The sequence below is a fragment of the Lissotriton vulgaris genome, chromosome 6, assembly GCF_964263255.1.
Source record: "Lissotriton vulgaris chromosome 6, aLisVul1.2, whole genome shotgun sequence".
NCBI classification, from domain to species: domain Eukaryota; kingdom Metazoa; phylum Chordata; class Amphibia; order Caudata; family Salamandridae; genus Lissotriton; species Lissotriton vulgaris.
Window position 1 is genome coordinate 1,362,757,547 of NC_141694.1, and position 288,358 is coordinate 1,363,045,904.

At 42.8% G+C, this 288,358-nt stretch overlaps 1 protein-coding gene across 3 annotated transcripts; it reads left to right on the plus strand.

Annotated features, from left to right (window-relative positions):
• Positions 1 to 98,289: 98,289 nt before the first annotated feature.
• BCL11A (BCL11 transcription factor A) lies at positions 98,290 to 231,980 on the plus strand. 3 transcript variants are annotated; one of them, XM_086927490.1, is made up of 4 exons: positions 98,290 to 99,215; positions 105,987 to 106,316; positions 218,808 to 220,550; positions 229,882 to 231,980. In XM_086927490.1, the coding sequence occupies exons 1-4, from the start codon at positions 99,161 to 99,163 to the stop codon at positions 229,944 to 229,946; spliced, it is 2,193 nt and encodes a 730-aa protein (XP_086783616.1). In that variant the 5' UTR covers positions 98,290 to 99,160; the 3' UTR covers positions 229,947 to 231,980. The 3 variants fall into 3 exon arrangements, with proteins under 3 accessions (XP_086783616.1, XP_086783615.1, XP_086783614.1); XM_086927489.1 differs by having other exon boundaries at positions 98,642 to 99,215; positions 218,808 to 220,702; XM_086927488.1 differs by having other exon boundaries at positions 98,758 to 99,215; positions 218,808 to 220,830.
• The last annotated feature ends 56,378 nt before the right edge of the window (positions 231,981 to 288,358 follow it).

The following is a 288,358-nucleotide window of genomic DNA, read 5'->3' on the forward strand; positions in this document are numbered from 1 at the left end:
TGCCAGTTGGCAGGCGAGGGAGGCTGGCTCCACACTTTTTTCAACTGCTCAAAGCTAGGACAATCTTGGGAAAGGATCTTTTCTGCTCTAACTTATGGATTACAGAAACGACTGGATCCTAAGTCAGCTATAGCACTTTTTGGTATCGCCAGCCTGAGACAAAACCTAGCAACGCCAAGAGGGGAGGAGTTGTGTATAGCAATTGCTTCCCTTGTTGCACGTTCGCTGATACTTCAGAAGTGGCGGTCCCAAAAAGTACCTACTTATCAGGAATGGTTGAATAAAATGATACGTACTAGGACATTTGAGGAAGCATATGCTAAGAGAGTAGGTGCCATTAAAAGATTTACTACTGTATGGAAATATATGGAGAGGTTGGAGATCATTCCGGAAAACTAGGGCTGTAATGTAATACAAAGTTTCTACCAGAGCAAAAAAGGAAAAAAGGAAAAAGAGGAAAAAAAATAAAAATAAAATAAAGAGGAAAAAGAAAGAAAATGCACTTTAGCAACGCACTTTAGTATTAACTGGGTTGAAAAGCACTGCACTTTATTAAATTGTAACTGCTTGCACTTTAGTAGTCTGTTTTGAGGATAATTCTCTCGTACCATATTCAAATGGTAAATAAGAACGTTTCACGTTATGGAAAGATCCATCATAGAAGCTTACGGTAATTTGGTATAGTAGTATTTAATTGCAAAAGTCGTATTGTTTCACTTTATATACACCAGTTGTGTCTTATTTAATATGTATACAACAATGTACCAAAAACCAAAGGGCAAACAGGAGGCGCAGTGAAAGGCGCAAATGCAGCGCCTGGAAAAACAAACAACGAGAACAAACAGCAACAACAACAAAAAATAGGGCGTTGGAACAAACAAACTGCGGACACAGACGCCAGCCCCTGCTCAGTAATAAACCTCACACAATTAGAACTTTCAGACAACGACAACAAGATTCTCAGCCTCGGACTATCATACTGTCCTCCATGTAATTTTAATTATGCAGATGTGCGGATGGACGCTTTCAGATTTATCAGGAAGCTCAAACTGAAACAGCATTTCAAGTTGCAGCCTGCAAAAAAGAAAAACGCGGGGGACACCAATAGTCCAAATCTTCTAGATGCCAATGATCGCACAGGATTTGACGAAATTTGGGCTCTACAGGAGGAGATATGCCCATCTACGTCGATTCCATTAGTAATATCTAGAATTGACCAAGCAACTTGCAATACTCCTTTCAAACCTAAGTCAGTCTTTTTGCCTACTATGACACATGATAACATTGATGTGTATCAGGATCTCATTACCAAAGATCTAAAAAAACTGTACATGATCACAAATAAAAGACATCAAGCGGTTAACAAAATGAATCAAAGCTACAACAATTTGGTCAAAAAACTGGAATCAAATAAAAATATTGTTGTCCGCCAGGCCGACAAAGGCGGGAACGGGGTGTTGTGGTCCCGTGAAATGTAAATAAATGAGGCTGAAGGACAGTTAAAAGATCAATCCTGTTATAAAAGGAGTAATCTGGGGGCAATTAAACTGGCTTGGCAAGATCAAAATTCCAAATTGGTGGCGTGGAAAAGCTGCAACTTGATCTCTAAAGAGGAATATGGGTTTTTAAAGAAGGATTTTCCAGTTATACCTTCATTTTATTTGCTCCCTAAAATCCACAAATGTTTGGACAATCCGCCAGGGCGTCCCATAATTTCCGCCATTAATAGTTCAACAGAGAACATTTCCACCTACATTGATTATTTTTTGCAGGACTATGTCAAGGGCTTAAGGTCCTATGTACAGGACTCATCAGACTTTGTACGCAAATTGAGTAATACATCATGGAATTCAAATTGTATACTGATTACGTTAGATGTGACCTCATTGTATACGTCGATACGGCACAATGATGGTATCAGAGCAGTAAGCCACTATTTAAATCAACGTGCAATCAATTTTTCGGCCCATAACACCATGCTAATCTCTATGATTAAGATCTGTCTGGAACAGAATTATTTTCTGTTCAACAATCAAGTGTACCAGCAGATAAGAGGGGTGGCCATGGGGGCCTGTTTTTCACCCAGCCTAGCGTGCTTGCACATGGGCTGGTGGGAGGAACAGGTCCTCATGGGGCAACATCTAGCTACCATGCAAAACCATGTCCCACTTTATTTGAGGTACATTGATGACCTATTTTTGATTTGGCAGGGCACTTTCCAAGAAGCACGTACTTTTGTGGAACAACTTAACATCAATGACTTGAATCTTCAATTTACATCTACAATCAGTACTTTATCCATATGCTTTCTAGATATAGAAGTATATGTGGAATCAGGGGGATTAGCGACAAGATTACATCGAAAGGCAACAGCGGACAACACCGTCCTGCATGCGGCCAGTCAGCACCCCCATCATTTGATACGCAGTATCCCCTTCGGGGAGATGCTGCATATTAAAAGAATTTGCAGTACAGAGACAGAATGTGTTAAGGCCCAGGAAGCGAGCAAAAAACGTTTTCTTGCTAGGGGTTATTCGGAGGCAGTTGTTCAAAAAGCGATTATTCGCTCTAACACCATATCCAGAATACAGGCTCTTACACTTAAAACAGCACTTAGGGCCATATGTATGAACACATTTTCCCATTGACACAAAATGGGTGAAACCCTTTGATGCATCTGGCCCTTGGTGAGATAAATGTTGTGCCTGCACTGGATTCCTCACGAATAATTGTCACCTACAATCGAAAAGAGATTTGGAAAATCTATTCCTGCAACTGGAACCTGGTGACAGGGGATCCTGTCATCGGTGATCTAGTGGGTAGGAAACCTGAATTCTAATTCAAAAAATCCACTTCTATGGAGGATAGATTGGTCAAAAATCATTTGGAGCAACCAATCTCAGAGACCTTCATGGCCCTGAGAAAAGGATTCAAGAAATGCTCTAGCTGCAAAGCTTGTAAATATGGCTGCAGCAAGACCTAATATCTCACACCATTCAGAGAAGTGCCTGTACAGATAACCAAACAGCTTACCTGCAAGACTGAATTTGCAGTCTATGTGCTGCAGTGTCCTTGTGAGCTCCGGTATGTAGGGAGTACCCGGCTTCCGGCTCACAAGCGGATACTGCAGCACATAAGGGCAATCAGTACCAAAGATCAATCCTACCCAGTGGCATGCCATTTTGAGAGCACCCATGACAGTGACCCGAAACATCTATTATACTATGTCATAGACTGTGTTATGCCCCTTAAAAGAGGTGGTAACAGAGATGCTCTCTTGAGGGTCCTAGAAACTAGATATATCTTAGAATTAGATAGTCGAATCCCTGGGGGTCTCAACGCCAGCGAGGACCTTTACTTGCCTGTGAATCTATAAACACTAATAAAATTCACTATATCATAGGGCATTTTAAAATTAATCCCGTGGCTGTTGAGATCTATAACCTAGTAGGATTCCATCGAGCGCACACAATTTTTTGGTTTTAGCTGAATCAAGAACTATCATTATGGAACCAAACACACAAAGGAGGGGCTCCTCTCTTTCATACCTTGTTAATATGTATTGTTGAATTTTTAATTAGTTTAATTTTAGCACTTTGCACTTTCTATATAATTTGCACTATACAGCAACAACTGCTCTTTGTCACTTTGAGTGATGTATATTGAAATTAAGTTTACATGTGAATATGAAATCTTTGCATAAACACTTTATTTAGATCCCCACTTGGGATTTATGAACTACATGGGTTTTTTTTATACAAGGAAATATATGATCTTTTATGTGAATTTATCTATGTATGGTTTTATGATGTTACATATTTATATTTATGTATATGTATTTACACATGACCATTGCGATTTATTGCACATATTTATTACATCATCATTGAGAATTATATATGGTCTTTACTCACCACAAGTTTTATCATTCAGACTGAGGGAAATTATGTTATCTTTAGTCTTTTCTTTGTTTCCTTGTAAATAACCCATGACATGTGGAGGGCGGGAATCAATGGTTTACCCTCTGTGTTTACTATTTATACCTCATCCGTGACATAGCAATCACATCATGTGATCAAGACTGTGGAGACAGTCGAAACGCGTCATGGCGGCATGCTGAGCAGAATTATGCACAAATAAAGCACCTTTGTTCTGGCACCAATTTGGGTTCGACTCATCGTCATCTTTCTGGTTGTAATGAGAACTGGAGGCGCTGCTAGCGTCTGGCGAGGCTTTGTTCATATATATATATATATATATATACATATATATATATATATATATATATATATATATATATACACATTTTTTCAAATTTATTGCAATAATTCCCTGCTGTATCGATGTTTCGGCTCGAAAAAAAAATATTTAAAAAACCTAGACCTATTGGTTTTTTCAATGCTAGTTTCATCTATCTTTGAGCCATAGTGTGTGAAATCTTGCTCACCAAAACATAGATATGCCTCTTCATGCATCAACTAGATGGGAATACATACTGATACTTTTTGTATATGTAAGGCTGTTACATAGTTTTAGTAAAAGGACTTGATTTAGTGCCTGATTACGATGACGGCGGGAAGTGTCTCACTGTCGTGTTTTCGGAGGTCCTTCCGCCCACTATCCTGCCGGTCTGACCGCCCGATCATGAAGTGTGTGGGAACACCGCCTCAGGACTGCCCTTTCCACTGACATTTCTGCTCCTGTGGCAGTGGCAGCCCATGGAGGGGGTCCTGTGCAGCTCACCGCCAGCCCAATCAGGACCTGCATTTTTGATGACCTGTACCTGGTGAGGACATCACCATCCGAGAGTTGGCGGAAAGGCAGGTAATGAGCTGAATTAATGGCTGGAGGGCGAATGTGCACATGTGTAATGTAAGGTGCTTATGTAGTGCTTTCCAATGCCTTCAGGTCGGGTGCGCGCAATGTTTCACTTGCACAACAGAATGGAAGGAAACTGCTTCCGACTGGCTGAAGGCACTGTAGTATGCCTGGCACTGGCTTCCGGCTCATTTCCAGAGCCAAAGCGCTCTGCCGCCATGACTCTGTCACCCACACACAGCCAGTCTTGTCGGACACTCATAATAGGGGAGGGATGCTGCCGGCTTGGCAGCTTTTTCTGGACCACCGCTGCGGCAGGCTGGCGGTAAGACCACCTAAATTGAAATCAGGATCTTAGATATGGGTTTTAATGGAAAATCCACAGATTTTGGGAGTGAGTGCTAAATCTGGAGTAAAATCCAACATAAACATTTCCTCCACCAATGGGAAAGTATGTTGGAAAAATGTCCCTTGCTGATTCTCCCCTGCATTACTTGTTTCCCAAGAAATCAGAGGATTTGCCAATATCCCCAAGTCCCCATTGAGGCCCTTCTTCTTCACGTATTTCACCTCCTGACAATAGCATCTCAAATTAAATCAAAACATAGATCAAAACTCAAGGAGGTGTCTAATTCACTGATCAGGCACGTGTTTGTGTATATCTGGCTGTGAGTGACTAGCTTTGAACATGATACTGTGCCTTAAAGTGCTAATTCTGCAAAGTGCATGTTGCTGGGTTGCCTTTGGCAGGGGATCAGGCGAGACTACAGACACCTCCTTGCCAGAAGTAAATTAAGACAATGGGGTTCCACTGGGAGACAAATCTTAGTCACGCTGCTCCCCATTTTTGGAGTTTAGTTCCATAGGTCTCAAGTCTCCACTTCTGTAGAACCAACAGGAACATACACACACGAGCACCCCATCTGAGAGACACTCAACGCGTACAAGCACGAAGAATGACCAAAGGCTGCATTAAATGTGTATTTACTATTCTAACTCCACATGCACCCTGATATTGAGGTACATCATAGAGAGGACAAAGTAAATGTATCTACATGTTTACTTTTTTAATACACTCATTCTATGATATGTAAATATACTATAGAAACACCCACACTCTCACAAATATACATTCACACACACACACACACACACACACACACACAAACACACAGTCTCTCTCGCACAAACACACGCTGTCTCTCACACACACTTCCTCTCTCACACACATTCGCATACACACACACACTCTTCCAAGCACACATGCTCTCAAACACAGACACATAGTCTCTCTCTCGCACACAAATACATACACACACAATCCCTCTCTCTCTTACACACGCACACATGCACACACACACACACACACACTGTATTTTTTTTCTCTCTCTCTCTCACACACACACTCCCTCTATGTTTTTCTCTCGCTCTTTCTCTCTTACACACACTGATTCACACGCACACACAGATTCACACAGTCTCTCTCTCTCCCTCTCTCACACACACATACACACACACACTCTCTGTTTCTCTCTGTTTCTCTCACACGCTTTTTCACACACACATTCGCACACACTCTCTCGCTCGCCCTCTGGAGACTCTGGAGAGATTTAAGGTGGCTCCTTTATGTACTGCAGATGTTTTCTGTATGTGCGTGCTCATTGAAGCACATGGTGCCGCTGTGCGTCCTTTTCTTGGCATTTGCATAAGTAAATAAATGTATTAATGGTTGCTTAATATACATCACTGCCGCTTCTTGGAACGGAATTAGGTCTTGTTAAACCAACGCTGGCCACACTAGATTAAACACGATGACTGCACTCCAAGGGTTAATAAATGTAGAGTGAACAGATCAGCGCGGCTCGATCGAGCTCCTGCAGATGATTTAATATGCAGCAGAAACGAGCTGGCCGTCGGCTCACGGACGCAGATACGATCGGACGACCTCTCGACTCACTGGAGGCGGCGACCAGGGCGAGAGTGTGGGAGGTGAGGCTAGTGAGCAAGGAGCGGGGGCTCATTGGCACACAGAAGCACCTCCCCACCTCAAATGGAGTGCAGGGCCTGGCACGGGGAGGCTAATAATGGACACAGGATACCCCAATGCCAATGCAGGGCCTGGCACGTGGAGGCTAATACTGGAAAGAGTACACAGAGCCTGGCACAGAGGTTCCCAATCAGGGCCTTGACACAGGGTACCGCAAAACCAGAGAGGTGCAGGGCCTGGCACGGGTAGGCTAATACTGGATAGAGTACGCAGAGCCTGGCACAGAGCCTCCCACTCAGGGCCTTGACACAGGGTACCGCAAAGCCATAGAGGTGCAGGGCCTGGCACGGGTAGGCTAATACTGGATAGAGTATGCAGAGCCTGGCACAGAGCCTCCCACTCAGGGCCTTGACACAGGGTACCCCAATGCCAATGCAGGGCCTGGCACAGAGGCTCCCACTCAGGGCTTTGACACAGGATACCCCAATGCCAGAGGAGTGCTGGGCCTGGCACGGGTAGGCTAATACTAGAAGGAGTACGCAGAGCCTGGCACAGAGCCTCCCACTCAGGGCCTTGACACAGGGTACCCCAATGCCAATGCAAGGCCTGGCACAGAGGCTCCCACTCGGGGCCTTGACACAGGGTACCACAATGCCAGAGAGGTGCAGGGCCTGGCACGGGTAGGCTAATACTGGAAAGAGTACACTGAGCCTGGCACGGATGCTCCCACTCTGGGGCTTTACACAGGGTACTCCAATACCAGAGTGGTGCTGGGCCTGGCACGGGTAGTCTAATACTGGAAGGAGTACGCAGAGCCTGGCACAGAGGCTCCCACTCAGGACCTTCACACCGGGTACCCCAATGCCAATGCAAGGCCTGGCACAGAGGCTCCCACTCGGGGCCTTGACACAGGGTACTCCAATACCAGAGTGGTGCTGGGCCTGGCACGGGTAGTCTAATACTGGAAGGAGTACGCAGAGCCTGGCACAGAGGCTCCCACTCAGGACCTTCACACCGGGTAACCCAATGCCAGAGGAGTGCAGGGCCTTGCACAGATAGGCTAATACTAGAAGGAGTCGGCAGAGCCTGGCACAGAGGCTCCCACTCAGGGCTTTAATACAGGGTACCCCAATGCCGCAGGAGCGCAGGGCCTGGCACACATAGCTACCTATTCCAAGAGATTTGTAGAGAGTGTCACAGAGAGGTACCCCTACGAAAGGGTGTGCTGGGGGTGGCATACATGGACTGCCACTCTAATGAGCGTGCGTGGCACAGAGCAAAGGGAAACTGCGTTTACAACGCTGCCATTACATCATGCTACTATTACAACGTGGTTGTTACAACGACCGCGTTGTTAGTATGCAATGCATTTACATCGCAAGTCATTACAACGACTTGCACTAGGGGGCGCTGAGGTATTGGAAATTAATTCCAACACCCTACTGGTGCGCACTCTGCAGTAGGAATAGTAATTAATACTATTCCTAAGTCCAGCGCGCCCCCTAGTGCAAGTCGCTGTAATGACTTGCGATGCAAATGCATCGCGTACTAACAAACGGGGTTGTAACGACTGGGCTGTAAAAGCACGGGTTGTAATGCATCGCAATGTAATGAGACATATTCCAGAACAAAGGGTGTCCCACTGCAAGGGAGGTGCAGGGCCTGGCACACAGGCATACCAGTCAGGGAAGTGTGCCTGAACTGGCACACAAAGGTGCCCACTCATAAGGGGGGGCAGAGCCTTGCATCTCGGGGTGCACCACTCCAAGGGATGTGCCGAGCCTTACACATAGAGGTAGGCACTAAAGATGTCCAGGGCATGACACACATGGATTCTCACTTCAGTCTATATTCTGGGCCAGGCGCATCTTCATTAACTATGCAGTGCTGCGCACAGGAGGGGGCACAAGATCTGGCAAAAAGTCGCTCCCGGGAAATGATGTTCAGTGACTGGCACATAGAAGCTCTCACTCAAAAGGACTGTCTCACAGGAGCTCTCACTATAAGGCCTGTGTGCAGCTCTGGCACACAGGGGCTCCCAGTTCTAGACATGTGGACTCTCTGCCACACAGAGGCGTGTGCTTGGCCAGACACTCAGAGGCTCCCACTCCAATGGATCTGCAGGGCATGGTACACAAGGGTTCCCGCTTCAAGAAATGCAAAGGGTGTATGCATTGGCTGTCACACAGATGCTCCTACTTCCAGGGTATGCTTTCACTGGCACACCAAAGGTCCCATTTCAAGGGCAAGGGTTGTCCTTGGGCTGCCTGGTGCACAGTGACTCCCGCTCCAAGCTGGCACATAGAGGGTCACACTCTAAGGGCTGTAAAGGGACTGGCACATAGAAGCTCCCAATTCATAGAGTGCACAAGGCAAGGGACACAGGGGCACCCGATGTCAGGGATGTGCAGGGCGTGGCACAAAGAGGCTCTCACTCCAAGGACTGCTCAGGGCTTGACACACAGAGGCCATCACTTGAAGAGCCATTGTTGCATCTTTGCCAGAAACACACTTTTTGTTGACAAAAAACAGAAGTTTATGAATGCAGGTTTGGATAGCACTAAATAGGAATGCTTTCAGCTATTATAAATAATATATCGCAGTCACCTGACTTTAGGCCATGAATTTATACAAAACAATGCCAATATCACCAATCAATTCATGTACCACTAAATTTACTCAGTCCCAACAGATCGGTTAATGTACCATAATATCTATGGGACTGTCTCCCAGCTGTGAGTACATGTGTGTGTGTGTTCATATATGTGTCTACATGAAGGTATGTGTGTATATATATATATATATATATATATATATATATATATATATATATATATATATATATATCATCACACGATTCCAGCGATAGTTACCAGAAAAAACGGCCAGCACACAGGTGATGTGATCTGCTTTCTTTATTTCGTTTCCGAACCCCCCACACCCCCGACAGACGCGTTTCGCTCAAGGCTTCGTCAGTGCCGTTTTTTCTGGTAACTATCGCTGGAATCGTGTGATGATGTCTTAAGCGCCTCACCAGCGCTGGCTGCAAGCACCCGGGACTCAGTGGAGCGGCGGCGGTGTTGGAGCGGTGAAGTAAAAAAAAAAAAAAAAAAAAAATATATATATATATATATATATATATATATTCACTGAAAAAAACATAGGTTATAGACCATATATAGTTAGGAATTAGCATTTACAAAACCTTGAAAATTCACTGAAAAAACCATAGGTTATAGAACATATATAGTTAGGAATTAGCATTCACAAAACCTTATTTTACTCACACAAAACCATTGAAATTCGCATATATAGTTAGTTGCACTAACTATATATCGCGCACCCACAATCCACTGCTGATCATGTCACATATTACATCATTCATGACATGGTCAGTGACATCACTGATGACATCACTGATGACATCTCAAATGACATCACTGATGACATCACTGATGACATCTCAAATGACATCACTGATGACATCACTGATGACATCTCATTTGACATTACTGATCACATCACTGATGACATCATTCATGTGATAATACGATGAACCTCTTCAGACTCTAATATAAGCTTAGATACACTCAGTGTAAACAGACACTCACAGACTGTCACTCATCCATGGAGTTACTCACACACCTAGTCAGTCATGCAAAGAATCAATCACACCTCCATTTCCTCAACTATACAGTTATACACACCTTACTTATTCAAACATATACTAACACATATTTACTCTCTTATACAATCCCTGATACAAGTTCACAATGATCCATACAGCCACTCACACATTCACTGGCTCTTATGCACAGTTATTTATATATGTCAACTCTCACATGTACTGTGTTTTACATATGTACTTACTTTGACATGTAGCACTGAGATATCCATTCACTCACCAATACACTCATGCACACAGTCAACTGCCCATACAGCTGTTTCCACATGCACTTTTGAACCCATACATCTAGTGAATCAACTGCTCACACATCTATGCACAGAGTCATACACCTCCTAGCCACCCACACACACACTCAGCCTCCCATACAAATACTTGGGCAACCAATCAATAACCCATATAGTTACTCATATAGCTACTGATCAACACACGCAGCAGTTTACAGAACAACAGACATAATCCTTCATCCAGACACTTATACATCCAGCTCATTCTTCAATATGTAAGACATATTTTAACTTTACAGAAACATACAGTCACTGGATGTTGTCATCAGTGATGTCATTTGAGATGTCATCAGTGATGTCATCAGTGATGTCACTGACCATGTCATGAATGATGTAATATGTGACATGATCAGCAGTGGATTGCGGGTGCGTGATATATAGTTAGTGCAACTAACTATATATGCGAATTTCAATGGTTTTGTGTGAGTAAAATAAGGTTTTGTAAATGCTAATTCCTAACTATATATGGTCTATAACCTATGGTTTTTTCAGTGAATTTTCAAGGTTTTGTAAATGCTAATTCCTAACTATATATGGTCTATAACCTATGGTTTTTCAGTGAATTTCAATGGTTTTTTAATAGCAAATATCAAAAGCTGTAAAATGTATTCTTTTAAAGGAAAAATATATTTTATATGTATTTAATATAATTTTTTTATGTATATATATTTTTTGAGGGAACGAATTTATCAACTATCATGCTGAAGAAGAGTGTGGGGAAAAAAAAACAAAGAGGAGGACTAAGAGGAAAGAACAATCAGTTCAAAAATACAATTGCTTTAAAGCATGAAGTGCTTTTCCACACATTTACATTTAAATAACCCATATTAGAACATGCAAAATATCTACAGAGGAGACGGTGTACATTGAATTTTAGACTCTTCATTGGTACCTACATGTTGGTACTTACATCACCTACACAACACAACAGCTCTATTCAGAGCTACCCTACCTCAAAGCACTCTAAAATATTATTTTACTATTTCCCTTGGTTTTCCCCTTGTTACGCTTTATGGAACGCTACCCGGTGCGTGGACAGGGCGCTAACCGTGCGAAAATTACATATATGGGCCTCCTCGGCCACCCTCAGAAAACCTAGGGGGTCAGGATATGTCTCCCGTGCCCCCTTATACCCATTCCCAACATTGTTTATCCTCCATCTTGTGACTAAATTCGTCCGAAACACAAGATGGCGGACTCCTGTTACGCTACCGGTGAGCTACCCGGTTGGCGTACCGGGTAGCGCTTCCACCGCGAAAAATCGAAAAAAAAATTATTTTATTTTTTTGCTCCGCGGGGCCCTTTAATAGCCCCCACATCAATCCTAGGGGGACAGGAGGGGGTCTACCTTGCCCCTTTCATTCATTTCCCCCTTCGTTTATTTCCACCTCTTGTCTCTCGATCCTACCGAGAGACAAGATGGCGGCCGCTCCGGACTGTTTAGAATGTTGAGAGTCACCGGAGAGCCAATCCGCTTCTCCTCGCGAAGTTCCGTTACGCGTCTGGTACGCGAACCGGGGCGCTAACCGGGACGCTGTCACAGATATATATTTTTTTTTTAAAGTTAATTTCTCAAAATCCACTGGAGCACATATCTTGAGACCTAGCAAAGGCACATCGGGCAAACAGTCTCTACAATTTTGCCAAGTTTCATAGAAATCCATTCAGCCGTTCGAGCTAAAAGTGAGTCCAACCGCCCTATCGAAAACTCAATGTTAAAAACACGTTTTGGGACCCCCCTTTTTTCTCGGCCCCCGCTTGACGAAACCCCCCCCCAAACTTTCAGGGGACGCTCAGAAACAAAATGTGCCATTTTCCTGAAAATTTCAGCCAATTCCGTCCATCAACGCCAAAGTTATTCAACATAGAATCAGATCAAGAAAGCAACAGCTCCATGGTCTTAACAGGCCAAATTCCGAATCCAGCCCAAGAATTGGCTTATTTTCGGTTACAGCGCTTCAAATCCTTAAGGCCTCGGATAAACTCACGACCAGACTGGAACAAAGGCAAATCAAACCAAGACAAAAAACAAAAAGCAGAAGAAGAAAGGACAGACGCTGGGGGTGGCGGCGCCACAAAACAAACCAAGCCAAAATACAGAAAGAACAAGAAACGATAATGGATGACGAATTAAAGAATAATCTGGACAATACGGTTATCAATTTAACCAATCTTGAACTGACACCAAGTGAAACTAAAATACTTTCATTGGGATTAACGTATTGCACACCCACAAATTTTGATTATACTCAGACCCGAATAGATTTGTTCCAATTCACACGAAAACTTAAGTTGCAAAAATACTTTATAAATTGTACAAACAAAAGAACGAACTTGGTAGAATCTGGCCAAGAAATCGATAATATTCTCAGTATTGCGGACATGGCAACCTTCGGAGATCTCAATGCCCTGGAATATGAGGAATCATTAAGCCAACTGACACCTGGTGAAATAGCCAATCTAGCCAATTTGAATGCATATCAAACTACTGAAACACAGTTTAAACCAAAATCTGTGTTTATGCCAGTTTTACTAAAGGATGGGCTAGCCCTTTTTTTCTGAAAATGTGATAAAAGATTTAAAAGAACTGTCACTTTTGAGCACAAGACAATTTTGCACTAAAGACCATAACCGGAGAGTAGAATATGGTGCTTTAATTGCAAAAATACAAACCAGGTCTGATATCGTAGTACGTTGGTCAGATAAGGGTGGTAATATAGTGTTGTGGCCACTTAAAATGTACAATGAGGAAGCTATGACTCAGTTACAGGATCAAGAATGCTATTGTAGAGTGAGCCCCAACCTAATAGTTGGAATACAAGAAAGGTATCACAGTGAACTATATAAATGGAGGAATATGGGCCTAATTAGCAAAGCAGAATTTAATTTTTTGAAAAACGATTACCCTACTACACCGCAACTATACCTGATACCCAAAATTCATAAAAATCCAACGCGACCACCTGGAAGACCAATTATATCCGCTATTGGCGGTCTGTTCGAGAATACCAGCACCTATGTTGACCACTTCCTACAACCGTTTGTAAAAGAGCTACCCGCCTACATACAGAACAGTGGGTATTTCCTTAAACAATTGTATGACTTTTATTGGGATGATGAGTATGTGTTCGTGACGTTAGATGTTCAAGCATTATATACGAGCATCCATCATATAGATGGTTTGAAAGCTTTAGAACACTACTTAAACAAGAGACCCATAGCATTATACCAACACTCCTTAATGATATTGCAGATGGTGGAATGGTGTCTGAACAACAACACATTTTTGTTTGACAAACTACACTATAAACAACTGCAGGGTTCGGCCATGGGTACTTGCTTCTCCCCCAGCTATGCGAATCTGCATATGCGCTGGTGGGAGGAGCAGGTATTAGCCACCAAATATGCTCAAATCTTGTCTGAAAATGTAGTGTTATATAAACGCTACATAGATGACATCTTTATTCTATGGAGAGGGACGACCGAGAGTGCAGAGTCTTTTGCAAAAAATCTCAATGAAAATAGCCTAAACCTAAAATTTACATGCTCTACTAGCAAAGAAATGCTTCAATTTCTAGACATAGAACTCTATGTAGAGCACAATAAGATACAGACAAGGACATACTGGAAGGAAACGGCAGGTAATGCAGTGCTTCATGCACTTAGCTTTCATCCTACAAAACTTAAAGAGTCTATCCCCTATGCCGAATGCCTGCGCATGACACGCAATTGTAGCACGGAAGCAGGCGTAGAGAAGGCTAAAAATGACCTGTTTGAGAGACTGAGCAAAAGGGGTTACAAACCACAAACACTAACTAAAGCTGAACAAAAATGCAAAACTAAAAATAGGAAGGATCTGTTCTTTTCCAAGGATTTGGAGAATAAAGATAAACAAACAAAGGCCACATTGAACATCCCTAGGATGATAACTGGATTTAACATGTACCACAACCAAGTAAGGAGAATTTTACAAAAGCACTGGCCACTGATAAAAAATGACCCAGTGATAGGACATCTGAATGGCAACAGACCTTCTATAACATTCAGGAAGGCAAAATCAATGCGTAGCCAATTAGTTTGTAATTCACCAACACTGGTAAAACCCGCCACTTGGCCGCCACCTCAGAAAGGGTTCAGAAAATGCACTAAGTGCAAAGCCTGTAAACAAGGTATAAATACGAAAGAGGTTATCGTGCCATTCAGGAAAAAACCCTATATCATCAGGGGCGGATACTCATGTAAGACCGAGTATGCCGTATATGTTCTGGTTTGCAGTTGTGGTAAACGCTATGTTGGGAGCACAATCCATCAAGCCCATGTCAGAATTCTCAACATCTGCGTGCGATCACTAATAATGACCCAACCTATCCAGTGGCCAGACATATAAAAACACAACATGATGGGAATATTAAGCATATCTCCTAATATGTTATAGACAGTGTCCCTAAAAATCCAAGGGGAGGGAATCGCAGACTAGCCCTAAGACGTCTAGAATCAAGATATATTATCTTGTTAAACTCTAAAATTTCCAATGGACTGAACTCGGACGAGGCCTTAACTGTACATTTATAACCCAGTGAAAAGCGTCTCCCGCTTTTAAACCCATTCCATGAACAACTCTGCACACAAAAAATCGTTTGTGAAACTTTATTGTTTAGTTTAAAATTTATGATTTATATTGTATATGACACATAATCATCAACAGTATGCCATGTATATATGTAAAAATGGTTAACAATTTTGCCATGCCTATGGTCATAGAAGTACATGAAAATTACCTAAGCAGCGTTTAATATGTGCGTATGAGCTATCTACTCCACTTGGAGACGATGTGTAGTGAAAATTACCGAAGCAGCGTTTAACATGTGCGTGTGAGTTATCTACTCCACTTGGAGACGATGTGTAGTGAAACAGAATTGCTAACAATAGGCAATTTACTCTTAGCACTTTAAATATATATATATTCTGTGCGCTACGTTGTAACTGTGCTCTCGGAGTTTCAACACGACACTATTATCTTTGGTGAAAGCTCTGACCCATTTTGATACAAAGGCATGAAAAAGCACTAATCGTGTCAGGGCTGAGAATGTTACCAACTATACAATGACAATAATTGTATAGTAAAGTTGCAAAGAACTGTGATGTGCGTATATATTTACAATATATTTAATTATTTTGAGATTTCTTTTCGCAACTGTTATGGAAAACGTAGTAACACTATCATGGCTTCACGGTCGCTGGTCTTTCTCAGGCGATTGAAATGTTATATCTATTGCAATGTTTACTTTATGGTTAAAAACGGTAAATTGAGCATGTCACAGAAACTACCAAATCTTCTATGTCTATGTCTATATGTGCTTGAACCATGACTCATGGTAACTATGGAAATGGATAGCCAATCATGACAGAGGGTCTGTTTTGATGTGTCATCATGTCAAGTGTTATATATACTGATGTCATTCACAGCAGAGTAAGTGAGCAAGGCGGAGGCTTCCGCCGAAACGCGTCTTTGCAGCATGTCGGATTAAATACTTTTCCTTGAGTCAAATTCATGGAGTCAGTGCCTTCCTTTTATTGTATGGGAATCGGATTGGTAAACAATATATATATATATATATATATATATATATATATATATATATATATATATATATTACCTACTGGCGGTCGCCAGTAGGTATATATAGTTAGGATTAATTCCCTATGGGATTTCTGAAAATTCTATGTCTAATAACTTTGGCGTTTGTGGACGGAATCGGCTGAAATTTTCCGGAAAATGGCACATTTTGTTTCTGAGCAGCCCTTGAAAATTTGGGGGGGTTTTGTCAAGGGGGGGCCGAGAAAAAAGGGGGGTCCCAAAACGCGTTTTTCCCATGTTAATTTCCATAGGGCGGTTGGACTCACTTTTAGCTCGAACGACTGAATGGATTTCCACGAAACTTGGCAAAATTGTAGGGACTGTTAGCCCGATGTGCCTTTGCTAGGTCTCAATATATGTGCTTCAGTAGTTTTTGAGAAATTAACGTTCAAAACAAGATATATATCTGTAACAGCGCTCCGGGCTGCGCTCCGGTCCGCTTACTTTTCGCGAAACGGAACTTTGCGCGCAGAAAGCTGATTGGCTCTCCGGTGTCTGTCAACATTCTAAACAGTCCGGAGCGGCCGCCATCTTATCTCTCGGTAGGATCGAGAGAGAAGAAGAGGTGAAAAACGAAGGGGGAATTTAATGAAAGGGGGCAAGGTATACCCCCTTGACCCCCTAGGAATGATGTTGGGGTTATTAAAGGGTCTCGTGGGGAAAATAAAAAAATATATATTTTTCACGGTAGAAGCGCTTCCCGAGCCGCGAACTGGGCCGCAAACTGGTAGCGAAACGGGAATTCGCCATTTTGTGTTTCGTTTTAATTAAATTACTAGGTATAAGGGGGTGCGGGAGACGTATCCTGACCCCTTATGTTTTCTGAGGGTGGCTGAGGAGGCTCATATATGTTGATACATGTCTTCCAGCGGCTGTGCGTGAGCTTTTTTTTTTTTTTTGCTGCGTGACGTCTGTTAACGTTCGATTCGATGGAAATCAGGAAGTGTTGACCACCATTTTGTCACTGCGAGTAAATATTTTGTTATAAATGAATCCTTATTGATAAACATTGTCTGCGCCATCTTGCCTTTTTGTCCAATGCCACAATTTTGTCGTGCACGGCAGCCATTTTAGATGCCTTGACCAGACCCACTCTCTGCACGCCGTCGATTCTCAGCACGGCTCCCCACCCTCGCAAGCATCTCCCCCACGCACTGGTCACCCCCGCTCTCTCTCTCATGCATCGGCCATATACTTCCCCCCATCTGCGCTGCTCTTCCCTGAGAATCACACTCTGTGCTCGCCCGACACCTCCCTTTCACCCTATTCACTACCGCACCCTCCGACACTCCTCTTCCTCTGTGTCCGATTGTCCAGGCCGGACCCAGGCTATCACCTAGCCCTGCGGATGTAGTTTATGGCCCCAGCTGTAGAGAATCCAGACATGCCAACCCTCCCGATTGAGGCGTGAGACTACTGATTTCAGTGCTAGTCTTCCGCCTCCCGATTCCTGCAAGGAAAAATCCGGGGGCATATTACCAACAACTAGCGATAATTTTTGTCTCTAACTTGTTTAGAGACAAAAATTATCGCCGCACATCGGCGAATTTTATCGCAGATAAACCTTGCTATTAGCAAGGTTTATCGCAAATGTGATAAAAAACGGCCGCAATGCATGAATATTGCTGAAAAGTCAGCGATATTCATGCATTATCCAGCAAATGCTCTTAGCCATGTTATCCACCTTCCATTGGATAACATGGCTAAAAACTGCTCAGGGCAGGTGTTAGCGATAATTTTTGTCTCTAACTTGTTTAGAGACAAAAATTATCGCCGCACATCGGCGAATTTTATCGCAGATAAACCTTGCTATTAGCAAGGTTTATCGCAAATGCGATAAAAAACGGCCGCAATGCATGAATATCGCTGAAAAGTCAGCGATATTCATGCATTATCCAGCAAATGCTCTTAGCCATGTTATCCACCTTCCATTGGATAACATGGCTAAAAACTGCTCAGGGCAGGTGTTAGCTTTTGGAGATATTCGCGCTTAGCGCGAATATCTCCAAAAGTTGGTAATAGGAGATAGCGATGGTTAGGGACTGTTTCCAGTCGCTAACATCTTGGCACGCCCACTTTGCATGTCATTAGTGATAAATATCACTGACATGCAAAGCGGGGCCCAAGATGGTCGCTATCTCCTTTTAGCTGTCACTAACTGGTGTTAGCGACAGCTTGGTAATAGGGAGATAATTTTATCTCCTTTTTTTTGGCTTTTAAAGCCAAAAAAGCGGAAATAAACCCCCTTGATAATATGCCCCACGATTCCTCGGGGGTTTCAGCTGACAGGGCTTGGTATTGTGTTACGTGCTAATTCTTCCAGGAAACGTCAGAGGGTCGATGCAGGGGTTCTAGAAGGGGTGATAAACCATTTAAGCCTCATGAACAAGCGCATGGTCTTTTAAAGATTTGTGAAGTACTCGGGGCGGCGGTGTGTGTGTGCCCTCTTTCAGGAGCGGGCGGGGGGGCACTGCCAACAACTTGCCAGGCCAGGTAGTGTTCAACACGTGCATCACCCTTTCTCTGCCTGCTATTGCGGTCCATGCTTCGGAAAGGTAAGAAAAAGAACGTGCATTTGAGTTTGAAATGTCCGATCATGTAGCAGTACACTTGCAAAGCCCACACATGACAATAACCCGATTCAAGGCCCCATTCACCCGATTTTTTTAAAATATATAGCACTCCAACAAAGTAGGATTATAAAACTTTATTAACTTTTAAATATAACGAACGCAACAAAAACTGTAAATATATTTAAACATTTTTTGAAATTAACCAGAACTATAACGATAACAACAACAACAACAATAATATAACTTTTATGCCTAAATTACGCAAACATTTAGTTAATCTGCTAAAGGGGGGAGTCGCCATTTCTTTACAATAATCAATAATGAAAAATCAACATCAATAGGGTTGTCCGTATTCCCGATGCAGCACTATAGTGCAACATACACAGCACCTGGGGTGTCAAGAGTGAACAGGTCCTAGCTGCTTAACCAATGACTGACAAATGCGTTAGGGATTTCCTTGTGTTTCTTAATAGCATTGGTGTCTGCACACTTCTTTGTCAATTCTGTGAACATGATAACTGCTTCATAGACAGACGATATCTTTGTTAAGTCATTAGTGTTAAGTGTGTCTGAAACTACCGTGCCCTTCTGTTTTTCTTTCTTCAGGCTCTACAGAGTTTTGTGTGTTGTTCTTTTGAGCGACAATTATTCCAGAGGTTTCAGGTTCACTTGTTTTGTCTTGCGGTGAGTTAACAGCTTTAGAGACTTCATGTTTATTTGCTATGTCCTGCTGTTCGTCAACTGCTTCAGAGACGTCAGCCTCATTTGTTATGTTTGACTAGATCCTGGACCTGCCCGGCCGCGCCCAAAATGGCGCCGGTGTAAATGGGACTCGTAACTGCTTGTTGTGTACTGGTTGCCCAACCTTGATATCACGAGATACGTATGCAGTTTTGAAGCACATGGCGGAGGCTCGTCTGCTGTAGTGGGGCGCCCCTTATCGTTTCAGTCGCCATTCCGTCCGCTTTTGCTACACTGTGCCTTTTCCGCCATTCAGCTGTTTACCGCCCGCTCTTACGGCTACAGCGTCTCGCTCACCATGTAGTTGAGTTGCTCCCACTCTTGCGGTGCAGCGATAGGCGGCTGCCACAGGACTCTTAAAATGGCGGCCGGCTCTTCGGATTTGGGCCTGGTCCAGTAAAATGGCCCTGGGACACCTTGGAACTCGGACGCTTGTCTGCCAGGGCTTGGGTTCCATTCTCGAAAGCGTCCCCTCAGCCTTGAAGATTGTACAAAAGTCTTGGGGGCCCTCGACTCCCGCAGGCTTCCGGTGGGGAGCGGCTGCCATGATTGCTTGCGGAATGGCCACGACGGAGCTACGAGATGGTGGTGCTCTCATGGTGACACCAGCTTCAGTCTGAAACATCCAGAAACAAGGTGGGGCTTTCATCGTTTGGGAAAAAAAATGTTTTAATCCAATGAAAAGTGTTATTTTTAGGTCACATGACCTAGTCTTACATCATTAGGAAAACAAAAGTAAAATGAACCAATGAAAAGTTTTATTAACAAGTCACATGACCTGTTATGCTTACGTTACGCGCTGCGCGGCGCGCTCTGGATCGTTTCCGGGAAGCTGCGCCTTGCGCACCGGAGCACTTCCGGGTGCGCTAACGCGGCGCATCATATGACGCATTACGCGACAACGCAGGTCCAGAATATAGTCAAAATGTCTCCACCAACCACCGGTCGGAATACAACCGCTTTCAGCAGTCCAAAAAGTTCGGTTAAATCTTAAGAGCGGGAGCAACTCAACTACATGGTGAGCGAGACGCTGTAGTCGCAAGAGCGGGCGGTAAACAGCTGAATGGCGGAAGAGGCACAGAGTACCAAAAGCGGGCGGAATGGCAACTAAAACGGTAAAGGGGCGCCCCACTACAGCGTGTCTTCAGGTCAAACGGATTGTGGGACAAGGTCCAGAATGAAAGAGTCATCAAAAGGGAAAAAATTCCGCCGGACCCCGGGAGCCGGCCGCCTATGTCGGGGGCGATCTCAGGCCACATCAGGGCAACACGACTTGGGGAGGGGGCAGGAGCCAAGCGCCCCCTCTCAGTCCGCGCCATCTCACCGCCCCTCGGGGGCCTCCGTCAAGCGGTTTAGGGAGGCACCGTATCACATTGTTTTCCAATGCAGTCAGGTCCACAAACGGACCCTACTTACTTTGAATAGTGAAGCTGCAGCAGGTGCAAATAAGGTTTAAACAGTGTTACAAGCGCTGCTTAGAACTCTGAAGTTTGGCACTCAACATCCAGGACTTATGCCATTTGTGTAAGGCAGTGACATCGAAGCAACTCAGGGACAAAAAGCATGAACGAACATTCACGTATGAAAATCTTATTTGGGGAAGGGGCAGGATCCAAACGCCCCCTCCCAGTTCGCGCCACTACACCGTATGTGGAAAATCTGAAGCCATCGTTCTACAAACTCTCAACGCTTGCTATCAGTGCATGAGTTTCATGCTCGATCGATTGAGCTAGCCGGATCGGGCAATAAAAAGTATAAAATAGTTATGTAAATAGTTATTTAATAAAATGTTTTACCCTGTTTCTTTGCTGGTGTGTTGTCTATATTTATAATATTTGCATAGGGTTTGTCGTTATTTTGGGCGGGGTGGGTGGCGGAGTCGAGCTGTCTTGCAGCCCTCATGGTGTGGAGCTCAGTTCATTTCACTATTTTCGTATTTCTCATGAAGGGTTGTTCCTAATGTTTGTATTTTACCGAGGTCAAAAAGAGATCGAATTAGTGGTCTACTGATTTTGCTCGATTACTTTTATTTTTTTACACGATTTTTCACTATCTGCAAAGACTAAACAGAGTATTGCGACTTTGTGCTTGTTTGTAAATAGAGAATGATCCAAAGAGAACCAATTCTAAAACAGTAAATGCTTGGATAACAATCAATCAAATGGAGAGACAAGCAGGTACGACGGATTACAACGGGGGTAAAGGTCTGCGTTAACTACCGTTCACTATCTGCAAAGAGAGAGTACTACTAAGAGAAAAGAGGGGAGGGGGGGGGCAGCGTTCAAAGCACATCAGCGTGCATAAACACGAAAACGTTTTTACCTATCACGTACTTGACATTTGACAGCTTTTGATATTTGCTATTAAAAAACCATTGAAATTCACAGAAAAAAACCATAGGTTATAGTCCATATATAGTTAGGAATTTGCATTTACAAAACCTTGAAAATTCAATGAAAAAACCATTGGTTATAGAACATATATAGTTAGGAATTTGCATTTACAAAACCTTATTTTACTCGCATAAAACCATTGAAATTCCATATATAGTTAGATGCGCTAACTATATATCGCGCACCCGCAATCCACTGCTGATGATGTCACATATTACATCATTCATGACATGGTCAGTGACATCACTGATGACATCACTGATGACAACTCAAATGACATCACTGACAACATCACAGATGACATCATTCATGTGTTAATACGATGAACCTCTACAGACTCTGATATAACCTTAGATACACTCAGTGAAAACAGACACTCACAGATTGTCACTCATCCATGGAGTTACTCATACACCTAGACAGTCATGCAAAGAATCAATCACACCTCCAATTCCTCAACTATACAGTTATACACACCTTACTTATTGAAACATATTCTAACACATATTTACTCTCTTATACAATCACTGATACAAGTTTTCAATGATCCATGCAGCCACTCACACATTCACTGGCTCTTAAACACAGTAATTTATATATGTCAACTCTCGCATGTACTGTGTTTTACATATGTACTTACTTTGACATGTAGCATTGAGATATCCAATCACTCACCAATACACTCATGCACACAGTCAACCACCCATACAGCTGTTTCCACATGCAGTTTTGAACCCATACATCTAGTGAATCAGCTGTTCACACATCTATGCACAGAGTCACACACCTCCCAGCCACTCACACACATACTCAGTCTCCCATACAAATACTTGGGCAACCAATCAATAATCCATATAGTTACTCATATAGTTACTGATCAACACATGCAGCAGTTTACAGAACAACAGATATAATGATGCACAAATTAATACAGTTTAATCACTAACCCATGCACTCAGTGAGACACATTTAATCACTCCCTCATACAATCAGTCATGCACCTACTAAATCCTTCATCCAGACACTTATACATCCACTCATTCTTCAATATGTAAGACATATTTTAACTTTACAGAAACATACAGTCACTGGATGTTGTCATCAGTGATGTCATTTGAGTTGTCATCAGTGATGTCATCAGTGATGTCACTGACCATGTCATGAATGATGTAATATGTGACATCATCAGCAGTGGATTGCGGGTGCGCGATATATAGTTAGCGCATCTAACTATATATGGAATTTCAATGGTTTTATGCGAGTAAAATAAGGTTTTGTAAATGCAAATTCCTAACTATATATGTTCTATAACCAATGGTTTTTTCATTGAATTTTCAAGGTTTTGTAAATGCAAATTCCTAACTATATATGGACTATAACCTATGTTTTTTTCTGTGAATATATATATATATCTATATATATATATATATATATCTATATATATATAATGCTTCAGATTAATTACAGGATTCACTAGACAACACCAGCAAATAAAGAGAATAGTGAATAAACACTGGCCCATTGTGCTGAGGGATAGTGTTATAGGCAAGAGTTTACCTAAGTCTATTTCTTTGACCTATAGCAAAGCCCCCTCCCTAAGGGACCATATAGTCAAAACCAACCCGGACCCCTTTACTAGAACAGAGTGGTGGCAAAGAAATAAGGGGTTCTATAACTGTAAAATCTGTAAAGCGTGTACCCATGGTGAAAACACCAAAACCTATAGGGATGGGTTCACAGGTAAGGAACATCCTATAACCCAAGTACTCACATGCAAGACAGAATACGCCATATATGTTTTGCGTTGTCCCTGTGGCCTACAGTATGTGGGCAGCACCAGGAATGCTGTCCATAAGCGCATTTTGCAACATCTGCGAGCAATTACAAACATGGACAGCACATATCCTGTTGCACGCCATTTCAAGGACCACCACCAAAGCAACAACAGTGGTCTTAAGTACTGGGTTATTGATTCTGTCATCAACACCAAAAGAGGCGGGGATAGGGAGACCAAGCTTAGAAAGCTGGAGACAAAATACATCCTCCTGCTCAATACTAAGGTGCCCCATGGGTTGAATGTGACTGAGGATCTCCACACTTGCCTGCTCTGAAAGACTTTAAGTATTAGGAATGTGTACTCTCCCCCACGTGGGTAATGTCCATGGTAGTCACCCGGCTGGGAGAGTGCTGGGACAGATCCCGTGGGGGCTGCGAGCAAACACAATCCACAAGTACCATCACTGCAAATTATAATGCTGCTATAAGAAAACTATGTATGTTTAGTTATTATTGTTTTTCACTGTGCACGTTTTTTCAAACCAGGTTAATAACCATTGATATATGATGAACTGTATAGGTTTTTTAACATTTGGTTATTCGTTTATTTATACTTTTTGGATTAGTTTGGTGTTGGGTTACAGGCCCCTTGTGGACCTGGTGTATTTGTCTTAACTCGTTCTAGCACATATACATTTATTAACATGGAGATCTTGGCACTCTCACAGTGATTTTCAACATGAACTTGTATGACTAATGTATGACTATTATAAAGTAAGACGTACCCGTTTAGGATTGGAAGCCTTAATATAACACGCTGTATAGAGCCCTGTACGAGTAGAGATATAATAACTTATCTCCTCATCGACAATCGATATATTTGCAAACGCTCACTGTATTTGAGTGAAATGGATCAGGACCCGGATATATTGCATTATAAGTATTTGCACTTTGCCAATTTTGCACATATTGACGCACTTTTTTAAGCACTATATGCACTTTAAAAAGTCAGCACGTAGCACTTTATACGTATTTCATATCGGGATTCCTGAATTAGAAAACAGAATTTTAAATTTTGTTTGCCAGTATGTAAATATAATGATTAGGGGTCTTATAATTCTATGTGTTTTAACCATGGTTTTAAAACGGGTCAGTGTAATAGATTTGTGTATTTTACCATAATACTTTCTCAGTCACTTTTGTTATTTAATCTGTTGAATATCATTCTTATGAGATTTGAATCTAACTGTATTTTACATGTATTAAGAAATTCTAAAGAAATATAACTGTATTTTACATTTATTAAGAAACCCTTAAGACAACATGTTGCCGAGTATACTACAAAGTATGTTTTCCATGTTTATTAGCAAGTTTGCACAGGTGTTTTAAGCTAATCACTCGCTTTCACTTTAAAAGGTGTACCCAGTCAAATGAGCGCTGTCATGTGATCAAGGCTCCGTTAGAGCCGAAACGTTGGTGACTCTTTCTGCGTGAATAAATTTTTACACACCTCGAGGTCCGTGTCCGGAGTCTGCTTGCTGTGTTGCGCGAGCGTGCGAGCTAGGAGACAGACGGTGCACAGGATATATATATATATATATATATATATATATATATATACTGAAAAAACCATAGGTTTCACACCAGTTATAGTTAGGAATTAGCATTTAAAAAACCTATTAAATTCACTGAAAAAACCATAGGTTTCACGCCAGTAATAGTTAGGTGGAAATTTTACTCGCATAAAACCATTGAAATTCCCACGTTATAGTTAGTTGGACTCACTATAACTTGCGCGTGCAATGCACTGCTGATGACGTCACATATTACATCACTCATGACATGGTCAGTGACATCACTCATGACATCACTGATGACATCTCAAATTACATCACTGATGACATCATCCAGTGAATGTGTATCTTTCTGAAAAATAAATATTTTTTATATATGTATATCTAAAAGTTGATGGAAGAATAAATGGGTAAATACATGTCTAAATGGATGTTTTTTTGTGTAAAATTGATTGGTTAACTGATTTATTAAATGTATCTTAGTGAATACATATATTAGCGAGTAATGTTTAAATATTTAAATATCTGTATCTGTGTCTCACTTTGTGTATAAGTGGCTGCATGGGTTGGTGAGTAGCTAGCTGTATGGTTCGGTGGGGGATATTACTTAGAGCACAGATGCATGAATGAGTGACTCACTATTTGTATGTATTTTGAAGACAGCATGTGCGCAAGACTGTATGGGTGGATGATTGTGTGTATGGGTGAGTTAGTGAGTATGTGTTTTTATAATTGATTGTTTAAGAGAGTAAATATGTTTCCGTTTCTGTAGAAGTATGTGTAGTGGTGTGTATACAGCAGTATAATCAAGTAAATGGTTTTTTGATAGTTTATTTGCATGTGTGAATTTGTGTGTGAGTAACTATATGGATGAGTATTAATGTGTAACAGGATGTATAGGTGTATGAGTACATATGATGAGTAATTACATGCATGAGGGACTATATAGAACTGTTGGTGAATGAGTGGATGTGTATGTAGATGTTGGAATTACCTAATAAGTTGTTGTAATTGGTATTGGTTTCTCCTTTTTTAAGAAAATGTTAGTTTCTATTTTTGAATGTGTGTGTCAAACGTTATTTTATGCTGATAGGAGGTCTGCCACTTTGTCACAAGGATGTTGTCATCAGTGATGTCATTTGAGATGTCATCAGTGATGTCATGAGTGATATCACTGACCATGTCATGAGTGATGTAATATGTGACATCATCAGCAGAGCATTGCACGCGCAAGTTATAGTGAGTCCAACTAACTATAACGTGGGAATTTCAATGGTTTTATGCAAGTAAAATTTCCACCCAACTATAACTGGTGTGAAACCTATGGTTTTTTCAGTGAATATATATATATATATATATATATATATATATATATATATATATATATATATATATATATATATATATATATATATATGTGTGTATATACATATATATATATATATATATATATATGTATATATATATATATATATATATATATGCGACACACTCATGAGGGCTGCTCTGCTACACTACCTGCATAGTTGAAAGCCATAATTTCAGCGAGGCTCTATTTTTCTTTTGTTTAACTGCATCAGTGGGGATAATCTAGTATCTACTTTACATGCCATTGATTTGGTCATATTTTATGTCCTGGTCATGTATTCTTGGAAGAGTAGCCTGAAAGGCATGACCCAACACTGCTATAAATGTCATCCATTTGGTGACTCAAAGGGATATGTCTACAAACCTGCTTAGCAAGCATCCATTCATCCATCCATCCATTCATCCATCCATCCATCCATCCACCCGCCCGCTCTCCCGTTCCTCTGTCTGTCTGTCTATCTACTGCCTATCTGCCTGACTCGATCTGCCAGTCGGCCTACGTTCTTTTATCATTGTGTTAGCCTAGGTCAGGACATAACAGTAAGAAAGGTGTTCCCTCAATGGCCACAGTTTTTCAATATAGGAATGCATCCCATTCTTAGTATGACATAGGTGACAGATTCACAACAGACTTTTTTTATTTTCTTCAAAAAATATATGAAGCTTTTTATTTTCTATTAAGCATTGCTTTCAAGTTTTTATATTTTTTCATAATATTTCAATTCATAGGAGACATGTTATCACATAAATTACATTTCATGAATAACTTCATGGTTCATACAATAGGAAGAATATATTATGACAATAACTATATACACAGAGAAAACAATTTATACAATTACATATGCCCCTGATATCACACAATCAATCACAACATGCTACCACATTCATACTCTCACTACATTCAAACCCTCAGCATCTGAAAAGGGGAACTGAGTCTTAGTAGGCAGGGAACCCCCCGCCAACTAGTAGGTCTCAAAGCTCAGTCTGAGACCCCGCACTTGGTCGACGCGCGTTTCGGCGGCACAAGGCCACCTTCCTCAGGACCTCTTCCAGGCAGTCAAGCCCACATGCACAGGGGACGATTAAAAACCATTTATTCCTCTTGGTTCAGAGAGGACGGTATCACAGGCATGAACCATGTGTGAAAGTAAATCAATGGAGTTTACATTGCAGTACCACAGTTCAAATGAGATGAGAAATTCATAAACATCCAGTTATGTCATAAAAGAAGGTAACGCGGATCCAATGATGCAGAGCGTGATATGGTATACAACTTTTGATCAAGTCTGTGGGTCCTGCTGTCCCAATCGAGATATCTTACTCTTGTTTTCTTCCATGTAAAATTGGGGCTAAAATAAATCACTTCCCATATCCACGAATGACTGCAATGTTGCACAAGATGTAGGCGATCACGATCTACAGCTGGGTGGTGTAATTGCTGTTAGCCTAGGTCAGTCCATCTTTCTTTCTCTCTGGCTGTCTAACCAAGCCCCACGCAATTCATATTGTTGAAGGTTACGTGCTACAGAAAATGACAAATTTGTAGGTCGTGGCCAGGCATCTTGGAGCCATTTACATATTTATAGAGCCCTTACAGTGAGCAAATGTAACAGAAAGTCATGGATGCTCCTTTCAAAGGGTATACTGGCTGTACCATTAAAGTATTGTGTCCATTAAGGGGGTTGTTCTGTCCACTAATCGAACCAGGAACCCATGCTCTCGGCCACAACAATAAAACAACATATTTCCAAAAACCAACAATAACCAGTGACCACTGGGTTAACCATTGACCTTGGATTCCGGAGTAGCGTTCTGCTTTGGGCATAGCACAACGCCTCATCAGGGAAATAAAGAACCTCTCTTGTATCGTCTCTTTCACCCCTCTCTTTTTGCTTCTTTCTTTCTATCATCCTTTGCCTAATTTTGCTGCTAGTCAAGTCAGAAGGGTCTAGCTAAACATATATCTCAAAGCACCTGTAAACACTGCTCTACAAACTACTTTTGGCTAACCTTATAACAGAAATGCTAATGTATCTGCTTATAAAAAAATGTATAAAATACTTTGAAATTCAATCAATTTCAAAGCTTTATTCGACAGCATGTCATAAAAGCAATTATTCATCCTGAGACTACACTATAAATACTACAAAGTTAAATTCATCATTTTTAAAAACTCATTAAACCATGGTGCTGTCGCTTACAAGGATTAAGAACAATTTATACAAAATGAGTTAAAACAATTCAATTAAACATTGGTTAAAATATTGATTGTACATTACTCGATGTGATAAAATTCATTGGCTAGCCTCTAGCGACTGCAAGGAGCGGGTGCGTATTGTCCAGGCCCACCCTAGGAATTTTGCAACGGCTATCGCCATGGAGGGTGTGCAATCTGATGCGAGTATTCTTAAAGCCTCTACAAAACTGCGTGTCCCCAGGTTTGTACACACAGGTTTTATCCACTTACGACGGGGGCTTATATAAAGGGGACATACAAACAGCAGATGGGGTACATTCTCAATCATATGTTTACAATAATGACATTTGTCATTCTGGTTTACCGACCATTTATAAGTAAAAGCTTTTACTGGAAGGGTCCCAATTCTGAATTGAAAATACAATTTTCTTTCATAGGACCTTTCTATAATGTCCCAGTAAGACTCACACAATGGTAGGGATTTAATATCAAGAAAACGACCAGTTAACTCTGTGTTGGATCCAGTACTAAGGGCAGACAACCAAACCATGTTCCAGTACATTTTTTTCAGGGTTATCTTTGACGGGAAACTTGAGGCCTTTGGGTCGTCCCATAGGTGATCTAGTTCCAACTTTGCTAATAAGCCCCTTATTTCTTTGAGCCACGGGATAGAATGAAATCGATATGCCCTAGTAATGTCCTTCAGGGCAGTGGCATAGTGAACTAGTTCAGGAGTTGTCATGATCCGTCTCCAATATAAAAAGGGACGTAACCGCGCCAAATCCTCTATTTTTTTCCTGCCAAGATCATATACAAGCGGTACAGTGGGGGTACTTTGGGGGACCCCAACTAGACGACGTAGAAACCTATTCTCCTCTAATTTTAATTGATTCAAATTGGAAAATCCCCACAGTTCCGAACCGTACAAAGAGGCACTTATCACCTTCATGTTATATATTTCTAGGGCCGGGGTCATTGGCTTGGTCAGAGAAGCTTTATGTTTAAGGGCTATTACACACGCAAGCTGCTGAAATTTTAAAACGGCCATATCAATGTGGTTTTTCCAGCTCATGTTACTCTGAAGGGATATTCCTAAATACGTAAAAGCCTCAACCTGTTCCAGTGGAATACCATTAAAATTAATTATGCCTTTGAATGTTTTCGGCTGATTCAGGGACATGAACTTGGTTTTGAAGGTGTTTATCTCAAGTCCACGCATCTGGCAGAACTCTCCAAACGCATTTACTGCCTTCTGGAGCCCACTCGGTGTCCGAGAAACTATCAGCGTGTCGTCCGCAAACATGAGAACTGGCACGCGTGCCCCGGCCAATACAGGAGCATCGGTGGGGGAGCGACTTAGATGGTCTACTATGCCGTTGATGTATAGGGAAAACAGTGTGGGCGCCAGGACACATCCCTGCCGAACACCACGTTCAACAGGGAATGAGTCGGTCACCTCACCCTGTGCCCCCCATCTAATTCTTGCATAGTTGTTCTCATGCAAGCGGACAAGTAACACTAACAGTTCCGGGGCCATCCCTGCTTCAGCTAGAACACTCCAAAGTTTGGGACGGGGAACTAAATCAAAAGCTGATTTCTGGTCTACGAACACCGCATAGAGTGTCCCGTTGGTTAAGGTCACATTCCTCCAATAGAGAGCTATGAAAAAAAAGACCTGGTCAACTGAACTAGTACAGGGTCCAAACCCAGCTTGGTAAGGGGACAAAATATCTTTTTCTTCTATCCAAGATTGCAATTTGTTTTGCACTAAACGACCTATTATTTTTTGGGCCGAGTCAATAAGACTGATAGGTCTATAATTACTAGGTAGTGATTTGTCACCCTTTTTAAAAACCGGAATTATTTCCGCTCCTTTCCATGAATTGGGGATTGGCGCACCCCTAGCCACAGAATTGGCTAACCACTCAAAATACTGATACCAAGATGAACGATCACTTAAAAACACATCGGCAGGAATGCCATCCATTCCAGGGGCTCTGCCCGCTGACACACAGTCTAGCGCTAAACTGACATCTTTAATTGTGAATAGCTGACACTGATAAAAGACTGTAGGGGGTAGTGAGCACTCTCCTTCGGCAAGTTTACAGGTGTATTGCGGTCTGAAGAATTCTACCCATTGGTGTTTGGCAACATTATTTTGCGGGGTTTGAGACGTCCCTCCTCTATCCCACTTAACTGTGGTCCAGAATTGCTTTTGATCCTTTGCTGTACAAGCAGTTTTCAGATCACGCCACTGATCCTCATCCCACTGTTTTTTGGCTGCTTTCTGGGCTTTCCTATATATCTCCCTAGCCTTTCTCATGCCTAGGATATTCCTGGATCTGAGTTCAACACTTAGGTTCTGGCGGGCTAATTTACAAGATTGGTTGTACCACCCCACCTCAGGTAGATTTTTACTGACCTTATCTGATTTTGTGGTCTTCCTAAAGAACCCCTGGAGCTTAGTAAAGAAATGGGTATGAGCCTCTAGCATAATTTGGGGAAAATTTTGCTTGCTACTGTGGGTATTTATGTTTCCCACTTCTTCGATCACCACTTTTTTAAGGTCCTCCAGCTTCTCTGGACTCTCAATTAATCTGCCCCATTTAATATGGCGCAGGTTATTCGAGGCAACAATATCTAGGGTGACTTTGCCGCCCCCCATTGTGGGTTCTCTAGACCCCTTTTGTGCTTGGAATTCCATACAGAGTGGGTTGTGGTCGCTTTCCAACCTGTTTTTTACTGTCATATCGATCAATCGATCCCATCCTCTGATGTCCACCAGGAAGTAATCTATTCGACTGGAAGACCTGCCGTTGTCAAATGTTTTTTACCCCTGGCGATCTGACTGGGTACGCCCATTGGCTGCTCTGAGTCCTCTCGCTAGACATAAAGCCTTAAGTTGGATAGCTACAGCTGTCCACCTTCTAATTACAGGTAGATCAAGCTGAGGGACACCCCATTTACTGTCCTCCTCAGCAGCAAGAATTTGATCCTCCTGTCCAAGTGGTTCAAAGGTTGTGTTGACATCACCTCCCACAATAATGGACAGCTGGGTTGGAAGCGCCTCAAGTTGGAGGTCAAGAGCAGAGATTACTTCTGATGTTTGATGCATAGCAATTCAAAGCCTCATCAGGGAAATAAAGAACCTCTCTTGTATCCTCTCTTTCACCCCTTTCTTTCTGCTTCTTTCTTTCTATCATCCTTTGCCTAATTTTGCTGCTAGTCAAATCAGAAGGATCTAGCTAAACATATATCTCAAAGCACCTGTAAACACTGCTCTACAAACTACGTTTGGCTAACCTTATAACAGAAATGCTAATGTATCTGCTTATAAAAAAATTAATAAAATACTTTGAAATTAAAAACAAATGCTATTACAATTAAATAAAACGTGGCTGCTCTTGTGACATGATCAGCATGTGGAAAGACATTTTTTGTGGTCAAAGACCAACGGTCCTGAGAAACTACAGACAAACCGGCTGTGGTGGGCTAGTATCGGGGAAAAGAGTGAAAATTACAGATCTTTCTTCTTCTTCCTTCTCGACCCCCAAGACCAAGAGTAACATAATGTAAAGCGCTCTGATATCCTTCGGGATCAAGATTGTGCTATATAAAACTTTATAAATAAATAAATAAATAACCAATGGTACGGTTACCAAAGTGTAAACTAGCGGTAACAGCCCTTATTCTAGCTATCCCTATGTGAGTCTGCGCTTGGTTTGCTTCACCCCACAGGATGCTCTCCAAGGCCCCCACTACCACGCCCAGTCTCTAGGAGGGCTTTTTTTGTGTTTGTTATTAATAGAGAAATACTTCAGTGGCTACATAATATACATATAAACTGAAGAGTGCATAGTTAGGAGAAAAAAAACTCTGTGTCTTGAGCGTCAATGGCGGTTTAGGCTACTTGAAGCAGGTTCAAATCCAGCCCTTTGGTTTTGCTGAAGTGGATGAAAAAAGTACCTGATTTTCATTCTTGGCACCCGTGCTAGTGAAAACTTGTACCAACATTTGGACCAACCAGTGGTGCAATACATGGGTTTGCACTGGTCGGTCTGAAAATTAATTTTTGCATTTGTGAGGCGAAAAAGTAGAAGTAGAAATGAAATCACAACACGGTATTCTCTGGATTCTGAAATGAAATTGCAGTGATACAGGTAAAATGTGTGTCCCATTTGGCCGTAATTTGGCAATCTATACCATCCAGGGCCAGATTACATAAACTGGCAGAGTGGTGTTAATTTGCTTGGACATGCAATTTAGCACCATATTACACATTACTAAAGTGTTTTATTTGCTTTATTTCGTTTTGAAGTAAGTTAACCCACTTTTACTTCCTGAAATTTTGAGGCAAAATAGCATCTTAATGCAAAGCCGCACCACCCATGCATGTCATTGAATTGGCATCCTTACATGTAATTGAACTGTTCATATTTTATGTCCTGATCATGTATTCTTGGAAGAGTAGCATGACCTAATACTGCTATGAATCTCATCCAGTTTTGTGACTCAAAGGGAGCTGTCTACAAGCTTCCACTCCATAAGTGGTAATGGGCAACATCCCTTACCAACAAGTTAAGCAGAATGAGCGCACAGGTGGTAGCATAACACGTTTTTTTGTAATAACAATCAGTAGATATCTTCAGCGTAGGCTTGTATTTTACCGCCCGGCCCGATCTATGCGATCTGAATCTTTGTTTCTTGCGGCGGTTCCCCGAGTAAAGAGGGCCCGTATTGGGGGGCGTTCCTTTAGACTGAGGGCACCACAGCTCTGGAACACTCTGCCATTGGCCTTACGCGGTACATCTAATCTGCTGTCTTTCAGGAAGGGCCTTAAAACCTGGCTTTTTACCCTTTAGTATGTTTCCTTCGCTGTTAATGAATGTTTTTATCTGTGTTATGTTTTTCTTCTCATGAGCTGCCAATATAAAGCGCCGGGACACTCCAATGGAGTAGCCGTGCGCTATAGAAATTAAATTTAACATAACATAACATAACATCGAACACATAGGCCTTTTTACTTGTGTCATTGCAGTGATGCCTTCCGGCCCACTCAGGAAACATCCGAATGCTCACCCTTGGTCTACATGGTGTTAGCATGTAGAGCCGTGCAGTGCACATGTGTGCGTGTGTGCTGTGATGTAATTGTGCCTGTGAGTAGTACAACACATGGAGGCCTGTGGTTTCCATATTGGAAGCGAGGGTCTTGAGGAAGACGTGTGGAGTTGTAGGAACCATCCTAGGCAGATTTGTGGATTGCCTCCATTAAAGAGAGCTGGGTCGGACAAACAGACATTGGAGGAATGGAGAGACAGTGCTCTTTGATTCTGAAAAGGTCACTGGTCTGTGAGGCCTGAACACATCTCAGGAAGGAGATGGGGCTGATAAGGGAATAAAAAAAGAATAGGTCTAAGAACCATTGTGACCTTTTGATCGGCATGTATCAGTGAGGCTGATTCCAGGAGTGATCGTCTAGTCACTCCTGTGACCTGTGTTGTGAGGCTATCAAGAGTGGAATCGCTCCTGCTGTGATAGACTTCTTCCAGGGCAAAAGACAGGACAGAAGAGTGAGCTGTTCAAAGTGGGCAACCCCCACATCACAAAGTACAAAGATAAAAACACTAAATCGTATCTATGTCTGGAAATGGATTATAGAAAGGGGAGCTTGAGCCTCCCAAATGTGTCAAATAGGAGCTGTACATCAGCATGGATAAGGTCACCATGGCTTCTACCTGTTGTGACTAGGACTGGAGACTAAGGTCTGCTAATCTCCCTGCGTGATGACAGGATATCACCCAGGAGAATCAAGAACATTCACCCTGGAACCTGAAACATCAGCATCTGCCTGCCTGTAGAGACCAGAGGACCCTGTGAGGAGGAGGAGAGTGCCTTGAGAGAGTCTGGTCCCATGAGGACCCTGTGGAGTGGATCCCTGGGGCAGATTGTGAAATTTTGGTCCACTTTGAGGACCGTTGGACGGATCGGGCCACCTGCCTGACTGCTCACGTTTGCGACCCCTATAAACAAGATGGGGGTCACAGTAAAGATAAAGACTATCGTCCTGGTGCAGTGTTGTGACAAGAGGAGAGCCGTCACCAGCATGCAGTGACCCGAAGTGGCTGTTACATTTTGTGTGCTGTTCACGGCCCCTGTATGCCAGGTGGGGGCTGCAGTGAAGATAAGGGCTGTTGCCTAGGTGCAATGCTGTGACAAGAAGAGGGCCATCGCCTCATAGTGGTTTGTGCCCTAAAAAGTTTGTTGCCTTATATGTGGTGTTCATGACCCCCTAATGTTGGAGGACCGAAGGGAAGATTAGGACCACCCTGATGCTTTGCTGTGACAAGAAGTGGTTTGTCGCCCTGTGCAGGGTCGTGACCTGGAGGTCCGCCACCTAGACAGTGCTATTTACAACCCCCATATGCCAGGTGGGAGAGCTGTGATGACGAAAGAGGTCCATCTCCCTGTAGCAGCGTGTGATTGTGAAGCACAGCATGTTGCAATCCACAGAAATAGAACATCGATTCAATCACCCAAAACCAAAAGCCCCTTGGACCAGCCACCATCCTCTGTTTCCAGCCATATATGATGCTGTAGCCTGTTTTTGATCAGATCCGTCTCCCACACTGTTAAACCGTTGCTGTATGTCCATATTGCTGTCCTTATTTGGTATTACTACAGCTGTGTCTTAGGGCCTTCCTCACGGAGTCTTCCCTGTTTATGCATATGTGGCTTATGAATCTTTTTAGGTCTGGTGTTAGCCAAGCCCTGTTTAGTTTTAATAAAAACATATTTGTTATAAATACTTAAAGGGGCTTCCCGTCAGCAGTCTTCATCCATTGGTCTTTTGTAGTGTCATTCACATGTTGCTTCCATCCGCACAGCATACAGCAAGGGACACAGGGTCAGACCACTTTAGAGATTGGCTGACCTTACTGTTGAGGAATAGCTTTCTACTCTTGCACAATGTGCAAATACACCCAATAAGTAGTCCACTTCAGTGGCATCTCCTTCAACAGTCAAATCTCGCTTTGCAGGAAATCTTAACCAGCTGGCAATCCTGGCCCCCCTCCTAGTTCGACCTGGGTCCTGCAATTCTTCTTCCTAGCACCTTCTTATTGGCTTTATTTCCTTCTTTATTTAGTCGTACAGATGTATATAGGTAAGTCTCTCCCATCGCAAAAGAGAGCCGAGTCATCATGGTCTCCAATTTCTTCAGTGCTTCATGGACACCTGTGCATATTTTTCTAGCTGCTTGGGCCAATAGGGCACACGGCAGGAAATGGCTGTGTTCTGCCAAAAGCTGCTTGGGATTCCTAGAGCTTTATGAAGTGTTGTCGAGGTAGAGATCTCTGGCCATTTCACATCCTACTTATTTCTATATTGTCTTTGCAATATCCTCTTTGATTTTTTGAAAAGGCTTGAAGCCCGCATTTGCATGTTGTATGCGCTGCTTATGTTCTTTTCTACTATATTCTCGCATGTTTTTGCAACTTTTCATATGGCATATGGATAGTGCCTGGGAACATGAGTGCTCATCTTTGATAGTTAACCCAATTATTTAAGGTTCTTTTCCCAGTGAGAGCCTTCACTTACCTACCAAGGCACATGCTATCATTGGACAGCCACATATAGTATAATTTGAGGTCTTGTAGTCGTATTCCATCCCACTACAACAGTTTTTTAATGTCTCTAATTTAAGTCTTATGCGGTTTCCCACCCAGCTAATAATCTTAATAATTTATTTAAAATTTTTAAATGTCTGTCTTGGATGGGGGTCAGAGGGTGCAATTGTCAACTGCAGGGTGTGAAAACGTATCAATAAGAGGGATGTTTTAGACAGTGCCACTTGGCCCATCAGGAATTATAGCAGAGTTTTCCAGAACACTATTTATTTTCCAGATTTTTCTGAATTCTGCCCATGTTATGATTATGTCTTTCTCCATCATGTAGAACACCTGCAGTTCCAAGTAGCAAACACTATTTATTTCCCACTGCATGCATAGATTCCCTATGTCACCCATCTTTCCTGGCTAGTCTTCTCAATGGAACTGTCACATGGCTGGTTTATGTCCTGGGAGAAACACTGCCATTTTACATGCACACGTTTCTTGAGTTGCCTTCTTTTCTTCATGTTGACTTTTGACACACATATGCTTGCATGACTGAGCAGGATATGGTTCTTATAAACTGTAATAAAAAAGAGAGTGACCCTTGCAACCCGGAAGGAAACTGGGTAAATTAACAGTTAAATAAAGGAGTGTTCCCCCGGTGTAATCCTTTTGATGCTCAAAGTGTCTAAAGAGCTACCCGCCTCTCATTCCCAATCAATCAGCATCCTTATGATGCTCAAACTGTCTTCAGAGCTATCAACCTCTTATTCTCTATCATTCAACCAGCATTAGGCAACACATTCACACCCAGAGGACCCAGTATTAGCTCCCCGCTTAATAAGGTAGAGCCACAAAAGAGGTGTAGTATGCACAAAATTTACAAAATTTAACCTGACAATGTATATTGCGTTTACAATCTTATTTATTAAAAACTGATATTTAGTTTCAGGAAAACAGTCAATGTGGACTCTATTTGTTTTGCATCTTCCAACACTGATGTATCATAATCACAACACAATTTATGAAATGCAATTAAAAACACAGTTGTATATATGTGTTCAGGCTCGAAAACCCGGAAAAGGATTTTCCATGTGTCAACAATCAAAACATAATTTTATGAAATACAATTAAAAACACAGTTTTATATATGTGTCCAAGCTAAAACCCCAAAAAAGGGATTTTTTGTGTGTTGACGCGTTTCGGTGGTTTCTGCCTCTTATGCTCCACCTTCATCAGGACAATTGATTAAAAACACAGTGTGTTCTTAAAACAAAGAGTATATCATCCCTGCATGAAGTCTTGGGAATCCGTGAACTGCTAGATAATCTTTTTCCTGCTCTACTGATGCTCAAAGTTTTTGGGCACTTCCGAGATGCATATCTGGCATAGTTCCTTTTATCCTAAATTTGGATTATTTACCTTTCGCTCTGTGCTCTCCTGTTCATGACACCAGATATTTTATTTACTGGTGACTTTTGGTTTTTACTGTAATTGTTTGTTGTATGATTATGTAATATTGATACCATGTATTGTAAAGAAAAATTCTTTTAAATAAACTACTGTTTTTATCACTTACGTATATAAGTTTGTTTTGGAATGCTGCAGGACTTTATGCAATACCGAGTACACAATGAAACTGACGCTCAGCCTATGTCGTGCTGAGTTTTATTGTTGTAATTTTGTCTATAAGGCTGTTCTTTAAGTCAGGTGGTGTCTTACCATATTAGTTGAGGTCAGGGATACCACGACATAAGGGATATCCTCAAGCTTAGGGACTGTTTTTCTTTTTAAGATTTGTTCACCCTGTCCCATATCGGTTCATAGGGTACCTCCCTTGTTTGTTCTTTGAAATTTGTCATCACCCTCCTTCCTCTTGTAGGATTATTCAATTATTCCGGGGTGTGGCTCTTTTGAATATATATTTCTTGTTGCCTCAACGTGTTGGAAGATGCAAAACAAATAGAGTCCACAATGACTGTTTTCCTGAAACTAAATATCAGTTTTTAATAAATAAGACCAGATACTGCTCCAATGCTCTCCAGTTCTTCTAGAATTGCTGGTGCTTACCTCTCTGGGCCTTTCAAGTATGTTGTGTTCTTTGTGTGCAATTAAATAACATGAGTGTTGCCTATTTGTATGGCCCAATTTTCAAGCCTATTTCACAGCTTGATCCCCAGCAGTTTTACGGTCAGTGCAAATGGTGGCGGGGACAGTGGACATCCCTATTGGGTTGCCTTTTGCACCCGCTATTCTCCAGATATTACTTGTATTACTTGTCTTGTGCAGACCCTAGTGCTGAGATCCATATATTGCACTCATTTTAAATACCCAGGCCACAGCTCATGCACTTCACAACCTGGCCATATATGTCTATCCAATGGCAACAAAAGCATTTTCAGTGTCTAAATCTGCTCACGTATAATGCTCCACTGCAATGTCCATGCTGTGCTGTAACATTGTAGGTTTATTAGTGTATTTCTGTGCAGAATAACATTGCATTGATCAGGGTGAGCTAATTAGCTCCATTGTTCTGAGCAGTTTGATTGCCAGCGTCTTGCTCAGTACCTTGGCACCTGTATGAGCTGTATTCATGTGGGTCTTGGTCTGGCCCAGGGGTCAAAACTATGATCACCTTTCATTGTTGGCAGTAAGTGCCTGACATTGTGTACAAACAGTGGCTGGCCATTTGCCCAGGGAACTCATGAAAAAAGTCAGTAGGAAAGGTGTCGCCACCCAGGTCCTGCGTTTTTAGGTCTGATATAAGTACTTTTTATACAGGGGTTTCTAGAATCTCTTTTTAATCCTCTCTCAGTCTCCTTATCCTACTGCCATTGAGCATGGCCATGATATCTCCCTCACACACACACTGTGGAAGGTTAACCAGAGTTTTACATACATCTGCAAGGATGTTTTTACTTCCAGTTGAATGTATACTATTTCACTGTTCCTTCCTGGGAGTGGGTGTGTGTGCTGTCCCTCTTCTGTAACCACACGATTAGTCTCCTCATTTTGTCTCCCTCCCAATGTAGCCTTTTTAAATCTTGACAAATCTATACAATGCCTCCCAAATCACTACAAGCATTCTCATAGTTTATAATATTGTTCTTTGACCATCCGGGTTTATGAGTGCTCCCTACTTTTGTGTTTTGAGTTTATCTCTAGGGTGGTGAGATCTTGTTGGAGGTATAATTTAGTCTCTGTGTTCTTGTAATGCAGTCTCTTCATAGCACCTCTTTGAATGCTTTCCATTCCATGACTCAGCTTAATGCAATGGTCCAATAGTCTCAAAGTATTGTTCTATGACTTCTTTCACCTGCCCCTTAAATGCCTTGTTTCGCAATGCCTCTGGTCACAAAGGCGCCCATGAGCTTGTTCTTTGCTTCGCTAGAGTGGTGAGCAGTGGGGAGTAGTCTGAGAACTGCTAGCTGCTATATGTTGTGTTTACATAATTATGTAGCACTTACCAGGGTGTTTGACCAAAATATCGGATAAAATATATTGTGATACAAAAATATAATGTCAAGGATACCGGTATGTCAAAAATATTGTGCACAGGAATATCGTAGTATCAACAAAATATCGTTTTAAGTGTTGTTTTTCATTTCTTTGTAAAGAATATTGATTTAGAAAATGTATGTAATATAGTTTGTGTTCTTTTTTTATATATTTTATTGTAGTGAGTTTGATAATATATGTTTAATTATTTTTTATTTGTTTTTAGAAAGATAATTTAGTAATTATAACGTTGTTTAACATTGTATTTTTAGCTGTTTTTATGTCTAAAAATATGGATTTCTATTTTTTTAGCAGTGGTATATTGAGTTTTAGGGGATGAGATTAGAGACATTAGTAAAAAGTGAATTGCTTAATTTAAATGTAATATTAATTATCTTAATGATATGCAAATAAGAATAGTAAAAGTTTTAAATTTATTTTTCCACATTAATAATTTTAATAAATAATAATCTATAATAATGTTCAAAATACATTAATTATATTAAAGTAAAAATGAACATTTAATTGACCAATGTAAAATAATTAAAATGATAACACATTTATAAAAAATCGAATTTATTAATGTGAAATAAATTAGATTTTTAAAAATGTTTTTAATTTAACTTAAAAAAATACAAAATGTTATCAAAATTAAAAAAATTTTTATAGACATTAGAATGAAAATGTAAAAACTTTTTCACAAATTTTATTTTTATATTTACATTTGAAACATTTTCGAACGTTGTTTAGTAATAACATGAAAAATATATAAATATGAATTAAATATGGTGTATACATTTATATTTTGTTGGATATTTATATGTTATATAAGGGAGTGCAGAAATACATCACGGACACCACAAAATCAAGTTCTGTCTCATCAGGATGGGAAACTTTTCTTCACTAAATCTGTTCACTTTGGCCGATTCGCCCTCCCACCAGTAAGTGTCACCTTTGCAGCCAGCCCCAGGAGTCTTTACCTTATTTTCTCTGCATTCACCAACTCATGATCACAGAAAACTCCTTTGTCACTTATTGATCAAACATGGGACTCGGACAATACAGGCAGCTTTTGATTTCCTTTTGAATGCCTCCCATCCCCAAGCAATCACTGAGTTGGTTAAATTCCTGACCAAAATGGATAAAATGTTAAGAGGCGGAATCTTACCTCTAACCTCTGTCAGGTCGTAAGACGTTATGCATGATATTTGTTTTAATATGATCTCTGTTTTAGGGGCTGAAATGATGTTGGTTGGAAAGGCTCAGACCGACAGTCGGATTCGCCTACACCGTGTCGGATCCCTTCCAAAGGACTCGGTTGGTTTACAATCCGACCAACTGATTAAGATGCTCTTGGTTGGAAGGCAAACCTCTCATTCATTCCGAATCGGTTCTCACCAGCTCTTGAAGTATCCGTGTCGGTCGGACAGATCCACACCGTACAGCCCTATTGACAGTCGGCCTGTCCGACACGATAAGGCTGTCAGAATGTGACTTTTTGGGGCCGTAGCAGGGCACCCTGCATCCTGAGGCCTCCGGGTGGGGGCTGAGGAGGTACCTAAGTATGACAAGCACCCTGGGGTGCCTGCGACGCAATACAGGGATTTTTGCATACACCCCATTTCCCCATAGGAGCCTGTGTTACGGCCGGTTGTCGGGCGGAACACGGGCTCCCATTGGAAAAAATGGGAATCTGGAGAGCAGTGTTCAGTCGCATCGCAATCAGTCAGGAGGAACCGCAGACCGCGAGTCAGTCGGTCCCGATTCCGAGATGGTGTCGGACGGAAAATTTCTGCCCGACATCGTAATGAGCACCTTAGTGTGTAACACATTAGTTTAATTTAGATTGTAGTCACTGCTTTAGTGCCCAACACCTTCTCCAAATTGGTAAAGACTGGAGTAGGTGTAGTAAATGTTACCCCTTTAGTGTCCAACGCCTTCTCCAAATTGGTGTACATTGGAGCTAGAATAGTAAATGTCAGCCCTGTAGTATCCAACACCTTCCTCAAATTGGATTACATTGGAGTGGGAATATTAAACTTCACCCCTTTAATGTACAACACTTTCTCAAAAATAATTTACATTGCAGTATGATTTTTTTATTTAGTAATTTTAGAGTGAAATCCTGTTTTTATTTGTATTTAATTGTAGTAGAAAAAATGTATTTTATTTCATTAGTATTGTTGGTGTTTAGAAATATATTTAAAGAAATAGGTAGTTGTACATTTGTAATTTATAAAATTGTTAATTCCATATTTTATAGCATAAAGATATGTAACACATTTACCTTATTTAATTTATGTTTTTGAAAGTTTATTTATTGCATATTTTTACATTTTTAAAGATATGTTTCAACTTGAAAATACACTTTTATACATAGACAAATAAAACATTTTTAATAAATGTTTACTATTATATAAACATTGAAATCAAATTTAAAAAGTATTGTATGTTGCACATTTTTCACTTTTTTTCATTGTCTAACATTTTTTAAACATTTTTCAAATAGTTTTATATACAGATTCTAAACATCATTTTATGATACATTTTTTCAGTATGTATTAAATAATTGTATATATTTTATCATATTATTTTATTTATACTGTACAACTGTTTAACATGTTTACAACCTTTATGACATGTTTTACAGGTTTAATAATTTTGTATATTTTAATACATTTATTCAGCATTTTAAAATTATTTCCCATTCATTTCTTGTTTTAGTTTCATTTAGTGGCCATTTTTTATTACCTGTGCCTTTTTTTGTCTGTTTGTATAGTTTTTAGTCTGTTTTCTGGGATCCAGGTTGTATTAAGGAGCTACTGCTTGTCAGAACAGGTAAATACTTCCTCAAGGTTTTGCTAAAGGTTTTAGGGTACAGAGGATATGTGGGTGGTCTGGATGTTAGTGTAGTTTGGGGGTTTTTGTACATTAATTTGGGGATCATTACAATGTCGGGCAGAAACTTTCTGACCAACACCGGCTTGGAAATGGGACCGGACGACTTGCGGTCAGCGGTTTGACCTGATGGATTACGATGTGACGAACTCTGTTCAGTCAGAGTCCTCTTGTTCCCCATGGGAGCCCGTGTTCCACCCAACAACCGGCCATATCACAGGCTCCTATAGGGAAATGGGGTGTGCGCGGAAAACCCTGCATCCTGTCGCGGGCACCCCATGGTGCCTACCACACAGTGCATGGTTTTACAGGGGGGGGGCCCTTAGTTATCACCTCGGCCTCCAACCGGAGGCCGCAGGATGAAGCGGCCCAGCCGGGGTTCCGAAAGTCACTTTCCGAAAGCCTTTTTGGGTCGGACAGGCCGACTCGGAGAGGCCGTTGGAAATAGACATTGTAATTGCGAGGTCGGAAGCACTGTCCAGAAGGCTGTATGATGCGGTTCCGACCAACACGGATTCTCCGAGAGCCAGTAGCAACCGATTCAGAATGACCGCATGGTATACCTTCCGACCGCGAACATCATAATTGGTCGGTCAGATTGTAAACCAACCGAGTTGGTCAGAAGGGTTCCAACACGGTCTAGGAGAATCCGACTGTCGGTCGAAGATTTCCGACCCACATCGTAATCGGCCCCTTAGCTGTATTAATAGTAGTGTTTTTCATTAGTTTGTAGTTTTGGGTTTTCCTACACTGCTTTAGTAATGTATCATTATGTTATATTGTGTAATGCTACTCTTTTTGGTGATTAAGTATAATGTATATGTAGTTTTGGGAAAGTAATGTGTTTTGCAGGTGGATTTTCTTGTTTACTTTGCAGGTTTTTGTCCACTAATATGTCCTATGTGCATTGGTAGTGAGGTTTTATTTCGTTTCCTTTGTGCATTGGGAGTGAGGTCTTTTTTTTTTTTTAAGGAAATCACTTTTGGCTTAAAATAAACCAATATTTTAAATGCTGAATTCTTTATGGGGGATTTCCAGGAGTGTTTCTATTTTCAAACCATTTATCAGGTTTTTTATGGTTCCTAGATACTTTGGCTTGCTTTGAGGGATCTCTACTGGATTTGTTTTATTTTTGCCTTTTTGGGAGGGCTTTTTGGAAAATCTTTTACCTGTTTTTGTGAATTTTTACTTTTTTACTATGTGGATACAGAGGAAGATCTGCAGCTGCAGATTAGTAAGTCATGTTTATTTGATTTTATTTTGGTGTGAAATATTTTATTGTTTTTATAAATATTATGTGATTGTTATTTGGAAATATGTGGTTTATGTGTTGCATTTATTTTACATCATGGATTAAGATTATTCTTTAAGATTTTTGGGTGTTGGGGTTTAGATTTTCCGGTAAATAATTGATATATTTCGGTACCCCTATCAAATAAAAAAAATGACTGACCTCTAGCACTAAACAAAATTCAGTGGATGCAAATTGGCAAGCCCTAGTTGAGGCATCCAGTAAAAATGATTTGCAGAACTTCCGGCATATATTTTCTCATCGATGGCTGCCCACTTTCTGTTAGCCCATTAGAATTATCAATACAACCCAAACAATGGGTTGCTCACTTTTCAAACATTTATGCTCTTCCAATCACAGGCTTGGACACCTCTGAACACCGACCCTGGGAACAGGAAACTGTATATGAGACAGGTAGACAGGTTCCAGAATCCTAGAAAAATGATGAGATCATTCCAATTTTTAAAAAGAGAGCTAGGGGTTCCCCAAACAACTACTGACCCACAAGTCTTTTAAATAATTTGTAGAAGATCTTTTGCAGTCAGATCCCGACTAGAATACAGGTCTGGATGGATGAGGTAGACATCTTTACACCTTTCCAGGATGGTTTCCGAAGTAGGGTCTCTACAGTTGAGCAACTCTTTCTGTTCAACCTCATAACATCCAAGTACCCCAGGCTCACTAGGGACCATCTCTATTTGGCCATTTGTGGACCTCAGGGCAGCCTTTGACTTGGTTCCAAGGCAGCACCTTTGGTCCACCATGGCCGCCATGGGTATTGATCCATCTGTGCTGGACATCCTCATAAGGCTCTCTAGCAATACTACAGCACGGGTTAGATAGGGTCCGGTGGTGGTTTGAATGATTTAACCCAAGTGCAGCGTGTAGTAAGGCAGAGTTGTGTACTCCAGACCACCCTTTTTCACTTCATATAAATGGTGTGGTTTCCTTTTTAGGCGAGTGCATAAACGACTCCCCCAAACTAGCTGGTTGCTCCACACCAGGGCTCCTATTTGCAGACAACACACTTCTGCTTTCTCAGACTCCACTTGGGCTCCAAAATCTTCTGAATTAATTTCAGGAGTTTTGTTTCATCCGTGGACTGGGGGTGAACACCTCTAAAACCAATATCATGGTGTTTAAAGTGCACAAATCTTAAAGAGCGAACTTTCAGTTCAATGGGGAATCCCCCCAGGTAGTAGGTAAATTTGACTATCTGGGGTTCGATATTTATAAGAACAGGTCATAGAAAGGTCAATATTTGTGGTTTTATTAGCTGCGTATAGGAAGTCGACATGTTTGTTAAAGATACTTAATTTCTGATATTTTTGAGTTTCGATATTGTATGCATTGATTTGATGTCAGTGATCCCCTTCCAGGTAACTAATGCATATTCTAGCTAGCTCTGTGTTCTATGAGTGGCCGATTCTCCATTAGATGATCAGTGTCTTTGTCAAGTTGAGTTTAACCCCGTCTTCGGTGGGGTATCCATCTAATTGACCATTTATCATGCAATTCATATCCCCCACTCTTACCATAGGAACATCTATTTAGGGTTTCACCTCTTTGAGGATCTATCAAAGAAATCTTTAGGGTATAAATGTTTGCCCTGTGTAGCTTATTTTTCAATAGTTGACTTTAATATATATTAGAGTTTTACTACAGTATTGGTGAATATTCTTTGCTTTCAATGAATAACATTATTAAAACCAATTTATAGTTTCACATGGAATATTTACTATGGTCGGTCCCATTTCAAAGTTATGGATGCATGCAAATGTAACTTACATGTGTAAATGTATGACTTATGGGTGCTAAATACTCACAAAAGGTGAACTTGCACACATAAAATCCAGTTACTCACAGGCAATCGTATTCCAAGTTGCTAGTGCATGGAGAAGTCCTTCTCAAGGCAATAGGATTGGACACTCAGGGCGGAAAAGTTCTGTAAAGTTTGGAAAAAGCCACAAACTCAAGACTTTGTAGGTATTCACAAACATTTTCTGACTCATTTCCATCCTGGAAATGGTTGGAGATATACATATGTCAAGGGCAAGTGTAAATTCTTATGTACATTAAGAATGTAAAGGGAACACTCATATGGATGTTGTGAATGGAAGGGAAGAGGTGTCTCTTCAGGGAAATATTTATCCCCTCGAGGAAACAAAACAAATAAAATGGATAATGCATTGCCACTTGGGAAGGCATTACCCAATGCCTATCTGTACAAGAAGTACAATTATACATGAATAAATGGCTGCACGTGACCATATTTCAAATTTCAGAAACGATTTACAGGTGTGTGCTTGGAATCCAGTAACTTGCAGGTTTCCAATTTCAGAAGTTTCCTGGGCACACAGCTGAAACCAGTCGCTGCAGTTATGAGCGGTGGGGGCCGGCTGGGGGGTGGATTTTGAGAGATGACCACGAGGGAAAATTAATTATTTATTTAATTTTCCCTTGTGGTCGTCTCTCGAAATGCCCGCCCCAGCCAGCCCCACCGCTCTTACCTGCATCAGCCGCGGCTACCTGGAACCAGCGACAGTTGTAGTTACCATGACGTTCTATTGTAAACATCTGTGAAATCCAGCATTTTAGAAATCTGCATTCGCTTGAATCTGTAAATCGGGGGGTGCATATTGCCGGATAGTGTTATGAATCGGATTGCATGTATGTCCTCTAATGGTAATAGGACAATTTTTATTATAAAATGTAATGGCATTCTTCAGGTTTTTTGGCAAACTGAATACATACTTGTATTGATAATAAATAACGAAATCTAAGTTGCCTTTTCTGTTCTTTACTATTCACAGGAACAGAACAGTAAATATTACTTCAGTTTGTGTGAGCGCACTGGGCTGTAGTATTCGGCAGCAGAGTTAGAACTAACTTCTAAGTTAACTTGTTCTTGTAAATGTTGTATATGCATGTTGTATTTGGTACTGGTAGTATAATAAACTCAGAAAATGTAATCCCACTCTTAGAATGTACCCTCTTTCCAAGTGTAGATCTCACATCAGAAATAATAATGTGTTTTGATGCTAGAACTTTATGTGTTCTTTATTTGACAGCACAATTTCAATTAAATATGTTTCTGCACTAATGGGTAATTTGGCAAGCAGTCAGTTGCTACACGCTGTTGAAATTGTCAATGAGCATTCAGAAGTGGGTGGACATTTAATTTCGTACGAGAAAAAATTCTTGCCAAGAAAGTCCTATTTTGTAGTACAATCTAGTCTGCTCAGATATTCCCCAAACCTAAATGTGCATGTTTTCTTGGACTATTTTTCATCAAATTTATTAAGCAAGGAAAAGCCTAAACAAAGAAGTGGCTATACTTAGGAGGGACTATAACATATTTTTAAAATAATTGCACTGGTGCATCTGCTTTTAGGACTCTACCTATATTAACATGTATTTTTTTCAAATGTACTGGCAGCATTTACTATTCTACTCCTTGTTGTATGGTCCCAAACATATTTTTTTTGTAGCCACATTAGTGCTTGTGTTTTTATGCAAGTAACATTATTTCCAGTTCTCCAGTCATCACTATGAACCTATAAATTGGAGATGTTATTTGTTGAATCTGACTTTATACTCAACTTATAGATGTGCTCTTTTTTTCCTATTTTTCAATGCTTTTCTTAAGGTGAGTGAAACTGCAGAGACCTATTGCTCATAACTTGGCAAATGTGTGTTTAAAACTATGCATCATTTGCAAAATAAATGGTTGCTTTAACAGCTTTATGTGGCAGCTGGAAAGTGTTCCGCGCCTGAATGGATCTGTGGGTTGATCTGTACCACCAGGAAACTGTCCATCACTCAAACCCCACCCCACAGAAATCCAGGCAAATGCTTAAGCTCCATTGGCCGGCCCTTCGATACACCACAGAGCCTCCATTGCCCTACCACATCCCCAAACTGCAGCTCATCTCCACCTGCACCATACTCCACCCTGCCACATCACCCTGTTAGACCTGTCAGTCTTAGGTTGCTCCCCAAACCTATTGCCTCTCCTCTTCCATTTTGCAAAAAAAAAATTGTTGGTCTTAGGACTTATTTTCCCACTGCTAAAGTGCTTGTGCTGTCTCGTTAAAACATGTTAGATTGGCTTATACTCAATTGACATATTTAATGTACTTAAAGGTCCCAAGTAAAGTGGTACTACATGTACCCAGGGTCTAAATGCTACATCACTGATTGTGCAACCCCCTTTAAACATGTCTCAGGCCTGCCATTGCAGCCTGTTTGGGTGCAGTTTTGAACTGCCATGTCGACCTGGCAAAGTAAACCTCTTAGCGTGGGGGGGGGAAGGAAGAGACAGAGGCTAGGTTGGTCAACACCCTCACTCAGTAAAGGAGTGTGGGTGTCTCCCAATTTGGGAAGTTGGGCCCTCACACACCCATCTGGATGTCATGCTTCATCATAGGGCCTACTCTTCGTCAGGCTGGCGCTGCAATGCCCGACAGGCACCCTATGAGGGGCTCTTTGTCGGAAATCTTTTTCCCAAGCCATATAGGTGAGGTGCGTGTGAGGGGCCTAGTGGTGTAGATGTGAGGTGATGTGAGGAGAAATAAAATGAGGCGGGGTGGTGCTCCAAAATGAATTTTAATCTGCGAGCCGACTCGTCTCAAGTAAAACCAGAAAAGGGATGCTGCCGATTATAATGGTCGGAGGTGTCTATATGTGTGTAGTCAAGGCCAACATGTTTCTTGTCCTGTGTGTGTAAATCACTCGGCAATTCTTCAGGACCTTTCACTCTGATGACCTTTCAATGAGGTACCTTAATAATACAAATCATGGGACCAACCTAATGAGATTCAAAACAGAGATAGAAAAACAACAGTACATGAAAAAGGTCTGCACATACAGTAATAATGCCTCCGGAATTAAATTAAAAACATTCCACAAACACCTGCACAAATGGTTAGTGCAACTCAAGAGGTGCATGGCCAGACAAACATAATAAGCAGACTTGTGGCACACGTGACATATACAAAACATACTGGTGTTATTGGTGGTAACCAACCACCGTAGGAAACGGCGCAATGGAACTCAACCAATTCGGGTTCAAGTCACGCCTCATCAATAGTCAGGCAGAGCAACAATTGTTACAAAGGTTAAAGTCAAGCTGGTTTTGAGGCGAGATACCCCCATTTGGCACCAGAGACCGATGACACTTTGACAGGATGCCCATCCTTGGGAAGCCTCCCATCTTTGCTTATACCTATCATGTTTTTACCTTCCCCCTTTCTCTCCTCAAAACCAGCATGACGTTAACTTTTGTAACAATTGTTGCTCGGAATAACTATTGATGGAGGGTCAGGGCTGAGCACAGCCCCACTTAAACCTGAAAAGCCCATGCTCTGCTTTCACACAAAAGGCTAAATGACCCTGCATTGTCCCTTCAGCCAGCTTTGAAACAGGGCAGGAGAGGCAGGATATTCGATTCACTTCAAAGCCACTGTCGATAAGCTTCTCCCATTTTCCAATACCAGGGACCCAGGGCATAAAAGAAGGACTTCAGACACAAACTCTTCAGTACTATTCTGGACCTGTAGACTCTCTGCCAGGAAGAAGGGCTGCTGTGATGCTACAAGGACCACCACTCTGCTGGGCTGCTGCTCTAGAGGACCTGCTGCTGTGCTGTGTTGACCTGCTGACTACTGCCTGCTTACCTTGAGAAGAAGGATTGGACCTGCAAACCCAGGACCCCAGAGTAAGTCAAAGGGCTAGCCTGCTGGCTTCCTGATCTGAGCCTCAGGGACATACAAGGCTCCCCAACAAGCTCCGGGACCCAGCTGCAGTGAGTTACTGACCGTCAAGTAGTGCTTCTCAGGTCCTGGAACCTTGGTGTGGCTTTCAGGCTCTTGAAATCAAGCTTTTGAGCTCTTTGAGACCGCAAATGGGCCGGTTGCACTGGAACCACTCTGCCCGCACCAAAATTCAGCTTCAGACGTTCCCAGCCTGCCTCTTCACAGATCAAGCATTGATCGTCCGCAGAGGACCGCCAATGTGAAGAACTAGCCGGCCCATTTACAATGCCCGGCCTGCTTTTCGTGCCATGCTGACCACCGCCTGCGATGTCATCATTGGTCCTCGCGAACCTCTCCAATGCGAACGAGTGTCTTGGCACAAAACTTGAGAAAGTAAAACGCAGTTGGACTAAACTGGGACTGTAGCTGATCCAAGCTCCATCGTGGACGATCTGAACTTTTGACTTTGATCCAGTTCAGCATTACCAGATAGCCGCAGGTGGCACTTTGTACTCCTAGGTGTTAATTTAGTTTATTCTTTAAAAATTCATAATTTCGGTTCTACTGATTGGATTCTTGTCATTTTTGTCTTGTTTTATTTATTAAATTCGGATCTATTTTTCTAACCTTGTGTGAGATCTTTTTGTGTGGTGTTTTCACAGTTTACTGTTTGAGGTACTGCACAGATACTTTACACATTGCCTCTAAGTTAATCTTGACTGCTCTGTGCCAAGGTACCATGAGGTAAAGTACAGGTTAATTTGGGTTTGCTTGTGCCTTACCCTGACTAGGGTTGTAGTTGCTGCTTGACCATAGGGTCAACACTCCAGTAAACCAGTAATCCAATTTCTAGCATTCCCTAATCCTACTTCCTGGCACTTCAAACCTGCCACGCACCATTAGAAGGGGGTAGGCTCACACACAATGCAATTCCCTGATGCAGGACATCCTTCCCTCAGGACATTTTACGGTTAGAAATCACCACTCGAGCCAAATTAGGGATGGAGAACTTTGCATTTTGCAGATTTAAGAAGTCTGAAAACTTTTCCCAACTTTGACAGAAAAAAAACATGCAGCTTCTTAATTCTCCAACAAAGTACTTTGGATGCCAATAATTGATATCGTACAATCTTTACGCAGCACAGTGACATAGTGTTGGATTTTCAGATTGTCTTAATCTGAAACAATTACAATAGCATTCCCTATGCGTGCAAGAGTTGAATAATAATTTTGGTTTCAACAGACTAGTATTAGAAAGGTAAAGAATAAAATGTATGCCTATTTCTTCATTGAAAATCCTTACACGTTGCACTTTTTTCTTGTCCATGTTTCCTGTTTTGTTTATGTTGCATGCTGTACCATGCATTCACAATAATTGTGCGTTGGGCTTTTTCGATATTATGTGTTATAACAAGTACCCACATTTGAAAATGAAACTTGTGTGCAGTAGCCACATTCATGAGAGCTCTTGGCAAGAACAAAAGTCGCTTATCTTAGCATGACTTTTGATGGAGCTTTAGTGAGGTTCCTTACTGATCACATTTTGAACCACCATGTCTCTTCAGCAACTTTCATTTTTTCTGAGTCGTTTTTCTATAGTTTCAAGGCATTTTATGTTCATATGATTTGCAATTAAAATAACACCCAAGCAATATTTGAAGGCATCCATAACGACATTAATTGGACACGTCTTTCTTTTTACTTCATCTTCTGTTTTAGAGTCTCCTTAAACAGGTCAGTAACACTTCCCTCCATCAATAGGCTGGTGTTTGTCATTTAAATCGGTATTTGTTGTTCTTGTTACGTTTTGCCTGAGACAGAGCATGTACTGTCAGGAAAATCTTTTGTGTACAAAAAAGAAGCTTAAAAAAGGCTTAGAGTCTGATCATTAATTATCATTACTTACCATTGGTTGGCTTCAACGTCACTCTTGTTTCTTTTCTTCTTATTGGTCAGCACCTCCTGCTTGCCTCCTGCTTCCTCCTGGGGCTTTGAGTGCTGTTCCCTGCCATGGAGGATGGACCAAGTACAGCTTCCTGCTCTCAGCAAATGTCCTTCGAATTTCATAGCACGCCCTACATCGCAAAATGCGATGCAGCGCGCGCTACGAAATTTGTTTTATGAATTCAATTGTTTACTTATCTCCATTATCCATATTCTGGTTTTTAGCACCCCCCACCCTGCCCCGCCCCGCCTTTCTGCCCCACCGGTACTCCCTCCACGGGCCGCGGTTGTTGTTGTCCCCCGCCACCTTCCTTCCGCTGTCCATTATGCTGCAGCCCCCCACACCATGGTTCCCCCTGGCCCCTCTAACCACCCCATCCACCACAAAACAAAAACATTAACTGAAGCCAAATAGCACTCACTAACGTGAGAGATGTTTGGCTTTGTCAATGTGTTTTTTAGACATATTGCACAGCAGTGGAGGCTGCTGTGCAACATGTCTTAAAGAAAAAAAAGGCACTTTAACACAGTAAATGTTGGCCACAAAATATAGCTCGTTTTTTCTTTATTTTAAACTATTTGCTCCGCCGCCCACGCTGCAGCGCAAGATGTCTAAAAAAACATTGAAGAAACAAATAGATCTCGCATAGGTGAGTTCTATTAGCCCTGCTTGTTTTTTCATTTCTTAGGGTTTCTTTTCAATTTGGTACCATGTTTTTAATGGTATTTCATTGTATTTCTGGTAAAGGGTTATCCTATTTCTGCATTGGTTATAACATTGACAGGATCTCTTAGCTTGTATCTTGTAGCATCGATGTTTTTATCTATGTTTTGTGCAACTTTGTACTGTTTTCCAGGGCTGTGGTATTCTCGTAATTCTCTTAGTGTGTGAGTTTGGGTTGCTTTCTGTGATCGATTTAGTTTTTGGGGGATATGCTTACCAGATTGATTCTGTCCTGTTGGGTCAAGTTATTGCCTCAGTAATGCAAGACTTACTTCATCTAGCCACTGACTAGTAAAGTCTAGTCCGGTTTTCTGAATAATGAAAATGAATGAGTCAAATGTAAATATCATGAATTCATGAATTTCAATGGAGATAATGTACATATTTTTCTTATACTTTTTACGTTTGTTATTTCTCACATTTCCTTTTGTTGGTGCGTTGTAGAGCTTTTTATCTTGGTCACCCATGAATTTGGAATGTACAGGATTAGCCTTTTTATATCAATATGTGCGATGACATTTTGAATATTTTTTCTAATCACATTTAACAGATTGGGGTAGAGTGGTTTGTCTTTTGTATGGTCTTTTCGATGTCCATATGAGTAACAGGCTCCTATTCTAGTTCTAATCTGGAGAATTTCGAATTTTCTGTCGATTTACAAACATTCATAGACACTTTACAGGTAAATCTGAAAAAATCATAGATTTACATGGCAACACTCACACCTAACCTAGCACATTTTTAACTTTTGAAAAGCATTGGGTAGGTTTAGAGTTATGGCTACAATACATCAAAAATTTATTTTCATATTTTCTCCACCAAAATGTTGTTCTTCTGACCAATAAATCCATTCTACACCCTAGAAGAAATATGGGGGGTATATGAATGTTATTCACATGCAATGCACATACGTGCAAAATTCTTTTTATGACACTAATTGCCTGACTTATAGTTCAGTGACAGCAGAAATTCCATCATTTCTGGAGGCAATGCCACACCTACTGATGAATCCCCTTGGAAACTGTCCACCACTAGGTGAATAGTAATGTGTGTATAATTGTGTCTGTGGAGTGGTCTTCACATTTCGCTAGAAACTAGTGAATTTTCTGGTCCCACCCACTTGTCATTCAGGTCCTACTAGTAGGTATGCAAATAGACTGTGATAAAACATTTGGTAGTTGTGAACATTCACAGTTATGAACTTCTGGGTGTTTGATACTGTACAAACTACGTTTGGCTAACCTTGTAACAGAACTGCTAATGGATCTGCTTATAAAAAATTAATAAAATACCTTGAAATCAAAAAAAGAAAACCTCCCCCGCTGGTAGATTAAAATCCATTTGTGTACAGCCATTCGTGATCTAGAAATAATGGCTGTACACCCTATTTTTTCCACGTTGAATGTAGGTATAAAAGTGTGAGTCGATCCCCATGGGTTTCATATTTTTTTGCAGTTCGCCGGTAGATTTGAAAAGTTGAGATGCAGGTTATCACCATGTTTCACCTGCATAGTAATAATATTAATAGTTTGATGTTTTCGAATTTAGTTTTTCGATGCACTGTTTTCTTAGCTGCTAGTCCGTGGCTGCATCACAGTTTCTTGTATGCATGTAATTTATACTGTATGTATGTAATCAAACAGGCTTTCCTTCAAATCGGAAGAGTAGCTATCTTCATTGATAACGTTTAATATACTTTGGAGGTTAATTGAAGTTGTGTTGCTTTATTTAGTCCTTACAATTATGTATAAAGTGTAAGAAGAATAAGAAATAGTTAGAATGGATACTGTGATAAAGAATGGTGACTGGTGGATGTATTGTAAAACAAAATCGGATCTGTTGGGTAGGAGTATTGCTAAGTGTTCAACGATTGCAAACTATATTTTGCCCATAAAATGTGCTAGCTGTGCACTTTATAGTGTCACACTCTATATTTATGCCTCTCATATATTTCATGGTCTGTGTCATTTTCTTTCTTTACACAAGGGGCACGGATTGATTAGGAAGGGGGCATTATTGGGCGAAACTGTGTCTTATTTGACCACACTGCTAACAAAAGTTTGCTTTAATTTTAACTTCTGATAATGTTTATGTGGAGTCTTTGAAATAATTTTGGGCATATTTAAAAAATCGAGTGCACATGCAGCAGTATGTTTGAGTAGATGTGTGAATATGTGGCTCTGATTTAGCAAAGGGGCACATTTTGTATGGTCCCATTTTGTCAAAGGGTGGACCTGGAGTCGTATTTTCCTGGTTCAAGACAAAAAAGTTGAAAGCTTTTTTTAGCATTTGTTTTTTATTCGTTTTTGAGTAAAGAAGAGCCAAGTACAGCAAGTCAAATAAGACCCCACATGTCAGGTTGCCACAAGAGCATCCTTCTCATTATCAGTCCACATAGCATTGCATAAATTATAACTGTTTAACTTGAACATTTCGCGGGGTGTGTTCCTATTGGGTGCTGTATACACGTCGCAACCATGTGGGATCCTTTCGGGAAGGGGCGGGACCTATCAAAAGATTGTCAGAGGAGAATTAGTGCATTTCTTTTTCAATGTGCGCCCGCGTGGTCGCCAAACTCCAATTGAGCTCTCCTCATATCTTACCAAGCAGTCCCCATAAAGTTGAAAGTATTATTAGAGTAGGCCATGTCTTGTTAGGATGTTTCTCCACACATCGCTATCCTCCACAAAGATGCATCAGAGCGCCATATCGCTGTATATTCAATCATCATAAGTTATTCGGAAGTGGTATCTATTCATGTCCATGTTGGTGCTATTGAATACTATATGGAGGTGTCAGGTCACACGTTGGTGGGCTAGATGCATATATGTACACCCCTAATATTTTGTGTTCGTGAATGTATACATATGAGCCAGAACCCTCAAGCTGTGCAGAGGTGTATTATGATAGTGCAAGTCAGTGACAATGGCGGCTCCTCCGCTAAGTCAGAGGAGCATAGTCTCACTGTTTTTCATCAATGCAAAAAAGGAAAAATAAAATTATCATAACACGGTTATTATCATTTTATTTTTTCCTGCTGAAGCAGTTTTGTAAGGCGGGGCTGGGCTGCCCTGCTCACAGAGCAGGGGGCGGAGTGGTGAGTGCTGTCAGTGTGCATGACGGTTTATCCGGCTGTCTTGGGCTGGCCAAACAGTCATGCGCACTTTGCATGTTCTCCATCAGCTGTAATGCTCAGCCTGGGTGGAGAACATGCACAGGCTCCGACTGCGTGGCTGAGTGCCGAACCATGGTCCTCAGACCAATCATGATGCTCATGGCAGCAGCCTTGTGATTGACTTAGGGGAGCCTGTGTGCTTCCGGCTTCCGTTCCAGACGGAAGAGACACAAAGAGACGACAGAGGAGGGATGCAGTGAAAATGTAAGTGTATTATTTTTTCTTTCTTCCCCCGCCCTGCCCCTCCCTATCCATGCCAGCCACCACTGAGTGGGGCTTGGTGGATGTGAATCCGGTTAGCATTTATGAGTATGAGTATGGTGTGTAGTTGATTAGACGAGTGATACATGTGGACTAGTATTTGGGTGGTGAATAGATCTATACGGAGACAGTGGGCAAGTGGTCCAAGATGCTGCCAAGCAACATACCCTGTATTTCCCTTTATGTGGCCGCAGGCATTAGAGCAACATTCTGTGCTTCCAACATATAGAGCTTGGTGACAGACAATTGCTTAATGACATGCACGTGGCATGACGGAAGGCCATGTCATGTGAGTACCTCATACATAGGATGGCAGAGGCCAAAGACAATCTTTGTGCTTGTTAGGGGTATAGTGTACTGTAGAAAGGGTGTGTCCGAAGGCTCTGTGCAAAGTATCTAGAGAGCCGAGTTCAAGGTCATGCTGTGGAGACAGTATGCCCAGAAGTGGGTCCCAGGCTCACTGTAAATGTAAACAAAGATTCCAATTAAATAAAACTATTTAGATTTGTTCTGCATTGTGTGTCTTTTGCTTTTTTGCATTAAGTGCGCCGGGTATACCCAGACGTGGGTCCCGGGCCCACTGTGCCACTGGATTCAAGCTCGCCTAGCTGATGAGAGGTGAAACCCTGAAACCTGTCCTAGGATGCTTGTTTTTGGTCCAGGGAGGACCTAGCTTGGCAGTTCGGTCTGGACTGTTCCCATGAGGCACAGGGTCAAGACTGATTTGCGTATGGCTGGGTCTAAACTGAAGTGGCATGGTGAGCAAAAGAACAATGACTAAAACCCAGATCTATTGACGGGGGGGAAAGTTTGATTTGCTCTGCATTCCGTCCATCATCTGTGGTTTTGTGGAGACAGTATGGTCATGGGTACTGGGTATACCCGCTGGCCTCGCCTTTTGGATGCTGTTGCACGGGCACCAGGCTGAAAGCATGGATCTCGTCATGACCTCTGAGTACTTTAAGTGGTGAGCAAAGTGTATCATTTCGAAACCCAAGGAATTTACTGTAAAATCTTTGTTAAGGGGATGTTGTGGTTCTCCAGTACGATCATATGTTAACCCCTTCCGTGCGCAGGGAATTTCCGCGCTGTGCGGGCGTTTCCATTAGTGGGCGGGGATCGGACGGCCCCCGTCCTGCACACACACACACACACCGTTACACGTCACGTCTCCTGGCCATCACAAGCATGAAAGAGGTTAACATATCTTATGAAAAAAAGGCTATTAATTCCCTGAAAGAATTCACTCGAAGAAATATTAGTGTTATTATCCAAACATAATAAACCTGCAAAGGTCTAGTAAGAGATAATTCTTCAAACGTGCTGCTCATGACATCCGACATGACGTCACTAAACATATTTGATGTTTTCACACATAATATCACCAATAACACCATCACTGACAACGGGCATGGTGGGTATGCCTAATAAGGCTAGACCCGAACCTAGATGTTGACGAACTCACCTCCCAATACCTCACAGTCCTTGCAGTCAAAATCAACAACGTTGCTCCTCTCCAAAGCAAAAAGATAAGGCCCACTCCCTCAGCACCGTGCCTCTATGAAGAAAGGAAGCAGCTAAGATTCCTGGAGAAACAATGGAGGCAATCGCCCTCCACCAATATTTTGGCCACGGTTCGTTCAGCAAGATCCAAGTACCACCAGCACATCTTCCTTGGGAATGCGTCACACTTCAGACCCTCCTTGACTCAGCCAAAAATAGACCCAAAAAATTATTCGATCTCATCAAGATTCCTAACTGCTCTCCCCCAACCTCCAAGTTGGAGGATTCTACAAAGAAAGTAGCGGATTTCGCTATATTCTTTGACGAAAAAGTGAAATCCCTTGTGGATCAGGAGTGCAAATCCTTAGCCATTTGGCTGAACTTTGACCCGATCTCTGAAGATGCCCTTCTCAATTGCATCCTCAAAACAAAGCCCTCCAGCCATTCTCTGGACCCCATCCCCAGTGCCATTGCCATTGACTTCTATACCCATTCTCTTTCCTATTGGATCACTCTGGTCAACCTCTCCCTCTGTCAAGGCTCCCTTCCTGTCTCCTTCAAAACTGGGCAAGTCACCCCTCTGCTTCTTGTGGTTGGAGTGTTTGCCATTTATTGCAGTATTATCCTTTTACCTGTGTTTGGTACTTTGCTTTAGATACTTGCACAAGTGCCACCATTGTCTATGTAACGTTTGTTCTTGTGCTTGAGTGTCTGCCATTTATTGCAGTATTATACCTCTAATTGTACTTTATTTTGTCTTGTAACCTGTACACATGTCACTTTTCCCTCCTGTATTGCACCTTTTGCTACCTCATGTATTTTGTTTGCTCACAATTGTCACTTTTGCCTCATGTAACTTAACGTTTGCTTTTGTAATTTGCTCACTTCTCATTTTCTCCTCATGTATCATTACTGTTCCTATTGTAAAGCGCTCTGACGCCTTCGGGTAAAGTCCGCACTATATAAAAACGCATAAATAAATAAATAAAACCCATAGCACTTGTAGATCTGACCTCTTTTGGCGTGTTTTCCCATGCTGTCTTTAGCTTCTGGCCTCCTGTTTTTGATTCTGTGCTGGACTTTGTTTTTGCTGGTGTTGGACTCTGGGCACTTTATCACTGCTGACCAGTGCTAAAGTGCCTGTGCTATGTGTCTAAAATGTAATGAAATTTGGTATCTCCATGATTGACATATCTGATTTACTAATAAGTCCCTAGTACAGTGCACCAGGTGTGCCCAGAGCCTATAAATCAAATAGTACTAGTGGGCCTGCAGCACTGATTGTGCCACCCACCTGAGGTCACTGCAGTGTCTGTGTGCAGTATTAAACTGCCATTTCGATTTGGACCCTTGGAGGGGATTCTGGTTACAAGGCAAACCCTGACGGTGCTGCTGCGAGGTTCTGCAAGGTGCGATGTTCATGACGCATCACTTCGACCCTGACACAGAACCCAAGGCCTGGTGGTTCGACTTTCACACCATGGAATCGAAACACTGAGCTGTGACATGGACGTATCATCAACACTGCATTGCCCTCAGGACCCGAGGTCTCGCACCTGCAACAGACACACCCCCACATCGTCCCCAGGTGTTTGCGGCTAAACGACCCTGCACCGCCTCCAGGAACCGGCGCATCATTTTGCTACTGTGACACCTCGCCTCCTTAGTGCAATGCATCATACCCAAGCGCCAATGTGACAATTACCTGTATAACAGTTAGGAACTAATGCATCACCTGCCTTCGCGACGCCTCACCTCCTTCTGCACTTCAAACTGTCTTTGAATTTGTCGCGCATCCATGGTACTGTACTGGGGTCCACGCAACTACTGTAGCCCGCCTGAGATCCATTGCGGTCCAACTGAACTTGTGGATTTGTCTAGGTCAATCACGACCAAAGAGACCCAGTTGGAGCTATTGTTTTCTAAACACTATAATTGCATTTTATATTGACAGATTCATATCTTGACTTGTGTATGCTTGCCTTTTATCGTTCTGGTCTCGTTTTACTCAGATAAATATTGTCTATTTTTTCAAAACTGGTGTGGAGTACTTTTGTGGTGTTTTCACTGTGTTATTTTGTGTGAGTGCACAAATACTTTACACATTGCCTCTTTTAGTTTAGACTGACTGCTCTGTGCCAACCTACACGAGGGTGAGCACAGGTAAGTGTACTATATTTACCCTGATTAGAGTATGGGTCCCTAATTGGACAGGGTGCAAATCACTGGCAACTAGAGACCCTATTTCTAACAGAACTCCTCAAGCAGGTGTGCGCTATGCTACTGCAAACGTTGTATATAGGTCAGGGTTGTGATCATCCTCTGAAATAGTAACAGGAGTTGCCTGGACATAGGCAATGCTCCATATTACCGTATTTGGCATGAATGCCTGGCACAATGGAGGCCAGAAGGCCAGTTCTGAGGATCATACCCTGAGCATCCCAAATATATTTGTGCCCAAAGACCATGTAAGTAGTTCATGTTTGATTGTGCCCTGTAGATGCAACGTACAGGCATGGTTCCTTGTACGATGTCCCTGTATGTGGCTGACACAGAGCAAAAACAGAAGCCATGTTATGTGTAAAATTCATGAGGTGTGGCCCTTGCCACAATACTCACTTAGGTCATTTCCTTCTGCCATGTCCTGTATGCTGTATTGCTCTGTGTCATTGTAATAATGTAATAGTTGGGTCCACTTTACATCATCCACAAACAGGGAAATTGGTTACACTCTTTCACGACACAGATTTCAATTCAAGCGTCCTGATTTACTACATTAAGTGCCCATGTGGGAAACTTTATGTAGGGAAAACAGAACGAAAATTAAAAATAAGAATTTCGGAACATAAAAGCATTATAAGGAATAAAAACATTAAGAGTACCTTAGCTGTATATTGGATGGAGGCTAAACACTGCATAGCCCAACTGCAGTTTTCAGTTCTAGAAAAAATTAAACAACACAAAGGAATGGATCTCACCAGATCCCTCCTCCAGAGAGAAACTTACTGGATAAAGAGGCTAGAATCCCAGGAACCAAAGGGTTTAAATGAGAAAATAGATTTTTCATGTTTTCTATAAAGGTTCTTGATAATGTGATCCTTTGCACCAGCTAAAATGTGTGTGGTACTGGTTATTATGAATAAACATGTTTCTGGTCACAAATGAAGAACACACTAAACTTCATGCACCATTTTTAACAATGTTTTTAATAACTTTATTCTTTTTGAGCCCCTTTCACAACGTTATATTCAGTACAATCACTTAATCTGAGAGGCTCGCTGATCTGTTTTCCATGTCTATGGCTGATTATAGTGAAGAGAAACGCGGGTTCGCGCTTTAACCAATGTCACGCGGCAGACAGCGGAAGTCAATGGACAAGTTTCCTGTAGTTCAGAACGGAAGTGTAGGCAGTAAGCTGAGAGACGCGAGTTGACGCTCCAGCTTCAGAGAAGGCTTAGTTGAGGTTAGAGGTGATTGGCCGTGGACGAACGTAGTTCACGTTAAGATGTTGGAACCCGTTTGGATGAACTTGAACGATTGAGAAGCAGGTTGTTTGGAGTTTACGGGAGGAGAAACAGAGGTGTCGCGGTAGACAGCGAGGTGAGAATTGTAAGGTACGATTTATGTTGGAGAGCATTTTGTAGGTCAAGCGTTCAAATTAATTTTAGAACATAGCATTGAGCGAACCTTGTTGTTTTGTGTTTAACAGAAAGGCGAGCAACGATTGTTGAGAATTTCTTCAAGATTGAAGTTTTGTTTTGGAGGTGAGTCTGTGGAAAAAGGTAGGGCTAGGACCTTTCTCAAGATTTGCCCGGCGCTAACCGCCCTTGTACCATTCAAATTACCAAGCAATGAGGCAGGCGCCGGAGACCAGAAGGCAGGAAACAGAAGTTTATTCCGACGGAGCAGAACACATCAGATCAGACAACAAGGTATCGTCTCGAGGTGCTCTAACAAGTGAGCTGAGACTCAGCCTTTTATACCTTACAAAACACTTGGCATTACAGTCACAGCATTGTGAAACAAAGAAAAGATAACCCCATAATCCTCGTGTCAATCCTATCCCACATGTGTTCACAATAGGGACCCTTGACCTGCTGATAAGAGAGGGGGCAATGACGCAGCTGAATGTTCCGCTGATTATTAGGATGTGTGCGCCTGATCGTAGCCCAGGGGGTGGGGAGACCAGGATCAATAGTGGGTCCTTTGAAGAGGAGTGACTTCATACAATAAAGTGCAGTAAATGGTATCCTCTGGCTTAGGCGATGGCCTCGGACATGTGTGGTCAGTCGGACTCGGGGGAAGGGGTCATCAAAGGAGTGGTATTCATGCCGCGTGGACAATCGAGCGTGGAGGGAAGGCTTGCCAACAGAGGGGCATTCATGGAAGGAAAGGAGGTGTTGGTCAGGCGCGGCCGTGACTCCCAAGGACAGGGTCTTGCAGAAGGAGAAGGTTTATGACTTGTCCATGTGAGGGAGAAGGAGGGGGTCAGGGTGCGCGCAGGGTCAGAGTCGCACAGAGAGAGAGAGAGGTCTTATGACCCGTACATGAGAGAACAGGGGCAGTCAGATACAGCTGGGGGGCTATGTCAGCTGAGGCGAAGGATGCCTCTTCAAGAGGGAAATGGGGGGGGGTGCCTGGGTCAAGCAGGAGGGTTGCCTTTCATAGCAGGGTCGCGCAGAGTGCTGGGTTTCATGGTCTATGCATGTGAGAGTGGGAGGGGGGTGCTCAAATGCGCGCAGGAGGGAAGCCAGTGATTCTAATGAGTGGGCAAGAGGCCAAGGTGCCTAAAATGGCTGTCATGTACATATGGGCACGGGCTTTTACTGGCGGAGTGATACGGTCAATATTTTATGGTATTCATGGTGCATACAGGGAGAGGAGTGGGAAAAAAAAGGGAAATGAACGCTGCTTATGTACATCAATTTTTCTATTTTCCACAGTCGCCCCTTTTTACATAACAGAGTTCATTTTTGTAGTTGATGGGGGTACATATAAACAATGAAGTTCATTTTCCTATCCTTCCTAGTTAAGGGGCGTACATATAAACATGTGGTTGATGAAATAGCATTTGTCAATACTAACATATTGCATAAAAATCATGAACAGTTGGTGCGATTGGCAAAATGCAGTACATAGGAAATTGCATTTGTCGAGTTCCTATCATTTCAAATGCACTACATAGCATAAATTTTTCTGACTTAAAAATGTGACCAATGAACATTTTGACCAAGCAGTTGAGGGCGGAATCAGTTCAATAAGATCTCTTCGTCACAGTGTCTTTTTAGTAGTGAGCCATCACTGGTAGGCTCTAGTCCGTGTCCTTTCGTTGGCGCTGTTGAGCACCGGCGGTGGAGCTATAGGTCCAGCTCGGTTCTATCCTTACGCGTTGCAGGGTGCGGTCAGTCCTCTGCTGTTAGACCACAGTCCTGTTCCCTAACCAATCCTTTTAGTGGCGCCTTAAGTTTGGCACCTATATTTCCGTGGCGTAACCCCATTTCCATCTAGATGCTGTTCTTCCTTTCAGCAGAGAGTCGCATGGAAAAGAGGGTGTGTTGTTTCGATAGTCGATGGGAGTGAGAGGGCGGAGTGGGGGCAGATTTCCTGGGACACACCAAAGGGACCAAGGGAGCAATGGATAACAAGCAAGCGGGCCCATCAATCGGGCTTGAAAAGAGGGACGGAGGCTCCAGGCACACGTGGGTTGGCGGACAGAGAGCTTCAGGACAGCCCTTCATCCTTTCTTTTACCGCCTCTGAGGGTGCTGCCTCGTCCCGTTTCTTGTTGTGCTGCGGCTCCACCTTTGGTCGAGGTCGCATGTGTCTCATGATCTGCAGCCACGCTGTGCGTCACGTCCGGCCCTTCTCCTCCGATGATTGAGTATCTTTAAATGGGTAAGAACAAGTTTTAGAGACCTGGCAGGAGAAGAGATTTTTACATTTGAATTCCACTCGCAATCCTAGCACCTGGCGTTATGCTCATTGGTCATAGTCAGAAGTCTATTAGCATGAAGTAAGTAGGTGGGTATTTCTACTGCGTTCGCACCAAGTCTAATCGGCGTTCGTTCATGACATATATGGACAGAGGTCAGACTCCTGTCACTTGCGTATTTCATCAAAAACCCCAAGATTGACAACATTCAGGGGAGACTCGTCCTTCTAACCCGAGCCTTAACAGTCTTACATTTCCCTTTAGAGCTTGCTAACTCTTTCAAACAGAGCGGGGTGTGCAATCATTGAAAGACACGGTCAAACAGGTGTTTCTCGATGGGCTGCAGTTACTCATGGTCATCATATATATATATCGGGGACAGTAGCTGGGGTCAATCAAGTGGGGCGGGGACGCTTCGGGCATTCGTGCTTGGGTGCAAAGGGGTGGGGCAATCTGGGCATTGGGGGTCAATCTGGACCTCAGCGCTTGTCTCTAATGAAGAAAAAAAAAAAATAAGGTGCCATTGACATACAGTTCCCCTATAAAAGGCCAAATTGGGGGACCTTAGTCGTCTTACCTGTCCTTTCCTTCTCAGCCAATTCGAGTTCATTCATTTTGTAGAAAGGAGAGGTAGTAATATGGCGAGATACAGTCATTTTAGTTTTGGTCAATTTCGCTGAACACCTTCGCGTTCAATAAGTATCCAATCAGACTGGTGCCGACGGGGCACAATATTACCATACAAAAAGGATGGGACAGGGGGACTCTCGTAGGGAGTGAGAGTCGTCCGCAACCTAAACGAGCCATTCGGTACACGTATGACATGTAGAGAGAGGGAGAGAGAGAGAGAGAGAGAGAGAGAGAGAGAGAGAGAGACGTGTACGAAAATAGGTCATTTAGTGTGCTCACAACACAGAACGACAGAGGTCAGGTAACACGCAAACGCAGACAGAGGGAAGACATAAACCCGTACATTACATACACACAAACTCAGACAAGGGAAGACAGTACATGTGTTACATACAAAAGAGTTCACGACAAAACATAAAACAATTATTGGCCAAACAGAACTTCTGCATGCTGCGCATCTTTAGTATCCTATTTATCTACGTGCTGAGCTCTTTTTACCTTTTTCCTCCTTTTCCTCTCATTTCCCTTTTCGTTTGTTATTTCTTCGAGCCTTCTCATTTGCCAATACTTACACCTCGATTAGTTGATCAGAAATTAACCTGGTCGCGCTATTTACCCATGGTTGGATCTTAAATCATTTTTCAGTTTCTTCCTTTGGTGGGAAGTTCTCCAGGCTGAGGCAACGGCAAGTATTGATCGGGAGAACAGTCGGACAGCTTGGCTAGATCTATAATGTGAGAAGGGGGGGGGGGGAGCAGTATTTTTGAACATCAGCAACATTTCTAACTTCCCAGACGGCAGCAGCCTTGGTAACCCTAACTCGTGCATTTTTCTTCTGTCCTTTCCCTACCTAGTCAAACGTCTAGTTACATTCTTTAACGTGTTATCTCAAGTCAATTTTCGTCATACAGTACCCGTCAAGTCTCTATGTCAGTCCATCCTCCCAGTCGCTACGTTCTAAGGAGGAACAGTCATGTTTAAGTCTACGTCTTTTAAAAACTTATCGTCATAAGGACTATGCACATATTCCCTCCTTCCCTTTTCGTCGGTGGTTCAATCATCGTTCTCCCATACTTCAGCCGATGTTCCAATGCGACCTGCAGAAGGGAGGAGAAAGAAGGGGTGGGGGGGGCAGCATTCAAACCACATCAGCATGCAGTAATCTGGAAATGTTTTTACCTACCACATACTCGACCTATCTCCACGTAGTGCATTTCTTTACCATCTCGGCGTTTAAGCCCAGAAGGACCAGTAATGTCAGGTATATGATATCTACATAGGTTACTTGGTCGCAACCCCTTTTGTTGGGTGCAAGGGTGGCGGTCAGGTGGCATTGTGGTGTCGTTTTAAGTGTGTCTAAAACATTTTTCCAGCTGCCTGTGACACATAATGTAGCTGCTAAATATCTGGTTCTTTTTAACCTTCAGCTTTCATCATACTTATTCTTTTGCTCATAGTAGCAAAACATTCGAAACTTATTAATGCAACCACTACAACTATGCTTTCTTTTTCAAAATACTTTTAATAAAAAAGTGTTGATGTATAAATACAGGCCTACAACCCAGTGGACCGGCCACGGAGCAGATTGGAACTGTACACAAGAAGAACGAAGTTGGTGGCAGTTCATTGCATAAAGTGCAGCAGTGCAATAAAATCGTATCAAACTTCCCTACAGAGCAAGCATGATGTATGTCAAGAATTCTGTTTTTCAATTAATTCATTAATTCAGTATCCAAATGCTCATTCACTGTCTAAATTACACCAGTTCATTTTCCCAAATCATAATTAGTACCCACCCTAAATCAGTTCATTGTCCAAACACATGATCAATATCTGTCTTACATTGCTTTCTTCTCTAAACACATACTCATTATCCATCCTATCGACTTCCATTGTCCAAAAATGCACACGTATCTCAGAGCATCAAGATTCGAGCAATCCGGGTGAACAGGGCAAAAAGTTTTGTTTCGTGTATCGGCGCCATTTTGGGCAAGGTCAGGCAGGTTCCGGTATAGTCAGAACGTCTTCAATGACTCATGGTTGGACCAGAACCTTCCGTTGGCAGTTCAAAAAGTTTTTTTCGCAATGTGGTAACAGTCTAACAATATGGACCATCAGTTTAAAGAGTGGGGAGGGCGGCAACAATTTTCCTACCGGGTCATTCTGGTGTTCCACCGGAACTGAACAAGTCTGTACCTTGGCTGTGCTTTAGCCATTTCCAAACTGAGGCTGGCACCGGCAAGAGTGCGTCGATGTCGCGGTCCCCAGTGAGGGGGACGGGGGCGCCCATGCGGAGGGGTCGGGTAGCCCCCCCGGCTCTCATAGAATCTTCAAAGTTGAGGAGAGAAGGCATGGGACGTGTGCCCGTCCCGGGCAAAAGACCGCTTTTCGATGTGGACCCTTTTTAAGTAAGAGCGTTGGGGCGTCGCTGGAAGCCTCCACCTGGAGGGAGGTGGGGGAGGCTCGTTCGCGCCACCTCCCCCTTCCAGCGACCCCGCGCCGATCCTCGGCTCCGCCGCTTTGATACTGGCCGTGCCGGCTATTAAAGATGGGGGGGGGTCAGTGGCTGAGGCAAGACAGCCCCCCCCCCTTTTTGACATGTGGCGGGGCTACTTGCGCTTGTCCAGGCGTCGGCATGTGGCGGGACTACCTGTAACTATGCAGGAATTTGACATGTGGCGGGACTACCTGTAAGTGCCGCCGTTCTTGCTTTTGGCTTCGGCCTTCTTTGCGGGTCGGACCAGGCGAGAGACAGAGGGGGGGGGTGGTCGGTGGCTGAGGCAAGACAGCCCCCCCCCCCCGTGGCCTGCAGGGCAGCAGAAGAGGAGAGAAGGAGAGGCCATCACGGTTTTCTGGGCCGTCCGCCCCACAGCCTCCCCTTCCGACTGCGTCCAGGCGAGCCCCGCATGCCTCGAGGCCTCGCCTACCGGATGGGCGTAACCGCGGACCTGTGGCACTTCGGGAGTTTCCGGAATAGGGGTAGGTACCTATTGATTTGTATCTATTTCATGTGACCGTTATTTGGGCGTGGTGGGCAATGAGGCAGACATGTTTAGGGCAGGAATAGGCAACGGAACCTAGCTACCTCGTGGCTGCCTTGGTGTCAAGCTTGTCTTCCTTCGCCATTTTTATGTTTCTTATTGCGGGCTGTTTCTAACGTTCCTTATTTTATTTTTTTAGCGAAGTTGATAATTCATCAGTGGCCTACTGATTTTGCTCGACTCTTTTTCTTGTATTTTTATGCCATAACCTATTATAAGCTATAGCGACTAGTCCACACTTAATGAACATGTCCTTATTAGGTGTGCCCTCCAGTGGAGCTGGATGGTTCATCTCTAATAAGCGGTCCGGGCTAAACAGGCTACCAACCAGTGGGGAGAAGACAGGCATGACGGATTACAACGGGGACAAAAGTCTGCACTACCTATCTTATCACGGCGGGCAAAGACTAGACAGAATATTTCTATTCTCCGTTGTTTGCCGGCGGTGAATACCTCAAACGAACCAATACCGAATAATCGGCCAATCAAACAATTCAGTGGGGAGAATAAGTGGGCACGAAAAGTTATCGCTACCCACTCTTTCTCTACCTGCAAAGAGAGACCTTGTTCTTCCCTGTTTGCAGACAAAGAATCTCCAGACAATAATCCACGAACGACAGTTCGGGAAACAGTGGGGGAGGAAGATAGGCACGACGGATTACAACGGGGACAAAAGTCTGCGTTACCTATCCTTCACTGCTTGCAAAGAGAGAGCCTGTTTGTTTTTCCCCGTTTGCAGACAGTGAATCTCCAGAGGTTTCAACAAAGCGTAATACTAGTATTATCCAAACAAAACAATCTTTTCTCAATTCGTCGTGTTTACACGACCTTACCCGGACCGCATGGACGGTTTCCTGTCTCCTGGATCCAGCGCCCGATCGTCCTCTCTTCTTCGTGATGCCCGTGGCACTCCTGATGGTTCCCAGTCAGGACCGTAGATCACTCGAGAGAGGTCTGTTCAGAACTAGTGAAGGTCGGATGATCGGCTGTCAGACGAGGGTCTATCGGACACGAGCTCTTCCCGATCGTTGCAGTCGTTCACTCTGTCATCGGGACCTCTCCCACTGGATCCACGTGTCGCTGATGGGCCCCACGCTTTGGGACGCCAATTGTGGAAAAAGGTAGGGCTAGGACCTTTCTCAAGATTTGCCCGGCGCTAACCGCCCTTGTACCATTCAAATTACCAAGCAATGAGGCAGGCGCCGGAGACCAGAAGGCAGGAAACAGAAGTTTATTCCGACGGAGCAGAACACATCAGATCAGACAACAAGGTATCGTCTCGAGGTGCTCTAACAAGTGAGCTGAGACTCAGCCTTTTATACCTTACAAAACACTTGGCATTACAGTCACAGCATTGTGAAACAAAGAAAAGATAACCCCATAATCCTCGTGTCAATCCTATCCCACATGTGTTCACAATAGGGACCCTTGACCTGCTGATAAGAGAGGGGGCAATGACGCAGCTGAATGTTCCGCTGATTATTAGGATGTGTGCGCCTGATCGTAGCCCAGGGGGTGGGGAGACCAGGATCAATAGTGGGTCCTTTGAAGAGGAGTGACTTCATACAATAAAGTGCAGTAAATGGTATCCTCTGGCTTAGGCGATGGCCTCGGACATGTGTGGTCAGTCGGACTCGGGGGAAGGGGTCATCAAAGGAGTGGTATTCATGCCGCGTGGACAATCGAGCGTGGAGGGAAGGCTTGTCAACAGAGGGGCATTCATGGAAGGAAAGGAGGTGTTGGTCAGGCGCGGCCGTGACTCCCAAGGACAGGGTCTTGCAGAAGGAGAAGGTTTATGACTTGTCCATGTGAGGGAGAAGGAGGGGGTCAGGGTGCGCGCAGGGTCAGAGTCGCACAGAGAGAGAGAGAGGTCTTATGACCCGTACATGAGAGAACAGGGGCAGTCAGATACAGCTGGGGGGCTATGTCAGCTGAGGCGAAGGATGCCTCTTCAAGAGGGAAATGGGGGGGGGTGCCTGGGTCAAGCAGGAGGGTTGCCTTTCATAGCAGGGTCGCGCAGAGTGCTGGGTTTCATGGTCTATGCATGTGAGAGTGGGAGGGGGGTGCTCAAATGCGCGCAGGAGGGAAGCCAGTGATTCTAATGAGTGGGCAAGAGGCCAAGGTGCCTAAAATGGCTGTCATGTACATATGGGCACGGGCTTTTACTGGCGGAGTGATACGGTCAATATTTTATGGTATTCATGGTGCATACAGGGAGAGGAGTGGGAAAAAAAAGGGAAATGAACGCTGCTTATGTACATCAATTTTTCTAGTTTCCACAAGTCAATGGCAATAGGTGTTGAAGCCAATGCTTGTCACATGACACACGTTTGATACTGAATGTAGTTTGTTTCTTTGCAGCTTGGAGTGATAAGAGTCAATAGGAAGCAGGGTAAGCTTTATAGATGGCAGATTATCTAATTCTGGTGAAGGAATCGCGGTTTCACAGTCACAATTTTTTTTTACATCTTTTCATTTCTAGTGTTTATAAGGTGCATATCAATCAATACAATCCAGCATGTTAAGTGTGCACAGTAACACAGTCCCAATGTGCATTTGGTAGTTTTGACTTATATTTGAATAAGCATTCTGAATAAGCGTTTACACATGTTTTTACTGTTTAGATTTCAGGCCCCCGAAGAAGGACCATTGGTGGTCCGAAATGCTTTGGGCACTCAATGGAATCTGGAATTCATGTTTTTTTTAATGTAAACTTCATGATTGCGTGAATTCAATCTATTTTTGATCATTGTTAATGAGAATTTGATTAATGAACAATGTATCTATTTGAAATGCATATTTAATGTAATGACATTAAGTTTGAGTTTATGAACACAAGAAACTTTGATTTAAAAAAAGATAAAGAGTACAAAAAGATTTTTGGGAAAATAAAATTGGAAAGCTTTTTCCTGCAACAGTGCACAGTGGTCGAGTGTGATTTCACTTAAGGTAAGAAGGTACAGGGCGCCACCATGTCTTGTTCATCCTATATACAGAGTTGGCTACAGATCATGCCAAATGACTTTGAAAATAGGGGGGCCTTGGTGTGGGTGAAAAACAGTCCTGTGTTGCCCCTCCCCCGTATACCGCACCAGTGGCATAACTGTTATGCGATAGGTGAGGTCACCAGTGCCATTTGTGATGTTATGCACGATGTAAGTGTGACGTTTCACGAGTATATTATGGGGGTAAAAGCTGTGTGGTAAACCAGTACTGGAAAGTTCATTGGATTTATATTTCTAAACTTGGCTCTTCAAATAAAATCAATCTATCTATTATCTATCAATCGATCTATCTATCTATCTATCTATCTATCTATCTATCTATCTATCTATCTATCTATGTCTGTCTATCTGTCTTCTACCTACAACCCTCCCCCCACACACACACACACACATACACATACTCACTTCAAATGCTGCGGTGATTTTATGACACGAAAGGTAGTGGCTTACAACCCATACACTGTGGCACATTCTCTGGCAGAATGTCCTCCATTTCAGCTAGAAACATTTTTGTGAAATCAACTTATAAAAGTTATGTGGGATACGATGCAGCAAATAATGTAAATCTATAATTATGTGGTAAATACTGCAGCCACATTCACTGGCTCTCAACGTTGTCTATTCTTTTATGAAAAATGTATTCATGCAAGGCATACATAACCAAACAAAACACTATAATCCCAATCAAAGTCCATAGTCAGCGGCACTTTTAAGAAAACAGCTTTTTCAAACTAACTACCCCCTGTAAAGAATAAAATTCTTAACATGTAACGTGTATGGCATGGTCCTATTACCATCTCACGGGTTGGGTGACATTTCTAAATCATGCACCTTCGGCCTTGTGGGTTATGGATGTCACAAGAACCCCTCGATAGCAAAGTTGGCCCACATTACACAGTTACCTGTGATGTTTCTCTCTCTCCAGATCTGTTCGTGTGTCTACGTGTTTGTGTGTATTTTTGTACACGATCCTATCTAGGGAATACTGTTCAGCCACGAGAAACCGCATTATTTTCGAGCCCAAGTAAATAATGAAAGGTGTTGGCCCCCCTGCCCCTGCTATGAAGATTTTGTTGTAATCTTGTCATTTTTATCCAGCTGCCCCTTTAACCCGTTCGCCCCCGGATCACAGGAATCCACCATTCGGCGCTGGCAGTGACTGTATTAAGCTCGCCTTCAGAGGCTGTTTGTTGACCACGTTCACGTCCCGAGCCCTGGAGCTAAAAGCACTTTACACCATAAAATAAAAGCACTGTCTTTTTTTCCTCAAAGGTTACGTCTGGAGGCCACGCGGCTCATACTTCACGCAGAAAACTACCGAAGGGGGCTGTGAAGTCCCGCGTGATTTACGCCCTGGCGGTGCATTAGGATATAGATCTCTTCGACTCTAAAAATACCGTCCAGTTCCACCGCAACGTGAATATAGATGTGCTTTATTCCAGAAAGGATGCTGGAAAAACTTGTCAGGACATTATAAAGCATCCAGCGGGAGGGGCTGGGACTTAAATCCCGAGCTAGGAATGAGTCCGCGCAGCCGGAGGGACTGTTAGGGCAATGGTGTGCAACGCGGGTTCAGGGAGGTCGGCTCCATGCCAGATTTTCATGGTAACCAGTCCCTATGTAAGTGCGTGCTGTTAAATACGTTGGGGCAGATTTATGAGGCCCTTGCGCCACGTTTATGTCGCTGTTGCGTCACGCAAGGCGGTGTAAACGTGGCGCATCCCTACGAGGCATTTACAACGTGACGCATCAATGGAGATGCGTCACGGTGTAAGGCCCTGCGCCACATGTAACCTGCGTCAGGTTTCATGTAGGCGTTCCGGTGCAGGGGGGGCGTTCCGTCGCAGGAACACCCCTGGAAAGTGACTCCGTGAAATCTACAAGATTTCACGTAGTCCCTTTCTACGTCAATTCCTTACGCCTGCTTGAAGCAGGCGAAAGGGTGATGTACCATGCAATGTAGGGGTGGCCCCTGTGCATTGCAGGAGTCATGTCGCACTTGCGACATGACTCCAGCAATGCGCCGCCCGTACGCCGAAAGATGCGTCACGCATCTTCCCTGCCTTGCACCATGGTGCGCCACATTGTAAATGCGGCGCACCATGGGTGGCGGAGCTGTGGCGCACTGTGGTGCACATTAACTGGCACATCCCTGGGGATGTGCCAGTTAACATAAATCTGCCCCGGTGCTCGTAAACTGGTCTCAAGTGTACATTCTGAAAATACGACACGGACATGGGCATCCAGGCAGACACTTCTCATTCAGAGGAAAATCCCGAACACTGGGGGCAATTCGGTGGCCAACCCACCACAGCACCCCCCCCCCCCTCCCGTGACACAGACTTTGAGTGATGCATAAATTGTTAGGTTAGGCAGAGATCACCAGGAGCAGGGATTATGTGGCATCAAAGGGGGTTTGGGGGGAGAAGGAGTGAAGGGGGCAGTGGCCTAGACATGTTTGTCTGATCTATTCAATGAAGCGTTGTGATTGGCTCCCCCAAACCAATTACAATACTGCAAATCAGCGCTGTGATTGGCCTGAGCGCTGTGGTTCGTCGGTCAGACTGGGACTGGGTGCCTGGGCATGTTCACCATGCAGAAAAACATGCTAAAAATCAGCCGAACTGCCAGGCCAGGTCCTGCCTGGACCGGAAACATGCATCCTGGAAGCAGTTTTGAGGTGGGTTAGGGAATTCCCCCACATAAAGGCTGGCAAAAGGTATAAAAGAGAGGCCTTCTGTACCTCTCATGAGAGCGCTCCTTGATCTGCGGAAGAGTCAGAAGAAGGTCTGCCCTGCTATCTGAGTAAGAGAGACTGACATGCTGATTGAAGAAGGAATATTGGACCTGTTTTCCTTGAATCCAGGCTACCCAAAGTAACTCCAACGGTCAGTTGATTGGCCTCCTGTGTGAGCTACAGGGACACAAAATGTTTCATGAGGCCTCCCAGCAACTGCCCTGATGGCCAGCACCAACTGGTTTGCATGAGTCCTGCTGCTGTCCTCTACTGGAATGGTTCATAATCCCCAAGAGGTGACCCCAGGTCCTAGATCTTTGGCTGGCACCAGTGAGAACTTCTCCTGAAGAAAAAGTGAAGTTACAAAAGTTTTAGGCTCCTTTTGACCACTAAGTAACTTCTTTGTGCAGATTATCGACCCCCCCCGAAATGACCACCAATGCAAAGCTCCTGTGAAACCTGCTCTTTGTACTGACAGGGACTATCCACTGTCACCAGCAATGTGAGACCTACATTTTGTACTGACAGTGACGATCCATGATGATCAACCAATGTGAAGCTCCAGCTACAACCGGCTCGTCTTGCTACAGAGACAACTGTCGGTGACATTCAACCTGTGCCTTGCTTTGACAGCCTCCACCTCATGGCCCCTGCCAACACGAACAGCACCCTTTGCGCCGGACTAAAGAAGGTAACTCTTCAGCTGAACTAACCTGGTCCCTATATCCAACCTGCACTCCATCGTAGTCGGCCTGAACTTGCAACTTTTCCTCGGTCTAGTGCAACCAAACTGCAAGTGGTGCTTTGTGCTTCGTGCCCTATTTTGACCTAAAACATTAAAAACAAATATTTCCGGTTCTACTGATTGGATTTTGACCATTTTGGGGTCATTTTATGTATTACAATAGTCTGCGCTATTTTTACAAGTTAGTTTTGGGATTCTTCTTGTGTTGTGCTTTCACTGTATTACTGTTTGAGTGATGTATAAATACTTTACACATTGCCTTTAAGTTAAGCCTGACTGTTTTGGTGTCAAGCTACCAAAGGGTTAAGCACAGGTACATTTAGTGACTTTTGTGGTTCACCCTGATAAGGATTGTATTTATTATAGGATTGGGGCTTCCACCACTCTTCACAAGCGGCCACATGCATCAATGTTCCCGTTTGCGAATTCTTAATTGCGAAAATTAAGGAATCGCAATTAAGAATTCACAAACGGCTATGCATTAAGAAATCACAATTTTTTAGCGATTTCTTAATTTTCCTTAATTGCGATTCACAATTTGCGAATCGCAATTAAGGAATTCCTTTTCATTGATTCCTATGGGCCTAGAGGCCCATAGGAATGAATGTGAAGGCATTCTCATTTTGAGATTCGCAATTAAGGAATCGCAAAATGAGAATGCAATTTGAAGGGTGCAGGGGGGTCCAAAGGACCCCCCTGCATCCCTGAAATGTACCTTTAAGTACTTTTTACACACACACATGCATCAAGGGCATGTGTGTGTGTAAAATGAAACTTTAAAAAATGCACTTTTGTGCATTTTTGAAAGTTATCGCAAATTACCATGAAGTTTCACTTCATGTTAATTTACTAACTTCCTATTTGCGATTTAGCAATTAAAAAAAATCATGCATTGCATTTAAGAAATCGCAAAATTGCGATTTCTTAAATGCAATCGCAATTTAAGAAATCGCAAATAAATTTCGATTTCTTAAATTGCGAATAAAGCTTAATGCATCCCAAATCAATGAATTGCATTCGCAAATGGCTGAATTTTGCGATTCGCACCGTTTGTGAATGCAATTCAGTTTGATGCATGTGGGCATAAGAACCCAATTTCCTACAGGCTTATTGAGCTGAGTTTATTGCCAATAGAGAATGGCTTTAGAAGCATTGGGCTTATCCTTAAAATTAGTTTTGCATATTTGTTGAGCAGAAACTTTGTCACACAAATGTGTGAGTGCAGTTCCTCTGTCAAAAGATTCTGATTCATGATTGAGACCTATTGGCAGTGGAGGCTACAGAGTAGTGCTGAGACATCAATTACATTTTTGGCCTGGGACACCAGCAGTTTTCCCAGCTGCATATCCACATTGAATAGCTATTCTGACAGAGGTAGGCCTTAAAAAACATGTACATGTGAGTATTTGCATTCACTTACCCCCAAGACGCCTAGCACTGTAAACATGCACTCCATCATGCATTCATTTCTTGCGCAATGGAGCACAATGGACCCTGTCTTGCAAAGCAAATGGGTAATTTCTGTCCCCTACCTACATTGTACCTTCCCCACCGGCAGCCTTGCCCTGGGATAGGATTGCATTAGAGGAATGGGAGGTGAGCCAGGCAGAGATTCCTGCGCATCTCTCTGTGAATAATACATATGTTGGAATGTGTGCATGCTACTCTCCGGTATGCCCCTATCACATCATTTGTGCAGAAACAAGTTGCCTGTACTCTGCACACAGGTGTCTCATTATGAGCACAAATGCTCTTGTACATGGCAGTGAACATCAAAGAGTGCTAACCAGGGCTCGAGTCGGGGTACCACGTGGGTGTACGGCGTCCCCCCACTTATTTTACCCGGGGGACACCGTCCCCCCTGCCAAACAGCTGGACTTCACTCTTTGGCCTCTGTGGGACGAGTAGCTCGGCACCTTTCGTGATGTCACTTCCTGTCGTGACGTCACTTCCGTTGACAGCGTCCCCCCCACTTCTTTTTTACGACTTGTGCTCTGGTGCTAACTACGGTCTTATAGCAGACGAGGAAGGGCCTTTTTAATGTCTACATTGAAATACTAGGACCAGGCATGTTTAGAGAGAAGCGTAGTCAAATGTGCAAATGCCCCATTCTTGAATGTAGGACTGTCATTTAGGAAAGGCACACCTTAACGTGGACCCTTTTAGTCACAAATGTTAAAACAGATAATTAGGTTGATAATGTTGGCAAACATAATATTCTTAATTGGTGGGCGCTTTAAGTGGGCTGCGCCATGCCAGGTCTCAGCACTGACAGTTTAAATAATTGTTTGTTGGTACGAGTCCCTATAGGACCCTCTTTCATAGTCACCCCTCAGAGTAAAACAAAATCAGATTTTAAAAAAGAAAAAAATTAAACCCTTATTATCTTAGAATGCTGTCCTTTAGCACTCTCTGACTGGTGCTCCGCAGAGGCTGATTTATGACTGCTGCTGAGAAGAGCAACAACCCATTTGGATAAAGGGGCTTTCGATCCCCCCCGCCCCCCCCTAATCCCACTCTCCCAATCGTTGTTGGTGTTAGCCTGGACTGATTCAGCTTCCAGGATAAAACACAATACTTTAGCTGGTGTAAACTGGACTGCATTGAAGGTGTGGCGTCATCGATAGAACATTGCCACAGGTCACAGGTCATCCACAAGCTGTAAGATAAATGCAAGCAAAAGTTATGGGTGGAAGGGCATTATTTTAAACTTTGGTAACTCAATTGGTTAATCTGATCAGTGCCTATATATGTGTGTGTTACCAGACAGTCCCTGAACTAAATCCTGGTAGGTGCACCGGGCAATAGAGGCATGTGTATTTATAGTGGTAAGAGGCCCCAACATGTGACTGAAAGCACTGTGAATATTCAAGCCATTATTTTAGAATTCTAATGCACATAGTATAAGATAGGCTGCCGTAACATGTGCAAATGGTTTAGTGTTCAACAGAAAACAAGTATGTTAAAAATATGCATCTTTAGTAATGCAAATAAGCAATTAGACTGCACTTAGAGCACACCCAATTTTATAAGTTTCCGTTAGAAGGAAACACTTGATATCTCAGCTGATAACATCCTTATTTTACCTCTCAAAAAGAATACATCTTTGTCACCCTAAAGCCTCGAATGACTCTATCAATTTGAAATAAAAAAAACATTTTTGCTTTAAAAAAAAATGACATATAATGACTCCTAAGCAGCATTTAGATTAGCTGGCTAACCAATTGCACACATGTATGTTTCTTTGAGATAGCAGGCACTCGGGTGAGAAGAATTGTTTCTTCTTTTGCTGTCTGCCTTTACCTTGGATTCACAGAACAGGGAACGCCTTCTTTTCCAGATAGAAGCACCTGAAGGTTGGCATTACCTGTTCTGGAAAAGAATGTTCCCAACAGATCGAGCATACTTCAAAGACTCATGTCATACAAAAGACATTTACAGCTAGAAAAAGTTTTATTGGTTTTTCATTACTTCTTGTTCCTCATGGTGTCATGTTCTCTCTGCCTAATAATCCCACTTCCAAGGTACTCATAAAAGACATAGGGTCTAATTAGGAACTGTGTTGAGCAAAATGCTAGAACAGAATTCCATTCTGCACAATTACTAGTGGTCCAGGGTTCCTGCATGCTGATTTACTGGCTGCTGGAACAATTAACCACTTTTTAACGACCAGAAAATCCAAAAGGTAAACTCACTGTGGCAAAAGAATCCATTGGCGCCTGGGCCCCTTCCATGACCCTGAGCAGACCTCAGGCATGGCGAGGGGGCAGTGATACCTGCTCGCCCCTGCAGCCAACATTCTCCACTACTTCACCCACCCTCCTCATCCCCTTCCTCCACTTCCACTTTACAACAGTCACGTACACACATGTACCACTTGCTAACAGCAGGGGGTAAATGTGTGTGGTGTTAAACGCCATGAAAAAGGGAACACCATGCAAAATACCACCTGGTAAATCCAGTAATTCCCTGTTCCTCGGGGTTTAACTTGAAATAGATGGTACTAGTGGGTTGCTACTGCAGATTGCTGGAAATTACTGGTGTGGAGGTTGCACCCCAATTGTACTGTGCAACTTGTAATCAGGGAAATAGTGGACCCTTAAAGTGTCGGGGTTAGATCAACAGGGATCGAAGACCACGTTATCACACACCACCACACCTAAAAATACGAAGCAGATGTACTTCACCACACTTACAATTCAGCAAAAAACTGAGATTGAATGTAATAGAACTATTGCATAGTACTCATTAGCATTTTCATAACTCCTGTGGGTCCCAAAGTGCAGATCTGACAGAAATGTTGTTTTGTTTTATTTTCTTAAGCCTTTGAACCCATTCATAACATAAGGAATCTTTTTAAACAGAAGTTGAAAGAACAATGATATATTTTGTCATCAGGTTTCAGCAATGATTCCAATTATTGCCCCAGCCCTCCAAACCCTGACTGCTTTCCTGGTCTCAAGTAACTGTTGCATTAAGGAAAGTGTATTGTGGGTGCTGTATGCCTTCCTGTCCTGAAAGGTTTGTATGTTTATTTGCTTCCACATAAGCTGTTTTGTGGTTACTTGGATGCACTCTTGGGCCTTGTGACTGCCTGAATTAATGAGTTTGCATTGCATCTCACATGGGTATCTCCCATCATCTCTGTGAACTTTCTTAGCCCCATAGTCTATATTAGGCCTGGGCGTAGGATTACGCTAGGCTCGCGTAGTTTGAAAAACTACGCGAATTGCACGTAGCACTGTGCAAAAACACATATTGTAGCGGGCATTTTTTGCTTGCTCGCGGTCCTCAACATCAAGTTGGCGACCTCGAGCTAGCAAAATGACATCCCGGCGAGACTTTTTCCTCATTCGCGATCAGCAACATCAAGTTGCCGATCGCGAGCATGGAAAATAAACCTCCCAGCGAGATTCTAAATGTGAGGAGGTCAGGTTTCTCATTGCGAGTGGTCGTGTATGCTAGCGACCGCTCGCGATGAGAAACTACAAGTCCACGTTGAGAAAGCTGCCGCTCGAGTAAAAATCTACTCGAGCGACAGAAAACGACCACTAGCACTATGCAAGATGCCGTTTGCAATGATTGCACAGTGGGGACAAGCATCCGGCACTGTGCAATCATTGCGAACAGCATTTCCATACCGCACTACGCAGTTCACGTAGTGCTACGCGTAGCTCGCATAGTGCGAAGTGCACTTCGCGCAGCTACGCGTAGCGCTACTACGCGAACTACGCCCAGGGTTAGTCTATATAGTTTGAACTGTGAATACTTCAGGTATTGGTTTGTGCCCCCACATCTTTCTTCATATTTCTCTTTCATTCATAAATAAGCACAGCTACACGCTTGTTTGTGACATAGTTTCAGCCATATCCACACACCAAAACACTTCAAACATAGTGCAGACTACACTCCCAAACCTTTGTCCACCAATTAGGATTTAATGACCTATCTCACACTCATTTTCTCCTCAAATTCACACAGACGTCTGGCAGCAAACTGTATTATTATCATAACAATAGTTCTGGAGCATGATATTAAAAAAAACTCCCTAAATGGCAAACAAGCACTATTTCATCTATGGCACTGCACGGGTAGAGTGCTTCTCCTCTAGATATGCGCCTGGCGCCGACTTAGAAGGATAAAGCTCTGTGTAAATGCAACTACAATACAACATATTTAAACCCTACAGTACTGCAAGACCACAATAAAGGCAATACAGACAAATCTCTATTAATATAGCCTATTTCTACCTTCTACAAAAATAGGCTTTACTGATTCAAAGTAGTATTTCAAATTCTGATCCATGCGCAAATGGATGTTTGCACACAGATTAGAAATCTGAGTTGTACTTTAATTACCAATTTCTGCAATTTTCTCCTGACAGATGTCATCAGTAAAAGTCTAAAAAGCTAAGACAAATGCAAAACATGCAATAATCGGTGTGGTAAACACCAGTTCCACATGTTAGGCTTCATTCTGAAGGGGAAACTCATGAGAAGTTAATTATGTTACCCATTAAATACTCCACACCAGGGATAGTGTTAATTACCATGCGCACTAATTAACACCTGAGTTCTCTTGGAACCATGGCCTTAGTCTCCAAATCTGGCTTTTTGTTTCTATCATCATGATAGCCACGGTACACAGACAAATTATCGAATCAAAAATATAGAGTAGCACTAATATTGAAGTCAAAATATAGAATGGACAAAATATCGAATGGACAGAATATAGTCAACAAAAATATCGAATTTAAGGTAAGTAATTTAATATCGAATTTCACAAATATAGAAAGACAAAATATCGAAGTATATAATATAGGTATTAAATATATCGAATTTTTGAGGGGGCGCTAGAGGGCGCCGGACAAGATGGCCGCACTTGCGTGAGGCTCTGTCAGGACCACATAACATTTTTCCATTAATCCTGCTTACTTCGCAACCTGCACCCTGTAATTGAGCTGGGGGGGCCCCGCTGACATCGGGGGCCTGCTACATACCCTTTGGCCGGAGTCTGCGGCTGTCCTGAGCGCGCTTGGGGACGGAGCGCTGCGAGCTGGGACCCTGCCGCCTGCAACGCTCGCGCCTCGTGGAGCCGGATTGCCGCTGCTGGCTGACTTGGGCACCCGCTGGATCCTGAAGCTGCCGACCGGTGGAGACGGGGACTGGGACCGGCGGAATCGAGGCGGAGGCGGAGTCGTCCCGCGGTGTGTCCCCGGAGAGGCGCCGGAGCAGAGAGCGGCCTGGACCCGGCTCCGCCGGAGTTGGTGAGTGGGGCAGGGCGCTACGCGAGCCCGGGGCTGCGGAGGTGGTGCCGGGCCTGCCGAGGCCGCGCGAGTCGATTCCGGTGGGGGCAGGGAAAGGGGGTCGGCGGAGCGGTAAAGCAGAGCGGGGCTACCACTGAATGCAGCGCCTGCACCCTGGACAACGACTGGGCGCTAGTTTGGCCGCCACTGCCCTGCTGCCTTCCATGGCCATGTTGGGTGCATGAGGAGTCTATGGGGAGCCCGCCAAATTGCTTTCTCACGCTGCAGACTTAAGGCTATAGGTCCCTGAGTGGTGTGCTGTGACTCGCAGCACTGGGGGGGGAGCGTTGAGACTTTCTAGGCTCGATTGGGGTGCTGATTCCTGTTAAGAGCGGTGACCTTGCCTGAACTTCGGACAGGTACATTGCAGTGGGCTGAGACTGCGGAGCCTGCCTGATAATTGCAACAGACTCACTCGGCTGCTCTTGACTGGCACGTCGGATCTGCTAACTCGTGTATTTGGCTGTGCTGAGTGCTCTGCCACCATGGGCCGAACGGACAGAACCCAGCCAAAAATCACATTCGAGGCAAAAAAGACTGCACACACGTCCTCCCAGGCTCCGGTGGACACTGACCAGGGGGGGGCCGTGGGGGGCGCCCCGAATCTGGAGTCCACGTTAATAGCCATGCAAAAAACCCTACAATCCATCGAGGGCACCATGGAGTCAGTCAATCACCGTCTCGATCACATGGCGACGCAATTTGACCGCCAAAATGAGCGAATGGGGGAAGTGGAGCAGAGGGTGTCTGCCACGGAGGACGGGCTGGCCACTGTCTCGTCTAAAGTATTCAGCATGGAGAGGGTGCTGGCGGTCATCCAGGCGAAGAACGAGGAGTTGGAAGGAAGGTCCAGGAGGAACAACGTACGGGTCACGGGCCTGCCGGAATCCACGAATGTAGGACGCATGGAGGACTATATGGAAAGGATGCTCGTTGATATATTTGGAGCGGATCAGTTGTCTAGAGTCTTCATTGTGGAGCGCGCCCATCGCTCACTGGCCAAACGTCCACCACCTGGGGCACCGCCGCGGCTGATAGTGGCCAGAATTCTGAACTATAGGGACAGGGACACTATTCTTCGGCTCGCCAGGGAGAAGGGCGCTATTGAATATCAGGGCAACAGGCTAGAGTTCTACCCCGACTTCACCATGGCGGTGCAAACAGCCCGTAAAGAATTCGCCCCGGTGAAACAACTGCTGAGGACTAATGATGTAGCGTACGCCATGTTGTATCCTGCGCGCCTGAGGATAGGGCCGCCATCAGATAACAAGATCTTCTCTTCCCCCAAGGCAGCAATGGACTACGCCAAAAAATTGAAAAAACGCGCCAAAGAACCGGACGGGAGACATGCGGCTGAGGATGAGGGGCAGGAAGAGGCCGCGTGAGCTGCTTTTGGACTGATTGACTACGACAGGGGCGCTGCTGCGGGGCGCTGTACTGAGTTCTCCCCTGTGGTCTTACATCTGCTTATTTCTTAAAAAAGTTAAGCGGTCCACCGAGGCCTGGAGAGGTTAAGAGCGAGACCATGGACATTGCAGAATGAGGGAGGAGCTGGCGGGTGGCATTTTCTACATCTGCTGTTGACTTACGATTTGCTGGCTCTGTCCCCAATGCACAAGATTGAAAACTTGGCCGGGCGGTGGACACGGGGGGGGCTAGTACTGGGGCTGCCTGTGCTCTTGGTTATGTCTATAGCGCTGCTGGTTGTGAACACCAACGGGGCTCTCCTGGCAATGTACTGCAAATGTTTGACTCACTACTGGGTGTTTTGCTCATGAGATCAGGGTTGTAAGGTTGGAGGTGTTCTTATTTAGAGTGGTCCACGCTCCCGTCACTTCGTGGCGGGAAAAGTGTGCCTCTACGCCCCCGATATGGGAGACCCCCACACACTGTTGGTTGACTTGTTGAGGGATGTGCGGTGTTGGGTTTCGGGATGGCTTTGGCAAATTGGGTGCGCTGAAGTGGGTGGTGGGTTGGGGGACGGTGATTTGAGGGCTGTTGGGGGATTGTTATCTTTTCTGGTCTGGGATGAGGGGTCTGTGATGCTGGTAATGTATGCTCGTCTCCACTGGTTGGGGGTCGGCCTTCTCAATGAAGATATTCCTGTTTCTTATGGTTTACGGGGTGCAGAGGTGAGGTCTCCGGGGTGGACAGGGGGACTGCTCTACTGGCTCTTGGGAGGCTTACAGAACGGGAGATATGGACAGGGGGGGTAAGATCACGTGCGTAACTTGGAATGTACGGGGTCTTAATAGACCGCAAAAGACAAGACAAATGCTTGCATTTTTGAATCGACATGGCGCACAAGTGGTGTTCCTGCAGGAAACACACCTTCAGGGCAGGGCGGCTGACATGGTGGGCAGACAATGGGCGGGGGTGCGATTGGCCACTAAGTACTCTTCCTATGCTCGGGGGGTGATGATTTTGATCAAGAGAAATATACCCTTTGAAGTAGTACATGAGGAAATAGACCAGGAAGGAAGGTTTATTATTGTACAGGGCAAATTATGTGGAACGCTGATTACTTTGCTCAATGTGTATGGTCCAAATATTGATGATCCTGATTTCTATGTTATGCTCTGGAACAAACTTTATTTGCTTGCTCCGTCAGCTATCTTATGCGGAGGGGATTGGAATGTCACGCTGGATTCAGAGCTGGACAAGAAACATGATAGACCCGTTGTGCACAAGAGAGCGGTGGAAGCGGTATGCGAGGGTATGGCTGGGCTGCAATTGCTGGATGTGTGGAGACTACGTAATCCAACTGCGCGAGTGGGTACTTGCTACACGTCAGCACATGACACATGGTCGAGACTGGACTTCTGGCTGGCGACTAGGGATGTGAGTGGTTGGGTGGTGGAGGCTGCTCATTTGCCTCGCACTATCTCGGATCATGCACCTGCTACACTGGTATTGCGGATACCATCACATGCTCCGCCCCCTTTCACTTGGAGACTCTCTCCCGGGATACTGACCGACCAGGTGCTTTCCGAACGCCTGGGGCAGATAGTGGAGGATTTCTTTGTTAACAACGTGGGGTCTGTTGAAGATATAGGTACGGTGTGGGAGGCCTTTAAGGTGACGGTGAGAGGTGCATGTATAGGTTTACGATCGGGGGTGCTCACGTCCATCAGGGACTCCATGTCCAGACTGGAAAGGGAGTTGCTATCACTTGAGCGACGGTTGGAAGAGGGTGCGGAGGGCACAATACTTGCAGATATCAGGCTGAAGGTCACTGAGTACAATGAGTTGGCGGAGCAGGAGGTGAAATTCTTGGCTAAACACGCTACTGCTAGATACTATGGAGAAGGGGGCAGGCCGGGAAAGGGACTGGCGGATCGCAACAGGGAGCCGTGGGCACGTCACTGCATGGTACAGGAGATCGAGGATCGGGGGAAGTGGTGACTGACACTGAAGGCATCTTGGCTTGCTTCTCGAAGCATTATGCGCAACTCTATGAGCGAAGGGACACGGCTGATGAGGAGGAAGTGAACCGTTACCTAGAGGGTGTTGCCTTGGTGTGGCTCTCCAGAGGTCAGCAAGAATTCCTAATGCACCATATTACGGAAGCTGAGTTCAGGGATGCTATTGCGGCACTTCCGAATGGGAAGGCGGCCGGCACGGATGGCCTACCCTCTGAATTTTATAAAAAATATGCTGATATCCTGATTCCGCAGCTGGCGCAAGTCTTGGAAGAGGCGTTTGAGCGGGGACGACTCCCAGTGACCATGAGAGAGGCGCTCTTGGTGGCGCTGCCCAAACCTGGGAAACCGCCAGATAAATGCGATTCCTATCGTCCCCTCTCGCTTATGAATACGGATGTCAAAATCATTGCCAAAGTCTTGGCTACAAGACTGCGCCTCCTCCTGCCGGTCATGGTACTACCGGACCAATCAGGTTTCATCCCTCTTAGGTCCACGACGCATAATCTGCGGACCCTTTTCGCCGTATTGCACCTGCTTAAGCCAGACCTTCCTGCAGCTGCAGTCATGCTGGATGCGGCTAAGGCCTTTGATTCGGTGGCATGGAAATATATGATGACTGTCCTTCACCGGATGGGGGTGCCTTTTTTCTTCACTTCCCTTATTGCTCTATTGTACACTGCGCCAACTGCGAGAGTCAGGGTCAACGGGCATGTCTCCTCTTCATTCCCGATCCAGAGGGGGACAAGGCAGGGGTGTCCTCTATCGCCGCTCCTATTTGCCATCATGATGGAACCTTTGGCCTGTACCCTGCGGCAAAGATATGCGGAAGCAGTGTTGAAGTTCCCCCTCAGATCTCTGGCTGTGTCGATGTATGCGGACGACATGGTCCTGTATGTGAGAGACCCGGGGCTTCATCTCGAAAATATACTCCGCGAATTCATTAAGTTTGGTCGGCACTCCGGATTGACTATCAATTGGGACAAATCGGTGATACTCCCACTCACGGATGCGACTAGCCGGATACCACTGGAATTCCCTCTGGAGTGGGCGACGGAGTCGGTTCGCTATCTGGGCATCTGGGTGCATAGGGACTGCCAGGAGGTCATAAGGGCTAACTATGGGGTCGCCATCTCTAAGTTGGAGGATCAGGTGGCGAGATGGACTCGGCTCCCTCTAACGCTCGCTGATCGCACTTCTTTAATTAAAATGGTAGTTCTGCCGAAGTTTCTTTATCTATTTGTAAATATCCCTGTACAGTTGAAGTCGCACTTTTTCGCGCGACTGAAGTCTCTTCTGATCTCGCTCACCTGGGCCGGCAAGAAACCGCGTGTGACTTGGGATGTAATGATCAAGCCGCATGCACTGGGTGGGTACGCCTTACCGGACATGAAGCTGTATTATCTATGCGCGCAAGCTCAATTTGCTAGTTATTGGATACAGGCTCCGCCGTATACACCACATGTGGCGCTTGAAGCTAGTGCAGTCTTGCCGTATCCGCTGAGGGCGATGATAACTAACAAACATTCGATATTTGAGAAAGGGGAGATCGATACTGTGCGGCGCACGGCATCCGCCTGGGAGGAACTTGGTAGACGGACTGCCAGATTGCCGCTATATGCCCCGGCCATGCCTATGTTGTACCACTCAGATATTTCAGTGACCAGTGAACCCGGGGGATTGCTGGTTTTGAGGGAAGCTGGAGTTCAGACCATGGGGGATCTCTTCCCGGGGGCATCCTTTCTTTCTTTACAAGACATGACAGCAGGCCCCACCAACGCAACTATGGCTACCTTTGTTTATGCACGATTGAGGGCAGCAGTACGAGATTTGTTTCCATCCTATCCGGCGGAGCCGTCGACGCTTGGGGCATTACAGCTGCTCTACACAGCCAAAGATAGAACTAAATTACTCTCTAGACTTTATAAGGCTGCGCAGGAGGATGAGGGAGGAGGGGCGGTCTTGGCCAGGGCACGCTGGGATAGGAGCCTACCAGAACCTCTGAGCGATGATGAATGGGGAGAATGCTGTAGCATGACTGGGGGATGCGTGATTAATGGCAACTTTCGCCTTCTGCACTTTAAATTTCTGCACCAATGGTATTACACGCCGGTCCAGTTGGTCAGATATGGGCTCCGGGCTAGTGCCCAATGTGTTCGATGTGGTGCTGACGACGCCGATTTTATACACCTGGCCTGGGGTTGTCCGCGTGTGTATGACTTTTGGAAGGAGGTGACTGAAAGACTGACTGTTATGATCTCTAGCGAGGTAAAATTGGAAGACGACTTGTGGTCCTGGCTTTGCAGTTGGCTAAGAGAAGAGTCGCGGTTGGATGGGGGGGGAGAAGGGCGCCTAATATACAGCTGTGGCTGAATGACATGGCCTACTGTAGAGACCAACTGCACTGCTATTATGAGGGGCTGCCAGAGAGATCTCGCCCGAGGGATGTGTGGGAGCCGTTTACGCTCTATGTGCTGTCATTGGACGATTCTGATAGTGAAAGGAGTGAGATAGTTGAGTTGCCGGGGGGGGTCCAGGAATCTGTTTGAATGTGGCCACATTCTGTGTGGGACGTCCCTGCTATGTAGGATGTATGACTAGTAATACCCTCTGGGTCTCTCGCCCTTGCCCTGAGAAATGTCGGGAATTTGCTGGCCTTTGTTGCTCCGTACTAATGCGAGTGTTGTAACGGAAACTGTGGGGAAATGCCCAACTTGTTCATATACTTTCTGTACCCTGTTGAACCGGCCGACATATGTTCCACACACTGACTTGATTTGGTATCTTCGTTAGGACCAGGATGAAGAAGGGTGGGAGGGTGTTGGGGTTGGTTGTTGGTTACCTTTAGTTCTACAAACATGAAAAAGACCGAGATCACATAAGGGCTATACGGCCGGAATTGATAGTGTACCTTGGACAATGCTTCTGGAACATTTGTGGTGCCTTCATGGGCTTAGCATACACTGCATATGCGTTTGAACTGAACTGACAAGATGTATTGTTTGCCCTGACTATTCTGTGGTGCTCTGATTGCGGCCGGCCCTATCAGTGGGTTGTAGGCACACCGCTGTGTAAATGTATAACGTACAATATAGGTCTACCAAAAAAAAAAAAAAAAAAAAATATATCGAATTTTTAATAATATCGAATTTTGGTAAGTGTTTTGTATGTTGGTATATGTGTGAAAAGTGTATATTTATTTTATAATTTATTTTAAGTAATGAATTTTATGTTATTTAATTTTTGCGTAATTTAATTCTGTAGCGGGTTGTGAGTTTATAGGGGAATAGGGTGGGGAGTAATTTAATTATAATTAATTAAATATTAAAATGTATTTATTGGTATTTATTTTTAAATTAATTGTTAATTAATTTTTATTTGGTAATTTATTAAATTTTAATTGGCAATTAATTTTGCATAATTTATTAATTGATAATGATGTTAATTTTATTAATTTATTTTCCGTAGTGGGTTGTGGGTTTATAGGGGAATAGGGTAGGAAGTAATTTAATTATAATTAATTAAATGTTTTAATTTATTTATTTATCTTTATCTTGAATTAATAGTAAATACATTTTTAATTGGTACTTAATTAAATTTTAATTGGTAATACATTTTAATTAATTGATAATTATGTTAATTTTATAAATGTATTTCCCGTAGCGGGTTGTGGGTTTATAGGGGACTAGCGTGGTAAGTAATTTAATTGTCATTAATTAAATATTTTTATTTATTGGTATTTATTTTGAATTAATTGTTAAGTAATTTTTAATTGCTAATTAATTAATTGTTAATTGCTAATTAATTCGTAATAATAGGTAATGAATTTTAATAATTAATTTTTATTTGTATTTTTAATTGATTAATTATTCTATTATATTAAATAAGTAATTACTTTTAATTAATTTTTTGGGGTATTAATATTTATTTATTTTTTAATAATATATGAAGTATCTACTTTCCCTACTGTTGCACTCACTGGAGTGGGAATAGTAATTTTTACCCCTACGCTATCCAACGCTTTCCCTACTGTTGCACTCTCTGGAGTGGGAATAGTAATGTTTATCCCTACACTATCCAACGCTTTCCCTACTGTTGCACTCACTGGAGTGGGAATAGTAATTTTTACCCCTACACTATCCAACGCTTTCCCTACTGTTGCACTCACTGGAGTGGGAATAGTAATTTTTACCCCTACGCTATCCAGAGGCGCAACTAGAGCCAAATTTCGGGGGGGCTAAGAAAAAATTTGGGGGGGGCTGAACCTTTAATCAGTAGGCAGAGTGGAGCTGCAGGGGCTCTTAGAAGGGGTGAAAAAACTACAAGGCCTCATTAACATTCAAATGGTCTTTTAAAGACCTGTGAAACGTTCGGGTGCGGCTCTGTGCGTGCCCGGGATCTGTCTTGTCCCGGGCTGCCACACACGACGGGGGGGGCTGAAGCCCAGTGAGTCCAATGGGCGTTGCGCGCCTGACGCTATCCAACGCTTTCCCTATTGTTGCACTCTCTAAATTGGGAATAGTAATTTTTACCCCTAGGTTATCCAACGCTTTCCCTACTGTTGCACTCACTGGAGTGGGAATACTAATTTTTACCCTTACGCTATCCAACGCTTTCCCTACTGTTGGACTCTCTGGAGGGGGAATTGTAATTTTCACCCCTACGCTATCCAACTCTTTCCCTACTGTTGCACTCTCTGGAGTGGGAATAGTAATTTTTACCCCTACGCTATTTAACGCTTTCCCTACTGTTGCACTCTCTGGAGTGGGAATAGTAATGTTTACCCCTACGCTATCCAACGCTTTCCCTACTGTTGCACTCACTGGAGTGGGAATAGTAATTTGTACCCATACGCTATCCAACGCTTTCCCTACTGTTGCACTCTCTGGAGTGGGAATAGTAATTTTTACCCCTACGCTATTTAACGCTTTCCCTACTGTTGCACTCTCTGGAGTGGGAATAGTAATGTTTACCCCTACGCTATCCAACGCTTTCCCTACTGTTGCACTCACTGGAGTGGGAATAGTAATTTGTACCCATACGCTATCCAACGCTTTCCCGACTGTTGCACTCACTGGAGTGGGAATAGTAATTTTTACCCCTACGCTATCCAACGCTTTCCCTACTGTTGCACTCTCTGGAGTGGGAATAGTAAATTTTACCCCTAAGCTATCCAACGCTTTCCCTACTGTTGCACTCACTGGAGTGGTAATAGTAAATTTTACCCTCCCGCTATCCTACAGTAAAAATATTGTATATTTTTTAATTAATATTATGTTAATATATATATATATATATATATATATATATATATATATATATATATATATATATATATATATGTGTTTTGAAAAATAAAATTGTATTTTTTTTTATAACATAAATTAATTATGTAATAATTTTAAGGTTATTTAAGTATTTGTAAGTATATTTTAGTTAATTATTTTTAATATGTCATTAATTTTAAATTATTTTTAAGACATTTAAAAAAATCGATATTTTAACTAACTATATTTTTTTAAACTATATTTTGTGTTCGATATTTTTGTACTTACCTGCTTGCAGAAAGGAATTCAATATTTTTGTATTCGAGATTCTATCTTTGATATTTGTGTAATTCTATGTTAGTGTAATCAATATTATTTCAGTGATCCGATAGCCACACAGGGATATAGCTTACAATATATTAGTCGCAGTTTGGGGCCACAAAGCCTACCTAGTTTTCAATTGTCTTTTATCTACTTTAACAACATAGCCTTTAATAAATCTTCCTCTCAGCCTTTGCCCTGACAATGTAACCACATATTACAAATAGAGAAGGGAGCATGGGATGTAGATATAAATATGTGTATGTGTGTGTATGTATATGAAAAAAAGATGTGACCCATCTATTCTGTCAATTTTCCTGCAGTCACGAGCTGTCTTGCACTCTGATAAAATAATAGAGGACACCTAAAATGATAATCAAAATTAGGCATATGGAGTGATGATACACAAAGACCACCTGACTTGCCTGATGTCAAATGCCCTGCCTGCTGGAATCTCATAGACTATGGTTAGTGGGGACGCTTAGAATCTGATGAACAGTCCTCAGGCCCATCCACCCTATTTAGTGATCTCCGTCTGCCTGGTTGGAATGTCTGTGCTGTGAGGGCAGCCACAGCATTGGCATTCCCTTCAGAGCAAGGCAGGCTTACTTTTTAAGGGGTCCATTTTTAAAGCAATCACTCTGCACACTTATTTGTATTGAGAAAATACATTCTCAAAGTAGATGTTTGTTTTCTCAATACAAAACACAGATGGCCAGGCATGCAAAGAGCTTTTTCCATGCATGTGGGGACTTTGTGTGAAAATGTCCCTTTTTGCATGGCCACCCCTTTTTGCTAGATTTGTTCGCTGTTTTTTTTTTACTCTGAACAGTGTAACACAGCTTTCCATTTCCCAGTGTATGTGTACTGACAGCTAAACTGGCTATACTCCTAATTGGCAAATTTAATTTACCTATTAGCTCCTAGTTTATGGCACCAAGTGTACCCAGGGTCTATAAGTTAAATTTCACTAGTGGGCTGTAGCACATATTGTGCCACCACTAAAGTGACAATGCAAAACATGACTGCAAGCCTGCCATCAGGTTTGAACTAGAAATTCCACTTGTCAAAGCAACCTCTTTTGACAGGCCTAACCCTCCTTTTAAATATTGACCTCCTCAGTTAACCTTAAGTGCTCATAAAACAGAGTGCATAATGTTTAAGAGTAAGGCATGTAAAATTTTAAAGTAAAACATGTCCTTACAAGTGAAAAGGCCTGAAAAGCTTTTTTTCACTGTAGCAGGGTTATCTAGTCCATATGAAAGCATCGTTAAAATGTAATAATGTAATAATGTAATCTTCACCTAGGAACCAGAAAAAAGTTACTTCTTGGACTTTTTAAACTATTTATTACAAATCCAATTAATTGGTAAAGTCAGATTTATAACAAATATTAAACAAAAGGTATTTTTAAAAGGAATGTGCCTAGCCCCTTGTATATCTTCAAAGGACGCCTATCCTGTCAGTGGCAGATGAAGCTCATACCTGGGCTTGCCTTCCTTTTTTCTACCTAGCCAGCCTGGCACCAATTCCAGTGGGAGAGGAGCAGCCCCTAGAACCGGTTGAGAGTGACTACTTATTTTCATGGCCACACCTCTAAGGTGGGCACAGGAGCTCTGCACAAGGGATGAAAGAATCTTCTATTTTGATTTAGGTAGGGAGAAGCATTGTGTGATTGTTTGGAGTAGGGCACACAGTAACAGTTGCAAATGTAGGATGGGTTACCTCATCAAACTTTTTACCTACTGTTCAGGGTGGGGCCAGGAGTCATCCCTACCCACAGGCTCCTTTTAGGCAAAAAAGTGGCCCCCCTTAGCACCCTCCTAAGAACATTACTGCACCTGTAGAAGACAGAAGAAGGACTGCATCAGCTGTTGTAACCCCTAGGGAGAAACCTAAGGGCAACCTGCCTCCCACCTGTACCCGGGACTAATATGTGGACCCCCAAATGATTTTTAAAATGTTAAATTATAAAAGTTTAATGATTACAAGTTAGTTGTAATCAGCACATCAAAGGATCTGCCTTAAAGATGAATATGTAGTTCTGCATCCAGATTGTGACCAAGATGAGCCTCTGTTCCCACTGAGAGTATCAATCTTAATTCCATTCTTCACAAAATCAGTTCTCAATTGCCTCCTCGTTCTCCAGCCTTTATATGTTTCACACCAAAATTAATTCATTTTGTGTTTGTTTTTCCTCCGTTTTTCTCACAGAAATGCTTTGCTACTGGGTAAGTAAGGTCCTCATTATTTATTGCTCGCAGATGTTGCAACATTCTCATATTTATTTTACTTGTTGTGCTCCCCACATAAGATTTTCTGCATAAGCATTGTAATACATAAATCACATAGTTGGTTTTATGTTCCAAAATGTCTTGTTCTTTTCCATTATGCAGCTTATATGTTGTTCTATTTACTCCATGTTCACATGCATTAGATTTGGCGCACTTCCAAAAGTCAAGATTCTCTAACCAGGTCTCATTCGATTTTTTTCATGGTTAGTAGATGACTTTGTACAAGTATGTCTCCTAAGGAAGCAAGTTTCCTGTATGTTAATTTTGAATGTTCAGGGAGAGGACGTGATTTAGATCTCGGCGGACGGGTTTCTCCATCACAATGGTGATGGATATCCCATCCGCTGAAATATGAATCTCATTGTATTCTGTGGGATTTATATTTCGGTGGATGGGCTATCCATCACTGCTGTGACAGAGTAACCCGTCCTCCGAGATCTAAATTAGGCCCAGAGTTTCTTTTAGAGTTTCATCATATAATAGAATTTTCCAATTTCTCTGAAATGCGTTTATTAATTCTTGATGCCTGTTATCATTATCCATAATCAGCCGAGTTTCATTGTTTTCTTTGGATTCTTCCTCTTGAGTACTAGTAGCTCTTCTCTTCTTTTTGCCATTATTCAAGTCTTTGCATTTTGTAAGACGTTCATGGGGTATCTTCTGGTCTACAATCTCCAGAGCATTTTGTTTAATTGTTTTTCAAAATCTGAGGTTTCTGAATAACTTCTTCTTGCTCTCAACATTTCTCCGTGGGCACACTACACTTTAATGTTTTAAGTTGTCCACTGTTGGCATGCAGTATGATTTTACTGGCAGTTGCTTTGTGATTATTATTATTTAGTATGGGCTGACTGCATGGTGAACTTTAAGTTGTATGTATTTTGGTTTAATTAATTTTTTCAAACTCTCATTATCCCCTTCCCCGATCAGGAATAAATCATCAATGAACCTCGTCCACAATATTATGTGCTTCAGCATTTTGTTTTCTTCAGTCCAAGCAGCCTCAGCTTCCCAATGGCCGAGGAGTAGATTGGCATACATTGGCGTAAAAGATGTCCCTATGGCTGTTCCTTGATTTTGCAGGTAATAAGTTCCATCAAATATGAACACATTGTTGGTCAGGCAATAGTCTAACATTTCTATTGACATATTTGAGTGTTCCATGTAAGTCACTGATCGGGCTCTTAGAAAATATTTTCACGCTTTCACTCCATCACAATGGTGTATTGAGGTGTATAATGATGACACATCTATGGTGGCTAATAGATAGTCCTCCTTCCATGGGATACCATGTTTAGGAAATCAGTGGATATATATATATATATACATATATATATATATATATATATATATATATATATATATATATATATATATATATATATATATATATATATATATATATATATATATATATATATATATATATATATATATATATATATTTATTTTTATTTTTTTTCAAACACAAGATGCCCTGAAGCATTTAGAAGGTCACACAACCTTCACAATGATTCAGGGCATCTTGTGTTTGAATATATATATATATATATCAATTCCAGTGAGCAAGGGCGTTCACGCCCGAAACGCGTCTGTTTGGCAGTGTGTTGCACCTCTGCACTTTAAATGCAATAAAGGAAGAAGAATATCCTTAGTAAGTCTGGCTGTGGATTTATTCACCTGTGTCTGCGCACTGGGTTTGGTGCGAAAGGCGTCGCACAAACTTTCCGGTTGGAATTCATATATATATATAACTGCATTCACATTGTTTGGACATTTAAATAAAGTGTTTTTTTTGGGAATTACATCACTTCCTGTGTCTCGCACAGGCATTGTGGGACATGCAGTTTCAAATAAAAATATCTGTCAGAATTTCATTATAACGCTATTCAATCCATAGCCCTCTTTGTAAATAAAATATATATAAACAATATATGGAGAATTAAACCAAAATAAAGCCCTCCAGTGGGCATTTCAACCTTTACAGTGAGTTAGTATCCACTATTCATCATCATATGTGGATATCACAGGAATTAATTAAGTTCACTGATCAAGCCCTCCAGTGGGCGTTTAGCATTCAGTATCAACCAATAAACGTTTGGCTTGAAATTCAGCAATGCAAAATATCTTGTATCGAAATTATTCTAACGTGGCTGGCGCTTTATTTTGCCTACACGGGAGTGCACGAGGAAACAACTTCTCTAACGAGAAAAATGGAATTGATTTGCTCGCAGCGGTCCTGCTGCGCCTCGTGTGCACCGCCTAAGAGCACCCGGGAGCCTCCGACTTGGGCCAATTCTGAATGTATATATATATATATATATATATATATATATATATATATATATATATATATATATGTATGTATATATATATATATATATATATATATATATATATATATATATATATATCCAAAAGTGCAGTCGCCTGCTAAAGAAGAGCCCATCACAGGAAGGTTTCAGCCAAAGTCTTTATTTGCAGAGAGGGCTTGCGGAAACGCCAGCAAAGTCCACTGAAATCACACACCCAGCCCGACGCGTTTCATGTCCAGCACTTCATCAGGGGCTCCGGGTAAGTAGTCTAGGTACTGGCAATATTGGGCGGTGATATTTGTAGAAGAATTCCCTGCGCCGTTAAGTGTTGTTACCGAGATTCAAACCTGGTTCCCCAGATTCGAGGTTGACCGCTCTAGCGGTAAGGCAACATCCTTATCTGACTTTGCTCCAAGAATTTGAAAAGATGTATCCGTAGAAATCAGCCACGTTCTCACCACATTTGTATAAAAAACAGACTAAATTAATTCCCCTCCTTAAAGTATATCCTGTCTACATTACAGTGGTGTAAAAAAGACGACTACAGCCCCCGTGGTGCAGGTGTCACCCAAGCTTCAGGGGACCCACTCCATGTGCTTTGCTGGGGGGCCACCTCCAGTTTTTGTTCACCACTGCTACATTACTCTTACCTGAGCCCCTTTCACTTCACTTTCCCATGCCTTCCTTCTCCGCCACTTATGTTCTCATCTTGTTTTGTTCACCTGGTTATATAAGACTACCCTCTCCCATTATATCTCTCTGCTGAATCATCCCCATGTTCCACACGGGGGGTTTCTTTATCCTCTAGACCTGACTCTAACGTGACGCAGTCAATTCATATCTTCATAATATGGCACCATAAGTGCCTCATCTGGAAACTGTTCTGTGTATATAATGCCTCTGGTTCTGTGTATATACATGTACAAATCTGTCCGGCTGAGTGTGCTAATTGTAATTTTTCAGTGTGTTTTCCCACTGTGTTACTGTGCATCTCGTTTCTGGCTTCTAAAGTGCTTTGACGACTGATTGGACCATGTTAAATTGGAAAACAAAAAATGTGGGACAGTACAAGTCAGTATGATGCATAAAGGAATTTGAGAGGATGAGTGTAAAAGAAAATAATGCAAGTAAGTAGAAAGCCATCCAATCACTTAACTCCTCAATAAATGACTTAGGATAGTTTCATATTATATTTTGTCCTTGTAATAGTCATCACTGACCAATTATCAAGCCACAGTCCTTTCTATACTAATACCCACCCATTTTATCATCAGTATTCATTTTCCTATCAGTCATTTTGGTTAAGAGGGCAGGGCAATTTATTTATTTACCGAGCATTTTATTTCTACAAGAAACATCGTACTTAAGCAATAAAAAATGCTACGTGGTCAACATACATGTATTGTGTGCCCCATACAGTGTTCTAGTATTTCGGGATCACGACCGAAAAGGCGATAGCTCCTTTAAAGCAATGCAGTTTAACACACCTGCACAAAATAAGCACACAAAAACGGCTCCCCTGGATCAGATTTCATCTGGAAACCTAGTCCGCGTGCCATCTTCACTATCAAAGAGCATGACCGGTTGGAAAATACACTTCTCTAATAACTTTGGGAGGACTTATTTGGGAGGACTTAGCAATATAGAAATTGTGGTCACATACGTGATCCGGGCATATTGAGAGCAGAAAAAAAATTCGAGGACTAAAGTGACTGTAAAAATACAAAGCGCTACAAAAAAAGCATTCTTTACCTTACGGATAAAGGAGTATCCTTCTGCATTGTAAGCGTGTGAGTAAATAAACAAACCCACTTGAAACTCTTTGCTCTAGAGCAGGTGTAAACCACAGGACGTGTGCGTGCATGGCGTGTGCCAAAGAGCACACAGCGAGGCATGACAGTGTCGTCGTCACATGCTATAAGACTGTTAGCAAATAACAGTCGAACCATGTGTGTGCAGCATTTCTGATCGAAACGCTGAGCAACCACAAATAAATATACATTTTAATCGTATGAATGTAAACGCAGACTACGGACGGGGGCAGACAGAGAGGGGCTGCTGTAAACATTTAATTAAGTAGCAAGAGGGGAGGAGTACGACCTGCGCGGATTAATTCGGCAAAGCCCTCAGAAGGGCGCCGGCAAATGAAGCATTTGACGATTTTACGGGGTGCGGGGACATGTTCAGCAGTCAGATTTACAATGCAGAAACAGGATGAGTAATGCCCCTTCCTGTTTCACAGACACGCGGAAACAACAGGGCTTTTTATTGGGGGCGGAAGCACCGACCACATTGGTGACAGAGACAATAAGAAGTCAGTTTCTTTTAGCAAATAGTAGTAACGTGCAAGGTGCACGTGCAGCCTTATACGATCGCCTTCGTGTTAAGCAGATTCGCTGTGCGGACACCCCTAGCCCGCACTATACACATCCCCCCGCCCTCCTCCCCTTCAGATGCAGTTGACAGCGCCCCCGGTTTGTGATTAACGAGGCTCGGGGGTGCCGGGCACCTGAAATCCTGCCGGGTTCAGTATTCTTGACAGGTTTTATTGCAGAGCAAGTTGCCACTCTCAGGTGCCCTGGTGCTAAAAACATCCCCTAACCGACCCTTCGGGGCACCTCACAACTCGCTGCCTTCAAGGTCTACAAGCAGCAACATTCCTTACGGAACAATATCGTTTTAATCAAGTCGAATGTACATAGTTGATTAAAAAAAGCGTTCGTGGGCAAAAAAGGATGGATGTGGTACGAAGGATGGTCGGTGAGATATTCTGGGGAGAGAGTACTTTTCTTCCTCACTTCCCTGTACTCTCTGCAGTTCAGTGGCATAAGGCATAGGCGCTTGACGGCAGGTGCCTTGTTTTCTGTATGCTGTTCTGAAGTAATGTGCGACGCTCACAGTGTGCGTCCCCTGCCTTTGCGGTTCACTAGTCCACATGTACAGCCACTTCGACAACCCGTGAGTGACACGTGTGTGCCACCAATAAGATGAGAGCGCTGGAGAGATAGAGAGACTGAAGATCTATCTATCTATCTATCTATCTATCTATCTATCTATCTATCTATCTATCTATCTATCTATCTATCTATCTATCTATCTATCTATCTATCTATCTATCTATCTATCTATCTATCTATCTATCTGTCTGTCTGTCTGTCTGTCTGTCTGTCTGTCTGTCTGTCTGTCTATCTATCTATCTATCTACCTACCTACCCACCTGCCTGTCTATCTACAGACCTAGAGAGAGGCGCTACCCCTCCCACCTGGCTGGGTGTGTGCAGCGCGCCCTCGCATGCCCCTGCTGCTGTTTCCTGGTTCCCTCCGTCCGTGTTTACATATACATTAGGAGCTGTCACTCGTGTTTAGACCGTGGTCCTTCCCAGTTTGGGGAGATGGGATGCAGACCCCACTCTCTCTTTTTCCTCGGCGTGCCCCCGAGCCTCTCCCCGCGAAGGGGTATCTTCACACGCCTCTTCCGTGCACTTGTGCTCGGCACCCCCGCCTGTGATGCAAGGAAGGGGGCTTTCCTCTCTCGCGGCACCCTGCTCGCCTCAGATAACACCCTCTGCTTAGACTCACAGTAGCACACTCCTATTCAGCGCTGTCACCCCCACCTCATCGCTCCTTGCCATGCTCTCCCCTGCTGTTTCTCTTTTTTTCTTTGTTGCTCCCGTTCCAAATTCTCTTTAACTTTCGTTTCTTTTCCTTTTCTCGCTTTCTTTGGCTTTCTCGTGTCTACCTCAGTTTGCTCCGTTAAGGTCATCTTCCTCAGTTCTCTTTATCTCTCAGTCCATTTCTCTCTTGTCTCTGACCCTTTCCCCACACTGCCCGAGGCCACTTCCTCCTTCTTTAGTCGCCCGTCCTGGTCACTGCCCCATCCCTCCCCACCTGTCCCTGGCAGCGCTGCTCCTCTCCCTCAGCCACGCTCGGGGCTGCACTGGCACTTTCCCATCTCCAAGCCCTTCCCTCTCCTCACTGTCCTCCCCCTCCTCTCTCTCTCGCGGCTCCTCTGCCTCCGCGCGCAGTTCGTCTTCTCTTCCGCGTGCGCTCTCCTCTCCCGGGTCTGTCTCTCCTCCACTCACCGCCGTGCAGCCTTCGAGGCTCCCTTTCCTGCCCCTTTGCTCTACTCTCTCCAGCCCACGGACACTTGTGCCCTCCCTGCACACCTGAGGCTGTCCCTCCCCGCGCCTCTCTCTCTCTCAAGGATGGCTCTGCCCTCCCCGGCGCCTCTGGCCCCTTCCAACCATTGGGCCAGCCTGGCACCCCCCACACCCTCCCTGGCGTGGCTGCCACCCCCTGGTCACTCCTCAGCCCCTCTCCTGGGCAGGCCGGCTCCTCTCTCCCCGTGCGTGCGGGCGTGTGTGCGCTCCGCCCCGCCCCTGCCTCCTCCCCTCTGCCGTCCATTGGTTTCCCAGGCCCTGGCTCCCCGTCCGGCCCCCGGCGGCTGTCCATTGGCGCTGCGGCCCCTCCCCTCCTCTCCCTCCCGTGCCCCCCCTCCTGCCTGCCCGCCCGGCCCCCTCCCGGCCCGCTCCCCCCGGGTCTGTCCTCTCAGCCCAGGCTGACGTTCAAGTTCGCGCTGGCGGCGGCGGGCGGCGGGCACGTCACGTCCGCACTTGAACTTGCAGCTCAGGGGGCTTTTGCCATATTTTCCACCTCCCTCTCTTCCCCTTCTTCCCTCTCTGCTCTCTCTGCCTCTCATTCCTCCGCCGACCCCGGGAGAGAGGTAAAGGAAGGCGCACCGCCGCACAGAGCCCGGGAGCGGGGGATGGCGCTGCCCCGCCGCCCGCGCCATCTTTGTCTTATTTCTGGTTTATTCGGAGGCAGGAGGCTGGGATGAGGCTGCCGCCCCGAGCCGCCCGGGAGAGCGCCCCCGCCGCCCCCGACCCCGTGTGAGCAGCGCCCCCCAGACCGCCCGCGCCCAGGACAGCCGCAGCCGGGGCTCCAGCCATGTCTCGCCGCAAGCAGGGCAAGCCCCAGCACCTGAGCAAGCGGGAGTTCACACGTGAGTACGCGCTCTCCTGGCACCCCGGGCACTGTGCCCCTGCCTCTGTGTATTGTGCAGCGCTTCCAGCACTCTGTGCATCTTTCAGCCTACTTCTCAGCCTACCTCTGCACCTTTCTCTCTGCCCCTCTGTGTTGCTGTACTTTTTTTGCAACCTCTCTCCGAATCCTTGCCAGCGCACTTTTATCTTTGTAACTAACTGTGCTAAAGTGCTTTTTCTCCACCTCTTTCTGACAGTTCCTTTGTCACTGTGTTTTGCTTCTGTCTTGTGTTCTTCTGTCTGTGCACCCCCTTCTCTGCCGTCTATGACTGTACATTTGAATCTGTTGTTCTGACTATACTTTTATTACTTCCATCACCTTAACTTTCATCCTGTACCATTCTCCACAGCTCTCTCGTGGTGCCTTCTTGAGCTCTGACACTTGTGTACCTGTCTGCGTGGCTACCCGTGCATCTTTCTGCCTTCTGCCCCCTACGGCTCAGTGAACCCACCTGGATTTCCCTCATCGCATCCTAAGTGTCTACACTTCTCGCTGTACCTGGTAGCTTTCTCCGCGGTGCTCCCGCGCCCACTCTGTATCACAGCCCTCATTGCATCGCACCCCTCTGTATAGTACAACTCCCTCGGCCCCCATCTCTGCGCCTCTAGCGCTGTCCTCGCTCCATGCGCTCTTTGCAGCGTGCACACAACCCGTACCGTGCCTCCCTTCTGCAAGGCGGAAAGAGAAACCTGACTTTCTTTTTAACAAACTTGTTTACTTCCTCCTCGCACCTCTCGGCTCTTCTGTCTCTCTTCATCCTTTTACTACTTAGCATGATGGTTCCCTTCTGCTTCGGTGCCCTTCTCTCCCCGGTCAGGCTCAGGGGCAGCCAAGGAACGGCTGTGGCACTCGAGGTGACCCCGGAATAGCCGGCCTCCTCCGGGCTTCTCACTAGGCATTGCAGCCGTGCAGAACGAGAGAGCCCCGGTGCCATTTGCTCACTGCAGCTCCCCACGTTGCACACTTCATGCAAAGAATCGGAGCAGTGCGTCACCCTTCACTTAAAATGCCCAATATGCGCACCTTCCTGTATCGTATTTTGTGCACGACCATTTTATTTGGCTGTGCTGAACTTTCCATGCAAGCATAGTTGCAACGTTTTCCTTGAGATTCATTTGCAGCATGCACTTTCACTTACATACATTTTGTAGTAAGCATCTTTCCTTAAGAATATTTTGAAATATTTACCCTCTCTTGGTACACTTTGCACCATGCAGCTTGATTCGCTGTGTGCACACTTGGATTCATTGTACATCATACATTTTGCTCTGCTCACATTTACTTAGATGCCTCTTTTACTGGAATACATTTGAATCGAGCACCATAACGTGGCTACATTTTGCACCACGCGCCTTCTGTTGCACTGTGATATGATACACGTTGGTCTGCTTCGTATTTTTGTAGCATTCTTCTTCGCATGAGTGCTTTTTGCACTCTACATGTTCCCCCTGAATGCTGTGTGCACTGTACAGTTTTACTAGCATGCATTTTGCACCACGTGCACCTTTCATATAAAAGCTTTCGCATTGTTCACCCTTGCTGTGATATAATTTGCACTGGATATCTGGCGCTTTCTGCAGGCTGAACTGAACACATTTTGCAAAATGCACCTATGTGTTTGCTCTGTGTAACTCTTTACCTGTTGTAGCATGTCTATGGCAGCCTCGATGGGATGTGGTACACGCTCCCAGCTCCCTCAGAGGGTTCATCCCTCTGACTTTGCACGCGAGATGTTTCCAAAGGGGTCTGGTGCCGGGTAGAACCGGGCAGAGAGCTCCAGGCCCACCAACGAGAAATACACCACATGTGTTTATTAGTGTTGCATAAAAATCACTCTAAACAAAAGAAAACACGGGCCCTGAAAACGCTTTCCTGGAGCTGACACGGCCGCCGCTGCCCGCGGAGGGCTTCCCTCCCCCTCTTTACTATTTTTTGGAAGAATTTCAAAAAAGCTCGGAAGCGGGTTTTGATTGGGAAAACTCTGGCGTGTGGATGTTTACAAGCACCGCGTGCGCGCGGCAGAGCCTCCGACAACAGGCGGGGGAGAGCGCCCCCCTCCCGCGCAGAGGACAGCTCCCTGTCGGGGAGGCGGGTGCACGCAGGGGCCGCTCGTGTTTACCTGCCGGGGATTGAACCGTCCCTCGGCCCTGCGCTGCCTGGACGCGGGCTAAAAACAAAGGCGAGGCAGCGATGCCCGAAGGGCTGCTCTAGCCGGAGCTCCCCGGTCAAACGCAACGGGAGAGGCGAGCATTCCCGGGACGCAGCAGATAGCTGGGCTCCCTGTGACTAAAACGTGCACCATCCAGCCCGGCCCTGGACCCTCTTCACAGGGTCTGCTTGGAGAAAGTGTTTTAAAAGGGGGCTGTCGCATTTCTTCCTGTACCCTAGTGTTCGTAATTTTCTCCCTTTTCGGTTTGTGATGCTTTCTCTAGAAGGGACCTTTAAATGCATCTGCGGTTTTTATTCCACATTCACGCGATTCTCCCGCACTACTTGCCTGCCTGTCTTTTTTTTTTTAGCAAAGCGCCGCACGTCACATAGGTCACTTCGGAGCACTTATTTAATTGGATTGAACGCCTCCGCATCCTGTCCTCGGGCAGTGCGTTTCAAACAACACGGAAGTACCCCAGAATCGCTTCACCTTGGCACATCTGTCACCAGGTGGGCACTGCAGCCGCCCTAGCCTCTGTTTTGCCCCCCCCCCCCCCCCCCGCCGGTCTGTGTTTGCACGGCCCTCTTCCTCTGATCTCCATGCCTCCGGTCTGCAGGCTGGCTCAGCCTTGGCTGTCAGCGCCAGGGCGCAGCCCCCGTCGGCCGCTAGGAGGCACACGGAGATCAACAAACGCGGACGAACTTGAACCTGGTTTCGCCTCCTGAGCTCGCCTTCATTTTCATAATTTCCCTGTCTGGAGGGGCTCGGCTGCTGATGCTCCCCCTCCCCCACCCCTTTGTTCTTAATTTTTTGACTTCAGGGAGGGGGAAAAACTTTTCTTAGAGCACGGCCCGTCCAGCGTTGGAGGATGGTAGAAGCTCTCTTGACATGCACTGTGCTCTCTAAGTGTAGCGCAAAACAATCTCTTGTTGATAAAATATGGCACATAAAATAAAATACATATTAAACAGCCTGGGTGCCTAATAACATCCAAATTAAATTCGTTTTAAATACCAACCGATTGTTGGTTCCCCAGCAATGATCATAGCGCCTCGCGTTTTGTATTTATTTGCACTGTAGTGTTCTATGAACTACGTACAAGTCCTTCCTTAAACACTAAAAATGCCCTGCCTGGCGAAGTGGCAAAAAGGGTTCATGCCCTCTGTTTATTTCCCCACATGCAATTTTGGTTACCTATTTTTTTGCACTCGAAACCTGAACTCCCTGCGCGTTTCTTTATGTTGGAAGGGCTGGCTAGAATTGTCACCGGAAGATGAAAAACAGGGTTCCTATTATTAAACAGAGGCTGGCTGTTGCCTGACTGACATGTCTGCTTTTCGTTGCACGTGTTTGGAAAGTCTCGGTGAAGGGTGCCAGAATCCCTCTACCCCTGCCTTTCCCGAGGAACACAGGCCCCCGTCCCCTAAGAAGGCTTGTGTGTGGAAACAAAAATAAACAGGTATTCGGTCAGGACGCCCTTTCGGGATGCAGTGCAGACCAGGGCAGTGCGAGGGGATGGTTCCGTATGGGGGAAACCGCGAGGCTGGTCCAAGCTGAAGCTCTTTACGCCCTCACAACCTCTGCTTTTTTTTTATATAGTTTTGAGTCAAACGCATTTTATCTGTCGAGTAAAATATACATTCACAGATATATGTGAACATGTAAAAGGCATAAACTGCTATATATTGCGCATGTGGACAAATGCATATGGTTTACATGTATAAATTCACGTATATGCATTCCCATATCTCATGAGCATTTTCTGTAGGGGCAGGCATGCCTGCATTTCAGTGTCCTCTCCAATTCATCCTACGTACGAGAGTACAGATATTTTAAGACTGTGTCAAATTGGGGGGATCACTTGGCCCAGTAGAGGTACACTCTTCAAATAGTGACCCTTTTGGCCACTTGCGAGCAGTGGGAACGCCAAGGAATATTTAGCAATTTTAGAACATCTGCCAGTCTATCTCTTGCCTGTCTGATTGTCGGTTTCCTGTGAATTCTCAGGCTATTATATGCACCCACATCTTCAAGGTGTCATTTATGTCAATTAGGAATATTACAGTAAGAGTCTTGAACACGCCGGGGGTGCGGGTGTTGCCTCTGTGCACCTGATCCCCTTGTTATTTTCAAGAACTTTGCCTCCTGTAAAATTAATTGGATGAACTGTTGGAGGTGTGGCTGGCAGTCTCAGAATTGCCACTTCATTTCCTGATTTTCATTGTAAATCAAGGCAGTCATTCCATGCAGCGGGTTTTGCTAGGGACATTGGTGTGTTGCCTTGCATATTAACCCCTGCATGCCTGCTTGTAACAAGAGGAGTCCTGTTTGCCCACTGCTGCTTCCCAGTTGAACCGCAGAGCGACATGTTACGTTGATTTGGACAGGGTCTAAAATAAGACGATCTAAATAGATGTTTTATCATTTTAAAGGCAGATTTTATTTCACTGCAGTGTTCAGATTTGTATTTCACAAACCCGCGTATGTGTTTGTGTGTATATGTAAATATAAGCATGGCTGTTTATATGTATGCCTATAGACGTATTCTTATACCAGATCTATGTATCTATCTATCTATCTATGTATCTATCTATGTATCTATCTATCTATCTATCTATCTATCTATCTATCTATCTATCTATCTATCTATCTATCTATCTATCTATCTATCTATCTATCTATCTATCTATCTATCTATCTATCTATCTATCTATCTGTCTGTCTGTCTGTCTGTCTATCAACACACACACACACACACATGTAGATCTTGATGTCAAAATCTTTAACTACCCACTACATCTGTACAGATAGGAAAAAGCTGTAAAATCCAATTGCCTATTGTATTTTAATTGATGAAAAGAAGACAGTGGCGTTCAAAGCATCATTTCATGAAGTGAGCCAGTTCAATGCACTCCTAATTTCTGCCAGAGGCATGGCAGAGAATTAGTTGGTCAGTAAGTCGGCAGACCCTGTCCAATCCACTCTTATGCTGAACAGGATATTTCTGTAACCTCACCTTCCTTGGCATGACCTTAATGTTAAGGGGAGAGTGGCACTTGAGGCAAGAGATGATGGAAAGAGTGGACGTGCCCTAGTTGAATCTCCAGCTCGGTGAGCTGGGGGCTCCTTCATGTTATTTTACCCTGCACATCTGGGAGATCCCCCCGTAGCACCCCTCCCTTCCCTTCAATAGTCAGCTCGTGTAGTCACTTGTAACCTGCGTTTACCAGATTTTTGCAGTGTATCAGGAGTCATTCCAATATTCGGCTGTTAAATTAAAATCTATTTTTTGATTCTCTGTGGCTTTAAGTTCATTACATTGTGAAATTGCTAGCCTCTTAAAGAAGGTCAGGCTGATTGAATGTTGCCTAGGTCTGCACCACCACACCGTCCTTCATCAGTGGTGTCCTTGAGGTCTTTTAAAGTTTATTTTTAAGACCATCACTATTTTATGGTCATCTTTTATTTTATAATGAACATAGAGCTCAAGTCAGAATAGGTTAAAGAAAATTGAAAATACAGGCTACCACCAATACATTTCAAAGTGAAATACATTGAGTCTAGGTATGTAAGCTTATCCAGCAGGAAATTAAGATGTAGCATTCTCTGGTGCTAATTTTCAGCGACTGCATAAAGATATTTCCCAGTTAGGGATTTTTGGATCAGAAATGAAAAGTTGCAATCTACTTTGAACATTGTCAGGGGAGGTGTGTAGTTCTCACAGAAGACACTTTCTTTTGCTGGTGTAGAGTTACAGTTTTCAGAAGGTCTGTCTGATGCCTGTTGGCCTGTACTCGTGCTGACATGTTTGGAAGAACTGAGGCATTCCTGAGTGAGAACTAAATAACAAACTGCCTTTCCTTTCCAAGTACTCTCCTCCGGTGTCCAATTTTCAGAAGTCTGAATGTCACAGACTAGGCTTGCTTATGCACAATAATACATGCCTGTCTTTTTGTGCCACACATGATGGCAGCTAAGCACATATTCCAGTGTTCAATATAAGCGCCTTAACATTTCGGTTCCCATCGCCACGATAAAGGGATATTAAAAGAAAATGATGTAGCGGTCTATTCAGCATAGCAATGCTCATTCAGAGAATCCTTTTTTTAATGCAAGCATGAGAGTTCTGGTCTTCGTGAATTTGTATATTTTGGTTTCAGTTTAAAAAACACTTTTGTGAGGTTCTAGTTATTTCCCTTTGCATAGATCAAGGCCTTGCACAGGTCAACTGTAATATCTTTCTTGCTGAAACTTAAAAACAATTACAGCCGTTCTGCAGAGGATTGATGTGCATTCCTTGACATTTTGAACAAGAGTATTTTTTATTTACATGTGTTGTACGATTCTTTTCTGCTTTAATGAATCGATTTTGCCATCTATAATTGTGAGGCAGCATAAAAAATCACTCCAGTGATCCCTGGCATATACAGCTGTGACTGCGTTTGTGTGTACATCATATGGGAGCGCGGGCAGAGACCACGAGGTACATAGTGTAGTAGAGCTTTCTTTGCCTTGTTTTTTTCCCTTTCTTACACAAGGGTTCTGATGATTCTTCTGTATGCTTTCTTCCCACTGCAGCTGAGCCTCTCGAAGCCATTCTCGCTGACGACGAACCTGAGCACGGCACACTGGGAGCGCCCGAAGGGGACCAGGACCTACTCACTTGCGGCCAGTGCCAGATGAACTTCCCACTGGCCGACATCCTTATTTTTATTGAGCACAAACGGAAACAATGCAGCGCCAGCCTCTGCCTTGAGAAGTCCGTGGATAAGCCACCGTCGCCCTCACCCAGCGAGCCCAAGCGGGTGGTCCAACCTGTGGAAGTTGGCATCCAAGTCACGCCGGAGGACGACGACTGCTTGTCGACGTCGTCCAGAGGAATCTGCCCCAAACAAGAGCATGTGCCAGGTAAAATGAAGCCCACAAATGCTTATGTATTCCCCCATTAACTTGTCTTAATGTGTTTTGATGAGGGTCCACTGTAAGTGCCCTGGCAGCCAAACAATGGCGCATGTTGTCATGTTCTGCAATAACTTTCCAGCATTGACAGAGGTGGACACTACAAGCAGGTGCCTGGCCTGGCAGTGTTTTTTGGTCTTACTTGACATGTGCTAGCCATACTAGTCCACTCTGGACGCTACTGACATGACTGCTACACAGTAACTCCCCTGTAGGCCATGCATATTTTGCATGTTGCAAAGTATATTCCTTCGTTGACACTTGCTAGATCTGTCTGCAGAACACGTATTTTCCAAACTCTGCGCTGAAGGGGTTAAGAGAGCTCTTCCCCCTCCCCAGCCTTAGATCCATACTGTCTGTCAGCAGCATGGACTGTAATTAAACATAGCCCTGTGGCAAAGTGACACCACCGACCTTGACTTTAAGATGCCATTTTCGTCTGGCCAGGCCAGAGTCGAGAGGGCAGCCGCTGAAGCGCACAGACATGCTCAGTCGAAAAGTTTAAGGGCATGTTGGAAATTTCCAAAGGTTGGTGTGACAGGAAGGGCTGTTTGGTGCAGCCGGTCTCTTCACCAACATGATAAATGCTTCCCTCTCTCTCTCTCTCTCTCTCTCTCTCTCTCCCTCTCTCTCATGCTTCTGATGTGGTCTTGACAGATGCATCTTGATTTTATTTGTGGTTTGCAAAGCCATCTGTGCGTGAAAGTGGTCTGGGTGCACAAATGTCATCTACTGGCACCAGAAATTAGCAAAATGTGTTAATGTTCAGATATATATATATATACGAACGATGCCTCTCTTGAATCAGTCAATCCGAAGGGAAGGTTATGATTGAAGCTTGTGGGTAAATAAGCGATCACTTCACATGACGTTTGTCTTCCAGTCATTGTGGGAAGGGAATGCCTAAATAACAAAAAAAAAACCTTTAATGCACAGGAAATCAGCTGTAAATGGCACAATTTAAAGTCCACTTCCATTCTTTTCTCTGATTTGTCACAAATGCTTTTTCAAAGTTGATACAACTTTCTGCTAAGCCAGGACACAAAAGCCCCACACATGTCTATTCTGGCCTCAGATGTTGCAATATTAGTTAATATGCTTCTGTTGCCTTTTGGTTAGCTACAATACGGACCTGGTTTCATGCAGACACCCAAATCAAGAAGATGTACCATAATTTATAGTTCACTGAATCGAGGTACAAACTTTACCTGCGATAGTGTGAGTGACGTGGCAACCAGCTTTTTTATCTACAAGCAGCCATTAAAATTAAAGCAGCCATTTAAAGTTCCTGTACATCTTACCAGCCACTCAATGTAGATAATCTTTTTTTAATTTTTTTATTTAATGGTTTGAGATGCTCAAGCGGGGTCACTTAACGGTACGATCTGTTTAAAAACAGATATTATATATCACTCTACACGTCACCATTCTGCAGTATGGAGTTTTACAGGCGTTTTTTTACCCTCGATTCGCAGAGTGGTGCATGGCAGTGACCATTTCCATGCGCTGCTGCGATTTGAAGGAACATGAACGAGAGTGTAGGGCATGATTAATGAAGCCAGCGCCTGGCAGAAGGGATTTGAGGCCCTCAGAGATCCGAAAGCCCTTCTAAATCACCAAATATGGAGTAGCACTAGGGTGATGTAACATTGTATTTACATATTGGACAGCTCTGTTTAAACAACATAACACAGTGCTGTCAAGCAAGAATTGGAAGCACGCTCTTTGCCACGGCCCCAAATAGGTCATGTGCATGGGGCACAGGACTGTGAAAGAGTTATGCAAGAGGGGAACTGTGTTCAGGTCCATTGCTACGTTGCAGTTGTGCAGATTCTTGGTTCTCGATGCAGAGACTGGCAGGGCGGTGTGGTAGGGAGGTGAGCTGCAGTGCTCTTGTGTCTTGAAGTCAGTGGTGAGATATATGACATCGTTGTAAGTAATAATTAGGGTTTCTAGAGAGCCTTTGCATTGACCAGAAACTTGGCAGGATGTTTAATTTTTCTATCTTGAAATTGAAATATTCACAATGTCCAGTGCTCAACAGCATTATTTTAAGAGTGCCCTTTTCATTGAGTGGATGGTCAAAGTCCTGCAGAGAGAAAAGAACTCTGCTTTTTTCACTCTGCTAATTATTAGGGGTTTTTTTTTTCGGGGTCTAGTATTTTGTCACATTGTTCCCCTGGCCCCCAGTGGAATCGAATAGGCGCCTGTGTCACATTACTGAGAGACATTCTTGGCACAGAAGGCAAACCTTTTGATTCTTGCCAGCAGTGAATGTTCGGGGTTCTCTGGGGCGTTGATTGCTGCACATGGTGCCCTGTGATTTGGTGTTGGTTGTATTACTGCTCCCTGAAGGGAAGCGACAGCAACTTATTTGTGGCATTTTTTTAAACTCATCCGTATTTGCTCTGCTTAATGTGCTTGTGAGGAAGATGAAAGAGGAAACATTTCTTGAGGTCTTGTAATGCAGTTTTCATACTTCCTATTGTGAAATATGTGTGTATTTTTTTGAACACACAAACGCAAATTTATGTTTGATTCAGTTTATTGTTAAAAGGAGCAGATACACATCTGTACAATGTGTAGTCAGATAAATACATTTACCAACAGAAATATCTGTCGTTGCAGATTACGAGAAATCCATTTACCACTAGAAATATGTGCAGTTGTAAAGTCAGTGAAATACACTCGCTAAAAAAGAGAAAAATATGTGCCAGTTAAAAAAGCAGCAGAACAAATCTCTTCCTCTGGTCATTCACTTGATAGAAATATCTGGCATGTGTGTAATCTAGTTACAGATGAACCGGATTGACAAGTATTGTTTTTGTTGCATAAAGCAAGGCAGCATGCTGCCCACTTGGTTTGACTCTTGCTATTCAATACATTTTAAAATGGTGCAGGGGGACCTCTGTGTGGTCTTTACAAATAGGATTTGTTAGTGTAAATTTCAGTGAGGGACTTTGTGGGATGAGTAAGTCCGGAATGATTGGTGTACATGGCAGACACCACAAGGCACCATCAGGCTGCACCATGCAATGAGTGCCATGGCAGGAAATTTATATTTATTTAAAAAGGCCGCTAGCACATTCGTTCTTTACCCATGCGCTTGCAATATTTCAAGACATAGGTGCCATGGAAATTAACATACCTGTGCAGTTAACAGAAAACAGTAGAATGCAAACAGGAGTGGAATCCTTGCAGTGGAGCCCTAGGCTGGCAGACTGGCACCACACCCAGTTCAGACAGATCTGAGCCAGGAGGGAGCGCCGTCCGCTGGTGCCGCACCGGAAAGGGCAGAGACAGCCCGTGAGGCCATTGTGCCAGCTCTGATTTTATAGCATCTTTTGGGCAAGGACGCGCTTCACCCTCAATTGAAATGCGCCACTGACAGAAAATGCATCGTCGCGAATAGCAGATGCCAAAGGATAAAATAATAGTCGCTTCATTTGATGGCGGCAAAAGACCCCCAATCCCGGGCAGCCACTCCTTTTTGTTCCTGCTCCTGTCACACAGACTAGGTCTTTCGTAGGGATGTAAATATATATTTTTTTAAGTAACCATTTAAGCTGGCAGATGTTGACAGTTAATCATTCAGTTGTAAACACATTATCAATCTACTGCACCTATTTATTTTATAACTGAGGTGTCATTGGTAGCCAGGAGAACAGGCAGCCTTATATATAAAGTTTTCTTTTCAATTGTCTATTCCTTTGCACAGTCTCTCTGCACAAAATTGTTGCGTGCTTACTTCTATGAGACTTCAGTAATGATTGTCCACAATCTGTTTGAAAATAATTGCTATACATTGAAAAGTAAGGACACTCATATATGGTGCTGGATTTAAACCAGCGGACAGATTGTGAGACTCGATTGGACGAAACATATTTTCTTCAGTCCCCGTTATACGCATGCCAGGGCCTTGGAGGGAGCGGATGATTGGCATACAGCCTACATGTGTGCGTGTCATTTGTTATTGCATGCTCTGAAACTGCTTCAGAGCACTGCAGCATATAACAGTAGATCTACATATATTCACACAACTCGCACACATACACAGCATACCAACTGGCAACTCCGGCTTCTTTCAGTTATTTAGATGTGGTAGATCTTGGAGTAGATTTTCCTTATTAATCCTCCATCGGCATCCTTAGCACTACCCCCAGTTGAGCTTCCGCCCTATTGCTAGTATTGAACAACAAAAAGGTTTGGCTCTCGCACACTAATAATATGTAGGGAAAACAAATGCTAAAACAGCCTTGTATGTAAGAAGTCCATTTGTCAAGGTATTCTTAACTAGATTATGGTGTAGAATGGTTAAAAGTATGCTCAGTGTCGATTATTTAGCATTGATAATTTTACTTTATTATCCCAGGGTCCATCATCAGTAGACTGTTCTTAAGTAAAAAGTGCATTCTGGGAATTAGTTTCTTGTGTACGTTCTGCGCATGTCTCCTTGTGTCTGCTTCACCATTTTTTGGAAGATTTCTGTTATTTTCTGAGTTTTGAATGATTGATTCTCACTCATAAATAGCAAAGGCATGTGGCAGTAATTTAATTCTTAACTGCAGAAAAACATGCTGATAACACTGAGAAATAATGGCTCCATGCTATTGTATGACTGTGCAATTAGGAAGCGAGCGAGGACTGAAGCCGTGCTCCTTTTTTTCTGAACATGAAGACGCACACCTGTCCCTTTAAAATAGTCTTTTCAATTCATTCTTTCCCAGATTGTTGGGGTGCATCAATCGCACCCTTTTTTCCAATAGATACATTTGACATATAAATTCGAAATGAAATTTGTATTTGCAAAACAATTGCCTACACATGTATGTTTAAATATACATACTGTTAAATGTTATATCCAGGTGGAGACTGTAATATCTCATATACTTGCTGGGTCAGTGTTGGGAGCCTCTAATGAGTCATGCCCCCTTCTCCTCTAAGCACTAAAATACATGTATGTGCTGCTCATATTGTTACCAGCTTGTTTTCCCTTTATGGTAAAAGATAGAGCCATGAGATTTATCAAAGACCTTCGTCCTTATTTACTTTTGTGATCAATGATTTCCAATAGGGCTAAGCCTGCGGTATAAAGTATGACAAGTCATTATGGTCTTTTTACAATTGGGGATTCTGCTTCTGTTTAAAACCGCAAGACTAAACGCCAAGAGGTTTGTGAATGTTACCGGCATTTTAAGGACAAAATGGTTAATTTGCATTTTGTATGTTTCATATGACACAATATACGTTTTGGTGTTTTTTTTTAAAAAAAAAGAGGTATCCCCTTACATTACGGGCTTTAATGTCACAGCTAAATTTGACATTAAATAGCCTGATTATTTGATTTTTTATATAGATTTCTTAACTTTTTTGGCTTTCCGTTTATCCAGGATAAATTGTGAGTACAGTGTTAGTGGAGGCTGTAGCCTGTGAAAAAAGAAAAGCAATTGATGCTTTAATGAGACAAAAATGCTTGAGATATTCTTTGAAGATGTTATAGGCGCGAAAGTTAGAGATCTTAAATTCCAAAATGTAATTGTCTTGTATGTTTTCTTTTTCTCAGTTTTTAAATAATGTTCTTTATCATAAAATGGCCGCTATGGACTGGAAAATATATACAAGACATAACATTTGTCTGTCTAGTTACACATAGAATGTGTATTTATTAAAACAAGACGATGGAGTACTGTGCCAACGTATGTACGTGTGTATCTCCTCATTCTCGTGGTAATACAGGCCATGGATATCTGTGGGAGAATCATGACCTTAGATGGACTATAGTCCAGGCTTAGAGTTCTTCTTGAGATCTTGTGTTGTGAATAAGGCACTGGACGGCTGGGCAACTTGGGTGATTTTACAAAGTACACAAACCTGTCTTAGAAAAATTGTGAGTAAAATGGACACTGTCCTGCCAATGCTGTGGAAAGACTTCTCAGTAGTTTCCCTTGTCTGGAATTTTGAAAGCTTAATCTTAAACTGTGGGGTTATGGCTTATAAATGTACCCCTAAAAGGAAAAATACTAAAAAAATATGTTATGGAGAAAGAAGTTGTGTGTCAATAGACCTCTTATAGTTGTTTGTAACCTACGTCACTGCGTTCTTGCGTCAGGATTGCCTTACTAAGGCAGTAGGCTGCCACAGTAGGTTGGATGTTTGTATCAGTGATCTGCGGTTAATGTGCAGTTCAGGGATTGGAATCATTGGTTCCATCCTTCTGTGAGTGGTAAAGGGTTGGCTCATAATGATAGATGGCATTAAAATGCAAAGAAACATTTCTGATTGGGCCAAATAGTATCAATCTTATAAATATTACATCTGCTGGCAGTATCCCAGGAGGACTGTGATTGTCTGAGGCGGCGCAGGTCCTGCTTTCTGCTGTAAAGTTATTTCCTAAAAATAAGCCTAGCTTCTGCACATTTGCCACCGAGCACTCTCCTCATAATAAGGCAATATAAAAATCCGATTTTTATCAATTACTGTAAAGATGTCCCGCTCCGTGATACCAAGTCGCTCGCTGCATGTGCATTCTCTGTGTTACACACATGTGCACCACTTAGGAATGTCGAGGTCGGCAAAGCAGGTTATCTCTGTGAGCTGCGTCTCAAAATGGATACTCTTCTGGTAAGAGCCACCTGCTTGCTAATGTTTCAGCATAAAATATCTATTCAACTACAAAATATATGTAGCAAGTTAAATACTGAAAAAAATAAGTTGTGTTTGAAATGAGAGGCCAAATAAAAGGCCGCAAATTATCCTCTACCAGATGCAAGCTCTTCTGATGCCTTCTTCTGTTTTCCTATCCCCTGGCACCAGCATTATGTAAACGCTCTTGGCATCGAGACGGACAAAGCTTGGCACCCTGCCACTCCCTTAGCATGGAATAAGCACTCAGAACCTTTTATTTCCCATGCCTCTGTAAAGTGTGTGTGCGCCGTAAACATGCGAAGAAAATCCCGTGTGTGTTATTTCCCCCAAATGACACATGGCACGGCGTGTCCCGGGTAGGTTTTTGTGCATATCACACATATGTGAGTGCGCTTGTGGTCGGAGGAGGGGGCCGATAACTGCCCAACAGCAGGTCTTGATTGATGGTGAACAGTATTGATATCACCACAGCCAGCCTCCATTTTCTGCGCAAATGTATTTCCTCATTAATTTTCAGGCGTGACCTGCGCGCGACTGACAGCTCCTCGGCTACCTTAGCGCCTTGTGACGTTTCGGGCAGGGCTTTTAGGCAGCTGCGTTGGCCTGGTCCCGAATTCCCAGGGTAGCTCTCAAAAATGCAAAGGTCGTCGCTCCTTGGGTCCAGTGGTGTCGACGTCTTTAAAGAACAGTCCAGAGCATCTCGGGGTGCGGCGCGTCAGGAAAGCGTAGGCCGGTTCGGCGGTGGCGGCTCATTAGTCATGCACTGGAGTGGCCGCGAGCGCGCCGAGGAGGCCGGGGTGCGGGGTGTGGTGAGGTCGGGCCTGGTCCCAGCAGGGGCCCTGTGTTCTTCATTTGCCTGTACAGTCGGCGCGCGGCGGCTGTACCTCGGAGCAGCCCTCAGGTGCGAGCGCAGACGGGCGCATGTAAATGTCCTGTCAGGCACAACAGCGGAATATTAATGCCCCTGCGCTGCCGCACTGTAATAAAGCTGTACACTGAAAGCTTAATGTGCAGCCAGGCTTGGGAATTGCAGAAAACTCCGGTCACCTGGTGTGAATGACAGCGGTGTGTAAATGTTCAATATGCCACAGTATCCGTCCCCGTCCACCTCGCGTCTGTCGCGCGCTGTGGTGAGCGCGGGGTCCCCTCTTATTGCCTCTTCACGCGGGGGGCCCTGCTGGCTCGCGCGCGGCGATTCACTCTGACATCAGCGGTGGCCAGCGCGGCGCGCGACCAATCCACTTTGGCAGCGTAAACGCGCCAGGCTCGCACCCGGGTGTAATTTAAGACACCTCAGCAGAGCGTTCTCCAGAGTGAGTGTTTACTGAAAACTCGAAAAATCGGAGCTAATAATCCCATCTGCGCCGGGTCGCTGGCTTTTCTTGTACCCACATTTATTTATCTGGCTCAGCGTTTAAACTCCTGTTACTATTAAGCTTTTTTTTCATGGCCATGTTGGAGAGTTTCTCGGGGGACCACGTGGCCTCTTCGTCTAAGAGAATCAACAGCTGTCAGAAGCGGTTGTAGTAAAATTCACACAATAAGCAAGGACGCGGCGTGCATGCTTCCTGAAAAGACACACTCGACTGAAGTTGGCTGCCAATAGCAGCTGGATTAAGAGGGCTGCTGACAGTGCGCACCACAGTTTCTCTTCTTTGGCGCAGCTCACAAACCCTCCCAGCCAACCCTACCTCTGAGCAGAGCCTAGCCGATGCTGCAGTCTTTCTCCTTGCAGCCCTGAGCCTGAGGGATTTGGAAACAGTGCTCTGCCCCTCCGCATGCACAAAGGAAGTGGGCAGTTCATCCACTGCTCTGTACCAAGCCTTTGCCTGACAAGACCTTAGCTCCCAGACATAACTTTTAGGAGCCAGTTAAAGAACTTGGTAAGCCGCAGAACCTTATCATTCATAATTTGAAAACAAAAACATAACAGTGCAAGTCATTCACAGCCATGTAATGTGTAGAAAAAAATCCCCACCCCTCAATCACACGCACACTGACCTAAATACCAGCATTTGAAGCAAGACAAAGTCTGGGCGCCAGTCGGGCCTTGCCCCCGGGTCCATGTGGCAATCACTTGCGCGTGCTCGCAGACTTCGCCATCTAGACTGCCGCGACTAATGCAGATTGGTCTCATTACCTCCTTTGTTTTGTGAGGATCTCATTGGATGAAGACCAGAGATTGATGCAATATCATAGTCTGAAAACGCTGTTGCATTAGTCCAGTAGCGGCCATTCAAGCAAATGAAGCAAGGAACCTGGTCTCTGGCAGTAATAACAGAAGCAAATCCAAAACCAAGGGGCCATTCTTGGTAATGTCCTCTCTCACAAAGTTTTCAACTGACAGATCTTCCTACCTGCATCTCCTTACACGAAGGATGCCCAAACCAAATGCTGTCCTCCTACTTAACACCTTCGATGCTCATGACGAGCTCAGCTCGTCATGAGGTACACCTCTCGTACACTCACGACGAGCACTTAAATGTCCTGATGCATTATTTTTCTTATGTGACGATATATATTGTTATAATTAGTCTATGGCTGCATAGCTGAAGCCTCGGCTGGGTAGGGTCCGCTTAGTATCTGATTTCTTGCCCCGAAGGTTTGGATGGTTCTCTTCGGTCCGACTGCTGGCCCGTATTCTGTGAAGCTTAGATGGGCTTCATGGTGTAATAGCAGGGGCAGGAGGAGATTATGCTGCAAATATCCCCAATCTCAGGCTTTCCCTCTGCACATAAGGGTTTGGAAGAGCTCTAGAAAAAGAGTTAAGGAGCTGCCATGCATGATCAGTCTCTGTTCCTCGTTGATATGTTTCCACCTAGGAATCACTGCTTTGGATGTCTCTACGTGGGGTTGCCAGAGAAAGGAGGCGCCACATTGCACTGTATTTTAGTGTAAACTAATTTGGGATTATTGACATTTTGTCACATCAGTGAGAGGAGTACAGGAATACACTATTTGGAGAACTAGGCCTCCCTACATGTGAGGATTCTTGACTTTCATGTGGCAAAAGCATATCAGTGAGCAGGGTGCTGGATACTCATGAGCCATCAAATTGTATCTATTTGTGCACCATTAGAACTCAGCATGCTTCCGTAAGACCTAGATTTAGGTTGAGACTGTAGATTGCTAATAAATACTCAATGCATGATAGTCCCTGGAAAATGAATGAGTCGTTCAGTTCACAAAAAAAGGGGGCTCCTTGGTTTTCAGTTTGAGAGCACAATGCCTTGTTCCTTCCACCTATGCTGCAACTCCCCTTTCTCCAGTACACATCTGTGCAGAATATTATTAATACTCATTCCTGAACTAAACACATCAACACAGTGTCATGGATGATCCACCCCTTGCATGAATGACTAAGCACATAAACACATTGTACTCAAATGTAAGTGATGCTACACACTTGATCATACTGTAGCTGTTAGCGTGATACCAGCATTTCTCACTGAACGGTTGACTTAGATCATGCTCCCACATTTTACAATTCTCCTTCGTAAACTCACATCACCTTATGGTATTCTGTATAGCAGTACGTAATTCCATTTGATAAGTGGTTTTGCTGTCACTTTTAAAGCATGATAGGCCTTGCGAAAAAAGCTGGTTCTGCCACAGCTGCACCAAAGTTTAGACTCCGTGAGCCCTCTTGCTGCCGATTCTTTGAAGTCGCTGCATGTGCTCAGTGGTAGCCCGGCACCACATACAGACTCGTCCAACATCACAAATTCTATTAGCGAGAGTGCCTGCAGAAAGGTGGTAGGTAGTCAGGGTACCGTGAGCATTCTGCACTTGGAGTCAGATCCTGGATCCCTCCCTCTTGATGAAGAGAAAGTGAATACAGTAGGAACCCCTGTGTCCAGTAGGAGTGCAAGTGGGATGGGTCAGCCCTGAATAGTTTCGCATTTGTGCCACCCTCTCCACTTATTGTAATTAATTAACAATTATCTGAATGACTTGAGTTTGGCTTTGAGTGAGAGCGTCCTTTATTAGGAACAAAAGAAACAGAATATGTCTACTACTATGTGTAAGTGTATGAGACAGCGAACATCTCCCTTTGTCGTGCCTAGCTGTAAAAATTGCAAAAGGAGAGATTCTGAGTCTTGTATGCAATGGGGCCTATTATCTGTCCGTTATGTTAATAAGTAGTTAAATACAACACATAAACCTACCTCCTGGTGCCATGTACCATTAACTAAGCAGAGATAACGATTTGCTTGGAAACACTGTTCAGCACATAACTGGTACATCAAATGCTGTCTATCCTCTTTGGGCGGCTTGCTTTTTCGGCCATTAAGTTTGTTTGTTCTTGGAAAAATGACAGACCTGGGGGCTTTGCACTTAAGCCAGTTTTTGGCCAACCTGCGCGATTTATTTACTGATTTAAAATGTAATGACGATTAGCTTTTGACTCTCAGAGTTGCCCTTCACAATTTTATAAGGTTCATTGGCAATAGCAAGTAGGAATTGAAAAAGGGATTAAAGATTTGGGGCACGTTTAAACTTTAGCAGAGCGTGCACATTTCTTTATGCATTTCATTTGAAATAATTATTTGGCGACACATTTTTGTTTTTCTTTGTTTCAGTTTTTATAAACATTTATGTGTTTTTCTTTTGATATGTTAGGGCAAAAAAATATCAATGAAGGGGAAGCGAGGGGGGTGGGGAATTAAACCCTGATAAAGATATTCTTGGATCTTTGAAAATAACTGCTAGCCTTTTAACTAAAACATTTGAGCGTCTTCAAAGCGTGTGAGTTTCTTCTGATCTTAGAGCTGTGCGGCTGGTAGCAGCAGAAAGAAAAACCTTATTCTACACACAAGTGGATTGCTTAACAAGTCTGCACAGGCACACACTTGTTTGTACAATGGAGATAAAAATTCTTGTATAAAAATAATTCGGTGGCTTGACAGCAGGCATTGTGCGGGGCTGCCCGCCTTTGTGCAAGACGCGGGGCTGGGATCACGACTCTTGGTTCCCATGCAAAGCGGTCTGTCCCGATTGTTGGCCAAAGTCTGGCTATGGTACAATTTCTCCCTCCCTTATTTATAGCCCTGTTCAGCGGCATATGCACAACACAAGCATTCCTGCCAATGTTACATGTTTCTTAAATCTCGACTTCTTTTTCCCGGAGTGCATGGTTCTTCAGCCCTAAACGTGTGGCTCATTTAGGAGGTCCTTGTCTTTGCGTATACATGCATACTCACAAACAATGTATATGTTTGATTGGCCAACAGACTTATTGGGTCTGCGCCTCAAAATAGCAGATTGGTTAGCCACATGGTGCAGGAAAATATCTTTTATTAGACCAAAACCTTTAAATCTTGATATTCCAGAGCATTTTTAAATAGAGAAGCAATCATCCCAGCAGACTTTTTTCTCCTTCTGTACCTTCCTTTTATGCAAATGTTGTCTTAATGCTTAAATATGTAACAGCCTTACCCTCCAAATCTGTTTGTGTCCACCCCTATCAGGATAGGCATAACGGCCTACCAATGGATGCAGTTTTTCAAAATGCCTGCTACCCCAGCCAAAGTGCAACATTCTTGCCCTGGAGTTGATTGCTACAGTATCAGAACCGCTTCGTGCTGTATCAACATTGCCCAACAGGAGTGCAGATCCTGTCTTAATAAGTGTACTAAGTGTGTTGTAGCCACCTACTGAAAAAATCCCATACACGCCTCTTCAATATGTCAACATTTGATTCATATTATATAATTAACAATAACCACATTATTCTGAGAGTTGACGCAAGGCCAGTTAGCGGGCCTTGCCTTGAGGTGAGCTAAGTTTTGTTTTGTTTCATTTGTTTTCTGCTTCTCTCTGTGAGGATTTGGTAGTATAGAAGGCATGTGCCCCCCTTTCGTTGTGAACACTGGCACTGCGCCTGCCCATGCTCAGCAGCAGGCATGGGCGGAAATGTACCATGAATGCCTTTCACTCTTTGAACGGCAATGAGACTGTGTGTAGTGTCAACCAAATGGAGAGGTGTACGAGATACATCAATGCACTTGTATGATTGGCTGCTGTCAGTGCAGGTACATCCAGAGAGAGGATGGCCCCTCCAGGTTATGAATAGAAATACCACCGTTCACGCACATAGAGCAGTTTCATGGTCCAGGAAGAGGAGTCTACTAGACAAGTTGATCTTTGTCCACAACGAAGATGGTAATGCTCATAAATCCCACTAGATATGAGCAATTTTAAGGATAAAGTGTGAACAAAGTGTAATTGTTAGACTTCTGTACGCCAGTGAAATATTATAAGAAGTAGATCAACTTTCAGAAAGCGAGACATATTGCATGTAGCAGTGGTATACATTTTCAAATATGAACCCTAAACTGACCGCACAGAGCAAAATCTATTACCTTGTTATGGCTGAAAAGGGACTGGAAATATTTGTGTTTGAAGAATCTTAGGGCAGTACAATTCTGTTTGTATTGTGGAGTTTGATCTAGGGGAAATAACCATATACCTGTGTGTTCTTGAATCTTGGGGTCTGTGTGCTGCACTCCACAATGTGTAGCTGTGTCCCACAAGAGAACCTGGGCTGCTTTCCATAAATTACCATTTGCACAGAGAGGCTGGCATCTTCAGCTTTCTTTCTTTTTTCGTTTCTTTTTTTTATGTACAAGTCCAATACAATGGTGTCTGTGGCTAATTTGCCTCCAGCACCCTGTGGCCCAGGAGAAAGCCTTCTGCTGGTTGGATAAAATGTGGAAGAAATGAAAATGTGGCATATATAAAGGAAAACCTTAGCAAGAAAAACCCAGTGCTTTTGGATGAATCTTACTGATAATTTGCTGGAGCTCATTTGAATTTTAAGCACTTCTTTAATCTTCAAAGGCTAAATTGCTTTATGAATATGCATAGTGTGGGCAGACTTTAGTTCATTACCTAGTTGTAAATTCTAATGACCATTAGGTCCTTGCAGTAATTGCGAATTGTTTTGCATTTTTGATTGGCCTATTAACATGTGCATTCGGCACACATCAGGCCAGCTTGTCAGGCAGCTGAAGGAGAAAAAAAAGGTGAAAATTGTTTATAGCACCGAGATTTCTTACATTTTCGATCTTGGAAAATTGATGATGTAAAAAAATAATAAAGCAGAGTTTTTTTTCTCCCCAAGATTGAAAGTTCACCAAGAGATTTGACATATTTAATTTACATGATGACTTTGCACTCCTTCATTAATGCAATTTGCATATGAAGCTGTTGTTAATCACTTTTGATCATGTTTTGTGTATTAGCTGCCTCAGTGGTTCTCTCTCTCTCTCTCTCTCTCTCTCTCTCTCTCTCTCTCTCTCTCTCTCTCTCTCTCTCTCTCTCTCGCTCTCTCTATCTTTCTCTCCCCCTTCATGAGTGAGAGGTATACCCGGGCCCTTTCTCTACCAGTCTTCTACAGGTTAACACAGGGTTCTCCCCTCCAGCGGCTAGCGGTGATTGGTCACATTTTTCTTTCATTGTAAATTATGAGGACGTGAAAAATATAACCAGTTTCCAGTCTGCGGCTAGAGGATCTTGTAAAACAGTATGGCAGTTTGCATTCTGTAATGTTTATTTTCCTTCCCAACCAGCTCTTATTAGAAGGCCACATATAAATATCCAGTTTTTCTACAGTGCCTAATGCTTGGGTAAGGTTGCTTCTAGGTGTTCCTTGTTTCTGCAGATGAGGGATTGCATATGTTGGTGATAAAAAGGTTTGCCCAGGAATCCACAGTTTTGGTGGGTTGGAAAATCAGTCAACAGTTTAGTCAATAGATCGCCTTTAGATTTACCGGAACCTCGCTTTGGATTGAAGCCAATACCTTTCATGCTGACCCATCCGCAAAGATCTTTATTGCAGCCTAACTTGCGGCATACCCTGCTATCAAAACCACATAGAATCCTACAGCGTAAAACGAAACACTGAATGGCTCAGGATTGTGTGGGGCCGCAAAGGTATAAAGTGTATTTCAGAGGATCACCCAACATCTTGTTCACTGGTACATGTTTCTGCCCCTAAAGATCAGAGTCAAAATAAAATTTACAATGTAGGAGGGTCATGTTTCCAAGATATCTGGAGCGCTTTTTGTGACCACAACCCATTCCTCCATATATTACCACCAAACGCCTACAGCCAGCACGTACAGTAAATCTTGCTCTTTGGTGCTGCTGACTCCCCCAAAATCTTGCAGCTCCACCGAACATTTTTAGGCAGTGGTCACATCCTGCACACAATGTCCTTAAGTATTACGAATAAAACCTATGTGTGCTCAAGCCTTTGCTTCCTTCGGCCAGTAACATGTTAGCGGGCATCTGCAAATCTAGTTGTGCCTTCTTGACTGCGTGCCCTTGTGTCATAATGGATGCTTCCATTTTTGTTTACGAAACTACCCTGACCTCAGCAAGTGGCCAGAATACGCTGAAACTGAAACCCCGATTCAAAGGGATAGCTTACTAAGGAAAATAAATGATGATCATAGAGCGGGGGAGGGAGGGGATATCATGTGCAAAACATTAGTATGTTTTTAACCTTGCGGGGACCCGGTGCTGCCCTCCTGTGACTCTGCCAGCCCTGGCTGGAAGCATACCCTCAGTTCAGCATTGTTAATATTCAGCTGGGAAACACTATCCAGAACACAAATAAATTATTAAGTGCATGAACTTTTTAGGCAGTAAGATGAACTGATGGGGTCCATCTGTGAGATCCAGGGGCTTTTTATTTGTGTGTGTGTGTCGAGCGGTTCTGCCCTCTCCGACTTCATAGCCTTTGGTCTCTGGCCAAGTGCATGCATAATTGATTGCACGCGCACTATCATTTTCTTGGTGTAATTGCTTCAGTGAGATATGAAGAAATCTAATGGATGATTCTCCATTTGGGAAATTGGCAAAAAAAAAGCTAATTTGCAGGCTATGTGTTGGGTCAGTGGGGAAGCGTGGCTTACCGCTAACAGACAAAGAGCTGTTATAGAAAGAGGCGAGGCGCCCCTCTTCACCCAGGTAATTCCAGATTCAAGCCAGTAGCAAGTTTACTGCAACTCATTTTATACCCATTGTCATTTCTTTGGTTATATTTCTGCCCATTGTCCTGCAATGAATCTCACCCATGGAGCATTTACCTGGAGGGAGTGGACAGTGCCGGGTTTACCTCTACCCTGTATTTGCAGAGGATTGCCAAATAGATTTTTTAGGAATGTAAACACTGCCTCGTTTTGGACACAACAGCAATGAAATCATTGTAAGCGTATAAATGCAGGTAAATCCGTCCTACAATAACCCCACATGTTAAAAAAAACCTCACTGAAACAATTGAGATTAGGGTCAGTAATGCTGTGATCTTATAAGTGTGTAGGGAGGACAGTTCCAAGTGTTGGAGAGGTGCATTTACAGTCAGTTTTGTTTTTTGTCTGATTTGCATGTTATACTAAGCCTGCCCTGTTGAAGCAGCCTTTGGATGGCAAAAGTGCTGTGGCACAGGCAGGCAGAAGTAGGCTGAGGGCTTTGGCTTGGTCGGCATGGAGAATATGAAAAAATGTCTCCTTGGCACTGGTCTGCTCACACATTCTGTGGCACGTAAACTTTAGCTACCCCAACTGCATTTTTTTCTTTTTTCAAAATCAACATTTATAAACCCAGTACATGTCAGGTGCACGTGAATGGGTTACATTGTGCACTCCCCTCTTAACCCGTATCGAGCAAAGGGGTGTGTCCCTAAAGGACACCTGGCAATATTTTTATTTGCACTAGTGCAGGTCCATTTGTGCTCAGATTTAAAATGGCTTTGCGGCTGATTTTGAACCCTTGTAAAAAACTAAAGGTGTCGTCCCGGGTTCAGAACTCGTTTTCTGAAGCCAGCCGCATGTGTGCTCAGCGTTGTACTAGTGAGTAGCTTCTGGTGTGTATTATGATCAGCAAAGTGCTCTTGGGTCAACGAATATGTGCCATTCACAGATCTGCATTCTGTTAATGAGTCAAAAGCCGCGAGGGAGCTCTCTTTGGCGCTAGATTTTGAAGGGAAACCACCAGAGGATGTACTGTATAATGGCGCCCACCAAAACACGAGAGGAACTTGTTAACTCACAGTTGCACGCAAGCAATGCGCCTCAATGGACTTAGATCAGTGCAAACGGAAAATACTCAATGTGCAATAACACATGAAGGGCCTTGAATTAGTGTAACTGTTTAGGTTTCGCCTGCACAGCACTTACACTGTGCTTGAGAAATCTATTGTATTCAATATAAACTTAAAAGGGACTTACATCCCACCTTCTCTGTTTCCTGGCTTCTTGTTGATTCCTGTGCGTGCCGCTGACCTTTCCTCCATTTCTATTGGCTGTAGCATATTTTCCTGCATTAACCAATGCTTGTTCCTCGTCTGCTTCTCTTATCATTTTTCCGCTACCGAAATACTGTTAACATCCGCTTTGGTGGAACTATATTTTCATAAAGTTTTGCCTTTTACTCTTGCAGCATATTTATATAACAATTTTTCACCTGGAGAGATTAAGTGATTTGCATAGAATCACAGGATGTTGCACAGCGCCTGCCGAGACTTGAACCGGGATCCCCAGCCATTGAATCAGCAGCTCTGCCACCTGCGCCACATCCACCCCACTGCTGTGTTATCTGTCAGGGAGCTCTTTCCTTCTCCCGGACGATGATTGATGAAAACAGCTGTTTATTCATTACATAGGCGAAACCAATACATTACCTATGCTCGTTAATGTTAACACCTTGCTATATATATATATTATATATATATATATATATATATATATATATATATATATATATATATATATATATACATACATATATATATATATATATAGATACACACATGTGTGTGTGTAAATATATATTATTAATGCTCACGTTTGTTTCTGTACATGCGTGGAGTAGGATTCAAAGAGGGTGGGGTTGTTCAGAGAAAATGAAATATAAGAAAAAAAGAGAAGACAACCTCTTTCAAACACCATCTGCTGTTAGAAATATTTTATAACATTCAGAAGAAATGTCTTGGTCTTAATACTTGCATTTGGTTGGTTTTTTACTTCCACAGCAAGCACCGGTAGATAAAGGTGAATTTTTTAAACACATTTTGCGAATGAGCATGATGGGGATTAAAAGTTGGGTCTCGTTTACGAGTAGAACATAGCGCCTCCACAAATGAGCTCTAGCTCCTTCACAAGCACTGGATCTCAGAAGAACTCTAGTGCTGCATAGAGACTATGAGCAGGAAGCTGAAAGTAATCGGAAAAAGTCTCTTCTCCAAGAATCCCATATCTCGCTTTAGAACCTGCCGTACTCTGAATTGTTCCGAGGAAACCAAAGTCTGACCATGCTCTGGCGCTTTGTTGCTTTGGTTTGTTGCCAACATTCTTCTCGTTGCTGAGGAGGGGGTGCCAGTTGTTTCTCAAGCATGCCACAGCTGCCATAAGACAATTTCACCAGCATTACACAGCCATCCACAGTGCGGTATTTCATAACACCACAGATTTTGCTTCATCTGTGCATACGAATACTGTACAAGTCGAAAGTCGACTGTGTAATATCACATTAATTTACCTGCTGCGAGAAAAGAGGTTCATGTGTCACAAGAGGTGTTTGTCAGACTAAGGTTTTGACCATTGTTGCGCTATGTTCTTTACAATACTTTGGTATAATTTGTAACAAAAAGCCGTGGTCGAATTTATTACAATAATAGTCACAATTTAGACACTATTTCTCTCACCATATTTGCAGTGTTACGTTGTTTCCCTTTATCCGCCCATATAGTGCTTCTAAGTCTGTCTAACTTCTCTACTCATTTGTCCTTATGTAGTGCTGCATTATTGGCCTTATCGTCGATTTGTCTGTCCATCCAGCCATCTGTCCCTCAAAGCATCTCTTTCATTGGAAACAGATAGCTAGATTGAGGTTAGGACATAGAGCCGAAATCAATATTTTGTGGGCCGTTAAACCTAAAAGTGAGCACCACTACCTTTATTAGTGGCATGACATATCAACGTGTTGTATACTCCTCCCCCTTGTTGTGTAGGCTGATACGATGGCATGGATGTGCAAGGTTGTTCCAGGATGGCGGTACAAATGCCAACATTTCAGAACCACTAAGTAAATTAATTCCATTTTAAATCATTCTACATAAATGTATTTTTTTGCGAATGTGATTGACCAATCACTAAGACTCGTCTTTTACATATGTAGGATTTATTGTAAATGAATATTTAAGAATAATACGTCTTCTTAGAAAGATTAAAGCAGAGACAGTGTGCAGCGCCCTCTTTCCCCCTAAAAGTTGCACGAGGTTGCATTTGTGGTGCAAAATTGGATTGGTTATTAAAGATGTAACCTGAGTATGCAGAGTATCAGAGCGTCCCACTGCACAATCATGTCTCTAGGCAGCTTTAAGTAGGCACTAGTAGTATAGACTGTGTTCAATTATAGATGTGGTTTCAGTGTATTGTATTAGAATGTGCCTGGGACTGATTTTTCTACAGTGTAGGCCTAATGCTATTGTGCAAAGTGGAAATACATTTTTAGTTACTTTTGTCAAATCTTGATGCACTGTTCACAGCACAGTTCACTGCAATTTAACGAAAGCCACTTCAGCACATTCGCATCTGTTGCTTGTGAAATTTGGCGCGAAATGGAGTAGCTTTAATGTTACAATGCATGCGAGCAGACTCGTGCCACCGGGAAACGATTCACAGGGATTGGCCTAGAATTATTGAGGGCAGCGATGGGCCTTCCATAAAGTTAGTTCGCTCATTGTACATAATAGTCACTGTGCTATCTTTAACCTAGAAAAGAATGCCCGAAGTATCCCCATTGTTGGCCCCAGCCCCCAAACATCTGAATTTGTGAATATAACATTGCCTTCATCCCCCCATCATCAGTGTTAGTTGATTTTGAATCACTACATTATACATAGTGTATTTCACTCTCACTGTTACATATATTACATATAGACAAGCCATATATGCAGGCACACATCCACGTGCAACCTATCAACAGGGCCGTTTCTACCATTAGGCAAGACTAGGCAGCCGCCTAGGGCGGCAAAAGGTCTAGGGCGGCAAAAGGGGGATTTTTTTTTTACTTGATACTACGAACGTAAAGCTAGGCAGCCGCCTAGTCTTGCCTAATTCTAAAACGGCCCTGCTTCTGAGGACCCTACAGGGGTCGCAGACTGTCTCTCGTTGGATCCAGCCAGAGGGCGACGTGCACCAAATCCCTACCACGGGCCCTTCGTCTCTTTCCAATGCATGCGGAAAGTGCTGTAATCTAAACAAGCAGCATCTCGGCCGGTACAAGAGAAGGGGCTGGCAGTGCAAGGTCCAGGAATGTAGACTGTTTTATACCGCTTCCCACGGCTTTCCTAAACACCGAGAGCTCATAGAGAGGTGTGTAGTAAGAACTGATTTCACTGCTTTGAGGCGCCCTTATGATGTTACAGGCGCTATACAAATACTCTGCAACGTAATGCAGGATGGAAGCAGATAGGCCTCTACTTGAAATGGGGCCATCCTCTGCTACTTCAAGGCTCCTGGGCAGTGCCTCTTCAGCATAAGCCACCGACCACCTCCGCACCGTCTGCACACTGTGCACAGAGCTGCACAAACCCTGCAGACCGTATTTACTCATTTCTCATCACAGAATCAAATACCTTTCATATGATTCCTGTTGGCATAATGCACACCCGAAGACGCAAAATTGATCAAGGCTGTATTAGCAGTGCTGGTGCTCACTCCCTGGCAATTGTCAACACAGCACATGCGACGCACAACAAGAATGGATGTCAACAGACTTACAAATGGAGGGCTAGACCCCCTAATGTCGCTCATGTTTTTCAATAAAAAAGTAAATTTTGTCTCCTTTGACCATCATAAAAAATTCATATTTTTATTTAACCGCTCGGTACCTTTTTGAAGACATTGTTGAAAGGTTGAGCAGAGTAACTGCGCTGCGATTGCCTCTTATCCTGTAAGTATCAAATATAATCTTTACGGATTTCATTACTGTAACAGGTTAATAGCTTAACAACTGAATGTTTAGAGATTTGCACCTAAGTTGGCTTCATCTTCAACATGCCTTGAACCATTAAAAATGGTTATTGTTCTCTTTCGGAAATCTGGGCTGAAATATTGGCAGCTCAGTGAACTTTGCGCCTGTTGTCATAATAATAGGCTGTTCGTGCCTAACAAAAATGAATGAGTCCTCATGATGTTACGCAACTTGTGCTTGTGTAAAGCGCTCTGATACCGTATACTTCAGGTCAAGATCGCTATATAAAACCGTAAAAAAAAAAAGAACTGACCAGTAGCCTAGTGTCATGTCCTATACCGTCATCCAGTAGAGACTGTTTAGGCCAACGTCAATGTCCATGCTGGGATTTTTGAGCCAGTGCTTACCCTGTTAAAAGTAAGACTACGAATTCCAGAATGCACCGCGCAGGTGGCCGCAAACCCAGGATTGGTTGAAGGTGTTCCACAACATGGAACCACTTGTCAACTATGGTGAGGTGTGCATTCTGCCTTGCACCGGCTCAAATACTAGTCAGGATTACTCTCATAGCGGTAACATGCACAAGCTTGTCAATAGCTTCTTATCACAGCGCCAAGAAGCCGTTCATTATCGTCTTCCCATAGTCTCTGATTAGCGCACATTTGAGCATCATGAACAATAATCTCCCTAACGTGGAAATCTTTTCATTGTTCTGATTAGCCTCTATTAAATGGATACAATAATGATGATAACTATTTCAGGTGCCTCAGTGAAAAAAACAAGCGTTGGCAAAACCACTAGGTCTGGCCTTGGAAGATGGTGCAAGTTACTATTTTTGTTGTTTCTGGTTTCGTAAACGAGGTGCACTGACGCCTCGGTGGTATTTAAATGCATGGTTCTATTGGGCCTCGGTGTACATAGCTCTGTGAGTGTATGGGTACCGTAACGGTCTGGCCTGGGCCTTCCGTTGAGGTTGTTTGCAGGACTGACTGTTGTGATCATGCTTCCTGGTAGTAAATGAGAGTAACATAGAAGGGTTCGGCAATAGAGGGTGTGCCTCTCTGGACTGTATGACGGGGGAGAGAGTGATGGTAATAAAAGGGAGGGGGCGGCATTTTTCAATTCTCGCCTAGGGCGGCAAAACACCTAGAAACGGCCCTGCCTATCAACATTCTTTGAAAAAAAATATATGATGCTGAGCCTGGCCTTGAACTCACCAAAGACCACGATGAAGGTAGAGGTCAGATCCCACAAACGATGCAGTTGTTAACATGGTGCCTGGCCGGTGCCCTTAGTGTGAATGAAAGTGATATTTCTTCACAAAATCATTAGCATTTGTTACTGTGATATTGTCGCCACTGGTGGAATCACAGGCTCAGAGAAACAGAATCGAGAAGCTGCATAGGTTAAATTCAATGAAGACATTAGCAAAGAATGTTTAAAGGAGGAATGCTAAACTTGTATTACCTGCTGGGGATTTAATGAGTATGTAAAAATAAGTAAAGCACGCTTCACATGCTGCAGTAGTGTTACTATGGGGTGTGGATGAACCTATATGTAAAGGTCATGGCTTGCGTTGTTAGACTACGACACTACACGGAGTGCATCGCGTGCCCATGTTGGCCACGCATAAGGCTTGAGACTTGCCTCAGGAGAAGTTACTACTTTCTCTACTGTTGGTAACTCGCAGCTGCATCCGCCTGTCAGGCCTTCTTACTCCACTCAGCCTCCCCCTTGACATATTGGGCTATGTCAAACACATTTCTCTTAGTTAAAATTATTCTCACAAAAGCATATTAATAGGTTTGTGGAGAACTTTGTGTGTGTATTTGCTAAAAACGTGAGTAAGTATATGAGAATGTATCTCTGTCTCTATAACTTTGCAATGTGCAGCAGTTCAGTTGCTACATGCTTGAGGTGAGGTAGCATTTTGAAAGGCCTTTCTCAATATTTTTCAAATCCTAAATTTAACCTGGCAAAAATCAAAGACAAGTTGGAATCCCTTATTCAGGGAAGATAAGTGAAGAATTAAAAAGCAATGAGAGAAGAAATGTTTTAATGGTTGTAAAATTATAAATAAATATTCCTCTTAAAGGTTGTTTGAATAATACAATATGTAATTTGAGGACATTGCAAGTGCTGCCAAAATATGTGTGCAGCCCGCTAATGACGGGTCCCATTTCACATGCAGATAGATACTGATACGCGGAGAACTGTTGAGATGGTTCATGGTAGCAGCTTAGGAGCTAGGGTGTAGTAAAATAACCAGTTATAGACAGACAGATGACGTCCTTGGACATGTTTAATTCAGAGCCTGCTCCCTACCTTGTCTTCCGAGCTAAATATACCCTGATATAGCATCACACCCCTTACATTATATCCCTTCTATATTTTCATGGAATTTCATAATCCTCATTTTTTATTAATATTCATTGCTCATTGTCTGCGCAGTCTTGCAGCAGATGGAGCCAGATATAATCCAAAACAGAGTAACCAACCTAATTGGCCAGCTGCGCTCACACAATGGGCCCCTGTCGGCAATGGGAACTTACGGCACATAAAAAGTTTAGATGTTAAGTTTTTAGGGAATGTATGCACTGTTGTGTAGGTAGGGTGGAGAACCTGTGATGTAGTGTGGTTGAAGGTCTCGTTCTGGACTTGGCTTTTTACAGTGTTTGGTTCACAAATCTGAAGTAGCGTAACATATATCATGTCATGGTATGTCATACAATGCACAGTGTAACATAAAGTCATAGCATAACGTAAAGCAGTATTACTTAGCAGCTTTGGGTTGTAAACAAGTTCTGTTTTTCCACAATGGATTTGCTACAGGTACCCTGGTTCGTTGTAAGGAGGTGGTAGTTGGGTTTGGCATCTCTTCTCCGGTAGGAGTAAAAAAAGAGTAAGGGAAAGCAAGAAGAGCAGGGGTCTGGGCTGGGTTTACAGGCACAAGGAGTTTTATGCACTTCCCTCAGCGTGCATTGTACGATGTGTTGTTTCTCTTAATTTATTCAGTTCTAGCTACAATTTATTTTATTGCAAGTCAAAATGAATTAGTACTGTTGGCATGGCGCACCAGGGAAGTTTTTTTGTGCTAAATTGTAACAATTTGAAGTGCGGTTTGAGGTAGAGCATAAGGCAAATTTCTTTTTCATTTTTTAATGTCTGTAGTTGCTTTCATTTAAATAAGAGAAAGAAAAAAAACTGGTCAAGCTAGGAGGGGCTTAAGCAATGTGCTCAGACTCATCTGGGGGAAGGGGCACAGGAGGTGGGAAAAGAAAAGAGGCTAATAGTGAAAGAGGACTGCAGCACAATGGCAAAGTTGTACATGGCAGGCTTTGGACTAGCCAGTGTGGCCAGACTGGTTTAGCAGACAGCACGATAGATTGCTTTGTCCAGGGTCCCAGGGTGTGCCTTGAACTTGCAGCACTCGCAGTATCGTGAATAGGGAAGGCGACGACGCACAGAAATAATCGATGTCTCATTATTTGGAGCGAGGAAGATATAGGGGTGGATGGTGGGGTTGGTTTGGAGGAGGAGTAGGGGGGCGAAGAAGTTAATTCTGGGGTGAGGGAAGGGCTGTCGGGTAAGAAAAAGGGAGTATAAGCAGCGTCGCCGAGCGAGCGAAGGAGAGAGAGGAGTGGCTAGGCCCGGAGAGGGTGTCCATTAGCAGATGAACCTGGCTGAAGTCCAAACTTTGCATGAGTGGGTGTCATACGGAGTAGCATAGCCTTTCCTGTTTTTTTTTACCTGCTGTCTGCGCATCTAAAGTTCACAGTTTGTTTTAAGTTGAGGCAAGAATAGAAAAAATAAAGACAGTTCTTTTTTGTTTGAACCAGTTGAGACTGGTATTTTGGCCACGCAGACAGTTCTGTAATGCTTTCTGGTATGCTGCTGGAAGAGAGACCGAGGCTATGATAGCTCCAGTAACCCAGAGGGCACCTAGTGAAAAGAAAACAGGGGGGGGGGCTGTTAAAAGCGATATCTCAGACAAGAGGCACACAACGATGAGGGGCAGTCATTGGGTGTGAGGCAGAAGTAGAACTTTTCATGTATGAACAAACTGTCTCTGCAGTGTAGTGTGTTTGGAGGACTGAAAAAAAGCGGGTGTGTACATACAACCAAGGGCCCGATTCATAAAGCTGTCTTTCCATGAGGAATTGTGATTTGTTCTCTGAAATTCCGCTGTAAGCCAACCCTAAGTGTGGAGTATAGCACAACTATTCCCGAAAGAAAGGCCTGTGAATTGGGTCATTTAAGCCTGATTTTATAGTCCTGGCCCCTTGACACACCTCCATAAAAAAGCTGTTATTCAGAGATTTTTGATTTGTGTTTTCGTATCATTAGAGAAGTAATTTAGCTTGAGTAGAAATAGCTGATCCGGGCCAAATTTTCCTGTAAGACATTTTTAAAACTGGCAAATGTGTTGCAGTTATGACATAATATTTCAGGAACCTTGAGACCGATATTCCTAATTTTGGCGTCAAAATATAGGTTTTGGGAGGTCAAGTACTTTTATAGAAACAGAAAATAACTCCTTAGAGCAACTCTTCTGCCATTTTCTGAAATTGCGGAAGAAGAGACATATATAGAAATAAAACAAATAATAATTCTTTTATGTATACACCAAACAATGTTTGTGATCTGAATATGAAAAAAAAATGTTTATAACTTCTGTTTTAGACACAATTTCATAGTTCACCTTTTTAATTGTTTCATCAATCGCTCGTGGTACATTTGCAGAATGTTGAACATTTGAGAAGAGCATATCGACAGGGGCATCTTTTTGTAGGACAGGCTTTGCAAGTACAAGTACGCATAAGTTCTGTGGGTAGAGACTTTAAACATTTCGTAGGTTTTAGCACCCCATCACTATCTTCCCAACCAAATTCACATGGATCTTTCTTCACATATGCATGCTCCAAAACATTTACACATCTTCTAATCAACTAGAACGCTCTTTTAATGTGTCCATGCAGGAATATAACTTCAGTGGAAGGTCACTTAGTGGGACTGATCTCTTGAACTCACTGTACAGAAGATCGTCAAATGTGTGACAGTCAGAACTCTACACATGCACAAGGAATTTTTCTATGTCTTTAAAGTCATATTCTTCTTCTGTCTCAGCAAAACCTTTTAGAAACTACACAGGTTCAGCAGTAAAATCTCCAAGCTGTGTTCCAATTTTGCTCATAATGTCATCACCCATAACAATATGTGGCTTAATAAGAACACTGGGCATCTCTGGGTCAAGTTTACCCAATGTCTCTACCCAAGCTAAAGTTCTTCCCTAATGATCCAAAAACACAAATCAAAAATAAAAATCTCTTTACAACAATTTTTTAAGGAGGTATATCAGGGTGCTGTGATTAGGTTGTACGATGGTACAACACAAGGAATTACTTCGCATGCTTTTGACACACATTTTTTTGCTCGCATGTTTTTACTGCGAATATGTATTTCAAACGCATGCCAATATCATGCATTGTTTTTAGATTTAAAAACAATGTATTTGTGGGGGAGACCCCCCACACCCATCAACTTACCTTAAATGTGTGGTATTGGCATGTGTTTTAAATACATTTTCGCTGTAAAAACGTGTGCAAAAACATGCGTTGTAAAGGCACAATGAGGTAAAAACCTAATTATAAAGGCTGTTTCCCCCAGGATTATTCGTGTGAATGGAATGAGGAGGTGAGAAGAAGTCTTCCCTGTGTAAATAGAGAGGAAGAGAACAATTGTGCTTCTGTGTTTGTGAAACATGATCTTGCTAACAGTGAAATAACATGGTCCATTGTTTGTGAAAGACACATCTATGTACGCGTCTTTGTGTATGTCTCTATGTACTTTAGGGCATTTGCAAGTTTATACATCTGTGTATGGGCTTGTGGTTTTTTTAGTGTGCTTGATTTTGTGAATCTTTGTTGGTGCTTTTAGGTGCTGCAGGTTTGAGGCAAATATATTGTGTATGGATGTGTTCATGTTTGGATGGAAATGTGTTTCTACGTTTGAGGGATTAAGTGACCACACAATGGATATAATTAGCGGTGAGACTGAAAGAAGGACTTTTTTAGAGTCGTATCTTAGAACTCAGGTCCACAAATTAATTCTAGCAGATACGCAGCAATTATTCCTGCAGCAGAATCGGTAACCTGTAGGTACACAAGGTAATTTTTTCACTCGTTTCTGATTGTTATCTGGTCCTGACAGACTTAGATTTCTTTCTTTTTTTTATTGTGGCATTAATCAACCTCATGCAAGTCCTAGCAAGAGGTTCAGCCCCCTAGCAAAGATACATATTTTTTCCTTTCTCTGACTGCTGTTTGTTAAATAAGCATACTACAGTTTTGATTTTTCGAAATAATATTCGTAAAATCCTGAATAAAAATCCATGGTGTCACAGCCTCCTTTGACCATTGTTTATGCACTCTATGTGTTCCGAGAGAACCCAGTAGGTGATCATCTCCATCGCCCTAATCGATAGATTGATAATGCTGTTGATCTTCCGAGGACATGCCAGTAACGTTGAATTTCAGGATAGCACTAGTGTTTGCTGTACTTAATGATTGAATGTAGTACCAGTGTGAGCCTTCCGGTATTCTGAGTATGAATGTGCAATTCAGGATATATCTTCCTGTCTCTTTTCAGAAATAGCATGGGACGGGTGATAAAACTTGGTCTGATCCATACGAAGAGGGGACCTTTATCCCCTTTTGACGATTGGTTGTCCTCAGTTATTATTTTGAAAACAAATTAGTGCGAGGGCACTCATTAGGAGGCTACCATAGCTTTTGTCGCCCATTACCAGTGCTGCCATGACAGTACCTACACAACTTCTGTCACACTGCTACACAATTTGACAATTCAGACTGTTTGAGGCCCTCGAAGCTATAAAATTGGCTGAATGACTTGGACTGCTGATATTAGTTGTTTTTAATATACGTTGAATTAACCTCATAGCTGCTATGGAACGTCCAGCTCCAGTGCTGGACGTTCCATTGCACAGGTTAGGTTCGAACGTTCAACGGCGGACGGCAGCGCTACGGAGGTAGTGGTGCCGTCGGCCGCAGAACGTGCGCAGCACCTAAGGGGTTAATAAACAACTGTTGTCCTGTTCATCTTAATTACCCAAATATCACCACCAAATGGCTGCTTTCATAAGTGCTGGTGTTGATAATTAAGCGACAGTGCTGAGCACCAGTAACCACAGGCTCAAATTAAGCACTGTTTGTCCAGGTTCCTTCTAATAGGAGAGGTGTAAGCTACTAGTTGGTTTCAGAGTCCTTTCTAGATGCACGCCTGGCTCTTACTCTCTCATTGTACTTAACATATTTGTAGTGCACATGCTTTTGGCTCCATCCCCTTGTCGTTGGCTGTAACTCGCCAGAGTTGATCATCAGAGCATAAAGCTTGCACAATAGGCTGTTATTTGCTGATAATCTCAAGAGTTATGAGACAGTGTTGTTTACGTTCTTTCAAATAGCGGAAATCCATGTAATAGTTGTGTGAATAAACCAAACTCTGTCCCTGGCCCATGCAAAGTGTGTTGTTTTGAGCACGTTCCGTTGCCAGTGACTGCAGATGCTTGTGTGAATGTCAAGCTTGTGAAAGGTGGTGGATATAGAACAGGGAGTGTTGGGGCACCGAATGTCGGTGCTCCCCTCACTGCCTGCATGTCGGTATCACCACTTCCTGGTGAGGGCAGAGTTGGTGATTTGTCATTCAAACACTTCCTCTCTAAACCATTAGCTTCTCAAGAGGTTTCCAAAAGGAGGCTCATTGTCACCAACGGCAGAACCATTTTTCGCGAAGATGCCTGGCTTCTATGAAATGAATCATGACCACCAACTCAATTCGCATAGGAGGACATTAAAGGTGGCACGTAGCAATGAATTCTGTGTATTCACGTCCAGAGTGGAATCAAGTCAGTGATTTAAGCATGAAAGGCGTAGCCCGTTACTAGTGTGCGCAGTATGTACGAACAGTGAGAGATGATGATCCTTGTTTTCACTCTAATCTCTGTACGACTCTCAAAGGTGGCTAATGCCTGGTGATACGTGCCATGCCGATGGAAGCTGCTCATTTTGAGCCAAGGTATTACAAAAAAAGCTTAGTGTTCATGGGCAGTAAACAATTGTAAACACGTTTAAACGTGAAGCAGAAATTTTAAAAATCCAAAAATAATCTACACTTTACGTCGCCTTCAAATTGTATATTCTGGCTACAGGCAGGAAGTATGGATATACATTTTCACTGAAAAAAACACCATTAGGATCAGCTCCAATGATTTCAACCAAAAGGTGTGGATGACAACCATAGAGCTTCAGATGTGACTTTCTCAAAACTCTGGGCACAGATTCAGCCAGACATTTGGTAAACTTCTGGTCGTTCCAATAGGCCTGCCGGAGACAGGGAATAGCTGACTTTCCATCACCCTTTATTTGGTAGATAATGCATCAGGTCAGGTCAAAGGCAAAGTTGCTTTCAGTAATAGCTCAACCGAAGACCCCAGGCCCTTGCTTTGCAAAGTCCTGTCCAGGCCCCTGTTCGCACAGAGGGTACTTTGCGCTTTTCCTACCCCAGCAAATACCCAGCAAAGAACACAGAGAATACATGGCAGTGGGATTCTGTCCCTAAAGGAGAGAGGAGAAACAGAGTAGGCAATGCGTGATGGAGCGAGCACTGTGTTTTTTTTAAATTGTTTTCAAAATGGCAATGCAGTGCCTTTTATTAGCGTTCAGTTGCACCTTTTTTTATAAGCCATGGGACGAAGAAGAAAGGTACTTGGAATAATGATGGATATTAATAAATAATAGGAACCTATCTTAATCATACGGTGAACGAAGCAAGCAAGAAAAACCCATACACTGTAACATGCAGGAGAAAAGATTCCACTGAGAGTCCACTCACAGTATAACCTCTTTGCTCCTAATTATTGCAGGATTTCACATAGGAATTAAAGGATCCATCCAGCTAAATGAAAGAAGACTGTTCTCTTTATCCAGGCCTGCATTTCTAGCACTCACCTAGAATAGGCATTCTAGTAGGTTGCTTTGTTTGATGATGACAGCTGGGGTTTTGAGATGTAGTGTGGCGTCATTCTCTGCATGGCCACTTTAAGATGCAAACGGAAAAGGCTAGTTTTATGTAAATTCTCACTAACCCAGTGTCTAATTTTAGCCTCAGAAATGCTTCTTTTCTACGAGTTGGTGGTGGTAGGGAGTTTTCCCTTTTCTTACCTGCCACCATGACGTTTTTGGTGCCTTGGCTTCATATTTACGTAAAATTGCCTCTGTCACTGTAGACGAAGTGCATGATTTTCATGTGCATTAAGTTGTGTGCATGGAGATAGCAAAAATGTGCTGAGAACACTTATCATTACAGTTTTAGATGAATGTTGTTTCTTTCTGCGGTCTGTTTTTGCTGGTTGCAATGGACCTCTGAAACCTTACTTGAAAGATCTAATGGTTCTTTAGCAAATTCTTTCACTGAATGCCTGCAGCATTTTTACATGATTAACTAGAGCGCTGTCATTGATAATGCAATAGTTAATCAATGCCAAAGGCTTTCGAGGACTCCAGCCATGCTGGCTCAGAATGTGGGGTTTAGTGCAACAAAGTGATGGTGGCTAATTGGCAGATTTCACGTTCTCTGAGACGGAAAGCTTTGTGGTCCTCTTCCTTAGAGACTGCTCCGGTGTGTAGTAAGTTAATGTACTAGTTCACCAAATTTTGTCCTTGTTTTCTGGAGGCAGCTATTCCATCAAATGTATTCTGCCAGTCTGTCCACCAAATCAGGGAATACAATTGTATTGGTTATTTATATAGCACGTCCCAAAGTCCTTGTGAGGCAGGATTCTATTTCCCAATTAAAGTTTTAGTTGTTTGCATCACTGCATTACTCAGAAACAAGAATTGTACATTTACTTGCCGTAGTAAAGTCAGCAGATCTATAAAAGCTCAACAGCGAACACAGAAAATGACATACGCTTGTTGTTTATTTGTCTCCTGCTGTAATTTAGAAATCAGTGGTATTTTTGTGACATGGCTGCCCTAGTCTGTAATACTGAATACTGCCTCATTTGCATTACATCATATTTCAGTAAAGTTGACTCCTCTGTGGTGTATATTTGAATTGCAGAAAGGCTACAGAGTTTACATGAGCTGTAGGCAATCTAAATTAAGGTTCCTGGTGTTCTGATTTTACTGATTATAGAAAATATAGACAGAAAGCATCTAATTCTTTGTCTGTATTTACTTGTAAGTAATCTTTGATGTTGTCAGTCATGACTGTAGCGTCAATAGTTGTGCAAACTGACACAAGAGGGTTAAAAAACAGAACAAGCTTTTCTAATGAAACTTTAAAAAGATACAAGTGTACTAAAATGGTAATGCCATGTGAGTGTATTACTTATGAGTGAGGCGTAATAGATGGCTTCCTGTAAAACTAAAACTCATGTCATTCTAATCGTACCTTTATCAGTTTATTATAGAAATATACTAGGTTACGATTTTTTTCACAAAAAATAAAGTTTGTGTAAATAAATTTAGTTAAAAAGAGCAACAAATAAATATGGATCATTTCCAACAAAAATGTCTGAAAAGTAAATACCATGAAACCGGGAGCCTTAATGAAAATGTACAGTGATCCGTTCAGCCTGCCTGCCTTCTTTCTCCTTGTTTGACATTTATCTATCCAAAACATTTCTGCCTCTTGCTGTGCCTGCTGTCTGTCTCCATTCGCTTGTAGGCCTGTTTGTGTCTGACTGTTAGCCTGTTCTTTGCTGTCAAGTGCTCTATAATGAAACGTTTTGCTCATGAATAACCTCTGCAGCTCAGTTGCTGGCCAGGATTATTTAAATTAATATTGGCAAAAAAGAATTGGACATATTTAAAAGGTGTCCTTTTAACTCTCACAAAATATGATTTTGTTAAATAAATCTGCCTTTACAGCTTAAGAAAACAGATATTAATTGACAAATCTAAAGTAGCAATCCTGGCTGTTATATTCAAATTTCACACTGCTTTAGTATTTTGGACACATACATGTATATATTGCACATATGTATGTATGTACATGTATGTAGGTATGTATATATTGATTTGTATTTATTTTAGCCTCATAACTTCAGTTTACTGCTACATTTTTTATTTTTAACGTTTCGGAAAATTGTGGGATAAGCGATTATATACACCTGTGGTGAATATTATATTCAACTTACTCCATTACATGATTTATGTGCACATTGCTACTACTTGTGAGCTAATCCCGTACCAGATATGCACTGGGAAACTACCAACATTAGAACAAAAGAGCATCTTATCTTCTCTCTGTCCCCTAACTATATCTTAATGTGCATGTGTGTATATATTTATAGGATAAATATGCACCAATATACTTTTATGTTATCAAATGTATTTCATTTCCCAGTGAGTACAATGTAATGGCTGTGTTCTAAATCTGGATATCCATCTCTTCATACATATTCATATGCATTTGGGTAAAATGTTTTAAACTGGATTCAAAAAACCAAATTTGCGGACAGTAGTTAAAAAAGATAATGTTTCGGACATACTGAAATACATAAGTCTATGTGCTTTAAAAACTAATAACTATATTAAAAAAATGCAACTCGCCATAAAAATGCACTGTCATGTTTTGTATTGTTGTGTTGGGCTGAATTAGGATTTTTTGTAATAGTCCTAGGATTTTGTTTTTGTTTTTTTTAACCCTTTCGATGCTGATGACGAGCTCAGCTCGTCATCACCCACGGGTGTCGTGTGCTGATGACGAGCTGAGCTCGTCATAGTGCCACTAAAATGGCATTTTCCAGCACTGGGGGGGAAAACGCCCAGCAGCCATGTGGTTAAACAATTAAATTGGTGCTTTGCGGCACATCTAAGACATGTTATTTAAGTGTTGTAGCATGGACCTGTTTAGTGAGGTGTCATTGTTTTATATATGCTTTTTATATAGATAACATGACTTTTCATTGTTTGCCTGCTCCTTGAAACTGTACTCTGCATCACATAGTTTACATTTAGACACCGATTTTGATAAACTAGTGCACAATATGGAGTTGTCTATTTCAAAAAGGCAGTTTTCCCTTTTTTTCCTTTGGAGGTGCCAGTTTGCATGGATAATATTCATTGCCTAGTCTACTGTTTGTTCAGTACTCGCATGTTTAGCTGGCTCCTGTGAACGTAAACGTGTGCAAATACTGCACAATAGTATTTCTGGAAATGTAAAGTTGTTGGAGTGAATGTACATTCGTCTGTATTCAGTTCTCTATGTTCCTAGTGGATATGGAAGGGACTTTTGTACTGGCTTATAGCAATTTTGTGGACTGTTGTTCATGAAATTTTCCCGATACCCTCCAAATATGAAAAATTTCCAAACCTGAATTGTAAATAAAACCTGGTTGTGTTTAAAATACTTTACTCTAAAAACTTCTCGGTCAGGTATCTCCATTTTTTAATTGAATACTTGGTCCGGATTGATTGTATGCCTTTTCTTTTTAAGTAGCTACCCACATCTAAAAAACTGTGAAAACTGGCTTGGTAAAGGTGTTCTGACATATGAAATTGATATTTTACAAATGAGAATCAGATTTCACATTATCTGCCCCATCCTATCCAACAATTGCTGAACCTGAGTCAAAGAGTTCTAAGATTATGGGTAAAATCTTGATTTTGAATACCCTATGGACGGTGCATGTGCCCTTACCTATAACGGCTGTTGCAACGCTAAGATATCTTCCAGGCCCCAGGAGAAGTCAGTGCTTTACTGTTGTTGACTAGCACTGTCGTGTCCATTGTTTTTTCACTCCATGCTTACATTTTGTGTTATTACATAATAATGCTCACCTACCTCGACGCCATTGCCCATCTCTGCTCCTCCAAATTGACCACCGAATTATTTGCTCATGCCCTTGGTTCGGATACCCCATGTTCCAGGCTGGGCGACAGAAGCAGCTCTCAAGTGCAACTTAGGCCGAGATTTCATGTCTGCCATATGCGGGATATCAGCCAAAGATTGGTGGCCTTTCCGGTGTATGCAAGTATATACACTCTAAATAAGGTAGAGAGGACATCCAGACTGGATATGGGACATTTTTTGTGTTTCCATGATCTTCTGGGTTATGTGTCTTGTTGTGACACACTGAAAGCTGCAACCCAGCTGCCAAAGGGATGTAAACCGCGAGAGCTGTAAATATGTGACTGACTAGCAACGATGCAGTATTTCTGCTCCAAAGTGATTGAAACACCGACTTAAAAAGGGAAAAATCAATGCTGTTGACGAGCGAAAATTTACAGCGCCCACGTTGCTAAATAGCGCCCTGTTTCGTAGGGATGAGTGCTGAAGCCGGGGGTGCCACATTAGGAGCGGGGTGGGCCAGCCTCTCTTTCATTTGCCTCATCATGACTTCCACACTGTTGTCACGTAATTTATGGCAAGCTTTCAGGTTGTCAAACACTTCCACGGCCGCAACGTCGTCGCGCACACCGCTGACACAAACACGCCGGCGTAAAGGCAATGTATTGTTTCATAATGCTGGAGGAGGGGAGGCCCATAAAACGGCAAATTGCAGTATCTTCAGGCCAATTTAAATGCACTGCAGATTGGAATCGTTGCCGGTTTGTCCCTGATGCAAATTATTAAGTTCTAATTATAAATATCCATTTAATTACCTCATACATTTTTATTTCGCAGACCCTTTTCGACAGTTCAGCAGGAGATGGATTCCTGCTGTAATTAATTGTGCATTTACCGGTGTATACGAGACACCACTGTAATAGAACGCATGTGCTTTTAAAATAAACATTTTTTTCAAAGCCTAACATCATACTTTTAATAAAGGGATTGTGAACACATTAAGGCTCCTCGTGGTTAGCCCCGGTCCTCCTAAATAAATGTAAATATTTGTTATTGCAGCTAAAGGAAACAGAGGCCCTAAAATAATTTTTCCGCAATCACCTAATTGTTAGCCATTTTCAAAAGAATGCATTCAAATTGAGCCCCTATGCTTCCGAACTGCCACCGCCCATTGGCCGCTTCTCCTACTGGGGTATCTGGCTGTGTCCATAGGGATTGAGGGCAAACATCCAGGTTGATTTCATTGTTTACCTTCCCATTGGCCAGTTCAGTTCTCCTGTACCTTTCAGCTCAGGGAAGGGAGACCATCCTTATAACCAGTATTGCTGCTGACCCTAAAAATGCCAAAAGCAGATAATATTGCAAACCCACTTAAATTCCAAGTGCCTTCTTTCTGGGGTTTGAATTTCAAGGGGTAGCGCGGTTGAAATTGAAATGCAAAGGCTTACTCTTGGAGGCCAGTGCGGGGATACTTCTAAACATTTTTTTCAGGCATTATTAGTGTCACTCACTATAAATAGGTTGTCCAAGCAGTGTTATTATTTTTATAGAAAGAAAGAAATGTATTAATTATTAGGCAATCATGCTCAGTAACTGTAAGTATTTCTATGGCATGTAGCTCACTGGGGTAAGAGATGAGCTCAGGAAACCAGGGTTGCAATTACAAACAACTGTAACTTAGAATGTACTCTACTATCGAGCCTACCATCTCTAATGGACACGTCCTTATGGATCATGCTGTTCTGCCGTCGTTCTTAGATGGCTGGAAACTCTTGAGTAGAGTTCAGGGTCTCTGCTGTGTTGGATTTTCTAGATCAGTAGAGGTGGGGTGAACTGCAGTAGTTGTGGGACTACTCTTAAGGACTGCGTGCAGGCTGGACGGAGGTTGTTGAGTTTGCCTGTGGTGGTGTGAAGACTCCGGCATGAGTTGGGCAGGTGGTGTACAAATTGTGGCAACTGGAGAGGTGTGTCGTGCTAACCTCAATGATAGTTATACACATTCACCCGAAATGCGTTTTATGTGTAGTTTGTGGTCATCACAAAAGGGATACAACTGTAAGGTGGGCTCGGGTCAGTCACCAGGAGGCCACTGTTTAAGGGCCACCACTTGCAATGGCACTAACTGGATCACATGGTAAACTCATACCTGCTGCTGGGCACAAGAGACTCAAAATGGTGATAGGCCACCTATGGATAGGCCTCGCTGGGATTCACTTGACAGCCTCATGCCTGCAGTTGTTCTTCGAGCAGATTTCTTGTGTTATGACCTTGGTTCAAGCTGAGCTGTGAGCATTGTCTACATTTTGGGTTGGACTTAACAGTACTAACCACCTAACTTCAAGACAGGCATGCATGATCTCAGGCTGTGGCACTGTAGGGTGGGCTCTCAGCATGCAAGGCAGCCTTGTTTCCTTTCCAGTCTGGCTCAGCAGTAGAGATCTCCTTTGCAGTCTAAAGGATTTAGTTATAGGACCTTAAAGGAAATCATCAATGGATGCTGTCGTTGTTCCTTTACTTTCTTCACAAAGGTCTGCAGAGCTTCAGGAAGTCAAAAGGTGAACCCTGGATAACTGAGATGGGCCCCTTATATTCAGCTCTATGTACTTTTGGTACTTCGAAGTACAGTACTCTTATGCGGGAACCAGTGCTTGCAGTATGCAGTCCTCTTTCCTGTAGCCACGTCTCGGTGGTAACCATTTGGGGGGAAATCGCCACCTTCCCTCTTGTGTATTCAGATGAGACCGTTGATGCTGTAACTGCAGATCACAGGATGTGGGACGGGACATTAGCAAGTCCTTTTTATGGTGTATGCATCATTTGAGCAATCCCCAGGCCAAAATCCAAGTGTTGCTTGCTCCCTTGTATCACCTTGACCTACTGGAAATGGTTCATTTTCAGTCAGAGCACCAATGTGGTAGCAGGAAACTGCAGGAGCAGCGCAGGGTGACATGCAGGAAATGAGAACAGCTGTCTCTGTCTACCATTAACCTCTGAAGCACCCTACACCCCTTCTTAAATATTAAATTTGATTGTTTTAAATGACAGATGTACAAACCAAACAACTTTAAGAACTTCATTCATACATGACCACTCCAACCTGAATAGCCCTCTCTAATTTACGATTGAATATATGCTCAAAGGGAGTGGGGGGCCCAATTATGTCCTCCTACACTGGTTTAGTAAGGAGGTCCAGTATGAAATCCCCTCAATGAGGGTCAGGTAAAAAGGGAGTGTAAATGAGGGTGAGATAAAAAGGGAGTGGGCATGACTACTGAAATCAACTGCCACCAACTGTTACCAGTGTCATAACGTGGGCATGAGGTCATTAGGTGGACTCCAAAGCCCTACCAGATTATAACACCATGTTCATAAACAACATGGTAGAATCATGTCGCGCACTCAACGGAAGACTGGTGTTCTGGGTCTCCTGTATCAGAAAACATACCAGATCTGCTAAAACTTTGAAATGAAGCACAGCTTGTGAGGTGCACATTGTGTCGGGGTCCTTCGACCTTACACCTAGCTTTGCAGTTAACATCACTTCGTGAAAATATGTCTGCACCAACTGTAGGAGAGAAATTAGCAAATGGTGAAATTCACCTTTTAGGAAGCTCATTACAGCTATAATACTTGTCTAGGAAGCCACCATTGTTAACTGATTTGGAAAGACCCCAACTGTATTCCCTTGAGGTTACAACATTTAGATAAAATTATTCATGAATTGTTGTGACTTACTTAGTTGTGTACAGAAAGGTCTTTGGTTTTTTTTGGAACATGAAATGCCAAGAGTTCACAGAAAGAACTTTTAACAGTCTTTTTTCGGATCTCCAAACCTGTTTTCTCAACTCATTTGAGTTAGAAGAAATTTGAACTCACTGATCCAGGTGTCTACCTTCACCTGCAGTCAATATGATGCTGGAAGCAAGACTGAATATGTAAGGGTGTCTCCTGCAGAGGAGGGTATTTTGGCATTCATCGTGATATCATGCTTTTATTTCTGCCATGACAAAAGCAGCCAGTGAGGAGGATGGAGTTCTGTTTTTGCTCTAAGCTGCGCCAAATGTGCAATACCCCGAAAGTTGCTCTGGCTTGGAGGCATGTGGTATATTACTGGTTAATATCATGAGGAAAAGAATATGGCTTCTGCCTTGCGTCTTTCAGAACGGACTGATAAAAAAGCTTGTGCACCGGGTACTGTGCTTGAGCAGTCTTTGAATTAACAGATACGTCAATATTTCTCCTTGCTGAGATCGCCAAGATACCAACAAATGGTCAATGTAAATTTCGACAAAAACGAAGACTGGTGAAGCTGATGCTGTGTACCTTTTACCTATGAACAATTTTCCGCAAACTTTTCACATTTAATGCCTTTTTAAAAGGCTCACATACCCATCTTTGTGAAAATCCTTCTTGGTGAAAAATTATGTTTTAGGGGGTTGGTTTTTCCACAGCTTTTCTTCAGCGTGGTGCTTTTTTTTCTTTTTCAGGTATTAGCTGTGCTATGAGCACCCTTCCTTTTTACGCTGTGTCCCCTGTTCTTGTGGCTTCTTTAGTGGAGTAGACTGACACCCCCCTCCAGCCATGTTCACTCATCCTTGTTTTATTTCTCTTACCTACGCTTCACTCTCTCTTCAACAGTTTTTTAAGAAGGGTTGGATGCTTCTTCATAATCCTTCTTTCCACCATACTCTCCTTGAAATCTATTTCTTGATTGCATGGATTTACCCATTCTTTATTCTCCAAAGTGATTATTCACCAAATCCCACATACTACACTGAACAATATTAAAAGTGCCAGAAACGTGTAAAATGCCACCAGCATTATGTGACAGTAAGTGTGTGCACTCTCATCCATGGCGTACAAGAGAATTTCCTTTTTTGTTCATGTAGCACACACATTGTTAACCTTCTTGCAGTTTGTACTTTACAGGGCTGAGTGTTTCTTAGTAATTTAATTGAGGATAAATTCAAGGTAGCCCAGATCTGCACTTCATATTCTGAAGAATGTACCAAAGCAAATTGAGCAGAAGCTCTTAATGTAGGTTTGCTTTTGCCTCGTAGAGTCCCTCAGTGCATCCCACGGGACAGGCTGGGTTCTACTGAATTCTGATCAGGGATCATTACAAGGAAACATAGAACCATTTGCTACTATTCATGCCACCTGCTATATGTGGAATCCAATTAATAAAATGTTTGCTTGCCGACTTACCTAACTTTTGTCACGTTCACATCTATGGCTCGTGGTGTACGGCCTTCTTCCCGTACTCATTCTGCACACTAGTCGACAACATTAACCCGTCAGCTTTGTAGAGAGGAACTTGAAATGACAAAGCACACAAACTCAAGACTTTTTAGAGCTGTTAACGCCACACAACACTTACTCTCACTTGGAATGTTATACTATTTTCACATTCAGTTGTTTCTTCCTCTGCACTGTAGATGTGAAATTGAAAAATCACGAGTAACTCAAGTACAACTGGACAACAGCGTGTGGCATCAGCTCTTTTGTCCTATATGCTTGCAGAAGACTTAGAAGCATTGCCATGGTCAGAAGATCAGCAGCCAGACCTTACTGCTATTTTGAACTGAAGCATGGCAACATCATAGAGAGCGATCATGAAAGGTAGGACACAATGTCACCCGCAACCATCCATCTTACAGGCTTTTATAAAATTGCTGATCATTCGTAGGCTTTCTAACGCCTTGGTGCTGCTTTCAGGTGCACATGGCATTTACAATCTGACCCTACACAGCATAGGTCGTAATCCATGCTTTGGATTGTTGGAAACACATATTCTGCATTTATTCAGCTTTACAACCCGCAAGAAGACTCCGCAGTGCAAGTCAGAGCCTGAGGTCAGCCATCAGAGCTGCCGATCAATACAACAGCTTGAAACTGGTTGGGGAGGATTCAAAACAATTAAATATTTATGAAAACAAAATGTCCGCAGATGAAATAAAACTTGTCTTCTCGAAGGGCTCCCCTTCATTACTCTCTTTAGACATATGGTGCTGCATAATTGTACTTAATCTACTGATGAAGACAATATCGCCACAACCTTGTCTGTAGGAATTCCGATTGCCTCCATATTGGGGCTTTGATTATGCTAATGTGGCAGTGTTCCGGCTTATGGACGCAGGATGTCTGGGTGTCACGGTGTAACCAGATTCAGAATATGCAGAGCTCTGTCAATACGGGTTTCGGGTGTTAGTACATCTTTTGCAAACATAGCGCTTGCTTTAATAAACAGAATATGTACCTTGTGTGTATTTTATTGACTGAATTTCTTGTGAATATCGCCCAAGTGTAAATGAATGTTTTTTACTGAACCCAAATGGCTCCGTTAGAAACAAGCACAGTACAAAAAATCATGTGTCGCTGCAAGGATTGACTGATCTGTCTGCCATTCAGGAGGGCTCCGCTTTTTCCTGTTTTGAGGACATTAGTCCTACTTTTTATTGGCAAACAAAGCCGAGTAGTCTGAAAAGCAGCACACTTTTCAGACAATATATTAGTTCCCCCTGCAACGTAGGGATAGTTAATTCCTCTGTGCCATTCTAATTTCTAGGTGCCATTTCGTGACAGTGTTGTAGAGGACATTGGAATAGTTTACATGCAATTACTACTGTCAATAAAGTACTAATAAAAAGGATCCTTTGGAGTGGAGGTGGTGAACTATGCGGATGACACCCAGCTCGTGTTTTCCATGGAAGGGAATGATTTCATTTCCCTGGAAAGATTTCACGAGTGTACGACTAGCACCACGAAGTGGCTTAAGAAGAACTGGTTACAATTTAACAGCTCTACTACGGAAGTGGTCCTGTGCTCTTCCAGAAGATCTGTTCAGCCTGTTTTACCCATCTTTCAGTTGTCCCCTACTGGCGCACCTATTACCCCTTCTAGCACAGTACGCAATCTGGGGGTGATGGTGGATCAGGACCTCCAACTGAATTCTCAGGTTAACAAAACGGTTGGCACTTGCTTCTGGCTAATCCGAGTGCTGAGAAATATCCTCCCTTTTTTGCCTAACTCTGCTAGAACGCAGGTTGTGAGAGGCATAATTCTCAGCAGACTTGATTACTGCAACTCTCTATATATCTGGGTGCGCCTATCACCCTTATCGGGAAGCTGTACAGAATTTAAATAGGCAGCGAGGGACCTCAACCACATTAGCCTTGCGAGATTTGAATTGGCTGCCGATCCACCAGTGAATTCAATTCAATGCTCTATGCACTGTCTTTAGGGCAGCTCATGGAATGGGCCCTAAGAACCTGCAAAGAAAATTCTGCTGGTATTCTCCAACTAGAAACCTTCGTTCTGCTTCTGCATTTCTGATGAATGTAGTCAGGTTCAGGCGGTCCAGAACAGGTGGCAGATCCTTCTCTGCCATTGCTTCTCGACTATGGAACACTCTCCCTTTGGATATACGTCAGGTCCAAAGTCTTATGGATTTCAGGAAAAATTTGAAAACATTTTTATTCCCTAGGCTGGAGTATTTTTTCCTTCTGATATCCTCTCTTTTTCTCCCTTCCTGTATCATACCTCGGCTGCCCCTATTAACTTCTGGTGGGGACTCTCTCTTTTTTAAGTGCCAGGATACCCGTCGGGTGATAGAGAGCTATATAAGCACCTCATTACATTACAACAAGTTACAAACCCATTGTACAGATTCTAATGAACAACACTTACGTAGAAACTTCACATTTAGTGTTGATCCGGGGCCTGGTGAATTGAAGGTTCAGGTTCTCATGCTATGCATTGTCCAGTTATTTTTTGCAAGTGTGCTCACTTCAGACATAAAATTGATTTATTCTGTTATTTAACTTTTTTATCTGTTCCTCAGTCTCCTGCTACTTCTTCCCGCTTTTGTTCATTTGTTTATTTATTCTTCTTGCTCATGAACTATGGAATAAGCTCACTGATTATACAAGTTGTGTATCAACTTTACCCATATTTTTAAAAAAACTATTCAAGGAACATCTGTAACTTGATAAACAGCTTTGATTATATGATTTTAAGCAATTCAAGTCACTTGAATTTTTTTTATACCATTACCTTTTGCATTGTTCATCTCTTGCAATTAAAGCACTTGAGTAAATATGTTAAAACACAACTAAAATACAGCACAATTGAAATATCCAGTGCGCATTATCCAAACCTACGTCGTCCTCAAATGCCAACCATCAACTTTGTGTTTTGTTTACGGCTCTCTGATTGAGGTGAGGAAGTTTCTTGTGACATTTCTCACTGTGTGGCTCTTTTAATGTTTTTATGTCACTGATGCCTGTAGTGAGACATTTGCTAGTAGATACATAGTTTGTGATGGGAGGATGAGTTGGCGTAATGCAAGCTGTTTGCGAGAGTTAAGCAGTGACCCTCCCGGTATCAGAGTTTACCCTGAGCATGCCCAGTCAGAAGGCCCCCTTCCAGCAGGCCTATGTGGTCAAGTGTAGCGGTGACAACACCTTGGCAGCCCTGCTGGAGTTTTTGCCACGCTCCTTATCGTGGAACACACGTGTACGGCTCTTTGGTCACTCCCCTTGTGTTGTACAGATAGCTTCTCTAACCGGCTCTGGCACATTTCCTTTTCTGGCACCAGCCCTTCCTGAACTATCTGACATTAAAGTATGCAAATTCTAAAACTATTTACTCTTTCCTGATTGATTTATTGACCAGGAACCTTTTTCATATAAAAGCTCTTTGTCTTCTGGGGCAACCTGTTCTTTCGCCCATTTTCTTTCTTTCGCCTGGGCTTCTTTCAAACCAGTCGCGTGTTTCTTGCTTTGACTGCAGTCTCTCTGGGTTTACTAGCATGCAAAACCCATGAAACCGGCCTTTCACATAATTGCTCAAAGAAGTTAAAGAGAGGACGCTTCAGCATTAGCCATAGCTCAGACCAAAAATGGATTAATACGTATTTACTAGAAAATTAATTGTAACAAGCTACCTCACTGTTGTATACATTTGTAAATATAAGCCCTTGGATGTCACCTTCCTATTTCTTAACCACGTGCATTTTTAGCACTTTTTTCTCTAAATGGCAAGACTCAGTTGATATAATAACAATATAGAAGAAGGTTCCCCGTAGGGCAGGTAAGGGGAGTAAACAGAGCAAAAGAACAAGAACAGAACCCTGCCGACACTAAATTAGAATAGGTCCCACAAGGAGATCCTTTAGTTTTAAAGGGGCAACAATATCTAGTTTCAAAGCCAAAACAACACTTAGTAGTCTTGAAATGTAATGTTTATTTATCATTTTATTCATATCCTTTTTGGTTTCATGATTTTTGAAGTTTTATGAAAAGCATTTTAAAATCCATACATAAATCGGATAAATACAACTAATAGAGTCCCACACATTCCACGCACATCACTCACTCCAAATCACAATAATATCATTAGGACTGCCTATCATTAACACAATCTTTCATATCTTCATACAGCAAACAGGTACATCAATGGCTCTACATGAACTTGAGATTGTCAACAATTCATAAGCAAAGAGGGGTGTTGGGCAGATGAAAGATGGAACACATCCTGACCTGTACCTTTGGCCTGCTTCATTGGTCACAGCACGGTTCTTTGATCGCTTGTTTCAGATTTTAGCCTTCCTAACTCTGTGAAGAAATCTCAACTGCTACTCAAACAGTTGCGCAGATTAGTGCGAAGTGTGCACCTGGTGTAAGTGCAAAGTGTGTACCTGGTGTACGTGCTAAGTGTGTACCTGGTGTACAAATGCTGCTGTTCCTTTCTCGGTTGTTTCCCTTGCTCAAAGGGAAAGAGATCAGATAGCGTTCTGCAGGGTGGAGGTGCTAGAATACTCAATGAGAAATGTAATTTGTGTTCTGATGTTGCACATTGTGTTTTCAGATGTTCCTGTTTAATAGGATATCCTGATTGGTCACACTTGTAAATAGGGTGCCACATGTCCCTGAACAGCGTACAAACGGCTTATTTCAGTATGCATTCTTCTTGGGATGGCTGTAAAATTGGAAGAAGGTGATAGACCAAGTTACCAAAAAGATTTGTTCAACTTCCTGCCGATGACAACTTCCAAACCAGGTGTAGACTCAGTAGCAACACCGTACGCCTATTGCTGAATTGTGCGGTGCCGATCCCCATGTGGAATTCTGCCTATCACAATTTTAAGTGGACTGGCATTCTGGATTTTGTGTGTGTGGGATCACTGGATTCTATTTTACCATCTGGAAAATCCAGACAGAAAATTGCTATGAGGAAGAGCAGCATTGCAGCCTGCCCGTACCTGTTCCATGGCTTCACATGACTCTCGCCCAAGGCACCAAGGAGAATGTAATGCTCACCTCTTCACAAACCTCTTGCCCTCCACAAGCCTCTCTACGCACAACAGTTGCTTGTAGTGGGTGGTGAATGGCTGCATTAAAACCATGGGAATCAGACATTCTGTTAGGAATTCTGCCCCATATTTCCCATTTCAAGAGTTCCAAATCATAAATGGAAGAATTCTGTGTTGAGATTCTGGTGGGTATGAAAAATGTAATCTCTACGCACAGAATTCCTCATTAGTTGTAATCAGGGCCTACTTCAAATGAACACATGTGTTGCACCCAGAGCTGAGGAGAGTACCAATGTTGGCTGACAAACTGCACGTGGAGATATCAGCGATTCCTGCCATTCCCGTTTTTTGTTTTTTTCTCTTCTGCCTTGAAAACATGTTGGTTATCTGTAACCTCTGACCCCCAGTGGACAAGTGCCACCATGCGCATTCCAGATCATAAATGCACTTTGCACCAAAAAAAATTGGCCCTGCAATAACTGTTGATTACTTATTCATCTCTGTGACAACAATCATTAAAGTTTATGTGGTTGTTTATGGCAGGCGTCTGATCCTGAGAGTTAGGCAATATAAGCAGAAAGCAGGACCCCCTGGTGCCTTCTATAGAAGAAACTAGACAAAGGCGCATCCATTGGCCTCAGGCTATTGTGCACATTTGTACTTCTGAATGGAGTGCTTGGCACACTTCTTCCCCATTATTTTCTCAAAGAACAACCCTTAAAATCTTCCGTCCATCCCACTTCCTTGATCCTTCGAGAATACACTTCTGTATATTTTCTGCCTATATTCTGTGCCATGGTTTGGCATTAAGAATTATGTAAATGTATTTCGGGCGTTTTTTATAGCTTCAAGTTTCACTAAGCATGGGCTTATTATTGGGATTAAGATGCAAATGGTTTAAAAATAATTTAAATGCAGCCAAGGTGATACACTTCACCTCAAAGTCCAATGTTTGTATTTCCCATGGGTTTCCTAGTTTATTTAGCCATACAATGAGATAAGTCGACTCGTGCATCTGTATTGGTTTTAACATATTCTGCTGTAACTAGAGGATGGCAAGTAAGACACAGACACCAAAATACTTAGGTCAGTTTGAAGGAGTTGTACGGGCACCGGTCTTCGCACTGTGCTTTATCCTTACTCTGATGGCATTTGCCTGGTTCAGTCAGACGGTTCCATTACTGTGTGGACCGGTCTGGTTCTCACAATGTGTGACACAAATGGACGCCCACATGAACACACACATGTGTATACACACAAACACAGTCCCCCCTTCCAAAATCTAAGAATGTCTACTCAGCATCTAGTTTAATCAAAGAATGAATCCTTGAAAATAGAAACCCCCATAGTGATGCTTATTGAGCAGATAGCGTAAAAAAAACTAGAAATTACTTTGCCCATGTAACAAAGAGGCTTTTGGTGTAGGTTGCATTTATTTGTGTCTGGTGTGTCTACATGTATGTATGTTTATTTTAGTCCCCTGGTTATTCAAAACCACATAGTCCAAGTAGCACAGATGAAAAAATATGTTACCAATCGTTTCATTGTACATAAAATGGACTTTGGCTCTGCTCAGTCGAGTATCTTTAACCCTCGACATGCTGCTGACTGTTTGGTATATCATTACGCCGCCTATTTGGTGCTTGCATAGCAATGCATGAGGGACTATTTTACATCACAAAAGTGCACTGATTAATCACAAATTATGGACCGGTTGATGGCGGCCCAACACGGAAGCATTGAGTTCAAATTTTGCGGGTGGAAACAATTGGTTGCCAGTGGTGGGGGTGGAAGGGGCCAGCGGGGCTACCTGGACGACTTGCAGGGGCAGCAGGACAGCTTAAAAGGTTGCAGATCAGCCCGATGAGCACTTTGCTGCCTACCTGCCCCTGAGGATTCCCCGAGCACGCTGTCTTTCACGACAAAGGAGATTTCTTGTATCCTTGTGTATTGAATGCAGTTTAGCACCCATTCTAGTGATCAAGTATCTCAAGAAAGTTAAAAATTGTATTGCACTTGATCAAGACTTGCGACTGAGTCACTTGGAGAGTTTAACTTTGGACACCTGACTCCAGTTTTTCCAACCTCTGTAGTTCATCTGAGGGATTGCTTTGAGCTTTTTGTCACTTGCTTCTGCTTGATGGCTTGTGATCCAAACATAAAAACAGTGCATAGACGTTTTTCAGGACTCTGGGATGATCCGTGGGTCTGGTGACCAGATCTTGGGCATTCTAAGGCTGCGGTGGTTATAACCCACTGTTGCGTGGTGTCATTTATTTCTATCCCAGGAGTGGAATCCAAGACTCACACAAAGACTTCAGTGTAACATTCAAACCTCCAGCCTCTTAATTTGGGAACTGAGTTCATGAATAAAAAAAAACTACAGCTCAGCATATACCAGAGATGAACTTATGTCTGCCAGAATGCCACGCAACAATAGTTGTACTTTTCAACATTAAAAAATGTTCTCTGCCCCCACAGGCTTTAATAGCCTCCGCCCTAGTTTACTTGTGTAACATCATATGGCACACATGAATGAATGTAGTGCATTCCCTGAAAGAAACATACTGAGATAAAAATCAAGGCTGGAATTTGCTTGTGGGCAAGAATAACTTATTTTTGGCGGAGATTGCCAGATCTACAGCGTTTCATCTAAAAGTACACTAATGTTCTTTTTGGTCAGGTTTCCTTTCTCTTATTATGGTGTGACTATTTTTTGAGTGAGGGTTCCTTATGAGTAAGAATTCTTTGTGACATTCAGCAACACAGAATAGCTGCAAGTTCTCACTTGTTGCTGTAAAGAGTAGGGTGGGTATATTACTGAGGCAGTCACATATCCAGTAGAAGCCTCTGATGAATGAAAGTCTCCGAGTGACGTAGTCAACATCTCCCACCTCACCAAACATTAAAGGTCTTTTCAGCATATTTAGACTATTTTGTCACAGACTTGTGTTCTTTTTTTGTGACACAGGTGTGTTCTTTAACTTCTTTTTCTCCTTTCTCAATATGTTACACATAAAAGAGTTATATAGGGCTTGCATGAAATGAGGCAAAATGTTATTTGAATATATGGAATCATGAGAAGAAGGGGCAGAATATCCATAATAAGTTATGTAGTATTTTTTTTCCAGAGGGCATTTGTGGGTATTTAAAAGGGCCTTTCTGTGTGTGGATACGGGAGAACCACAGCAGTGGGAAGATCGGATAAAGCTGAAATGATGGCAGACAAAATCTGTGTAGTATTGGAGGCAGAGAACGGTATACCATAGTTTGAGCCTGCCTGCCCTCGTTTGCCAGCATATTCTCCCTTTTTATATCCCCTCTATTCATGTGCACGGCATTTAGACATTTTCGATTTACACCACTGTTGCACTTGCATGTCTCTTAATCACTCAAGAATTAGCATTATTTTGAAATGAAGTGTGTATCATAGACAAACTCAGACTCATTTTTTTCACATGTGAAGCTTCTTTTGGTGACCAGATAATACTGAGCGAGTGAATGAATTAATTTTGCATTACACGTGAAAGTTCTTTGAATTGAATCTCTTGAAGGTGTTTTTTTCTTATTTTTCCTTTTTTTTGTGAGGCAGCTGTAGTTTAACTCTACACGGATATTTATTGAGTGGTTTCAGGTCTGTGGTATTTTGCCTGCAAATCTGCACTGCAACAGGCTAAGGGGCCGTTGACAGCCATTGTTTGGATGAGCAAATGCATTAGTAGGGGAACTAGCTCACAAATGCGTTGGAGGGGGTGGGGGGTTCTAGTTGGTGCATTTTTCGGTTAAGCAAATGGGTCTGAATTGGACCTATCAGCGGACAGGAATGCACAGGAAGTGACCTCCGAGCCACGGAAATTGAGTCAAGCTGCATCATTCCATTAAAAAATCGGGTTTACCTTCCTACTGACGCAGTAAATATTAATGTGGAGGATCCCATTTAAACTTGCGAAAATAACGTATACTGCAGTAGCCGCTCAGTGAGCGCGACACTGAGCTGCCTTCCCAGTATGTGTGTTTTGGCGGGCTCTTGCTCGTCAGCGTGATGACGCAGTGTCCTGTGCAGCCACACGCTGCTGTTTGTTATTTATTCCTGCGACACGCCTCCCCTGCGTCTGGCCGGATGGGCTGCCCTAATCCACGCGCAGCTCCTGCTTATTTTATCTCCTGAAAGACGTTAAAACCAACACGGTCTCTCACCCAGAGAGTCTGCGGAGGACGCGGCCAGGCATTTTTTCTGTGTTTCAATCTAAGAGCCTCACCAGAGGCTGATCAATAGATTTTATTGTAGCCCTTGTGGTCTCCGAGGGCTCCCTGACCTTATGCCGGCTAAAAATAGTCTTGCTACTGCAGCCGACGGAACCTTGACCCGCGAAAACCCATTCGGAGCCTATCTGACACATCCAGTCAGCTGAACATCCCAGACACGCTCCTGGCGGGGCTTCAGTAGAGGCGTCCGGCTGCGAGAGGGCACTTTCTGGGCGAGGAAGCACCACCACACGAGCTGTTGCTATTCGGAGTGAGGCTGTGCGGGCGGTCTCCCCCACCGGCCCCGCTCTCCAAAGCCAGCCGTACGTTTCCTGCAGGGATCATCGAGATTTTGGTAGTTTGTTGATGAACTAGCGTCTTGTATACCATGGCACACAATGCTCTTTAACCTGATAGATGCATTGAGAGGTTTTACCGCACTTTTGCGCGTCGCCTGTACTCCCAAACAACTAAACAAAGAAACGCTGTATTTTTACTGCTTGTACTTGGAGATAACACATCTTAGCCACACATTGTATAAAACACAGTGTTCACAAATAAAACTATAAAAGCGGTATTAGTTGGTTTTAAACTTGAGAAAGTACTCCCAAGTCACTAACCCGCAGCAAATATGGCTTGAAGGTGTAGACGGAGTTTTTACAGGATGCAATGAATCGGTGTTCTGCAGCATCACATACGAATAATATTCGTACTCCCTGGCAAATAATTGGGACATTTTTTCATCTAGTTATCTGCTATATTCAAACAATGAGCACCTTCGAGATGCTAACCCAGAAGGCAATGCAACACGGTGAGCGTCCGCCTTAATGGAAGCACTGGTGGTCCAGTACCTACTGTACTGTGCTCTGTGGAATGCACCGGTTTGTCCTGTGAACCACTAGGGGGTGGCCCAGTACTAGGCCCCTTTTATTCACGGGGCAAAAGGGATGGGACACCCTAGCTTCAGAGACCACCGATTCAAAACTAGGCAAGGGAAACCACCGTTCATGTTTCCGAGGTCAGTAGTATTGAGTAGGGCCCGTGCACCCTCCTTCATAAATTTGCAATACCATTTTCAACAATCGCTGCTCGGAAGGTACTTTGTCGAGTCAGCATCACACACGTTTTTCTTGCATTAAGGAAGGAAAAAACCTGTCCATTAATTGAGGTCTGTTGTGGGTGACAAAGGCCCAAAGATGACATCTTGTTGCAGCACAACATGGTCCCTCCTTTGACTTCAAAGACATCCCTGCAGCGTGGGAAGAACTCCTATATGCAAAATATCAGTACCGATCGCCACCTTTATTTGGTGTTATTTTTCGCACACATTTCAGCAGATCTTGTCCGTGAGCAAATGGAAGGGGAAACGTTGGTGAAAAGCTCAGCAGCGCTCCTTGTCACTAGGGTCTGGTAGTGCAAGTCCCTCGGAAGATGAAAAGGGAGTCAGGACTGCGGTGCTGTGAGAGGTGGCATTTGTTCTCCATTTACAAAAGCCGGGTCCATTGTTGCCTCCACGCTTGAAGGTCACTGGCGGTATTAGAGCAGCTAATCACATGGGAGCCCGGGTGGGCTCGGCCTGCATGCTGCTCCCCTGGCCCGGGGAGCTGGGACTGGCCACGCCGCTCCGTTCCCATACACTGCCCCCTCTTTGGTTACAGAAAATGTCCGCCCTTGCCCTCTTAATGCCGGGGCTATTATTAGCAAGTGTCACTCAGTTATCTGAGAGAGGCTCTTTTAGCTGCCATCTAAGTGCCTGACACTTGGGTTTACAGCAGATTAAATTAAATTTTAGGCCGGTTTTGCTTCACTGAAAGTAGACAAAAGAAGCAGCTGCTGTGGAAATGTAATCTGGCACCGACAAGCACAGGGTGCCGTTCCTGACGCCTTTCTCTCTTTCGTCTCTCCGGAGGTTCTTAACCTGCAGGTGACTATTTTCAGATTAGGTACCTGACAAGCTGCTCTCTGCAGGGCTGTGGAGAGTGGGCCGCATTGTCCTAATCTCGCCGCTGCTTTCCCTCGACGCCGTTTGTTCAGAGCGAAGGGTTTTAGGTTGTGGATTCTTAGAGTAAGTTAGCAGCGCATCATTTCTTCTTTCTGAGCGGCATGTTGACGGCCTCCTCTCATAGCAATTAGCGGCACTTCCGTTTAAGCCGGAGGAACCTGCGAGAACGTCACTGTCTGAAATGCACATCCATTTTCCAAAGCCTCGGGCTCAATTTGACTTTATTAGCCGGAGAAGTGACCAATCGGCCTAAGCTGCCCACTTTTGAATTGGGGAGCATTCTGGGCAAATCACATATCTCCATGTGTCTGAAAAACATGTGTAATTGTAATTTGGTTCTCGTGTAAATCGCTCTAATGCCGGCGCTCAGAGAGCCACACATAACAACACTGCGAGAAATGTAGAGTCCGTGATGCCCCGAACCGTATATAGTTCACAGATGGATTTAGCCGTTGAATTCTATAGAAAAGGTGGAAATAAAAAAGAGGGTCAGGATATATGACCTGTACATTGGTTAACAAGTACTCATTTCTACCCCACCATTCGCAATGTAATGGCTAGACGTGTATTGCATTGCAAAACAATGCATACAGTCTGCTTGACCTAGATGTATTTCTGTGTGATGACACCCACTCTGGCAACATAAATGTGGTTACTTGCACTCCTTGCCACGTATAAACGTGATGTACAGGCTAACTTACATATGATGCCATGTAACACACCTGGGAAACCAGTCACACACTACCTACAATATTTTACTGATTGCTTAGTGTGGATACAACAAGCTTTTTTCGACATACATTCCAATCTGTTCTAGCTAGATCAATGCTTTTACCTGTCACCGTTCTTGGAGTCTTTTACTCCCAGGACTCTACTCCGTCCATGGGCTCCACTCACAACAAGTCCATAAAATGCTTCCCAAAACTCCACCACCCAGTATAGTGAGACCTGAACTCTTTAATAAAATGCACCTTCCAGCCTCTGCAAAGCTATCCACAGATGGGGTGCTAGAGCACCTGTTTGTATGGTTTAGGACATGAAGCCTTGTGTGTGGGCATGGAGGGGACGAAGTTTGCAGCCTTGGTCGCTGGCAATTTAAGGCACAGGGGTTAAGAGAGGTAGTTCCCTCAGCCATGCCTTTCACGATGCGGATGCTTCCTTAATGTATTAATTTGTGTTGCTAGGTAGCAGTGTAAAGTGAATTTCCAAGGGAAGGCTATTCTTCCTTTTGAAAGCTGATTACGGTTTGTAGTGGTTTGTGGCAGATCGCCTAGAATTGTAGAAGGTAGCTATTACGAGATTGCGCCCTCACGCCTATTTGGGAGTACAATTTACCATATTTTTTTCAACTGTTTTCAGCTGTTCACCATCCTGCTAATAAAATGTCCCACAGCTAAGTGTGATGGTGACTACTGTTGATTCTCTGCCAATGCTGTTGGAGTGATAGAAGATGTGAGGCTTTCTATGGCTGTGTTAGTTTGCATTGTGCAGGTTTACATTCTAACGGTAACACCTGATCTGGGTTTTACTTAAGAGGTGCACATGTCCATGCTGATTTGTAGTGTGGTAAAGAATTTGCTATGTAACTCAGGCTGCTGATGCGTGAATTTAGTTGGCATTTGATTGGCGTCCTGTGGCATGGAGCTGATTTGCTTGCTTTGATTGAGAGATTCTGGAAACATTTGCTGCCTTAAATCTCTTAGTTAATGTTGGAGTAGTATCATACTTAGGAAATTCCTACTGTCATGAGTCAGAGGCAGTCACGGCCAGCATGACTGGCGGGTGGGGGGATCGCGCGGGTTCGTTGGGGTGTTAAATTAATATTTTAAAAAATTTACCTTACCGGGTCCCGCCCGCCTCAGCTCCTGGCCGGGCCCCGCGTTTTCCCAACAAGAAGCCGTCACAGGCAGCCTCCCTCCCCTATCCCCTCACCTAAGACAATGATTAGAAGGGACAGCGCCCAGCCATGTGCCTATGGGAAGGCCATTTTCGCTATGTAGGCTGCTTGCAGCCTACATAGAGAAAAGTCAGAGTGCGCATGATTGGTTTGGTCGGCTCCATAGGGCCAACCAAACAATCAGGGCCCACAGCATTGAGGAAGCCACTCCTCCTCGACCCCGCCCCCCAACCAAGCATACCCGTCTGCTTTCTCGCAGTGCGAGAAGCAGAGACATAAAATGGTACTTAAAATACCATTTTAGGTTTCTGCTTCTCGCACTGCGAGAAAGCAGTGGGGCGACGCTACTCTGCCCTAATGGAGGAGCCTCCCCTGGTAAGAGGGTCTCAGATTAGAGTCACCTCCTTTTAACAAGCTCTCTAACCCGGGCACATTTGCATCCAGCCCTGCAAATCTACGTATTAGCCAAGGGATCCAACTACCAAATTTATCGCCTTTATAAAGTCTTCCAACTCTTACAAACTGACCACTGAATAGAGTTCACACGTGTGCTGGTGATGGCCGTACAAGATTCTCAGAAGAAAAAGTCACCAGAATGCAAAGAATTGCAATACGAAGCAGCCAAAATATTCCTGAACATATGAAAACATGAACATGGGAAGTCCGCTGTGAAAGTTTTCAATTGGCTCGGAGTTTAATCCAGACCCAAGTTCATTGTACTGTGCATTATGCACAAAGGTTACAGGGCAAATGTCTCAGCTATCACCAAAATCTGGCGTCCCACTACACTCTAACCAGGAACATGCACTTATTGTCAACACATGTAGAATTAAGAGTCTAAAATATGGAGGAATAACCCGGAATGTTCTACGGTCGGAAATTATAAAGCAGTCTCACCCTCCCTCCCAAGCACGCCCCCAATTAAATCTTGCTGCCTTCAGTTCAAGAAACTTTTGAAGGCCAAACTTTTCAGACATGCTTTCAATTAAATGAAATTTGTACATGGGTACGACCGAAGAAGGTGTGATCTAGGTTCATCCTACACATCCATAGGACGCTACCAGGTCTTCCGTAGACATTTTTCTCTTTCGCGGTTAGTGCTCTGTAGTCACTCAGGTAACTTTTAATGCTTTCCAAAACTTCCTAATAAATAAATACTTTGATATGTGACCCCTTCTACTGTGCCAATAGCTGTGCTTTTTGGATGTAAACTGCAAATCTCAGTTTCGGATGCAGCAGTTAAGAATACTTCTACTGGTTTCCCTCCTGGTTTTCAAGCTCCTACACTAATCAACTTTGGATGTGTTAGGTGCCTGGGTATCCTGGCATAAAGATAGTCAATGATGTGAAACCCACTCCTGTATTTGTACATTTCTGTCTTTTGATATTGTAGTTAGCTTCCTGTGCTGCCTGATCATTACTTTAATGATCTTTACTTGAGTATCTTTTCAACTTCCTCTGGTTATTTTCTTTTTCCTGCTCTACTTTGCTAAGTTTGGTTACTTCTTTCTAGCATTTTAAGACTAGTAAAATTGCAACTTTTTCTAATCTCCAATTCTATGTATTTTATTTCATAGATTTTTTTCTTGTCCTCCCTCTTCCAGTCCCATATTTCGCCTTCCTCCTCCCCACTCTCCCGTGCCGCTGGTGTTAAAGAGTCCTGCTGTAAAGAAGAGAGGTGTATAATAATAAACTCAGCTAAGCATTCATTACTTCTGTTGTAAGGAAACCACATTGATAATACAGTACCTGAATTACAAATACCTCAGAGTATGGTAAACCGGGGTGCATTTCAGGCTGTTGTGATTCTAGAGTAACACAGAGTTTGGAAGCCCATGTTCTCGCTGTGGAATACACATGGGCATCTCACTCCGCCACCTTTCTGTGGTGGACATGCTTACTGCTCAAGGAGATTCCCTGGCGATAGACCTGCCAGAGGTAGAGTAAATTGTTCAAACGCAACTTTATATATATTCTGCAGCTGCTAATACTTTTATAGTTGGTGCCACTTACCCTTACCCAGTGCAGGTTAGACATCCATGAAAGTAATATTCAGTCTTATGTCTAAAAATGTTATTTTGTAGCCTAAATCATGCGTAGTGCATGTCATCTTTTGGATCAGCGGTACCTAACCTTTTGCCTTCTGAGAACTCCCAATTGAATCTCTGCTGAAGCCAGGGACACCCACTTAAGCAAGTTCTATAACTTCAACCTCAAAATAATACGTAAAATACAGAAAGAAACAAGTATACCCCAAAAGGATGTACAAATTAAGAAGTATTTAATTCACAAACAAAATATGTAAAAATCGAAATTCTGATTTTCATTGAAACGCTGGAGCTTTTCAAAATGTACCTTTATTTTTAAAAGATGAAGCAATGTGCTAGACTCCAGTATATCACTTTGTCATTTTTTTGTCCTGATGCATGCTCTTTTTATCAGCACTTATCAGTGCTTCAATTGAGTCCACCAATGGTCCATAGCAAATTCAGCATGCTGTACTTGCGTCTACGAATCAAGATAAGGACACCAACTTAACTATTAGTCTCCAATTTCCATTTCAAATGTTCAATCTTCAATCTTGCTTTTTTGTGTATGTCTGATTCATTAATCTGCTAATATTATTTAATTTTCTAAACAGTTGCGGAACCCCTAAGTAGGTGTCACACACCCCCAGGGATCAGTGGACAACAGGTCAAGAACAGTTGTCCTGGATTATTTTAAAGATTGTTTCCATCAGTTACAAAATTAGTAAATAATTGTTATTTTTCTGGAACCAAAGTCTTATTGACATTGGTTTGAAGGAAACAACTAGATCGAAATAGTCTTCTTGACTGTCTTTGTTTAGAGCAAAAACAATATGCAAACTATCCCTATAGAGTCAAATATGCAACCTGTACCTATAGAGTCAAATATGCAACCAATCCCTCCAATGTGACTCACCTTGAACTCCAGGAACGAGACCTGGTGGAGGTATAGAGCAAGGCTTGAACTGAATACAATATCACTATGCTGTTCTAACTTCTGAGTATTTTACCCCTCTTGGGGTTGTGGGGCTATGCATTGCCGTTTATTTTCAGGATACCACCTTTCCCTTTGACATTCTAATTTACACCTCCGTATAACAAGTTAAGAGATGTCACTGCTCTCCTGCTTTGACCTTTGGTTAACTACAGTGGGCGTGGCTAATAGTACAATCACTTACTGTCAACCACACACTGACGTTTTTCCTCGAAACAACTGCCATGTCAAAGTGCACCAGAGATAACCTGAGACACGCAGTAGTTGGCTGGTTGGTCAAAAACGTACCAAACCTGCCGCCCTTGTGTTGGGCTTCTAAACCAGTGCTTTAAATGGGCCGGTACTATCCGGTACTGAGTACCAGCACTTTTTTATTTTGAGAGGGCGAGTACCGGCAATTCTCAAAATATTTGTAATACTTTTAATTAGAGAGTACCAGCACTTCTCAGAATGTAGCAGGTACTCTGGTACAGAGTACCAGCACTTCTATTTTTCCATTTCAAGCACTGATCTAAACGCTGCACACCATTGATCAAATGCCTTCAGTATAAGTGTAGACATGTTATGAAAAATGTATTACCATCCCTAAAGGTGTCGGGTGGACAGATGTGCGCCACCTCTTCCCTAATTGTTCGTGGTGTATGAAACTCTAACAGCTAAAAAAATAGATAAAGTTTCACATATGGTGCTGTTCTTCACCTGTCTACTCTGTGTTTTAAATGGCAATCTTATCATGAATAAAACATACAGTAGTTTAGCAAAGGTAGCAGAAAGTCTCTACATCCTAATTACTGTGCTGTGCAAAAATAAAGTTCCAGCGTGTACTTTACATCTCCGGGATTTAAGGTTTGAAATAAGACAAGTTGACAGTGACAGTGTTTCTGGCTTGTCCCTGAGACTGAGCTTAGAATGTTGTATCTTTCGCGGTGAACACAATATGTGGATGGAGTAAAACAGGCTCTGTTGAGGGAACTTCAACAGCAGAACCCAACAGACGAGTGAAACGCCATGATCTACAGGTTGCATTTTATTGTTGGTAACAGAAAAATGACAGGCTTTCCTTTCACACTACCTGTACCCTTGCAAGATTGCTACATAAATCACTTTACTTTTCTTTCACTGACTGCAAAGTGAGAGGCACCTGTAAACCCCAATCTCCATGTTAAAAAATAAGCAGCAGTTTGTCAGAAGACATTGTCTGAAATTTTACCTCTGTCTTCAAAATGCAGGAAATATGACAAGATAAACACAGAATTTAAAGGTGTTTTCATGTATGTCATGGACTTTCGCGATCCAACCATTTGGAAAATGCTTTCTAGAGTACACAGAAGAGAGTTATCTCTCAAACATGATGTCTTTCAGCTCTCCTGTGAACACTGCATTGGAAGTGGACACATGGAGATCTGGGGAGGGCAGCGGAACTTACCAGGGCATAGTCTGAGGAAGACTGTTCCAGGGAGGGGTAGTTCTTAAAACCCACCATCTCTTTTACAAGTGTATCTGAAATCCATAATAATCATGTTTGGCACCATAGTGTGGGGATATTACGCACAGGATTGTATGAACCACGCAGGATTTTTGTGGATGCATCTGGCATCAATATGTGGCCTGTGTGGGATGATGAAGAGGAAGGTACTATCAAGTTATGGCTGTCTGAGCTTAGTTGGACTTCGGCCAATATGAATATTATGCACATGAACAGTGCAAATGTATATGGTTTAGCTAATGATAAAAAGCGGATAGAGAAGATTTTTATGCTGAGCAAAGGGTTGTGAGTGATGTTCTGGCTGGTCTGAATTTTTTGTTGTTGGTCAAACTTTTTTATTTTCAAAAGTAATTACAAAGAACTAAAAACTGATACATTGTAGAAATTACATGCTCAGGGTACGGTTTAGAGCAGCATACATGCCCGTTGGAAAACAGTGTTATATTAGACAAAATGCAGTTTCTAGGGTGGAATTAACAATAATGGGAGGGTAGGGTGGAATTAATAATAAACGGGAGGGATGACTTTGGAGTTACCAATAGTAGAGGTGAAAGTATCAAGTATGGGTGGACCGTGCAGGGGTACCCAATGGTAGAGTAGAGCACGGTGAAGGCGCCCTAATTGGTGTAGGAATGAAATTCCAGAGTTTGCAGGAAGTTAAAGCAAAACGTAAGGAAGAGAAGGTAGAAGAGATAGAGAGAAAGAGAGTGCAGGGGTGAGGAAGGGGAACAGTCCCCTGTTGTGTGTTGACGACAGGTGAGGGTGGGTGGAGGTAGGACGGCAAGGTGAAAGACTTCTGGTTGTGGTATTCGCCCGGATATTTGGAGCCTATGAAGTGTCCACTTTTTGTAGATGAAGGTTGAGTGTGTTCCATAGGCCATGCGACCAAGAAGTATTGTGTACCTTTTTATACATGATATTGTCAGTGCTTCTGGTGACACATAGAATGGTCCTTCATTTCTTGCAGGGGATTTCTTTGGTGGATTTCCATTCAAATAGAACTGTTTTTGTACATGGGGCTGGCATGAGGTCGAGTAGAAGCGTATCTTGTGAGGATAGGTTGATTTTAGGGTGGTGTGCCGCCACGCCGAGTGTTGAGGTCAGGAGGGTTTGAGAGAAAATCATTTTAAAGATGTCTTGAATGGTTTGTTGTATCTTGGACTATAGTGAGTGGACCACTTTGCATTTTGAAAACAGATGTTCAATCAAACCAGAGGATTTCTCGCAGCACCAACTTTTGTCATATTGCAGGATCCCCAGTATGTGTAGCATAGATGGAGTCCAATAGGATTTATGCATCAACCAAAATCTGGATTGTGCGATTGCTGGAGTGATTTTCGCTAGAAAGGGAGAGTGCCAGATTCTATGCCAGGTAGAGTCAGAGAAGTGTGAGATTAGGTCTTCTGGAATATGTGATGACTATTTCTTTTACAGGTTTTTAAGGAGGTGTGATCTTGAAGGATTTAGAAATTTGCAGATGTGAGATGCAACATGACCTATTCTTTTGAGTTTCCTTAGAAGGTCGGGGGGGTCGGGATTGTGTGGTTTCGGAAGGCTCCTAATGGATCTTTTAAGTTTTAAGAAATTGTAAAGATCTCCAATGGAGTTAACTCCTCCTTCAGCCCATTGTTTCCAGTATAGGGTTCTGCCTTTTAGTTTGATTCTATACTATGACATTGAGAAGCCATGATAGAGTCAGCAGGACAGTCCAATGGTGTTTTATGAACGCGTAGAAGAGCTAGAACCGTATCTGCTATTATGGGGTAAGATTGGGCTACGGGTAGTTTTATGAGGCCATGGATAGTTAGCGTGGATTTTAGCGGGATGTGGGAGAGTAGTTGGGATTCAGTTTGGAGCCAAAGAGTGGGAGGAGGGGGCATTGTCTTGTTAAGACACCAATTACCCTGGGCATTTAGGAACACCTGTTGGTATCTATGGAAGTAAGGCATATTTAGGACACCCCTGGTATTGTTCAGTTTTAGGATGGGACCGGCACTCCTAGCCCTCTTCCCTTTCCATATGAAGTTTGAAATAGCTTTGTCCACTGTGTTAAAGAAGTGGATAGTTATGTTTATGGGAAGCATGCTTAAGAGAAAGTTGACTGGAGGAGCTATCATTATTTCCGAAGTATCTGTCTAGCACCACCAAGTTAGGAGTTTGGGAGACCAGGAGGATAATAGAGTATTAATTTTGGAAAGTGTTTTACTCTTGTTGATTGAGACGGAGGCATGTAGTTCTTTGCCAAACCAGACACCAAAGTATTTGAGCTCCTCAGGTTGCCATTTCAGGGCTGTATCACCAAGAATCGTTGGGGTACAGTGCATATTCATGGGGAAGTTTTCAGTTTTGAGGCGGTTAAGAGTGTAGCCAGATACCCTAGTGTAGTTGTTGATTTCTGTTATAATGTGTGGGATAGCTTTGTCTGCATCTTCAGTGAAGATTAGAACATCGGTGTAGGCTGCAACTAGCTGCCTGCCCGATTGAAATGGGACACCTTTGATGTTGCCATTCCCTTTTAGGGAGTATAAGAGGGGTTCGGTAACAGTAATAGGAGGGGAGAGAGGGGACATCCTTGTCTGGGGCCTTGGGCTAAAGGAAATGAGTTGGATAGGCAGCTGTTTATCCTGACTTTCGCCACTGGAGCTGCGTAAAGAGCCAACATCATTTAGAGAAAATTCTCTCCTAGCTGGAATTCGTGGAGTGCCTCGTGTAGGAAGGTCCAAGGGACCTTATCAAAGGCTTTTACTGTGTCGAGAGCCATGGCCTTGATGGGTGAGGACGATGTCCGAGCATTTTCAAGGACGTGGCAGAGAAGACGCAGATGTTATCATCAGCTAGTCTGCCTTTCAGAAATCCAGCTTGGGTTGGGGCGATGAGTGTTAGTATTATTTTCTTTAGCCTTTGTGCCAAGATTTTGGCATATATTTTACAGTTGATATTGATTAATAAGATTGGGCTTTAGTTTTTGACGTCCAGTGCATTCTTTTCTTCTTTTGGGATAACAACTATTGTAGCCTCAGAGGCCGAACCAGAGACACGGCCGGTGGATGCATACAACTGGAACAGGGCAAGTAGAGGTTCTGCTAGGATGGCAGGACTGTTTTGTGGAAGGTCGCTGTGTGCCCGTCCAAACCTGGAGCCTTACCTGGCGTGAGGGATTTAATGGTCGAGTAGATTTCTTCCGAAGTAATTGGAGCGTTGAGCAGGGATCTGCCCTCTGCTGAGGCTGAGGAGTATAGAGGTCAGAGTAGAAATATGGAAGACCTCCAGAATCGCAGGAGGGGAGGTTACTTTGAGGCCTGATTTGTTTTTGATGGCGTGGTGATAGTTTTGTTTTTGGAGTATTTCAGATATTTGGAGAGGGCTAGTTTTGTTTTTGGAGTATTTCAGATAATTAGCAAGGGCCTACCCAGCGATGTGAAGCCTGATTTCTCCACGTTGACAATGTCCACACATTTCTGCGCTCTAATACTTAGTATTTGGTTGTACTACAATTGTAGTTTGTGCAGCTTAAGGATGTCTTGGAAGCCAGCAGAGTGTCTGATGGATTTGTTTAAGGACTTGATCTTTGATTCAAGATGTTTATTCAGGGATTTGTTTCTGGAAGCAGCTGGGTTTATGAAGGTGCCCCTGAAAGTGGCCTTCAGGGTGTCCCACCTAACTGAGTCTGAAGTGTCACCTGCTCTGCTTTCGTGCAGGAATTTTTGATGTATTACACTAACTTTGGATTGGAGAAAGGTCACCTTCCAGTAGTGCGTCATTAAGGTGCCAACATTTTAGGGGTAGGTGAATATCTGCAAGTGAAAGATCAAGCGAAATGCATACATGGTAGCTAATTAGTATGGGCTCAATCTTGGGGTTCTATCTATTAGAACATAGTCAATTCTCATAAAGGTATGATGTGGGAAGGAGTAAAACGTGTAGTCACTACCACTTGGATTGAATAGTCTGCAGGTGTTGATTAGGTTGTTGTTCTTGCAACATAGTTTCATCTGTTTGTGAGACCTGCTGCCATGAAATTTGTGAGGAGATTCTATCTAGGACACCGTCCATTGGACGGTTGATGTCCCCCCCCAGCAATGATGCCAACGGTATCTGAGATTTCTGAGAGGCACTTATCCAGGTCCTGCCATAAGGCAACCAAGTTATTGTTAGGAGCGTAGATATTTACTATGGCAATCTCCCTGTTTTTCCTTACTACCCTTGTAATTAGCCATCATCCCTGGTGGTTGTGTGACTGGGAAAGAACGGATATCCCGTATTTTTTTACGAATAAGATGTTGACTCCATTTTTTTTAGCTATGGCTGGGGAAAGTAGAGTTCCTGCGATCCAGGGGCAATAGAATCTTGCATCTTTAACAGACTCAGTATGAGTCTCTTGTAGGAGAATAGTGTCTTCTTTTAGTTTATTACAGTAATTGGCTATGTTTTTCCAATTTTATTAGGTGTGAGTGGCCTTTAGTGTTAATAACAGGATTCTGATGTCAGCCATCTGATAATGGAGAAGTTGAGAAGTTAGTGGAAAGTCTTAGTGCAAGGGTGTGTGTGCAAATAGCCCTTTTGAGGGTGAGAGGAACTTTGAGGTGAACAATTCGGCTAATGATTTGCATGCGTTGATAGGGCGGACCTTGGTGGTGGCTGCAAATTGGTTTGATAGAGAGTGGGATTGAAGTCAATGCCATGGGCGGAAGAGGGGTGGTACGCATGGAAAGCCAGAGCCATGCAGGGCCGTGGGGGTATATGATGTTACCTGAGGTTGTGGTGGAGAAACCTGCGAGCCAGCAGACTTGTGTGGGGTATATCGCCACAATGATTTTGTGTCTGGATTGACGGCCAGCGAGTGGGGGAGTGAAAACATGGGCCGTGGAAAATGCCTTGCAGACCTGTTTGGGGGACCTGCTGGTCTGAATGTTTCACTTTTAGAGACAACATCTTGCCTCATCTGATTGAAGAAGACTGGAGCCTTATGGTGATTTTCATTCTCTATCTTTGTGCATGTACTACATCTGGCTTAATAAGAAACAGTTCCCTTGTGCGCACACTCACCTTTGTGACTATTTCCTAGTACACGTTCATAGAAGGAGATCTTCAGCACAGGGCCTTCCAAGACAGGCCACGAATGGCGAGAGAGAGGACTAGGTGGAAAACACTGCTGTGTGCCAAGAGCACTCTTCCCTCGCCAGGGGACAATAGTTTCTTTCTGAGAGAAGAAAACTTTAGCACGTAGTTTATTTATGAGAGCCAGTTAGCATTACAGTGCAGCTTTGTTTCCTTGGGTGCTGCTGGCGCACGCTGTGCTGCCCACTGGGAAACAAACTGGAGAAACCACTTTGATTTCCAAGAGCGAAGCCTTTCTGAAGCCGCCGCTCGGGGAAAGATGATTGGTTACAGTTTTAATGCTTCCCTTGCCAACACTTTAATTCTATATATTTTGTATCTTCTGTGTTCCATATTTCTTGCAGAGAGGCTCGCTTTTTGGAGGTATGACGGTGGTACTGGACCCTTGCTTTTCTGACTTAGTTTGCTGCTGGCACGGACACAGGAAAGTAGGGTGCTCTGTAATCAAGATAATACATGTCTGTTGAATGTTTTAACTCATTTGCTTCCAAGCTTGATTAGCGCTTTGTTGTCATTACAGGTCTTTATTGCTACATAAAGGTGCCAGAATATTATTGTTTGAGTATTGCCTGACATAAATAATATGTCTTAACCTCATCCGTGCGGTGCAGATTTGCCGCCAGTGCTGGGAACTAATGAAAATGGGTGTGGTCATGACGGAACGGTTCAGTCATGAGCATCGAAGGGGTTAAATACTGTCAACAAAAACATCGCTCCATTGGAGTTAATGACAGAAAAGCTACACCCAATGAGATAATATTTTCTAAATGCCATGTAGGACACCATTTTTATGTCAGATGATATTTCTTTGTACAATATATTCTGACATAAAACTATATTTGTGAAAAATGTGTACAAATTTGGGCCGGATGGTTAGTCTCTTTCTGCTGTAACTATGAACATTTACATGTCTGGAGTGCAACTAATTGCACCTTAAGTCACACTGTTAAGTCGCGACTGTGCTTCATGTATACTTTTGCTGCAGGATTCACTCTGTTCTTGTTGCAGTTGTCTGTACCTACTACCTTGTTGTATTGTTTTTCTACTTCTGTGTGTTTTGAGGCTCTGAAAGCAAATTGTAGCTGCAGAAAGACCACTTCTTGGTAATTATAAGAAACACATTAAATATTATTTTATTTTAGGCATTTAATGGTGTAACGGCCTGTCTCCAAGAAGCAAATGAGTGTTTTCAGAGAACATTTTGTTTTTACTAGAAGCCTCTCAAACATGAGGTCCTTTGAATACCATAGTGTGGCAGATAATTTGTGGAGTCTGGATTACTGAAACCAGGATGTGAGAGTGAGGAGGTGAAGTCTGGGAACTTGTATCTTGGACAGCACTGGTGAAATTAGACAGCTAGAGGGTTATTCACCAATGTTTAGTGGTGGAATTCGCATGGCACAAATCAGTACAAAGTAGTGTAAATCATTGTGTTGGTTTACCATTAAAAAGGCCCAAAGGCGCAGCGTAAAATTGCATAGCACCTGTAAGGCCTTAGTGATTCTAGGCACACGTTTCCAGGCATCAATATAGACATTGGGCTATATTTCACATATGATATATGTATTACCACAGAATGAGATGAGGTGGAAAGGGCCATAGTGCCACCTTTTAAGTTCTGTTCCTAGGGTTGGTACACTTCTGTTTTTACCCTGAAAGGTTTGGGTTTGGGCTGATCTGTTCAGGTAAGAAGCAAGACCTCTTGAAAAGGAACCAGTGTTGCTTTTGATCCTAGATCAGTGTTCTCTCAGGTCAGAGACCACAGCTGCCCTTTTGAGGCCTGTGGTGTTTCCAGGACTTGAGAAGCTGGGCCTCGCTTCAGCAGAAAGTAGTTTACTTATTAGTACAACATGCAGTACTGGGAGCAAATCCCTCCGCCTGTTGGGAGTTTTTTTATTTTTTTTGCTGAACGATTTGAAGGCCAATAAGGAGTGAAGATAAAAGCTAATCAGTCTCAAGGCGAGGTAACTGAGTTATTGAGGTAGACTATGCAAAGCAGAAAGAGACAGCAGATGAGTGAACATAGGAAAGGTGTGTTGAGAAATCCGGTGTTCACGGTTTTTGCACGATTATTTTGATATTTTGAGAGAAAAGGAGCCTATGGGGCTGTCCATGTTTGTGTGCAATACCTGAATGATCTGTTTCTTCAACGCATGCGCCAAACTGACCTCGGACGTGTTTGTGCAGGGTTGTTTTGTGCACTCACTGTCCAGTTCAACGGAGTGGCCTCTTTCAGCTTCGCCCAGTGGGGCACTTGCACGCTGGTGATTGATGACCGAAAGTGGTATTCTTTAAGTCTGAGTGTATGTATCTGCCTCAGTTGTGTGCCTGGGACCCATCCATGGTGTGCATTCCTAGCAGATGAAGTAACAAGGGCCATTATGTTTCTTGCTGAATATTATTTTATAGAGTGTGACGAATTATCTGCCTCTTGAAGCACATGCCCACAGAAATATTAAAGGATAGCATATGTTATATCACACACCCCTACAAATATAGCAGGACTTCGTTGGATTTAATACACAGGCGCATAGTTCTTTTATTACCGGCAAAGATAACATTTCTTGCAATTAGTGAAGAAAACTTGGTTTATATCACTTCGTCTGTGCAAACTTTCTGAATGCAGTGCGAGGAAATTTTTAATTTATTACAAAATTATGTTAATTTTTATTTATTTTACAGTTTTACATAGCTCGAACTTCACCCGAATCGAGTATCTGAGCGCTTTACATAGCATCAGTTGCATTACATGAGAACACATTCATTTTTTTTGTAAGGCACGGTGATTTGCCCAAAATCACAGGATGTTCAGCGTCATTGCCGAGACTCGAACCCACCGCCCTAGCCGTTAGGCCAACTCCTCTCCCTAAGTCTAATCCCAGCTACGGTGACAGACATGGATTTACTTTATCTCAGCATGTTTTTTTTACCTTGTGCAAACATTTTCTATGCACAGTGGCAAATGTGTGCAGAATCGTTCTCGGCAAGTTTATCCTTTTCGACGTACTTTGTCGCAAAATTCCCTATTTCCACACAGATTCAGAAAAAGTGTTCATCTTCGGCACGTTGTGAAGTTACCGTTTTCTATAGAATTTTGCAAGAGTGATGCTTCACAAATTCGCACACCACAGTACGATGATGTCCTGGCACGGATGTGAAACCTTTCGCAGATGCCGCCCACCAGAACTTTTACAGAAGCGCACTCCGGGGTGGCGTGGACTTTCTCCAGCCGGGGCACCGCACTATCCTGAAACTGGCCCCTTGAAAGCTGATCCCTGCACACTGCAGGTCACGGGGTCAAAGCCACGTGTGAGCGGGAGCGGGGGCGGCCCTCAGACTCAGCAGGTAACATTCCTCGCGCGAGATGCTGCAGGGCAGAAACACAACCCACAGGAAGCCGGCAAGAATTCTCTCAAATAGCTTGTACGCAGAAAGGGAAAGGTGACGGGCCAGAAATCAGAGATGGGCAAAGGCTATGTGATAGCCGACAGGGGACGGATCCGGCCTGGGCCTGTGACCCTGCTCTGAGGCCCGCACGCACATCTAACAGATAAATAACCCGAGTATTCCGTTTATTCTTTCCCATGTTACACAGGAAGGAGTGCAGTTTGTGAATGGAAGAACAAAGATCTTGCATGAGGCTGGCTATCCGGGGGATCACGCTCCATCGGTGCTCTGAGGTACACCCTGTGTCCCTTCAGGTGCTAACCCAAATGTATTCCAGAGTGTGTCTCGTGATCCCAGCGAGTAACTATCAACAGTAGTTTACAGACCGCTGTCCAGTCAAGCAGTTGCTTAGTAACTGTGTTGATTTTCCTACGTCGAAGAGTAATTCGTGGTTAACCTTACTAACACAAATATGTTTAATCTTACTGCATTTTGATTGGCAGGTGATCTGATGCACACTGGAGTGAGTGGCCACAGATCACCCCAGTAGGTCACGTGTAAAAGGCGAGAATGAAACTCTGGTTTTCATTCTCTGTGTTCCATAGCTGACACTGAATCCTGAAACACTCCTTCGCCAATCTATAATTACCCCCTTATTTGATACCCCTGTGCTTTTTTGCATTCTTCCTGTTCTATCCCCTGGAGAAAAATATTGACCTCTGCATGTGACATCACACAAGACCTGACTGGCGTTCCTAACCATACCTTGATGTTGTGTAGTCATTAGCACTTGAATCAGCCTCCTTCTGCAGCCCACTTCCTTTCCATGTCTCAGACTTGTGCTGAAATGAATATTCCTGCAGCAGCGGGTTGCAGCAGTGCCCTTCATTACCCGTGGTTTCAGGTTGTCCCTTTGGCTTGTGAGGTACAGCCCGACTTAATAATGACTGTTTTCAAGAAATGCTACAGCAGGCGAGGGAAAGCGCTCCGATCAGAGTGCAGTTAGGCAGGTTGGCATTTCCAGCCTTCAGTTCCAAGCCAGATTACAGCTTTTGCTCACTCAAAATATCAGGAGGAGGCACGCCTGAACAGGGAAAAATATTAGCGTTCTGAAACATGTTAACAAGTAGCCATTAGCACTTTATGTCTGCATGAACAGCACAGAGAAGTGTTTCACTGCTGGCGGAAGGGGCACAGATAAGGAGGCGCGAGCGCTCACATTGGCAAGTCCTTGCCATGCAGACCTCAGTCTTCTAGTTATCATCTCTCGCTTCTGCCCTACTCTTCAGAGCACCCTGCAGTGGAAAAACTACCAGGGCCTGATTGTTTGGCACATGTGGGCTTCTTCCACACTGGAACCTCTTGACGGGCTGCTATGTTGTTAGTGATGATGTATGAATTGGGCTTGCGATATACATATGTATCCACATGTATATAATGTGTATTCTATACCTGGATTAACCTAATGCTGGGATGTTTACAATCCTGATTGTATATGTAACTTGTTACTGTGTAAATTCTATCATGTTTACCTTTTGTAACTTACCTGGTTCTTTTGTAAAGCGCTCTGATACCTTTGGGTACAGTTTGCGCTCTATAAAACTGCATTAAAATTAAAAAAAGAATTACATGGGATTTCAATAGAATCGGTCAGAAAGTTAAATCTCATTGCCTGCGAATGCTCACCTTGTTAACTCAATTCTGACCATGTTGCTCTGAGGCCCAGTAAAGAACACTGTGCAGGTTGCAAAGTAAACACCACTCTTGGCATGCCTTTCTAATTCTTTGACCTGTTCCACCCATCCAAGCCCGACTTCTTCCTTTAGAGACATTGCTTCAGCTTGGATGGTTGCACAAAGGCGTCGAGAAGACCCAGAGCTTTTCACTTAAGCCACTTTGTTCTGTTTCAGAGCTGCAGGCAGTGACGGGATGGCAGCGTGAGAGAGGGCGAAGGAATACCAGTGCTGGTTCTTGTTTTCCTCACATTTTAGTAAAAATGTGTTTAATCAAACACCACGTTCCACCAGGTTGTTGGTGTCCCTCCTATTCTCACATGGGTACTGTGTCGGGGGTCACCTGCTAGTCTAGTGTGGGGGAGACCAGCACACCATCGCCCTCAATTGCGCACTTCCAAATCAGAAGAGTAACTTCAAACAGTTCTCTGACATGTTGTGCTCTCCCACATGCCTGAAGCAAGGAAGGAACACAAGGGTGTGGTGTTGCTTTGGTTCTGAAGAAGAGCAGTTCTTGGAAACAAAGAAGCAAAAAAAGCCATCTTACTGAATAGTTTGCTGTCTGGTTGACGCCCTCTTAGAGACGTCCATGCCCTGGTGGCACCTCTTCTCCCGTTCTGCAGCAGCACCAGGTTCCCATAGTGTCTTATTTTTGCTGTTGTACTTCCCTGTTGCCATTGGACTATAGTTTGAAACGTTTGGCAATTAAATGGCGGGTGGAGGGGGGCTTGTATGATTAGTCACCACTTGCAATACTTTTTATACATGCATACATTTTGCTGTGACAATGACCTTTTCTCCTCCTTTCAAAGCACACTTAGCAGCCCTGCTGAACTGCTCAGTGTGCTTTAGAAAAACTGCAGGCATTGGTGTGTCTTAGGCTTGCTACCTCAAGTAATGTTGTGGACATGTCCTGTTACTTTGGAGATGGGGGGATGACTTTGAATTTTGCACTTTTCTTAAGGCAAACGTTAGCACACTTTTGCTTTCGAGGACAGCTCTACAGGTGTATTCATGTATTCATGTATTTATATATTTACTTTGTAAAGCACTTTATTATTGAATGACTTTTTGGCGCTCTGGAGGTCGGAAAAGAATGAGTGATATGGGAGGTAAATTATTTAGTGAATATCAAGTTTTCAACTCGCATCAAGGCAAAAGATGGCTTCTTTGGTGGGGCACGTAGCAGGGCAAAGAATATTACTTTATCTGCTCTCTATCTGGAATCAACTAAAGTAGGGACAAAAGAGGCAGTCTTCCAACATTACCCCTTACAGAAGTAGTTAAGGTTCTTCAGCATGTGGAGTTAAAAATGGACCTTCTTCACAATGACATCCATTTGATAGGCAAACAGTTCACCATGTACCCAGTCACATACAACATTGACTGTAGTTTACGGAGCAGGATAATGTTCCTAGCCTGAAGTCTTGGGACTAGAGCTGTTTTTATCCAACAATTAGAATTTCAGCCTTGCTGCTAAGTTATTCTACACCCAGCCAAGCCATGGCAGTAAGATGTTATGAAAGTGGAGGGAGCACTGGGGTTTCCTCTTATAGCCCTTAGTAAGAAAGAACTGTACCCATGACTGAAAATTCATTTGGCATGGGTACTAAAAATACATTTGAAAGAGCTGCGGAGGCAGCCTTAGAGTCCCGGCACACTCACAGCCTTCTTCTATCTCATATTGTGAGGTTTCTTTAAAAAGAAGCAGATTTTACTGACAACGTTTTTCCAACATTCTTTAATGCTTTTCGTAGAAAAATACCTTTCCACAGATGAGCCCTAACCGAACTGGCACAGCATTATTCAGTGTATGATCCTTGGTGAATCAAAAACTCTGGCCCTCATCTTTGGAAAATAAACCTTCTTTAGCCTTTTTAGAACTGACTAAAGACAGTTTTAGTTATTGGAACTCCATGTTATCAATTTTTCTAAAAAAGTTCAAGAAGTACAGAAATAAAGTGGGAATTGTGTCAGCTCCCTTCAGCCTTGGACTTTCATGTGTTTTTATTGTTTTGTCACTGCTTCAATCACTATGCATTAAGACTAGAGATAGGGGAGCCAACATATTTACAGAGAAAACAGAGCCAAGAGTTTAGAGCCTGTGTATGAGCCGAGTCCTGAAAATGTTTGCTATGTAAAGCACATCACACACATCACGTAAAATATAATGAAGCCAATTGAAAATTCAAGAGAGTGTATACCCTTAATGTGAAGCTTTGAAATTAATAAATCACATTACAACACTGCACCGAGAAGTATTTATTAAAAGTGATAGTTTTAAATATGGATCATCAGTGCACTAAAAGGCAAGGCAGTTGTCATGTGGAGAAGTGTGGCTCAGGGGTTAGAGGCGGCAGACCTGGAAGCTGAGATCGGCCCTGGACCAGGGTTCAATTCCCCGCCTCGGCGGGTCTTGGGCTAAAAATTCCACGGTCTCGATAATTCTCGCTCCGGTGCCTTCTCGACTCACGGGTTCACGCTCTGCAACTCTGGGCAATAGCTTGCTTAATCTCCACAACGGCCCCTCGCGGCGGGATGCCTGGCTTTCACCTTGTGGATACCCTGCCGGGGCCTCTCACAGGGGAATACCAGGACGGGTTCCCTAGGCAAGCGCCAGGATGCCCTTTGTGGTGACAGGTCGCGCTATATAAGTATACCTACATTTACATTTACATGTAAAACCCTGCATGTGGGCCATATTATTATAGAGCAACATTCCAGTCTATTAAACCAAGCACTATAGATTCTTGTACAACTGGTACTCTGAACTCGCACAGTTAAAAGGGCTTTCATATGCGATGATGAAGAAAGCAGAGTTTTGATGAAATAAAATATTTGCCTAAGATCACACAATTTAAGCACGGTAGTCACGATTTATCCAGTTTTTTTTTGTTTCGCTTTGTACAAATCATCTAAGAAATAGGTATTTATTTGTCTTTCTTTGTTTTTACAACTGTGCATTTTCTGCAGTTTTTATATCGCTGGGATTCGACCCAAAGGCATTGGAGAACTTTACATGAACGTTAGTTACATTATACAAGATCACATTCATTGTTTATAGGCTGGGGTAGATTAAGGCCTGATTAAGAGTCTGTCAGTTTTGGAGCGGGCCGCCATGCTAGCGCCCTGCTCCAAGACCACCAAACCTGTAGTCTGTCTGCCTGCCGGATTATGAGTTGGAATTCTGGCGAACGGTGGTCCCATGGCAGTGCCTTTCTAAGGCTCGTATCTGAGGCTTAGAAAGGCACCGCAGTAGAAGCGCCACAGCCCATTCTTGCACAGACAGAAATGCGTATGTTATGCATTTCTGTCAGGGCAGGAAAAGAGGGTGCAAAAATACAGGGGGGCACAACATGTGCCCCCGTGCACATAGGCCACAGGGGGTACAGGCCCTCCTTTGTTTTCTCACTGCCACCTTTTTCATGGCAGGCTTACCAATATGAAAATGGTCGCAGTGAGGAAACCCATAATATGCTGGGTGGTGCAGCACTGCCAGCATATCACAGCATCACATTGCTGTGCCACCGCCACAGGATCAGGGATCCACAACTCTTGTGGTGTATCTGTGGCGTTCCCTCCACTGTAGTTGGAGAACGGCGGTAGACCCCAAATCTGGCGGTCCAGGAATTGCCACCAAAGGTTCAAACTCATAATTAGGGCCTAAGTGATTTGTCCAGAAACACAGGATGTTGAGCAAAGACTCAACCTGATCAGCAGCTGTGGCCGTAAGGCCACATCCTGGGCAGAGGGAGGCAGGCCAGCGGAAGCCACATGAAAGCTCGGTTTGCTATGGACTCAAGGTTCCAACAGGACCTCGAGCGAGATCCAGGCTTCAGGCTTGAGCCTGGCTTGATCTTTCAGCTACTCCCACATCTCTAATACAGACCATTGCATCTAGAGCAATGGCTTCCCTGTTTGTGTTGCTATTAGATTTTGGTGATGGGGCTCAAGAAGATCCAGCATGTGTTCTTTGAAGAACTTACTTTGCTGACATGATAGCTTTTTCATTACTGGTTTAAAGCTTTTTGTTTAGGAAGTGCTTGCTGTTTGGATCAGTTTGACTGTCATAGATGAATGCATAAAAGTGATTAAGAAATAACATTACCTTTGTTTCTGCTTGCTGCCATTCATTTTGTTGGATTTATAGCCTGTTTATAAAGTAAGATGTCTCCTCACATAAACGTTCCTACACTTGCATCGAAGGAGCAGTCCATTGTCAAAAGTATGTACTATGCCGTATTTTGCTGATTTAGTTCACTAATTTCAGCGAAAACTTCTTTGTTGAACTCCTTTTCAAAATGCTGCTCTTTGAGGATACAGCTTAACTCTGCTAATGCAGTCTGATCATCAAAGTGCCCTAGTCTTAGCTTCCATAATGCTGTAGCCCAAGATGTGGCTTCATTATGGGATTTTCTTTCTAGGACAGCTAGGGCCAGAACACACAAAGTCACCCAAGTATTACCAAGCCATTCTCCTAACAAAAAGTCAGACCTATTGGATTTTCTCAATGTTTGTTAAATCCCATGATACTGTAGAATTTGGTTACCACCATTTACATTTTCCTTTGCGTGTCACTTCACGCCTATCAGAAGTGAAATTAAATCCCTTCAGGCTCCCCTTATCCTTAGGAGATTGGTCATAGAGTGCCAAAATTGAGCGAAGAATTCCAGTCTGCTGCAGACAATAGAGCTGTCAGAGCCGGCCCCACAAGGGCTCAGAGGCTGCAGCCCTTTCAGCCAACACAGGGGTAAAGGGGGACACGGACAGGGCCAGAGCTTGATTCATCTATGGTGAAAAGCGCATATCGCTGACGTCTGATGCTGGCCTGCTCCAGCGCCCCTGAAGGAAAGGCCCTCTGCCAACGCAGGCCTTTGCCGCATCTGATATATCCGTACAGTTGCTGTAGATTTTTTTTTTTTTTTAAATGTGCGTTGTAGATGTTTGTCTCACAGCAACCGCCAGCCCTTCTTGTTTGTGTAAATGTCAGATTCTATGTAGTTATTGACTGCACTGCTGGGCCTGCGTGTCTCACTACTGTAGAGGAGCTGGCCTGGGGCGCTCTGCTGTGTAATGAAGCTTTTCTTCCAGCTCCTGACGCCGACCCATTTTATTTCTGCATCTTAAGATTGTGTGAATTTTCTATTTCCCCCTCTTTTTACTGTGTAATTTCTTGGTCGGTGAACCCTTAGGCAGGCGTGATGTCACAGTGGTTCTTGGCGCAAGCTCCCTGTCCCCCGCACTCTGTGTGTGCCTACCCCGTGTCTATGTTTATGAAACCTCCCTTTGTGATGCCCTGTTTCGCTTCGCTTTTTTAATCAGTTCACTGACTCGTGGCAGCTTTTTCAGACAGGAGTCCTGTGATTTCAGAGCTGGAAGCCGCTCGTTGTGCCCGTTAAGTGCTCGCGGATGGCTCTCATGAGGCCTGGCAGCGGGCCTACCTTCCGTGGCGAAATAGCAGGGTGGGCCCTTTTTTTCTGGATGTGAGACTATTATTTGTTCACCTACCTGGCGAAATTGTATGTCCCTCCTTGGGTCACTGCCATGAAGGAAGAGGATTTGCAAAGATTGCCTGCTAAAGGATTACCAACACAGACGTTTGCTTGCACTCCAATAAGATGGGCATCCTTTGCCAAACTTGACTGCCTCTGCGTCCTCTGGTGCGTGATGACGAGGGTTCTTCCGTCTCCGCCTTTTCCTCCTACGTGCCTCTTCCCATTCTGCTCTCGTCAGAAAGCAGTTAATCCCTGGTCTGATGTTGGTTCAGATATTATGGATTTTTAATGGTGCTTGTTTATGACGAAGGTCAGGGGCCATATTTCGGGCCGAAAACATAGTTCGTTCCTAATTGAGGATGTGTGTAAGCTGGCGTTTATTTTTTATACTTCTGCTAATTTCTTTTTCCGCCCGCGCGGCCTCGCGTGTTCCCGGATGTGCCCGTCGCGTGCCGCCTCGCCGTGGCTGTGGAGCCGCATGCTTCCCAGGTCCTCGGATACCAGGTTCAATGAGATAATGCTGCCAGGTAGCAATTTAATTACTCGAATTGAATTCTTCAGCACGAAACGCAGCTTTGCAAATGCGAGAGCGGGATAACATTTATAAATACACACACATAAATCTTGACACCACGGTTATTATTTGGAGTTGCTGGCAGAAAAAAAAATGGAAATGCGTCAAGTGTTTTGAAGGAGAGATGCTCGCCTCTCGTCGGCAGAAAGATGCTTTCGAAGCAATTTGTTCGATAACATTTGGCGCCGGCTTTTCTTTACTGAATTTTCTTCGTTGGCATCGGAAATAGCAATCACATAATACAAATCATCTCACAGGCTTATTTGAGGAGGGGCTTTGGGCGGAAGGTTGACGTTTTTATGTAGGCCACGGAAACAACTTCGAAAATACCTAATTTATCCCATGGTGCACATCGACAGACTTCATTACCACGTACGACGCTAGATAGATCCCTGTGGGGGAAGCACCATTGAACAAATGGTAGTAGCCAATGAATTGTACAGGGATACACTGGGTGCACTTCAAATACGATTTACCCTAGTGGTAGTGGAAATTACCTGTACCATAAGATCTAGACAAAGTGAGTGTGTGTGTGTATACATATATGTGTATATATATATTTATTTTTTTTTGGCAAAAGGTTAAAAAGAAATACCACTGCACACCAGTCTTCCAGAAATTTGCACTATTTTATTCCACGTTCAGCAAACACCGTGTTTCAACTCCCCGAGTCTTGTCTAGTCAGTGAGTCCTTTTTCTATTTCAGTTTATATACAGTGTGCCATCCTGCCCATTAGGAGGCATTCTCGGATACAGAGTCCACAAGTACAACACATTAAAAAAGATTACATACATCTTAGCAGTTGGTGTTAAACGGTGACGGGTCCATTCTTATAATAGTGTGTCTATACATTAGGGACCTCCACATTGAAGAATGTTATTTTATGCTTAGGGCAACAGTTCTTCAAGTGTGTTGCATCATCGTTCTACTTGGTTGGCTGCCACCCAACCAATAGATTAATGGACGCACATCTGTCAGTGGTTGTACTAGCTTGGGCAATATACGTGTAGCTAGTGGAGATGTCTGTACACTTGTATTGTGATACAGGCTGAGTGCAGTTTGTATACGTAGCACACTCATAGTGTTTCATAGATAAGTGCTTAAAGCCGGCTCATAGTCCCGGTAGGTGCACTTTTTGGGATTTGAGATACATACCCTATGTGCCCCACTGCAACTTGTTAATAGCCTTTGGGACCATGTCTAGAGCTTCTTTGATTCTGCGGCGTTGGTCTTTGGAATCCTATTATGGAGGACTTAAACTGTTTTGGTAACAAAGAAAATACAATAGCACATGAGCAGTAAAGTGCAGTTGGGCGTAACAAAGTAACATATAACCACTAAGGAGGGTGTGGAAATATGTCCTGTCCAGTGAAGCACATTAAGTGGGGTATTAACCCCTTCGCTGCGGGGGAGGGGGGCCGCGCGCGGCACCGCTGTGCTTGTGACGAGCTTGGCTTGTCATGAGGCACAGTGCAGCTGCACTCATGACGAGTAGAGCTAGTCACAACCACACCCGTTTTTTGAACGTTCAGCACAGCGGGGTAATTATCACCACGTGCGAACGTTCCAACGGCTGTGACGAGCTCAGCTCGTCATGAGTGCAGCTGCACTGTGCCTCATGAAGCGCTGAGCTCGTCATGAGCATAGAAGAGGTTAAAAGGTCGGTGGGGAGGGGTCATAAAGGGGTGTGGCCCAGGAGGTTTATCTAGGAATCCTTTCCAAGATATGTCGCCCAAATAATTAAGGGTGTGGCTGAAACATGCACTAGAATACTGTACCTCACACAGCATGTCTCCAGAACAGGTTTTGGAGGCCTCACTGTGAGTTTTCTGTAATTGAATCGAAACATATCACACAACAATGAATATATGCCTACAACAAGTGATACCTACTGTCTTTGCCCATCCTTGCTAGTAGTATCAGATAAATGAGTTACAACAATGATATTCTTGTGAATATTTAATAAAATAAAAATGTTTACATTCTGAAACTCTGAGATTGAATTAAACATTTAGCAAGATCTTTGGAAGTGGTAGTGGTTTTCCCTTTCTCATTCTCTTCCATTCTCCCTTTCATACCACTTTCTACTGCAGTTTCTCAGTCTGGTAAACACTAATGACAATATTCTCTTTCTGAAATCCTCCATCTGCATATCTCACGTTTCTCTTAACCAGCCTTTGGTCTCTGTCCTCTGCATGTACTTCCTTGAGTCACCCCATCACTATTCCCTCTCTCCCTCCCATCTACACGTGTATGCCCACCTCTCTCCCCTCACTTGTAAACAGTGGGCTGTTTTCTTTTCAATACATGCTTATAACTTTCCACCCTTTCACACAAAATGGTAATTATAATTTTACACATTTTACTGTTGTGCCGTGAACTCTGCATGGAGCCCAATGATTTTATATGTTCTTAGCCAGAACACCCTTCACAGCGTATGCTATGTTAGTAATATATTGCCTCTAAACACAACATCTGGAAAAGACAAAAATACTTTGGGATCCAAGATGAAGTAAACGTGAAGTGTAAACAGAGTGCATTGCTGACATGATAGTCATGGTTGAGAAATTGATCAGTGCTTTTGCCTTTAAAGTTAAGGACATTTATGTAGGGGCCATTAGGGACTCTTTTCAAAGTCCTTTTTTATTTGCTGCCATGTCTGAGCACTGGCAGCCTCTACCCAACTTAAAACTCTGGTCCAATCCATCTCAATTCTTTTCTAAGGGGTGCCATTCAGGTATGTGGATGCAGCAAGGTTGTCTGTGATATTGGAGGCACATCTCTGTAGACATAGTTGGGGAAAACCACAGTAGATGCCTGCGATCTCTGAGAGCTTGTGACCCCCATAGCAAAGTATCAGATGGTCCAGTAAGCCCCCTGATCACATGGGCCACAGTGGTCTTCTTGGCCTTGGATGAGGCCACAACTTGTGTTTTTTTTACATGCTTCATAATACCAGTTTGGGCACTTCTAAGCTTCAAATGGCAAACATTTTTTTCCCCATTTTAATGTTTTCAAGTTTGGGACCCTGGAATAAAAAAAGGCGTGGCTTCGTCAGATTTCGAATGTATAATCTGCAGAAAAAGATGTCAGCAAGGAGTGCAAAGCATTACTGTGCCACCTTTAAACAAGGCCATACTACACTCCCTCCATAAGTGACCCAATATGAAGCCATACAACACAGTGCCCTTCCTTGAATATCTTAATGGCATTTGCAGCAGGCGTAGCATCTCTGTAGCCTGATCTGACGTCAGTTGCATGGACTATCATTGACAGGTTTAAGATTTGACAAGCAATCGTAACTCATAGTTCAGTGCCAGGACACCCTACTCCTTCAAAGTTCAACACTCTTTGTCTAGACGTGTTTCCTATTAATTGCCAGTACTTGTTTTTCCTAAAAGATGGTACCTACACTGTTTTTGTGTTTTTGCTATGCTCTTCCTCAAATTAGTTTCTTCCCTAAAACAAGATCGCATTGGTTTTGCATGAACTTAAAAACTTTGTTTTGGCCACAGAATTCCTAGGTATGTCAATCAACATTTTATGTTTGTCTTTAGGAACCTTTGTGAAAGGATGTGCTTTTAAACTTTTATATAACTGAAAACTACTCACTTTGACTCTGGAGTTTAAATGCTTCCTGTGATATTGGCCATTAACCACATTCCAGTGGCAGCTGGCCTGTGGAAGATAGGCCAGTAGGTAATCATTCAGGGCAAGCTAGCCCAGTAGATAAGCCCAGTTGGCACTGGTTTGTAGGGAAGGTGGGTTTGAATATGAGGTCAATGATCCGTGGTACCTTGGCCTTGAAGCAGGCTGGGGCACACCCACTGGCTGGTGACGCCGCTGCCCGCGCGCACCCTGCCACGTGCACGCCGGAGAGGAGCGGGAGAGACAGCAGCACGGTGGGCGTGGTCACTGCACGGCCTGATGCACTCTGGTCACGGAAGGGCCGGACTGCACCCTTTCGCCTGTGTGGAGACTGTTTGCATAGTCTAGGGCGCAGCTCGAGAAAATAATAACCACCTGTGTGAGGAGTTGATGGACAGATAAGGCTGGCGTGGAGTTAGCGAGCTGGCGCTGCACGGAAGAACAGAGAGTTTCCCATCGGTCGATGCAGAGAACATGTTTGTCCAGCTGAAACCAATCCCACCCAGCCCGATACCTGACGAGTGATCCCTCGAGCCGGCAGCTGCTCTCCCGGATCGTACCTGCAAGTCCCGACAGGGCATTGTTCTCTGCCTGGCTGCTGTTAACCTTTGCAAACCTCCGGCCCGGGCTTGTCGTGGGGAGGAGGCTCCAAGCATACCTTCTCGGCCCCCTCCATTTTGTGTCCAATTGTTTTGTTCTGTTCGAATCTCCAGTACTTACCCCCTTTTATTGTAATTCGAAAAGAGGACCTATGCACCACGGCTGCCACCAAGATACCTCGAGAGGCAGGGGTTTGGAAAGCACAGTCGTCTGCACAGTTTAGCTAGTGACTCCAAAGGGAGACGAATGGGAAAGCCGGGGACTTGTGCGTTTTAAGGATAAAACGTGGTGGCCGTGCACAGCGCACCGTTCAGACGGTTACAGACTAAACACAGGGATGGTTTCAAATATAGGGTAACCGGATTTTGAGAAGGGAAAACTGAGGCAGACCAGACATAAAAGTAGGACCAACGCTTTAGCCTTACTTTTAAGTCTGGCCTGTCCCGATTTTGCGTACACGCGTGTGTGTATATATATATATATATACACACGCACACACATGTATATGTATAAATACACGCATACATATACACACAGAAAGCATTAGCTATGCCTCAGCCTACCCATACATATACACACACACATACCTTTAGCTATGCCACAACCTACCCGAGTACCCTGAGCCCCTCCCCCCCCTGCCCTCCATCCTCACTCTGTCTCCCCATCTGCTGCTGTCGACCTGCTGCGCTGCCTGAAAGAAACAAACGCTTTACTTAAGGAGAGCACACCTTTCAGCATGGACCTTTGTCCCCAAAATCGGGGGGCGTTGGATCACCGTGACAGTCCGGGGAAATCCGGGACGTCTGGTCAGCCTATGCAAATAATACCACGACCTGTTATGTTTTTTTCTACCCCTGCATTCCGGCCACTCTACCTGAAAACCTCAATCAGTCCCACCCAATGGTATTTAACTTGATTTTACGCCAGGCCGACATCTGTTTGAATGCCTATAGTTTGTTTATATTTGTTTAAACATGGCCAGCTCGCAGGTGGACAACCATATACAAAACTTTATACTTCTGCCTGGTAGGCTTATCTCTCAACTTACAACATGTGCATTTGTAAAGTACACGTTCACCCAAGGGTATCTTGGTGCTGAATAACAGAAATTTATTGTTACTCAACAGTACTCATTTTGTTGACCTCATAAGGATGAAAGTCTGGGTGGACCCACTGGGATTTGAACCCTTGACCATGAGGTCAAACACAAGCACACGCTTGCACTTCACAAATTTATGAGTGGGCGTATTAGTCCTCTGATCCACCAAAGCCAGCTTATCTTGCAACTTTTGTTAATTCTTATTATCTGACCACCATGCGGCCATTGGCTGCAAGCACCCTATCATTTATGGATAACCCCATTTTATTTTAATGCTAGCTGGCTCCGCAAGAAATAACTTATAAATATCAGTGAAATCCAGCGTATACTTTTCGTATACAAAAATAAGGACGGCAAAGGCAATAAGGAATATTTACATTTTTTGCTCTATGGCGCTAGTCACTTGCTTTACCAGCTGCTGTCACAAACGTGTGTTTCTTAATGGCTTGCACAGTTAAAAGAGGGGAGTTTAAAAGCCTATAACAGTGAGGTTAGCCTGTCACCCTTTATTCCCAGCTGCGCAGCCTAGACAGCACTTAAATGGTCATTGTTTAAAATGCTGCAGCGTTTCTCTGTAGACCGCATGTCCGTGTGTTATTCTTGCAACACGGATCTCCTGTTGAAAACTGTTGGTCAGGTGGAGTATTTACATATTTATGACAATGCGGATGCCTCCTGGCTTAAAATGTTCTGCAGTGAGAGCGGTCTACTGTGTTTGAGTAAGAGTCAGAAGCTAGCCTTTCAAAGCCCGGGCTTGGCACTTCACAAATTGTGTGATTGTGGGAAGGGGGATTTTTCTTCTACAGCATTCTCAGCCCTACGTGAAACTAGCCTAAAAACTGTGCGATCTGTTTCGTGTGCTCCATAAATATCACGTTCATTCTCCTTAGTTAAGAGTTGAGTTTTAGCCAAAATATGTGCTTTTTTGTGTGTCTGGGGGAGGGAGGTGCTGCAGCTTTACTTTAAGGAATGTCATTGCGACTGGTTTGGGCTATACATGGCCAGTGCTTAGCTTTACTTTCAATGCTGCAGCAGCAAATGATGGACGGAATGCTGAATATATCAAACATTCACCCCCAGTCACAATATCTGAGTTAAATCAATTGTTCTTTTGCTCACTACGCCACCCCAGTTTGGACCTAGCCATATGCAAATCTGTCTTGACACTGTTCCTCAACAGTCCAGTCCGAACTGCCAAGCCAGGTCCTCCCTGGACCGGAAACCAGTATCCAGGGACCGGTTTCAGTGTAACACCCCTTGTCAGCCAGGCTAGTTTGAATCCAGTGACAAAGTGAGCAAGGGGGTCCAACGTCTGGGCATACCCTTCCAACGTAGGGCGAACAAAGCAAACACAAACAGATGATGGACGGAGCACTGAAACCTTTCAGACACTTTTCCCCCTTCACAGATCTGGGTTGAATCCATCATCGTTCTTTAACTCACTTCGCCACCCCAGTTCAGACCCAGCCATATGCAAATCAGGCTTGACCCTGTTCCTCATGGGAACAGTCCAGCCTGATTTGCATATTGCTTGGTCTAAACTGGAATAGCGCGGCGTGCAAATAAATTATGGATTTAACCCAGATCTGTGACTGGGGGTGAATTTTTTTATTTGTTTAGCTGCCTGTCCATCATCTGCTCTTTCTGCATAGGTTTACTTTCGAGGTTATGTGAATTCCTCTGTTCGCTATCTCAAGTTCTGGTCAGCAGCTGATTTGTAGTGACCAACGTTAGTACTGTACATTTCCAAATGGTTTTCGTTTCTCATGTGCAGCAGTCCTGTGTTTTGCTCACATAATCATTCCCCATTCACATTTTGCACCTCAAGTGTCAGTGATACAGACTCCCTCCTTCTTTGCACAGTGATTCATCAACCTAGCTGGAAAGCTACTACTAAAATAAATACTTGTGAAAAACTGCCTCGTGTTCTGCAACGTACAGATAAATCCCCCCTATGTCAGGTACTGCACACTCTGTTTTAAAATTAACTGGGCACAGTATGGCACAGGAAAGAGGTGCCACCACACACATATGCATACTTAGCGCTAAGTGCTACTACAGAGCTGTCACCTAGCCCTATGTAATGTCGCATACATCCCTTGTGAGGTAACAGGGCCCAAGCTGGTGAGCTCCACCGGGTTGTACCTGGACACTAGCACATATTAAGCAGTAGCTTAGAACGTGAGAGGATGGAATGGAAACTTCAGAGGGTGGCACTGCTGTTTATGAGTTCCTCTACTCCTCACAGATACGCTTTATTGTAATAGGGCAGATCTGTTAGGCAGAAAAGCTTCCAATTTAGCCGGACTTCCGAGTGGGGCTCGGCTCTGTTCGGAACACACCACTTTCAGTATCTGGCAACCAGTGCACAGTTTTTTAATACCAGAGCATCAGACTCTTAATTAAGGGTTTGTAAAATTTGTGCTGTCTGCCTTTGCGTGATTACGCAAAATATCGGAAAAGTCATGTAAATTAGGTGAAATACAAATCTGACATTTAGCTCTAAATTTTGTTTGAAATGCATTTTGGGTGAGGACACATTTCATGCCTAAAAGAAGCACAAACAAGTAGTACTGTGAACATCAGCCACTTGCGTGCTGTTTATCCGCGTTGTTCCCATGCTCCTGTAATATGATTTTTACTCGACTGAGGTGTAATGATGTTATTTCGAGAATTGGGCATAACATGAAATGCTGGGAACTCTGCAAAATAACGTCAGCGATGCAAACATTTCGCTCTGGCATACTCATAAGCCAAATCTGCTGCTCTCGGATTTAAAATGGAATGGAATGACAACCCTTTAACCAGCCACTCAAAAGCTGCATTGAGTGAAGTGTTCCTCCCCCAACGAATACTGTATGTTCTTTGGCACTTTACAGAAGGAAGCCCTCCCCACAATCCTAAATACAGACGCAAGACTTATCTTTGGATCATTAGTAGTGAAGGGATGTATGTCACTACCACGCGCGCGGTACAACGAAGTACCATTACAACGCGGTTGTAACAACGCAAGTCGTTACAACGACTTGCGTTGGGGGGGCGCAAATTTAAAAAATATAATTTACTATTCCAACACCAGTCCCCGTGGATAGTAGGGAAGGTGTTGGGATAGTAAATTAAAGTATTTATTATCCTTGAGCGCCACCCAGCGCAATTCGTTGTAACAACTTTCGTTGTTATAACTGCGTGGTAATGGTACTTCGTTGTACCGCGCGCGTTGTAAACGTTGTATACCGTAGTGAAGACTTCGTGCTCACATCTCGGAGCATTGCGCACATGGACATTGTAGAGGATGATTTACATATGGCATCCTTGGACTCCATGTTAACCTCCAGGCCACCCAAAACATGTCAAGTGTGAACAGGCACACAAGGGGGAGGTGGGGGGGTCACAAAACAAGGTAGGAGACTTTCATCTGTTTCTGTAATCTAAGTTTTGTGTTAAGTTGTCGAAAAATTGGAAACTTCTATTATGCAGTTCTCAGTTTTCAATAGGGAACCGGATGCTGTACAAATACCTCTCCCTCGGCTTTTTTTTTTTTTTTTTTAGTAGCCTCAATAGTTGTGTGGTCTCTGTAGTGTACTATCTGTATGAACCATATCGAGAAAAATACCCCCAAAAATCTGGATAAAAGATCAAATTTTATGCATAAATATTGACAGTAAAATGTACACAAGAATTATAAATGTATGCTCTACTGCAGACAGCAAATACAAACTTCGGTATGATCTGTCTTTATAAAAGTCAATACATTACTCAGCTCCAATTGTGGGCAGAAGAGGAGACACCAAATCGACTCATTAGGCCTTTGATTTCTGTACCGAAAACATCAACTTGTACAGAGTATAAAACAATAACGTACTACATTTTGCTATTCTAGTACTAAAACTAATGGAAGATTAAAAAACAGCCTGTTGTGCAAACGCATACCCTCTTATTTAGAAGTGGGCAGAAATCGTGCAGGGCAATAAAAACATCCAGGTTTCTGGTCAATGGACATACTTTAAAATCTTCCCACCATTGAGAAACATCTCCTCTACTACCCAGACATGCAGTGGCATTATCAGTTTGGGATACCGTAATACTGTGCATCCCGTCCTAATATCAAAGCTACCTGCTGAATTGGTGCGCAGAATGACCAGCAGAAATACATTGTAGAGATTTGTCGCCGTAAGACCAGGCTGTCTTCTGAAAACAGTTGTTGGTAATGGTCCATTTAGGGTGTCAAATTCTGTTCTTGATGCCTCCACGATTAAATCACCTTGGGGACGCCCGATTATGTTTCAGGGCCTATTATATTCCCAGAGATGCTCCTCTTAGGTTAGCACATGTGTTTGTGTCCACTAAGAGTATCCTGTGTCATGCTGAAAAATTACTATCCTGCCCCAAATTATGTAACCAAGGATTAGCCCAGCTTGGATTAAATGTGCCTTAGCTGGGCCATTTGCTTTTAGGAAAATTGAAAGCGGCCACCTCAACACAAAAATAATGTTTAGTGCTAGTGAAAAGCAAACGGTTCTTTAGAGTAGAACTACAGACTCTGTAGCAAAACTGATGCGACTGGAACCAGAAGGTGGGAAATATGGTATTGAACATCAGATAACAGACATAAAGTAATTCACTCTTCTGTTTGTGGAAGAGGAAGTTAGAGCTTGTTAAAGACTGATGAGAATGTTACCAGGCTCCCGCAGTCAGACTGACCACTGAAGTGCATGGAGCGTTTGGTTAGAGGTTACACCTCTTCTTATTCTTTAATCTGTGTCTGAGTCGGAATTCCGGTGAAGAAGGAATGGTGGGTATACTTTAGGGTTTGTGTTTAACATGAGTATTTTAAACAGTCTAGACGTTGAAGGTTACCAGGAAAGGTCTTGTGTGGGGATTACCAGACTGAAAACCTTTCATGATAGGCAGAACTATAACCAGTGGATAAGCAACACATAGAAAAGATACATTCACTAGAGTTTTGAATATTGCCCAAGGAGTCTCTTTAGGTAGAGTTTCTTTTCATCATGTTTGGTTGGCTGTCTGCGTGCAGCCTATAGCAAAGCCTTCCTCGTTAGGACAGCAATTTAAGGGTTTGGTTAAAAGTGGAGGTGCAAGTTGTTCCTGCACTGTCAGGGAACTGACATACTTCATGAATTTTCGAGTATTTACTCCACCATTTCCAGCAAGAGACCGAGCAACAGCTAGAGAGGAAGGGCAGTAGGGCTGAGAGAGACGAACAGAGTGATACAAAGATGAGAGAGCGAGATCATGTGCGTATTTGTGCCTGTGCATGGGCACATCCTTGCGGATGCCAAATCCTGAGTTCAAAGCTCTTCGGTCATGTATTTATTCGCTACATAGTAATTTGAAATGATTCTAGTAAGTTAAAAATTCACATTAAGGTGAATAACTGTTGCTAAAAAAAGTCTCCGGTTTTAACGCTAAAGGATACATGTTTCAAGACCAAACGAAAGCATGTCACAAGCGTGCAGAATTCGAACAATAGCAAGGGGTTTATTTCAGTTTACCAAGCAAGCGGTAGCCTGTCTTTGTTATTCAAAGTAGAGGAACGTTTTTGTAAGGCTGCTAGGTAGTCGGGGACTTGTAGTTTTAGGTACGGAAATTGACAGAGCGTATTCAGAAGCTTTTTTCTCGTTCGCTGGCATCATAGGAAGCGCCATTGCCTGCAGTGATAAAGAAACCTCCCTGACCTTATATAGTGGTTTCATGTTGTTGTGTTCTCTCTTGAGTCTCCCTAAAATGATTGACTGTTCACAGACGTGGAAGCCTTGTTCACTGTACCTTGAGACACAAGCTACAACTCACTGACTAGGCCTAGTGAGGCTGAAACGTGTCTGCTGTTCCCTAGTGTCTTCTGCAGCGGGACTGGCTTAGCTATCTTTATATAGGTTGGTTAAACTGATCATACATTTGCTTTCCTTTGGGGCTGACAAGCTGAACAGTTTTGGTCATGTAGCTAAGGTCTTCCTATTTTATGCTGTTTTGAGATTCAAACTGGCATACATTTTCAGCTAAAAAGCTAGTAGCTAAGTGATACGACTTAAATTGTGATCTATATAGTGTTAGATGCTCCAGCTACACAGATCAACTCTTAACTGAGTTATCTCAGAGCACACGTTAATTCATTGCATGCCATCTTTGCACATCTTGTTGTCATTTCACTGCATGACATAAAAAATGGTGGCCTGAAAAATAGCAGGTGTAAATAGATCAGAGATCAGTAGATGTGATAAGTTGAAGTCCGATCCTGGGGGCTGATTTTGATAGTGGTTGGCCTGACCACCGCCTGTTATTGCGGCGGTCAGGACACAGCCTCATTTCGATATAACCGCCATGCTGCCAGTCAGAAAGTGTTCCGTATCACGGCAGCTTGTGCTGTGTCCAAGAGAAGGGCCGCAGCACAAGCCGCTGTGGTACGGAGAACCTCCTGCTCGTCCATGGACTGTGTGCCATATACCATGTCGTACATGGCACACGGTGCATGGAAGTGAGTGGGGGCACTAAATGTGCCCCCAGTGCCACTTTATAGTGGCCCACGACGGGCAAAGGCCCTGTTTGGGGGCCCCATAACCTTTTCCGACAGCCGTTTCATGGCGGTCTTCCCACCATGAAAAAGCTGTCGGAAAGGAATATCGTAATCCTCACGGCAGTGCATGCCTTGACACCGCCGCCATTCAGGGATATGACTCAGACTGCCGCCTCGTCGGAAGCTCTGATCCTGGCAGAGGCGGCAGTCTTCCCTCCTATTGCTGTGGGTCTGACCGCCGGAAATGTAATCCAGCAGTCGGACCAAAGGGCTGTCAGCAGTCGTACCGCCTTTCTAATGAGGCGCCTTGTTCCTAGATTAATGTTAATAACTGTTCAAAATTGAAAATGTACGTTTCTACACCTTTTTATAGAAGAAATTCACAACTTTTATCGAGTTCACAAAAGTGATTGCCTTGTATGGGGATAGGTATCTGTGTCAAGCATGTAACTCACCTCTCTCCCCTAAGAGTGTGGATTGTCTGATTTGTGAAAAACGTGCATGCCTTGTACGTATTTGTGAAATTTCACACATATCTTATGTTTTTTTTTTTACCTAGAAAACTTTTCACTTAAAGACTTTCTTGCCTTGCACACTACTGAAGACTCCTCAGCGAGGACTACAGTTGACCCTGTCTTTGCAAATCTACATCCGATTTTTGTGTTCTGGCTTGTCTGTTTTTTCATGCATAAATCTGTTGCACAGATACATTTTTGTAACTAGGCCCCCAATGTGCATTCTACAGCTGTGTCCACATAGCAGGTCCTTTGTACAGAAAGACCCTGCCTACAACCTACACTGAAATATACCCTAAATGAGCGACTGATGTCACCAGGATGCCTTCAGGAGCTCCCAGGGCAGGGAGGATTGCACAAGTTTATATTTCTGCTTTTCATGCCATTCTCCTTCGTTGGACCGGAAGTGTTGCTGCACGGTTGAAAACACAAGCGCGCTGCACCACTTCGCCCTTTCTTTGTTTCATTTTGCATAGCAGACTTTCAGTGAAAGATCTTCAACCAAATCACCCAGCAGGACCCGGTATCTCGTCGTTTCTTTGATAAGTGTCTGAGTAAATATTTATTCAGATCTGATAGCTTTTGGATCGCGTTATTACGACACAGTGCTCTCGCTGCCAGGCAGACGCAACCTCGCTGAGGAGCACTTCCTGGTGTGTGGGGAGGCCCGAGAGCCGCGCGCAGCTGAGGCCTGGCAGGCGTGGCACGCGCTTACCAGGCGCAAGGCGAGGCGTCTGGAAGCTCACAGAACCGTTGCGCTTACGTAGAAAAACAGCGCTCGCGCTTTAAACAAAGACATCCTAATTCACGAATCGCTCTTTTTAAAGTAACAAACCAAACTGATTCTTTACTACTCTTGCTGCGTCCCTAATCAAAAAGAACAAACTGCCGACCCTTATTTCATATTGCAAACGTGGTGGAAATACATTTTCACTATTTCTGCTGTGTAAACAGCAAAACGACGGCCTCGCTTTACCTGTGCTTTGCGCAGACGCAGTTGTTTGCTCCCTTTCAATATTATACGAGCAGCAACAATGGTGCAAAGGGATTTGCACTTTTTTTGCACCAGTGCAGAGTTTCTGTAACGTGGCTCAGTGGGTTTCAGGCTACTGCTCGTCGCATGTTGTGCGGATCTCTGCATTTCTGCTCACTTTTGGTGCACAGACTCTTATCTAGATGACCTCCAGCCCTACAAGTGGCGATTTCCTGTACTTATTTAGATGTTTTTAAAACAACATGTAAACTTTGAGTTGTCTCACTGTCTCACTGCACCTTGAGGTACTGTAATCACACAGAGCGTATAAAGACACAAAGCTAATTTCACTTCAGGTAGTGTACTTATACCCACTTCTGATTTGCAAAGCAACAAAACCTCCTCAGCTCTCAGGTTTCCCATACTGGAGTGAATTTGAAAGGCCTCTTCAGCATATCTTGCAGGGGGAGGGGGGGGGGGGGGGGGGGGAGAAATAATTATTCCCCATGGCGCTCAGCACACCACACTAGCCTCGTGCAGTCCACTGGTATCGTATTAGTTTGAGTCCTTGAGTGTGCTTTGTTCTGGCGTGGATGCACATGCACAACATGGAGTCTGAAGAAAAGTCCTTCTCTTTATGTGTGTAGTACCTCCGAGTATCTTGGAGAAAAGGTCCTCCGATTAGAGCCACAGTTTATTGGTTGCATGTTGCAGCACAAAAATACCACTTTTTGTACATGGGACCATCAATCAATAGAAGATCAGATAAGGAGGGGGAATGAGGATTGGTTTGAATTTGAGTTTTGTAGCGGAATATCACAAAGGGCAGATGAGTGGCTCAATGTTTTGGCGGCTTGGGAAGAGTGAAGGGGCAGGGTGTCTGGTGAACATTGGGAAACTGCACATTCCAGTGAGATTTTTTTCTGGCAAAGGATCAGTGCAGACTATATCTCATTCCAGCAGGCGCAGACAGCCGAGGGATTCCGCATCCATCATGTGCTGCCTGTTTTGGGGTTCGATCATTCTGATGGTTCCCTTTGATGATGCTCCTGACTTCACACACTTCTTTGCTGCACCTTTCAGCCCGGGGCTCCGTTTGGTTTGTTGTATCAATAACAACGATTCATTGTGATATCCTATTTTGTAGGTTTAGCTATCAGGGGGAGGTGGGTGTTGCATTTTTTGCAGGTCTGAGATATTTTCCTGAATCCTTGAAGCAGGTTTGGGACATACATTGCTAAAAATTTGCATCCCATCAGCTTCGGTTTGTACTTGATTCTGATGTGAAGTCCCCCAGTGAAAGGGAAGCGGGATCTGTCTGTGTAGATTGCCTTAGGGAATGCATATTTTCTTCTGCACATTGAAAAATATCGTTTTTGCTTTTTTAACTTGCCACATTATATAACTGGTTTGGTTTTAGCTCCCAACCCCCTGACCCACCCCCACCCTCACCTAGGTTTTTATTTCTGTCAAAGCAGGTCAATGTTGCCAAAGTGACAAGCTTCAAACAAGGCAGAACTTGCCTGTGGTTGCTCAATATTTTTGAGAGATGTATGCTTTTAGCTCGCAAGGTTGCATTTAAAGTGTCCCTGCTTTTATTCAGCATTTTTTTTTTAAGAAACAGTGAAGCAAATACGTTTGAATTTTAAATTGAAAATGCCCAATCTACTACTTCTGCCATAGCTTTGATTACATAGGTAAACCACCCCAAAAAAGAGCATCAGAGAGATTGTACATAATGGTCACTCAGAAGGCTTCTTCACTCTTGCAATTGGAATTTGTTTACTGTGCAATCACATTCACATAAACGGATGTAGAAAACCTTACCTGAAGTTTTCACAACAGACAGCTGGCATTTTAGGCAACAACAGACTTGTCAAGTTATAACAGCATTAATAAATGTGGAGCCAGTCAATAACACTCTACCCCGCCCCTTCCTCCCTCTCCTGAGGGTTGGCCCAGAAGTTGGGTTCAGGCCATTAACTGGAGATATTGGCTGGTTCCATGGTTGAAATGCAGCAGTAGATATTATAGTTAAATGAAAATGCAAGGTCCACTGGGTCAAACCTTCCATTCAGCAGCTGTGCATCTACACAATTGATGCACAGCTGCTGAATGGAAGGTTTGTGTAGTATTGATCCACAGTAAGTTGAAAGCGGGTTTACAAATTTGCTTAGCAATGAACTTTAGCATTCATATAGTGCTTCATACCACTTGCCGAATTGTAATCAAAATAAGTAAATTAAATAGAGTGGCCCAGTTGTCATCACCAGAACATTCCTTTGTAGGCTGATCCTATGAACCGCAGATAAACTTGGTGCATGAATGCCATGTCTTCAAATCTCACCCAGCCCGTCTTAAGGAACACTGATGAAGGCTGGAGATATCACCCATGATGGAAGCCCTTTCAGTGCCTCCAGGCCCAGAGGGAGGCTGTCAGCCTTTTAATGCCCATCGTGAACACCAGTTTCAGCATTTGTTAGGAGTAGGCAAAGTCTTAGGAGAAGACATTGGAGCCAGTAGCGGGACATCCGGTCATCTTCTGGCAGCCACACTTTTTTTTTTTTGCCCCTTAGGACCAACCCTGTAGACTGCCCTTTGTTTGCGTGTGAGGAACTTCCTTGCCCATGCACCCGCACAACGGAACATGAAGAAACCCTTGACAGTTGCAGGCCATATGAGTTACAAATACACCCTTTCTTTCTTGACTCGCCTTATGCATTTTCACCCGGTCCTGTTCCTTATCTTATCAGGCCAGACTGCTTACATTTTTTGTGCGCCTCCTCTTTTTGCGCCAGGGCCTGATGTGCAAAGTCCAGTGTGCCCTTTATTGCCACAAACGGCGACGAGGTCATTGTCACATGCACACAAAAAACATGCAGGTCTGTCCCAGTCAGAGAGATCATACTTTTAAAACCCAATATCCAGACAGGCCATTGACATTGAAAGTGACTGAAGCTGGTCAACAAGGATGAACACAAAAGGGAGTCTACAACACCTGAACCCTCTCTAATGCTGACCTTAGCCAAAAGAAGCTTGTCGGTGGCTGTAAAGCAGCCTTTGTATCTAATAAGGTTCCTGCAGACTTGTCGCTGTGGTTAGAGATAGCACAACGTAGAAATTAACCCCTTGTCTGTGCGAAGGAGGGGCTCAGCAGCGTACCCAGTCTTCCAATAGCCCTAAAATTAGGGTGACCAGGCGTCCCGGATTTGTCAGGACGGTCCCCGTTTTTCACCAGCTGTCCGGGCAGATTTCAAGAAATTTAGCTCATGTCCCAGTTTTTGGAGAGGGTCGACTGAAAACGGGGGGGGAGGGTGTCTTTTATGTTTTACAAAACAGGGGTAGTTAGCAGTTGTTCCAAGAACGTTATTTAATTCTCAGGCAAGCTACTGGGTTTAAAAATTGCATCTCTTACTGCCTGTTGTGTAATTCTCTGCTGAGGAGCGCTGTCATTCTGTGCGCTCGCTTGACTGTAAAATTATAGTCCTTCTTCAATTTTCTGAAATGTCCCTGTTTTGGGCTTTAAAATTCTGGTCACCCTACCCATACTCCTATTCATGGAGTCATGTCCCAAAAGAGCCCAAATACTCAACGAGCAATTATTTGCCCCATGGCCACTCTGCAGGGCCGAGGCAGGATTCGGTAAGGAGAGCTGGCCTTCCACTGCCTCCATCAGCACCCTCCCTGATATTCAGAGCCCAGCATCAGGAGTGTTGTGGGCGATCCCCAGCGGCGCCCTGCTGTTCCCCCTCGCACACGTGTTCCCGTCGAGGTGTGACCATGACCCTTTCCCTCGCTGCTCAGTGCAGGGAGACCAGACACTATTATTGTCTGCCAGGGAGGCTTGTTCCGGAGCAGAGCGCTCCACTGTTCGGAGTCGAAAATTGTCAGAACATCAATTTAGCCTCCTTTCAGCACTTCCTCCTTTCGGCCGCTGTTTTGTTTTGGAACAAGTGTTGGTCAAACAGGCTTTTGTTTGTGGTCAGTCGCTTGGCACACAACAAAACGTCTGGCCGGGGACAATGGGGAAGCTGTTTCAGTGGCGGCCAGGGGCAGCTGGGGGAGCCGGGCGCACCGCTCGTGAAAGAGAATGCAGATTTCAGGGCGGCTCGGGGGAATGGGGAAGTCCGAGGCAGGGGAAACGCAACTGGCGAGGGGAAGCCGAGATGAGGACGGGTCCTGGGGGACCCAGGGGGCTGCAGGCTGCAGGAGATGCCTGGCTGCTAGAGTTTCTACAGGGCCCTGGGGGGCCCCGGTGGGCTGCAGGCTGCAGGAGATGCCTGGCTGCTTTGGTGTCTGCCTGCTTGATTGCCAGTTAGGCTGCTCTAAACCCATATGCTTGACGAATAATAATAATAACCTATGGTAACAATAAAGAAGCAATCCAGAAAATAATACAGTACATCATAATCATGCAAGTAAAACGCATCAGCAATATTTACAACGCTAGCACTGATTATAGAATATTATTATTGTTATCACTAACAATACCGATATAATAACAGTAATGCTAGTATTGCAACAGTACGGTGTCATTGATCTGATATTAAGGTTACTCTTAATAATGTTATGAATATCAATATTTTATGACTAATTCGACTCGTTCATGAAAAACGTAGAAGTTCTCCATACTTGGTAGCACAGCAAAGGCCGTGACCCTTGAGACGGACATGTGTGCGGGTTAGTGGTCCGCGCCAAGATGGCGTCCTCGTGCGTGGGAGAATCAGTTTATATGACAGTACCTCGTTTGTTGTGTTGCTCTGTGGCTTACCTTGTGTTTTCTTATGTCTCGTTGGATGGTGATTGATTTCTGTTTAGGGGATCATTGCATATTCCATACCAGTGATGCTCAATACCCCCAAAACCTCCCATTCACAACTGCAATTGTCCCTGCTGTAGTATGCATCCGCTGAGGGATACCTGGAAATTCACGACAGCAGCACTGAGGCAGTAGCCAGTAGATTTGGGGCAAACTACTGCACAGCATTGCATTAGAACACATCTCATCCACAGTGATACAGTGCAAGTCAGTTATTTGCTGTGAGTTGCCTAGGTGGGACTTGTAACTTGCTAAAAAGGGTTTTATTCGCTAAACACTAGCCACTCATAACCTTTTTTATAAATCTGTTCTAGTGTTTTTAACAGCGTTCAAGATATAAAACATTTTGGTATTACAGAGAAACGTTTTATCCATACTTCAAAAACACGAAACCACAGTGCGTTAAATGTGTTTGAAATAAATGAACCCAATACACAACAAATATGCAGGGTCCTTAATTGTGCCATTTAGCCTAGGCTCAATCCTCGCAATGTCTTGAAAAAGCTAACAATCATGATGTTACAAGGAATTTTGTTAGGACTGATCCTTTCTCAGCTTTGCATGCTGGGAGTTATCATCTAGGGCGAAGGTAAAAGGATGGGCTAGAAATTACATAACGTACCGGGGGCAGAAATGTTAGGGTAATGTGTGCGACAATGTGGCACGCCACAACTGTGCCTGGTGGGACCTCGAATCCGGGTGCATCCAGTCCAAACAGACTCCCACTGCACTAGATCTAAACCACAAGGCCTTTCTCCCCCAGAACCCATACTCGCCATGTCAGTAAATCCTCTCCTGAGGTGGGCAAACGCATCACTGAACCCATCTATACCCTGAATATGCCTGTGATGTGACTTTAATGAATTGTTGAAGCGTGTGCTCAATAGGTATACTTCCTGTGCATTTCTTGTATGTGTCCGTAAAATATGTTGCAATCTCTCGCCTTCTGCTGTTGTATCATGAAATGCAACGCTATCACTTTAAGAGGTACAGTCAGGCTAACTACCTACTTATCATTCAGATCTTTTCAGCATCAGGAATGTTCCTGGTTGTGAAAAGTAACTGAGGCGGGTTCGACAGAAGTCATTTTAGGCAGTACAAGATAAATGCTCTGATAAAATAGTAACAACAATAATTTTAGCCTTATACCTTTGCCTGCAGCTTTTATCTGATTCACAGCCTGTTTCTTCGACCGCAGTTTGGTCACGCCCATCTCCTTGCAGCAGAATTTTTGCCCCATTTTAGCAATGGGATCCTCACTAACCCTGAAAGGACATTGACAGTAGTGCGGAAAGTGAAAGTACAATGCTTACATGTTTAAATGAAGGTATTAAGAAGATATGTTAATTAACATGAGGTAAAAGACACAGAGACACCAGGAAGAAATAGGCCAATTCACATATAGAGGGAGTGGCAGAAGAGGGCAGAACTGTTGTCTTATGTGCAGTGGTTATGGAACTGGTGACTTATTTTGCAGTGCATTTGAACCTTTTGAGGCTATGACCCCCGTTTGACAATAATATTGGTCAACATAACAGAGCAGAAGAAAGTAACTATAACACGTATGGACTTGTCTAACTGAAATGAAGAAACGTGGGTTAGATACTGGAAACAACATGGCCAATACCCAAACACATTCATGAGTACACAATGTAGTACTCCCATAGTACTCTTTTCAGTCTTTCTAAATTAGTTCTAAAACACCTATAATGGGAGTATTCAGGGAACAGTCATATATTATAGTACAATAAGAAAAGACTTTTCCTTCTTTGCTCTTTTACTATTAGGGAGTGGGATACTTCGGGCTGATTCAGAGGCATCTAAGAGTACGTAAAGCGTACTCCAGGAGTACTACTCTATACTCATAAATGGTTTTGTGATTCGGCCCCAACCCTTTGACCTTCAGAGCAGTTCCTTATTGGAATAGTGTGCCCTGTGAGGTGGTGCGCGGCCTGGCCGAGACATTCATATGGTCCCATGCACAAGGTGCTGCTACACACCCTTGTGCCAAGTCTTTAGCATAACTCCAAGCCTCACACACACACAACCAAAACACTCTAATCAAAGGTGGCGCGCCAACCACAACTCAACCACACAACTCAACCAACACTCTTGTCCAAGAATGCACAGCAAGCGAAGCCGCTATTTGCTTGATCAACCCGAAAGCATCGGATAGTGCTGTAGTAGTTCAATACTGTAGAAGGGGCCTAGGCCGAGTGGGTGGGCCAGTTCCAAATCCGTGTGTTTGTGTTTCAGTTGCACTATGAATAGCAAATAAGTGTGACATCAGGCTACCCACCGAGTAACGCAGGCACCTGTTTAATGTGCCAGCTGAAAGGGGGGCTCTGTATTTACAGGCAATACTGTTTCTTACCGGGCTGTGACTGGGAGGTGGTGGCAAAATGGCATTTTTTTCTGGATGGCAAAAAGCACTGGCCTGTGTGGGAGATTTCCTTGAACAGACTGCTCAGCAATGCAGCTGGAGGCCGAACTCTCATGTCTGATAATCTGTCGTTTTCAGATATTTTACCCAGAACAAATTAGACTGCAAAAGGAAATACCCGAAAGGCTTCTGTGCCATAGTAAGCTATGCAGCGCTGGGTGGTACAGGGCTGGGGCAGCCTGCACCGCCCTACAGTCCTGCTGGTGGGGCCCACCGGGTACAGATTAGGCTTCAGAACCCAGGAAGCTAGCATCATCCCCGGCGCCCTGCAGGCGAGAGGGTTGATCCAAGGCAGGTTGCACAGGGCCAGACAACCCGCCCTGAACGCGCACAGCAGGAGGGGGCCTGAGCGTCCTGCACGAGCAGGGAAAGGGTTTAAGTCCAGTGGCAGACAGGAAGGGGGTGGAGGGGTACATCCAGGGAGGGGCAGAAGGACTGACAAGTAAGAGCAGACTGCCCAGCTGCTTGTATCCGAGGAGAGCGTGGGAAGCTTCCTCAGCTCATGAATATTCATGCTTTACCCGCCCGTTTTTACGAGGACGCACCGAGGCCTGTTGGTTTATGAATATTTGTTCATTGGGATTATGCGACCACTGTCGGAGATTTGGGCACGGACGTCTGCTGTACTTTAGAAAAAAAAATACCAACATGGCGGAACGAGCACGCGGTGCTTCATTTAAACGCCGACAGCAGATTGATGCACGCAGAGGCCTGTGACTGAACTGAACCCCCCCCCCCCCCCTCCCCCCCTCCCGTGCCATTGATGCATAGCAGTGCTTTGAGGCGCTGCTTTCGGGTCTCCCCAGATGTAGGAAACTTTTGCCGCAACACGGATCCCTTTCAGTTCCTCTTCACAAACTTGCCTGTGTGCACAGGGGTGTGCCCAAGCAAGGCATTGGTTATATTCTGAACAGCAGCAAGTTCACCAACTCTCTAAGGTCCCCAAGCCAGCAATGAAAATGTCAGAAATATGAAAGAGACAAAAATGTCAAACCACTGGTGAAGAATATTGTCTTAATGCACTTAAATTTCAACATTTGCACAAAAACGGCTAAATTGTCATTATGTTATATTACAAAGGTGCAGCATTCACCGGCGTCTTTTTTTCTCGACCGGGAATATATGCCAACAACATTGCTGTTTCAAAAATGCAGAGAAACACCATGTCTGTCCATGGTTTAATTGCATTCCTGAATGGAAGTAGACATTTTGCAAGTGGGCACAGTGTCATCACCAACCCGCTCACTGTGACCCACCTAGTAACAACCCAATGACACTGGCCTGATTTCATTTTCTGGCACTGTGTTTGTGCTGTCCTGATGCAGACCAAACACGGGTAGTGTGCGCCTAGTCTCACCATAAACATACAAAGAACTGTCTTGGTCGAAAGCGCATTACCGGAACTTCTGATCATACAAGCAGTGAAAGTGGATTTGGGAATCCTATGTAATTGAATTTGGGAATTCGCCTCAGATGGTTGAAGATTTATAAGCTATTTTAAGATATTGCACATTTAAAAAATGATGCATTTTTTCCGCATTTTACTAGACTTGCTAGCTAAGATTGACTGGTATGATTTTGCTTTCACTTGGTAACTAGTCAGAGGTAAATATCGGGTTGCAGCAAAGGGATTAAAGGGGCTAGGAAGTGAAGAGCCCTGTCGGATGATGGAATGACTGAAAGCCCTTTCGCACATTCTCAGACAGTTTGACCTCCAGAGCTGGAATAAGGGGGAGTCAGGGCTGAGGATTAGTGTAAGGTAATTTCAGCATTTGGCGCCAGAGCACATATGCCTTGCTTCAGGTGGAACTCAGAATCATACTTCTAGCATCCGGTTCAGGGCTTTAGTCGAGGAAACTGTTGTAGTATTTAAATCCATATGCAGACAAGTTGTAGCTTCCAAGTAGATCCTTTATTAAGTTTCAATTATAGATGTATAAAGATGAAGATAGGATGGTAAATAAGATGGAAGTAAGATAGTAGTGAAGCCCCACCAGGAGCAGTCTCCCTCTGCTCAGCCTCTCATCCTCAACTGACACTCTCCACAAGCCCTCACAACAACATTCCATGACATCACCCAACATTCTTCCAGTTCATCAGGCTGAACGGATGGGAGAATATTGAGTCAAAGAAAGAAGAGAGGAATTAATCTTACAACATAAACCTACTAGAAGTCCGTCCTTTGCTCTGAGCTAGGCCGACAAAAATGTGATGCATTGAAGTAGCATTTTTGACTCCCTACATTTAAAGAGTGTGATCTGGGATGGACCCATGCTATGCGCTTTGTGCTAACTGAAATAAACCATGGGGGATGGAGAACATGTTTTTGTACAACGAGAGTCTGTGGCCTCACTAGCAATTTTTGTCAATTGGATATTACAAATATAACACCACAGGCAAGAAACCACATCAATTAGCCCTGCATTCTGTGCTGCTCTTCTTCTCCCACTCTTTCTAGCTGGAAACCCTGATATTCTTAGCTTCGGCTGATGCAGATTTCACCCACGCTCGTGTTATGTGAGGAAACAGAGTCTATGGGTGCCGCAACCCTACTAGTGGCTTCCTGGTGAAGCTGGCCGCCGTGATTGAATTGCTTGACACCATAAGAATCTGCCCAACCCTGCCAGCTCGCAGAAGGGCAGCCCGACAACCGTCACGCGGAAGGCTTCAGATGCTGGGGCCACCGACAGCGACCTGCACTCGCGGAAGAATCTGAGGGCTTTCTAATTAACTGAGGATCTCTAAATTAGAGAAAAGCTGCTCGACAAGCCCCTTCGTACGCCGCCAGTGTCAAGGCGCAGATAATCATTACATCTAACAAGCCTCTGATTTTTAACAGGAGCTGTGAGACTGAGTCAGCTCGTAATGTCCTCGTTTCCAAATGTTACAGTGAATTTAATTTTCTTCGACCCTACACCCCTTGGGTTTATCTTCCTGAATCCCCACGAAAGCAAATTGGCTAATTGAAGAGGGTGTCAGGCTGAGGAGCAGATTGGAGGAGCACACATTCCTCGTGCTATCAGGGGAGGGCCATTCACTTTTTGAAGTACTCTTGCTTGACGCTCTGCCTTTGCACAAACTTATAAAGAAAAGGATAATAACTGCATTGAGGGTTAAATTGATGCTCGGCAAACTTGGCTGTAGATTATGTAATTTCTTCAAAATGACCACAGAAGCTATTGTACAAAACATTGCTCAGATTTCTGTGGGGCCAGCTAGTCACATGAAGGGAGCAGTCCACCTGTCATTGTTTGGTGCCATACGCGTACTTTGGTTTAGTGGTATAATGTAGTGATGTCACAAAACAAGAACACACTGTTGTAGCCTTTTAATGTATTTGCAGGTGGCATGTAGAATTAACTGAGGACTGAAGTCTTTGCTTTATGTAGCGTGGGATTTCTCAAATGCAATTATCCTGCAATTCCTACACTTCTGTGATGAAACATGCTTGTTATCAATTTAGGGGAATGCTGAACTTCTATTTTTCTGTCTACCCCCTACACTTCTCAACTTTCTATTTTAGAAATTTGAGTGTAGAGTGTGTGATGGGGGAGCCTGACAGAGTGGTACATGAGGTAGCTTTGAGAAGGATAGTTTAGATGATAGAGCCACGTGCCTCACAAGGGAGAGTGGAGGATGCAGTCAACAATTCTTGGGATTCCCATAGCTGATGTGCAACTTGTAAAGTTTGTTTATTCCTCTTGCGTACCCAAATGTCACAACTAGACCCAGCAAGGAAGATAAAAGAATAGTCACACAACTCTTTTCACGCAGCGGATCATTTGACTACAGCACACAATTCACAAGAGTCTTGGGTCATGAGACTTGCACGGATATACGTTTCCTGGTGTGTGCGGTGTGCAGCCTTACTAGGTCCCTTGAACTGCTTTGCATATTGGTGCAGATTTTGGTAGGTACAACCCTCTTAATGCATACAGGTAATGCATCCAGTAACAACCGTGGCATTCCATAAGCACCACATCCAAAATGTTGGAATGTTTATTGGTGTACATGTGCAGCCCAATTTGTGGCATGTAGGTAGCTTCTGATTTGTATGTTCGCATGTACCTCTGCTGTCTGTGAACGTGGGTGAGGAACCGTCACCAGGCAGACACATGCTCTCGAGTGAAAATGACCTCTAGCCTGCTGCAAAAATGGGAGGTATAGCTAATGTGTTGTTAAAGGACACTGGAAAAATCTACACTAAAATCTACAATGGAAAGTGAACTGCAGTGTGTGTATTTGCAGCCAGTGCTGTATAGATTGAAGGCATTTGTTTTTTGTATATGTATCTTTTGCTTGCTTTACATCTCAAGCAGAGAAACTGGATAGATTTTGTTTGTATAGGTGGCATTATGGTTATTATATATGTATGTCTATGCATTTATTTAACTTAAATAGTGTTAAATCAGCCAGACGCACCACAGACCTTTACACAGTGCGGAGAAAATGTAGAGGGGGCAGAGGGCTCCTTGCTAGATGGCAGTTGTAGTTATTTGCGAGGCAGCATTTTGTTTTGTGGCTGTGGTGAAAAACGGGACGGTTCTACAGAATTCATTGAAATAAAGTCCTGCCAAACATTCATGTGATGGGCAAAAGTCTTTGTAAAAACAAAAAGAAATAAATTTCACTAAAAGTAAAGGGGGAATCCTAGAGACTGAAGAATTAGGTGGCAGCGTGTCTATTTCTCTGCACACTGGGCACAGCGCCTTCTGCCTCCGAGGGAAAGCCTCTTGCTGTAGAAATAGTGCAGCAGTGATAAGAGTAGTGCAGGAATGTAGCTAGCCCCTCATGTCTGAATACCAGGTTATGGGTTTTGGGGGAAGACAGAATGTTATTGTTGTCTTAGGGGCATTGACTATTGACAGGGTTGGGTAAAATTACATGGATGTTGCATGCATGAGATAAGAAACATACTCCTTGCCTATTTTCCTAGCCGGGTTTCCTCAAAGTTTAGCCGTGCCTCCTTCCTCAGTGTGATTTCCCATTTGCTGCATAATGGAGGCGTCCAGTGGCGTAAGAATAGCCCTGTGGTGAAGTAGGGCGGACCGAGCTCCAAGGGACCGCCTCCAGACTGTGCATGGTCCCCTGGCCTGAGAGCCCCTGACTGGGTCCAGAGCACCCCGCCCATGTACTTTGCAAGGGGGGCCCCATCAAGTTCCTTACGCCACAGGAGGCGTCACATAGCCTGCCATGCTAGACGTTACAATTTCAGTTTCCTACACCCGTATAGGGAAGTGGTACCACAGCCTTTGCGTGTTTCACTCCACCCTGCCACAGGCAAGGCCCTCGACCCTTCACCTTCCCGCGATGTGAATTTTTCTTTTGCATGCACAATGATGAACATGCATGCCTTGCATTCTTTTAACCCTACGCCTTAAAAGCAAAAGAAAACACAAATATGCAGCTTTCGAGTACTGCTTCACCCGGAAAGCCCTGTACTGCTTGTGGAAGAATGGAACTCGTGTATGGAGATCTTAGGTTTACCAAACACCAAGATTTTACTTAGTATCTTATACAGTTTAAACATTTTTATTTGATTATACTCTGGGTGTTGGCGTGGATATTGGTCTAAACATTCCACACCATTTCCAGTTGGGCAAACTTTGACAAGAACTTGCTTGAGTGGGGATTGTCTGCCAGTTGAGCTAACAATGTAAGTAAACTTTCCTCGCACAGACATTCAGTCAGGTCCATGGTCTTTGTTTTATTACGTTTAAATAGACTTGTTGGAAAGGGTCTCAGCCCTGGAATGGACAGACCTCCAGATGATACAAGGAGCAGCTTATCTGAAACACTTTTCCTAAATTTGAGCTAGACCTATCATCTAATCTAAAACACAAAATAATGAATGTGCCTGAGAGGCTGGTCTGCTTGTGCCTCTGGGTCTTTTGTGTCACTCAAACAGCTAGGGCCTAGAATTCGTCTTTCGTGCCACCTTCATAGCCAGGTCACTTCCGCATGCATGTGTCCTTAGGGCAGAAGGAGGCTTTCCATGTCCTTCGTCCCTGAAGTTTCCTGCAGCGAGAATCCGCTGCCAGGCGAGGCCAGCGCAGACACATTTTCCTTTCCTTATTTATGAGCAAGAAGGAAACTTTCCCAGTCAGATCTGGGTCATCGTGAACTGTTGCTAAAATCCAATGCTCATATTGATGAGCGGATCTGTAGGTCAAGCAGCCATTATTTTGTACTCGTTGGCAAAATTGGTTTCAAATTATAGAGCGGCTCTGCACATGTGTCGTACACAGGCCAATTTTTTTCTCGTGCTCTGAATGTAATTTCTACTTTGTGTGAAATGGACGTCTATGCGGCACTGATTCACTTTTCCTTTGGTTTTCAGGGCTCATAAAGCATATATTTCTTAAAATGAAAGTTATGTTCCTTCACGCGTGGTACTTATAGAGCTTTCCACCTAACGCAAATAAAACCTACCTGAGCTTTTCACAAACCACTAGTTCTACCTTTGTCATTTAACCAGAATCTACACCAAAGAACACATGCAGAAAGGATACAGTGAAAAGTCAGAAATAAATAACTTGGGAGACAAAGTAGGATATAAAATTCTATGCTCTATTGGGAGACCAAGGTGAGGAACTGGCCACACGTGACCCTTGGCACCAAAAAGGACTGGAGCAGGTATGGTCAACCCAGCAGGAATTGGGGCGGGCGGGATTGCAGCTTATCAATGAATTAGGAAACACGTGAAAGGAAGGGAGCAATAGTGGATCTGGGAGGACACTGTGGAGCGAGGGGTGTGCAGGCATCAACGAGGAGGTGGTGGTACTCTCCAGACCACCATCTATAGATCCAATCCTGGAACCAGTTGTTGAAAGCCGGCAGAAAACAAACATTCTACAAAGAGAAAGGATGGATCATGGAAGATCAGTCAGCAGAAGGGGAGCAGAAGCTATCAGGAGGCAAAGGCTTCTGTGCTGGAATTAATCGGCCCAAAACTAAAGTCCACCTGAAAATGTATGTAATGGGTGAACTGCCTGTAGCTAAGCGGAGGGAACATTCATTGAACAGAGGAGTTTCAAGCAATAATTGATGAAAAGTGTTTGAGTATGTATTGGGTCCTCAAAACAATGTCTAAAGAAGACTTCGAAACAGAGCAGTTGCTGGCTAGGTTTCCTTCCAGTTGGACAATGTGCTTCATTGAGAGTTTGCCAAGACTTTAGTTTTTGCTGAGTTTACTTCTTCTTGTCAGTCTTTGTCTTTTTGTAAGCTGATTTTGTGAACATTGGTAAATATCATTTGCCAAGGAGCTTTTTAGAAGACAAATACACCTGGTAAGCAGTAATAGGCATATTATTTACTACTTAACTTAATAACATGTTTCAAAGTTTTTTTTAACCCTTTCGCTGCTGATGACGAGCTCAGCTCGTCATCACCCACGGGTGTCGTGTGCTGATGACGAGCTGAGCTCGTCATGAACAATGGGGATAAATAAGCCCCAGCACCGGGCAAAAATCCCCGCAGCAGCCATGTGGTTAAAGAAGATTACTGGAAGAGGCCCATGTGCCACTGCATTTAACCACCTGATCTGGAAGAGGGGTATCAGTGCAGCTGCTGCAGCCCAGAGACAGAACATGAGCACAGATGTGGACAGCCAGGGCCATACGGTCAGCCAGCTCTTAAGAAACCGACCATACATAGTCTGCAGCCTCTACTGTTCGATATCTTGATTATTCAGGGCATAAGGCTGAGCCATGCATGCTTTCACCACAGATACATGCCTACTGCATGCAGCATCAATACAGAGTTGCTGGTAGTAGCTTTGAGCAGGATCCACGGAAAGTTCAGATGTCACTCATGTTTTACATGGTATGGAATGGGTAGTTTGCACACATGAGTTTTGGGTTTTGGTTTCCTACCATTCTGTGCATTTAATCTGGCATAAAAAGAATAAGACTTTGTCAGATGCCAGATTTAGAGATGGTCGCACTTCTTCCATCTGTAGCATCTAATTTTCACTTTATTCCTCACAAATGTTACCTCATTAACTGCTGTGGAAAGTTGTGAAAGTACAAATGTTGTTAAAAGGCACTATACACTCTCTTCACTCTTCCGCAGAGTGAAAAAACATTTTTCTCTAGCTCCAACGTGTCTCCACTAGTCCTGACGGGAGAATAATATGGTCTGATATGTTCACATGTGCAACAAAGCAGAAAAGCATACATTCCATTTCTTTTGAATTTCAGCTGATTTTGCCATCCAAACATAATTGACTGCTCACTCTTTTCTATAGCAGGGTTCTCCATAGTCCGTCTTGGAGGGCTGGACCCATGCCAGATTTCTAGCATATCCCAATTTAGATAAATTAAGTTATCTTAACCCGTTCCATGCTGAGGACGGCCCCCAGCCGTCCCACGTGAGGGTGGGCATGTGAAGGGGACGGCTGGGAGCCGTCCAAACCCGCCCGCTGATTAAAATGCCCGAACAGCGGCAGAATTTGCGCCGCGGTCAACGGGTAAAAAATCTGGCATTGATCCGGCCCTCCCGGGCCTTTGGAAAACCCTGCTCTAGAGAAAATGACTGCGCATTTCATGTGACACATAAGAATTCAGAAAATAGGTAAATCGCATCATTTTACAATGGGACTAGCCTTGACAATAAAGCCTGCATGTGTTTTTGTTGCTGTTAATTTTCTTTACCCCTTCAGCAATTCATCTTTTTGGGTTACAGGTGCTGAAGTTTAGACTTAATTTAAGTTCTAAAAAAGTGCCCCTATCTGTTTTATCTCTGCATTTTGATATTAACTGGTATCAGGATTTTCGACTTCTAGGCAGCTGTTCTCAACATCTTTACCCCCTTCCCCGAGTAATGTGGCCCCTCTATCCAGCCCCCACTCAAATAGATCATTCACAATAACCACACCATAGAACTGTCCTTTCTATGAGATTGGCAGTAGTAAGATGCTTTGTAGCATTGTGGCATTTTTTTGGTAAGGCAGTTTATGCTCATGCACTTAGTAGCCTGTGAAGATCAAATGTTTTATTCCTCCTCCGCCCTGGCATTACTCCCTCAGTTGACGCTGGTTTGCCGATTGTCTTTTCCAAAGTACTTTTAGAAACAAAGGGGCACATTAGGATGGTGGGCGGACTTTGTCTGGCCTCCATCCCGTCGTAAAAAGGGACTGCCCGCCAGAAGGGCGGGGGTCCCATGTGTGCCATTAGGATGCGGCCGCCACAGTGGTGGGCGCATCCTGCATCCCTGACATTGTGGCGGGCTGTGCACTCAGCACCGCCCACCACAATGCCAGGGAGGCATGTTATGCACTTCCTTGCACAACATGGCAGGCACTGCGTGGTGCCTGCATGTTGTGCATGGAACTGCAGGGGGGTACCATAGGTACCCCACATGTGCACCCCCCCACCCCCGGAGTCCGTGGGGGCCCGCAACAGGCCCCCCAAGTAGACTCAGCATGCCTTTCTGTGGCAGCAATGCCGCCACGGAAAGGCATCTGTAAACCCACATACTGATATATGGCTGGCAGTGACATGTCGACCGGGCGGAAAAGCGGCGGTTGGTCTTTCCGTCTGCTGCGGACCCCCAGCCATTATAATATGGCGGGGGTCATTTCTGCACGGATCATGGGCGGATCGCCCCCGCTGGACCGGCAGTGGCTACCGCCGGCCCGGCGAACCGCCCGCCATCCTAATGGGGCTCTAAGTTTCCCTTCTCCTGCCATTAATCAGTTCCAAGCAAGCTTTTACCAGACAAGAAACATGGAGACTAAGACAGTGAACAGTTCCTTTCCTGGATAATTTTAGGTCCAAATATTTCTAAGGAGTTTATATGTCCTAAAACCTTTTAGAAGAGCAGGGATAGGTTGGAAAGGAAGTAATTCTCAGCAGTGGTGGAGTGAGTTGAATCTAGATACACCCTTTTGAGTGTATGAATAGCAGATTTAAAGCCTCGCTTTGTATGAGAAAGGTTTTAATTCAGCTTCAGACCAAAGCCATTGGCACAGAATCTCACCGTTCTCATCGGTTTTGTTCCTCTTATCTTCCTTCCTGAAGACGTCTACATTTTCTGACAGGCAAGACTCCATAAATTTCATGCGAAACAAAAGAAAAAAATAAAGAATTATGAATGAACTACAGTTGAGAACAACTAACTCTTCTTCACTAGAAGTTCGATCTTTGACCAATCCAAAGCAATAGAATATCATACAAAAGGGTGAATGGCCAGCGTTAGTGTTTAAGCATGCAATTATGAGAATTCTATTTACGCCTGTAGTCCTTAAAAAAACTCTTATCACTGTGGAAATGTTACAGCTGAAGGTCCTCTGGTACGACCTAGGCAAAGGTCAGCCATCTTTGATGTGATTAGACAACCTTTCTACCTTTCTCTAGCGTATACATATGAACCAATTATATCCCTAAGTGGTATAAATAGGCTGGACTTCTTTTCTTTGCTCCAGTATACATTGATAAAACAACTTTACTTGCAGGGCCGGTTGTAATAACTGTAAGAATTTGGCTTTGTTTGGAGACTTTTTATGGACACAATGCTAATGGACTTCATTCATCAGAGCTCCAGGGCTTCTGGACAGTGAAGCCTCATTGTTCCAGTCTAGGAGCCGAATATTGACCAAGTATATCTAAAAGACGCTTGCCCTGTTGAGCAAGAGGCAGCCCGTTCAGGCTTTTCCTCACACACCCCTTTGATTAACCCCTTACAAATTTTGAGTATCGTTTTTGTTTTACAAACCACCAACCCTTGGAATAATATAAATGTTGTGAGAAATCATATATGAAGCAGAAAAGCGAAGTACTTGAAAAGTGATATTTGTTGAGGGATTGAAAAGGTTGGCCATCAAAACTGAGACTGAAGCGGAATTGGTGTTATTTGATTGTTTGTCTCTAGTATTCGTGTTGTAACAGATGCGTTCTTGTTGTGCCGGTAAATGAAGCGTAAGTAGCTTACTGGGAAGTAGGTCAAAATAGGGACAGTAAGGACTTTCTACAGAGAATAGGGAGGCAGTGAAAGACAGCTGCATCCTGGGCGACTGAGCTGTTGGGTGCTATTGTGTGGATCTACAAAAGAAACAAAGTGAGAGTGGGGATGTAAACATTTTTTGTAGAGTATCCTAAGGTGATTGGTTGTGCTGCTGTCCTGCCTTCTATTCAAGTTCAAGTCATTGATTCCGAAACATAGTTTGTGTCGATGGTGAGATTTGCGGGTTCTTGGACTTGAGCCGCAATAACATGCGATGTGAAGACTGTACAATTGACTACAGTGTAGTACACAACCACCCTATGTGGCAAAGGTGGTTCATTCAATCCAACAGAATTTTGTCTTGCTTGGAACAATTGTTAATGTTTTTTGGAAACAATAATGTTTCATCTTTTTTTGGTCTTATTTCTCGAACATCTTTCTTCAGACATAAGTTTCTAATTTGTGGGTGTAGAAAAATATTTAAAATACCTGTTGGTGCATGCAAGCGCCCTTCTGCCGCCCATACGCTGTGAGTGCTTAGGTTGCCATTTTGAAAATAGGTCTGTATGCTGTGGGATATAGCCTTCAGCTTCTCACCTCTTCTGGCCTTTTATCAAAAAATGCCTGTCAGTTGGCGGATTGTGGCTGAGGACAATTGTGTGGCAGGTGGAGGCAATGATTGCCTTCTTAGCCATTTTCCCAGACTCGTGGGCAAGCGCAACATGTTGTTTATTAATTCTGTATGCCTAAGCAGAGCTCAGCAGAGTAGTGTGATCCCTTTTACAAGTTATTATGAATTAGAAAAGTGGTGGCATTATCGCGTACGTTTGTGTGCATGACTTTACAAACCAATATACACGCAAAATTATTTGTACAACTATTCATACAAAAAGAAGTAAAAACATGAAAACACACTTATGACTCGTTTCTGTTGTGCAAACTATTTCATTACAAAATCAGAAGAAACTTCTTCATTCTTTCTGCAATCAATTTCCAGATCGCTACATTAAGCAACAGCTTTAGAAAGAAATAAGAAAAGATAATGTTGTGAAGGTTTTATGTCGAGCACTAATCCAGAGAAAAATTCAGGTGTAGTGGTTAAACAGCACATATAAATCTGGAGATGTGGACTACAATTACCACAGCAGCCAGATGCAAAGTTTTTGTTTTTGTAAGAGACAATATTGTATAAAACATTTGCAAGGAATATTAGGGAAACCTCAATAGCAACCATATTGACCACTGAGGTGCTTTGCAGACAGACTATAGGGTGAACACTTTCACTGTGTTAAAAACAAGATCAGATGTAGACATTAACATATTTATACAGATATTGTAGTTAAAATAAATAAAAACGCATGCCATAACCACCTCAAGTTTGTTACTTTCACACAGGACTAACAAGTCAGAAAGCTTGTTAGACAACTTAACTAATTGTTAGCACCCGCATTTCAATGCAAACTGTTGGTGCCCATCTTAACAAAACCCTTCTGCTGTGTCTCTGATTCAGAATTGTAAAGCTGATAGTGTAACGTTTTTAGTTTCTTCGGGTCACTTCTTTATCAAATTTGAAAAGGGGTATGGTTAACTAAAACTACATAGGACTTTCTGTGAGAGTTGTGGTTTGTGGTCTAATGTAAACTTTCTAGAACCAGTTTTACGTCTATACACAAGGGATTCTGCCTGGAAAAAATGTAATTGGACTTCTGAAACCACATTTTATAGAGACACTTTTTTCTAGTCGATTTGGACCCTCAAGACCTACTACGTCAAAGCCCAAGTGTAACCTGCATTTGCGTGAAACAGCCTTTTGGGGTCATCTGGTAGTGAAATTAATAAAAAAAAAATATATAGAAACAGTCAAAGAATTTACTCAAGTTACAGAAGATACAAGTGCTCTGATTCTTTGTTATATATTACAAAGAACAATCGATATTTTTTTTTTTAAAGACGCATTGTTGATGCTCGCTTGTCTCACTCTCAGGTTTCCCCACTTGACCAATATTGTGCACTACTGGGCAGATCACTTTATTTCTGTGCCTCATTTCCCTTATCTGTGATAATTCGGGGCATCCTAGTTATGATTCTTTTTGTATTGCCAGCCCCGGCTCCAAGGTGTTCGTACTAACTTAATAAACATCACTTTATGACCATTTCCACAGAACTGTTCCAGCAGACCAATCCACCATCCCAGTATATTGACCTGCAAAAGCATCTTGCAGAGCCTGTGTTGGACAAACTAGTACCTTTACCTTCGTGCTTGCCAGCCAATGCGCCGTTAAGCAGCTGGATGGCAGCCTACATTGCTGCACTTTCCCATTCATATTCACTGTAAATTGTGGTTTGCAGAAGCACTTTCAACCTGAAAAGTTCCTTGATAATTATATAAAGATATACGCGCCTGTATTTCCTGTAAAAAAAAGGTTCCTTCTGGTTTCAATGCTATTATCATGTCTTGTGCTTAAGTGATGTCAAGAGTGACGTTGTTAAGTATGCCATTCCTGATGTCTGTAATGTTTTTAGAGAATTGCCACTGCTATAATTGTATTATAGCAATGCTACTGCATGTACACATTCATTGTATTTTATTGAAAAGTACCTATCTCACAGAAAGAGATGCATGTGTTTTACCCCATTGCCAAACAGTTGAACAAAACAGCAATCATTTGTAGCTTCAGTCGTGCTCTGTCTGATGTTGATTGACTGTGATGCCATCCGTGTCATTTGTGATGTCATCTCTAGCTTGAAGTTTTTAGTAGTTCTTCTGCGTTATGGTTCTGCAGCTACCTATAACTCGGGAAGCTCACTATTTTTGGGTTTTGGATAGTCCCCAAAAAATACTATTCAGCTGAAGTGTTTCAGTGTAATTTTATGTTTTTTTTAATGCACTTTATGTTTAGTATTAAAAATCCAGCAATTCACAGAGTTTGATTAATTGAACATTTTGGAATTGTTTTAATGAAAACCTGGACCCACGCCTGCAGCACCCCCTGGGCACAGGGCATTTGACCTTGCCCTGTCGCCTTGTTTTGGCTGTCAGCTATAACCAGCCTACTCAGCAAAGGGGTGGGATTCAACCAGTTTGTGCTGCGTTCTTCTGGTCCTAGAGCCTACTCGGCATGGCCTTTGAAAAAGTAAATTTTCTTGTTTGCTTGAAAGTCACAATTTCTATCTCTTTCTATACTGCTTGCTTGCTCTACCAAATGTCTCACTTAGCACGGTGCTTAAAGGTTCCAAGTTGAGTTTGTGGTTTCCGACTTACTTCCTATGCATCTTTGGGCCTGTGAACGTGTTTCAAAATGAATGAAGGTGCTTTTAATACACCAAACACTTGCAGTCAAATTAAGGTCACTCGAAGCAACACAAATATAAGCTTTGAGCTGAGACTTGAACCTAGGAGCTTGTGATTAAGTGCCACATGTAACCTCAAGTCTCTTACTGTTGAATTAATTCCACGAAGTCCTTCACACTGAACTTGACTGGTCGGTAAATAAGAAAAAGAAACTGAAAATATGGAATATTTCTGAAAAACCTTGAATGGAGATGTTAAGCAAGGTTATGCAGACACGACTTGGGCTTCAGTTTTTCCCACTATTGGGTTACAAAAGTATTTAATCAACTACATCAACAAAGTATTGTTCACTCCATGTCTACTTACCTAGATTTACGCTGCAATGTAGATGTTATGCCCGATGTACTAGATACAAAATTTTTGTCATGCAATTTTGTGAGGGTATATCTACATGCGCTATTCAGTGGTGGTCAGATTAAATTAAGAACAGATAACACCCCTATGGACTGCCTAAATTAGCCTTCCAAACAAATAATGTTTGTAAGTTCTGTTCCTTTTTTTTCTATCACACTTTTAAAGCTATGGCAGATAAGTAAAACCTAAATTACTTTATTTAAAAAGAGGGAGAGATGGCTCAATCTGTCCCCGGGGGCTGAGCCCAGTCTAAGGAAAGCAAAAAATGAAAACCTAAATTACACCACAATTCACCCCGATGCCAGAACTAAATGTGGTATTTCACCTGTAATAGGCCACCTCGTACAATTTTGCCAGCATTACCCAAACCATTGAATATATTAATTGTCCCGTCCCCCCACACCCCTCCAAGTCAAAGGAAGACCATTGTGATAAATCAGCCAGTCAGAACAGCCATAATAACACCATGCAGGAAATCAATGTTCATCGTTAAACAGTTGAACAATGTAATTTTAAGAATTATCATACGTAACACATTTATTGATGACTTCAGCCTGAGCAGTCGAAGCCAAAGCGAGCTTCGTGTAATACAATATGCTGCCCTGGCAACAGCTGAGTGAAATACAGATTGCATGATGAGACCGTAATGCATCATTTGCCATTAGTGGACTGGTAATAATTACCAGTTTCAAAGCGGCCCTTGCAGTAATCTGCCGCCTCCGTTGTAGCGGCCCTTCTCATTGACATTATGATTACATAGGCTGCCCTTCTGATCCACAATATCTTGTTGATGAGAATACTAACATGTAATCGTGAAAAACTGTATGTATGTTGTACGCTCATTATAGAATGAAATACCATTTTCTCTGACTTGACGTTATGAGTAGGGACGTATGGTAGAATTACGATTGTTAGTGTCGCAAGGGATGATGGTGCTTTTTCAGTTGCTGATAGAATGAAACAAAATGAATCGCTTGTTTTTTTTTTTGCTCTTCGAGCGTATGCATGGAGATAACACCAAAGCGAAAATCCAATTGGATTTCATTTTATATCCTTGCTCAGTCCGACATCTCTGCCTGCATAGCGCGTTATGCATACAGCAATGGATCTGTTTTTGATTCTGGGTACTGGTTGTACGGTTTTGCTATCGTTGTGAAACAAAGCTCGGACAAAAAATGAATGGGTGGATTTAATTTGAATTATTTTTCGTATTTTTTTTGATCTTGTAAAGATTTAAATTCCTGCAGTTGTGGCCCAGAGTTATTATATTCTTCCTTTGCTCAAATTCCATACGCAAGCCTATAGCATGTCTCATAATACTGATGTTAGAATATCGTCTGACATAAATATCTTGTCTTAAACATCGTTTACAAAAATATTTTCCCATTGGAGTTTAATAATTCTTACATTTATAACTAATGGAACAATATTATTGTGAATGCTATTTAGGGCACTGTATTGACAGTCCTTAAATTCGCCTACAAAATTATTGATTATACTAATAGAAAATCTATACCTAGTGAGATTATAACTTTGTAAAGGATATTTAAGAAACAGTATTTTTGTCACACGATATTTCTGAAAAAGGATTTTCTGATGTACAGCTAGCAGAGACTTTATGTCTACCTCTTTTCACCAAATTGTAACTCAACAGATTTTCCAAAGCAAACAATCATCTTTTTTGATTCGACAAGAAAGGTAAAAACCTGGGTGGACTGGACAGTGATGTCAACAGTGTTTTCCCTGAAAATCAGTCTGCTTTTTCACATTAAGCAAATGTTTGAAACCTAATTTCTGCATCTATTATCTAATCTTGTAAAGAGATTTATCCAAGAGCAGGATGCATTCAATGAGATTAGGAGCGCATTGTAAAGTAAATTACAGGTCAGGCCCGGAGTACAGTACATAGTCATGCCCGATTGTGTTGCAAGTGTGGCTTAATTTGCACTGTGGGTACTTTTGCTCTTCAGTGGATTGCAAGCACTTATGTTTTTGATAGTTTTTGATCTGCAAATTGTGTTTTTTTGCAGATATTGCCTGACTGGTGTGTGCAGAATTTTGCCCTATTGTTTGACCTTGCTATATTTCACTTTATAAGCAATAGCAAATATCATCATAATAAACAAAAGGGGCACCCCGCAACTTTTTTTTATCTCTGTTCCCTAGTTTCTTCTTTACCCTCCTGTGTGGTTGCATATTAGGCCCACCGGTGACCCACTTGAAGAAGAAATCTCCATCATTATTTCGAGTGAAAGGATTTGTATTATATTTTGTAAACCCATAATTCTAATTGGTGTTCTATAAGGAATTATGAGAACGGCTAAAGCAGTGAAAATGGTTCGAATGGAAGCATTAACTACTGTTTACTGCCTGTAATCAGCGGTCAGTGTGAGAGTAAACAGGGACATGGTGTTTGCTGGGTTCGGGGAGCTTGCTTAACTGCCTGTGAAGGGTTAGATTTGGGGGATGGGTGCTATTGACCTTATTACTGACATGCTGTTGGGTGTTAAGAGCTGTCGATTTCCTGACACCTTTATAGGCCCTCGCTTTTGGCTCAGGTCCTTAATTACAGTGTAGACACTTGATAGCCTTTAGTGCCCTCAGAGGAGGTGTTAACACTCTAAGCAGGGGCAATAGCATATACATATGTTGATGAGTTTTTTTTCGTTTCTCACATTACAAGTGTCCTCTAGTTACTTTCTTCTCTATTTCTGTTTAATTATTGGGGTTTTACATTTTTTTTGTAAACATACCTTTTTATTTTCAATTGACATGGGTACTCTGAGCCCTGATCTCTTAAAGTACGATAGGTTTTGTTCGTAAAGTTAAGGTCCTCCACGTAACATCCAGTGTAAGCTGTCGTCTTTTTGGAGTCTTTGAGAACACTTTAATACACAGACGGATATTTGAGCAATACGCCTATGTCCCACTCCTTTTATGGTCATGTCACCTTGCTTCCTGTTCCTCACCAGCATAATCAAGACTTCTATATGGAGAGGGTATATACGCACATGTCCTTGCCAAGAAAGGTGTGTTGTTCAGAGTTTTCCATGAACTTCTCCCTTTTGTAAATATTCTTCATACATAACTCATTTCCATCTTTCATCTGGGACCTACGATCTTTCTTTAAGGAACACACTCATATGTACTGCTCTTTAAAGTGTGTACACATCTGATCTAAGTAGCAGGGGCTGTTAACACTGAAAAGCATTCTTTTACCCTTTGTGTCAGCCAGGAGCAAAATAGAATGCCATTCAGATCCAATGACTTTGGTGATCCACTATGTTGCCGTCCACTCCTGTCCACCATAGAAATAACAACTTAAGTTACAAAATAAGAATCATGACTGTACTCCTTTGAACAAGAAATCCTAAAATTGGTAGATTCTTTTCTACTTTGGAAAATGGTAGTTTGTAATGACCACACCACCCCAGGGCTAGGTGTTGTTATTTATCTGCATAATTGGTTCTTCCATCTTGTCTCTTAAATGTGAAGCATTATGAGATGAAGTGATGGCAGCGCTTTCCAAAGAGGCAGTCGTCATTTTCTCTTTGAGAGAAATAAAGAGACTTCTGGTCGGCAAAGCTTGGCAGCCAGGCGTGCTGGCCACCAGCCAGACTTTTGACTCACTAAGTTCTTCTCAAGGATGTCTGAAATGAAGCTGGATCATGTGACTGCGATACCTTGTATTCATTGTTAGCATCTTCGCAAAACAAGCGAAACATGCAGATGGTTTCTGCAGTGATGGTTTTTACTATGTTTCTGAGGGTCAGACTGTGTTTGTTTTTCAAAGAGAATAAGTTAAAGTAGATGTTATGGTTTTATTCATTTTTTTTCATCCAGGTGATAAGACATTTTTAATAGCTGAGGTATCAAGGGCTTTACTACTTTCATCTGCGCCATGTCTTTTGTTTGTCACACATCTATCTTACAGAAAAAGCATGTTCATCCTCAGTAAAATTCTCCAATGTTTTACAATTTGAGATGTTGTGTAATTTGCGTTTTTTAATTCTAACTATAACAATCCCTTGAAAGCAGGTAGTATCAAAAACACAAAATCCTTAGATTGCTTGTACCAAAATCACCTCACAATTTTTTATTTGTTTTTTTGTGCAAAAAAACAGTGGAATATTAAATGTATGTCAAAAATTCAGTAGGACAAATGTGGGCAAAGAATTGTACAGCACTTCAATATGTTCAGGTTGATTTTAAGAATACAAAGAATGCCTCTGAATTATGCATCTTACTCTGAAACTGTTATATTAGTTAATGTATTAAATGTTTGGATTAACATAAGTTAAAAGTAAAAGCAGTGACTGTAAATCTTTGATAAACAACACAGTGATTAAAAATTGATGTTGCCATTGTATTATTTTTCAGGTAAAGAAGAGCCCAGCAGCTACACGTGTACAACTTGTAAACAGCCATTCAACAGTGCATGGTTTCTCTTGCAACATGCCCAGAACACCCACGGCTTCAGAATCTACCTGGAAAGTGATCACGGCAGCCCCTTGACACCGCGGGTAGGCATCCCATCAGGACTGGGTGCAGAATGTCCCCCACAGCCACCACTCCATGGAATTCACGTTGCAGACAATAATCCCTTTAACCTGCTGAGAATACCTGGATCAGTGTCGCGAGAGGTTTCTGGTCTAGGGGAAGGCCGCTTTCCACCCACGCCTCCTTTGTTTAGCCCGCCGCCAAGGCATCACATAGATCCACATCGCATAGAACGTCTCGGTGCAGAAGAGATGGCTCTTGCAACCCATCACCCTAGTGCCTTTGACAGGGTGCTGCGACTGAACCCACTGGCCATGGAGCCACCAGCTATGGATTTTTCCAGGAGACTTAGAGAGTTGGCTGGGAACACCTCTGGTTCCAGCCCACCGTTATCTCCCAACCGGCCCAGTCCTATGCAAAGGTTACTGCAACCATTCCAGCCAGGCAGCAAGCCTCCCTTTTTGGCAACACCTCCCCTTCCTCCTCTTCAGTCAGTTCCCCCACCTTCCCAGCCACCGTTAAAATCTAAATCTTGCGAGTTCTGTGGCAAGACATTCAAATTTCAGAGTAATTTGGTAGTACATCGTAGAAGCCACACTGGTGAGAAACCCTACAAATGCAACCTTTGTGACCATGCATGTACGCAAGCCAGCAAACTAAAACGCCATATGAAAACACACATGCACAAATCCTCCCCCATGACAGTAAAATCAGATGACGGTCTCTCCACAGCCAGCTCCCCAGAGCCTGGAACAAGTGACCATGCTGGCAGTGCAAGCAGCGCTCTTAAGTCTGTAGTAGCCAAGTTCAAGAGTGAACATGATCCCAATATGATTCCAGAAAATGGGGACGAGGAGGAAGAAGAGGAGGAGGAGGAGGAAGAGGAGGAGGAGGAAGAGGAAGAGGAGGAGGAGGACTTGAATGAGAGTGACAGTAGGCACGATTATAGTTTTGGCATTAATCTAGAAGCTGCCCGCCACCATGAAAATAACTCCAGGACTGGTGAGGAGAACCGTTCCATGCCAGACATCATGCAAGGCATGAGCCTGAGCGTCATGCACCACTTCAGCGAGGCCTTTCACCAGGTGCTGGCTGAAAAACATAAAAGGGGTCATTTGTCTGAAACTGAAGTCCACAGAGACACTTGTGACGAAGATTCTGTGGCGGGAGAATCTGATCGCATTGATGATGGCGCTGTCAATGGGAGAGGCTGCTCACCTGGTGAATCGGCCTCTGGAGGCTTATCAAAAAAACTGCTGTTAGGTAGTCCCAGTTCCCTGAGCCCCTTCTCCAAACGCATTAAACTTGAGAAGGAATTTGACCTGCCTGCTTCAGCAATGCCTAACTCAGAAAATGTTTACTCCCAGTGGCTGGCTGGCTACGCAGCATCCAGGCAGCTCAAAGATCCATTCCTCACCTTTGGAGACTCCAGACAATCGCCTTTTGCCTCCTCCTCTGAGCACTCGTCCGAAAACGGGAGCTTACGTTTCTCCACGCCTCCAGGAGAGATGGACGGAGGGATTTCAGGCCGCAGTGGCACGGGAAGTGGAGGAAGCACCCCACACATTAGCGGCCCCGGCCCTGGCAGGCCGAGCTCAAAAGAGGGCAAGCGCAGCGACACTTGTGAGTACTGTGGGAAAATCTTCAAGAACTGTAGTAACCTCACTGTTCACAGGAGGAGCCACACGGGTGAAAGGCCATACAAGTGTGAGCTTTGCAACTACGCCTGCGCCCAGAGTAGCAAACTCACCCGGCACATGAAAACACATGGTCAGGTGGGGAAGGACGTTTACAAATGTGAAATTTGTCAGATGCCTTTTAGCGTGTACAGTACCCTGGAGAAACACATGAAAAAATGGCACAGTGATCGAGTCTTGAATAATGATATAAAAACTGAATAGAGGTATATTAATACCCCCAATCGGTCCCCTGTAGATTTTTTCTAGTCCCCTGTGATTTAAAATAATGAAAGATAAGGATATAAGACAGTGCTTTTCACCAGCACACATTTTTTTATTTCCCCCCCTCACCGTTCCAATGCATGATCTGTATCGGGGCAATACTATTGCATTTTACGCAAACATTAGAGCCTTTCTCTTGTGCAATAATTTACATGTTGTGTATGTTGTCTTTTTTTTTTTTTTAGTTAGACGGCATGTATGGATGGTATGTTATGGCTCTTCTTAAATTGTCCCTCCCACCTCCTCTTCCCCCTGGTTAATTTCAGAGAAAACGTCACTGTTTCAGTCCGTTCTGACAAAATACCATGCTGCATAATTCTTTCATACATATCATGTACAGTTTTGTTTTTGTGTCTTACGGAGGAACAGAGTATTTTTGGTTAGCTCTCTACAGACAGGAGGTTAAGGACAGGCAATCCAATTTAAGCCTACTTCCTAGTCTGTAAAAGGTTAACTATGCCCCTCGGGCTCATATTAGAAACAGTAAAAGCCCTTCCATTCAAAATTAGAAACAAACATTAACTTATAATAATACCCTTTGGGTTCAAAAATATCGTTGTGCCTTCTATCTAGAACCATATCGATGGCTCTTTCCTAATTCTTAGAAACTTGTTGCTCAAAGCAGAAGTTCCTGGCAAGAGGGCCACAAGCAATTAGCCTGTGACTTACCCCCCACCAGGCCCTCAACAACAGCTACCTGAAAGTATGACCCACTGATTCCCAAACGTCCTTACTCTGTTGACAAATTAAAAGTTTCTAAAACAAAAACTGATTATATCAGTATAAATGCCTTTGTAACCCTGATAAAACCGAATGGTAAACAGAGGGTTTCGTTTTATAAACCACACCCTCCTTAAAATGTAAACAACTTCTTAAAAACTAACATTCGAATTAATTTTGCCATTGAACGAAACCCCACCAAACAAAACAAGGTTAGATGCACTTATTCATTAGGTTGGCAATTAATCTTTAGTTGTCAGGTGATTCTTCAGCGCAGGGAAAGACAGGCAGTAATATTTTACTGAGTGTAAGGAAGAGTAAACCAGATGTAATTATGGTTCATTAGAACAATATGGTGAACTTTGCCACTGAAAACCACAACCGGTATATAAGCTAACATTCTCACGACGGAGAATAGGTTCCAGCTCCCAAATCTTGCCTCATAATATGACACTCAAAAGAGTAGACAGGAAGAAAGGACAAAGAGGAATCTTTGCCGGGTCAGCAGTGAGGGCCTCAGCTCCATGCAGGAAGCATTTCACTCTGTTTCTCCGGCTTGGTGCGTTATTTGTGTAGCGCAATAATAGCATTCGTTGTTTTATTAAGTGAACATCCATTCCAGAATGGTGTTCAAAAAGCACTTGACTCTGCCTGTAATAAATGTATCTTTTTTTTGTTTAATTCAGCGGTACAGAGAGTATAAAAGAGACCGCTCAGAGAGGATCATTGCCTGCACTGTACAATGGTCCTAGTTTACATGCCTTTAAATAAGGGAAACATTTTACAAAAGCTAAACTAATTAGCACGATCTTGATGATAAGAATAGACATACATATACCAACAGATGCTATATTAGAAATGGCACAAGTAACTCACGGGTAAAGTTTTACCTAAAATCCAATTCTTGACTTCCTGCTAACTTCTGTAACACACACACTCACACAATCATTGCACATGTTCTGTGTGTGTGTGTATATATATATATATATATATATATATATATATATATATATATATATATATATATATATATATATATATATATATATATATATTTTATTTTTCTTACACATGTACACATACCTTGATATACTTGCAGAAATGCATTTTTACATATTTGTGTATTTATGCATCCATCTTTTTAGTACATGCTTACACAGGTGTATACACATACAAACATGTATGTGTACATGCAAACACACACACACACACACACACACACACACACATATATATATATATATATATATATATATATATATATATATATATATATATATATATATATATGCATACATCAGTACGGTGTATATGAAAATATATATATCTACATTTTTAATTTTTTGTCTTTCTATGCAATGTGGGAATACATGTACATATATCAGACAATATACAGAAACATCGACGCATTGTGAATCATCATAAATGCTGATCACCTTACACCATCTTTCAACTCACTCACTAGAAAGCATAACATCTTTTTGCTGGGGATTTTTACGTGAAAATGGTCTTTAGCTATTTTTTAGCTAATTTAAGGACAATTTAGAAAGAAAACGTAAGCCAGCACTGCTAGGAAAAATCAGTAATCATTTTTTGGGGTGCCATTGAAACCTTTGGTGAGACTGGCCACTTTCTACAAGCCATGTTACATGACACTCATTTCTGTAGTGAAATATCTACTTGTTGCTAACTGATAAACGCCCGGGGCCTTACCATTGTTCTGGTGCACAGGCACAAAGGTGCGAGTGCAGTTTTATTTAACTCGTCTACAGTGTAGGCACTGTAATGTCACATTTATTTACCTACTTAATTATTCAGTGAACAGGGCTCATGAATGTCATATTCGGGATTGAATCATGACTGTTATACGTGCTCATATTGTATTACTACTAAAGACCTGCAGCTTGTCAGTGTAAATAACAAGTGTTAGTAAAATCCTAATTCAACAGCAATTGATGAACTGCAGAACGCACATCTGTCTTGTAGGCAACTCAGATCAAATTAGCAGGTGGAAGTCATTGCATAACTCACTGAGCTACATTGCATGGTTGGAACGTCTCCAGTAGCTAAGGTGATTTAAGATATAAATAACTGAAGTGCTAGTAACTCATGTTATTGTTAGCAGCTATACAACATCTCCATTCACACATTTATTACCCCAGTGCAAATGTCAAGGCTATAATCTTAGTACAGCCTAAATATGACAATCTTAAATTAACTTCAGGAAACAACTGGCCCCATTACCACAAGGTCTGGTACAATATCTTTTCACATGAAAAGACAGCTCAGAATAAATAATATTTAAAGATTCACAGAGACTGATATGCAATTTTTTAAATCATAGTTGAGGGAGGTGAGAGGCATCATGACTCACTTGAGTCTGCTTGTGTGAGAGTCATGGCCCCTCTCCACTCTGATCAGTGGTAAAAGCACAGGACACTTGGTACATCTGTATATAGCGTACATGCAGATATGCAGAGTGCACGGCCATTGTTGAGTGTGGGGCAAAACCTCAAGGGGGTCATGCTGGCCCTCCCCCACTTAACATTGGTAAAAATAGCATATAACATTCCACAGATCTACAAATATTGTTTATGCCTGCTTTTTTGAACTTGTAAATGGTATAAACAAATGTGTGTCACCAAAAGCAGAGCACAACCACATTGAATAGGCCTTGTGAGTATAAGCTCAGTTATTTTTATTGTACATTAATTACAACATGGGCTTTGTGAAGATGCATAGCTAGATCTAATAGAGGTTCCATATCTGGATGTTCCTCCTCTACTTTGTTATTAACATGCTCCTTTGCACCAGTCATGTTTGAATGTTAGCATGTTTTATTTTTGTGGTTATAAATATAGCATATATGCAGGTGCTCGTAGTACAATATGCTATTTATTAACATTTTTGGCGTGTGAGGAGGAGCCATGACTCACAATGCATGAATGCTCAAATGAGACATGAATCTTCTCCCTCAGCAATGGTAATAATTAGAATGGTATACTCTGAACATCCGCAGATGTGATTTATGCCAGTGCATTTTTTCATCTATTTGTTTGAACAAAATATATTTAACTAAACCAGGATACAAAGGGTTAAATTACGGTTTTAACACCTTGCCTGCAGCAGGAATTCCAGCCCGGTGCTGGACATTCCAATCGCGGGCGGGGTCGTGACGGGACCCAGCCGTCATGCACACAGGCCACACCTGTGTCTCATGACGGCTGGGTTCCATCACGAGCATTGAAGGGGTTAAGGTAAAAAAAAAATTTAGAAGACCTTGTGACTACTTGGAGAGTTGTTTCCATGCATAAAGTAATTGTAACACGCACTCTCCGATGTATGAACAACTATTTGCCATGGGAATACAACATGACAAAGAAAGAATACAAAGAGGTGCTATTATTATAAACAAAAAAGCACAGTTTAGGGCCTACTTTGTAAACAGGGTGCAAAAGACAATCGAAATGTCAAGCTAATTTTGTCTCTTTCAAATCTATTGATAGACATGCTGCTGCACCAATAGCAGCAGAGGTTTTTCTTTAAGCAAAACCTGCTTTTTCAAATTTAAAAGTCAGCCTACATTCAGTCTGTTCATTCCCTGAATTCGTTGATGAGCAATCTGTGCATATGGGCCCATAACTACTCACCACTAAATGTCTTAAAAGTATTTTAATACCAATTAAACATTAATCTAACTTTATAAATAAATAAATACCCGTTCAGATAATCAGTCTTACTAATTCAGAAAAAAAGTTCCACTAAAATACTTCAATTTGCACTCTTGGTTTCCCCACATTTCAGTACCAATGCACAAACACTGTTGTGCGGTAAAATGCAATTATATTTTCTTGATAACAGTAGCCAAAACAGCAGTCTCGTCTTCAAAACATTGCAGTGGTTTCACCTACAGCTAAGTCAGCGACATTGTGAGGCAATTGTTAGCAGCCCCCTCAGGCACCTTCAGCTCGTAGGCACCAGATTTCCCATAGAAGCACAAAAAATCCACCATTGTAAGGTCAATTCCCCAAGGGTAGTAAAAATCCGATAACGCCGTGTCTGAAGCATGTGAAATCGTTGTTTGGTGAATGAGATGCACCATGGATAGTGACTGTCTGCCGTACTTGTTGCTGTGCAACTTAACCCTGGTCACCATGTCACTGAGTAGTGTAATACACGTGATTGTGCACTACGTACTATTTCATGCCCGCAACTTTGAAGGCATTTTTATATAGAATCCATTTTCCCAGGTCAATAAATAAAGGAGTACGGTCTACTGGCCAAGGCTCCGGCCATCATGAGTTGCATGACTTTTGTTCAGTGAGCATTGAACATTAAATTAAATGCACACGAACATACAATATTGCCCCTCGCTCTTGTTTGTGTACGTCTATCTATGCTTGTGTCTGCGTGTGTGTGTTTGTGTATATATATATATATATATATTTTACACCATGAAATATTGGGGCGCTTCAGGCATAAAATATTGACTAACATTTACACTAAAAACTTTATTTCTAGCAAAATATTTAAATACTATAATACAACTTAATGCAATTTAATAGAGCATAAATAAAAGCAGATCACTTATTGCACCTCCCGCACAAGAAGCATAAAAATGTTCCCCATTTCCCCACTATCCACACACTCTGTTCTGACATTGTTTTGAAACCTATGGTTATTGTTAGTCTTTCTGAAGTTAGTACAAAAAGAGAACAACATTGGACCTTTAGCTTTAGGATGATGTCTTGTGAACCAACTCCTTTCAATCTTTTTAGAGCACAAACCAAGGCACTTACCTTTATTAACTAGTAATCATTTATGTGATAAACGCTGATCATTGTTAGACAGTGTGTTTCAAATATTCTCTTAAAATGTGCTCTTACAATGACTTAGATATAAACATCTAGTTATCACACCAAACCAAGTAACGCCTCATAACTGTATCAACTACGTGTCTCTGTTATATCTCTATTGATGATATACACTCCTTTTACTTTTATTTTGTTTTATGTTCTATGTTGTGTTTTTATACTAACATATGTGGCTAGAAGATTTAATAGAGCACTAGCAAGAGTGGTATTTCAGAAAGCGAAATGACAGGCTTAATCCTTCCATAACCCTTTTTCAAAAGGCAGAAACATTGTTTGTAAGGGCGAGCACTTGATGCATGTTTTTTGTATTTTTAATGCCCACTTCAAGTTTCAATCTTTATTCGAGTACTTATATGAGGGTAGGGAGGGCCATGTCTCAGTCCGGTTGCTCACTAGATGAGTTTTGCCCCTACTCATAACAAGTGAGAATAAAGAGCATTTCCCTGTACTCTCTATCTGTCATACACATATATTCCCATGTGTGTATTACAGTGCTGTAATATATATTGATTTTATCCCTTAACATCAACACACTTTGTTTGAATCATGAAGTGGTTTATACATGGTACCAGCCATATATGTTAAGATCTTTCTCAATGCTTACATATATTAGGGTGAAGTACTTAATCTCTCTCTCTCTCTCTCGCTCGCGCTCTCTCTCTTTCTCTCTCTCTCTCTCTATATATATATATATATTATATATATATACACGCACAAACACATACACACACACACACACACACACACACACATATACACACACATATACAGCTCAGGGATTTTCCAGTGACTGTTTTTACACTCCATAGTTCACTGGTTGACTTAGGGACTTTGAGATGGAGCTCATGAGAAAAGTACATCTTTTCTTTTTATTCTTCCATCCACATATTGTTTTGCTTTTTAAAAAAGCTTTGTTTTTTTATTGTTGTTGCCTCAGGTTTGAGCTGGGACATAACTATAACGTGACTCACAACATGTCAATAATATCATAATGGGTTTAATTGATTAACTACTCCCCATATCATAGAAAACCCAATAATAGTCTGTATATTGGCTGATAGAGATACCCTAATGTGTTGGACTATATATATGTATATATACACACACACACTGAAACGCACACCCTTGCTTACAAGTATGTGAATTGTATTTTTACCTTGGGATGAAGCCATTTTTAAAGCTGCTCATCAAATGTATTATATTAATGTGAATGGAAATAGACTACACTCGTCATAAATACAGTAAATGTTTTTCTTAAACAGTTCAATGATACACTTAAAAAATACATTAGTTTTTTCCCTGTAATTGCATCATTATATTTAATGGAGCTGTATTTTATGGTTCCATTGTCTTAGAGGTATCCTATTTGTTATTCATACAAGAAAAATAAATATAAGACCAGCTGTGGAGAGTTAAGCTTTTTAAAAATGCAGCTCTTTGGGTCGTATTTAAGGTATCAGGAGAAAGGCTTAGGTTATATAGTACTTAAAATAGGAAAAATACGCACATTCATGTCAGTTGTTAATTACATAGAGGGTCTTTTTTCTGTACCTCTTGAATAATATTTGGAGTACATGTTCACTTAGCGTAGGCACTACAGTATTTATATTGAAATTGTACATTTCTCAGTTGAGAGGTCTCTGAAAAGGGGCATGCCTTTTTTGGCGGTGAAAAGAAAATACACGTGCTGCCAAGGTATATATATTTTTTTTGGGCAGGATAATAAAGTGAAAAATATTTGTATGTTTCAAAACAAAAAAAGTGTCACTGTTCAGAAAAAAGCCATAAAATGGCTGTTTTTGGGGACACAATACTGCGAATGTCACACTGATAGCCATCACAGAGGGTTGTACATTTTGTCATTGTTTGAATGTTATTTTATTGGTTCCTTTCTTCTTGCTGCCATACTGTGTCCAGTGATCCAAGCTAATGTTGTTGGTTCATTCGTTAGTGTGCTTTTTGTCTCTTTCTTTCACACCACATTCCAACATATTATTTTCCTATGCAGTAAATTAGAAAAAAAACGGTAGAAATAAAGGTTTCTGCAGTTCTTTTCATGCCAAAATCTAAATGGTGCTCTATATTTAGATTGGAAAGAATTTCATATGCAAAGCATATAAAAGGAGAACGCCCGTTGTACTCAATATTCTTTTGTAAATGGCAATGCAGAATATTTTGTTATTGGCCTTTTATATTCCTGTATTGAAAGCTGTGTGTCATAACTTGAAATTTTACCTTTTACTATAGTACTCACTATTTATTGTTGCTTTTGTGCTCTGTTCAGAACAGGTGCACTTAATTGAATTTTTGTTTTATTTCATTGGGGTCTTCTTTTTTTACTATTATTTTGATGACCAGAGGTCATTACAAGCAAATCTTTTTTTATTTTTTGTAAATGTATTTGTTTCTGCTCTTTGTTAATTTTTATTGGATAAACCACTGTCTGTGTTTTTGGCAGTTGTCTGCATTATCCTGTTCATACACCCATTTTGTCCCTTTTATTGAAAAAATAAAAACAAATTAAAATTCACGATATAAGACTCTTGTGTCCTTATTTGACACATTCTTCAAACTCTATAAGTTAGCAAATCTTAGCTCAACTTTATTCCATTTTGCCTCAATATTGAGTGGCAGACATTTTGTGGATGTGTTAACGGCCAGAAGTAGTGCCACCTTAAATAATGGGATCCTGTACCAATCACCCTATAAGACTAGCTGCTAGTTGTTTTAGCAAGATTATCGTTGTAACCTTAAGTTTATAGGTTTCTTAAATGCCCTGTCTTAAGGTAACAGGTTGCATTGCAGACAGCACAACCAATATTTTATACTATAAAAATTAACATGATTTTACTAAGCAGGCCTCCAATTCCTCACCCTCAGACCCTCAAGAAAATGTGCAATATAGTTGAAGCTTGGGAAAAGACAATTCCTATTGTATTTTAGGAACAGTTAAATTTTTGACTCCCGAGCATTTGCTTGCAGTTCACCCACTGATGCCTGCTTTTCACCCACTCCTGAGCACACTCTAGGCTCCTTTTTTGTATTGTACATACTTCTATGAGACATATATGTATATATATTGGTATACTTTGAATACATTTCAGGTCCATTTTCATTTCTAACCTCTCTGGTCCTCAGATTGTGCTTTCTGTTTTTTTATAAACACTGCATGTTGTAGCATCCTTATGATTTATCAATACATACCTCTGTGATAGTGCCTTCCATTCGAAATACCAATGATTGACTACCTGCCAAACTTCACACCCTCTATCACTGTAAAAGGCTGACACTGTTTTTCATCCTCTTGCCATTTGCATAGCTTGTTACCCTTTTATATCCAGTGTCTTCCAGGGAGTATTTTTTTTTACTAAGAGTGTGATTTGTATCCCTTTTTTCTAGGGGGAAAATACAGCGTCTTTAAATCTAAGAACAGAACAATCAAATATATATGGCAAGAAGTCTGAACAGATATGCAAAAGTGTTAAAAAGTATACCTACTAATTATGGGCAGGAATAAGTAAGAGGCCTAGCTCTCATCGAGAAGATGTCAGAAGATGGAGAAGAAGATGAACGTGCTGAATCAAGCAGTCCAGGTGCCTGCAAACAAGACACAATTGAGATGCAGCCTGTTCTGCGATTCCTAGCCTTACCTTTCAGTCCACTGCACCAGACAGAAGTACTCGAAGCACTTTGCCTCTCCATAATAACACAACTTATGATCTTTCGCCATTAAATGTTGATTAAAAACACTCAAAAACCTTTCAATTAAAAACAAGTTCATGTGTTGGAATTTCCCTCTGTTACTAATTTAATGGAAGTGGTTAGTAGTACAGAGTTTAGAAACTCAGCGGAAGACTTTTTAAAAAAAAAATCTGTTATGTGTCAATGGAGTTGTCGCGGCAGTTTATTTGCATTATAATATCTTTTCTTTTTTAAATTTATTAATCTAATGCTAAATCAGAAAAAGGCAAGAGAGAAAATGGATACAAGGACACAATATCATTTGATTAATTGCTTATGTTACATGAAACTGAAACAAAATAGATTTGGCATGCTAGTGTGTCACAGTTTTAGGACCCGCTCCTGGGCTTCTCGGTCCTAACAAAATGGCGGCCCTGCCGCGCTGTTGTTTCCAATGGTGCTTAGGCTGGACATTGAGTTTGTAGAGGGCCATGACTTACAGCTGCATTATTGCTGATAATAACCTCTGCTGGTGTTGTGTCGGACCCGAAGAAGCCCTGCTTTCAGAGATAACGTACACCATTGTCTCAGCGACTGGAGATTTATAAAAACGAGTCAACAAGGACATAACTTACAGATGACAACATGTAGCCGGAGCACTAAAAGAAAAAAAGAATAGTAATACAAAATGTGACATTTTCTAACAGTGTGATAAATTAATGGTGGTATAAAACCATGAACCATTGAGGCCTTTTCAAGTTTGTTAGGATTCTGAACCAGATTTATATGGCATCCATAATGTGTTCTTAAGCTGCTGTAAAATTCCATGCAAGCATGACCCAGTGTCCTGAAAACTTTTATAGATATATTTCAATGTGGAAAGATGTCGAAATGAAAAGAAAAACAGATATATATGTGGGTAACATTCAAGTGTCCATTGTTAGATTTTTTCCAGGCCTACTGTATAAAGTTTAAGTACAGAAGCATTGTCACTGTATAGTCATTGTTGTTAATATGATTTAAGTGTAATGATTTATGTAATAATAATTGAGATGCTGACTGGAACAAGGCCCAGAGTTTAGGCTTCTGACGGATTCCTATTTATAAATTACTCTGAGAATAATAAATCCTGAGAAGAGACATACAATGTCACTGCTTGATGTTCCCAAGACAAGGCACTGTATGAACAAGCTGTTGGGTACTGGGAGTGTTCCCCCTTTACTGCCTAGTGTTGGTTCCGCAAATGGACTGCAAAGCCAAGCTGATCAGCCACCCCTTAATCTACTATCAATAACTGGGTCCTGGTACCACATGCAGCTGCACTTAAAGCACCCAGGAGCTTACTCCAAAGCCTGTGGGGATTTTGAATTCCGAGGGGCTTTTAAAAACTTTTTATTTAAATTCCTTGGCGGGGGGAATAAACTCCCCCACTCTAGTGCAGTGGAACAGTTCGTTGCCATTCCCCTGCGTGACAGCACACTGTATGCAGAATAGTATGTCCGCAAACGACCCGCCGATCCAGCAATCAGAGGCCGAATGCCCACCGGTGCTTTTCACTGTGGGATCACCGAAGCAGGGTTCCTCTTAGTGCAGAGTTTGCACAGTCTTGCACACCGCAGGAAGACTACCAGCTCTTATTTTAATAGTTTTTCCCCCCCAAAATAGGTTGAAAACTTTTGTGTGAATATGATGTAAAATGTTCTTATATACTGCAAGTATATTCTAAGAATCGTTGTTTCTACACATTATACACTTGCCTTTAAAAAGGTGGTAAAGCTAAGAAAAGGAACTTGAAACAATAAACGTTGGAGCGCTCAGCTTTGTTTGTCCTTTTTTCTGTAGTGCGTACAAAGAAAGATAGCCAATAAATGTGTTTTGCTCACTTTGCCTTTATTGCCGCTCTTGTGAATCCTCTTTTGACAAATGAAAGGTGTTTACATTTCCTAGTTCTGAGGTGGCAGATTGCAGACAACATTGGGTAACCATTTTGCATGAAAGGTTCTGCTCTAGGTAAACATGGATACTCATTGCTGGCGAAATCCCTTGCGTGCTGACGATGGTTTGACTATTGTTTTCCTAGGAATATTGCAGAGGACTAATGCAGGACAATGCACCTGATCAGGATCGCATGTATCTCAGCACCATCAGAGGCCCTACTTTTGTACTTAAACAGGTTGATGATAACAGTCAAAAGCAAAAAAGGTCAAAACCCTATCATCACTTGGGGCAATTCATTTTCCAAGATTCAGAGAAAAGTTGGCAAGTTTTACTGGGATAGGCCTTTGAATTCTTTCCTTTCATCAGCTACCAATACTTCAAAATCCAATTTGATGGGAGATTTCTATTGTATGCTAAACACAACCTATCCATTTTTATTTCCATGAGCTGTTAGGAAAATTGCACACGCTTCTAATTTTCACCTGGTTAGCATTATCACACACATCAACATCGCCTTTTCATGCAACAAAACCCTTTAGTTGGCACATCCAGCAATCCTCCTAAAGTACCTCCTTGGGGGGGGGGGCAAGCTACATCCACACTTTCGTTACCCGGATCACTAGACCTTATTTCTGCTTTTCATGACTTCATTTTAAAGTTGAAGGTACTGTTTAAAGGCCAATGGCTCATGCAGATGGCTGCCATTCTGCAAACCTTACCCGACTTAATAAGATATTGAAAGCTTTCTAGGTGCCTCCTACGCTACATACTGACCTTGTGTGGCCAGAGCTTCAAGTGATCTCTCTTACATGCAATCCTTTTCCTCCGCAGTGTTCCTGAGCTGCCACCCTAACAATAGCGATTTTCATACCCGTCTAACATGCTACAAAAATGTAGCATTTAGAATAATACTCTAGTAAATCCAATCAGCACCTGCAGTAGAAAGTTCAGGACATGCGAGTCAATCACATTAAGGCCTGTTGTGAACAATAACTACCATTATACCATTTGAATGTTGAGAGCTCAATTGAATACAATGGAGTAGCTCCTGGCTTATAGTGACTGGTAAAAGCTCGAGTTACATACAACATTCCAATTTTGTCTGCATGTGTCTCCCTTGTTAATTTTGAATATTCTACCCTTAGTGGGTAGAAGGCTCTATTAGTCTTATTGCCCTTCTGTCCTGACTTATACTGGTTGTTAAATGCCCTCTCCCTCGTTATAGGCTCTCGCCTGCGGCTCGGATCTATGATTCGGGTTCAGGGCCTTTTTAGCAACCGGTATAGCCCTCAGCAGTGGGCTATGAGGCTATATTATAGGTCCACTTACCAAGAATCCTGAAGCGAATAGATCCCCGTACCGCCTTTTTTCTTATCCTGTTTGCTCAGGTGTAGCTCCCAGGCTTTTCCCCTGCACTCTGACCTTTATGGACCACCTCTGAAGAGTCACTATCTCAGTCACTCAGAAGCCATTCAGACCTCTGCTCTTGTACTTATCGTGACGGTGCTTTCATTGACATGATTAATTTACCAGTGGTAGAATCAGGTGTAGATAACCAGTTCCTATCACAACAGCCTCTTTATTACCCAGTGGATGCTTGAAACGACCAGTGGTTCCATAAGAGTCACCATTCCAAAAGCCTAACTGAGATAACCAGTTCCTATCACACCAGCCTCTTTATTACCCAGTGGATGCTAGAAACGACCAGTGGTTCCATAAGAGTCACCATTCCAAAAGCCTAACTGAGAAAAGCTGTTATGGTCATATTTGGAGCAGACAATCACAACCGTCCGAGAGATCTTAAAAAAAAAACCACCCACAAAACAAATGTCAAGGAAGGAGCACATTTTGAAGATTAGCTAACAAATATTGTGGTTTCTACTTCTTGTTGTGATCACAGGGAGAGAAGCTAAGCCTCACATGAAACATCAAGCCCCATAAATTCTGATAACAGTATCAAATTGTCGGTAATGATTGACATATTTTCCTGAATTTTAATATGAATATTTAACTTTTGTAAACTTTTACCAGTGCCCAGCAGTCTGCTTCACCATCATACAATGGATATCTCAATGGCATGTCTACATAATGATAAACATTTGCAAAAAAATGCATTTAGTATTGTATTTTTACTTCAGACCAGTGCAAGGACGTCTTTCAAAAAAGTTGGTTGCATTGCACAAAGAGATTGGCTAGAAACCAGGTCTTTGTGCTTTGATTGAAACCTCGGTGAAGCCTTGGAGCTTGATCTGCTTGTTCATTAATGTGTCCCGGATATAAAAACATTTTCTTTACAGATGTGTTCTTCACTGTTTCCTCACATTTGTTTTCATAGTGTGCATGCCAGGCATGGTGGTGACTTTCAGAATGCTTTTAGTTATTTGTGCATAAGGCATTTCCCCTCTCCTTGCTTACACACTCTAAGTCAGTATCTCATTAAGTGGTCCATAATATATTGCATGTGTAGTTAATTCCAAATCTCCCATCTCAGCCCAGGCATGGAAAACCTTCACCCGCCAGGACTACAATATTTAGAAAAGTGCACAAATAGCAAAGTCAAAAATGGTGTGCAAATTCAATTCAAGTTACCATTTTCTCCCTGACCCCTTGTCCCGACCTTCTCTCTAACCAATAGCAAACATTTGATTATTTTTACTTTAACTCAATTAATTGTAAGTAAATTAAGGTACATTTACCCCCAAAACTAATGCCAAAGCTAGCCAATGTTTTTTTTAGTTAAATTAAAGTAATATTTTGTACAATACACCAATTGTGTTTCCCCCCATAATGCTAATCCTATCTTTGGCACTAAACTGTGTTTGTGATTGATTTTGGTTCAATTCAGTTACATTTTATTAAATTATATTGATCTCAAACACAAGTATCCTAAGCCAAGCTCTTTCGATATCTCTTACCTTAGCTAATGACTATTACTTTTATTTCTTTTTTGAAGTTATCCAAATCCCAATGTTGCCCTTAAAACTAATGCTAGCCGATAATAATTATTTTCATGTATTGATTTTAATTATATTGGTTTTAAGTTATATATAATTATATTTAATTCAATAAAATACATAAATATGGAATATTTAGAATATTTGAACTCTTATACACTTTGAAATCGTGGTGCACAGCGAAACAGAAGACAAGGTGAGTATGTTGTAGAGGTAAGTTTAAAAAGGTTTTGGTCAGTGGAGGTAATATTGTTATGTCCCTCCAACAGTTGCCACCTCTGTGCAGTGGTCTAATAAACTGCTTAGCTATTAGCACATCTAAAGCAAACAGTTCTCGGGGTTTGGCCTTATTGATGGTGAGGGATGCTGCAGGCATTAATTCAGCAGTCAGGGTTGAGCACGCACCCTGACAGTGTTACATCTCTCCATGGAAAGCAGTCTGATGGTGGAGTTGCACGAGCAGAGCATAGCTATGTGGTGCTACAGGATGCAGCGAATGTATAATGCTTGTATAGCAAGTAACATGCATCTGACATTTGATGCCACTGTAAACCAATGTTCAATTTTCGCTGCTTTGAATATATATATATATATTTCTTAGACCACTGGACAGGCAAAGAAATGCATAATGGGCACTGTGTAGTTCACTCAGGTGTTTTCTACTTGTGGAAAGGAGGAGAGGCGATGCTCAGTGTTCTTTGCGACAATTAGGGGTCCCATAGTAACGTTTTCATCAAGAGAAAATGTCTACATCATCTATTTTTTGCAGATCCATTTGGCAAAAAATCTGTTAAATTGACATTGAGTAGGCTTCTGCAAAGATTTGTTTTGAGCAGAATCTTTTGATATTCCGAATTTGCACCCTCCTTGAAGCTTGTAGACCTTCCCGCTTTAACTTCAACTTTGTTAGGGGAAAGTTTTACTGAACAGAGAGCAAATATTCACTCTAATCAATACAAGCCATGTTGAAAATTGTTTTCATGTTCTTTCCCCAATTACCTTCCACAGAGCTATTTTTTGTGTATAATGGAATTATCGAGGAGAAAACCAACTCTTTCCTGCAAGGAATGACTTAATCAGGACCATTTTGTGTACTATTAACAATGTATGCAACATAAATTGTGCTAAGGCCACATTTTAGACACGCCTTTGACAAAGTAGAAAAGTTAGCAACATTCGTGATCTTGCAGTGTTCTACTCCGAAGGAGCACAATAAACGTAGCAAATTCCTAAGTACCAAAGACAATTAATTGCTCAGGCTTAGCCCTAAAGATGGAATTTTCTTTAGGCTTTACATGAGTCAACTTGTGACTTACTAGTCTTAACATTTTTTTTGTTTCACCAGCATTAGGTTAACTCGCCAACATTTACAAATTAATTAAAGCAACATTCAGACGTACGTATTAATCATGCAAGGCAATAAATACATTAGCAATCTACATTTCAGGGGCTTTGGAATAAAAGTGTGGAACTTGTCCAGTCTAACCTTTTGGGAATATATACTTGGAAGATTTGAAGAACCTGAGATGAATTCCTAACTTTAATGATCTTGGAGATGCTGAATCAAATCATATTGTTAACTGTGTCGGATGCTGCTCAGAGTTTTAGCAAAATTATAATTGGAGTGTTGCCCCTTGCACTTTTTTGGCACATTTACCCATGAATTTCCCCTGGGCCGTTTTCGGGCAGTTCCAAAGTTGATTGCTGTTAAATTACCAAACTTACTGAAGCCTATAAATGAGGTTTTTTCATGAGTGATGCAGCAGTTACTTTCTTTAGCGCTCTATGAAGGAGAAGTTGTGAAGGGGGGGAATAGTATGAGTAAATGGCGTAATAACTACACCGAGGTGGACTTTATTCAAGATATCCAACTTTTGCTTCAGTCAGCTAGGGGCTTACTGGTGTCACAGTGGTTGGTTTATTATGACTCAACTCTGAGTAGAGTTAACTCACAGGGCTCTCTTTGATTTCTGGGTGGTTAGAGAAAGAATATAGTTATCTAAATTCTGGGACACTAAAAGAAATCAACTACTTTATTGTAGAAGCATTTGGTATGAGTAGCATGGGAGATATTTGAGGAAACAGTTTCTGCATTGTGCTGGAACTTTGCTTTGTTATCCTTAGGTCAGAATGTATTTGTTTGTTATCATCAAATAACACACACCTACTCGCCATGATCATTGACATTATTCTCCCTTTTCAATTACAACTCTACATTTCAGATGCGCAGTACGAATATTTACCAATAAATTGTGCTCTTCAGGCAAATGGATGGGAAAATAATCTTTTGTGTTCTAAGATTCTGAAGCCTGTGAGACTGGTTGGATTACCATAATATTAATATTAGACCATGCTTCTGGACTACAAGGGTGTACCCAAGCAGACTATAGGTGGCACATGGTGCTTAACCACCACATCTGAATGGGTAACATGTCTATTATCTTCAAGTTCACTGACCTGCAAAAAGAGATATATATTTGAACTTCATAGAGTTTCCAGTCCAACATCTGCTTTCTAAGAAGGGTGAGCGGGGGTGTTGATATTACTCATTATTCTCTCTTTAAATAAATATGAACCTTTGCATCAATTCAGTTAGTGTATTGTGTTCTGAGGAATCTCGCTTTTTTATCCCATGTAACAGTATTTCAATATATTTTGATTTGCCAGTGATTCACCTATTAATCACTGACAAGAAGGAAAAAAATAGCAGCAGCGCTCCTCTGAAAAAGTTTGTGAGCAGGCACGAAAATTTCACTTGGCTGGCCACTTCATTGATAAACAAATACACTGAGTAGAGCAAAGACCCTCTAAGGGATTAGGAACCACCAGTACTGAAGATTTTCCATAGTTTGCAGGGGACTACACCAGGCGCCCAAAAGTCATATCTACCAAGCAACGCTTGACTGGAATATTGGTACTTGGTATGAGCAAGGCAGAGAGAGCTAGCAAATGTGTGTGTTAATTTCTATTTTATTTACTAATTCTCAGAGAAAACTTCAATTTAAATTCCGTGTCCACAATTAACAAGCTGTGTTGACCAAATTTGTGGTGTCAGTCGCTAACGTTTATCAGCCACAAGCATCGTCAATGCCATGTGGCAAACTACCCTTACTTATTGCTCTCTGTGTCATTCTACTGCAGGTTATGTTTTTCACAGCCATGAGATACTTAGATGTTGATGTCTTTTTCAGGACATGATATTTAATATCAGAAGTATATTTTTTATTATTTTTCAGTCTGCTTATATAAGGAGGCACAGTGTTCCAGTATAACAAACCATGCTAGGGTGATGCCGATCACATCACACAACATCAGGGCGTCAAATGCAGGTACAGAAGAGCTGACTCAATGCCAGGATTTGCTGGATAACCTCTACACCAATGAGCTTCATTTATATTAATTATATGCAAGTGTTTTGTGGCATGAATCTGGACTTACATTGGACACTTCTAGCCTAAACCCATTGTGGTTAATAAATATTCAAGTGGAGTCGCCCCAGTGAGTGAGTGTTGCACTTCTTTGCAGAAAGCTGTGCAACCAATAAGAGTAGTTGTTACTCATAAGGTCTACTGTTTTTTCTGATTCAGCTCCTTCTCCTGCATGGTGTAGTGGCAAAGTAATAGGTCACTGAAGGAATACCCCTACTCGCGTGCCAAGTTATCTGTTCCCCTGCAAATATGTTTGGGTGGAGAATAGATGTTCTGGATTGGATGCCCCTTGGTTTTCACCTCTGAGGTTCAAAATCCAATGGCACTTAGCTACTAGAATCCTTTAGTACTCCCCAGCAGGATATCCTAATTGACATAGCGTCCAAAATTAAATCGGGCTCCCCCAATGACCCGGCGCCCGCGAGAATACTTAGGGAAAGTATAAATATGCTGGAACCCCACATGCGCCATCTGTTGGATCTTTCATTTGGGTCGGGGAGTGTCCGTCAGCCTGGAAAGAGGCAGTGGTACTCCCGCTCAAGAAAAAACCTAACATTAGTGCGGAGCAGTTAGATAACTTGTGCCCAATCTCTCTTCTCCCCTATTTCTCTAAAATTGCAGAGAAAGTTGTTAATAAGCAACTGACGGAACACATCGAAACATGTAAACTTCTTCACCCAACCCAATCAGGCTTCCGGGCGTCCTACTCGACTGAATCCGCCTTACTCCTGTCAACAGAAACTATACGCATGCTGGTGGATGAAGGCCACACTACAGTGCTGATCCTTTTGGACTTCAGCGCTGCTTTCGACACTGTAGCACACCACATCTTGCTGCAGTGTCTGAAAAAAGGGGAGTGAGAGGCAGCTTTCAAGTAGCCCAGGGACCCCACCGGTCGAAGAGTATCAGGCTGAATCAGGGAGTGCCCCAAGGGTCTAGCTTGAGCCCCACCCTTTTTAATCTCTATGTAACACCAATAGCAGAGATTACTGAAAGGTTTGGGGTGCAAGTAGTAACCTATGCTGATGACACCCAACTCGTGGTGTCTCTCGCCCAGTCAGATGGGGCAGCAGCCAATAACTTCTCGATGTGCTTAAAAGCTACAGCGGCTTGGATGGCCAATAATTGCTTGAAATTAAACGGAAGCAAGACGGAGGTGCTGGTGGTGGGGAACGCACCATCTGTGTGGACATCGGCATGGTGGCCGCAGGTACTGGGGCCTGTACCCTCTCCCAGCAAACAAGTCAGGAATTTGGGTATCTAGCAAAATCTCCTTCGAGCACCATACTAGACGTGTGGCAGGACAATGCTTCGGTATCCTGAGAAATATGCGGAAAACACTTGACCTACTCCCTACTTCGGCCAGGAAAGCCCTGGTCCATGCTCTTGTTACATCTAGGTTGGATTATGGTAACGTCTTGTACCTGGGAGCCAATGTCAGATGTATCACCAGGCTTCAGCGTATACAGAATGCGACTGCCCGAATGATTTTGATGTTGCCAAAAAGAGAGTCATCAAAAAAAGCCCTGGAATCTCTTCACTGGCTGCCGATTAAAGAACGGGTGCTCTATAAAACCCTGCTGATTAGTCATCGCATCATGCAGGGGAAGGGGCCACCTTATCTTTTGGAACTGCTGAGCCCGTATATCCCTGAGCGCGAGTTGAGATCTTCCGGGAAAGGGCTGATGAAAGTTCCTACGTTTAGAACAGCTCGGATGGGTGGGCGCTCCTTCTGAGTTCAAGCTGCTCAACATTGGATCAGACTACCACCCGAAATGCGATGAGAGGCTTTGGAACGCATTTTTTGGAAACAACTTAAAACCTACCTCTACCCTCTGGTTAGAGAGTGAGAAGGTTCGCATTTGAGAAGCTGGGGGGGAAGACATGCCTGATTAATTGTTGCTAGCCACATCACAGCGCGGGGACACATTGACCTCAGTGTAACCAGGCGCTTTATAAAATGTATTATTATTATTATTTTTAGTATTAACATAATAGGACAGGAAAAAGACCAGGCTCCATGTTTTGATGGGAATACATTAATCGGAGTATATTTCACAGAGGGTCGAAGAAAGTATATTCACATAGCGACCACCTAGTGGAACCTGTAGGTTTTTTATTTCTGGCTTTCCTTGTAGTCCAACAACTGGATAAAAAGTTGTGTGACATGTTTTAAATTTCCAGTAGTCATCCTTGTCGCAATACGGTTACTCATAGATATACTGTGACATAGGAGCAAGCCCCAAAGCACAGTAAAATTAGAGCTACATCTAAGAGCAGAAATAAAGTAGTGGTTGACAACAACTGCGTTCCCTTGGCTGCGGGGAGGGAATGTATTTAGAAGATTGGGGTGGGGTGTAGGACTACGGAAGCAAAGCAAAAAGGGAGAATGACTAGTGGAGCAGAGTGATGAGGGTGCAGGGCAAGCTTGGCATGCTGTGTAAATCGACTGGGACAGGATTCTAATGATCAGGGAAGAATAGAGTCTTGGGTACAGATTGGATTATCCAGGATTTTAAGAGTAGAGCACGGAAGAGCGGAGCTCAAGGAGAATAGCAAGAGAATGCGGATAATGGGTTGATGCACAGCACATGTGGTAATGGAGGGACAATTCAGAAGAAATAAAGAGGTCATGTGTAGCAGAGCATTGGCCGAAGTGATCACCATTGACAGATTAATTCAACCATTCTTTTTATCACTTTATTGCACCAAGAAGTAGGGCAGGAGGCGTAGTAGGGTAAAATTCATAGCATAGAATGTTACGCTCACATTCATTCCCTAATGGAGATAATAGGTTCCAGGGCAACGCATGCAGCCGTAGAGAGGGTGGGCGAGGCCTGATCTCTTTTATTTTATTTTGGATAATCAATTCCCCGACTGCTGGTGTTACTTTTTAAATCAATATGGGCAAACAGAAAGCTGCAAGCACTCTGGGGACAGAACGAATGAGCAAGAAAAGGTAATCCCCCTTTTCTTTTAACTGCTGCTTAGAGAAGTTGGTGTGTGTTAGAAATGACCAAATTGCCAATACTGTACTAGTGCTGTTCAATCAGATGTTATGTAGGTTGGCTCAACACTTTTATTGAATCAAGAGTCACTAATCCAGTTAGTCAGACCCCAATTAAGCAGTATGTAGGGAACGTACACACTATTTACGCTCAAGTTCATGAGCCTGAATCCATGAATATGGTTAGCCATTTTTGTTACTGTCCGTCACCGCCTGGCAAATCCTGGCAGTGAAGAACAGTAAAAGTGGAATAATGCCCCCTTCACCATGGGATTTGACTCCCATGGCAAGCGGGGCATTTTATTTTTTATTTTCAAGAAGAAAATCATACTGGCTCCCTTGTCTCTCAGGGCCTCCACACTCTAACTATTGATAGTGACCCACTGCTTATATGTCTTAGTATTACTAGGCATATGGGTCTTTGGCTTCTTGTCTTTGTCACCCAGGGACACTAGGGTAACCTCTGCACTCCCCATTCTAACTGTGGTAACCACCCCAAGTGCTACACTTTTAGTCAGTGGGGGTTCCCTTTAATGTTCCTGGCCCTGTAGCACTCGGTTGAATGACTTTACATTGCATTCCGTTGTAATGTAAACCTTTACCACGCATCCTTTTTTCAACAAATATGCCTTTACCACACATACCTTTAAAACAAAATTGGTTGTAAAAGCATGATTGATAAAAGTATATGTGTGCAAAAGGTTTCCCTGACCCTTCCCGGTCCCTTGCGCACTCTACCCCCGGCCTGCAATCCTAAAAATAAATACCTTTCCCCTACCCTAAAACCTTATCCCACGCGACCCCCTCTGGCCTCCAGTCCTTTCCCTGCCCTAAACCCTAAAACACTACCCCTGCACGACCTTCCCTGCCTCCCCAGGGCCAATCCCCCTTACCTCTCCTCACGATTTGTGCAGTGCAGGTAGCTCATCTGTGTGTGTGGGGGGGGGGGGGGCTGTCCACGTTGTGAGGAAGTAGAAGAGTCTTTTAATTTCCTCTAATGACATGGATTGCCTACCAACACAGCTGTTTCCACGCATATGCATATACGTTTTTGACTACGCATATGCTTTTACCATACATACCTTTATAGCTAAATTAGTTGGAAAGGCACGTCTGGTGAAAGCATATACGTAGTAAAATATGCTCAGTAAAGTCTACGCGTTGTAATGAAGCATGCGGTGTAACGTTTGCGTTGTACTGACATGCGTGTAAACAGCAGCGTTGTAATGGCTGTTTCCCATAGCATTCTTAGCATTTGGGAAAGAAACGTCCTGAGGGCTTTATATCAGGAAAACCACTAATCTTATGGTCAGGTTAGGAATTAGAATCATTCCCCTGAGAACCGTTTTGAGGGTCTTTTGAGGACTCCTTATTTTTATTTTAGTCCCTCCCCTCTTTCTTATGGTGAGGACTCCTTCCACCCATTTGTTGATCCTCCCCCTCCAATACATTCCCCAGGATCTTGATGCTGAGCCATAGTTCCTCTTCCTTGGCAAGCTCACTGTAGACAGTGAGATTAGAATCGACAAGGTGTTGGCGCAGCTCTGCAAAACAATGACTGAACATGTGCTCCATAAAAATAAAATTTCAGAGCTCATCATTGCCACTCATATTAATACCCTTCACCCAACCATCCAGTGTCTTCTTGGAGAAATCCACCCAGGACTGACTTGACAGCTCATGGCTGCCCACAACCTTTAACCTGTACTTTTCTACTTTTCAAGGGCATGACCACACTTGGACAAAAGTTTCATTCATGAGTGGGTATTTCATCCTGACACCCTTCCCAGGGGCTAGCAGTGAATCCCTCCCCTCACTAGGTATATACCCCGAGAGGCTTTCTTTCCAATCCTCCTCATAAACCCTGTGCCTTTCTAGAACTAATTCATATGACTCAAATTTCTTGTTGAAGTCATCCCCCGCACCAGATCCTTGGGGATGTTGACCCTCTGTCTCCACTGGACTCTGGATTATTGCTGCTGGACTGGGTGTGCTGGTTGGCCTTTAGGTCCAGCTCTTTAAGACTCATATCATGAGCTAACAAGATTTTTCTTACCTCCTTGGCACTCTCAGCCTTCTTTTTCTCCAAGTTGCAATTTGGACAGCTGCAGTGTAAGCTCCCTCACACCCTGCCTGTCCTGCAGCTCCTCAGGGGACAGGCTGGTGGAGGACACATTGTACCGCCATCAGGACCTTGCTCCTGAAGGCAGGTTCTCTTCTTCCTCCTGCTGTACCTCTGGGCCCGTGGCCATATCATCTACTTTCTCTTCCTCCTCCTCTTCCTCCACATCCACCACTTCCTCCTCAGGGTTACTGCCCTCCTGCATCCAGTGGACCTCCGCATACGGCTCTGAGAGCATTTGAAAGTTCACTTTTGTGGCCCCCTTTTCCAAGGTCACCCTCTCGTTGCAGAGCTTCCTCAACTTGAGGTCAATGTTGCTAAGCTTCAGCTCCATCTTCTGAAGCAAATGTCATAGGTGGAGCAAATGCGAGTCAGGGATTAAATATGGAAAACGAGAAAACAGCCAATCAAGGACAATTTCAAAAGAGTTGAATCTGATGGTAAATTATTTATATGGGATTTTTAGTTTGACACAAATAACAGAGTGGCACTGCAGAAACATAAGTACGGGATCCCACCAGTGAATACCAATGCAAGAAATCAGAATATTGTTTGAGGAGGGTGTGGAAGCCCCACTCAGGTTACAAACACAATCGTTGTCAGGGTCAATTCAATTCAATTGTCTATTCAATCTTGCAGAAAACAGATCATAAAAGATAGCACATGTACAATATAAAATGCAACTTACATAAAATTAAAAAGTATTTAAAATATCATGCGTACAAGTTAAAAATGATATACAAATACAACAATTGAAAGATAATTAAACACATACCCAAACAAAAACAACATGGCTTTGCGTGTGAAAAGCACCAACAAGCCTTCTAATCACTGAAGAAAGATTAGCACAACCCTGCACTTACTAAACTTGTATTTTCTTAACAATTGAAGTAAAAATCTTTTGGTAAAATGTTGATATAAACCACAGAAAAAGACAATGTGCAAGAGTGTCTGGGGATATCTCTTCACAAGGGTAAATCAGAATCTCAGAGGGTGAGAATTGGACCTGAGGTAAAAACAACAGCCATCTTAATGAGCCTGTTCTAAAGCACTTAAAAGCATTTGCTCCCACGTATTCTGAACATCCAATAAATAAGGGGCTACAGATGCTGTAGTTTGAAGGATAGATTACTCCTTAACATAAGATTTATATCTTCCTCCCTCTCCCTCTGCTCCTACTTGTGGGATAATAACATTCTTTTAACCACTTTTTGTCCCGTGTTGTAATACCTTTGGGTCTCTCATGAATATATGAACATTCAAGTTCACTGGCAGTCTCCCTGATATACCTAATCCAGGGCATATTGGGACCAAAATGGCAAGAGAGGCAGTTTATATATTAGAACGATTAACGCCTGTCACCTCATTTGACCAAACAGCGCACCACAACAACAATAGAGCTAACTTTAATTGGTCCTCTACTTACTTCAAATCGAGCTACTGAAGGGCAACAAAGAGCGGAGTTGATGGAGGACCCTCCGACGAAGTCTATTCTCTTCAGCTTGTGCACTAGTAGTGTCCCTGTGTCCACAAACTCCTGCACCATATGCACTTCAATTCCCAAATCTCCAAGGTTCAGGTGATTGGTTTACCTCCTATTATGGCAGCTAATGAAAATATGGAGTCAACCGCACTAGTGTAGCAGCTAATCCTGCCCCCAGTACAAGCAGACCAAGTGCATGCCTCATCAAACATCAGCCCCAAATACGGGTAGTGATGCACTCACTCTATAAGCTTAACCCCTATATGGATTCAGCATGTCTTGGTATTGTTATGGCCACAGACCATAAGATAAGTCTTTGTAAAGTTAGTCTGCTGATCCAGTTGGTTCATAAACGTCACAAAGGTAGAGATCAGGAATTTAAGGCCATTTGCCGTCCTGGCCAACTGGACAGTATCATCTGCGTAAAGAAGTGGAGGAATAAGTTTATTCCTAACTATAGGTACATCAGCCCCCTCGTTGACAAGTGCAATCTCAAGATTGTTAATATATAACAGAAACAGAATTTGGGTGATTACTCCCCCCGTTGACCCCACAATTTACAGTAAACAAAGAGAAGTACTCACCATTTGCCCCATACCTGTCTGCCGCCTTTAAATCCTAATGAAGGTGGTGTAAAAGAGAGACCAAACCATCTTCCAGCGCCAATGGAGGATAAAATATCCCATAATTTGGAGGAGCTGTTTACACAATCGAAACCGTTGGAAACATCAATGAACGCCAATTGCAAGGACCCTCCCTTGTCTTATTTATATTTGGAAATAAGTGCAAATGTAGGCACTGTTCGATAGTGCCAAAGCTCTTCTTAAAGCCGTACTGGAGAGAAGAAATAATATTTCTATTAGAAGTCCACTCAAGCAGACGATCCAGAATAATGCGGCCAATTAATTTGGTAGAGGAAACTTAAAGAGAAATTGGCCGATAGCACTTAGGATCCTGCTTTGACACTTTTTTATGGACTGGTACGATAATGGATTGATGCCAAGAGAGGAGAACCCCAACCATGCAAACAGAATTAAAAACATTAGCTAGCAAAATGACCAAATTCTGGGCCTATTTAGGTTAACAATTTTGTATGACCCTGGCCACTTCCTCGGCTGAAAAGTTACATTCAGTGGCAGGGGGACATCCACCAGCCCATCCACATTGCAAAATGTATTGGATTTGTATATAAGGCTAAAATGTTCCACCCATCTGTCAGGAGTAATATAGGTACCCACCAAGTCCGGAAAATCTCCAGGGGTAAGAGCCACACGCACTGATTTCCAAAAGGCCTGGGTATCTCCCAACTTACATATATTGACCAGGTCTTCCCACTTTTTCTCTCTAATTTCGCCTTTTCTCTTTTTCTGAGCCAAGGAATATTTACTTCTAAAGGTGGCAATCAACCCCTGATCAGTTGGTATTTGCTTCAGGGCCCATCGCAACTTATCATTGGCCAACCTACATGCTTTGTTAAACCAAGATTTTGCAAAACGAATATTAGAATGCAAAGGCTTGGATAGTAGGGCTCTAATGTGCACAATAAACTCAACAATGCTAAACACAATGTCAGAAGGGCCTGATGAACTAGACACACATTCATCCACAGAATTAGTTCCACCACAAATCACCTGTTCCAATACACTATGCATATTGGCACAGTGCCAAACAAGCCTTTGACCCTAGTTTTTATTGGTCAAAGGCTGCCCACTCTTTTTTCGGTTTACCCCTGTTTTTATGCCAATCATGTGGGCCAGTGGGTTATGATCACTAAAAATTGAAACAAGAACGCTCCCATCTATAGCTAGGGAATTCATGCATGGTGAAACAAAGATATAATCTCTTTCAGAGCCACGACCCCTGCCAATAAAAGTTGGAACATTGCTTGTGGCAAAAGGGACAGTAAAACAAACTAGATTATGGGAGAGCAAACAAACAAAAAAAGCATACAATAGCCGTCCCTTGTTATATCTGTTCTCCTGGTCTGAATAACTTAATTCATCTAGATCAGGTGAAATTTGGCATGCATTAAAGTCTCCTGCCAAAATTGGGTTTAAAGGACCCCAGGATGACACATGTTCAGTCTACAGCCCTTCGATTTGCGTACACAGTCCCCTTAAGATTACATTTTTCTTGCCTGAAAAATCATTATTATAGAAATTGATCATTATTACACAAAATGTAGGACCCCACCTTAATTTAAAAACTTGCATATAGTTCCCTACAGGCATGATAGGTACAATTGTACCACCAAGTCTCACCTTAAACCATGCGGCTAGGCTACCCCTGGCACACCCTGCAGTAGTAGGAGATGCAGGGAGAAAAAAATAAGTATATCCTTCAGGGCAAATTTCCTCCTGTGCCCATGTTTCATATAAAAACAATGTCATAAGCTTTAACGAAATTACACCATTCTTTATTGGACAATTTTGGAGACAAACTAGCAATGTTCCAGCTACGAAAATGAGGGTGAGGATTAGTTGTAAGGTTTTATCTAAGATACAACACTAGAAATGGGTAGCAGCAGCTGGCTACCCACCCTATTGTCGACCTTATGTTACCCCCTAATTACGTTTTTACTGCCAGGCGGGCATGTAACTAAGGATGAAAACGAGCCACATGAAGCGGTAGACAAAACAGGTTGAGTCTCATCCCATTCGTGGGAACCCTGCCTTAAATCTGAAAAAGCTAAGAGTGGACATGACAAATTAAGGCTGCCACCAGGACCGAGCTTTTTGATGATAATGCTTTGCTACTAACAAATACTGGTCCCTTATGTCAATCAGTATGCACAAGGTCAACGAGGGCCACATATCTGTTCCCACAAAGTATCTGATTGCCCCGAAGTGATTGTGCAAAGTTTGGGAGGCATTGGGCAAGATCTGGTCATGTCGCAAAGGCTGACGATATAACTTGTTACCACTGGCCAGGGACATAGATGGAGCCAGGTGTCTATAGAAAAACCCAAGGGAAGAGTGTTTATTGCCTCAAAATTCAATATTCGGAACCTAGCCTGGGACAGGATTTCAGCGGCAATTTTGGGGTTCCGGAAGTTGGCAATAATACAATCTCCTGGAACTGGCGGCGTAGGGGGCAAGTCTCCCCTTACCTTACACACAAAAATAATGCCATTATACAAATTCTGTGTGGGCTTAAAATTGTTATTCAACCAATATAAAACTTTGTTCCAGATATCTTTCCTAGATTCAGTAACACCAGGGGGCAGGCTAGGGACATTTACTAAAGTGACCGCATACAGGCATGAAGCAGGAGACATGTAAATAAGAGGAAGGCGAGACATAGAACAATCTGATGAAGTCATAATTGTCCGCATAGTTTTTGAGGCACCTACCTCTCTTGAGGGGCCACCACTTCTGGCCTCCTGGCCAGTACAGTAACCAGTAAGTCAGCTCCCAGGCTGCACAATAGAGTCACCGCTGGCCAGAGAACCCCTAGCATCTAGGCCAGATGAAGTACTTGTTGCACTAAGGGCTCAGATCCACCCTGATTTGAACATACTTGTTCTTTCAAAGGTTCCACCTCCTTCAGAGGACCCAAAACTTTGTGTTTGCTACTACGGACACACAATTGGTTCTCGATGACTTCAACGCACTCAAGAACAGGGCAAAGTTTAGAATCAAGTAGGTTACTTAGCTGCTCACTAATGCAATTCCAATGATCCCATGATTCAAAGTCTATTTGAGAAGGATTAGGAGCGGGTGGCATTTGATTTTTCCTCTGTTTGGAAAGTTTCACGTAACGGCTCTTAGGTGCACCTTTTCTCTGCTTGGCTGCCTTTCAATACCAGGCGAGTGAGCTTCAGTGTTATCTGCATCATCAACAATCAAAGCCCCCCCTTCATTCAAACCCCCGTTAATGCTGCCAGCAACAGCGCAAGGACCCCCATCCACGGGGGCAGAAGAATCAAAGAGGGGAAAGCCATCAACCAGAGCATTCTCACACTGCTCTGCAAAAGATGGTGGCAAAGTTGTCATAAGGTCGCCCAGATTCTCATTTATGAGGGGGAGCCTGCGTTTAGCCAACTGAATTTCTTTAGCTATTACGTCCATAGCCTTGACCAAAAAAACTGTCAATAGTTGTATGGGTGCACCCTTGAGTAAATGCGGGACCATATACTGCAGGGGTTGCAGAGGACACAGGGACAGCCTTACAATTTGCCCATTATGCCACACAGAATATGCCAAAGCAGAGGAAAGAGAATGGGCCCAGCTGGCCTTGTTCGGATGCAGACGGGTGTAGACGGGCCTGCTTTTGGCCTGGTCCCAAGCCCGGGCGTGACCCACGTGCGTCCTGCACTGCAGGAGTCTCGGTGTGGCTTTAACTCAGCGCCTCCAGGCACGGTAGCAGGAGATGGGTGGAGTGCTCTTGAAGCAGGCTGGAGCCTGTAGTGCCCAGAGAAGTTGCGGTGCAAAGGACTTCCCACACTGCGGGAGCACCAGTGAGGCTTCAATTCAGCACCTCCAGGTGCAGTAGCATCAGGTGGGAGTAGTACCCGTGAAGCATGCTGGAGCCTGTAGTGAGTGCTTCGAGTAGTTGCGGCACTAGGGTCAACCACACAAGTCACTAAACTAACCTATGCTTAACCCTCTGGTAGCTTGGTACAGATTCAGTCACACTTAACTTAGAGGTAATGTGTGAATTATTTATGCAGCATACAAACAGTAATAACATTAAAACACAACACAAGAAAATCCTGTATCCAATTTATAGAAATAGAGTAATTGTTTATAAAAAAAATGATATTGGATTGACAAAAATCCAATTAGTTGAACCGGAGATATTAATTTGTAATGTTTGTTGTAAACATAGCACCTAAATGCACAAAGTACCACTCATGGTCACCTGGTCGTGCTAGACAGAGGGGAAGTTCAGGCCAACTGTGATGAAGCACCGGTTGGAGACATAGAGCAGGTTAGTCCTGCTGAAAATTTACCTCCTAGGTCTGCACGAAGAGTTCCGTTTGCGTTGGAGGCAGCCACTGGAACCAGGCTAAGCATTGCGTATGGCCATCACTGAGGCACAACAAGAAGTCAGAACAGTCCCTTTTACTAGCTAGCAAAAAAGGATAGTGCTTACTTATATAGTGCCACCATAACTCAAGGGATCTTTGCATTTAGAGCCACTCTCAATAATTGTCACAAGTTATAGAAAAGACAAAAGTTAAATGAACAAAACAATTCAGGTAAAATTTTTTGTTAATTTATTAAAAAAATACACAATATAAAGCATCAATAACTGTGCCACAGTACGAAGTAAAAAAGAGTGTCAGCATTATACAAAAATGATGTACATCTCTACAATGTCTACAATACACATTTAAAAACAGCAAAGAAATTAATAAAAAACCAAGTTGTCGACGCAGCGTTTCGGTTTGTAAGTTGACACCTTCATCAGGACAGGGTTCTATTCAATAAAGAAACAATGAATTAACACAACATTTTCTATAGTCTCTCGAACTATATCTAATAAAAGCAACCCATCACTCTCTTTTTTTAAAACATCTTATCTGGTTTTTCACAGTGATCTTCTATTGATGGGGCAAAAAAGGGCATATTTCTCACAGGTCTAATTCATTTTAATGAGAAGAACTTATCTCAAACACATTTAACAGCAGCAGTCATATTCATTGTGGCACAACACACAGTGGCAATTAGATCCCCTGAGCTACGCAGAGAGTTCTCATGGAGGGTACTATATAGGGCATTGCCTGAATCCTGGCAGTTAAAGTATGAGAATAGTTAGACAGCTTAAACTTACTTAACAAACGGACTCTATTATCTTCGAGTCGTATCTTCCTCTGCTTCAATTTGAGGTAGACAATCCTAGTTGATCACACGACATCAAATGAGATTCAAATGGATTATAGTGTATGAAAAGAAATCTCCTTATGTCTGCAATTACAGGAGACCTTCCATTAGTTAAACAGTTTCACATGAATGTGGATGTCATTATCAGTGCGAGTCACCCCAAGTTACCTTAATATTGATTTGGAGTTTTCATTTCTATGGAGGAAAAAGGAGCCACCGGTATGTAGGACTGATATTCAAGCTTCCTTTGATAAATTAAGAAAAACAGGGTATTCAAATTAGCTCCCTGATGTGTAAAATACATAATCCCAACATTACTGTTCCATAAATATGGAGGACTCACCACTTTTAATAAAGGACCGGCGAAAAAATACAGCACGTGACTGGATGTCGTCAGGCTCTTTTCTTTATAGAAGGATTCGGAAGATAGTTCATTAAGATTGCAAGGGGGGTTTTTTCGCATTCACCACCCTGAAAAAAACATATGATATTGACGGGTTTATTAAATCCCCACTATGCTTATCAATGTATTGCACTAGTAGTCTCCATGTTTGAGCATAGTTGTTTATGCAATTATCCGAAATCTTTTGTGACTGTATTTATACGTTTCGGATATTATCTATAAATTGAGGATGTCTGAAATGACCATGTTATGTGTTTCAATGGTCGCATGTATTAATTAACAATCACCTTGCTTTAGAATCTTTGGGATTCATCTTCCTAGTTATAAAGCTGTGGTTTACCATGACCCAGTTTTAAATATACTGACTAATTAACATTGCGGGATCCGAAGTTATATTTTCTAAAAATTAGGCGAGATGGGTGCCTAAACTACCACTTCTTGTGCGAAGGCTAAACTATTAGCACTCCGTCAGGGACGATATCGGAGAGGATCACGTCCATTCAAAAGCGCAGTCAGATCGCGACTATCATCTAACCTTTCTATCGGCGGGGAAACATCTCGCTTACCTCGCGTCCGTGATTCGGCCTCCCTGCTCCTTTTCCACTCCGGGTTCTTCGGGTTGTAAGATAACTCGGCTGATAGTCCTTGTCTATTTAAATGGCTAAGTTACGCGCCATATTAGAGAAAGGCTCGCGATATTGAGAATGGATTTAGCGTGTCATGGCATGCGACAAACTTAAATGAACTACTGGAGTAGTTCTTTAATAAAATGCGACCTATGTTTTAAAACTACAAACGTAGCCTTGTTGTTATTAATAAGATTGCAACACCAATCGGTCCTTGTTTCTTTTTACTTAAACTAACTATTGTTTATTTAAACGGTTCAGTTACGCGCTATCTTGGGAATGGCCTCGAGATCTTTAGAATGTTTTTAACGTGTCATGGCATGCGACGAAACTAAGAGAACTACTGGGGTAGTTTTTTAATCAAATGCGCCCTATGTTTAAAAACTACAGGAGTAGTTTGTTGTCATTAATAAAATTGCAACACCAATCGGTCTTTATTTCTTTTCGGTTAAACTATTTATGTTATTACTTGATCCAGTATGACCTTCAATACAAACTACAACAATTGTTTGTTGTTATTTTCAGCATTTAGATTGCTGTAGTTTCGTTATTTTTTGAAATTGGAACGTTGTTGTTCATAAGCCATATTGATGACATTAGATCGGGTTATTTTCAAAGCGTACATTGATTTATTCATAACTGAAGGCCTCTCTATTCTTTATGGGTTAAGGCATCCAGACCTAAAACAATTTATCCACCATTATAAAGTACTGATTATGAGTTAATACTGTCAATCAGTTGGCATATATCAGACCACTCTACATGTCACTACATGTTACCCGATGTCCGAGCATCAATACATTTTACCATAAATCTATAATTTTATAAAATGCGCTCCCAGTCTTCTTTACTATTAAGCCCGGTTCTCACTGTATTAAAGCGGGACATGAAGAATTGTTCTCGTCTTTTTCTTTTGCAATCTATGTCGCCACCTCTTAGATTCATTTGAATGCTTTCCAAGCCACACCAGAAAAGATCTTTAATTGTATGGTTGGCCTCTTGCCAGTGTTCAGTAAGAGGAGCGCCTCGTTTTCTCGTTCGAATCGCTGATTTATGTTCAGTTATTCTTAGTCGTATTTCACGACTGGTTTCTCCTATGTACAACAAGTTACATGGGCATTTTATCAGGTAAATTAAGTTTTTTGACCTACAATTGATGAATGAATTTATTTTATGGTTTACATTGTTCTGTTCAATATGATCACCGCTGATGATATTTTCACAATTACAGCAATTTCCACACGGAAATGTTCCAGTTGGAAGAGGGGCATTATTTATACTCAGTTGTGTGGTGGTTGGTAACTCTCTATAAGTATGTACCAAGCTTTTCTTTATGGTAGGATTGCGTCTAAACGCAAACATTGGTTTGGCTATTTTATCTTTATTGGGTTTATTAATCAGCTTCCAGTTGCGATTTATTATGTTTTTGATTTTGTTGCTGATACTGCTGTAATTGGTAACAAATATTAAGCGTTTTTCTTTTTGTTCATCCTCTTTTTTTGAGAAAAGATTCTCTCTGTTAAAATATTTAGCTCTCTTAAAGGCGTGTTTGATCATGCGCTTAGGATAGCCTCTTTCTGCAAATTTATTAGTTAACACAGCAGCATGTTTCTCAAAATCTTTCATATTGCTACAGTTTCGTTTTAGTCTTAAAAATTGCCCGAAGGGTATATTATCCTTCTGGCATGGCGGATGATAACTAGAGTAGTGGAGCATGGTGTTCCTGTCCGTCTTTTTGGTAAAAAGCTCTACTTGGAGTTTTTTGTCTTCATGTTTGATGACAATGTCAAGGAATTCGCATTTATGAGCATCATAATTTGCTGTAAATTTTAAATTGGGATCTCCCAGGTTTAGCCATAAAATAAATTCTTTAAGAGTGTTCTCAGATCCTGACCAAATAAAAAAAACATCATCAATAAATCTGGACCACTCAGATATGTTTTCAAAGAACGGAGCTACAGGATTGAAGATATGAATGTTTTCGAATTGTGCTACATAAAGACAAGCCAGACTGGAGCGCAGGTGGCTCCCATACTGGTCCCCTTTATCTGTTTATAATATTCCTTATTAAAAATAAAGATATTATTTTTAAGGACGAGGCTAACACAATCAATGATAAATATTTCCTGTGGGTTTAGGTCCCTATCTATCGGGCAGAGGAGTTCTGTAATCATATTTATTGTGCTATCTTGAGGTATGTTTGTATACAGTGCCTCGATGTCGAGGGTCACTAGATACTGGGTTTCGGGGTTGAAAGGTAAGGTTTCCACTTTTTGGATTATGGCCCCTGTGTCTTTTATGTACGCTTGTTGTTTTGTGACGTATGGTTGTAGGAAGACGTCCGCGTACTTACTGAGGGGCTCCGTCAGTGAGCCAATGCTCGCTACAATGGGCCTCATTGGTGGGTCATACAGGTCCTTATGGACTTTGGGTAGTCCATATAGGGCAGGTATGGTTGGATTACTGTTCCATAGAAATCTGTATTCATCCTCACAAATAACAAGATCTTCTTTAGCTAGGTCTAATGTGCGTTTAATTACATCTTTTAGTTGAGTCCACTCATTCCTACTTACTTTTTGATAATGATCTTTATTATCTAGCATCAGGATCATTTTGGCATTGTATTGGGCAGTATTCATAATAACAATACTTCCGCCTTTGTCCGCAGGCTTGATAGTTAATTTTGGACAATTTTCTAAGTGTTTTAAAGCCTCTTTCTCTTCTTTAGTCAGATTGAATTGAATCCAATTTTTCTGATCTAGGAGATCCATCACACTTTTCTCAACGATCCTTTCAAAGGCTTCTATGTCTTTATTTGTTTGGCCAATATGAGGGGTCCAAGTTGATTTCGGTTTAAGACCTGATTTATTCGTAGATGGGGCTCTCTCTTTGCCATCAAAGAATGTTAATAATCTGATTTTTCTAAAGAAGTTTTGTAAATCCCTTTCCAGATTGAATCTATCTATTGGGCATGCTATGGCGAAGCCCAGACCCTTTTCTAAAAGTTTAGTTTCTGTTTCGGTGAGGATAGTGTCCGATAGATTAATTATAGGGGCTTTTTTTACTTGTTCCAAGTTTTCTGGCTCCTGGTGTAGGGGCGTTGGTATGGCTGAGGTTGAGGGGCATAGCTCCCCCTCCCTCTGCCTCTCCATCTCTGTGGTCCATATGATTGGCGCTGAGCTAAAAAAGGAAGTGTGTCTTTAGTGTTACTTGACACTCCTTCCCTATCTCTGTTGGTGGTTCTACCTTCATCTTGATTCTCTGCCTCCGAGTCTGTGCTTGAGTAGGAAGTGTCAAAGAATCTTACTTTTTTCTTTTGAAAATTTTGATTTGGATTTTGTTGCCAGGGTCTACGATTGGAAAAAGACTCTCTTGGGCGATCATAAAAGTCTTTTTGAAGATAGGGATACACATGTTCCGGGTTGTATTTTTCCACATCTTTCCCAAACTTATTACTCTTTTTGTTGAATAGATAATCTTTATAGCTATTTACATCGTTCTGGATGTCGTCTAGTTTTTTCCGTGCGTCTTCTAAGGCTGTGCTATCAGAAAGTTTTTGCTCCAAGTCTTTAATTTCCTGCCTCTCCATAACTAGGATGTCTGTAGCTGTTTCAATAATTAAAAGCATCCAGTCACGGCTGCACCTGTTGGCCACAAGGGTCCAATTCTCTATGAATTTACGATTATTAATGAATATGCCAGGTTCATTATTCACTTGGAGGCCTTTCGGAATAATCCCTCGTTTACAGTAATCGATAAGAAAATCTGAGTGTAACTCAGTTCTTATCGTCTTCTTTTTAGCATTCCAAAGATTTCGCCATTCATCTTCATTGGTGTTATCTATTCTGACGGTGGAAATATTTTTGACCGTCCCATTAATAATTTTATTAAATTGTTCTTCATTATAGCTAAGGGTTTTGATACCTTCCATAATGACAGATGGGTGTGATTACCCAGAGGTGCACAAACACAACCTCCCCGGTTAACAAACCGTATACACAATAGAAAAACAGAAAGGGAGGTCTCCTCTCAAAATCCGTTCCAGGGACGAGGAGTCAAGGTAAAACAAGAAGTCAGAACAGTCCCTTTTACTAGCTAGCAAAAAAGGATAGTGCTTACTTATATAGTGCCACCATAACTCAAGGGATCTTTACATTTAGAGCCACTCTCAATAATTGTCACAAGTTATAGAAAAGACAAAAGTTAAATGAACAAAACAATTTAGGTAAAATTTTTTGTTAATTTATTAAAAAAATACACAATATAAAGCATCAATAACTGTGCCACAGTACGAAGTAAAAAAGAGTGTCAGCATTATACAAAAATGATGTACATCTCTACAATGTCTACAATACACATTTAAAAACAGCAAAGAAATTAATAAAAAACCAAGTTGTCGACGCAGCGTTTCGGTTTGTAAGTTGACACCTTCATCAGGACAGGGTTCTATTCAATAAAGAAACAATGAATTAACACAACATTTTCTATAGTCTCTCGAACTATATCTAATAAAAGCAACCCATCACTCTCTTTTTTTAAAACATCTTATCTGGTTTTTCACAGTGATCTTCTATTGATGGGGCAAAAAAGGGCATATTTCTCACAGGTCTAATTCATTTTAATGAGAAGAACTTATCTCAAACACATTTAACAGCAGCAGTCATATTCATTGTGGCACAACACACAGTGGCAATTAGATCCCCTGAGCTACGCAGAGAGTTCTCATGGAGGGTACTATATAGGGCATTGCCTGAATCCTGGCAGTTAAAGTATGAGAATAGTTAGACAGCTTAAACTTACTTAACAAACAGACTCTATTATCTTCGAGTCGTATCTTCCTCTGCTTCAATTTGAGGTAGACAATCCTAGTTGATCACACGACATCAAATGAGATTCAAATGGATTATAGTGTATGAAAAGAAATCTCCTTATGTCTGCAATTACAGGAGACCTTCCATTAGTTAAACAGTTTCACATGAATGTGGATGTCATTATCAGTGCGAGTCACCCCAAGTTACCTTAATATTGATTTGGAGTTTTCATTTCTATGGAGGAAAAAGGAGCCACCGGTATGTAGGACTGATATTCAAGCTTCCTTTGATAAATTAAGAAAAACAGGGTATTCAAATTAGCTCCCTGATGTGTAAAATACATAATCCCAACATTACTGTTCCATAAATATGGAGGACTCACCACTTTTAATAAAGGACCGGCGAAAAAATACAGCACGTGACTGGATGTCGTCAGGCTCTTTTCTTTATAGAAGGATTCGGAAGATAGTTCATTAAGATTGCAAGGGTTTTTTTTCGCATTCACCACCCTGAAAAAAACATATGATATTGACGGGTTTATTAAATCCCCACTATGCTTATCAATGTATTGCACTAGTAGTCTCCATGTTTGAGCATAGTTGTTTATGCAATTATCCGAAATCTTTTGTGACTGTATTTATACGTTTCGGATATTATCTATAAATTGAGGATGTCTGAAATGACCATGTTATGTGTTTCAATGGTCGCATGTATTAATTAACAATCACCTTGCTTTAGAATCTTTGGGATTCATCTTCCTAGTTATAAAGCTGTGGTTTACCATGACCCAGTTTTAAATATACTGACTAATTAACATTGCGGGATCCGAAGTTATATTTTCTAAAAATTAGGCGAGATGGGTGCCTAAACTACCACTTCTTGTGCGAAGGCTAAACTATTAGCACTCCGTCAGGGACGATATCGGAGAGGATCACGTCCATTCAAAAGCGCAGTCAGATCGCGACTATCATCTAACCTTTCTATCGGCGGGGAAACATCTCGCTTACCTCGCGTCCGTGATTCGGCCTCCCTGCTCCTTTTCCACTCCGGGTTCTTCGGGTTGTAAGATAACTCGGCTGATAGTCCTTGTCTATTTAAATGGCTAAGTTACGCGCCATATTAGAGAAAGGCTCGCGATATTGAGAATGGATTTAGCGTGTCATGGCATGCGACAAACTTAAACGAACTACTGGAGTAGTTCTTTAATAAAATGCGACCTATGTTTTAAAACTACAAACGTAGCCTTGTTGTTATTAATAAGATTGCAACACCAATCGGTCCTTGTTTCTTTTTACTTAAACTAACTATTGTTTATTTAAACGGTTCAGTTACGCGCTATCTTGGGAATGGCCTCGAGATCTTTAGAATGTTTTTAACGTGTCATGGCATGCGACGAAACTAAGAGAACTACTGGGGTAGTTTTTTAATCAAATGCGCCCTATGTTTAAAAACTACAGGAGTAGTTTGTTGTCATTAATAAAATTGCAACACCAATCGGTCTTTATTTCTTTTCGGTTAAACTATTTATGTTATTACTTGATCCAGTATGACCTTCAATACAAACTACAACAATTGTTTGTTGTTATTTTCAGCATTTAGATTGCTGTAGTTTCGTTATTTTTTGAAATTGGAACGTTGTTGTTCATAAGCCATATTGATGACATTAGATCGGGTTATTTTCAAAGCGTACATTGATTTATTCATAACTGAAGGCCTCTCTATTCTTTATGGGTTAAGGCATCCAGACCTAAAACAATTTATCCACCATTATAAAGTACTGATTATGAGTTAATACTGTCAATCAGTTGGCATATATCAGACCACTCTACATGTCACTACATGTTACCCGATGTCCGAGCATCAATACATTTGACCATAAATCTATAATTTTATAAAATGCGCTCCCAGTCTTCTTTACTATTAAGCCCGGTTCTCACTGTATTAAAGCGGGACATGAAGAATTGTTCTCGTCTTTTTCTTTTGCGATCTATGTCGCCACCTCTTAGATTCATTTGAATGCTTTCCAAGCCACACCAGAAAAGATCTTTAATTGTATGGTTGGCCTCTTGCCAGTGTTCAGTAAGAGGAGCGCCTCGTTTTCTCGTTCGAATCGCTGATTTATGTTCAGTTATTCTTAGTCGTATTTCACGACTGGTTTCTCCTATGTACAACAAGTTACATGGGCATTTTATCATGTAAATTAAGTTTTTTGACCTACAATTGATGAATGAATTTATTTTATGCTTTACATTGTTCTGTTCAATATGATCACCGCTGATGATATTTTCAAGAGAGCTAAATATTTTAACAGAGAGAATCTTTTCTCAAAAAAAGAGGATGAACAAAAAGAAAAACGCTTAATATTTGTTACCAATTACAGCAGTATCAGCAACAAAATCAAAAACATAATAAATCGCAACTGGAAGCTGATTAATAAACCCAATAAAGATAAAATAGCCAAACCAATGTTTGCGTTTAGACGCAATCCTACCATAAAGAAAAGCTTGGTACATACTTATAGAGAGTTACCAACCACCACACAACTGAGTATAAACAATGCCCCTCTTCCAACTGGAACATTTCCGTGTGGAAATTGCTGTAATTGTGAAAATATCATCAGCGGTGATCATATTGAACAGAACAATGTAAACCATAAAATAAATTCATTCATCAATTGTAGGTCAAAAAACTTAATTTACCTGATAAAATGCCCATGTAACTTGTTGTACATAGGAGAAACCAGTCGTGAAATACGACTAAGAATAACTGAACATAAATCAGCGATTCGAACGAGAAAACGAGGCGCTCCTCTTACTGAACACTGGCAAGAGGCCAACCATACAATTAAAGATCTTTTCTGGTGTGGCTTGGAAAGCATTCAAATGAATCTAAGAGGTGGCGACATAGATCGCAAAAGAAAAAGACGAGAACAATTCTTCATGTCCCGCTTTAATACAGTGAGAACCGGGCTTAATAGTAAAGAAGACTGGGAGCGCATTTTATAAAATTATAGATTTATGGTAAAATGTATTGATGCTCGGACATCGGGTAACATGTAGTGACATGTAGAGTGGTCTGATATATGCCAACTGATTGACAGTATTAACTCATAATCAGTACTTTATAATGGTGGATAAATTGTTTTAGGTCTGGATGCCTTAACCCATAAAGAATAGAGAGGCCTTCAGTTATGAATAAATCAATGTAAGCTTTGAAAATAACCCGATCTAATGTCATCAATATGGCTTATGAACAACAACGTTCCAATTTCAAAAAATAACGAAACTACAGCAATCTAAATGCTGAAAATAACAACAAACAATTGTTGTAGTTTGTATTGAAGGTCATACTGGATCAAGTAATAACATAAATAGTTTAACCGAAAAGAAATAAAGACCGATTGGTGTTGCAATTTTATTAATGACAACAAACTACTCCTGCTGTTTTTAAACATAGGGCGCATTTGATTAAAAAACTACCCCAGTAGTTCTCTTAGTTTCGTCGCATGCCATGACACGTTAAAAACATTCTAAAGATCTCGAGGCCATTCCCAAGATAGCGCGTAACTGAACCGTTTAAATAAACAATAGTTAGTTTAAGTAAAAAGAAACAAGGACCGATTGGTGTTGCAATCTTATTAATAACAACAAGGCTACGTTTGTAGTTTTAAAACATAGGTCGCATTTTATTAAAGAACTACTCCAGTAGTTCGTTTAAGTTTGTCGCATGCCATGACACGCTAAATCCATTCTCAATATCGCAAGCCTTTCTCTAATATGGCGCGTAACTTAGCCATTTAAATAGACAAGGACTATCAGCCGAGTTATCTTACAACCCGAAGAACCCGGAGTGGAAAAGGAGCAGGGAGGCCGAATCACGGACGCGAGGTAAGCAAGATGTTTCCCCGCCGATAGAAAGGTTAGATGATAGTCGCGATCTGACTGCGCTTTTGAATGGACGTGATCCTCTCCGATATCGTCCCTGACGGAGTGCTAATAGTTTAGCCTTCGCACAAGAAGTGGTAGTTTAGGCACCCATCTCGCCTAATTTTTAGAAAATATAACTTCGGATCCCGCAATGTTAATTAGTCAGTATATTTAAAACTGGGTCATGGTAAACCACAGCTTTATAACTAGGAAGATGAATCCCAAAGATTCTAAAGCAAGGTGATTGTTAATTAATACATGCGACCATTGAAACACATAACATGGTCATTTCAGACATCCTCAATTTATAGATAATATCCGAAACGTATAAATACAGTCACAAAAGATTTCGGATAATTGCATAAACAACTATGCTCAAACATGGAGACTACTAGTGCAATACATTGATAAGCATAGTGGGGATTTAATAAACCCGTCAATATCATATGTTTTTTTCAGGGTGGTGAATGCGAAAAAAACCCCCTTGCAATCTTAATGAACTATCTTCCGAATCCTTCTATAACGAAAAGAGCCTGACGACATCCAGTCACGTGCTGTATTTTTTCGCCGGTCCTTTATTAAAAGTGGTGAGTCCTCCATATTTATGGAACAGTAATGTTGGGATTATGTATTTTACACATCAGGGAGCTAATTTGAATACCCTGTTTTTCTTAATTTATCAAAGGAAGCTTGAATATCAGTCCTACATACCGGTGGCTCCTTTTTCCTCCATAGAAATGAAAACTCCAAATCAATATTAAGGTAACTTGGGGTGACTCGCACTGATAATGACATCCACATTCATGTGAAACTGTTTAACTAATGGAAGGTCTCCTGTAATTGCAGACATAAGGAGATTTCTTTTCATACACTATAATCCATTTGAATCTCATTTGATGTCGTGTGATCAACTAGGATTGTCTACCTCAAATTGAAGCAGAGGAAGATACGACTCGAAGATAATAGAGTCCGTTTGTTAAGTAAGTTTAAGCTGTCTAACTATTCTCATACTTTAACTGCCAGGATTCAGGCAATGCCCTATATAGTACCCTCCATGAGAACTCTCTGCGTAGCTCAGGGGATCTAATTGCCACTGTGTGTTGTGCCACAATGAATATGACTGCTGCTGTTAAATGTGTTTGAGATAAGTTCTTCTCATTAAAATGAATTAGACCTGTGAGAAATATGCCCTTTTTTGCCCCATCAATAGAAGATCACTGTGAAAAACCAGATAAGATGTTTTAAAAAAAGAGAGTGATGGGTTGCTTTTATTAGATATAGTTCGAGAGACTATAGAAAATGTTGTGTTAATTCATTGTTTCTTTATTGAATAGAACCCTGTCCTGATGAAGGTGTCAACTTACAAACCGAAACGCTGCGTCGACAACTTGGTTTTTTATTAATTTCTTTGCTGTTTTTAAATGTGTATTGTAGACATTGTAGAGATGTACATCATTTTTGTATAATGCTGACACTCTTTTTTACTTCGTACTGTGGCACAGTTATTGATGCTTTATATTGTGTATTTTTTTAATAAATTAACAAAAATGTTTACCTGAATTGTTTTGTTCATTTAACTTTTGTCTTTTCTATAACTTGTGACAATTATTGAGAGTGGCTCTAAATGTAAAGATCCCTTGAGTTATGGTGGCACTATATAAGTAAGCACTATCCTTTTTTGCTAGCTAGTAAAAGGGACTGTTCTGACTTCTTGTTTTACCTTGACTCCTCGTCCCTGGAACGGATTTTGAGAGGAGACCTCCCTTTCTGTTTTTCCATCACTGAGGCACAAACAGCAGGTCAAGCTTAGCTGTAGCGCAAAGAACTGGTCAAGCACCGTGGATAATTTCTATTTCTATTTAGGGGGTTTTGTAAAGCGCATGGTGACGCACAGCGGCGTGTCCCCGCGCTGAGGAGCGACTCTTACTGGAACCTATAGAAGCGGCATACCTTACTGAGCGAATAGTGCAGTTTTAAGTTTGGCTCTAAAAATTGATTCTGATGGCTCTAATCTCAATGCCATGGGTAGTTTGTTCCATCTTGAGGCTGCAAGGTACCTGAAGGATCTTCCGCCCATCCGTGCTCTAGACACCTTGGGAACAACCAGGAGTCCAGAGCCGGAGGATCTCAACGAGCGGGATGGCTCGCAAGACGTCAGAAGTCCTTGCAAATAATCATTGATGGAGCTTCGCATTGGTGGTCATCATTGCTATCATTGCTGTAGCAGGAAGTGCGGTTCTTGCGTTGCCGGATGTCATTGGTGGTCGCTGTTGACATAAAGATCAGGTCTCACCAGAGCTTCACATTGGGGGTTGTCATGGGTGGCAGAGTCTTGATGGGAACGGACCTGTTCTTGTTCGTGAGGAGCCCAATCGTCAGGATTTTCACATTTTATTGAGTACACTCTGATGCCAGCCATGGGTCTAAAACCTGGGGAGGCGCCTCTTGGGGATCAGGGACTAACTCCAGCAAAGGTTAACGTGACTCAGACAGGTCCAGTTGCAGGTCCAGGCAGTTTCAGTTGCAGCAGGTCAGCTGGGCAGTTGTAGGGAGGCTTCTGAAGCTTGTTGTTCATGTAGCTCACAGGAGGTCAACCACCTGACCCTTAGAGCCAATCCGGTTAGCCTAGGACGAAGGTAAGCAAGTCCAGTCTTTCTTCTCAGACGAGAAGGTAGTCCTTCAAGCAACAGGACAGTCGTCTGGAAGCAGGGCAGACCTTCTGTAATTTTCACAAGTCCATAAGTGTTCTACAGGGTGGCTCTAGAGGTCCAATATTTAGTCTTGGTGCCATCCTTTATGTGTGTGACTTTTCTGCACTACCCCCAGGTCTGGTTCTAGAAATGTCTTCCACCTCCCCTGTCAAGGCTCCAAACTGTCTGGAGTGGCAAAAGGCAGGGCAGGTCTAGTGTCAAATTACTTTGTTTGTATAGTAGGCAAAGTCCTTTGAAGTGTAAGTGGGGCTGCGTACAGCTCCTCTCAGACATCCTGCCAGGATGGCCCATCCTGTTCACACCTAAGCCCTCTTTGTGTTACTGTCTAAAAGCAATAAACAAATCCCTACAGCAGAGCCATTCAAGGTCATGTCATCTAGGACACTGGAAGAAGGCAAAATAGTTTGGGATAAAAAAATATTAACTTTCTAAAAGTGGCATTTTCAGAATTGTGACTTAAAATCTGGCTATACAATTAATGAGGATTTTAAATTACAATTGATTGTAAAGAATCTGCTCCCAATCCAAAGTTATCACGTATTAAATGTAATAAGGTAACCCAGTGGAATTCAGTGGGAGAGATAGGACTTACAACAGTGAAAAATAACTTTAGGAGTTTTTCACTGCTAGCTCATGTAAAACTTAAATACAAATATCCTACTTTTTAAATATAATACACCCTGTCCTATTAGGATTTAAGGCCTACTGTAGAGATGACTTAAATGTATTAAAAATGAATGTTTAGGCCTGGTGAAAGTTTTTTTTTGCCAGGTCAAAATGCAGTGTAACACAACTACAGACTGAAGTAGCAAGTCGGAGACATGTTTTAAAATGCTACTTTAGTAGGTAGCACAATAAGTGCTGCATGTCCACTTGTAGCATTTAATTTACAGGCCCTATAGTTACCATTTACTAGGGACCGACAAGTAAATTAAGTGTGCCAATTAGGTTTAAGTGTGCCAATTAGGTGTAGGCCAATTATACCATGTTTGAAGGAGTGCGCACAGGCACGTTAGCACTGGTTAGCAGTGGTTAAGTGCACAGAGTCCTAAAGCCAATAAAAACAAAGTCAGTAAACCAGGAGGGTGAAGGCAAAAGGTTTGCGGAGAACACCACGTCAGAGATGTCAGGTATAACCCACAGTTAAACTGAATACACAAATGACACAAATTGAGGAATGGGTGTCTTTAATGGGAATTTTGGGTAACATACAATGTGATTCGGGCACAGTGCACCAATACCTCAACTTGCATCAGCTAATACGAAAATATGTAACTTTTCTTAGGGTCAGTTATACCTGCATTTTATGGTCTTCAGCTCAGCCTCTGACCAAGTATATAGAACCTTTTGGCAAACAGATGTTTATCTCTGGCAGCCGTACCATGAGGTTTAGTTAATGCCATTTGCCTCCTTAGCAATGCTATATTCACTAGCTATGGGTCATGGTGTGTGAGATATTGCTGACAGTCCCTGAAGAATTACAAGCCTCTTTGGCGCACATTGTTCAAAATGGTCAGGATGCAGCCACGTTGTCATCTGTTCAGGCCTAGACACCACGGACTGTTTGGGAAGGGCTATGGGAATGAAGGTGGTGCTCTGACGTCACACTTGGATTAGATCCACAAGTTTCTCGAGGGATGTCCAGGAGTCCTTGATGGACATGCCCTTCTATGGCTTCTTCCTACCTGCTTGGTGAAAAGGCAAACTCAGTTTAAGGAAAGCTGAGACATGGCCAGCACTTGGAGCCTTTTGACTCCCGTACACTAATCCTCCCAACAGCTCTGACCTTTTAGGAGATATGCCAAGCACTTTGCATATCAACAGTGTCATGCTTTGCCACCCACACAACAGGCCTCCCAGCTTTTTCGAGGTCGAGCTTTGAGCCAAACAGACAATGAAATATTAGTCCACCGTCTCGCCAGATTGGGCATAACAGGATTGGCCCTGAGATGGCTTGAATCTTTTTTGGATAAGCGATCGTTTAAGATCTGGGGAAATGGTGTTATGTCCAAATCAACCCCCCTCCAGTGTGGAGTGCCTCAGGGATCCTCTTTGAGCCCTACCCTGTTTAACGTTTATATGGCCCCACTGGAGGAGGTGGTGGCCGCCTTCGGGATTAAATCAGTTACCTACGCAGACGACACCCAATTAGTCATCTCGCTAACTCAACAAGATGGATGTCTGGATAATCTTTCAGCCTGCCTTTCCGGAATATTCTCCTGGATGACTGGCTCGAAGCTCAAACTTAATGGAGCAAAAACTGAGATCATGCTCCTGGGCCACCAATTAACATCAAAACCTTGGGGTGTGGTTTGAGCCCGAACTAACCTTCAGGACGCATGCTCAGAAAGTCGGTGGCATCTGCTTTGGCCTGATCCGGGCAGTGCGGAAAGTTCTTCCCCTCCTGCCTTTCCAGTCCAGGAAACTACTGATCCAGGGACTTATTTTATCCAGACTGGACTATAGCAACGCCCTATTCTTGGCAGCTCCAGAAGCCACCATTAATATCCTGCTACGGGTGCAGAACGCAGCAGCAAGGATGCTCCTCGGGGCTACAAGAAAATCGTCAGCCAAACCAGCTTTGAGAGCTCTCCACTGGCTGCCAGTGCGCAAAAGAATTGTCTTCAAATCATTATGCATCGCTCACAAGACACTCCAGGGCAAAGGCCCCCCGGCTCTTAGGAGCCTGATCCGCCCTTATAAATCCCCCCGGGCCCTCCGGTCGGATTGGGAACATTTTGCCATAGTCCCAAGAGTGAGGAAGACTCGCAAAGGGGGAGGTCGTTTCACGGTAAATAGAGCAAAAAATTGGAACACTCTCCCTAGGCACATTCGGACCGAACCCTGCTACCTTAAATTCCGAAAGTCTCCTAAAACTTTTCTTTTTCCTAAGATCCTCTAAGCAGCGGCTCCTCCCCAAGTTTTTCTCTGTTTTCTGTTGAGTTAGCGTTGGGACGCTCCGGGCAGCCATGCGCTTGAAAAATCAAATTTCATTTCATTTAATTTCATCGATGTTTGGCCGTTGAAGGCAGGCTTGGTAGAGTTTTATGCAGACCACGTCTTAACAACAGCTAATCTCTGCACATCATTAGAGTTAATCTTTATCATACATTTTCTGCCCTGGGGCTCATCTTCTTTTTCTTCATCCTCAGTTAATAACCAGTATTCCTCATCTGAACCATCAACATTTCTCCTTCATTTTCCTAAACTTCCTGCAGCCTTTTTAATGGAAGATTTTGTCTCCTTACAAATAACCCAACTCACCCCCACCCCAATGCAACTGCCCTCTTCGTATCTACCTGAAACTCATTCTCCCATTTCCTTGCTCATCTTTTGTTTTCTAAACTTAATTCTCCTCACAACACTCGCTCTACAAAACCTCATTGTCTAATAAGATACGAGAATACCTCTTCCAAAAAGGGTGCTGAAGGCTCATAGGAGACAAGGACTGCATCAGACAGTACTCAACACTGTTTCCTGCCCACAATCCCGCATGCTTTCTCCTGAGCTCTTGCACTAGCATCCTAAAATAGAATCTTTTCTTCAGGCATTATTTGCCTGAGCACCAACATGTTTTCTATCCTGAATTCACAGACTCCACTGTGTTTAGTACCTGTTGTACAAGCAGTAAGCTCTTCAATAGTAATTTAAGATGTCAGCCCTTCCCAGTACTATTATTAATTGTACAGAATGTTTGGTTATTATGACTTTCTTGGCTGTATGAATAGTGATCTTTAATCATGGATTGTGCTTGCTTGATTTGTACACACTCTACATCACACATTAGAGTGACACATTTATACAGTGATGTTGGTGATAATGCCATTGGTGACATCATATATCTTCTCAGTGATGCCGTTAATGATGTCATTTGAGGTGCCATCAGTATCATCATATGTGATGTCAAGATCAGAGTATGGTGACAAGATGGGTTATGATGGTAAGTGTAGCTAACCCTAACTGGTCAGTTTCATGGGTTGTCAGGTTTTCTCATAATTGTAAATTCACATAATCTGTATATTGTTATTTAATGCCACTGCACAGATTTAACCCTTTGTGTTTTGTAGGGTTTTTAGGGAGTAAGGGTGGAGAGATATGCAAAAAAAATATATTTTACCTAAAAAATATGTTGATTATTTTGAAAATATGCAAATTAATGATTTGGATTGTTAAAATGTATTTCATAATGTGAATATTATTAATACATTTTAATTAAGATATATATTAATAGTATAAAATAAAAAAATGTTTTTACAAAATAAAATATATAACAACATTTTTAATGAAATATATAATTTTGAAATTTTTTATATGAAATGTTATACATTTATAAACATTTTAAAAATGTACATTAAATTGTAGATTTTTTGTACTTTTGTATTTTTAAAATATATGTATTTTTTTAAAAAATATACATTTTTACATTTATAAAAATTACCTTAAATATTTTTATATTTTATGATCGTTAATTTTGGATTAATAGTTTATTTGTTATTTTATAGTTTAAGCTTGAGGAATGTTTGAAAAACTCTCAAATACATTGTATTAATAGTTATAAAAATATATATTTAAGTTTGTATATAAAGGTTTGCAGTTTAGGAAAGTTGCTTTTAAATTACTTTTTATTTTATAGTAAAACAATGTGTGTGAGTATGCAGTATTGATTGTGTGTTTAAATTGTTTAATATATATTACCTTGTGTGAAATGTTTTATTGAAGTGGATATTGTAATGCTCACATCTTTAGCACCAACACCTTTTTTCAAATAGTCTTAGATTTGAGTGGGGTTATTAAATGTCACTCCTTTAGTGCCCAACACTTTCCCAAATTGGTATAGATTTGAGTAGGAATAGTAAATGTCACCCCTTTAGTGTCCAACACCTTCCCCCATTATGGTTGGATTGAAGTGGGAATAGTAAATATCACCCCTTGAGTGTCCAACCCCTTCCCTAAATTGGTTTAGATTGTTGTGGGCATTGTACAATTCACCCATTTAGTGCCCAATGCCTTCCCCAAATTGGTTTAGATTGGAGTGTAAATAGTAAATTTCAAACATTTAGGGCCTTTTACGATGTCGAACCATTGCGGAATCGGGACCGACCGACCTATGGTCGGCGTTCCCGACCGCAGCATTACAATGTGACAGCACATATTCACATTTCTCTATGGGAGCTTGTGCTGCGGCCGTAAACCGGCCGTAGCACAATCTCCCACAGAGAAATGGGAGAATCTGCTAATTCCTGCACCTCTTGTCAGGCACCTTAAGGTGCCTGCCACGCGGTGCAGGGATCAAAAGAGGGGCATCATAGGTGCCCACTCAGCCCCCAACTGGAGGCTGCAGGGAGAAGGGGGCCCTGCAAGGGGCCCCGAAATTAACTTTCCGACAGGCTTTCTATGTCGGAAAGCCCGACTTGGAAAGCCTGTCGAAAACCAACATCGTAATCCAGACGGCGGAAACACCATCCATTTGAATTACGGTGAGGCCTCCTACTGGCCGACGGGCTCCTTGAGGCCGTTGGAATCCAGCCAGAATGACCAGCCGGTTTCACTTTAGAACGCCTGCATTATAATACAGCAGTAGAAAGTGGAACACACAGTGGGACTCAGAAAGCCTCCGAACTGAGCTCAGAGGCTTTCTGAGCCTCATCGTTATGAGGCCCCAAGTATCCACCGCCTTCCCCAAATTGGTTTAGATTGGAGTGTGGATTGTCAGTGTCACCCCTTCCGTGCCCAACACCTTCCCAAATTGGTATGGATTAAAGTGGGAATGGTAAATGTCACCCCTTTTGTGCTCAACACCTTCCCCCAGTATGGTTGGATTGGAGTGGAAATAGTTAATGTCACACCTTTACTGTCCAACCCCTTCCCCAAATTGGTGTCAATTGGAGTGTGAATAGTAAACATCACCCCGTTAGTGTCCACCGCCCTCCCCAAATCAGTTTAGATTGGAATGGGAGTGGTACATTTCAACACTTTAGTGTCCATCGCCTTCCCCAAATTGGTTTAAATTGGAGTGGGCATAGCAAGTGTCACCCCTTTAGTGCCCAACATCTTCCCCAAATTAGTATAGTGTGTGTTAGAAATGTGATTTCTGGTTGTCCAGGGCATTGCCCTGAGCCAGGCAGAAACCACCACCCAAGTCAGGGCAACAGAGTTACACGCTCAATATAACCCCTGCTCACCCATTGGTAGCTTGGCACGAGCAGTCAGACTTATCCCAGAGGCAATGAGTAAAGCATTTGTGCAGCACACACATACAGCAGCAACACACTAGGCACACCACAAAAGAAACTCCACACAAGGTTATATAAAATAGCCTTTGTATTATCCAAAACACATTAGAATCATAATCACACATTTACACTGTGCCAACTGGCACTAGGCAATTTTGAGGGATATGTGCGTCCTGGATGCAGATGTGGGGCCAACTGGCCTGCCAACTCCACAATGAGTGGTCATGTGAAGCAGTATCTTCTGATGCTGTCCCTTTCTTTCATGGTCTGGAGGTCGGGAAAGGGCCTGTGGACTGCCGGTCTCCTGCAACGTTACAAGTGTGAACATATTGGAAGTCAATTTTCTATGTATGAAGATACAAGCGATGACATACACAGAACATGAAATCTGGACACAATGAAGTAACAGGACAATGGTTGCACCTAGATACGAGGCACAGCAATGTCACGCCTTCCAGACATGTTATCAAGCTATGGTTAACCTGCAAGTACCGTGCTGTACTGCACATAGTCACTGGTGTCTGTCACTGTACATGTGAGCAAATATCACATACTCCACACTCCCAATACTAATGAACCAAGATACAGTTTACTGAAAAGTATCACAGGTTTGAAAGGTACACACAACAGGATCATGTAATGCCAAATGTATGAGACACTGGATGCAGATAGCAGGTCAACATGCTAACCATGCACACCACTCTCACAGGGTGGACACTGTCAGGATGTCATATCTGACAAACATGTACTATCACGTACACATGACATCAACAACATGAGACGGACATGCATTTTGCTAAATGCCATGTATGCCTGGGACACAAAGACACAACAGCTACTCACATGACAGCCACAAGCTGATGTGGCAGGTAAACATCACGGCACACACATCCTTCAAGTAGCAGCGTAGTACAGGACTAAGACACAGTGGAGTTACAGACATCAATTTCACAAAATGCACAATGGGACACCCAATCCACCAAATCAGTGAACATGTGTGGTCACAACATGTTTCGTCAAATTAACCCTGGTGACTGTGTACAAACCTACGAGGGTGCCCTGTGAAGTGTATATTCAATGTTGTGATGGTCCTCACAATCAGTGTTTTTTGGGCCGCTCAAGCTTGTCTCATCATGGGAGTGTGAGCTATCAAGTCCTATGCCCAGTATTTCCCTTTTATTACTGTCCCCACATATGTAATGCACCACAACATGACGTTTTTCACTACTGTCTGCCCTGCTGACCAATTACTGGAAGAATGTGGGCGCCGCTTCCAAATCGAGTCAGATGCAAGCATTGGCTGTTGGTCGTCATGGTGAACAACGCGGGTGAGTATGCAAATGCCGTTGGCGCCGCTTCCGAATCGAGTCGGACGCAAGCATTGGCTGTTGGTCATCATGGTGACTACTCCTGCACATAGGCACGACACTGCTCCACGCCCAGCGCCGAAAACCAACCCTCCTCTGCCCGTAAACCAATTTCCATTAATTGTGCAGAGGCGTACATTTTTTGTTATACCAGGCAATACAATTACTAAGTCCTGAAGATGATCCCTTTACAATTTGAGCGCAGGATCGAAACTCCGTCGACTGTCTTTAGTAGACATACAGCTAATACAGCTAATCAATGTATATTACTGTCTGTATGTACTACTCTGGGAATATCTGTCAATTCTGATATTAAACAGTACCCAATTTGCTCTTTTCTTGCCTGGAGTAAACTTCTCCCTTTCCTATACTTTTCCCTCAAATCTTCTCTCACCCTCAAGTACGGCACAGGATTGTGCTTTACTACAGACTAAAATGTTTGTTGTGAAAATGCATCTCAAGCTCTGAATACTTGTTATATTTTACAAATAAATCCCTTGCCCGGCTGGGTAAAGGAAAAGTATATATAGTAGCTGATTGTAGTCTATATATCACTCGTATAAAATATTGTTCTAGGCTTAGGACCTTTGTTTTCATAAAGTAACTGATACCCATGGTCCATAGCCACCTAGTGGGTCCCCCTTGTTTTTGAAAAGACATGACTGTCAGTAGTATTACCGCTCAGGCCACCTGCTATATAGTGTAGTGTAGTAGTTGACCTGGTGGTTGTGTACTTGTTCAACCATCGAACAGATGTTGCACATGACATCATGGGTCTGGGAAACCATAGTTTACTGGCAGAGTGGCTAGTGCCATGTACACAAATGTGAAAATATTTTGAAGCTGCAATTCTAAATGATCTATCTGCTTGATCTGTGATGTGTTGTGATGATACCCATGGCTCAAGTCTATGCAGATGACTCTTTTGAATCTCTTTGTCATTCTTGTTCACAGCATCAGCACAGTCTACCGGAGGAGGCAGTGACTCGGACCAAGGTGAAGCGCCTCGCCTGAATGGGTCCAGTGGCACGGAGGGTGAGGGGAGCCTCACTGAGGGCAGGTCGGAGCCCACAACCACATCTGAGGACTACTCCAGCTCCAGTGAGGACTCCCTTGGGGTTGTGGGTGAGCCCGTAAAGTCTCCCATAACATCTGAGTCCACCACCACCATCTCCACCCACACAGCTGCTCCCATTCCAACTGTTTGTGTCCACTCCCATTTTGGGGAGCATGTCTCCTTCGGGGCAGGCATCACACCCCCTACCTCTGTCCCCCAGGTACCCTCAGTGCAGAGGCCGTGGACTTGCTGCAGCAGATCTCTGTGGGGCAGACAGCAGTGCTTAATGCCCTCCATGTGCATACCACCCATTTCAATTAGATGATTGCATTTCTGGAGGGCATTTCCTCGGACATGTCTGCCCTACAAAGATCTAATCAGGCCATGGCCTCATCACTGATGGCAGCAGTGTCCCTCCTTCAAAAGTACCTCCCCCCTCCTTCCTCTGCCTCATCCATAGACCCCACTGCCCTCCCTGACCCAAGCACACTCAAACTGGCACGCACACAGCAACAGACACATCCAAAACACAAACACAGGGCTAAACAGATACACATACACCCACTCATGGGACTGACAGCACACACACTAGGGAGATGCACAAACAAGACAAACATGCATCCACAGGCATTCCGCAAACCTCAACTCCCTCTGCCTCCACAGCTCCTACCCTTGAGCCTCCTGCAACCCCTCTTCCCAGCAGCAATTCCTCTCAGAGTTTGACCTCTTCCCCACTGACCAAGCTGTCCCCTTCAGATGAGGAAGAAGCGTACCCCCACATGTGACTGCAAAGTCAAACCTGCCCCACCCCCAAGAAGAAGAGCCTAGAGCCCCCCGTAGATCCTCCCGGTCCCCAAAATCAAAAACACCACCACCACACCATACTTCCCCAGCTAAATCCATTCTCTCAGGTCACCCCTCCCAAAGGTCATACGTCAGACCCATTCCCCTGTCTTAAATTGAAAAGATACACTATCCCCATGAAGATCATGCCCTCCCCACTCCAACAACCCCCCCTACAACAGACCCACCCCCTCAGTCTGTTCCTGCCACTGCAGTGAACACCCCCCTCAATCTGGCCAGTCCACTGATGTGGCCCCACCTGCCCTCAATCAGGCCAGTCTACTGATGTGGACACCCCCCTCAATATGGCCAGTCCACTGCTGTGGACACCCCTCCCTCAATCTGGCCACCCCACTGCACTGGCCATTCCGACAGCTCCCATCCCTCCTGATTCTCGAACCTGTCCCCCCTAATCCTGTCCCTGCAGTGCCTGCCATGCCACCAAAGATGCCCCTCACAGGGTAGGTGTACCCTTGCAATTGAAGTGCAGGCAAATGAGGGAGGGTGGATAGCATGAGCCCCTCCAGGACTTGACATAATGGACTGAACATTGGCCTTGCATTTATGTTTTTGCTCATCACAAGTCATTAGTGCTCATTAAAGCATGTGTTAACTTTTCATGTAGATTTATGTGTCCCACAACTTGGTTATGAGTCAAATGTAATACCTGTACGTTTCTTGATGCGGGTATACAATGCTGTTGTCATGTCAGGGACTGCATGTGATCCATGGAGTATGAGCCCGAATACAGTATGTATATGAGTCCTCATTGTCTACATTTGCAGAGTGTCACCCTCCACCTTGTTTTGGCCAATGAGGGTCAGATGTATATGGCAAGCCGCCATGTTTTAATTACAGTTTTGCACATAGGTCATGCTACCACATGTTGACATTGTGCAAGTCTTTCATAGTTAAAACGTTTATGATGGTAATGCAGTTTTGGTCTGTGATGTGCAGCAAGTCACCTGTGTCATCAGCACACCAGGGTACACATGGAGTTTGAATACGTGGTGGTGACTTAGGACTGAGCCATGTACACAAGGTAATGGTACAACACTGTTATGTGTTTTGGAAGTGCCAAACCCATGTCTGGCTCTCCTTCTGACATGGCAGACCTCTGCCAATGACAAACTTGCCACTGCTGGACTTCCACTCTAGGTAATCCCACTCATGCCCGTGTGTTGATCTGTGACATATCCTGAGGCCATGGTGCGTGTCAGGTGAGCAGGAATGTCACAGTCTTCAGACACAGTTGCCTCAAAGGACAAAAGGTAATGCAGATGTTCCTGTTTTGCAAGGTTTCTGTGGTCTTTCAGTACTTCCTCATCCCAATGTGAGTTGTGCCATCCAGCTTTTGTCTGACAACATTATTTTGATTACGGGGTTAGTCTCTGTAAGCTCTGACTGCATGTATCCACCGACACCCCCTTTGTAATTGGGCATGTGATTTATGTGTGGGTTGTGATTTGTGCTAGCCCGATAATGTTGTCCTTTTGTGCAATGCATGATGCTGGGCATGATCACACTGACCTAACCTAGGGGAGCAGTGATGTATGTTCTTTGTCTCTGTGCTACATGTGTTGAGCAGAGTGGAGTGTGGGTGCCCTGCTGTGTAGTGTATTTGTCTGCCATGCCAATGTCACTGGATCCTGTGTCACATCCAAGCTCTTCATTACCACACAGGGAAGTAGTGTGAAATTAGTCAGTGCAGCCTAGCTGCAAGTGTGTTTGGCAAGGTCGCATCTCGTCACCAGTGTAATGTTCCCTTGAACAGAAGACAGGATTCATGAGAAATGTTTTGTTAAGTTAATTAAATCACGGAGGTGAGCCGTGAAGCACATTCCCCAAGTCTGGGCCAACAGTCGGAGTGTGGAATCTGGTACATGCATTCCATGTTCTAGATAACACCGAAGAACTGCAGGACACCATACAAGGTTGATGTTGCATGTGATGAGCTGTCACACACTACAGTATAGGTGATGGAGACTGGTGCATAGTAAGTTTTCAGGGAGCGTAGACTCATATGTGATGGCGGAAGGACTGATTGTGATGGTGTCAGAAGGTGTGTGTTGTTACTTAAGATTCATTGTCAGTTCTTGTGTAGGGGTCATGGAGTGTCCACTTTGGCTCAATGTGAGTGCTTGGCCTGCAGGGCTGTGATTCAGAGGATTTGAGCTTGATTTGGGGGCTTCCACCGGGCACAAGGTATGGTAGAAATGTGTAGATGTAAAAGGGGGATACACGGATGGACAGGTTTGGGTTGTGGCATGTATTGAGAGCTGTGGTCTGTGGCACTCTAGTGCGATTTGACTGTAACAGTCCAGTTCTTGTTGAGTGATGTGTGTTTGTACTGTGCAAAAGTCCATGGAGTCATTGGTGATGGAAGTCATATGAGTAAGTGGCTTGGCCACACTGAGACAAGGTTTGTCTAGTCATACAGGACAGATTGTATTGGTGAATGTGAAGGTATGGACACCAGTGGTGTGTTCATATGTGCAGGATGATGCCATGTGATGTGTTTCAGAGTAGTAGTATGTTGGGTTTGAATTTGTGGATGCATCTTTTTCTCAGATGACAATCGTTTGGACTTGTGTTGTTTTTGGTGGGAATGGGGTGATATGCAAATGACTGAGCACACATACATTGCATTATGTATGTGTCTTGTCGGGAAATGTGGTGATGTGTGGAGTATGCATGTCAGGGTGGGCTGTGATGCTGCACGTTGTTGCATTAGTGCAGTCCAAGGCATCACTGAGTATGCGACTGGTGATGAGAGTGGTACATCTGACATGGTATATTTGTAATCTGCTGAGGATAGAGTGGGTACTATACATTGTGTGCATGTCATGTATCTGGCAGATGTTATGTACATGATGATGGTGCCTGTGTAGGGGTTGATGTGATGAGGACAGTGCCCATGTAAGTTTGTATGAATTGGTTTGTATTGGTGGGTGTCTTGGTCTGGAGCTCATGGGGCAGACACTTTTTTCCATGTAGCTGCAGCAGGGTGGCTTATGGCGTGCTTGTGGATCTGTTAGTGATGAGAGATCAGCATGTACTGTGACATGGATGTTGCATGGGTGATACCTGCATGTGTTGAGTTTATGTAGGCCTAGTGGGGAAGTTGACATGTGCATACGTGCGGAACAGGTGTATGTGAGTGGGCTGTAAGAGTTGCCTGAGTGATTCTGTAGCTGTGTTACATGTTTGATGAAGCTTGTTGTGTGCCAATGTATGCTCATGGATGCTTGTTGTGATGGTCACTTTGTGCACACTGGTGTGTGCTACACCAATTGGCATCAAAGGACGGCTATGCTCCACCTAGCCTTGGCTTGTGTGAGTTGTGTGTGGGCATGATTGGGAAGCTGCCATTTTTAGGTAGTAGAGGTCACTGTATGATCATGAATGCCCTTGGTTGATGACCTTGGATGGAGGGTGTGCTTGCTTCAGATGTTGAGTCATGATGGTAGGACATTGGCTGGTAGTCCATTGTTTACTGGGTTATTTGTCCGTCAAGTGTATGGGCAGGGATGTGTGTTGTTATGCCACCTGTGCTCCGACTAGTCCAGATACATACCCGACGTTTCCCAGTAGACTACACACACGTAGGTATTCTTGGCATTGTGACTTTGACTGGTCAAGGTGTGGTGGCACCAGGGTAGTGGACTAATTGTGATGACATCCCTTGTTGTGATGATAACAATAATCTGCACTGTGAGAAAACACACATGTGACACTGGAAGAAGTCAACAAGTTCCATAGGTGTTTGCAGTGATAAATTTGTGGAATTTGTCATCTGTTTTTTCTCGGGCGGCCCTTTTAGTTGTCCATGAGTGCTCCCAATCTGTACATTACACCCTGGCCAGGAGCCTGAGGCCAATATAGCTTTGTTGTCGGTCTCCGTGAATGATTTCTTGTTTTTAAAAAAAAATGGTGATATGTCAAATGTGCACAATTCACATTACATTATGCAGATGCCCTCCACCCCCCAGGATGTCACCATTTCCCATTGATTGTGTGTAGCTACGTGGATTGTGTTTGTGGACCACAGAACACACATCCACCGTGGCGTTGTCAGCAGTGCCGGAAGATCACATTAGGGTGTTCATTGGAGACTCTAAACATTGTTGGTATATCTCCTGTCCAGAGACTTGTGTCTCTGACGTTAAGTAAATGAAACATTTTTAAACATTTATTATTGATAACAATAATGTAAATTATATTTGCATAGTAGTGTATGTTGTGCATTTTCAGATTTTATTTGACATTGTTTAAAAGTTTATTAACATTTCTTGAATTGTTTTTTATATATATTTTCAACATCATTTAAACATATTTTTTTCGGTATAAATTAAATAAATGTATATATTTTTTACTATTTTTTAATGTATACTTTATAGATTTTTAACAGTTTATCACAACATTGTTCGACATTTTGATACATGTAATATTTTTTACATGTTTTTGTACATTTATTCAACATTTTTATAATATTTTCCAGTCATTTCTTTGGCGAGGTAATCTTTTATTATTTGTTTTATTTAGTGTGCATCTTATTCCTACCCCTACTTTCTAGTTTGTTATCTATTTGTGTTATTTTTAGTCTAACCAGTTTGCAGTAAGGTGATGGTCTTCATCAGAACAGGTAAGTCCTAATTTAAGGATTGTTTTAAAGGGTTTTGAGGGAACGAGTGGTTTGGGGGAAGGTCTAAAATATATTTGAAGTGTTGTTTGTGCTTTTTTTTTGTATATTTAGATGTATTACTGTAATTGTTTTTCACTAGTTTGCAGGTTTGCGCTTTCATACACTATTTTAGTAATGCATTGCAATGTTATGTTAAAATAACTTATGTTAGTTATATTTTAATGTTTGTATTATATGTTGATATTTGTATATTGCGGGTGGATTATTTGATTTACTTTGTACATTTTTGTCCACGGATGTGTGCTATGGGCTTTGGAAGTTTGCTTCTTTTCTTAAAAGGAAATAATTTTTGGTTTATAATAAACCAATGCTTTTTAATTTGATAGGTTAGTGCTGCAATTTTTTTTATTTCAGAGGCAAATTGGCTGTTTGTACAATATTCTACACCAAGGGCCTTATTACGACCTTGGTGGTTGGACCGCCAGGCCGCAGCGTCGGCGGTCAGGAGTACGCTGCCGACGTATTATGACCTACCGCCTGGCTGCAGTGTGCCATTAGCAGTGGAACAGCAGCTGCATGATTCGGCTCATAAAAGAGCCTGAAGCAAAGGCCCCCACAATGCAGCGCTAATTGCACATCAGGAGAACTGTGTACCGTACTCTATTTCATGGAAGGCACGCAGTGCACACACAACAGTGCAATAGAGGAAGGCACAACATGTGCCATCAGCCACAATACCCAATGGCGAAATTGCCCCATATGCCTGTTCGATGTCCCTTCCCTGCCGTTCCGCCCGCCCTTTTCATGATGGAGTTCCCGCCATGATAAGTTCGGTGGAAAGGCAGGTCATAATCACCACAGTGGTGCAGTCAGTGACCCTGCCTTTATTCCCCACCTCTATCCACATCGCCACTGCAGTCAAACTGCCATGGCCATATTTGGGCGTTCGGACCACCTGAGCGGGGTCGGCGGTCTTGGGACCAACGTACTTGTAATCAGGCTCTTAGTGCTGCTATATGGAGGTGCCTTCATATACTTTGATTGAAATGATAGTAGCAGCCTTGTATCGCTGTGTGATTTTAAAACATTTGAATGGTTTGAATCATGGCTTGCTCAAAGTCTATTATTATATCTTGGGGGTAGTAATTATTTGTTTTATGTTTTATATGGTTTAAGAGGTCGTGGTAAGTGCTGCTTTATTTATTTGGTAGTACAGCATTTATAATGGATATTTGTGGCTTGATATTCACTGTGTATGGTGTAAATCTGAGTGAATAGTTTGGGACATATTTTGAAGGTCCTATCCGTTATCCACGTTTGACACTGGCTATGTTTTAGTACATTATCGGTTGTTGAGAATATTAGGATTCGCTATTCAGGTTGCCATGTAATAGGAAAAGGTATTTGTTATGTTTAATTGTTAAATGTTCTGGAATGTTTATGTCTTGGTATCTTCTAGGGGCATTTTTTTTGCCGCTATATCCCAGGCGGGTCCTCACAATGTAATTGACACTGAGGAAGGCGTATGCTGAAACACGTCTGTTAACAATTTGTGATTAAACGTTTGGCGTGAGCACTGCTAAATCTTTTGGTTCCACGAGTGCGGTTCTTTGGAAGATACGATATATATATATATATATATGTGTGTGTCAACACAGCGGTTCAAATTTCCTGGCCAATTCAGCGCTCGTTATGGGTGCTTCTCCCTACGGCAGAACCACGCCGTTACATATCCCAACACTTCCTTCGACTCGCAAAAGCATTGGGGCGCACTCCTTCAGAATTTCCAAAGCAGGATGTTTATTGCGATCTTTTTAACACGAAAGCGAGTGATCTATGCGTTTCGATGCTGCAAGCATCTTGCTCATGATCAACTTTACACTTTTTTTCAACTCATTTAAAAGCATTCGGAAATTTGTATTGCATCACTTCCTGTTTCCTGATTGGATTGCATTGTGGATATTATAGTTTTAGATAAAACCACTAATATGAATTTATACCAAACAAATCAATTATTTACTCATTATTTTACACTGGTGTCGGAATATCTTTTTATGACAATGTCCGCTTTGAATTTTTTAATTGTCCTTATTATATTTTAATGTTTTGTACCCTATGGTGGGTTTATGCGGCTTTTCTTTTAAGTTTATGTGATCCCTTAAGTGGGATGTTACTTTCTCCTTTCTTTCCTATCCCCCCCATTGTATGATCATTTTTTCTTCTCCTTGAAAAAAAGTGTAAATTTGATCGTGAGCAAGATGCTTGCAGCATCGAAACCCGTAAGTCACTCGCTTTCATGTTAAAAAGATCGCAATAAACATCCTGCTGTGGAAATTCTGAAGGAGTGCACCCCAATTCTTTTGCGAGTCAAAGGAAGTGTTGGGATATATATATATGTATAGCAACCAAGGTCTCTCCAACAAAAGTACCTGGCACAAACACAGGCTTGATTAGACCAGCAGGTTTATTTGGACGGCATAATGCATTTCGGAGAGTTCCTTCAACAGAGGCCATTCCCTAAACAGTCAGTGCTGTCGGAGTCCAGTTTAAAAATAATGCCTGCATCGCTGTGATAGGCGACGAACATGCGGTGGACGTGGCAAGGATTCGAGCACCTGCGGTAAGTACCTTCCCCCATGTGGATAGTGCTCACATTCCTGTCAGTTACACCACTGTCCTGGGCATCACCACTGCTGATCCCACAAGCCCTCACCCTGCCGCTCTTGTCTCCATGGCAAATCCCGGAATGGAGTATTGCACTGATCCTGGCCCCAACAAGTGTTGCTTGATGTTGGAGACAGCGGCGGCACAGCAGTTTTTCCACACAAAAAAACCCACCAAAACTGCCACTCATCCTACTGCACTGCTTTATGGTGTGGTGGAAAAAAGGTGCTTAGTAGCCACACACTGGAATATAGCAACCAAGGTCTCTCCAACGAAAGAACCAGGCACACACACAGGCTTGATTAGGCCAGCAGGTTTATTTGGATGGCATAATGCATTTCGGAAAGTTCCTTCATCAGACGCCATTCCCCAAACAGTCAGTGCTGTCGGAGTCCAGTTTAAAAATAATTACTATCATCGCTGTGATAGGCGAGGAACATGCGATGGGCGTGGCAAGGATTCGAGCACATGCGGTAAGTATATATGTATATATATATATATATACACACATATATATAGAAACACATATTCCAATCAAAACCTGCTCTCTTCACTCTTCCAAGTAGGCACCGGCAACACATGATTTGGGAGAAGTGTTTAATTAGACAACAAAAGTCGTAGGATGGCGCGTTTCGGTGAACACAGCCACCTTGATCACAAATATATATATTTAGGTTGTAGATTGAATATTTGTAGTTCATACTAATATTTGTGGGGGATAGTATTGTTATAATTTTAGTTATTTTTGTTTTAGGTCAATAGTAAAGATTTAGTTGACGTACTGTATTTTTATTGAATTTAAGTATGTCTATAAAATGTTTTGGTTTTATTTGAAGTAATTGTTTTAACTAAAAATGGTTCCCTTTATATATTTAGTAATGATTATTAAATCTTTTACTGATAATATTGAAATTCATATTGTTGGTGTTCCCATTTGTAAGAAAGGCCAGCTTGTTTGCTTGAAATCCTTTAGCATGATAGCTCTCTTTAAGATTTTGGAAAGATTTTGCTAAACTGATTTGACATCAGGTTTGGTTGGAAGCTCCGCATAATATCCTGGGGTTTAAGTAGGGTTAGAAAAAAATATTCTTTCACAGTAAGGTATTTGTCATGACGTTTCTCATTGATAAATATTGTGAGATCCAGTAGGGCATAATATGTGTTAACTGAATAAACAAATCTGTTTGATCGAGTCCCAAGGTTTTGACTTTGGGATAAAGCTCTATTCCTTTGCACAAGAAGGAAGAAGGCAAAAGAAAAACCGATTACAGTATTGACCTTTACTTACAGCGTCTGCAGAGAATGGGAGAATTTGTGGCACACCTGTGGACTACAATTTCACACGAGGATTTGAGAAAAGCTCTGTGCCTAGCACTGAATATGGGAATAGTACACTAACCACCAGTACAGTCCTACTGGTATACTCCTATGGTTTTGGCAACATCCAGCTTCACACCGTGCATGAGCAAAGACAAGTTTGTGATTTTGCAGCATATGCTACTTTTTTTTAATGATAATGCTGTTACATTGCGCCAAAAACCTTGAGACGATGACACGTTGTTCACAATTCAGCCTATCATGAAACATTTGTCTGCCATGTTTCCAGAGGTTTATACTCTTGGAAATAATTTATCGGTTGATGAGTCCTTGATTTTGCACAAAAGGTGGCTGCTGATCAGACAGTGCATACCCAGCAAAAGAGCTTATTGCGGCATCAAGATATACATGTTGTTGACGTCATCTGTTAATGTTTTTCTTTTTTTGTGTCTAAAAAAAAGATTTTTTTTAAAGATATACATGTTGTGTGAGAGCTCTACTGATTACGTTAACAGCCTGTGATTATATCAAGGGAAGAACTCTGTAATATATCATAAAGGTTGCCTTTCTATGTTAAGAGCTACTGAGAAGATTGAATGGGAGCTTACCCAAACTTTCCTTCATAGAAATTATCAATTTTATATAGATGACTTCTATACAGGATTTCAGCCATTTAGTGAACTGTACAAAGCTGGCATTGTGGCTTGCAGTACAAGTCAAAAGCACCACAAAAGATTACCTCAGGAGAATGTTTGTAGGAATCTCCAAAAAAGGCAAGAGCAGTAAACTGTGTTGGAACGAATTGCATGCTTTCAAATTTTCAGACATGCAAGAAGTATATGTGCTCACTACACTTCACTATGAGAGAACTTCTTCAGTCATGGTTTGGGCTCAGTTAGCAGAAGTCAACAAGCCCAACTGTATACTTGATTACTACAAGTACATGTGTGGAGTGGCTATAAATGACTAAGGGCCAGATGTAGGTAAATGGCATTTACCGATTCGTAAATGCCGAATTTTACTGATTCGGTATTTACAAATCGGTAAATGCCATGTAGGTAAATATTCGGTAACATTTACCGAATCGTTAAGATTCGGTAATTACTGATTCGGCCTTGAGGCCCATAGGAATCAATGGCAATTACCGAATCGGTAATACCGATTCGGTAAAATTACCGAATTGTCAAGGGGACACGGTGTCACTTTGACACCCTGTTGCACCCCTGATTCTGGCTTGTGTGCTATGTGACACGCATACATGCCCTTAGGGCATGTATGTGTGCCACATGGCACAGGTGTACATGCAAAGATGTGCATGTATACTGGAATTCGTTATTTACCACAACATATTATTTTGTGGTAAATAACGAATTCTTAAGGGCCTGTGGCACTGTTTTCAGTGCCACCTACATCTAGATTTATCGAATCGGTAAATGTACTGTGGAAATTGAAGAAATTGATGTACATAAACAGCGTTCATTTCCCTTTTGTTTCCCACTCCTCTCCCTGTGGGCACCATGAATACCGTAAATTATTGACCGCATCACTCTGCCAGCAAGAGCCCGTACCCATATGTACATGACAGCCATTCTAGGCACCCTGGCCCTTTTTGCCCGCTCATTAGAATCACCGGCTTCCCTTCTGCACGTATCTGAAACCCCCCCCTCGCTCGCATGCATAGACCATGAAACCCTCTCCCTCTGCGCGACCCTGCCCTGAAAGGCAACCCTTCTGCTTGACCCACGCAAACCCCCCATTTCCTCTTGAAGAGGCATCCTTCGCCTCAGCTGACATAGCCCTCCCCAGCTGCACCTGACTGCCCCCGCTCTCTCATGTACGGGTCATAAGACCTCTCTCTGTACGACTCTGTCCCTGTGCACACCCTGGCTTCCCCCCTCCCCTTCTCCCTCACACGGGCAAGTCATAAACCTTCTTCTTCTGCAAGACCCTGTCCTTGGGAGTCACGGCCGCGCCTGACCAGCACCTCCTTTCCTTTCATGAATAACCCCTCTGTTAGTAAACCCTCCCTCCGCGACTGACTGTCCACACATGTCTGAGGTCATCGCCTAAGCCAGGAGATACTGTTTACTGCTTATTGTATGAAATCACTCCTCTTCAAAGGACCCACTATTGATCCTGGCCACCCCACCCCCTGGGCTATGATCAGGCGCACACATCCTAACAAGTTGACTGAACACTCAGCTGCGTGATTGCCCTCCCCTCTTATCAGCAGGTCAAGGGTCCCTATTGTGAACACATGTGGGGTAGGATTGACACGAGGATCGTGGGGATGTCTTTTCCGTGTTTCACAATGTTGTGATTGTAATGCTAAGTGTTCTGTAAGGTATAAAAGACGATCTTTCAGCTCACTTGTTAGAGCACCTCCCGATGACATCTTGTTTCGTGTCTGAAATGACAGGCTCTCCTCATGAGTAATAAACTCTGTTCTTGTGATTCCTGCTCCCAGCGCCCGTCTCTTTATTTGGTAACTATTCATAATGGGAACTAAGAGGCGACTTGCGCCAGCAGCCTGGGCATCGATCGTAATATGGGCTCCTGTTCCACAATTGGCGTCCCAACGCGGGGTCCATCAGTGACATAAGGTCCAGTAAGAGAGATCCAGACGATGAGGTGAACATCTAAATGATCGGAGTATACCTGCCTTGAGAGGGCCCTCGTCCGGCTGCCGATTGAATGAACTTCACCGATTCTGAACGGACCTCTCTCGAGTGACCTACTGTCCTGACTGGAATCCCACAGGACTGCTGCGGTAAAATCATGGAGTAAGAGAACGATCGGGCGCTGGAAGGAGGAAGGCGAAGAACTGCCCACACGGTCCGGTCCGGGTAAGGTCGCGTAAATGCGACAAATTGTGAAATGATTGTTTGGTTTGGATAATACTAGTATTACGCTTTGTTGAAACCTCTGGAGATTCACCGTCTGCAAACGGAGAAAACAACAGGCTCTCTCTTTGCAAGCAGTGAAGGATAGGTAACGCAGACTTTTGTCCCCATTGTAATCCGTCGTGCCTATCTTCCTCCCCCACTGTTTCCCGAACTGTCGTTCGTGGATTATTGTCTGGAGATTCTTTGTCTGCAAACAGGGAAGAACAAGGTCTCTCTTTGCAGGTAGAGAAAGAGTGGGTAACGCAAACCTTTTCGCACCCACTTATTCTCCCCACTGATTGTTTGATTGACCGTACATTAAGTGTTCGGTATTGGTTCTTTTGAGGTATTCACCGCCTGCAAATAACGGAGAATAGAAATATTCTGTCTAGTCTTTGCCCGCCGTGATAAGATAGGTATTGCAGACCTTTGTCCCCGTTGTAACCCGTCATGCCTATCTTCTCCCCACTGGTTGGTAGCCTGTACAGCCCAGACCGCTTATTAGAGATGAACCATCCAGCTCCACTGGAGGGCACACCTAATAAGGACATGTTCATTAAGTGTGGACTAGTCGCTATAGCTTATAATAGGTTATGGCATAAAAATACAAGGAAAAGAGTTGAGCGAAATCAGTAGGCCACTGATGAGTTATCAACTTCGCTAAAAATAAAATAAGAAACGCTAGAAATAACCCGCAATAAGAAACATAAAAAATGGCGAGGGAAGACAAGCTTGACACCAAGGCAGCCACGAGGTAGCTAGGCTCCATTGCCTATTCCTGCCCCAAACATGTCTGCCTCATTGCCCACCACGCCCAAATAACGGTCACATGAAATAGATACAAATCAATAGGTACCTACCCCCATTCCGGAAGCTCCCGAAGTGCAACAGGTCCGCGGTTACGCCCATCCGGAAGGCGAGGCCTTGATGCGTGCAGGGCTCGGCTAGCCGCAGTCGGAAGGGGAGGCTGTAGGGTGGACGGCCCGAGGAATCATGGAAGTCTCTCCCTTTCCCCTCTTCTGCTGCCCTGCAGGCCACGGGGGAGGGAGCTGTCTTGCCTCAGCCACCGACCACCCCCCCCCACACTCTCACCTGATCCGGCTTTCATCGAAGGCCGAAGCCAAAGCGAGGATGGCGGCATTTCTTTGAGCTATAATGGCTGCAACTACACTCAACGCCTGACAGTTGCAGATAGTCCCGCCACATGCCAACGCCTGAGAGTGACAGGTAGTCCAGCCACACGGCAACGCCTGGATAGTTGCAGGTAGTCCCGCCACATGTCAAGGGGGGGCTGTCTTGCCTCAGCCACCGACCACCCCCCATCTCCAATGGCTGGCACGGCCAATACCGAAGCGCTGGAGCCGAAGAACGGCGCGGGGTCGCTGGAAGGGGGAGGCGGCGCGAACGAGCCTCCCCCACCTCCCTCCAGGTGGAGGCTTCCAGCGACACCGCAACGCTCTTGCTTAAAGAGGGTCAACATCGAAAAGCGGTCTTTTGCCCGGGACGGGCACACGCCCCAAGCCTTCTCTCCTCAACTTTGAAGATTCTATGAGAGCCGGGGGGCCACCCCGATCCCTCCGCATGGGCGCCCCCGTCCCCCTCACTGGGAACCGCGACATCGGCGCACTTCTGCCAGCGCCAGCCTCAGTTTGGAAATGGCTAAAATACAGCCAAGGCACAGACTTGTTCAGTTCCAGAGGAACACCAGAATGACCCGGTAGGGAAAATTGTTACCGCCCTCCCCACTCTTTGACTGATGGTCCATATTGCTAAACTGTTAACCCATTGCGAAAAACTTTTGAAACCACCAACGGAAGGTTCTGGTCCGACTACGAGTCAGTGGAGGCAATCTGACTATGCAGGGACTTGCCTGACCTCGCCCAGAATGGCGCCGACACAAAATGAGACTTTTTAAATAAACCTTGTTGCACCTTGATTGCGCAGCTTTTGATGCCCCGAGATATGTATGCAGTTTTTTTTTGGACAATGAAAGTAGATAAGAAGGATATTGAGTATGTGCCTGGAAAAGAAAACGATATAAGATGGATATCGATTATTTGCTGGGACAACGAGCTGATTTAGAGTGGGTACTAATTATGTGTTGAAAGCAATGAATTGGTATGGATTGAGCATTTGGAAAAAGAATTGGTAAATATTAGATCTCGAGTGATAGTTGGACAGTGAGATAAGATTATTGAAAAATTGAATTATTGGCATGCATCATACCTGCAGTGTAGGAAGGTTCGATATGATTTTATTTCACTACTGCACTTTACGAAATGAATGACCTCCGACTTTTATTCTCCGTAGACCGGCCCACTGGTTTGTAGGCCCGTATTTGTGCGCCAACCTTTTTCATTAAAATATTTGAACACGCAAATATTATCGTAGCGTTTATATTTATGAATGTTGTTGAAATGTATGGCTACTGTCATCGACATAGGCAAAATACATGCAGTATGATTAAGGTTGAAGGTTAAAAAGGCCCGGTATTTAGCAGCTACACTATGTATCGCAGGCAGCCGAAAAAGTGTTTTTAGACGCCCTCGAGCGATACCGCAGAAATACCACCTGACCGCCACCCTTGCACACGATCTATAAGGCCACGATCGTGTGATTCATGTAGATACACAGACCATCGATGATTATCTATCTGACGCCACTGGTCCCACTGGGCTTAAACGCCGAGATGGTAGAGAAATGCACTACATTGAGATAGGTCGAATATGTGGTAAGTAAAAACATTTTCGGACTACTGCATGCTGATGTGGTTTGAATGCTGCCCCCACCCCCTTCTTTCTCCTCCCTTCTGCAGGTCGCGTCGGGACGACGACTGAAGTATGGAAGAGCGATGATCAAACAACCGACGAAAAGGGACGGAGGGAATATGAGCATAGCCCTTATGTTGATGAGTTTTTAAAAATAAAAAGACGTAGACTTAAACATGACTGTTCCTCCTTAGAATGTAGCGACTGGGAGGATGGACTGACATAGAAACTTGACGGGTACTGTATGACGAAAATTGACTCAAAATAGCATGTTAAATAATGCAACTAGACGTTTGACTAGATAGGGAAAGGACAAAGAAAAGTGTGTGGGTAAGGGTTACCACGGCACCACCCGTCTGGGAAGTTAGAAATGTTGCTGATATTCAAAATGCACTGCCCCCTTCTCCCACTCTTATAGATATAGCCAAGCTGTCCGACTGTTCTCCCGATCAATACTTGCCGTTGCCTCAGCCTGGAGAACTTCCCACCAAAGGAAGAAAACTGAAAAATGGTTTAAGATCGAACCATGGGTAAAAAGCACGACCAGGTTAATTTCTGATCGACTAACCGAGGTGTAAGTATTGGCAATTGAGAACGCTCGAAGAGATAACAAGCAAGAGGGAAAAGGAGGGAAAGGTAAAAAGAACTAAGCACGTAGATAAATAGGATAGTGAAGATAGGAAGGATATAAAAAATAAATAAATAAATAAATAAATAAATAATATGGATTTTGTTGGCCAACTATTGTTTTCTGTTTTGTCGTGAATGTCTTATATATATGTAATACATGTACTGTCTTCCTCTGTCCGAGTTCGTGTGTGTGTGCTGTAGGGGTTTATGTTCTCCCTTTGTTTGCGTCTCTCCGTTACCTGACCCCCTGCTGTTCTGTGTTGTGAACGCACTAAATGACCTATTTTTGTACACATCTCTCTGTCTTTCTCTATCTCTATCCCACCTTTTTCCTCTCTATCTCTCTCTCTCTCTCTCTCTCTCTCTCTCTCTCTCTCTCTCTCTCTCTCTACATGTCATACGTGTACCAAATGGCTCGTTTAGATTGCGGACGACTCTCACTCTCTGAGAGTCTCCCTATTTCCTCTTCCTTTTTATGGTAAAACCGTGCCTCGCTGGCACCAGTCTGATTGGATACTTATTGAACGCGAAGGTGTTCAGCGAAATTGA

Bases quoted from the DNA above. Each gene is read 5' to 3' on its own strand.
- BCL11A (XM_086927488.1), top strand. From the start codon at position 99,161: ATGTCTCGCCGCAAGCAGGGCAAGCCCCAGCACCTGAGCAAGCGGGAG. The intron at 99,216-105,986 runs GTGAGTACGCGC...TTCCCACTGCAG, and splicing joins GAGCAAGCGGGAGTTCACAC to CTGAGCCTCTCGAAGCCATT. The intron at 106,317-218,807 runs GTAAAATGAAGC...ATTATTTTTCAG, and splicing joins CAAACAAGAGCATGTGCCAG to GTAAAGAAGAGCCCAGCAGC.